The sequence below is a fragment of the Nycticebus coucang genome, chromosome 14 (assembly GCF_027406575.1).
Source record: "Nycticebus coucang isolate mNycCou1 chromosome 14, mNycCou1.pri, whole genome shotgun sequence".
Taxonomy (NCBI): domain Eukaryota; kingdom Metazoa; phylum Chordata; class Mammalia; order Primates; family Lorisidae; genus Nycticebus; species Nycticebus coucang.
Genome location: NC_069793.1, coordinates 20,366,410 through 20,654,767, shown reverse-complemented (window position 1 = coordinate 20,654,767; position 288,358 = coordinate 20,366,410). Strand labels below are relative to the sequence as shown.

At 46.6% G+C, this 288,358-nt stretch overlaps 2 protein-coding genes and 2 pseudogenes across 4 annotated transcripts; 1 reads left to right on the top strand and 3 right to left on the bottom strand.

The window, feature by feature from the left end:
* Positions 1-50,641: 50,641 nt before the first annotated feature.
* On the bottom strand, positions 50,642-61,306 carry LOC128564358 (basic proline-rich protein-like; annotated as a pseudogene).
* Positions 61,307-67,362: 6,056 nt separating this feature from the next.
* On the top strand, positions 67,363-154,239 carry PRDM11 (PR/SET domain 11). 3 transcript variants are annotated; one of them, XM_053561629.1, is made up of 8 exons: positions 67,363-67,494; positions 99,958-100,082; positions 100,434-100,537; positions 101,111-101,373; positions 125,106-125,173; positions 139,754-139,941; positions 143,724-144,350; positions 145,476-154,239. In XM_053561629.1, the coding sequence occupies exons 2-8, from the start codon at positions 99,964-99,966 to the stop codon at positions 147,638-147,640; spliced, it is 3,534 nt and encodes a 1,177-aa protein (XP_053417604.1). In that variant the 5' UTR covers positions 67,363-67,494; positions 99,958-99,963; the 3' UTR covers positions 147,641-154,239. The 3 variants fall into 3 exon arrangements, with proteins under 3 accessions (XP_053417604.1, XP_053417605.1, XP_053417606.1); XM_053561630.1 differs by lacking the exons at positions 67,363-67,494; positions 143,724-144,350 and adding an exon at positions 98,961-99,393 and having other exon boundaries at positions 99,963-100,082; XM_053561631.1 differs by lacking the exons at positions 67,363-67,494; positions 139,754-139,941; positions 143,724-144,350; positions 145,476-154,239 and adding exons at positions 99,205-99,393; positions 129,041-129,462; positions 132,239-134,427 and having other exon boundaries at positions 99,963-100,082.
* A 5,094-nt stretch (positions 154,240-159,333) lies between these two features.
* SYT13 (synaptotagmin 13) lies at positions 159,334-211,461 on the bottom strand. Its single transcript, XM_053562568.1, has 6 exons — positions 211,174-211,461; positions 175,754-175,979; positions 172,809-172,943; positions 169,930-170,231; positions 164,780-164,909; positions 159,334-162,963 (listed from the first exon to the last, which is right to left on the bottom strand). The coding sequence occupies exons 1-6, from the start codon at positions 211,354-211,356 to the stop codon at positions 162,659-162,661; spliced, it is 1,281 nt and encodes a 426-aa protein (XP_053418543.1). The 5' UTR covers positions 211,357-211,461; the 3' UTR covers positions 159,334-162,658.
* Positions 188,004-211,107, bottom strand: LOC128565239 (amine oxidase [flavin-containing] B-like; annotated as a pseudogene).
* Positions 211,462-288,358: the final 76,897 nt, after the last annotated feature.

Genomic DNA, 288,358 nt, shown 5'->3' with positions numbered 1-288,358 from the left:
TAAAATTTAAAGTCATCTATGTGATTTCCCTTTTAACTCATTTGCCTGTTTCAAACACAATCTCCCTAGGTACTTAACTATTAAAAATTCTTATACAACTAATAAATTAAATACATGCACAGCAAACCTAAAATTCTCTTAAATACTTTACAAGGGAGCATAAGCTTAGTACAAATTCAACTTAAACTCACACATCTAAGTTAATTACTCAATTACATTTTAAATTAAAATGATTAGATTCTTACTTTAATGGGCTAATTATTGTAGGATTACAAGCAAGCATATAACAGTTTATGTTTATTCCCTGTCTAAACGTAACCAAAAATCCTCCTGGAATACAAAGATGTTTTTCCCACAAAGGAAAAACATTGTCCAGTTAGCTGGGGTTGCTTGGCCTCCAGTGGGACATTATGAGTTGGGGTAGTAGAAGTTGCTTAGGAGAGGGAATTACTCTTAGGATGCTGGTTGAGTTCTCTTTGGTAGCCCAGGGGGCCTTTCTGAACACTGATTACAGGTTCTGTGTCATGGACTTAAAAAGAAAATGAGGGCTCTCTCCACAGCTCCCCAGCCCCCTAGCCCAATTTCTGGATTCTGATAATATGCACACTCCTTAATTCATCCCAACGGGCTCTGGATCCTCGTACATAGAAGATAGCTCAGCAAGCATCAGTGAGCTGCCAAGTCCGTGACAACCTGTTGGCCCATCACAGCTGACGACACCCAGACAGGCTCTCCCCGGCAGACTCATCTCTCGCCTTTCCAAGGCGACTTCTATTTTGACCACGCGCTCACATGGATCCTTCTCGTTACTCACTCCTACAGCTTCCAGCACGACCGGCCCATGCAGGGAGGCGGCTCTGTTACAGTGAAGAAAACAGAAGGCGTCCAATAGCCAGTGTGGCTTTAACCTGAAGAACAGCAACATGTTCATTGAGAGCTTAGTACCTGCTCGATGTTTCACATGCACTTGCTCATTTCATCTTGACAAGAGCCCTGGGGTGTCGGTGCGATAGTCCTTTTTTGGAGAAGAAAGCTGAAGCCCAGCCTAGAGGCTCAGTAATTTGTCCAAGATCATACAACCAGGGAATAGCAAACAGGATTGGCACACTTAACCCCTAAAACGATATGCTGTAGAATTAGGGGAGGACTCAGGCTTAGGCCAGGGCCATCTTACTGAGGGGAGAAGCCCAGTTAGCTCCTAGGGAAAGTGGGGGGCAGAGAAGGGGCTCCCAATATCTCCAGGAGCAAACATGGCAGAGCAGGAGAAAGGTGAGGAGAAGAGCTGGGACTCCATCCTCTCATAGTCACCAGATCTCCCTGTGTGCCAGACTCCACGCTGGGCCCCTACACCCTTCATCCCGGCATTCCCCCCATCCTCAAAACTCATGCAGTATTGGAAAAAAGGGAAAACCTCCCTGGCTTTCATATTCATTAAAACACCCCCAAGAATGAATATTGCCACTAAAAACGAATGAAACGAATGGGGGGAAAGTAGTGCATCGTTTATCAGCTTTACAACCCTCAACCCATCCCTGAGAGCCTATCCAGGCCCCAAGATGCCACAGGAGTTGCTCATTCTGTAGGTGAGGACGTTGATAGGTAACTTATGGAGCTGGCATTCAATAGAGGTTTGGGAACTCAAATCACAGGGTTTCTAATCAGTACCCTACAGGGCCTGTTGGGGTGACATCAGCCTCCAGCTAAGAGTCTATTCAGATGACTAAGAAGCCACATCCCCTGTTGAGTGTCAAGACAGCTATTTCTCAGGTTGTATATGGTGAGGAGAGCATAGGAAGGGAGAAAGCTTGGGCTCAGAAAGGTTAAGTGACTTACCCAAGGACACACAGCAAGTCCATGGTGGCCTCAGGACTAGAACCTAAGTCCTCTTTGGCCTGGCCTCTTTCCTGCCTGCCTGCCACCCAGCACACATCCCAGCCCTCCGAGACACCCGCCTGGCCCGCTGCATGAGCTCGTGCAGACTGGATTCAGATGAGTGTGTTTCGCGTTGCCTGGCATACTGCTTGGTGATTGTTCTAAACCCGTGTGGGCTTCTCCACTCCCCCAAGCTTCTATTTCTTTCCACACCCCCAGTGGCTCCCCCACCCCCCTCCCCCCTCCAGCCCAGCCCAGCCCAGCAAGCCACACTCAGCAGGTGTTCAACAAACACTGCTGAGTGAGTGAGGCATCGGACCATCTGCAGGGGCCAGAGTGGGTGTCAGACTCCCCACCCCCAACCCAGTGCCAGCTCCAGGGCCTGGCATGGCTGTCCCTCTGCAGGTAAGTGTGATGGCGCTCAGGCTGCCGTCCCACTGGCGGTGGGTGGAAAAGACGGGGACTTCCAGGTAGAAGCGGTTCGGAGACCAAGCTGAGTCCAGAACATGAAAGGTGTGGTCTAGGCCAGACAGCCCTCTACCCCACTGCCCTGCAACAGGGCCCCAGGTCACCTCCTTGTCCCTGCCAAGCCCCAGAGGGATGGGAGACCAGACCCCTCCCCAGGGGACAGGCTCCTGATCCCTAGTACCCAGGGGAGGTTGTTGATGAACCGCTCAAACAGCCTCATTTTGAATTTAGAAACTGCGGGGAATGTGTTAGCAGTGTGGGCAGCTGGGGAGAAAGAAGAGAAGACGCAGGCTTGGGCTTGCTCACTGGGACAAACTGTGAATCCCTGGCGTCCCTTGAGGAGTCTGGCAATGGGGCTGGGACATCCCAAGGATTCCCAGTCCTAAGGGCTTCCCCATTCTGTTGCCCTTTTGGCCCAACAGCTCCCTAAGTAGAATATGCAGCGTTTGCATGGGGAGCTTGCCAACATGCCGATTCCTGGGCCCCCAGCCCCAGAGGGTCTAATCCAGGAAGTCTTACTGATGGCCCAGGAATTTGTATTATTAACAAGACTCCCCACTCCCAGTTCCCAGGTGATTTGGTGCAGGTGGTCTATATGGAACCTCTTCTTTGGGTTTTCTGCACTTACCTAGAAGCAGTCTGGTTGCAAAGCTGCAGCCCCACGCTCTGGCCAGAGGCCCTTTTTGTCATATGGTTCCAGAGAGAGTTTGAAGGCTGAAGCTGGCCCCTGGAGTGGGCTCACCCAGGGCCTGAAGCTAGCCCCCCAACCCCTTCCCTCAAAGGCTAGCTGAGTGGTCATGACCCCAGGCTGTCACTGCAGCTCCTAAGGGACAGATAAAAGAAGAGCCCTGGCGAGTCAGGAAGGAACCTGCAGCAGAGGTCTAGAAGCATTGGCCTCCCAGGAGCAAGGGTGTCACTCTGGAGAGGAGAGAGGACCAGCCATCTTCCAACACTGACTTTCCTGGGCAGCCTTTGAGTGACCATCACACCCTGCAGAGTGGGGAGGGCCTGAAGATCAGCTAGCCCCTTCCAGACTAGGGTGGCAGGAGCTTCTGTCTTGAGTATTTGGGTGCTTTCTATAAGTGCACTCCAGGCTGAAGGTCAGTATAAGGCAACAAGCTCTGTCTCAGACTCAAGAGACAGTGCATGCCAGCTGGGAGGGCCATCCCACCTCCTGGACTCAGTTTTCCCATAAGGAGGAGATTGGGTTAAATCAGGTAAAGCAACAGCTGTGTAATAGGGCTGCCTTGAGCACCGTCTTGAGCAACTCTAGGATTTGGGGGAAACAACTGAACACCTACAGACTGTGTGTCTGGACTGCTCTAAGCATTCTGCATATATTTATGTAAAATTTAATCTTATTTAAAACACTCATTTAATCTTCTACATGGACACCGTGAAGTAGGCATTCTTAGCTCCCCTTTACACATGAGGAAACTGAGGCCCAGAAAGATTAAGGACCTTGCGCCAGGATTCCCAGTATGCGCCATAGCTAGAACTTGAACCTCTGTGTTCTGGCTCTTGACCGTGCCTCTGCCCACACATTGTGGGTCCTCAAAACAACACAAAAAGCTCGCCGTGGTGAGTTAATGCCCTGTGTCTACCACGGCCGTGGCTGGGACGTGAGAGCACACACACCTCGTATTAGGCGTCCCGGCCACATTTTCAGTCTGTGGTTCTGTCACTCATAAGCAAGCTCCCCGGGAGCAGAAGGGGACAGAGAAAGGCTACAGACCATTTTATGGAGGGTTGGAGCCCCTGCTGGACTAGGTCCTTCTATTGGAGTTCACCCGAATACTCATGCCTCCCCTGGACTGAGGACTATTTGGGTCCACAGCCAATGGGAACAGTTTATTATTTCTTGAAAAACACCTGTTCAATCCCATCTCTGGACCTGTATATGCTACTCTCTTATTGAAAAACACTTGTCCTTCTTCAAAGTTCATTACAAATGCCACCTCCACCATGAAGCTCTCCCAGATTCTCCTCCAACCAAGAAGACCCTGCCTGTCTCTGGATACCCCAGCCTGGTATCCCAGCACTAGCAGAGGCCCAGGCCACAGCTTCCCAGAGAATCATAGGTGCTGGGTAGTGGAACGAGGCAGGAATGGGAAGGAAGGCCTTTGGATTTCTGGCTCATTCACCATCTCATTTATTCTACCAAGCTTTTTTCTGAATTGAAAAAGAAAAAAAAATAGTGAATTCTATATCTGCCTATACATAAGGCTTTAAAAATCACATTAGTCATGAGAGCCTACGCTATTTTCTCCTAGGGCCTGGTCTGCTGACCAGTTTCCTTTGTGGACCCCATGGGTTTGTTTCTTCAGGCTGTGAAGAGTTCGTAGGTCAATCCCATGGGGGATCTGAACCTCCTGCTGCCCTGACCCTGCAGGTGGGGCTGGAAAAAATTGTGAACAATATTCCTCTGCCTTCCAAGAACCTCCAGACTAACAGATAGGCTGGGCACACACACATCAGTCCACACCTGCCTGCCCCCCAGTGCTCCACAGCAAAGGGGCACGTGGCCCAGAGAGGAAGTGTCTGGGGCAGTCTTCACCAAGCAGTCAGGAGCCTTCTCCACTTTCCCACTACCCATGCTGGGCCTTGTAGAGGAGAGGGGGAGAGGAAGAGTGGAGGAGGGGAAAGAGACAAGAAAAGTGGGCTTGGAGAACACCTGGCTGAGCCTGAGTCTATGCCTGCCCAGGGAATCCATCCCAGACAAGTGATTGTCACAGGCTCAGCCAGCAGAGTCAGCCTTGGCGTATCAGTGAATGAATGGAGTTGACGCTGGAGATGGATTTACAGGTACGTGGCTCTCTGCTGGGAATACTGATGTGTTCTTGCTCTTTGCACTTGGCATTTGACAATAACAAGTTGACTTTTCTTCTTCTCCTTCCTACTTCATCTTCCAACCCCTGATGCAGCACTACGCCTACACATACACACCTACGCACGAACCACAGTTATCCACAGTTGCACACACACAGACCTACCAATAGACTCCAACAAATAACACGATAATACAACACTGCCTGTGCACCTCACACAATAATACACACACCCAAGGCACACGATGCCCACGTCCTCACACACCTGTGCACACACTACTCATGTTCAAACAGAATCTCACAAATGACACTTCTATACATACGTGCAGACCTGCATTCTCCACATGCAAACAGAAATACCCACCAGTTTAAGAACATTCCCACTGAATCATGTGCTTATCCTGCTTCTAGGAGTTTCTTTCTTTCCTTTCCCACACACAGATCTTGTTTCCCAATTCACAAGGGGCTTCCCTTTGCTTCTCACATGCCTAACCTGTTAGAGGATGGCCTCTGTGCTAGGCAATGCATATAAAGATGAGTAGGACTCAGCATTACCCCTCAGGAGGCTCATCGTTTAGTGGAGGAAACAGACACAGAAAGTGACAAATATAACTGGTGCGATCACTCAAATCACAAACCATTTCCTGAGGACCTGCTACATGCCAGAGCCATGCTGGGCTCTGGGAATATGGAAGTCAGCAAGATCTTTCTAGCATCAAGGAACTTCCAGAATGAAGGGGACAGAGAAAAGCAGAGAAATACATGTAAAATGTTGCCCAGTGAACACAGAACAGTGGCAGCCCTAATCATTTCCCAAAGACCACACCTCTTAATGGCAACAACACACTGGGGATTAGATTTCAAATATGACTTTTGGCTGGACACACTCAGACCATAGCAGAAAGCTTCACAGAGAAAGTGCCACTGGGTTTTGTAGGATGAAGAGGAGTTCACCAAGAACCTGAAGCTGGTTGACATTTGGCATAAAACAAGAGCAGAGACCTCAGAGGGGCTCATCAATAGTTCTGTGTGTCTGAATTATAATGATGAGTATGGGTGATTAGGACAGGAGGTCTGAGGCAGAAGATGAAGCTGAAAAGATAATCAGAGGAAGAAAACACCATCTCCATTTTATAGTTGGGGAGGTAAACAATAAAAAACAGCTGCCTTTTTCCTCTGCTGGGCTCCTTCCTGCTCTTACAGCCTGCCTCCAGTCCTGTTGGTCATTCTCTCTGAGTGAGACAAGGCTGCTTGCTAGTGGCTAAACAAGTTAAAAGCTCAGGCAAGTGGGAGGCATTATTATTGCCTATGATGATTATTCTCTAAAGCCCAGCTTGGCAGGGTTTCTGCCTCCAATAATCAGCAGCTCAGCAGGCCCAGGCCAGGGCAATTTGGGCCTTTGAGGCTCAGCTGCCCCCAGCCCTGACCCCATCCCCTGCCTGGCAGCTGGTGGGCAGGCTGTGGGCCTTTCTGGCCAGCAAGCCAGTGCCTCCCCTTGGGGACGCCTCATTCTCCCCTGCTGGCCCTCAACTCTCACCCCCACCCCATTAAGCCGGCCTCCCCCTCCCACACCAATTAGCTCTCCTCAGGCAATTAGCATTTCCCTACTCCTCAGAGTTTTCTTCTTCCTTCAGTCTGCGGAGGTGGAAGGGGCTGAGTCATTTTCCTGAAAGGAGTGTTGGTGAGGACTCAGGCGCCTCCCCCGCTAGCTGTGGGGTCTCAGGCGCCCAGTTTCCTCATCCGCAGATGGGGATATTAATCCTGCAAGATGAGTACGAGGGGCTCACCCCCGCCACGTGGGCCTGGACAAGTCCCTTGCCAACTCTTTCTTCCCCTGTGAAATACAGAGGTTAAGTCTGACGTCTCCAACCAGCAATGCTTGAGGGACAACTCCGACCAGCCCACCAGCAGGTTTGGCCCAGGCTGCACCATTCTCTGCTGCCTCACCCCAGACGACACATGGCGCCCGAGGGCACTGACTTTGTGATCCCTGGACTGACTGGTCTCAAAAGCTACACAAAGCTCCTCTGTACTTGTCTGTGGCTCTGGATTATGGGACAGGCCAGAGAGATATGGTTGGACTAGAATGAGAAGCCATATGCCCCCATGCAGCCAGTTCAAGACCCCCACTCACCCAGTCTCCCTTCCCCAGTCCAGGGCCACCTCTCTCTCACCCGCACCTTTGCCCCAGGCCCTCCCTGTTCTAACCTGCGCTTGTGTCAGCAGACTTCTATGAAAACAACTCAGCTTGGGTCATGCTGTTCTTTCTTAGACACCACCACCTGTTTGCCTGAAACTCTTACCGAGCATTCAAGGCCCTTCACAATCCAGCCCCTGCTACCTTCCCAGCCTCCTCCCCCATTTCCGCTCCCCTCTTCGTCCTGAGTGCCCCTGCCCCACACCCCCACATCCCTGTCCCTCTGTACAGGCCTTCCCTGATTTCTCCTCAGAAATGCTTTTTATTTTATTTTTGAGACAGAATCGTGCTCTATGCCCTGGGTAGAGTGTCATGGCTTCATCATAGCTCCATCACAGTTCACAGCAACCTCTAACTCTTGGGCTTGAGTGATCCTCTTGCTTCAGCCTCCCAAGTAGCTGGGACTACAGGTGTGCACCACTAGCCCGGCTAGGTTTTCTATTTTTAGTAGAGACAGGGCCTCCCCTTGCTTAGGCTGGTCTTGAACTCCTTAAACTCAAGAAATTCTCCAACCTCAGCCTAGCAGAGTGCTAGGATTACACCACACCCGGCCATCAGAAATGCCTTTGAGTCTCTCTCATGTTGCCGTCTTTGGAAAGCTGTCCCTGACTGTCCCCAGGTAGAAGCAGAGTCCCTGCTCTCAACGTCCCTCAGCTAGAGCAAGTGCAGGTGGTAGTGACACCGGCTGTGTAAGCTCCTTCTCCTTACGGTGCATGGGGTAAACACCTGCTGATCACCTCACAGAGGCCAGGCCCTGAGCAGGAGGGCAATGAGCCCTCTCTTGGTCACCTTTGATCTTCAGAGCCCAGAAGGGAGACTGGACACAGTGCATAGATGTGTAGTACTACACGTTTGCTGTAGGAATAAACGGCAAATAAGTGTTAAGCATTGCCCTCTCCCACCCTAACTCATTTAAATTGCAAAAAACAGGAAAATGGACACACATGATGCCCCATGCTTTGGAATAATGATTCCCTTCTTTGCCCCTTTGCAAAAGGTCAAACCATTTACAAAGACTTTAATGTCCTCACCAACCGCCCCTGCAAATAGTGCCGACCTGGGCTCTGTCATATCTGTGCTGCAAAGGAGGCCAGAAGAGCCGAGGTTCGAGGTGGCAGAGCGTGGGCGAGCCCCGGCCTCCCTGGGAACACTGCTGTCCTCGTGCCTGTCACTGCCTCCTCCCTCTGGGCTGGCTGCTGGGTTCTGTCTTTCCCTTGTCACGCAATATGAATACAAATCCATCTGGTTGCTTCTCTGTGTCTGTCTTTGTCTTTCCGTGTTTTTCTCTTCCCTCAATTATTTATTTCCCTCTTTAGTTCTCTTGGGCTCCCACTCCTTGGTGTCACTAGCCTTTGCTCTCTCTCTCTCCCTCTTGCTCTGTCTCTCTCGGGCTTTATCAGTCGGTTTGCCTTCGCCTGAGCGTGTGTCTGCCCACCCCCCTTCCTAATTAGCCTTCCTCCTCTCGCTCTTACTCTCCAGGCCATGGGCGGTGGGGGTGGGCAGCCAGCACAAGGAGGGGAACATCTTAGCAGCCTGCAGAAAATGGGCCAATTAAAGCCATGAGGCTGCTCAGGCAACTGAACAAGAAGGAGGCGAAAATAGCCCCAGGCGGGTCGAGCTGGAAAGATAGAGAAAAGTGGAAAAAGAGCAAAACAAATGTAGAGTCCAAAGTCACAGCCAGACCACAGAGGGCACGGCTCCTTTTCTCCCAGACAATGGGGTTGGACTCTGGCCGCTGCTTGTCCAGGTGTCCCTGCCTCATCCTCTACTCCTTCCTGGCCTTTCTTCCCACTAGAGGCAGCCTCAGGCCTGCCAGAACCCCCAGGAGTCCCAGGATCCCACCTCATCCCTACAGGCTGAGGGGACAGTGGCCCCACATAGGTCACCTCATACCAAGTGGCCTGCTGAGGGTGCAGGGACCTGGGAGAGGTGCCTGACCCCCCTGTCCACAGCTGGCTTTCTGCGTCTCTTGGATTCCCAGGAATCCAGGCCTGCCCTGCACCAGGCCCTGCCTAGTTAAGGACAGAAGAGAGAGACTGTGGGTCTAGCAGGCACTATCTCAGCCCGGGCAGCTCACAGGCCAGTGGGGGAACCAGAAAAATAAATGGGCAACTACAAGCAGCCTGGCCATGTCGGAAGGCCACAGAACACAGCCTGGAGAGTCTGGAAAGAATCCCCAGGGAATTGCTATCTGCCCCAGCTGCAGGGTCTGCAGGGGAGGCTGCGTACAGTGCAGCAGTGGGGGCTGGAGGCTGTATCCACCAGAGGAAAATGCAGGGACCATTCAAGGAAAGGAAAGAAAAGAAATCCCACAAGGTCTTGGAGGAGTTGGGGGTGGGGGTAAGAAAGTGGAGGGAAGAAGTGCTCTTAGTCTGGGACAAGGAGCTGGGAATTTATGCTCAAGAGACTGGGGAGCCATGGAGGGTTTTAGGCAGAGGAAGGGACACCAGGATATGCTCCTTTTTGGTGATTCTGCTGCCTGCAGGGAGGGGAAGATGGAAGGCTGAAGGCAGACAGAACAGGCTGGGTGATACCGCAAACCATCGGGGAAGGTGCAGCAGCCCTAAAGTGACAATAGCCATGAGAAGGTGGAAACCAAGGTATGGAGGGGACATCAGCAGAGGTCAGGGAACCCAGCTTGTTGTGGCTAGGCCCCTACCCAGTTCAGACCCCTTCAGTGGCTCCCTGTGTTTAGGAGTGACAGGTAAACTGTGCGTCATCTGAAGCCAGATGTCCATCTTTTTTGTCCCCAGCCCACAGCTTGTGGCCTGGAACTTATCAGGTGCTAAAAATATTTGTTAGATGAATGAGTTGTTCAATCCATCATTCCCTGGCTGGCCTCCAAGGCCGGGCCTGTGACGTGACCAAGCAGCCTCCCTCCCCTTCTTCTCAGCTGCCCCTCCTCTTCCCACCTCAAGTTGCCCAGATTCATCCCACTCCTGTGCCTTTACTCCTTTGATTGCCTCCTTCTAGAATACTCTCTCCTCACTCTCACACACCCAAATCCTCCCGTCCATCAAGATCTGGTTGCAGTGCCCCTCCTACACACAGTCCTCCCGCCTTGCCCTCCCTCCAGGAGCTGAGAGCAGCTTATCCTATGGCAGCACCACTTTGTACCTCATTCTTTGTGTCTACCTTAGTATCCCCCATAAACTCAGAGCATCTTTAAAGCAGAAATCTGGGTCTGATTCAACAGTCCTCAGGATAGGGCCTGTCCCAGAGAGAAGTCTCTATGAAGACTTGATAGGAAAGAAGGAAGGAAAGGGAGGGAGGGAGGGAGGGAGAAAGGGAAAGAAAGAGGGAGGGAGGAGGGGTAGAGGGGATGGAGGGGGAAGGAGGGAGGGAGGAAAGGAAGAGCAGGGTAGATGTCTATGGGCTGTCCCTATGGGTATGGAGCTTGAATTGCTTCAGCTTCTGCCCAGTGGTCTAGGCCTCCACCAGCTCTTTCCCCTCCCCCCCAGCTTAGGCCCAGAATGTAGCTCTGGTTTTTCTCAGCCTCTGCTTTTCTATTACCTCACACCAAATCTGACATTAACACCAGAAATCCTAAAGGGCTGGTGTGGTAGGTAGTTCACGCCTATAATCCTAGTTCTCTAGGAGGCTGAAGCAGATGGATTCCTTGAGCTCAGGAGTTTAAGACCAGCCTGAGCAAGAGAAAGACCCTGTCTCTAAAAAAATTAGCTGATGTTGTGGCAGGCACCTGTAGTCCTAGCTACTTGGGAGGCTGAGGCAAGAGGATCACTTGAGCCCAAGAGTTTGAGGTTGCTGTGAGCTGTGATGAAGCCACAGCACTTTACTCAGGGTGACAGAGTGAGATTGTCTCAAAAAAAAAAAAAAAAATCAGAAATCCTGGTTTTCTTCTTTCACTAAGACTGACTACAACTTTAACCTCCCTGTTGGTGCCTGGCCACAGTGTTACATGGATAGGCAGATGGATGGATGGATGGATGGATAATTGGGCGGATGGTTGGAATGAATAACCAAATTAATGACTAAGAGGAAACCATGCAAGAACTATGAATAATAGACTATAAATGATGTCTGGTGGGCCTCAGTAGTATTCTAGCCACATGCTCATTCATTTGCCCGGCATTAGCCAAGCACCTGCCATGTATCAAACCTCATAGCAGACCTCAGAGACCCAGCAATGGGCAAACACACATGGTCTCTGCCCATATAGAATTTATAGCCTAGCAAAAGCAGCAGACAAGAAACTGAGGACTGATAATGTCGTGGGACAAGTTTACAAAAGAGAACCTGTGGGAAGCTGTGGGAGCAAAGACAAGGAACTCACGTCACTCGTTCTGGAGCACCAGGGAAGGCTTCCTGGAAGAGGTGACATCTGAGCTCCGAAAGGAAAGACTCAGTAGAGGGTAGGGACGTGAGTGAGCCCAGCCGAGGGAGTGATATTTACAAAGGGCCATGCGGGGAGTTCAACCTAGAGGACAGAGTTCTGAGAACAGCAAACCAGCGGAGAAGGCAGACAGGGCCAGAGTTCGCAGGGCCCCAAGGAGTTCAGGCTCTGTCCTAACAACAAGAGAAACCGCTTACAAGATTTCAAGCAGAGAGAGATCCAACTCTTAAAGAGGAAAACTATTAATTGAATAATGTCTATTGAAATTTCTTCTGTTAATGCAGAAAGATTATTTTCTTCTGATGGTTTCTTACAGTAACACTGCGCTAAATCTATAAATCATCTGGGAAACTAACTAGCAAGAAATCTTGTACGTTTCCTGGTGATGAAAAAAACCAAGAAAATGAAAAGAGAATTAACCTCCTAGCCCCAAATCTGAAGTTTCTCATTGACCAAGCAGAACTTGTCCTGTTTGTTTTAAATTGTCTAAAAATGACTGCATGTCATATTTATAACCCATACGGTTAAAAGTTCAGAAATCAAAGCTCATGACTGTTAAAATAATACTCAGCTTCATTGAAGAAAAATAACCAGAATGCCAAAGCTTTGGTTAAATTTTCTGGCCTGGACAAGTTTCCGAAGTAGTTCTCAAATGTTTACAATAGTCATAATTAAGTTATTAAAATTATAGTTGACATTATAAATAAATGACTACATAAAATACCTTGGGTGAATACAATTTTAAAATTACCATTTGATGTAGCCACAAAAGCAAACAGAAAAGAGAAAAGAAATCACTGTTCCAAGGTGTAGTAGACTTGTGTCAAAGGGGAACCTTTGAGTCTCTCTAACCTACACCAGGTTTACTTCATTCATTCCTCGGGGTAATGTGAGTGATACCAGGGGTGTGGGCGGCGTGGGGTGTACTCTTTAGGTACCTAGTACCTGTGGGTACAGAAAGCCTTGCTCAGGGGGACCTGAAGATTGAAAAGGTGCTTATCACTAGAAGAGCCAACAAAAGGGCAGTTGGTCTAGGCCAGGGGTCCTCAAACTTTTTAAACAGGGGGCCAGTTCACTGTCCCTCAGACCGTTGAAGGGCCGGACTATAGTTTAAAAAATATATATATGAACAAATTCCTATGCACACTGCACATATTTTAAAGTAAAAAAACAAAAGGGGAACAAATACAATCACACCACCTCATGTGGCCTGTGGGCCACAGTTTGAGGACCCCTGGTCTAGGCAGTAGGAATGGTAGGGGCCACGCTCAAAAGAAAAGGCTTAACAGAAAAAAGGAAAAAAATAAGCAGCTGGAATTCCCACAATTGTCCCGCCATGCCAGGGAATGCCTGTTTGCCAGGAGCTCCTCATCTCTCCTGTCTAAGCTCTGCTTTTTCTTCCTTAAGTGGAAGATGGGGTCCCAGGGCTGTTCGGGACCTATGACCCCAGTTTTGGTTTTCTGGATCCTCTGTCCTCCCCTCCTCCTGCCTGTCTCTAGCCTGCACTCTGGCTGCTCTGGGCCAGGCTGTTGGGAAGATGAAGCTAGCTGTACGCACATACATTTTTTAAAAACCCGGCCATTTAAGGAGATCTCCTCTCTAAACAAACATTCAAAGGCACCCCCCTTTTGTCCTCCATGGGAGGCAGCTCCAGGGCTAGGTCAGGGATTCCGGGTCAGTGAGGAGGGCCCTAACCTCAGTGGAGGGCAAGTTGCTTGTCCCCGACCTGCTCCCTCCCGAGGGTGTCGTCAGTCCACAGTCCTGGGAACCGGCCCTGACTATTCCAGGCCACTGGGGCCGTTCTGTTGGTCTTGGGCCAATTGGTGCCAGGAACAAGGCCAAAGTCATTCCCTGGGAACCCCGCGGGAATGTGGCTTCTGTTTTTTTTTCTTCTGTAGTGACTTTTAAAATTTTTACTTTTTACTGTGAAAAGGTATCTTATATATATAAAGTATAAAACATAGGCACATACAAAAAAATACGAGATCGGATAATTAAGTTCACGAACTTGTCCTAAAAAAAAAGTTCTACATACCTTATTGCTGAATGTCACTACAGCATTTTGGGGTACTCCTTTGGGAAGCTGTGCACCGATGCCAGTGCCAAGTCCACTCTCACCCTTCAAAGCAATTTGGGGACTCTTTTTCTGGAATGGCCATCAGAGCTGTCGTCATAAGAAGTCTGACAATTAGGCTCAAAAACTCATCCTAGAAAAAGTGCTACATACCTCATTGCCGAGTATCACTATGGTCACCTTTGAAGTATTCCCCTTGGTCATCTGGTGACCGGAGTGATATTCAGCAATGAAGCATGTAGCACTTTTTCTAGAATGAGTTCATGAACTTAATTGTGTGACCTTCATATATCAATTCACAAAATAATAATAAATGAAGGCCGTGTGCTCACCATCTAGCCTAAGAAACATTCCCCAGTGCCTTCTGAGCCCCGGTTGGCCCTGCTCCTATGGCTCCCCCAATGCCCTGGTCCAAGTTCACTGCTAGGCTCAATGTGCTGTGGAAGCCCACCCTGTCCCCAAAGACCCAGGAACACAAGTGTGGTCAGAAAGCATTAGGTTTCTAAGCTGCAAGGGAGAGCAAGACCCAGGGGAACCTCAGTATCATCTCAGCAGAGGGGAACTTAAAATCTCCTAGCAGGGCTTGTGCTGGATGACCCCAAGGAGAACTAGGCCAGCAAGTCAGTGGACCCAGCACTAGATCATAATTTCCATCTAGGAGGGCGAAGGGTCAAAGCAGGGCTGGAGGTCCACAGGTGAGGAGCTGCCCTCACTCAGAGAGGCCTTATGGAGGAGGGGGTGCTTAGGGTGTTTAATCATTCACGGGTTGCACAGTGGCCTGGTCTATGTCTCACTGTGAGCGTGTTTTGCAGTTTCTTGGAAACGTTGTCTATTTGTGAGCACCATTTCTCATTACTCAGTGTTAATCATCTCTTTGCTTTTCTGTGTAGTTTGTATGCATAGCGTATATCTTATACATTCATATATGGCTAAACAATACGTCATTTACCATCACCACCACGCCCCACCATCGCCGGGATGCCTACGCCCTCACGCCCACAGAGGCGGGCGTGGGAGGTCACATCTGCTCTGGATGTTCCATGTGTGGGGCGCGTATCTGTGTGTGCAGGGGTGGTGGGGGTGGGGGGGAAGGAGGAGAGGCTATTTAAAGAGTTTGGGGCTGAGCAGAGTTGGCTGTGGATCTGGGCCTGCTGCAAAGATCATTGAGCACCTAGTGTGTTCCTCTGTCTCCCTTCAATCTCACTGAAGGTGAGAGTGGGGCAGCCACAGGAACATGGACTTGAGAGTCCAGAGTAGCATCAGGGCTCACAGCTAGGACCATGGCCAGACTGGTAAGGGCCAAACAGACAGTGAGAGGCTCTGATCCATCTGATTCTAGCTGTCTTGGGAACGTCTCTCCCAGAAGCTTATTGTGTGCCTGCCTCTTGGAGCCTCCATTTCCTCATCCACAAAATGGGAATAATAGCAACCAGCCCCAGCAGGCTGTGGGGAGGATTAAGGAAGTTTAAGTGTCGTGTGAGTGGCTAGCATGTCCTGGCAGCTCCTTATCCCCACCCGGGGGAGGGCTGGAACCACAGGTTAGCAGGCAGCAGGTGGGATGACAGGGGCTCCGTACACTTTTCTGACCCCTGAGGCCAGACAGGGAGTGAGAGGCTGTGGGGAGGGGCCCGGAACAGGTGTGACCTGCTGCTGGGGCCGCTCCTGAATGTCCTCTGGCCATGACCACAGCTGCATGGAGCCCCAGAAAGTGGGACGTTGGCTGTGGTGGGGGAGGCCGAGGGCAGCAGAGGGAAGTGAGTCATGGTGGGGAAGGGGGAGAGGCAAGAAGCAAGGATGTGTGGGAAGAAGGGGGAAGCAGGGAGGAAGGAGAGGAGAGGAGAGGATGGGGGCAAGGAAGAGGGGAAGGCGGAGGAGGGACCGCAGGAAGGAACAGAGGAAGCAGAGGACGGAGGGTGGAAGGATGGGGGAGAGAGGGAGTGGGAAGAAAGATAGGCAGGAGGCACCTGCTGTTCAGGGCCAGAAAGAAGGAGAAAAACGGTCACCAAGCAGAACCGGGGCTAATGCTGCTCTGGGCAGCCACTGAATGGGCACTGGGGAGGGGGGCGACTCTGGAGCTGGGGGCTGGGCTAGCCTTGCCAGCTGCATAGCGATCCACTTCCCCCACTGGCTACCACAGTGGGGTCCCGCCAACCTGCCACTCTGTCCCCTGGGGACGATAGGGAACTGTCTGGAGCTGTGTCAATGGCTGCCTCTCCCACAAGGAGCTGACAGGAACCTCCCCCTTCCCTGGGCCCCAGGGCCAGCTGCCAGCCCTGCAAAGCCATAGGGTAGGGGCCTCCCTCTGTCGTGCCCCCCACAGCCCCTCCACACCTGCCTCCTCCATTTCCTCCAGCCCTCAGCTCCTTTGGGCTTCTCTCCCTGGGGAACCCCTACATTTGGCCTTCTCCCCACTACTTTCTCATCATACTGGGGGCAGATGAGGGGAAGGGCAATGAAGACACGACTACGGAGTTAGGGACACGGGAGTTTTGGTCCCAATTTTGTCACTGTGGCAGAGATGAGCTGCTGCCCCTTAGTGTCTGTTTTCCCCTTCTTCCTGATGAATGGCACCCCTAATTTTGGGCTAGGCACATGGTTGCTGAGAATAAAGACTACATTTCCCAGCCTCCTCTGCAGCTAGTTGTGGCCACATGACAAAGTTCTGGCCAGTGCAATATGCAACCCCTGGGGCATGTCCTTTTTGGCAAAGGCATTCTGTTTTTTAACCATTCTGCTTTTCTAACCTAGAATACAGATATGATGGCTGCAGCTGGGGCAGCCATCCTGGGTCATGAGGTGGAAATCACATGTTGATAGCAGAGCAAATTAGAAGGAGCCTGGCTACCTGATGGTGGCAGAGCTGCGGCGTCTGCCTGGAATGCGTACCTCTCTTCATTCACTGGAAGCCACTCACTTTGGGACCATTGCACTTGCTGTTCTTTCTGCCAAGAACACGCTTCCTCCAGATCATTTTTCAGGCCTCTGTTCATTGTCATCTCCTCAGAAAAGCTTACCGAACCCACCTTTCTAGTGTTGCCACCCTCCAGTCCCTACCACTGTCAAGTTGTAAAGTTCGCGATAGCACACACTGACAGCTACAATTTTCTTATTTGTTCTTTCTTTCTTTTTCTGATATTTTCCAGTAAAATGTACACTCCATGGAGAGCAGGCACCTACCATGTTAACTACCTGATCACAAGGACTTGGAATAGCACTTGGCACATAAGGAACGCTCAATAAATACTTAGTGAATAAATACAGGTTGGAATGGAAGGACCAGAAAGGATTTGACACTTATTGAGTGCAGGGAGGCATTGTGCTGGATGCTTCAGGTGGATCATTTCATTCACTCCTCAACATTTTCAGACACGAGTTGTTATTCCCATTTTTCAAATCTGGAAATTGAGATCATGAGATTATAGGTGACGCAGCCTCAGATCCCAGAGATCTAAGCAGTGAGACTTGGATTTGAGCCCAGGTGCCTTGGGTAAGTCCAATGGGTTTCATTTTGGGGGCCAGGCTCTCCGGAGACAAAAGACACTCTCAGATGTTTCTACAGCCTCCCATTCAGCTTATTCTCTCACTCCACCTGCTGAGGAACTCCCCACCTTGGGTAAGTCCAATGGGTTTCATTTTGGGAGCCAGGCTCTCAGGAGACAAAAGACACTCTCAGATGTTTCTACAGCCTCCCATTCAGCTTATTCTCTCACTCCACCTGCTGAGGAACTCCCCACCACCTCCCAAGAAGCCTCCTCACTGGCTTTAATTTTTAGCATCTTTCGGATTCTCTCCCAAGGAGATTATATTCGAAGACTTTGGAATCACAGAGGCACTGCATAGCATGAACAGAAATGCCTCTTTCCGTTCTAAAATGTGAGGACCGTCTCTTTCAGGAAGGAAAAAGAAGACTCTGTCATTTCCAAGCACATTCTCTGCCAGGCCTGCTTCAGAAACTTCCGCCTGCATATCTCACAAGATTGACATGCCAACCCCGGCAGAGAGACGGCTGCGTGGCCATGCACCAGTCTCCCAGGTCCTCTGAGCCTCCTTTTTCTCATCTGGAAATGAGGATACTGATGATACCAAGCTGGCACCTCAATAGAGAGGTACATGAAGTGAGGATGGGGTCAGGGGATTCGGTTTTAAGGTTTAACTCAAAGACTTCTCCTGCAGCTAAATAAAAAATATCTTTACCTCCCTCCTGTGGGAAGCCCCCCAATTCTAACTGTGGCATCTAGTGTCTTAACGCATCAATAGCTCACACATTTGAAGATTTCCCTTCTCTCCTGTGTCCTTTCCGTTACTGGCCACGTAATCATAAATGATTCCCTTCACCTGGCTAAACCTCAGTTTCTTTACATGTAAATTGAAGAAATAAGACTAGATTCTCTTCCAGCTCTGATATTTTAAGATTTATTTATCAAATGAGAATCAGAGGGGTAACAGCTACTATTTAGTGAGCATTTATTATGCGCTAGGAAGAATCATCAGCATTTTTACCTATATTGTCTAATTTTTCTTCATAATAATCTTGTGAGGAAGCTATCCTTATTCCCATTTAACAGATGCAGAAACTGAGGCTTAGGGATGAAAGAAATCACCTAAGGCCATCTGGGCATAGTGGGATTTGAATTCAGGCATCTGTCCAAACACCTAGACCACTTCACTCCACTGTGTGCATATAATCTGAATTTATTTTCCTGCTTTTACTTGCTCTCAAGCATAGGTATCAGGGGGAGGCTTTCAGGGCTTAAGACCTCCTGTGGGTGAGACAAGCAGGTTGTAGAAAGCATGGGACTGGCTGGCTGGCAACTGGGGCCACAACTTGTGTTCTGTCTCTCCCATCCACATTTCAGAGTGATACATTCAAGTTTGGAGGTGCCTATAGTAGTGGGAGGGAATGGGGGGATATGACAGTTCTCCAAGGAATTTGGAAGGCAGGGGAAAGAGCTGCATAGGCAACATCACGTCATTGGAAAAGGTGCCAAAGAAATGTCAGAACAAAATGTGCTGGCTGAGATTGGAGATGAAAAATCCATTCCTGGCTGCCCTGAAGCAAACCCCTCCACTTGCCCACATCCATCTCAGGCAGAGGGATTAGTCACTTGTCAGTGCTCTTCAGCACCATGGACAGTGCCCCAGCTTCCCCTCCAGGGGACACAGTGGCTGGCACCAACACCAGTGGAAGGGATGGCCTTGTTCCTCTGTCTCCAGGGACCATCATCTGGGTCTAGAAAGAAGACACACAAAGAAAACTCACACAGTGCTGGGTATTTCTCTGTGCTGTGGAAGGACCCTCCCAGCCCGTGTTGGCCTTGGTGCCCATTCATGCATTTGGCCATTATTGAGCAGCTACCGTGTGCTTGACTCTGCACCAGGCACCAAGGAAGGAATAATGCAGGTGAATGAAGACCATGACTTCCCTAAAAAAGCTGGTGGTGTTAGTGGGGGAGACTGGAAACTAATAATTACATGACAGATGAAGAAAAATAGCTTGCACTGATTGAGAGTTTATCATGAGCCAGACATGGCACTAGGAGCCGGACACAGGGTGATGTAAATGAGATCTCTACTGTGTCTAGTACCATTTTACAGGCAGGGAAACCCAGTCGGGTGACTTGCCCAAGCTCACATAGCTATGAAGAGACAGAGCTGAATGCGCATGTCGGCAGGTGGGCTCTGGAATCTGTGATTTTAACCAATGTACGGTGGGAGGAAAAACTAGAGGATCCCCAAGGGTTGGTCCTTGGGAAGTTGGAGAGTATGGGCTTTATTCTACAGCTCTGAAGAGGCAGCAAAGGATTGAAGGAAGGTGATTGGGTTTGTCTTCTGGAAAATGGTTGATAGTGTGTTGGGGTAGACTGGAGAGGGATCACTGGCAGGAGGAATGTCTACCCAGAGAGCTACTGCAGAAAGTCGAGTGAGGCAGGGAGGGCCAGGAGAGGCTGGGGGTGGTGAAATGGAGCAGAGGGAGTGGCCACTCGAGCCCCTGAGGAGGGCAGGACCTGTGGTCAAGATCTCCATCTCCAAGGTTCATAGCCAAGACCAGGAGAAGTGGCCACCATGGACTACCTATTCTAAAGCTCCTGTACTTTGCTCCTGAGCCCCTTAGGCTCTGACTTGGGACCCAATGACTCTTATTTACTATACGGTCCTTACAGAGTCTTGGGCCTGAATCTCAAAGTCACAGATTAAGAGCACAAAGTTTTATAGGATAAGAGAAGAATGTTAAGAGGCAGGTACAGTGATAGCAGTGAGGAATGATCATTGACATTCAGAGACCAAAACTTTTTAAAAGCACAATAAAAAGGCATCATTTGGTGGATTTTGAAAGCACCAACACAACTTAGACCAGCCGTTCTCAACCTGTGGGTTGTGACCCCTTTGTAACAATGAAAATACATCGCAGCATTAGGAAGGTTGAGAACCACTGCTTTAGGCTATCACACTATTTAATCAAGCAGGGAAATAGGTCAGATCTTTAAAAATATCTCCACCCAAAGGCTAAACTGAAATTTGAAAGTTTGAGTCATTAAAAAAGCAATACCTCAGCGACACTGACTAACTACTCTTAAAATCCAGGTGGGACTGAGAACATTTTTGTACCTTTCAGAACCCTGCCCTACCCATCAGTGCCCCTGATCCCCACACCTACCCCATGAGAAAAGTGGGCCACACCCATGTTACAGATGAAAAGATTCATGTTCAGCATTTCACAACCTCCCCAAACACTCTTCATTTTCAGAATCAGGCTGGGAGCCCAGATGGCCTAAATAGATCTTAGCCCTTCTGTGGCCTCTTTCAGACTTCCTCCCCTTCCCAGAAAAGCCACATCCACCAACAGGTGTTCCCTATGCTGCTGCTGATTAGCTAGTGAGATGGTGAAGAGCGGCAGCCCTCTCCTCCAGAGGTCCATTGTGTGATGACATCACAGAGATTATTTGCATGCCCATCAGCCAATCAACAGCTTTCCAAACTCAACTAGACAGTCCATCTCTTCAGGAGGCTAAGCCTTTTCCCTGGGAATGAGCTCATAAAAACCATCACAGAAGTGGCCTTTTGTTGAACACTTATTATGGGCCATGCCTATGCTATATATTTTGCATGTTTTCTCTCATTTAATGAGCACTGTAGTTAGATGAGGTAGGAGCTAGCTTTAGTGCCATTTCTTAGATTAAGAAAATTCCAATGTTTAAGCATTTGCCCAAGTTCAAGCAGAAAATAAATGGCAGAGAGGGAATTTGAGCCCAGAGATGAAATGCTGGGTTTATAACTAGCTCCAGCATCTTCCAACAAGGGTACAAGTGTGAAATGCTGGATTTGTAACTAGCTCCAGCATCTTCCAACAAGGGTACAAGTGTGAAATGCTGGGTTTGTAACTAGCTCCAGCATCTTCCAACAAGGGTACAAGTGTGAAATGCTGGGTTTGTAACTAGCTCCAGCATCTTCCAACAAGGGTACAAGTGTGAAATGCTGGGTTTGTAACTAGCTCCAGCATCTTCCAACAAGGGTACAAGTGTGAAATGCTGGGTTTGTAACTAGCTCCAACATCTTCCAACAAGGGTACAAGTGTGAAATGCTGGGTTTGTAACTAGCTCCAGCATCTTCCAACAAGGGTACAAGTGTGAAATGTTGGATTTGTAACTAGCTCCAGCATCTTCCATCAGAGGTACAAGTGCACAGTTGCACGGGACTGAGTGGGGGCTGAACAAGACTTTAGCCTGAGAAGGCAGCTCCTCCAGACCCTTTTCCCCATGCCTCCCATGCCCCCACCCATGCCAGTGCTTGTTGGGCTGAAAGAAGTCCTTGGTGTGTCTGCACCAGCAGGGGCGGGGAAAGGGGAGAATGTCCAGCCAGTGAAGGGGTGTGGCCACGCTGCAAAGCAGACATTTCTCCTGTTCTTAGGCAAGGGAGGCCTCATGTGAGGCCTTCTGGGGAGCCCTGGGCTCAGGGTCAGAGGCAGGGCTGAGTCTTAGCCTTGTTGTATGAGGTGCAGTATGAACTAGACCAGTGTGTTAATAATCCCTGAGGGCTCTTCCTACCCTAGCTTCTGTAAGGCTGACTTTCTGGGGGGTGAGATGGCAGATAACACCTGGACACTGATGAGGAAAGACACAAGCCCAGCCTCACAGTCTCTCCCTGGGCTGGCACAAAGTGGAGCAGCAGCTGGGGCTCCGTCAGACTCACTACCCTTTGCAATCCAACCACACCCAGGAAGGGGGACAGAAGAGCACCAATACCCTCTGGGTAAGCACCCCTCTCACGGAGTCACAGCCTCCTTCCCTGCTCCATCCCACTCCACCTGATCTTTGACGCATAGTCTGGGTAGCAGGTAGCTCTGCTGGCAGCCCTGGTCGATGCTAAGGAAAGCAAGGTGGACATCTGCCAGCAGGAAGATGGTGCCTGGCCCATGCACAGGGGATGGTCAAGCGAATCAATTCAATGCCTTGGCAGTCAGAGAAGGCTTCCTGGAGGTGGTGGCAACTGAATCAAGCTTGCTAGGCTGACTGATATAAATGGGCCAGGTGAAAGCCAAAGCAAATGCAGAGACAGAGGTGAGGCTGAGTTTACCTTATAGAGAGAAAAGACCACTCCCTGATGTTGGGTAGGAAGGTGACTCAGACTGTGTGTGACAGCATAACCAGAGAACCCACCCCCCTTCACTTCCAGCCCCGTGCTCATTTAAGTCTGAGGCCTCACCTTGCATTTTATCCTCTTGTCTGTCTGGTCATCATTGGATAGATAACTCTATCATGTGTGCTAGACAAGACCCAGTATGGTCACCGGCAACTTTCCCCTGCCTCCTTCCCTCAAGCCCAGAAATCTCGGACATCCTGACCACCTGTTAGGCCTACTTGGCCTCCAGGTCCTTAGAGCCCAACCTGGACTCTGCAGTTGACCCGTGACGCCATCTGGTGGTAGCTCTATAAAATGACAGCAGGTGGACCTCCAGACCATGGGGACGGAAAGTTAAGGTGGAAAAGTTGGAGGAGAAAGATGAGAGGGAGGAGTAAGAAGAGGAGGAAAAAACAGCTTTCATAGCCTTAAGGGATCATCATGTGCTTTGCTAACTTTGGTCCTACCCTTTAGCTACATGAGTTTGAGCCACTCACAGGACCTCCCTGAGCATCATTCTCCTCATCTATAAGACCAGGATACATAAGCCCACCCCCCAAGTGCCCTTTTGCTAAGGTATTGTAAGCAATAATGCTAACCACTTTTCATTTTGTGAGTACCAAGTGAGATCATGTAGGGAAGGGGGTTAGCTTGAAGCCAGGCCCCAAGTAAGGATGCTGTGAGGGTGACCTCCTGCTGTCAACAAGCACTTTAAATATAGCTACACTTTGCAATGACCCATAAGTTAACTTACTTTTTATAGCTGAGGGATTGACCCACAGTGAAAAACTGCTCCAGATTGCCTAATTCCATAGCCTAGACTTTTTTTGCCTGGGCATTGACCTCAATATGGATGGGCTGTGCAGGGCAACAGAGCTGTCTGGGCAAGCCAGCCTTCAGGGGCCACTGGGTCCTGCAGTTCCCAGGAGAGTTGGATCTTCCAGGTCCCACGGCATCAGACAGGCCTCTCCTGAGCACAGCTAATAGCAGTTGGCCAGAAAAGGCTAAGAGTGATATAGAAGGGAGCGTAGACTAAGGCAGCATGGTGATGTAGGAAGAACAGGCAGATCTGGGTCTGAATCCTGGGTGACAAGCAGTAAGTCACTTGTTATCTGTGGGCATCAGTTTCCTTTCTGCAAACTGGGGACAGGATATGAGCCCTTCCTGCTGTTCAAGGTTGCTGTGAGAGCTGAGTGAGACCAGAGGGGTGAGAATATTTGGGTCCTGCCACTATCCTTGCTGGATGGGCAAGGACCTCTCCATTTTACAGATGAGGAAAATGAGGCTTAGACACTGCAGCCCTCACCCAGCTCCTCTCATCCCTCATCTTACCCTCAATCCCAAGACAAGCCATGACATAAACACAGCCCAGGAAAGAGGAACAAAGGTTTGGGAGTGAGAGTGTCTAAAACCAGACCTGACACCTCAGAGCTACAGATTAAACAGGACAGTGAGTGTGGCCAAAGGGACCAGTGGGGTACCTTGGAAAAAGGGACAGGATTGTTATTGTCCCAGTTCTGAGGCAGTGCCCCGTAATGTCAAAGCAGTTTCCTGACCTCCTTCCTCCGTGGGAGCTCCCAGAACCACGTCTTTGTCCTGCATCTGGGGAAGGGTCAGTGTAATCTCACCTCATCCCATGGCAGGCTGCATGGCCCCACGTCATAGTCTGCTCAGCTGCTAGAACACATTATCATAATCTAGGTGGCTTATAAGCAACAAACACTCATTTCTCATGGTTCTGGAGAGGCACCAGTAGATCTGGTGACTGGTGAGGTCCTGCTTTCTGGATCACAGAAGAAACCTTCCCATAGTGTTCTCATTTGGTAAAAGGGACAAAAATGCCTGCTTGGGTCTATTTTATAAGGCCACGAATCCAAGGTACCACCCTTGTTGCCTAATCACCTCCCAAAGGCCCCACCTTCTAAGACCACCACATTGGCACTTGGGTTTTAGCATATATATTTGGGGGTACGTGAACATTCATACCGTAGCACTCCATGACCTACCAAGGTCACTCAGCCAGTCACAGCCAAGTGCTGCAAAAACCTCTAGCTCAGTGGTCCTGAACCTTCCTAACGCCTCCTAAGGCTCTTTAATACAGTTCCTCATGTTGTGGTGGCCCTCAACCATAAAATTTATTTTCATTGCTACTTCATAATTATAATTTTGCTACTGTTACGAATCGTAATGTAAATATCTGATATACAGGATGTATTTTCACTGTTACAAAGGGGTCGCGACCCACAGGTTGAGTCTAGGCTCATCCAGTGGGAGCCCTTGTTTTCTCAGAGAGGAAGGCAGACTTGCCTGAGGCCACTCAGCAGAGCCTTGTGGAGAACCGCAGGAACTCAGGCCTTCTGGAAGCCTCCTCCCCACCTCCATAGCTGCCGCTGACGCCGTGCCCTCTTCTTTCAGCCGTGGTGACACCAGAGCCTGTGGAGAAAACTAGCCTTCTCAGGGCAGATTTCTCCAGGATGGCCTGGCTGGACAGCAGACATGGCCCTGGCCCACCACCTAGTGGCCACAGCAACAATTGTCACGACTAAGTCCCAGTTTCACCACACCTTCCAAAAGCTCTCTGCTCCAGTAGGCAGAATTTCTGAGGCCTCTACAAAGAGCCTAGTGCCAGGCCCCAAAGAATGAACAGGACCTTCTGGGGTCAGGTTGGCTTTGAACAGACCATTCGAACATAATTTCTTTTGAACAAGATGGAATCTGTGGCGCTGAAAAGGATCTTACTCCACAAACTCAAATAGGCAAGAAATCACCTATTTTCACATTTTCTTCCAAATTTGCTCCCAAGCTGCTTTTCCTCCTGGGCTCACCTATCCTTGAATGTCCCCCACCTGGAGCTGCATAGACTAGAACTGATTTCTGTGGCCTCAAAGATGGGGAAAGGGCCTCTGGGGGGTCTGAGTGATCTCAGGCTAGGGCTGGCCTCATCCGTGGAGGGAGGGTCTAGCCTCCCTCAGGAAGCTACACAATGTTCCCTGCCATCTCCTAGGGTGCACCAGGGTTCAGGGATCAGCTTGCTGCCACCCTCTGGTCCCACTGCCCTTATGGCAGGCTGGGGCAATTTTTCATTCCCTTTGTTATTTCTCTCACTATCTACTTGATCATAGTTAGAATGCTGTGCTATAAACCATTGCAAAATTGAGTGCACAAAACAGCCATTTTATTATGATCTGTCGGTCAGAAATTTGGACAGGGTGCAATGGGGAGAGTTTGCATCTGTCCATAAGGCCTGAGGCCTCAGATGGGTGGCTTGAAAGCCGAGAATGACGTGACGAGAGAGGCAGGAAGCCCCGGTGGTGTCCTCACTCACAGGTTTGGTGGCCAACACTGGCTACTGGCTGGGACAACAACCGGTACGCTCTGTCTGGTCTTTCTGAATATTTCTCACGGCATGATGACTAGACTCCAACAGCGAGCAAGGGGACAGCTACTGGCTGGGACAACAACTGGCACGCTCTGTCTCGTCTTTCTGAATATTCCTCACGGCATGATGGCTAGACTCCCAAGAAAGCAAGGCCCACATACAGGGCGTTTTTTTTTTTTTTGTCTTTACATAGCATCTTCCACCATACTCTACTGGTCAAGGTAGTCACAAACATCTGCTCAGGTCAAAAAGAGGGGGCACAGACCCTGCCACTCCATGCTGTCATTCCAGGGTCACCCTGACAGAAGAGAATGTGGGTGAGCGATATGGCACATCTGGAAAATACATCCTCCACACCACCTCAGCCAGAGCCTAAGCTCCCAGAAAACACACCGGACTCTGCTCTCCAGCCTGCAACCACAAGCTCCTGGGAGCTCACACTCGGAACCGGGCCACCTGCTGATCTTGAGGAGGGGGCAACACTGGGAAAGGAGATCAAAGATTGGGCTCACTGTGAACAAGGAGCCCCCCTGAGCATAACAAGGGCTCTGGGGTGGGGCAGCAAGCAAGTGGGTCTGTCAAAGCCCAGAGACTGAGAGCTGGTTCTGTCCCTGAGCAGGAGGGTGGAGCCTCTGCATGGGGCCCACAGGCTGGCAATACCTGGCCTCGTCAGTCACATAAATGCTGGGATGCCTGAAAGTTGTCATAGTTGAGCACCCACCTGGGGTTTAGGGGGCCCTGGAGCCTCAGCTGAGCAACATAAGCACTGAGTTAGAATTATGGCCCCCCTCAGGTGTGGGGGCAGGGGGGCTGCCAGGCAGCCAGGACACAGGTGACTATGTCAGAGAGTGATGGCTATTCCCAGTCCAGGTGCTGCTCAGGTAGCCAGGAGCAAGGTCATGCTCAGACACTTCTGGCTCGATGTCAGTCTCCACTATCTGTGTCACCCTGGACAGATGACATCTTTGAGTTCCATTTTTTCACCTGCAAAATGGGGATAATTATAATTCAGAGTCATAGCCTATTTCAGGGGTAAGTTCTAAATCCCTAAGGCAAAAATAGGATACACTGGAAACTACCCTTGAAAACCCCTTAAGTTTGTCCCAATCTGGATACTTGTGGTTTTGTGCACACCACCGTGAAGAGCGGCTGTGATGCACACGGACTTCAGACAACTGCCAAACTAGAACAGACAAGGGGCAGAGGGGAAGCCAGAAGCCGGTGTCTGGGCCTCCACGCTGTCTGCTTCAAGAAAACACCTGCCCCTCGCTGAAGTGGGGGGCGGGGCAGGGTGGGTTTTCACATTAGTCCTTAATACATGTTAATAGATGGGGGAGGGTACAAAATGAACCCAACGTAATAACGTACATAACAGCTCCTATCATCGTTCCCATCACATGGTAAATGTTCAATAAATGTAGACTCAATTTAAGTCTTAATCCTGCTTGATCAGACCCATGTCTGAGGCTCGTCTTTAGCCAGTACAGCCATCCTAGTGGTTAAAATATCAAAATGTATTCACATCAGCTGGTAAGTTGCGGCTGTCCCAATTTTCTGTGGGTGTTCCTCATGGCCCCTGATGCCCTGGCCTCTTGCCTGGGACCCCCAAGTCTCCTCATGACCCAGCAGCGCCTTGAGAGGTGATCCTGGTTCACTAGGGCTCCCCAGCCCCTGCTCAGGTACCAGGCTGGGGTCTGTTCTCATGGGTTGGTCTCATGAGTTTCTGGGCTTAAATATTTCCAAGACCACTCGTGCCCAGGTGCCCACTGCTCCATGAAAAGCTGCCCTCTCAGTTGGCATTTCTTGGTCCCCTGTCCGGGCTCCAGCTGTGGGCTGGGTTCCTGCCACAGTGTGTCCCTGTGGAGGGGCCTCCTCCTGCATGAGATATCCGTGTGCATTAACAGCCCATCAGTGGCAGCCGTCTTTGCAGTCCTTGGCCCGTCTCCCCACAGGGCTGCCTGGAGCTCTGTGGAGACCCAGGCCTGGCGCCCCTCGGGCTGTGGTCTGGGGCCCTCTCTGGAAACACCCTCTCGGCCCACCCTGAAACACCTGCCCATGCCAGACGGGAATGAACACGTTTACCCGGCAGGCCAGACAACCTGCTCGCAGCCGCTGACGCAAGTGTGAAATTTCTTTGAAGTCTTGGGTTTTGTCTCAAAAATACATGCAGATTCTGCATTCTGTTCCATAATGTTTCTGTTTTTGTTTAAATCTAAAAATAGTGCTTCAAATTACTTCCACCAAAGAAAGTCAACTCTCCAGGAAGATGGTGGGCTCATTCTATGCCTTTCTTGGCACCCCAGACCACCTCTGGACACTCAAGGCTGGAAACTGGAAACAATTGTCCCCAGCCCTTAGGAAGGTCAGGTCTGACTTTTCACCTCCAAACTGTCCTGAGACACCCTTTTTGAGCTACCTCCAATTTCTGTCCCTTTGAAACTGTGATTAGCCCTGCCCAGGGCCCAGGGCAATGAGAAGACCATCTCTTGCTATTGCAGGTAGGACAGAAGCTTGGCAATGCCATGGCCATGGCCTCCCCTTGCCTCACCTTGGAATGAAAACAGCACAGCCAGCAGAAAGGGACACCCAAGGCAGCAGCACCCCTGACATCACTGGCTTTCTTTGACCCAACCACACCTTGGGTATTGCAAGGGTGTGTGCCCCAAATTCCTCTCATTTTCCCTGAACTAGTAAGAGCTGGTCTTTATCACTCACAGCTGAAGAATCCTAATTAATCAACCCTCCCTAGAGAGGAGACCCAAGGGGGCGCCTGCTCATCCTCAAAATATTTGAAGGCCATCATTCATGCAAGGGTAAGGGCAGGGCTATCCCCTCTGGGCCTGCTGGACCAGAACCAAGGCTGAGATATGGGAGATTTTTAAAAAGGCAGATTTAGGGCTCAGCACCCGTAGCTCATTGAGTAGGGGGCAGGCCACATACACCAAATCAGGTGGGTTTGAGCCTAGCTTGAGCCTGCTAAACGACAACTGCAACAAAAAAAAAAACAGCCAGGCATTGTGGTGGGCACCTGTCGTCCCAGCTACTTGGGAGACTGAAGCAAGAGAATGGCTTAAGCCCAAGAGTTGGAGGTTGCTGTGAGCTGTCATGGCATAGCACTCTACCAAGGGTGACATAGTGAGATTCATCATGATTTGCAGATTTAGGATGGCAAAGGAAGTACTGAGTCAGATATTTTCAGGGAAAGCAGGGCTGCTTCATCAGGTAGTGAGCTCCCTGTTCCTGGGGCCATGTAAGCTGTTAACTTTCTAGTAAGAAAAGGGTAGAAGGATTAAAGTGTAGACAAGGAAGGGCAGCCTATTTTCCTCATAAACTTCCTTCCCTTTCTAAGTTTCTGGTTCCATGATATTCTCTAAGCCCTATTTAGGGATGTTTTGTCCCCATTCCAGTGTGGAGGCCAGGCCCGGTCAAAGTCACCACTCCTTTCAAAGCTGGACACATTGCCTCTGTGACACCTGCCATCAGTGTAAGTGTGGTGATTTTCAATGTGTGCCTTTCAAATGTGGGGATTCCAGAGACTAACAACACTCAATGACCCAAAGTGACCTTTGTGTGAAGTTCTCCTTCGTGTCTGCGGTTTGCAACCTTTGTGCGCTGACACCACCCCTGGGAAGGGCCGTGCATACACTCTTGGGAATGCTAAGTTTTGCATGAAGAATTTCTCACCCCCTTTCTGGAGGGGCAGGTTTTATTTTTTTCCAGGAAAGATTGGGAAGCCAGACCCAAGAAGTGGAAGCTCAGCATTGGAGTTAGCAAAGTGAAAGCCCTGAGTACAGTGTTCTTACAGAGGTCTGGCTGGCTCCCATGTCGCCCCAACCCTGACTGAAATTGCCAGGAAAATGTAAAAGGTGGGGGATTCTGGCAGCATTACAGTTTTTAGAAAGATCCAAGTAGGATTTTGAGGAATTTCTTCTAAACATGTCATCAGTGGGATCGAGTTGGTGAAAGACCCTGAAGGCAACATGCAGCCAGACCCACGAATCTGGCTCAATGGTTCGTCCTCAGGGCTCTTCACTGACCTGCAGGCAAAAGTGCCCAAAGGAGGACCAGCCATGCTGCTCTGGCCACCCAGGCCTGGGCACAACAACCTCGCTAAACAGCTTGGGAGTGCCTGGACTGAGGCCACCTGACTGAAGGGACGCTGCTTTCTCTGTGCTTGTTGTGCCCTGCATCACCCCAGGCGTGTGTGTGTGGGGGCTTCACAGCCATGTGCCCCACATTTGTAAAGATAATTATTTCAACCATCCAGCAGATGGCGGTAAAGTGTCTCAAACGAGAAGCATGTTTTTCTGATTTGCTCATAAACCATTGATTCCGTTCCCTGGGTGCGCAGCAGAATTCTTGGAAGACCAACTCTTCAGACTTGAATCTAAGAGTTATTTTTTTTTTTAAATCTATTTCCATAACTTTTTGTTTTTTTGAGAGAGAGTCTCACTCTGTCACCCTGGGTAGAGTGCCATGTCATCACAGCTCATAGCAACCTCAAACTCTTGGGCTCAAGCAATACTCTTGTCTCAGCCTCCTGAGTAGCTGGGACTACAGGCAACTGCCACAGGCTAGGTTATTTATTTATTTATTTTTTTTGGAGATGGGTCTCGCTCTTGATCAGGCTGGTCTTGAACTCCTCAACTCAATGAATACACCCGCGTTGGCCTTCCAGAGTGTGTAACTTTATTTTTAATCGAAGTAATATTTTTGTTGATGTTGAATGCTTCTCCAAGACTTATAATGTCCAGGTGCCTCCTCTCTCCATTTCATTCACCCCCTTCCCATATGCAGCAGCGCTTATAATTCCTTGGGTGCTTCCTCTCTTCTGTTTTTTTTTTGTGTGTGTGTGTGTTTTTGGCCGGGGCTGGGCTTGAACCCGCCACCTCCAGCATATGGGGCCAGTGCCCTACTCCTCTGAACCACAGGCGCTGCCCTCTCTCTTCTGCTTTTTAATCTCCATCACTCTAAGTACTACTCACAGTACTAGTTCTTGATTTCTCCATTTTCAACATCACGATGAATAATGAGGATTTCTCTTTCTCTAGATCCACTCTGACTTTCTCCTTCCCACCTACCCACCCTTTTTCTCTCCCCTCTCTGTAAGTCTCTGTATTTTTGGTTAAACCAATATTATGGATATTTAGTTGCATTCTTTGCCTACAATGTATCTGCTCTCTGGCTTTACAGGATGTACTGTATCGTGTTTTCCGCCCAACACTGCCTTGGACCAAGAAACTTACCTCATAGCAAACAGTGACCTTGGACCCAGGGAAATCACTACTGTTACCATGTCCCCCATCATCTAGAAGCAACTGGTTTAATGCAAAGGCAGAGTGGCTGTCTGAAGACTCAGTTAAGGTACTACTTGAGAGATTTCTGAAAGGCTGAGGTTCTATCTTACAGGATGCAGAATGTTTTGAGTCAGCGACCAATATAGGGTATTTTTCCTCCCATATATCCACACAATAAGGTCAGAAAATAGAGTAGGAGTGACTTTTCTCACTAATAATCACTTGCACTGGAGCCATTTGGACACTGCCCAGTTCAAAGTCTTTGTTTTCAAGGGAGAAATACTTCCACCATGGAACACAATGCTGGGCTCATTCAGTTCTTTGCTGAAAGTGGAAACTCTGGTTGCCTCCTACCACTGAACCAACAGCACAAGAGGTTATTCTGCTGTCTGGTGTGACTGATCCTGAATATCATATTAGGCTGCTACTATATAATAGGATGACTAGGTCTACAACCCAGAGGACTTTCTGGGAGAACCTCTTAAGTTTTCCATGTCCAATAAAAAAAGTTAATGGAATGCTGGGTGCAGTGGCTCACACCTGTAATCCTAGCCCTCTGGGAAGCCAAGGTGGGTGGATGCCTGAGCTCATGAGTTTGAGACCAGCCTGAGCAAGAGCAAGACCCCCATCTCTAAAAAATAGCTGGGAGTTGTGGCAAGCACCTGTAGTCCCAACTACTTGGGAGGCTGAGGCAAGAGAATCACTTTGAGCCCAAGAGTTTGAGATTGCTGTGAGCTATGCCACCACAGCACTCTACCAAGGGCAACAAAGTGAGACTCTGTCTCAAAAAAAAAAAAGTCAATGGAACAAGGCAAGAGAAGAAAATCAAGGGGGTCCAAATGGGGCAACAAGAGATCAAACTATCACTCTTTGCTGACAACATGATCTTATATCTAGAACATCCAAAAGATTCAACTAACAGACTTCTGGAATTGATAAAGAAATACAGCAAAGTCTCAGGTTACAAAATCAGTAGGTACACAAATCAGTAACTTTCATAGTATGTCAACAACAGTCAAGCTGAGAATCAATTTAAAGATGCAATACCTATCGCTGTAGTAACAAAGAAAACAACATGCCTCAGAATGTACTTAACAAAGGAGTTGAAAGACCTCTATGGAGAGAATCATGAAACACTGAGGAAAGAAATTTCAGAGGTTGTAAACAGATGGAAAATGTGCCCTGCTCATGGATCAGCAGAAAGAACCAACATTGTTAAAATCGAACCAAAGTGATATGCAGATTCAATGCAATTCCTATTAAAATACCAATGACGTTTTTTGCAGATTTAGAAAAAAATAGTTCTATGATTTGTATGGAACCGGAAAGACCCTGAATAGCCAAGGCAGCATTACATAATAAGAATAAAGAGGGAGGTATCATTTTACCAGACTTCCGGCTATCCTATAAGGCTGTAGTAACCAAAACAGCATGGTACTGGCACAAAAACAGAGACATAGACCTATGTATAGATCAGAACAGAGAACCCAGAGAAGAAATCATCCTCATATCCTATCTGATTTTTGACAAAACAGATAAAAACATACACTGGGGAAAACAATCCCTCTTCAGTAATGGTGCTGGGGGAACTGGATAGCCACGAGTAAAAGACTGAAACAAGATTCTTACCTCTCACCACTCACAAAACTTAACTCACAATGGATAAAAGTCCTAAACCTAAGGCAAGAAACTAAGAATCCTAGAAGAAAATGTTGAAAAAACTCTTCTAGATATTGACCTACATAAAGAATTCATGAAGAAGACCCTGAAAGCAATCATAGCAATAACTAAAATGAATAAATAGGACCTGGTTGAATTAAAAAGCTTTTGCACAGACCAGGACACTATAAAAGAACAAATAGAGGCTCAGTGCCTGTGGTTCAAGCGGCTAAGGCGCCAGCCACATACACCTGAGCTGGCGGGTTTGAATCCAGCCTGGGCCCGCCAAACAACAATGACGGCTGCAACCAAAAGATAGCCAGGCGTTGTGGCGGGCGCCTGTAGTCCCAGCTACTTGGGAGACAGAGGCAGGAGAATCGCTTGAGTCCAGGAGTTGGAGGTTGCTGTGAGCTGTGATGCCACAGCACTCTACCCAGGGTGACAGCTTGAGGCTCTGTCTCAAAAAAGAAGAGCAAATTAGATAATCCACAGAATGGGAGGAAATTTTCACATCCTATCCGTCTGATAAAGACTGCTAACCAGAATCTGAATTTGTAAACTGGACAAATAGTTAAGTAAGTTTACTATTTGAAAGTGCCAAAAGGCTATGTGAAAAAGTGAGATGAAAATGACCTGAATTTACAGCTCTTGCATCATAACTGCGCACCAGCTCAGTGCTCTGTGAAGGAGTCTTTAGCCAATAAATAAATAACTATACTGGAACATCCTCCCTACTCACCAGATCCGTCCCCTAATGACTCTTTTTTTTTTTAACCCAAAGATAATAGAAATATTGAAAGGAAAACATTTCGATGATAGTCAGGACATCAAGTATACAGCTCTGATGGACATTCCAGAAAAAGAATTCCAACATTGCTTTGAAGTGTGGACTAAGCACCAGCACCAGTACATATCTTCCCAAAGGGAGATTTCAAAGGTGACCAGAGTGATATTCAGCAATGAGTTATGTAGCACTTTTTAAAGGACGAATTCGTAAACATAATTGTCAGGCCTCATCAAAACATTGATATATCATGATCAAGTGAGTTTCTTTCCAGGAATGTGAGTTTGTTTTAATTTGTCTTCTAATAGAAGAAGTAAAACCATAAGATCATCTCAACAGATGCAGAAAAAAAAAAACCTGACAGAATTCAACACCCATTTATGAAAAAAATTCATTAAATTAGTAGTGGATGAGAACGTCCTCCACGTGGTAAATGACATCTATGCGCATATAAAATACCTTTAGTTCATTTCATACTGGTGTAAGAATGAATGACCAAATGTTATTCCTCCAAAATCAGCATGAATACCCACTCTTGTAATTTCTAGGTAACATTGGACTGACAGGTCTAGTAAGCACAGGAAGGGAAGAGGAGGGAAAAATGCATGAAAATTGGTAAGGAAGAAGAAAAGCTGTCAGAGTTAGCACAGGATTATATCTGTCAGTTTGGGGCATGGGCTGAGAGTCTGATTTGGTGCAGGCAGAGGGACTCTACTGAAGGAAAGAGAAATCATAATCTCTTTGGTGGTTGCCTGCATCTGGTATGATGGTTTATAACCTAAAAGAGATCCAAACAAAAAGCCAATATTCTCCCATGGAAGATTTTTTTGTATTCTGGGACAACAAAGCTACTAAGCTATAAAGATAAATGGGAAATGCCTGCTAAGGTGGTTAGAAGACCAAATCACACTAGACAAGGGAACTCAAAAGAATCATACACTAGTTTCTTTCTCAAGACATTTATCAAAGTTTGAACTTGTGTGAGTTGGGAGATAAAAGAGCTAAGGTCAAAGCCTTCCAAGGACAGATTCTCAAGGCTGAGGAGACAGAGAACTTTCGCATTCTCAATCAGAAATGCCATAGCAGAGGAACAGGCAGGAATCAGTGGTGGGCCGAGTCTCATTAAACTGATGTGGCCACTGCAAGGCTCAGCTTCCGATTATCACCCCTTACCCTATTTTTTTAAAAATTAAATCATAGCTGTGTACATTAATGCAATCGGGGGTACCATGTGCTGGTTTTATATACAATTGGAAATATTTTCCTCACACTGGTTAACATAGCCTTTCTGGCTTTTTCTTAGTTGTTGTGTTAAAACATTTATATTCTACATTTAGTAAGTTTCACATGTATCCTTGTAAGATGCACCATAACTAACCCTATTTTTATAGCAGTAAAACAGAGGAAGCCCTTCTTTTTTTTTTTGTTTTGTTTTGTTTTGTTTTTTGGCCGGGGCTAGGTTTGAACCTGCCACCTCCGGCATATGGGACTGGCACCCTACTCCTTGAGCTACAGGCGCTGCCCAGGAAGCCTTTCTTAATGAAAGATATAATCTCTAGCCTATATGGTCTTTTTATACACAGTGTCTGTTACTGACAATTAAAAACAAGGAAGTGTTTAGTAGACAAGGAAGTGGGAAAATGTGAACAAAACACGGTAGACCCACTGACAATCCAGATATTGGAGTTAGCACCAAGGACATGGAAACAAGTATAATTAATATGTGAAAATAAATGGAGGGAAAGATGCCCAGAATGGATAAAAAGATGAAGACTCACTAAAAACCATTAAAATCTTTATTAAAAACTTTTCTTTTTGAGACAGAGTCTTACTTTGTTGCCCTCAGTGGAGTGCTGTGGTGTCTTAGCTCACAGCAACCTCAAACTCCTGGGCTCAAGTGATTCTCTTGCCTCAGCCTCCCAAGCAGCTGGGACTACAGGCACCTGCCACAATGCCTGGCTATTTTTTAGAGATGGGATCTCGTACTTGCTCAGGCTGGTCTCAAACCTGTGAGCTCAGGTAATCCATCTATGTCAGCTTCTCAGAGTACTAGGATTACAGACAGGCATGAGCCACCATGCCCAGCCTAAAATCTTTTTTTTTTTTTAATCCAATGGCTATTCTAAAATTGAAAAAAAAATCAGAATTTAAGAACTTGGATAGATTTCGCAGCATGAACACAATGCATGATAGGATAGTATACCTAAATGAACTCAATAGAAAATATATAAAATAGGCCTGGCATGGTGGCTCACACCTGTAATCTTAGCACTCTTACAGGCTGAGGCCAAGGTGGGAAGATCATTTGAGCTCATGATTTGGAGACCAGCCTGAGCAAAAGCAAGACCCTTACCCTGTCTCTTCTAACAACAGAAAAAAAATGGATATGGTGGCAGGTGCCTGTAGTCCCAGCTACTCTGGAGGCTGAAGCAAAGAGGATCACTTGAACCCAGGAATTTGAGGTTGCAGTGATTGTGCCACTATACTTTACCTGGGACAACAGAGGGGACGCAGCCAAAATTAAAAAGAAGTACACACTGAAGCACACAAAAATATGAGGGGGGGGTGTGTGGCAGAATAGAGCATAAACACATGCAAAGCAAAAACAAAAGTTCTCACATACATGTAATTGGAGTGCCAGAAAGAAAGGAGAGAGAATGAGGCACAAACGACATTTAAATAAGAGATGCCCAGGAATTTTCCAAACACCACAGATTCGGTTTTATAAAGCACAGCAAAACTCAAGCAGGATAAATAGAAGGTGAACTACTTGCAGGCTCATAATAAACTGCTCAACGCCAAGACAAGGGGAAACCATAAAAAGCAGCCAGAGGAAAAAGGAACCATTACCTTAAAAGGAGGTAACAGTAAGACTGACCACTGACTTCCACCAGAAACTACAGAAGCAAGAAAAGAAAACTGCCAGCTTAGAATTCTATACACACCAAAAATGGCCTTGAAATGTCAGGGTGAAATAAACATACTTTTGTTTAAAAAAAGAAAAATACCCAAAATCGTCACCAGAAGACAAGTGTCATAAGAAATCAAAAGGGGACCAGTCACAGTGGCTCATGCCTGTCATCCTAGCACTCCGGGAGGCTGAGGCGGATGGATTGCTTGAGCTCAAGAGTTCAAGACCAGCCTTAGCAACAGGGAGACCCCTGTATCTACTAAAAATAGAAAAAAACGAGCCACGGTGGTGGCACATGCCTGTAGTCCCAGCTACTCTGCAGGCAGAGGCAAGAAGATTGCTTGAGCCCAGGAGTTTGAGGTTGCTGTGAGCTATGACACATGGCACTCTAGCTGGGGCAATAGAGTGGTATCAAAAAAGACAAAGAAAAAGAAGGGGAGGGAAGGGAATTCAGAAGGGAATTCACCCTTTCATTCATTTCAGTGTGGTAGGAAATGACCCAGAGAGAAGAGCTAACTGCATGAAGGAGTGAATAGCACTAAGAGGGCAAATATGTAGGTAAGTATAAAACAACATTGATTACTTAAACCACCAATAATGGTAATGTATCTTAGCTCATATGTATGAGTACAAATATAGCACTATGGTGATAATAGCACAAAGAACCAGAGTATATACAATTGAGTTAAACTCTTATCAAGTTCTTGCACTGTTCAAGAGTAAAAAATATGACCTTAAGATAGACTAAAATAATTCAGGGATGCAGTTTATATTTATTATTTTATTTTTTTGAGACAGAGTTTCACTATGTCACCCTTGGTAGAGTGCCGTGGCATCTCAGCTCACAGCAACCTCAAACTCTTGGGCTTAAGAGATTCTCTTCCCTCAGCCTCCCAAGTAGCTGGGACTACAGGTGCCCGCCACAATGCCCGGCTATTTTTTTGTTGCAGTTGTCATTGTTGTTTTAGCTGGCCCTGGCCGGGTTCAAACCCACCAGCCTCAGTGTATGTGGCCAGTGTCCTACCCACTGAGCTATGGGTGCCGCCCCAGCTATATTTTGGTTTTAGTCATCATTGTTGTTTAGCAGGCCTGGTTAGGATTCAAACCTGCCAGTTCCAGTGTATGTGGCTGACGCCCTAGCCACTGAGCTACAGGCGCCAAGCCAGGGATGCAGTTTAGATCCACCAAAAAAAAGAACATAAAATTAAGAAGCTAACCTAAGCTAAAAGGTATAAAAATTATTGATAAATTAAGAAAGGCAGGAAAGGAGGAATTTATGAACCAAGAATACATGGTTCCAATAAAAATCAAATCACAAGATGGTGGTATTAAACCTAACTAAATCAGCAATTGTATTAATTATAAATGAATAAATAGCCCAATTTTAAACATTAAAATCATCAGATTCATTATTTATAAGAGAGATACATGACGTATGAGGACACAAGTTGAAAGTAAAAGAATGAAGAGAGATAATGCTTGCAACTACCAATAAAAAGCTTGTGTGATTGTATTGCTATCTGATAAAACAGATTAAAAGTATTATTTTTATTTATTTACTCTTATTTTTTTTTTTTGAGACAGTGTCTCACTCTGTTGCCCAGGCTAGAGTGCTGTGGCATCATCCTAGCTCACAGCAACCTCAGACTGTTGAGCTTAAGTGATCCTCTTGCCTCAGCCTCCAGAGTAGCTGGGGCTACCGGTGCTGGCTACAGGGCCCAGCTAATTTTTCTATTTTTAGTAGGGACAGGGTCTCACTCTTGCTCAGGCTGGTCTTGAACTCCTGAGCTCAATCAATCCTCTCACCTTGGCCTCTCAGAGTGCTAGGATTAAAGGGGTGAGCCATTGCACCTGAGGAATGGAAAGTATTACGAAATGCAAAAATAAAGAAGTAATATTCCAAAATTTGTATGCTCTCCATTTCACAGCTTCCAATACAAGAAGCAAAAATAACCAAATTTTTAAAAAAGAAGTGGACAAATTTAAAATCAGAGTTATAGATGTTAATACATGTCTCTCAGTAAATAATCAAATGAGCAAGTAAACAAAAAAAACAATGAAATATTGATATTTAAATGACATGATTAACCAATTTCACCTAGTAAACATACAAACCTCATATTGAGTAACTGCAGAATGAATATTCTTTTGAACTGCTTGTGGAACATTTACCACAATAAACTATGTGATGAGCCATAAAGCAATTAACAAAAATTTCAAAGGACTGCAATTATGCAGAATAAGCTCTCCAACTGAAGTGGAATTAATTAGAAATCTACACAAAAAGGTAACTAGAAAGTCTCTCAATGTTTGTAAATGAAGCAACACATAGCCAAGTAGTTCGTGGGCCAAAGGAAAAAATCACAATAACAATTAGAAAATATTTTGAATTGAAGACTAATGAAAGCTGTGAGACTCATCTGAAAGTAGTGGTTAGAGAAACGTTCAAAGCCTTAAATACAATTCTTAGAGAAAAAGACATGTGGACAATTCTAAGCTTCCATTTTGGGAACTTAGATAAACAACAGCAAATGAAACCCAAAGAAGGAAGACAAGATATAGTAAAGATGAAAGCTGAAATCAAATAGGGAGGGAAAAACCCAGTACACAAGATGTAATTTAGGTCTTTGAAGAAGTAAGTATAATGTATAAACCCTTAGGAAAGGAGGGATTGGAGTGGGGAAGAGAGAGAGAGAGAAAGGAGCCATCATTACAGGTCCTGGAGACATTGTAAAGATACAGTGATAGTAAGAACAACTTTATTTCCATCAATTTGACAACTTACATTAAAGGAACAAATTCTCTAAAAACACAATTTACCATATGAGAAGAAATTTAAAAATCTGATATTTTTATTATTATATTTTATAAGAAAGGAAGGGGGAAAATTATAGGCCAGTATCTCTCATAACCATAAAGGGAGAAATCCTAAATAAAGCAAATCAAATCTAGTGACATATAAAAAGGATATATCATTATCAAGTAGTGTTTATTAGGAGAATGCAGTTATTTAATACTTTTTTTGGAAACAGAGTATTACTCTGTTGCACCAGGTAAAGTACACTGGCATCATCCTAGTTCACTATAACTTCAAACTCCTGGGCTCTGAGACTATAGATTCATGCTGCCGTGCCCAGCTAATGTTTTCTATTTTTAGTAGAGACAGGCTCTCCCTCTTACTAAGGCTGATCTTGATTCCTGAGTTCAAGCAATCCTCTGACCTCAACCTCACTCAGCCTTGGCCTCCCGGAGTGCTAGTATTACAGGCGTGAGCCACCATGCGCAGCCTCAAGAACACAGTTACTTTAACATTTATTCCAATGTAATTCTTCACATTAACAGAATAAAGGAGAAAAATTATATAATCATCTCAATAGCTATAGAAACATTATTTGACAAAGTTCAGTATTTTTTAAACTTTGTCATAATAAACTGCCAGAAAATAGAAATAGAAAGGAATTTTCTTAATCTAACAAAAGGCATCTACAAAACCTTAGCTGACATCTTTTGATAATGAACTAGTGAATGCTTTCCCTCTGAGGTTAGGAAAAAAACAAAGCTACTGTCATCACTCCTATGCAGCATTGTACTGAAGATCCTAGCCACTGCCATAGTGCAAGAAAAAAAAATTGAAAAGTGTAAGATTTGAAAGGAAAATGTAAAACTATCATTTCTTCACACATGACATGGTGGTATATGCAGAATATTCCAAAGGAACTATTAACAAACTTTCTGAATTAATAAGCAAATTTTGGAAAGTTTGTTTAAACAAGGTGACTTTTCAAAAATCAATTGCATTTCTGCATACTAATAAAACACATTGGAAATAGAACTTTATAAAGCATCATTTGAAACTAAATTTTAAAAATCCAATGCATAAAAAAGTATGTAATGAAAATTTCAAGATCTGCACACTGAAATCTATAAGACATTGCTTAGAGAAATGAAATAAGACCTCAATAAGTGGACTGACATTTCATGTTTAGTTACTGGAAGACTGTTTCTCTCCAAATATCAATCTCTCTTCAAACTAATCTATAGATTTCATATCATCTCAATTAAAATGCCAGAAGTAAATGAAGAACTGATTCTAAAACATACACAGCAACGCAGAGAAACAAGAATAGCCAAAACAATCCCAAAAAGAACAAACTTGGAGGACTCACACCACTACATATGAAGTTAATATAAATCTAAAGTGAAAGAGAATGTGTGTTCGGTGCAAATATAGACAAATAGAAAACTGTAGTAGGATGGAGTCCAACAATAAACCCACACTTACCTGGGCAATTGATTTTTGGCAAATGGTTCCATTGCAGTGTAGTGATTACAGAAATGCCTTTTAAATGCATTTTCTAATGTTCTAGGATCAATTGAATATCCATATGGGAAAAAAATGGACTTGATCCTACCTCACAGCATATACAAAATTAATTTGCAATGTACTATAGATCTAAACATGAAGAACAAAATAATGAATGAATAGGAAAAAACATAGAATAATATCTTTATTTATGACTGTGGGCAAGGCAAAAAGTCGTTAGAACACCAAAACCACTAACCATAAAATAGACCTAAGAACTTCTGTGCATTAAATCAGGAGAGTGAAAAGCAAGCCATAAACTGGGAAAAGATATTGGCAATAAATATATTTGATAAATCAATGAAATGAACAGCCCAATTAAACACTGGGCAAAAAACTTAAGCACTTCACAAGAAGGAACATTCAAATGGCCGATACACACATGAAAAGGTGCTCAACATCATCCCTTTTTAGAAAAAGCCAACTAAAACCACAAGGAACATCACTTGACTCATTTTTACTCCAAAAATGAGTAAAATTTAAAAGACTGTGTATACTAAGCATTATCAAGAACATGGAACGCCTGGAACTCTCTCCTATATTGTTTTTGGGAGTGTAACTTGATACAACTACTGAACATGGTTTTTACTAATTGGTAGAATGGTCGTTCTAATATGCACATGTTAAATGTCTTAACACAATAATTAGTAAATGAGGTGAGGGACATATTAACTAGTGTGATGTAAGCATTCCACATTGTATATGAACTCAGCACATTGTACTCCATAAATTCATTAATGTATACATGATCTATGTGCTTATGATTTAATAAAAAAAGCACAAAAGCAAAAAGAAACCCATGTACAGAATGTTTACAGCAGCATTGTTCAAAATTGCCAAGAATTAGACTCAATTCAAATGTCTATCACCAGTAAAATTGACCATCGGTATATTCGTATGACAGGATATTATGTAACCACGTAAGGAACAAATTCCTATTGTTCTCAACAGCACGGATGCATCACCCAGATATGATGATGAGCAGAAGAAAGAGATGTAAAAGTCTCCATACTGTACAATTACATTTATATGAAGTTCAAGAATTGGTAAAACTCACTGGTGGTGACAGAACTCTGAGGGGTGGTTACTTGGGAGGATAATGGCTGAATAGAGGGGGAAAAGTTCCTTCTGGGACTTAAAATGTTCTGTTTCTTGATTTGGGTGTTGATTATATAGGAGTTTTTAGTTGGTGATAATTAAACATGACTTGTATAATTTTTTGTATGCTTGTTTTTTTTTTTTTTTTTTGGCCGGGGCTGGTTTTGAACCTGCCACCTCCGGCATATGGGACCGGCGCCCTACTCCTTGAGCAAAGTTCGTGACAGTGCAAGGGAAATGAACATACTTCTACACTGCCGGCATCATTATAAATCAGTGCAAAGTTTTGGTGGTTGATTTAAGGAAAGCCCTTAATATGTATACTATTTACACAATAATTTCAGCCCACGAGTCAGACAAATATGCAAAGGTTAATACACAAGGATGTCATCACATCATTATCTATAAAGGCAAAAACTGGCAATACCTAAATGTCTCACAATGTGTAGAAAACAAAGCAGCTATTAAAAATCCTATTACAGGAAAAAAGTTAATGACTTGGGAAAATGATCCTGGTGTATTGTGAAGTGAAAGAGCATGCCCCAGTAACATATGCAATATGACCCCATTTGCAACAGGTAGAATGCTTTTAGCTGCAAATAACAAAACATCTGCCTAAAAGCGGATCCAACAATAAGGGCAGGTTATTATCTCAAATCACAGGAGTCTAAAGATAGGCCAGTTCCAGAGTGGACTAATTAAGTTGCTCAGTTTGTACTGTATTATACAGGATCTAGATTCTTTCCTTGATGTTGGTTTTTATTTTCAGCCTAGTCCTTCCTTGCTTATACTGAATAGCTACGGCCATCCCCTGAATCTGGCCCTCCTCGAGCCAAGTCGAGCAACAGAAAGAGGACCATCTTCTCTAGATCTCCAAGAGCAAGGGAAGCATTTCCTTAAAGTAGTCCCCACATCTCTCCAGAACCGTGTCACATGTCCTTGCCTAAAGCAATCATAGAAGTAGAAAATGGAACCCCTGTCATTACCAGTCATGACTGGATTTCCTAGAGCTGTGCTGTGGAGAGAGTCACTTTCTCTGAGAGCATGGCCACAAGGAGGTTGACCACTTCTACAAAACCAAGGCTTTCCTGAGAAAGGCTAGCACTGAACAGGCAAGCCAGGTGTCTGTCCATCACATACACACCAAAAGGCATAAACCAAGCTCTGAACTTGGCATAAACCTTCCCTGTAGATGGTAAAACTAAGGTTGGTTTTAGTACTCTGCTCTTGGTTTTCTCCATTGAATACCTATTATGTTTATATTGAAAAAATTCTTACTGTTATTTTAAAAACAATAATTTAATAATAAAAAGGGCACTTTGCAAATTAAAAAGATGTGTTCCTAAGAGATACAGGGATGTTAATGAAGCCACAGTCATTTCCTTTCATTCCCATTCCCACAGCCTCTCCTGATCTGCCCCGGGGCTACTCAGAGCCTAACTTGAAAGAGATGCCAGATGGAAGGGACCTCTAAGAACACTGAGGCCAACTTCTTACTGAAGACAAGCAGCTTACTCAAGGTCATCTAGCTAACTAGAGCAAAGCACCTAAATACAGCAATGGGGCCCTTCAGAAATCCCCTGTTGAATACATCTTTCCAATTCCTGAAGCCAGCCCAGAGGCAGAAAAGGCTGGGCGAGGGCCAGGTAAATACTGAAGGCTCAGCCATCTTGCAGGAGGAGCAACAGCCTAAGAATATGTCACCCCACCCTCACCCCACTCAGAAATTAGAGTGAAAGTTCTCTCTCTTGCTGGCGACACCTCTCTGCCATTAACCTTGCCTTCTCTGTGAGTGCTATCTATTCCCAGGGGCTGGAAGGATGTCTAATGTTCACCCATCCTTTAAACAATGAAAAGCTTTAACACTGCCTTCTCTTTCTACCATTTCCCATGCAAATAGCTCTAAAAAGATAATCTATGCTTCCTGTATCTAATTCCTCACTTCCCACTTTCTCCTCAGTTCATTCCAATCTGCTATCCTCCCTGGCATATCACTAAAACTTCTATTGCTAAGGACACCCATAACCTCTTATCACCCAATCTCAAGGCATCTTTAAGTTATTACCTTACTGGACTTTCCTGTTGCATTTAGCCCTATTGCCCACTCCCTCTAACTAAGTGTTCTGTTCTCTTGGTTCCTTGGTTCTCATAACTTTCCGGCCATAACTTCTGTCTCTCTCTTTTTCTTGTTGTTGTTGTTTAAAAAGGCTCAGGCCAGGTTCGGACCCACCAGCCCTGGTGCCTGTGGCCGGCACCCTAACCAATGAGCTATCGGTACCCAGCCAACTTCTCTCTTTCTTCATGGGTGAGAATATGGATAAAGACGTATTCCTGATGGCATTGTTTTAACACCTAGATACAGCCATCCCCAAAACCTATATTATGTGCTGTTGTTGTTAGTATTATTATTTGCTCAAACTTCTGTTAGTTGAGTTTCTGAGACTGACCAATGGAGCTCAGCATTTACGTGAAATGTCCTCCTTTGGTAACTGTTACCCTTTTCCTACTGGTGTCTCTAGCACTAACAATAGTACTGACCAGACACAGGTCCCCTAAGAACGCAAAGCTGATCCCAGAAATACAGTTAATGAGGAGTTAACTCAAGAACTGGCCATTTTAGATCCTCCAAACAAAGCATCTGGCCTCAGCACACACTCCAACTCTTAGGTCTCATTTGCTGCAGACAGTATGTTAAGCCAAATGGATCTTTGCCACCTGAGCACCCCTATACCCACCAGCGCTATTTAAGATGGGTCGCCAAATGCCAATCTGCTTACCGGTACAGGCACCTTGAAGGGAAACTTCTCAGCTAGCCTTTATCCTCTGAAGCTGGGGTAAAGCTCGCCTAAGACTTGTTACATCGCTATCTAGAGGGCAAGGCACACGAGAAGAAATCAAACAATGAGCCACCTATATAAGTGCAGGGGAAGCTCACACCAGCTTCCGGTGGCAAGGGGTCTCGCCCTCTGATTAGAAATGGGAGATAACAATGCAAATTCTCTGGAAAGGAAGGGATAATCAGTAGCCTGAACTGAACAATCAGACCAGATAGCCCATGCTGAAGTAGAGTTAACGCAAGAAACAGAAGGAAACTTCAAATCGTTTTATTGTTATGTTCCGTGAGATTAATAAGCATACTGCACTGACAAAATAATCCTAGGCTGTTACACCCACCACCACCCCCGGCAAAAAGAAGCAATTGGAAACAAAAACTTCTGGAAATTGACATAACCTTGAGTCCGAAACTAACAAAGCCCACTCTCACACAAATTTACAATAGCAATTTGGTTTTGGTTTTGGTTTTTTTGAGACAGAGTCTCACTATGTCACCCTGGGTAGAGTGCTGTGGCATCACAGCTCACAGCAACCTCCAACTCTTGGGCTTAAGTGATTCTCTTGCCTCAGCCTCCCAAGTAGCTGGGACGACAGGCACCCACCACAACGCCCAGCTATTTTTTTGTTGCAGTTGTCGTTTTTGTTGAGCAGGCCCGGGCTGGGTTTGAACCCGGCAGCCTCAGTGTATGTGGCCGGCACCCTATTCACTGAGCTATGAGCGCTGCCCTACAATAGCAATTTGAAGGCAGCAGTATATTAAAGGAAAAATTAACTTTAATGTAGTTTATTCTAGGTGATTTAAAGATTCAAAAAAATTCAAAGGTGGCTTAGTGATTATCCAAGCCTATAACACATTGCATGTTGGCAAATTATGGCAGAGCAACAATCACTGCAATCCAGAGGTGAATGTGCAAAGGTAGGCACTGATGTTGACAGACACCAAATAGGCATTGATAAAAATCCAATATTTTACTACGGCACTGGATCTTTTTTTAAAAAAATTCAATTTTAGCTGGGTGTGGTGGCATACACCTGTAGTGGTAGCTACTCAGGAAGCTGAGGTGGGAGGGTCACTTGAGCTCAGGAGTTCAAGGCCAGCCTGGGCAACATAATGAGATCACATCTCTACAAAAAAATCCGATTTTATTTCTTGATATATATAATCCCCTACTAAAGTAGGAATAGAAGGACATTTCTAAATGTAATAAGAATATCAAAAGCCTAAAGCAAACGTCATGAAAATCAGAAAAGCTGACTTAACAAACAAGAATGCCTGCTGTCTCTACTCCTATCCATCATTGTTTTGCAGCTTTAAACTAATACAGTAATATAAGAAAATTAACATTCATAAATATTTAAAAAGAAGAGGCAACATAATTATTTGCATGAGATACTCTAGTCTCTCAAAATAGTTAAAGAGATTCAACTTAGAACTAATGGAAACAATATGTGAATTTAGTGAGATCGCTGGTTAGAACATAAATTTATAAAAATCAATAGCTTTCCAATATAACAGCAAGGACAAGTTAGAAAATAAATCTAATTGAAAACGATCCTACTCACAATAGCAGCGAAAGCTATCAAATACCCAGAAATAAACCTAACGAGAAATATGTTAGGTTTATAAAAAACAAACTGTAAAACTTCACTGAGGATCATAAAAGAAGATTTAAATACAGTGGAGAAATGTGCCAGGTCCCTGAAGGAAAACTCAATATTGTGGGAATGTCAATTCTCCCCAAATTATCCTATAAATTTAATGACATTCCCATCAAAATCCCAATGGTTTCCTCTCCAAAACCCATAACCCTAGAATAACGATGAGAAAAACATCAGATGAACTACCACAGAGAAAGATGCCTTCCACTTGGCTAGTGCTCCTCCAACTGTCAAGGGCATCAAAACAAGGAAAATCTGAGAAACTGTCACAGCCAAGACTTGTGCAAAGAGACTACAAAATGGGATATGGTATCCTGGATGGGATCCTTGAACAGAAAAAGAATGTCTGGTAAAATCCAAGGAAACCCAAATATCCAGATAGACTTCAGTTAATAATTACGTAGAAGTATTGATTTATTAACTGTAACAAATGAACCATACTAATGTAAGGTGTTCATAGTAGGGAAAGTGGGTACAGAATGTATGGGAACTCTCTGTAACAGCTTCAGAATTTTTCTGTAAATCTAAAATCTAACTTTTTAAAAATCCCAATGGATTTTGGATAGGGAAGGAAAGGAGAAACTTTCCAGCTGATTTAAAATTTTATCTAAAATAACAACAGTAAGAAAAAAAAAGGGCAACCCCTTCTGGAGCCCTTCCATTGTATTGGAAACTTTCCTATTCTCTAATAAACTGTTGTTCTGTCAATAATAATAACAGAGTAACAATGAGATAAAAATTCCATTTTCAGATTAATGGGTACCTACTAATTTAAGGTGAAATGAAGAGGTCTCTATCTCATTTTCCTCTTGAAAAAAATCACCCCAAAACAAGTAGAACAAGAAACACACACAAAATTCACCTCAGATAAAATGAGAAAGCTTCTGAAACACAAGACTGGAATGTAAGCACGTGGGGGGCAGCGGGAAGGACGGCTTCTTTGACAGAGAAGAAATCAAATCTGAGTGTCTGATGGGGAACACTGGGACAGAAAGAGCCAGCCTTCTGCCCAAAAGCACAGGGAAGGCTGGGGAATAGGAGAAACCAAGTCCCTTGGGAGGTTGAAGTGAGGGTGTGGCTGAAAATAGGAGGACTTTTTCTCAGAACCTGATATAAGAAGCAATGAGATTCCTGTATGACCCACCCCAACCCCACCATGGCAGTTCAGGGACTAGTCCTGCCCTGTCCCACAGAACACCAGAGGTTCCTTTCCTAGGAATTAGTCTTCTAAGTTGATTTCACCAGGCACTGAGGAGGGTCGGAAAGTGCTAAATTACAAACAGATGGGTGAGGCACAGATTGAGCCCTGCAGCTGCCTCCCCACTCAGGTCCAGAATGAAAAGCCCCTTCTGATCCAGTATCACTTTGACTCAGATCAGGACAGATTTATTACCCCCAACTTTGCCCTTCATGACACACATTCCGAGTGGTGGGAGAATGGGAAGGAAGGGTCATTCTTTGTAAAACAAGGAACACCTATGTGAGGAGTGTCCAACCTACAGCTCGCAGGCTACATGCTGATTTTTTTAGGACTATTTTTACTTATCTGTGTTGTCGGATATCATGAAAAGTATGCATGGACAGTTTTTTAATTGTTTCGTTTTTTGCTAATCAGCTTTCATTAGTGTTTGTGTATTTAATGTGTGGCCCAAGGCAACTTTTATTCTCCCAATGTGCAGAAAAAAAAAAGTTAGACACCCATACGAGTCCTACACCATATAATAGGGAAGACACAGTATCACCCTCTAGTGAAACCCTCAGTCTATAAATTCCACTTGTGCAGGCACACAAAGCCTGTTTAGCGCTTCACTCAAGAATGACAAGGTAGCCAAGGATTACTAGACACTTAAACAAAGCCCCAGCTTGACGGAGAGTCCAATAAACACAAAGAACAAGAAGGAAAGATGGTATTCTTAGTAAAGAAAAATACTACATCTATTAAAAATAAAGGAAGCGATAAGAAACAAACAGCAATAAAAAAATCTTATTTCTTGATGGAAATTTAAACTATTGAGAGGTGAATTTTTTTTTAAATTTAAATGTTGAATGATAAAGTCATAGAAATCTGGCAGGAAATATAATTAAAAGGCAGAAATAGTGGTATATCCATAGTATGTAATGTTACTCAGCACTAAAAATGAATAAACAGTTGGTTCAAGCAATGAATGAATCTGAAAACATGCTGAGCAAAAGGGTTGTAAAAAAATAATAAAAAACCAAGAATATGTTACAGAGACTGTAAGTGCCCACGAAGCCTACAGTATTTACTGCCTAGCGCTTTTCAGAAAGTTTGCCAATCCCTGCTATAGGAAAAAAATTCTCCAGAAAAATAGCAAAAAATTCTGATAGGATGAAGATGTTGAACATTATAGTGAATGGCATTTTACAGTGTTGAATAATGCGTAAATCTTGGATTTAAAAAAAACTAAGCAAATGAAAAAAAGGGTTTTAATTGTAAACAAAACAAAAAGCTATATAATGAGTGACATTTAATTATAGAATGTCGTTAGCTCTCCAGTTAGGGATATTTACATGGTCATACAAAGGAGAATATGGAGTAGGCACACAACTCAACAAGAAGATATGATCAAATTGAGCCTATGGTTATGGAGGTAGTGATGGTGGAGGTGGTTGAGGTAGTGGAAGTGGTGATGGTAGAGGTGGTGGAGGTAGTGATGGGAAAGGTGGTGGAGGTGGTAGTGACAGAGGAGATGGTGGAGGTAGTGGAGGTGGTAGAGGTGGTTGTGATGGTTGAGGGGTTGGAATGTTGGAATAGTGAAGGGGGTCAAGGTTGTGGAAGTGATGCAGTTAATAGAGCTAGAGGAGGGAGTGGAAGTGGTAGAGGTGGAAGAAGTAGTGCAGATGGAGGTGGTGAAGGTGGTAGTGCTGGTGGAGATGGTGGCGGTAGTGGAAGTGGTGATGGGGGAAGTGGTGGAGGTGATAGCAACAAGGGAGGTGGTGAGGTACTGGAGGTGGTGGAGGGGGTTGTGATGGTGGAGGTGGTGGAGGGAGTGGAGGTGGTAGAGGTGGTGGATGGAGTAGAAGTGGTGGAGGTGGTAGAGGTGACAGAGAAAGAGGAGTTATGGAGGTGTTAGAGGTGGTGGAAGTGGTTGAATTCAGTGAGGTGGTGGATGTAGTGGAGGGGGTGGATATGAGGGGGTAGTGGAGGTGGGGTAGATGGTGGAAGTAGTAGAAGTGGTGGATGCGCTGGAGGTGGTGGAGATAGTGGAGGTGTTTGTGATGGTGGAGATAGTGGGGGTGGTGGAGGAGGGAAAGGTAGTAGAGGTGATGGAGTTGGTCAAGGTGGTGGAGGTGGTGGAGATAGTGGAGATGGTGGAGGTAGTGAAGGGGGTTGTGAATGTGGAGGAGGCAGATGTGGTAGAGATGGTGGAGGTGGTTGAGGTGGTGATGGTTGGGATGGTGGAAGTAGTGGAGATAGGGGAGGTGGTGGAGGTAGTGAAGGGGGTTGTGATTGTGGAAGAGGCAGATGTGGTGGAGATGGTGGAGGTGGTTGAGGTGGTGGTGATGGTTGGGAAGGTGGAGGTAGTGTAGGTAGTGTTTAGTGATGGATATAGTGGAGGTGGTGGTGTAGGTGGTGAAGGTGTAGTTGGTAGTGACAGTGGAGGCATTGAACGTGGGCAGATGAGGTGATCAAGGTAGTGGGTGTAGTGAAGGTTGTGGAGTTGGTGGAAGGTTTATGATGCTAACGCTGGGGAGGTCATTGGAGGTGGAGGTGGTGGAGTTGGTGGAGGTGGTTGTGATGGTGAACGTAGAGAAGGTTATGGAGGAATGTTATGGAGGTGGTGAAGGTGGTGGATGAAGTGGAGGTTGTAGAGGTGGTGGAGGGTCTAGGTAGTGGAGGTGGTGAAGGCATTAAAGGTGGTGGTCATGGTGGAGGTGACAGAATTAGTAGAGGTGGTGGTGATGTTGGAGTTATGATGGTAATTCAGGTAGGGCAGGTAATGGAGGTGGTGGAAGTAGTGGAGGTGGTAGATGTAGTGGAAGTGATGATTATGGTAGAAGAGATGCAGTTAGTGGAGGTGGTGGTGATGGTGGAGGAGGGTGGAGGTGGTGGAGGAAGTAGAGATTGTGGTGATGGTGGAGGTGATGGAGGTAGTAGTGATGGTGGAGGTGGTAGTGATGGTGGAGGTGGTGGAGGTGTTGAAAGTATTTGAGGTGATAGAGGAGATGGAGATGGTAGAGATGGTTGTGATGGTTGAGAGTTTATGATGCTGAAGATGGGGAGGTCATTGAGGTGCTGGTGATGGTGGAGCTGGTCGATATGGTGGAGGTGGTAGAGGTTGTGAAGGTGGATGTGATGGTTGAGGTGGTTTGATGTTGGAGATGGTCGAGGTGAAAGAGGTGGTGGAGGTTGATGAGGTGGTGGTCATGGTGGACGTTATCAAGGTAGTGAATTTGATGGAGGTCGTGAAGGTGGTGGAGGTGGTGTATTTAGTGGAGGTGCTGGAGGTATTTGAGTTGGTCGAGGTCGTGGAGTGATGGAGGTGGTGAAGGTGGTGGAGGTGGTGGAGGTGGTGGGCTGTTCAAAGTGGTTGTGATGGTCAAGATGGTTTTGATGCTAAAGGTGTTGGAGATGATGGAGGTGGTGTATGTGGTCTAAGGTCAAGGTAGTGGAGATGATGGAGGTATTGGAGGTGGTGGTGATGGGGGAGGTTATGGAGTTACTGGAGGTGGTTGGAGTGGTGGAGGTGGAGTTAGTGGAGGTAATGGTGGAGATATTAGAGTTAGTAGAGGTAATGGAGGAGGTAGAGGTAGCAGAGGTGGTTGTGATGATTGAGGTGGTTTAGATACAGGAGATGGTTTATGTGCTTGATGCAGAGAAGGTATTGAAGGTGTTTGAGCTGGTGGAGGCAGTTGAGGTATTGGAGGTGGTGGATGTAGTGGGATGGTGGAGGTGATGGAGGTTGTGCAGATGGTGGAGGTTGTTGTGATGGTAGAGGTGGTGTAGATGGTTTAGGTGCTAGAGGTAGTATTAGTGGTGGAGGTGGTTGTGATGGTGGAGGTGGTGAAGGTGATGGAGGTGGTGGTTGTGATGGTGGAGGTAGTGGAATTTGTGGTGATGGTGGATGTGGTGGAATTGGTTGTGATGGTCCAGGAGGATGAGATGCTGGAGGTGGTGGAGGTGATGGAGGTGTTGGAGGTGGTGTATATAGTGGAGGTGGTGGTAGTAGTGCAGGTGGTGGGGGTGGTGAAGATGTTGAAGGTAATGGAGGTGGCAGTGAATGGGGAGGTGGTACCTGTAGTGGAAGAGGTAATGGGGGAGGTTGTGGAAGTGACAGTGATAGGTGAGGTAATAGAGGTGGTGGAGGTGCTTGTGGTGGTGGAGGTAGTGGATGTGATGGAGGTAGTTGCAATGGTGGAAGTGGTGGATGTGGTGGGGGTGGTAGAGAAGTTTGAGGTGATGGAGGTGTTGGAGGTGGAGGATGTGGTGGAAGTGGTAGAGGTGGTGGAAATGTTGGAGGTGCTTGAGGTAGTACAGGTGGTGAAGGTGGTTGTCACAGTGGAGGTTTGGAGGTGGTGGAGTTGGTTGTGATGGTCCAGGTGGATTTGATGCTGGAGGTGGTGGAGGTGGTGGAAGTGGTGGTGATTGTGGAAGTGGTGCAGGTAGTGGAGGTGGTGATGGAGGAGGCACTGTAGGTGACAGTGATAGGTGAGGTTGTGGGAGTAGTGTGGGAGTGCTGGAGGTGGTTGTGATGGTGGAAGTGGTGGTTGTGGTCTAGGTGATGGAGGTGGTGGATGTAGTGGATGTAGTGGAGGGGGTGGAGGTACTACAGGTGGTGTAGGTGGAGGAGTTCGTTGAGAAGATTGAGGGGTTGTAGCACTCGAGTAGTGGAGGTGGTTGAGGTGGTGTAGGTGATGGAGTTAGTTCAGCTAGTGGAGTTAGTAGAGGTGGTGGAGGTGGTGGAAGGTGGAAATGGTGGAGGTAGTGCACGTGGTTGGGGTGGTGGAGGTGGTATGGATGGTGTATGCGTGGAGGTGGTGGAGGAGGAGGTTGTTATGGTTGAGGGGTTCTGATGCTGAAGGTGGTGATGGTGGTGGTGGTGGAAGCAGTAGAGTTTATAGATTGCTGGAAGTGGTGGAGGTATAGGAGGTGCTGGAGGTGGTGGAGGTTGTAGAAGTAAGGAGGTGGTAGTGATTACAGAAGTTATGGAGGTAGTGGTTATAGTGGAGGTGGTGGCAGTGGTGAAAGTGATGGAGGTGGTGGAGGTGATGGTGGTGGAGATGGTGGAGGTAGTGAAGGTGATAGAGCTTGTAGACGTGGTTTAATTTGGGAAGGCGGTGGATGTAGTGGATGTGGCTGAGGTGGTAAAGGTAGTGTAGATGGTGGAGTTAGTGAAGGTGGAGGATGTGGTAGAGGCTTTGGAGATAATGGAGGTGGTTATCATCATGGAGATGGTCAAGGTAGTGTTTAGTGGTGGAGATAGTGGAGTTGTTGGTGATGGTGGAGGTGGTAGAGGAAGTAGAGGTGATGGTGGTGGTGGAGATGACTGTGGTGGTGGAGGTGGTAGTGATATTGAGTTGGTGGAGGCTCTGGAGGTGGTTGATATTGTGAAGGAGATGGAGGTGGTGTAGGTAGTTCTGATGGTTGAGAGGTTATGATGCTGGAGATGGTGGACGCTGTTGAGGTGGCGGTGAAGGTGGAGGTGGTTGAAATGGTGTTTAGTGGTGAAGGTTGTTGAAGTGGTGGTGATGGTGTAGCTGGTGGAGGTGGTGGAGGTAGTGGAGGTGGCGGAGGTGGTGAAGGTGGTGAAGATGGTAGTCATGGTGGAGGTGGTGGAGTTGGTGAAGATGGTGGAGGTGATAGAGGTGGTACAGATGGTAGAGGTAATGAAGGTGGTGGAGGTGGTTGTGTTGTTGGAGGTGGTGCAGCTGGTAGAGTTGGTGGAGATGGTGGAGGTGAAGGAGGTAGTAGAGGTGGTGTGGGTAGTGGAGAGGATGGAGGGGTGGAGGGGTCGAGGATTTAGAGGTGTTGGAGGTGGCAGAGATGGCCAAGGTGCATTTGATGCTGGAGGCGGTGGAGGTGATGAGGTGGAGGAGGGTCTAGACAGCAAATGTAGTGGAGGTATAGGAGGGAGATGATGATGGTAAAGGTGATGGAGTTAGTGGGGGTGGTTGTGATAGTGGAGGTGTTGGAGTTAGTAAAGGTAGGGAAGGTGGTTTTTATAGTCCAGGGGGTGTGATACTGTAGGTGGTATAGGTGATATTTGTGTTGGAGGTGGTTGAGGTGGTTTAGGTAGTGGAAGTGGTGGGGGCAGCGAAGCTGGTGGAGGTGATGGAGGTAGTCAGGTGATAGTGATGGTGGATTTTATGTAGTGTAGGTGGTGGAGGTAGTGGAGGTGTTGGATTTGATCAAGGTAGTTAAGGTGGTGGTGATAGTGGAAGTGATTGAGGTGCTGGAGGTAGTGGAGTTGGTGGAGTTAGTGAAGGTGAAGGAGGTGGTGGAGGCAGTGGAGGTAGTGGAGATGGTTGTCATGATGGACATGGTCAAAGTGGTGTTTAGTGGTGGAGATAGTGGAGGTGGTGCAGTATTAGACATGATGGTGATGGTGGTGGTGGAGGTGGTAGTGATGCGTAAATTGGTGGAGGCGCTGGAGGTGGTGGAGTTGGTGAAGGTGATGGGGATGGTGTAGGTGGTTGTGATCATTGAGAGGTTATGATGCTGCATATGGTGGAGGTTGTTGAGGTGGTGATGCTGCAGATGGTGGAAGTTGTTGAGGTGGTGGTAATGATGGAGGTGGTAGAAGTGGTGTTTAGTGGCAAAGTTTGAGGAACTGGTGGTGATGGTGTAGTGGATGGAGGTGGTGGAGGTGGTGGAGGTAGTGGAGGTGGTAAAGGTGGTGGAGGTGGTGGAGGTGGAGGTGGTAGAGAAGGTGGTGAGGGTGGTGGAGGTAGTGGAGATGGTGGTGATCATGGAGGTCACACGGGTAGTGGAGATGGTGATGGGGGAGGTTGTGGAAGTGATAGTGATAGGTGAGGTGGTAGAGATAGTGGAGGTGGTGGAGATGGTGGAGGTGATGGAGGTAGTAGAGGTGGTGGAGGTGGTGGAGGATGTTTTGATGGTGGAGGCAGTGGAGGTGGTAGAGGTTGTTGAGGTAGTGGAGGCGGTGGAGGTAGTGGAGGTGATTGTGATAGTGGAGGTGATAGAGATGGTTTTGGTGCTGGAGGTAGTATAGGTGGTGGAGGTGGTCGTGATGGTTGAGGAGGTGGAGGTGGTGGAGTTGGTGAAGATGGTGGCGGAGTTGGTTATAATGGTCCAGGTGGATTTGATACTGGAGGTGGTGGTGATTGTGGAGGTGGTACTGGTAGTGGAGGTGGTGATGAGAGAGGTTGTGGAAGTGATAGTGATAGGTGAGGTGGTAGAGATAGTGGAGGTGGTGGAGGTGGTTGTGTTGGTGGAGGTGGTAGAGGTGGTGGATGTAATGGAGGTAGTGGCGATCTTGGAGGTGATGGAGGTAGTGGATGTGGTGGATGTGGTGGAAGTGGTGGAGGTGGTGGAGATGGTGGAGGTGGTTGTGATGGTGGTGGTGGTAGAGATGGTGGAGGTGGTGGAAGTGAAGGAGGTAATGGTGCTGGTGGAGGTGGTAGTGATGGTATGGAAGTGATGGATGTGGCGGAGGTAGTGAACATGGTGGGCGTGGTAGAGATGGTGGGGGTAGTGGAGGTAATGGAGGTGGTGGCGATCATGGACGTGGTGCAGGTAGTGGAGACGATGATGCAGGAGGTGGTGGAGGTGACAGTGATAGCTGAGGTGGTAGAGGTAGTGGAGTTGGTGGAGGTGGTGGTGGTGGTCGAGGTGATGGAGTTGGTAGAGATGGTGGAAGTAGTGGAGGTGGAGAAGTTGACTGTGAAGATTGGTGGAAGTGATGGATTTACTGCAGCTAGTGGGGGGAGTGGAGGTGGTAGAGATGGTGGAGCTGGAGGTAGTGCATGTCTTTGGCATGGAGAAGGTGTTACAGATTGTGAAGGGGTGGAAGAGGAGGTTGTTATGGTTGAGGTTCCAATGCTGGAGGTTGTGTTTAGTGCTGAAGTTTGTGGAAGTAGTGGTTATGGTGTAATGGTGGAGGTGGTGGAGGTGATGGAGGTTGTGGAGTTAGTGGAGGCGGTGGATGTGATGGAGGTGGAGGAGATAGTGCAGTGGTGGGGGTGGTGAAGGTGGTGGAGATAATGGAGGTGGTGGTGATCTTGGAGGTGTTACCGGTAATACAGGTGTTGATGGGGAGGTTGTGGAAGTGACAGTGATAGGTGAGGTGGTTGTAATGGTGGAGGTGGTGCAGTCGGTGGATATGGTTGTGGTGATGGAGGTGCTGGAGATGATGGAGGTTGCTGAATGTGGTGGAGATGGTGGAGGTGATGGAGGTAGTGGAAGTGGTGGAGGTGGCAGAATTGGTTGCAGTGGTGGAAGTGTTGGAGGTGTTGGAGGTGGTTGTCATGATCCAGGAGATTTGATGCTGGAGGTGGTGGAGGTGATGCAGGTGGTTTAGGGTCTAGATAGTGAAGGTGGTGGAAGTATACAAGGGGGGTGATGATAGTAGAGGTGATGGAGTTAAGGGTGGTGTTGTCGATGGTGGAGGTGTTGGTGTTAGTAGAGGTAGTGGAGGTAATTGTCATAGTGAAGGTGGTTGTGATGCTGTAGGTGGTGTAGGTGATCTTATGTTGGAGGTCATCAAGGAGGTTTAGGTAGTGGAAGTGGTGGAGGCAGCAAAGGTGGTGGAAGTTATGGAGGTAGTTGAGGTGGTGGTGATGGTGGATTTGATGTTGTTAGTGGAGGTGGTGAATGTGATCAAGGTAGTGAGGTGGTGGTGATGTTGGAAGTGATTGAGGTATTGGAGGTGGTGGAGTTGGTGGAGGTAGTGGCAGTGATGGAGGTGGTGTTAATGGGGAAGGCGGTGGATGTAGTGGATGTGGTTGAGGTGGTAGAAGTGATGTAGATGGTGGAGTTAGTGAAGGTGGTGGATGAGGTAGAGGCGTTCGAGGTAGTGAGTTGGTTATCATGATGGAGATAGTCAAGGTAGTATATAGTGGTGGAGATAGTGGAAGTGGTGGAGGAAGTGGAGGTGATGGTATTGGTGGTGGTGGAGGTGGTAGTGATGGTTGAGTTGATGGATGCACAGGAGGTGGTTGAGTTGGTGAAGGAGATGGAAGTAGTGTAGGTGGTTGTGATTGTTGAGAGGTCATGATGCTGAAGATGGTGGAGGTCATTGAGATGGTGGTGATATTGGAGGTGGTAGAAGTGGTGTTTAGTCGTGGAGGTTGTGGAAGTGGTAGTGATGGTGTAACTGGTGGAGGTGGTGGAGGTAGTGGAGGTGATGGAGTTTGTGGAGGTGTTTGTGATGTTGGAAGTGGTGCAGATAGTGGATGTGAGGGAGGTTTTGAGGTGGGGGAGAGGTGGTCAAGATAGTGGAGGTTGTGGAGGTGGTGCGGGTGGTGGAGGTTTTGGAGGTAGTGGGGTTGTTGTTATGGTCTACATGGTTGTGATGGTGCAGGTGGTTGAGTTGATGGAGGTGATTGAGGTGCTGGATGTAGTGGAGGTAGTGGAGGCAGTAAATGTGGTGGAGGTGGTGGAGGTGGTGGAGGCTATGGAGGTGGTTGAAGTGGTGGAGTTTGGGGAAGTGGTGGAGGTATTTGAGGTGGTGGCAGTTGTGGAGGTGACAGAGGTGATGTAGTTGGTGGAGGTGGTGGTGATGGCAGTTGTGTTGGAGGTAGGGGAGGTTGTGGATATCGTAGAGGTAGTGGCGATGAAGGAGGTAGTTGAAGTGGTTGTGATGGTGGAGGTGATGAAGTTTGTGGAGGTGGTTGATGTGATGGAGGTACTGGAGGTGATGATGGTGGTGGAGATGGTGGAGGTGGTGAAGGTGGTTGTCATTGTCGAGGTCATTGTGACACTGCAGATGGTGTAGGTGATATATGTTTTGGTCCAGGTGGTCTAGGTAGTGGAAGTGGTGGAGGTAGTGGTGGTCATAGAGGTGATCGAGGTAGCTGATGTGGTGGACATGGTAGAGGTGATGGATATAGTGGAGATGGTGGAGGTAGGGCAGGTGGTGGAAGTACTGGAGGTGGTGGAGGTGATCGAGGTAGTTGAGGTGGTGGACATGGTGGAGGTGATGGATTTAGTGAAGGTGATGGAGGTAGTGGAGGTAGCAGAGGTGGTGGAGGTAGTGGAGTTGATGGAGGTGATGGAAGTAGTCAAGTTGGGGGAGGTGGTGGATATAGTGGAATAGATTGTGATAGTTGAGGTGGTGGTGGTGGTCTAGGTGGGGTAGTTGGTGGAGACAGGGAAGGTAGTTGATGTAGTTGAGATAGTGGAGGCAGTGAAGGTTGCAGTGATGGTGGAGATGGTGGCAGTAGTGTTTAGTGGTGGAGGAAGTGGAGGTGGTGGTGATGTTGGAGGTGGTGGAGATGGTAGAGGCTTTGGAGGTGGTTGAGGTGGTGAAGGAGATGAGGGTTGGGTAAGTGGATGTGATGGTTGAAAAGTTGTGATGTTGGAGGTGGTGCAGGTAGTTCAGGTGGTCGTGATGGTGGAGGTGGTGGTAGTATTGTTTAGTGGTGAAGGTTGTGGAGATGGTGATGATGGTTGTGATGGTGAGGTGGTTGTGATACTGGTGATGGAGGTGGTGGAGATGGTCAAGGTGTTGGAGGTAGTGGAGGTAGCGGAGGTGGTGGAGGTGATGGAGGTAGTGGAGGTGGTGGTGATGATGAAGGTGGAAGAGGTGGTGGAGGTGGTGAAGTTTGGGGATGTGGTGGATATAGTGGAGGGGGCAGTGATGTTGGAGGTGGTGGATATGGTAGAGGTGGTGGAAATGGTAGATGTAGTGGAAGTGTTTGTGGTGGAGATAGTGGAGGTGGTGGAGGTCGTGGTAGAAGTGGAGGTGGTAGTGATGGTTGAGGTTTGTGATGCTGAAGGTGGTGGAATTTATTGAGGTAGTGGTGATGGTGGAGGTGGTGGAAGTGGTGTTTAGTGATGGAGGTAATGGAGATGGTAGTGATGGTGAGCTGGTGGAGGTGGTAGAGGTGGTGGAGGTGGTAGAGGTAGTGGAGATGGTGGAGGTAGTGGGGGTGGTTGTGATGTTGGAGGTGGTGGAGGTAGTAGTTGTGGTGAAGGTGGTGGAGGTGGTGGAGGTATTGGTGATCATTGAGCTGGTGGAGGTAGTGGAGGTTGTGGTGGTATTGGAGGTGATTGAAGTAGGGGAGGTAGTGGAAGTGGTGGAGTTGGTGGATGTAATGAAAATGGTTGTGATGGTCTAGGTGTTTGTGATGATGGAGGTGGTTGAGGTAGTGAAGCTGGTGGAGGTGGTGGGAGTGATGGAGGTGGCGGAGGTTTTGGAGGTGTTCTAGGTAGTGGAGGTGGTGGTGATGGTGGAGGTGATGGAGGTAGTGGGGCTGGTCGAGATGGTGGAAGTGGTGGAGGTGGAGTTGGTTGTGACAGTTGAGGTGGTTTTGATGCTGGAGGTGGTGAATGTGTTTGAGGTGCTGGAGGTGGTGAATGCAGTGGAGGAGGTGGTGGTTATGTTGGTTGTGATAGTGATGGTAGTGAGGTGAGCTAGGCAGAAGGAAACCATCAATAAGGGAGAGTGTAAATGAGTTAGAAATACACATCAGAGTCAGAAAATCCATAAATATCTACAATTAATTTAAAAGTTTAGGAGTATGGAAACAAATAGCAGCTAAGATTTAAAATTGCTACTTTTTGAACAGTGACTTTCAACTGGTTGGCCACCAGAGGATCTTAGGCGTGCCATGAAAAATTTAAAGATCACCAATTAACTTATTTTTGAAAGAATTTCAAAACAAGTAAATATATTCTTTTTTTTTTTACTCTTTCTTTGATCAACATAATTTAAGTGTGCCATAGATGTTTAACTACAGATTCTAGTGCACCGTGAGATAGAAAAGATTGAAAAATGCTTATCTAGAGAGTAGACCCAGTTAATTAAAATAAAAAGATAAGAGAAAGTGGGTGATATTTCCTGCCTAACATTCAACTGTACTCTAAAGCTATGGTAATCGAAACAATTTGGTACTATACAAAGAGACAAATGATCAATGGGACTTAGTAGGGAGACCATAAATAGGCATCTGTATAATGTGGAAATTTAGTATGATACAGATTCCACTACAAAACAATGAGAAACAGATGGATTATTCTACAATTGGTGCTGAGACAAAATTAAGAAAGCAATAAAGTCAGATACGTACACTATACACTGCACCAAATAAACTCCGTGTGGATCAAATATTTATAGAAAATCCAAACAAAGTATTAAATTAGAAAAAACCTAGGAGAATGTTTTTATAATATACTGAACAAGAAGGCCTTTTTAACTATGCCCACAGAACTGTAAGGGAAAACAGAAATTTTGTAAAAATTATGTAAATTGCCACATAACAAAATCATCATAAATGAAGTTACAAAAATTGCTTCACTGAGAAAATAAGCTTATTTACATATTTCAAACAAAGCCTTTTGGTATCCTTCATATATAAACTACATTTATAAAACAATATGAAAAACACATGGCCCTCAATTTTAAATGGACAAAGAATATGATCAAGCAATTGGCACAAAAAGCGCAAAAGATTATTAAACATATGAAAGCATGCTCATCTTGCTAATGGTGTCTCATAATTTAAAACAAAAGATAAATAGTTTGTACCAAACTACTGAAGACTAAGCAGATTGATGGTGGTACGCATAAGACTAGGGGGGAATGGCGGCACCTGTGACTCAAAGGAGTAGGGTGCTGGCCCCATATGCCGGAGGTGGCTGGTTCAAACCCAGCCCCGGCCAAAAACTGCAAAAAAAAAGGAATATGGGGGAATGATTTTGTGCTCATAAAAAATTATTGACACAACCATTTTGCCAAGCAATTTGGCAAAATGTTTTAGGATGTAAAGTTGGACATACGTTTTGATCCTGGAACTTATCCTAAGGGAACAATCAAAAAAAGTACAAAAGATACATCTAAGAACATGTACAGAAGCATTTTATGATAGAAAAATATGAATTAACCTAAACATGATTTGTTTATATGTCTATATGTTGGTCTTCCCTACGACATTATAAGCATCACATATGAAAGGACTGTCAGTGTGTCACTCATTTCAGTGACTCTAGTGACTCATATGTCAATAAATGTTTTAGGAACGCATAGATAGATGGGCGAGTTGAAGAAAGACAAGAGAGAAAGAGGGAAATAATGTTGAAAGTTATTTGGAATCATGTAGTCCAATGACTTCCATATTTCTTAATTTCATCTACAAATTCCAAAACAACTGAGGAAACTACGATGCTATTAAGTTCTTGGCTTTTTATTTTGCCAAGCAAGGTCAATGGGAAAAACTCCCACCATACTTGTCTTCTACATATGTCATTATCACCTTTTCAAAAAAGAAAAGAAAGGACATTTGAACACCAAAATAGTAGGAATACATAATCTCAGTGTGAAGACAGTCCTTTCAGCTGAGTGGATGCAGCTTTATGAAAACAATGTTACACTGGTTTTTTGTTTTCATCTTCTCCAGGACCAGGAGAAAGTTCTTCTCTGGCAAGGGTGGCCATGTGGGTCAACATGTGGAAACTGGTCCCTTATTTTACAAATTGAGAGATTGAGTCTCTGAGCAGATATAGGACCTGACTAAGTTCACCAGGAGACAAGGAACAAGGGAGAGACCAGAACCCGCGTTGCTTGGCTCCTGGCCCAGAGCTCTGCTCCTCCAGGACAGTGCCACTAAGGAGCAATTTGGCTATTACCATTCCTAGAATCAAGACTGTTCCCCTATGGTTGGACTCTAGAGATCATTAAATATAACACCCCATCAAGGCATAAATTCCATTCAGAAGAGCCACAAACTATGGCTTACATACCTCTAGTAAGAGGAAGTTCATCACTCATTGTGCAGCCCCTTTTATTGTTGAGTGGCTCCATTTCTGGAAGTTTTTTTTGTCCTGGAGCTGAAATCTGTCTCCATGTGGTTCCACCCGGCAGTCCTAAAGCTGCTCCTCCATCTGCAGGAAGGTCTGTCAGGTTTAGGAATGTGTGGCATTTAGGAATCATTCTGGACTTTCCCAGGCTCTCCAATGCCCAAATTCCCATTCCTCTTTTTAGCATCCCTTCTAGCAAAACTGAGAACATCCTTCATCTTTTGAATGACAATGAATCCAACATTCCCAGCCCAATTTATATATGAGGAGACTGAGACTTAGAGTGCTGTAGAAGCCATCAGTCTCATGCCCAACATAACCAAGCACCCCCAAAATGGAGAGTTGCCCAGAGTCTCAAGTCTGGAAATAACATTTCACAACTTGCAGTCAGACCAATGCTTTCAACCTCTATGACTTTACCAGTCTGCCAAGGCCAGTGACCAAGGGCAGTTTGTGAGGCAGGCTCTACAACTGGCTGTCACCTGAGATCTGGTGCTTCTTTTGCCTATCACCCTGGTTACGTACTTTGTTAAGGAATGATGGCTGATAGCTATGTGATCATCTCTAAGTTACAGGATTTCTTAGGTTTTAATGTTGCAAGCAACAGAAAGTGTCCCAGCTAATTTTGACCACCAGCCTCCAAACTGACCACCAGTGAGCCCTCCTCCTGGAAGTCATGACCTTGTGTAGTCTCTGGCGCACTGTGCTAGGATTGGTCTGTGTGAATAACAGAGTATATTATAATTGATGGTATATCACTTCCAAGATTGGTTTAGAAAATGCTATGGCTTTCTTGGTCCCTCAGAAACTGTGAGATAACAAATGTTTATTGTCTTCAGGTACTAAGTTTTAGGTACGCTGTTATGCAGTGATGGATACACCGAAGAAGAACATATTGAATGTATTCCAGGTAGCTCACGGCCCTCGGAAAGACAGAGAACCAGGCATGAGGTGCACATAGCCAAAGCCTCAGCCAAAATCATGCTAGAGAACAAATGCGATGAGGACATTTTCCCACACAGGTATCAACAGGTGCCCCAGCTTGCACCACCATCTCCCTGACCCCTGGCCTCAGCTCTGCTGGACCCAGCCATTGGCAGCACTGCTGCTGAGAGCTGACTGCAATGCACCCCCACTCTTATCAGAAAAGACCATCCATGATCCATGCTTCTATATGTCAGTGGCTCCCAGTTCAAAGTCAGGAGGAATGCATCCGATTGTCTGAGCCTCAGTCATGCACTAGTGCCTTACCTGCAGAGAGGCTGGGAAAGAGAGTCTTTGATGTTAACTTCTCTGCTGGGCAGAGGGAGCGCACAGCCTGATTCTCCATAGAGTTCAAAAGGTAAGAGATTCTCCAACTATTGGGATGATAGTCAGATGCTGGGAAGCAAAAAAAAAAAAAAAAAGAGAGAGAGACATATTTGTGTCAACCTCATGTAGAATGTGGAGATAATTAGATGAGGTGGTTTACGAGCATGCCTACCTACTCACTGGCACTCGGTAAATGTTTATTATCCATGTGGCAGCCAAGTTTATCCTACAACAACAGAGATGAGGTCTTGTGTCTCCCCAGCTTTAAAGTTGCCAGTGGCTTCCACTACCTGTCAAATACATGCTAACTTGAGAAGCCTGGCCCACGTCCCACCCATTTCTCTCCATTTCTTCTTTCCTGTCTCCCCTTCCACGTTACACTCTGGACACTCTTGTCTCCCGCCACCTCATAGAACAAGCCCAACTACTCGGGGCCTTTGCACTGGCCATGTCCTCTGCCTAGGAACTCTTAATCACCTTGCCTGGCTCCTGATAAGCAACTATAAATGACAGTGGCTTCTGTAGAAAAGCAGAGCCTTTTCCCTTCAGGCCTCAACAGGAGGGACCAATTGGGGGGTAATGTCTGGGGATGGGTAGGGGATAGTGGTTTGTGTCTCTTGGGAGCTGGCAGGAGAGAAGTGAGTCACTCATCTGTAGAGCAAAAAATAGCAACGATGTTCTTAGCTGTTGTCGGCAGCTGGGTGAGCAATCTTTTGGTTTTAAGCCAGTCCCTTCTTCCTTCCAAGAGAGGGATCCCTCAGCTGTTGGGCAAGTGGACAAGACAGGACCAGAAAAGAACTATGCCTGGCTTAACACAAGGTCTGTGGAATCCAGGTCTCTTCAGCAGCTCTTCCAAATGTGGATTTAAAGGATTTATTTCCTGCCATTAAAAAGGGGACATCTTTAATAAAAGGCAGAGAAAAGAAGGCTGAGCCAGTAGGATTAAAAGTGGGAAAGCAGGAATAGGAAGGAAGCAAATGCCAAAGCTGTTGGAAATGAGGGTAGAAATTGGCTCTGAGCTTCCTGGCAGCCTGTGCAAAAAGGGAAGGCAGACCAGTTATGGAGCTCTTCTTATTAGTAAGAAAAATGCTTGCTGGTTCCTTGTGGGAGATGCAGTTTGTTTCAATTTTAGTTTTTTCTAGGCACTAAATCCTGAATGAAATTTCTCCCTTGAGGTTTTAGGAGGGGTTATTAATTGATGCAATAAGCAATGCCCTTGTTTTACAATAAATGTGAAAGTGAATCTCCAGTGACTATTCCATCTAGGATCCAGGGAGCCTTTAACTTGCAGCTTACTGGATGTATGTTTTGCTTGCATTTCATTATTATTAATGGGAGGTCCATGGAAGGCCTCAGATTAATTTTTCCTCCAAAGTTTTGAGTTCTATTTACTTAGAGCATCTTAACATCCTTGCGTGGACCTGGAAGAGACTGAGATTGTTAGTAAATTTTTTACAAGGGGGATGGGTGGGTCATGAAGTACCTGGTCTTGAATCACGAAGTTCTGGTCAGCAGCTTTTGTGACATACAGCCAAGGCAGAAATTAAGAAAATATTTCACCAACTATTAGGGTAAAAAACTGCACTTTAGAAAAGGTCAGTGAACCAGAAATGAGCAGGAATGGAAAACACAGAGCAACGAAGACAGGCAGACCTGGGTTTGAACATCATACCTCTAACTAGCTGTGTGGCCTCAGGGAAGTCTCTAAACCTCTCTGAGCATGGTTTCTTGTCTGTAAAAAAACAGCATCTGCCTTGGATCCCTGAGAGGTTACACAGCAATAGCCCTGAAGGTGTGTGCCACGTGCCCAATTCACCTCAATCCCTTGCTCCTTCTTCATCTCCCTTGTTCTCAGGAAATGCCAGAGGAGCTGCCATCCCACCCCTTCTCAGATTCAGGCCAAACTCAGCCCACGGAGGGAAGCTGAGGCACAGCCTCACAAGACTCACCTTGTCCAGCACTTGTACGCGGTAATCTCATCCAGTCCTTTTCTGCCCACTCTGACCCAAAGCACCAGTGTCAAACCTCAAACTGCCTTAGGTTTCCCTTCTGAGATGTTTCAGTATCTCTCCCAGCCTTGTTCCTTCCTGTACCTTGGTCTTAACTCTGTGGCTACAGGGGCAGTTTTTGGGGGGAGGGGTACGTGGTGTATATAAGATGCCTGGTCCAATCTCCTCACATCATGCAGGAAGAGACTGGCCCCAAGAAGGGAAAAGTCACACTGTTCAGGTCACACAGCATGGAGGTGGAAGGCTGGGACTCAGACCTGGGTCTCTGGACCACAAAGCATCTGTCCTTCCCTTGGCCCCTGCATAAGCTGGAGGCTGGTGCCTGCAGTGCTGACTCCCCAGCTTGTGATGCCTGAGGGCCTAGTCCCACTCCACAGATGCAGCCTAAGAACCTACTGTTTTTGACAAAGTGAAACTATACTGGCCAAACAGATAGGGATTTAAATAGAAAACCAGGACAGCAAGAAGAAATCCCCTTCCTACCTCACTTACCAATCTACCATGCATTCTCTTAAAAGATCTTTTTGCTTTCTGAAGGCTGTGACCGCACCCTTTCTCTATCCGTGTCTCTCTCTACCCTCATCTTTGGTTTCTCCGCCCAACCATCTACTCTAGTCACTGCAGGACACACGTCAAACACTGTGGGCACTTTGACACTCTGAGGTCTTTCCTTCCGTTGTTTCCATTCCCAGAACACCATTCTACCACTGGTGAAAATTCCAGGCCTGCCTCTGATGTCACTTCCTTGGTGAAACCCTTCCCCCCACAAGGAATAGCAAATGGCTCCTTCCTCAGTGCCCTTCCCCTAGCTGAGCACTTGACATCTAATATAATGCTGAGTGCAGCCAGAGGTATATTACTAAATTACTTGGAGTTACCTGTGAGTGCCTCCATCTCCTGGCCAGACCACAGCCTCCTTGAGAACAAGGATCTTGTCTTTCTAATCTTGGTACTCCCATGTACCCAGTACTCTGCTTGGTACCAGGCAGAGAGGCACTCAGTAAATTTACAGTTGTAGTCAGGTAATGATAGCATCAGTATTTACTGTTTCTTGAGCATCTGCTGTAAACAACTGGGTACTAGGCCCTCTAAATACACCCTCATGGCTCTTCATACAGGGCCAGGATTGTGGGTATTAATGTGTTCACTTTGTAAATGAGGAAATTGAGGCTCAGAGAGCTAAAGTCACTTACTCAAGATCACACAGCCAGTAAGTAACAGGTGGGATTCCAAGCAGCTGCGTTTATGGTGCCAAAGTCAAGGGAAACATGATATAGTACATACAGTCCTGGATCCTCCCATCATGACCTCCCCCAACCCCACACATCCAGAATCCAACAGCGATGAACACGCATAAAGGTCTGACCATGAACTTCCATCTGGAGATAGCCAGCAGCTAGGTTGACAGGGACTCCATCCTCTTTGGGAGAAGGCTTCCTTGGAGTAGTACCCTCTGGGGGCTGCCTAGACTAGGGCTTCTGTGGCTGGTTTGGGGGAAGGGCTGCCCCTCCAGGGGCAAGGCTCTGCCCAGGCATCTTCCTGGGGTGTAATCCCTCCTGGAATCCTCCAACTGGGATATATGGCCCCAGATTTTGAAGCTATCAGGCTGGAGCATTCGCCCTTGCTAGGAGAGACCTCTCCATTTGCACCCCTCCTCCACCCACTTGCAAAAGTTACTGGAAAGGGGTTGTTTGGGGAACAATAGTCCTGGTGACGCCACCCTGCAGTGTTTCCTGCCCTCCTGAAAGGTTTCCAGCCCCTTGACAACCCGTCAGTTTTTCTAGGCGTCCAGGGAAGCATCTCAGGCTGTTAAGACCTCTGTGCAAATTCTGACCCATTTTTCCCCTCTCTACCGCCCATCTCTCTGTGATGTTGAAGCCCATTTCACAGATGGAGAAACTGAGGAATCGAGTGAGTGCAGATTAAACATCTTTTCTAAGTCAGCAAGTGACCAGCCCATCCGCTTCTTAGAATCGCAAGCCCTGCGACGTATTTGCATTTGAAGAACACATGCGGTTGGCGGCTTCAAAACCGCAGCCCCACGTAAATAGTTAATATTTTTAACGAGCCCCCAAACCCCTTACCCTCAGCCTTCGTCGGGACGCCCACATTTCACAACTGTAGTTATCTCCAAACTGCTGGGCATTCGAAGGGTTAAACGGGACCGGGAGGGGGCCAGCTGCGGTACCCCGAAAGGGTTAAAAATATAAACGCGTCTGTGCCCCCCACTCTTTGGTTCCAAATGGACAACAACGGGGCCGAGAGAGCCAGGGAGTCCCCCTCGGAATGACTTTGTAAAATTCTAGAACTTTGAATTCCGACCCCCCAAAAGTATCCCAGTTCGAAAGTTCTTTTAACCTTTTCTTTTTTCATTTATTTTTTTCTCGATTTCTCCGCGAGCTGGATTATAAAACTCTTCCTCTCCCTGCGGGTTTGAGGAGCTGGGCTCCCCCCTCCGGGCAGGGCGCGGGGCGGGGGCCGAAGGGGCCCCGCGAGTTTTCTCCGGGGCCGGGTTGGGACGCGGCTGCTGAGTCCCGGCTCCGGCCCCTGAATTGGGGGGTCCGCGTCTGCCCTAAACGCCGCTTTCTTCCGTTTTCCATGTCATTTCCTGTACTAATAAGATGGTGGTCAAAGCAGGGGAGGAGAGCAGCAGCGAGTCGCTGCCGTCGCCGCGCCGAGGCTGGCGCTGAAACTTTGCCTCGCCAGGGACCAGCGCGCCCGCAAGGCGGCCGCTCCCGCCGCGGGGGCCGCCAGCCGGGGCCGCGCCGCCTCCGCCGAGCCGCCTGCCGGGTGGCCCGCGCTGCCCGGGCCCCGCGGCTGCCGCAGCATTCCCAGGAAGGTGAGTCAGCCCCGGTAGCCAATGTGGCCATTGAAAATGGCTTCGGAAAGCGCTCGGCAGTTTGCCAGCGAGCGCGGGGGCCGCCGGCGCAGGGGCTGCGAGCGGCTGAGGGGGGCACGGGCGGCCGGGGCCGGCGCGGGCGGGGCAGGGGTCCCGGGCGGCGGGGGCGCGGGGCGGGGAGGGCCGCTCGCCCGAGCCCCGAGGTGGGTTAACCCTCGGCAGGTAGCTGCCGCCGCCGCTGCGGGATTCGGGGGCCGCCCTCCGCCTCCTTCCTCCCCGTTCGCTCGCCTTGTTACAATGTAGCCTTTTCTCTCCGCGTACGTTCCTCCCGCTGACGGACGTGGCCGCCGACCAATGGGAGCGGCGGCCCAGGCCGAGCGTTCGGAATGAGAACGCGGTGACACGGGCGGGGGCGGGGCGCGGAATGCCGGAGGGTTCGCGGCGGCCGCTGGCCTAGTTCTTGCGAGCACTCTAGGCTCTGCGCCGGCTACTGGCGCGGGCGGCTTGGTGACGGGGTGTCCTTCGGGATGCGATGGGGCCTCATCCAACGCGGTCCACGGTTTCCCGCTAAACGCGGCTAAGGCGGAGGGCGTTTCTTTAATACATTTTAAGTCTTAGGTGCGGTGTAGACTCTTCGGAAGTAGCCTTCATCCCACGCTAGCGGTTCCCAAGGTACTCTCATATGCAGAAACTGCAGAAACTTAGCGGCCAATGACCTTTTTGCGGTCAAGGCCAGCGTGCCCTAGGCAAGTCGCTGCAAGGAGGGTACTAACGACTTGGGCGATAGGTGAAGCTGGTGAAAAGTTGCTTGTGTCCTGAGTCAGTTTAAGAGATGGGGGTTTAGAACCCCTAGGCAGGGCTAGGATTTAGGAGAGACTGTTAGACCTCTAGTCTTTCTTAAGACGTTTGGTTCATGTGGAGAAAGGCCCTGCTATGTAATATAGAGTGCCTGAAAGGAAACACACCCAGTTCTTTGTGCGTGGGGACACGAGGCAATAATGAGAGATTTATTTTGATGCCTGGAAATCCTATAAACATTGGGGGTTTTGTTTGTGCTGAGGCAGAAGAATTTTCCATGGAGTATGATGCCTGTGGCACCCAAGCTTGCCTTTGCTAACATTGCCCCTAGGAGGAAGAAGGTGGTCACCTTCTTGTGATCATGATCAGGGGTGTGGGGTCCTTCCCTGGGGAGTGGTCTGTGTCCACAAATTCTCTGAAAGGTGGATGAGCAGAGGTCTGTTTGGCACATGTCTAAAAACCTTCCGTTCTGGGAATAGAGCCCAGGCCTCTTACTTTAGTCTGTTTAATGGAAAGTGTTTCTCTCATTAAATTCTGTATGACTTTGGACTTCTCAAAGGTTTTCCCAAAGACCTTTGTCCTCTCTCAACCTTATTTCTCCATCTCTAAAACCAGGCAAAAAAAGAAAAAAGGCCTGTCTGGCAAGATAGTTGTAAGATTGAATCAGATAGCCAAGGGGAAGTGCCTAGTTCATGGCATGGCATGCCATTTATAGTGTTGTTCTTTCCCTCTGGGATCATTGCGGGGTGTCCTGGGAATATCAGTATTACCCAGCAGGCTCCATCCTGGTCCATCTCTTCTTAAACTGTTAGGGTCCCCAAGGAGCAGCTGATAACAGAGACTGGTTCCCTTCCTTGGTGGCATTCTCAAAGATGAGGGACTCTCCTTACTTGTCTGAGGAGTTCTTGACCAGCCATCATAGCCATAACCTCTGCACGTATGTACTAATATGACCCGAGTTACAGTTCTGTTCTCTAGGCTGCTGGATTGATGCAGTTCATACACTTGTGCTCCTTGGGGTCAAGTAAGATTTCTGTCATCTGGATCTCTCCTCTCCTGGATTTACATAAAGTTTCCCTGGTCCTAGGTTTTTGGCAAGTATGAAGGAAGTAAAGAATACTGGCCTTTAGTCAGGACCCATTTCTGTTTGTTAAACTGCCTCTTTGGCCTGCCTGCCCTCTTAACTGTCTTGTAAACATGGCAAATACATGGGGTCCAAAGCCAGAATCCATAATCTTCTTCCCTTACCCAGGCTCTGATGTTGGCCGAGGGGACACCATCTTGCTAGACCTTAAGGCACAAACTTCCGTGTCTCTATTTCACCACAATCCACTCCATCTCCAAGGCCAGAGAACTTAAATGAATCCATCCACTTCAACTCATCTCCTGTTCCCAAGTACTGTAATGAAGCCACCACTGTCTTTCCCCAAGATAATAGCCATGCTTCCTAATGTCCACCTGCCACCTCCCCCACCATGCCTATGTCAGCATTGCAGTCAGAGCGATCCATTCCAAATAGGATCATGTCACAGTTCCCATTTCCTTCTCAAAATACCTAGAAGTCTTCCAAGTACAATTAGGCTAAAGAACCAAATTATTATGGTGACTTGAAGGCTTTTCAGTGATCTGTCCCCTGCCCTTGCCTGGATCCTATCGCCTACCCTCCCTCCCCTAGATGTCTCTGAACTCCATACCCCAGTCTCTCCTGGCCAGGCGAGTCCTTCCTCCTAGAATCCTGACACAGTTGTCATCTAATGAACGAAATAAAGTTAACAAAGGGCAAGATGGGGTGAGAGAGTGTCTGGTGGTTCTTAGTGCTTTCCTCTTACTATTTCCGGTTCTTCTAGGTACATGGTGAAATTGAATCGAGGTCCATTTTTGCTTGGTTGGGGCCATAGACTGGCTTGTGAGTTATGAACAGTACATGTACTTTTGGGCTAAAGTATTTTGGCGTAAGACCCTCCTGGGCCTACTGGTACCTGGTAGTAGGTGGGAGGGTGGCAGCTGCTGCTAGCCTGGGTCCCTGTGCCATAATTCTATGACTAGAACAACTTGATGACCCACACTGGTCATGTACCATGAGTGATAACTGAACCTTTGTTGTTTTAAACCATTGAGATTTGGGGGTGGTTATTACTGCAGCATAACTTAGCCTGTCCTAACTGATAAAGGGACCAGAGTAGTATTCCAGGGCAGAGAGACAAGTAGTACACATGTGGTCAGTGCACAGAGGGGAGGACTGTGACTTGGGAAACAGCTTGCATGACCTTTTGGACATGCATCCATCAATCCCTGCTTGAAAAACCTTCAGAAACTCCCACTGCTGTTAGGAGAAAGACAAAAATCCAGCCACCCACCAGCCGCTCCCATTTGCCATGTTCCTCCTAACATAGTGCTTTTATCATGCTGTTCCCTCTGCCCTGCTCTTGCACTCCACTCCTTGTCTGATGAGGCCTCCTCATCTTCCATCTTCCATCTTTACATCTCCTCTTCAGGAAAGCCCTCCACGATTAGTTTGAAGCCTCATTATAGCCTCTCCTGGCCCTCCTACCGGCACTCATATCCATAGCAATTTTCCATTTCTTGGTGTAATGATTTGGTTGCAGTTTTGCTCTTCCATGAGATCAGTGAGGGTTGGCTTGAGTGTGCTGCTGTTTCCAAATTCTGACCTGAGAGCCACTGAATAAGAACCTACTGCTGGGGCAGTGCCTGTGGCTCAGTGGGTAGGGCGCTGGCCCCATATACTGAGGGTGGTGGGTTCAAGCCCAGCCTCGGCCAAACTGCAACAAAAAAATAGCCGGGTATTGTGGCGGACACCTGTAGTCCCAGCTACTCGGGAGGCTGAGGCAAGAGAATCGCCTAAGCCCATGAGTTGGAGGTTGCTGTGAGCTGTGACGCCACGGCACTCTACCGAGGGCGATAAAGTGAGACTCTGCCTCTACAAAAAAAAAAAAAAAAGAACCTACTGCTGAATCCCTGGGCATTGGCTTTGTGCTGGGGGCTGAGGATGGGATGAATAAACACCCCTTCCCTGGGCTGTGGGCAGGTGGAACCCGCTGGAAGGGGATATCAGGCATGGCAGGTAAAATGACAGGCTTGTAGAGCACAAATAATAAGCTCCCCATTCTTATAGGTATCCAGGCCCCAGGAGGACCACGTGTCAGAGATGCATGAGAGGAAATTCCAGAAGGACAAAAGGATGACATTTAATGTTCCCTTAAGGTCTCTGCTGATCTTGAGAGTGTATGATTCAAAGGAGGGGCTACACCATAGGAGATCTGCAGAAGGAAGACAATCATCATAGCAGCTAACGTTTATCGAGTGGTTGTTGTAAACCAAGTATGGTGTTAAGCATGTCACATATCCTATGCTGAAAACAGCTGCACATGGTAGATATTATTTCTGTTTTACAGGTGGGGAGACTGAGGCTCCAGAAGATAAGGAAAGGGATTCAGGGTTAGTGGTGTGGCCAGGATTAGAACCCTGGTAGTCTGATGCTACTTCTTTAGGGCTGTCCTCTCGGGGTGAGGGCAGAGAACTGTAGTCACTCTGGGAAAAAGCCCCTTTAGAAATGTTACGTGGAGTTACAAAGCCCTCATGGGAGAACAAGCTTCCAGTGGAGTATCAGAGTCTGAGTAAGGGGCTTCCTGGCTCAGAGGTGCCTGGTGGCCTTCTAAAACTGTCTGATGCATACCTACCCCCTGCTGGAGTCTGAGAGTCCTTGGAGGCCTGGAGCCCCATGTTCTCAGAGTGGGGCCTAGGAGGGCCTTCCCAGCAGCTGACCAGGGGCTGTGCCAGAAACAAACCATGCAGAAAGAGAAAGAAAAAAGAAAAATGTGTTATTTTTAAAAAGCCTGTTTCCTATTGCAGATTTGTATCTGTTTTGAAGAGTCCACACTGCTGGAGGCGACCCAGGGCTACATCTCTGTAAGAGGGAGGCCTGGGGAGTAGTCTGAGTGTCATTCAGTCTCAGTCTTTCATTCATTCACCAGATGATACAGGTCACGTGTACCATCACTGTGTCATGCACTGTGCTGGGCTCATGGGGTGCAACGTGTGACCTAGTCATTGCCTTTCCAGCACTTACAGACCAAGGTTGGAGGTGGGCAGAAAACCAGGCAGTTATAGGTTACAGCAGAAGAGAGCAAGGATGATGCTACTGACTCTTAAGTCAAGGGAAGCTTCCCTGAAGAGGAGGCCTTTAGGCTGGGTTTTGAAGGATGTGTAGGAGCTGAAGAACACAATAAGGGAGAGGCCTTCCAGCATGGGGCATGGCTTGTCCAAAGGCACGAACACATGGAAGGGCTTGTGAGGCTTCATTTGGCTGGAGAATGGAGGTAAGGGAGGGCATGGAGAGAGATGAGACTGGAAAGAGAATGATGATAATAATAATAGCCCCTAGTCCTGATTCTGCCACAGGACCTTTGCACTGGTTGCTCCCTCTCCCCAGAACACACCTAGAACACTCTTACCCTAGTTATCTCCATGGTAGGCTCCTTCACCTCCACTGGGGCTTTTGCTCAAATATCACCTTCTCATGGTCACTTTTCTGTTTAAAACTGCAACCCACCCCAACTCTCCCTCTCTCTACTTGCTTTTTTCTTTTTAACACATAACATGACCTATATTTTACTTATTTATTTTGTTTTTGTAAGTTCCCAGAGCACTGGGATTTTTGTCAGTTTTGTTCACTGCTATCTGGATTGTGCCTGACACAAAATAAGTAAGACCTTGAATATTTGTGGAATGAATGAAGGAAGGAATTGAGCACTTACTCTGCACAAAGTACATGGTTGTCTTTAATCTCCGTGGCCGTGCCCGGTACTGTTGTTTCCCCATTCTGCAGTTCAGGAAACCGAAGCTCAGTGAGGTGGAGTCACTCGCCCAAAGGTTTCATGGTTGGTAAATGGCACAGCTGGGTATTCAAACCCAGGCCACCTGGCTCTTGAGTCCTCCTGCCTGCCCCTGAGACTTGACCCCAACCAGGCTGTGAAAGGTCCTGACCGCTGTGCTGAGAAGGAGCTTACACTGTCTGCCAGGCCACAAGGAGCTTCAGAGGGTTCGAGGAGGAGGAGCTGACCTGGTGATCAGATCCATGTTCCAGAAAATAGCAGCAGCGGCTTGGGCATGAGACTGGAGGCAGGGAGACTGCTCAGGAGGCTGGTGCAGTGATCAAGGAAGGCTAAGGTGAGATGAAAGCAGAGGGTGGCCATTCCAGGGGTGGGCGGGAGGAGCTTGGCCCTCCACACTGAAAGAGCAGATAGATTGGGGCTCAGTTTTGGAGGAATAGGCATTTCTTAGAGTGTGCCCAGCTTCTGTTTCTGAGTAGCCAGAGCACCCCCAGATCGGATCTGGCGAAGTGCCTTAGACTGGCCCTTGGTAGGGAGGAACCAAGAACAGCCAGGGAGCCAGCTGGTGGGGTCAGTGCTATGCTCTGGCACAGGCATAGGCCGCAGCTTCAGTCCTGCTTCTGGCACTGGGTAGCTGGGAGACCCAGGCAACAGGCTGTCCTCCTTGGGGTTGTCTGTTTCCCCATCTGCAACCCCTCGGGGCTGTAGGGGTGACTCCAGAGAAAGACACAATGAGAGCAGTGAATGGCAGAGGGCCAGCTCTGAGGCCACCTCCGTGGATGTGAGGTCAGTGGGCATGGGGGTGCATGTTCCCAGCATGGAGATCATCTCGTGCCCCTTGCTGGGGACAGTAGTGCCTGAATATAAGGGATTGAGCACATCACAGTGACCTCTCTACTTAAAGGTGATCTGGCCACTCCTTCACACCCTCCTGCCACTCCACTGGCTTGTGTTCAAAGCCAAACATTTAATCCTTCTGAGCCTCATTTTCCTTTTCTGTAAATAAAGTCAGTAATGTCAATCCTGCACTACATCCTGTGAAAGAAAACTTTTTCCTCCAGGTTTTCAAAACCAAATCTAAGGTACTGTCACCTCCAGAGTGAGCAGCTGGAAGGAATATATACTGAGCACCAGGACGCTTGATAACTGCCCTATGAGGAGGAAACTTGGGCCTCAGAGAGGTTAAGCAACAAGCTCAAGATCACCCAGCCATCATGTAATCCTTTCAATCATCTTGAGATCCACATTGACAAAGGCAGCATTAGGGGTCACCTGTTTGTGTTACATAACAATTTCTAGCAGGTGTCTTAGGTGCTTTGAAAATGGGATTTGTTTTATAGGGTCTTGGCTTACACAATTGCACCCTTTCCCCATCCTGGGAGCCTCACAGGTCAGAACTTGTAGGCACATTTGGATGGCCCAGGGGAGGGGAGGGAAAATTGAGGGGGCAGGAGGCTGCTGGTCTGTTCAGATCAGGGGTGGGTGCTGAGGGCCAGGGTCCCGGCTTGCGACGTGAGGCACTCTTGAGCCTCTAGAGCCCTTAGTGCCTTCTAGGGCTTTCTCTCCCACCCTCTCCCTCCCCTCCCCCACTGGATCCATAAGGGCACCCCAGAACTCTCTTCCCATCTGCACCTTTTCCTGAGCCCTTACCATTAGCCCATGAGTCAGGCAGGCCAGCTCTTCTGTTGCCCATTTTACAGACAAAAGCACTGATGGTCAGAGATGGGAAGTGACTTATTGGAGGTCAATGTAGGGAGCCACCAAGCTCAAATTATAACCCCAAATCTTGTGTCCCTTCCTCTGCACCCATCCTTCTTTTCCTAGAATCAGAGTGGGGACCCCAGAGAGAGCATGTGGCACAGCCTCTGTGCCCTGCCCTCCAAATGAGAGGGCGTTCATTCACTGCTTGAACATCTTTGTGGCACAGAGGGAGCAGACCCCAGGGAGTGTGGTTGGAAGGAAGTTGGGGTGGAGAGGGGCCCAGTGAGCAGTGAGTACCTTCTCCCAGGCTGTGGCAGGGTTGGGGGCGAGAGTGGGACCAGCAGGCAGGAGGCTCAGTGTGACTAGGGCACCGAGCTGGGTTGGTATGGACGTCACTGAGCAAGTAAATATGGAACCACCCCCACAATGTCAGCTTTCCGGGAGTGGCTTCTCCCACTATCTCTCACTTTCCCCAAGGGAGAGGGGTGAGGTCCAGGAAAGGATCCTGCTGCCCAATGCTTAGAGAATGGAGGTGGCCAGCTTGGGAGGCCCCAGGACAACCAAGGGGCGTGGGGAATTGCCCACTGGACCCTCAGCCCCGGCAGGGAGTGAGTCTCTTGTGGGGGCAGCCGACTGGGACCCAGCTGGGGCGGACTCAGCATTGCTATGGCCCAAGGTACAGAAAGGGTGACACTGGGGATAGGGGGAAGGGAGGTTGCAGGCTGGGGCCCATCCCTGACCTTGCATCCTAGGCCTTTACTGCCCCAACCAAACAGGGTGGTGTTTTCCTGGGGTGTCTGTGTGTGTGCAAGGCCCTTCCTCAGACCATCTGTGTTCCAAGGAAAGGGTAGACAAGGTAGAGCACGGGCTGGCGTTTGGATGGGAGTGGTGCCTGAGGGAGAGGGAGAGTGGGGAAGGAGAGAAGCCCTGTCGCCTGGAGGAGAGGGAGGACAGGGAAGTGAAGTCTCCAAAGGAAATCAACAAACTTTACAGCCAGGGAAACATTGACACCAAAGACAGATACTGGGTCTGGGGTGAGGATGAGCAGAGAGGGACGATCCAGGGCAGAGTTTCCGGCTGCGAGACCCTGGGCCTTTTATAAACATCAGTGACAGCCAAGCCAGAATGGAGCTTTTAAGTATGTTTGGCTACGTTCTGTTTAACTTTTCACAGTTGCGCATGATGCTGTAGTTACTAGGCTCAGTTTATAGAGGTGAAATTGAGGCACAGAGAGGTGATGTGACTTACACAAGGTCACATAGCTGTGAAGGGCTGGGTCAGGATTTGAACCGAGGTTTTCCCAATTCCACTGTGCGCTTTAGCAATTCTGGGTATTGCCTCACTGATTCTGCAGTGAGAAATGCCATTGGCTGCCTGTGCAGGCAGAAGTTTGGACCGTATGACTTGTAGATTTCAAGTTTCTGCCCCTGTGATGCTGGGTGGTAAGGAAAACAGAATGTGGACCAGCCGTGGCTAAGGTGAGTCACCCTCTCTGTGGCTCTCTATGTCTACCTGAGAAATGGGGATGCTTTGCCCAAGTACTGCCCATGTTACAGCATGGTTGGGACCTTTCTGTCCTTTATTTGGGTCAGCCAATATTGATGGAGTGCCTCCTTGGGCTCTGGGGGCCAAATGGACCCTGCACCCAGGTTCCTCTTGGAACACCAGGAACACAGTGCCCCAGCCAGTGCCATGGAGACCAGGGTCCACAAACCCCTGTCCGTTATGAGCTGTGTGTGACTCTGGCCTGAAGCAAGATGGGCTTAGCTTTGAGAGTAAGCATTGAGAAACTCGTATTACAACTTGACATTGCCACGTTGTTTTTTATTGTCTTTCACAAAAACATCAGTTGGCAACAGATAGGAAAACTTTAAAAAAAAAGAAATTGCTTTACCACAAATAGTTTGAGCAGCGCTTGTCCAGATCCTAACTGCGATTGAAGGTACAAAGTGCCCTATTTGCTCATGGCTTTGGGATGGAGGGGAGCAAGTCGTTTTGACCTGGGCAGGTGGGGAAGGAAAGTCTCGTTAAGCTTCCCAGAGGATGGTGAAAGTGAGCCGGACCTTGAGAGAGGAGTTTGCCAGGTGGAGGAAGAGGGAAAGGTATTGAATAGTATGTGCAAAGGCAGGCACTGGGAGGATCCTGTGGTTCAGGGAATGGCAGACAGTCTTGAGTGTTTGGAGAAGTGATGGGGCAAAGGAGTTCAAGCTTTGCACTAGAGGCACTGGGGAGCTCTTAATGGTCTTTAAGCAGGGGGAAAAATATGGTTAGTATCACACTTTAGAAAGTCTGTCCTGGTCAGCGCCTGTGGCTCAAAGGAGTAGGGCGCCGGCCCCATATGCCGGAGGTGGCGGGTTCAAACCCAGCCCCAGCCAAAAACCTCAAAAAAAAAAAAAAAAAGACAGTCTGTCCTACCAGCAGTGGACTTGAGGTCAGAGATAAGGTCATGGGTGTGTAGGTGCCTTAAAGGACTAAAGGGGCCACCCAGATGTGAGTTCCTTTAGCCCATCAAGCTTCAGGAGGGCTAGCTCTCAGTGGTGCTCAGGGGGGTGTGCTGTTGGTGTACAGGTCTCTCCTTGTCCCACATGAGTCAGTCCTGGTGGACAGGCAGGGCAGCCTCTGGACTGAGTGACATGGCCTTTCAAGGTTGTCCTGGTCAGTGGGTTGACCCCTTGTCCCCAGCAGACTGGGGGGCATCCAAGGGGGTGTTCAGGTGCAGGCTGGGGTGCATTCGGAGCCATGTTCAGGGTGTGTTAGCAGAAGGGAGGGCGGGAGTTTGCAGCTAAGTTTGGGGGGCTGGCCAGGCGCTGGAGGCCTGGTCTCTGATGGCCTCCCAGCTAGAACGTGAGCAGTGGGCAGGGGCCTGAAGTGGCTTCATGCAATGGCCTTCTCAGGGGCCAGGGCTGAGACCTGCATTTGCATCCTGAAGAGCAGACACACACTGGGTTGAGGCAGCGAGGAGGTTAAAGTTAATGAGCAGACAGTGCTGTGTCAGGGAGCTGCTGCCCTGTTTCTCAGCTTCATCACAGCCTCCTGTCCCCAGAGGAGCCAACCTGCCCTGTCCTGGGGCTGCTGGAAACAGACCAAGGTGTGCCTAGGCCTGCATGTGGCCACAAGTCCACGGAGAGTAGGGGCCTGCCAGGGAGGGAGCTATGAGAAGTGCCTCTCTCTCCAGCCCCACCTACACCCTCGTCTGGGGCCCTGGTGCAGGGCGGCCCAGCCTCCAGCTCCCTCCCTCCCTGCAAGCTCCCAGCCAGGGTGGGCCCCAGTAGCAGGCCCAAGCATTTGCCTGCTGTGTAGGGGAGTCCAGCTGCCTGGGGGCCTACAGAATGGGATGGGCAGGCATTCCTACCTGTCCAGGCTCTGGCTTCTGGGACCAGGAGAGTCAGAGTCATTGAAGTGCCTTGGTTTTGACAGTGGCCTTGGTTGTGCGTGAAGATGTGAGGCTTGAGTTCTCAGCTCTGCTATGCTCTCTCTGCCTTGGCTGGACCCACGCTGGACTCCATATTTGTAGTAGACTGAGGGCTCCTTTGGGTAGAGAAGAGGGCAGGCCTTGGGGTAGCCAAACCCACCACAGGCTTCCCACCCTTCCCCAGAGTGACACTCTTCCCATGCAGATCAGGTGGGACCTCCTTGCTATTGGCGGCCACTATTCTCAAAGGACAACCTGAGCCTATTCTGCATGGCCCCTGTGCTTTCTTGGCAAGACCTCCCGGACCAAATCCTCCAAGGCCATACCCAAGGGCACCGTCTAGCTCACGGCAGCCTATCTCAGCTGCTCCAGCACTTGGCATCTGCCCTTCTCACCTTTCCTCTTTCTAGCTCTGTGGCCAGCTCTGCCCTAATTCCTGGGGCTACTGGTGAGACAAGGACTTGCTGGCCCTGCTCCCAGAGGTCCCCTCCCCTGGTTTCAGGTAGAAACCACACTCCTCCCTGGCACCTGCCATCTCTAAGCACCCTGGCTCTAGTTCTAGGACAGTGGCCAAGAAAGTCTCCTTTGCCCTTTCAGACTCACTCCTGTTTCCTCCTGGGCCCCTTTCTCTGTCTAGAGAATTCCTCTGCCAGCTGCTTCCTGGACCCTGCCTGGGGCCCCCAATGGGCGCCTTTCCAGTTGCCCTGGGCTCCTAGACTTGCAGCAAGTCTGGCTGCTTTTGGAGCTCAGTTGTTGCCACCTCCTTTTCCCAGCATCCAGGGTGTGGTTGGGAAATCACGTTTTGTGGGAGTTTGTATGGTTCACAAAGAGGCCAGTGGACAGCATCTCATTTCAGCTCCACAGCCAAGTTTGGGAGGTGGCTACTATTAGCCCATTTTGCAAATGAGAGAGTAAGGCTTCACAGGGTTCTGTGACTTATGGGAATTGAGAGGCAGAGCTGGGACTTAGACCCACATGGCCTGGCTCTCCTCTCGACCCCATAGCTTGGAGGTAGTGGCTTCAATTGACCTTTGTTTGTTACATTGGCAGGGCCTAGTTCCTGACTAGGGCCTTGGTCTGTGTTTGGAGTTAGGGTTTCCCAGGTGGCCTGGGCCATTGCCTGGGCTTAGTGTCATGGTCATAGACGGTCAGCTCTGTGAGCATCTCTTATCCATTCTCTTCTCCTTCCTCCTTTTTGAACTGTTGCCTCCAATGCAAGTTCCTCCCAGAGACAGGGTCCTTATCCCTAGAGCACCCCTGGAGCTGGTTACAGCCGGGGGGAGCTGGATTCCCATAGCTGGTCTGTGCATCTCTGACTGCCCAACCTGTTTATTTTTGAGCCACAAGGAAGATCCACAACTCCTGGTCTCTCTTTACTCCGTGGTCTAATGCTTTGTGTTTCCTTAGGACTTAACGCTCCTATTCCCCACTGGAGCTCATGAGGTTTAGAAGGGGCAACTATCACTTAGCCTGGTGATATTTAAACTTTCTCTAATCCCCTCCAACCCAACATAGATGCTTGGATACCTGCAGGGACTGTCTCTCACTGGTTCCCAAGGCAGCTCGTTGTATCTTTTCTAGTTTGCTCCACTAAGTTCTAATTACATAGGGAATATACAGAATTGCATAGGGAATATACAGATACTTTTTTGCCATAAAGAAATCAAATATTAACAAATAAGCTAAAGCCTTCCTTGACAATCAGAGCATTTCAGATTCCTCCACAGGGTGAGTTACTCACAGTTATTATTTTGGTATATGCCCTTCTAGGTCTTTTTCTATACATTGGCACACATAACTTACAGGAAAATGTATCAGACACCATAGTGTGTGCATGGGGGAGTGCATGTTTAAACAAATGGTTTCATGTAGTACAGATTATTCTGCTAATTGCTTTTCTCTCTTCACATTGTGTGTAGGAAATCTAGCTGTGATTGTACATAGAGAGTTACTATACTAACTAATAATAATAATTATTTTTACTGATTCAGAGTAGGTTTTGGAGAGGATCATCCTTTAGCCTACTTTTGACATTTTGGTTAATTCTGATTTTATTTTAGTGCCTCCTTGGGTATATCTAGAGCAACTACTGCTGGGTTTGGGGAACCTTTTGCATTCTTAAAATTTTATTGCATGATATTTTTTTTTTTTTTGTAGAGACAGAGTCTCACTTTACTGCCCTCGGTAGAGTGCCGTGGCGTCACACGGCTCACAGCAACCTCCAGCTCTTGGGCTTACGTGATTCTCTTGCCTCAGCCTCCCAAGTAGCTGGGACTACAGGCGCCCGCCACAACGCCCGGCTATTTTTCTGTTGCAATTTGGCCGGGGTTTGAACCCGCCACCCTCGGTATATGGGGCCGGCGCCCTACTCACTGAGCCACAGGCGCCGCCCTACAAATCTTTCTGTTGGAACTTTGCACCGAACCTAATGTTTCCCTCTCCCTATTCCCAGGTCTCTTCTTAGAACCAGAGAGCAAGTCTATACCCTGGGCCCTGCCAGCCCTCAGAGAGTTGGAAACAGTAGCCATGGGCCCCGAAGCCCGCTCTCCTTCACATCCTGCCCTTGTTCAAAAGGCACAGCTTCAAGGGATGTGGACGGCTCCTGGGCAGCCATTAGGGGAGGTGTGCTCTGGGATAGGAATGGCTTGCTCAAGTACTGGCTGAGCCCCTTACCAACTGGGTACCTCTGGGAATGCTACATAACCTCTCTGTGCCTCAGTTTTATCCCCTGTCAAATAGATATAACAATAGCACGATGTCCTTGATCACTGTGAGGACTGAGAGCTGACACATGCGGAGTGTTTCCCATGGGGAAGTGACATGACACTCCCGGGGTCTCTGCTCTGCATTCACCCTCGACTCCACTTCCCTGGGCAGAGGGCCTGTGCTCCCAGGGGGCAGCTTCATGGCTCCAGCCTTGGGGACAGCTTCATCCCACTGTCCCTTGATGTTCCAGAGGAGGCTGCTGCCTGGGATTGCAGCAGGTGATCGGATTTCTGCCTGGCTTGGCCCTGGTGGGTCTGGACCAGAGCCTGTGAGGAGGGAAGGAGGTCATCCTGACCTCTTGCTCAGCAGAGGTGGCCTGGAGCCTGCTAATGTAACCGCATACCTCGGGCAGATTTGCCAGCACTCAATGGGGCTTGTTGTCCCTGCGGATTTGATCTCCCTTGGCCTGCAGGGTGGGCAGGAGAAGAAAGCAGCTTGGGGCCAGCCTTTCCCCTGAGAGGCCCGGGGATGGGACAGCTCTGGGCCACACTAGCTGGTCCAAGGGAGGGTTTGCCTCTCAGTCCAGGGCAAATCACTGCAGCTGAGGATTTATTTAGTGCTGGAAAGCATGGCCTTTTTGCTGTTTCTCCCATATCCCATTTTGATGTCCCTAAGTATACTGGCTAAGCAGCTACTCGCAGCCACCCTGTGAATCAGGCAGCCTAGCCAAGGCCATTTCACAGATGCAGAAACTGAGGCTCTAAGAGGTTACATGACTTTCCCAAAGCCATGTAGTTAGCTGCTGGCAGGGTTGGGAATGGTAGCCAGGCCATTTGGCTCCACGTTCAGTTCTTTTTCATGAGGCCATTCGATGTGATAGTCTTGGCAGAAAGTGCATGGCCAGGCAGCCCCACTTGGCCTCCTGCCCCCTGGGCAGTGATGTGTGTGGTCAGTAAGTGCAGAGCTTTGGGATTATGTCCTAAGAGGTGAGAAGCACCATGGCTGGCCCCAGGCCCAGCCCTTCTCCATCCCCAGCAGCAAACCCCCTTGGTAGTGAGAGGTGGCTGGGTGGCAGAGTGTGGCAGCTTCGTCTAAGGCCCTTGTGCCCTGCTAGGCAAAGGACTTGCTCTCTGAGCCTATCCTGTGGTGTGGGTAGAGGGGTGCAGCAACCCCAGGGACTCCGGGAGCTTCTCCTGGGATGGCCAGAGAGCAGCCATCATTGGAAGCATTTTTTAGGCTGGAGAAAGTGAAGCTCAGAAAGGCCAAAGGGCTCATCTGAGCTGGTGGACGCAGAGGGAAACTCAAACCCACCTTCTGATTTTCAATGTAGGCGCTCACACATCCTGCTGCTGTGTCAGACCATAGCTACTGACCTGGCCTGGCTTTGAGCTAAGATCATGATCCATTGTGTCAGAGGGCTGTGGGCTTGGGTCATGCCTACTGGGCACTTATGTCCAGGTGCTATCTGTGTCTAGTATATTCCACTTAATTCTCTTATGAGGTACAGACAGCTGAGGAAACTGAGGCACCAGGAAGCTAAGGGACTTCCCATGATCATACAGGGTGAAGCCAGAACTGGAATCCTGGCAGTGTGGCTGCAGGGCTGTATGTGAACCACTACACTGTAATGCCTCTGACAGCCAGGAGGCCACCAAGGCAGGAACCCACCTTCCTCATTCCTGGCACTGTGCCAGACACATGCCAGGCCCAGTAATTGTATCACATAAATAATTGCATGAGTGAGTGTGAAGCTTTCGGCAAGTGACTCTATCTCTCTGAACGTCAGTTTTCTCCCCTTCTCTTGGACATTGGTGAGAAGGGTCCAGCATGGTGGTATTTGGAAGTGCTGAGCTCAGGGCTTTGGGCCACACAGCTGCGATCCCTCTGGGGAGATGGTGCCCCAGGGCTCCTCTGACCATGTCCTGGGGAGTGACCAGTGCCGCTCCCAGCTGTCTACACTGGCACTCAGCTGCCCGCCCCAGGGGACAGAGGCACATTCTCTCTGCATGGGTGGCTGTGGGCTATCACCTGTGGCTGGCCTTGGGCTTCCTTGGGGCAAAGCCGGGGAGGCCAGAAGGGCCAAAGGCAGGCACTGCGCCCATGTTCATGCTGGGCCTTCAAGTTCTGATGGAAGACTCCTCGCCATCAGACGCTCACGTTTTGTTGTCAGTTTCATCAGCCCATCTTTAACCAGGGGAGATGAGGTGACTTACCCAAGACTCCCCAGGTGTGGGGCAGAATTCCAGTCTGCCTCACCTACTGCCTTCTGATGAGTCCTCTGTTGCTCATGAGGCCCCTGTGTGGGGGCTCCCAAAGCGGGAGCAGGTGCTGGGGCAGAAACAGATTTGGGGTACCCCATTGTCTCAGGGGGTGCTCCACCTCGGCTGCCTCTGCCTGTGGAGGATCTTCTTCCCCTCAGATCCACTGTCTTTGTAAATAGCTGTGACAGCAGGCCCTCTGCCTAGGCTCAGCCACACTGAAAGCGAGACTGGGGGCTCGCTGATACCTGCTGTTCTGTTCCTCCTTGAAGGGGCATGATTTATGCCCCAGGGCCCAGACTCTTTTCTTAGCCTGTTTTTAAGATACCGGGATATTGGGGACTCTCCACCTTGCTGTTGGGGACAAAGCTTGGAGTCAAGAGTCAGGTTCTGGTGTTCGATAGTCCTGAGACTGTGAACAGCAGGTGCTGAGCGTGGTGGGGCTTGCCGGGATCTATGCCCTTGCCCTGCCTGAGAACTTGGGCTTGGTAGACCACACCTGGTGTGGGAGAATGCACATCTTGTGGAACGCGTGAGGTCTGGGTGTGAATATGGCATTGCCACCTGTCTTTGGCTCTACTCTTCATCTCTCTGAGCCTCAGTTTCCTCACCTGTAAAACAGGGAAGGGCAAACTTTCTTCCCGAGGTTGAGGTGGGGTGAAGTGATGCGTGTGACTCCTTGGCAGTGCGCTGACTCTTAGCAGCAGGTCCCCAGTGCTGTGTGCTGGTGCACCTCAACTCTGTTGGGTGGGTCCAGAAGGGGTCAGGAAAAGCTCCAGAAACCTTCCCAATGGTCATGGAAGCCAAGTCCAGAAATAGAAGACCCCAGAGACAGAGGCTCCAGATGGCCAGGCTGCCCTCTGCCAGCCCCTGGGAGGCCAGCCTGGACCGGCAGTGTGGGCCTCCCTCCCTCCCTGGGCTGTTGGCTGCATAAATTACTCCGCAGCCTTTGGGCTAATTTTACCTTCTTGGTTTTCATGAATCATTTCCCATCCGGGGGAGTGTGAGAGAAATGGAAACGGCTCTGCCAGCTGGATGCCCGGGCGCCAGCCGCAGTGAACAGTCTGTGGCCAGGCCCGTTTGCATGCTTTCAGAAGGGTCCCCACCCCAGGACAGGGCACCCATGGACCACAGAAAGGGACCCCCCAGGGCTAGTTCCTTCCAGCCATGTCCCTGTGCCTTTGAGTTATCAAGATCTGGCATAAAAGATCCACAACAGTTTGTGGGGCTGGGACTTGAGCTACATTTATCTAGAGGGATTTAGAATCCATTGCTTTCTGTCATTATGGTCCTTGGGGTCTGTTGTGAGTTCAGGGGTGGTATGGTTTGGGCAGGGACCCCTGTGACCTGCTGGGATACTTCTTGTGGTACAGTTCTGGGAATTTGCACAATGGCTGATTTTTTCCTGGTCCCAGAGTGCCAAAGCCAGCACTTTTTAAGGGAAAAAGCCCTTAAAAAGCTCAGGCAGTCATGTCCTTGTACTGATGGGTAAACTGAGGCTCAGAGAGGGAAAGGGATTTATCCAAGATGAGTCCATCAGTAGAAAAGGCTTGGCTAATCATTATTTACTGGCTGCTTACAACGTTACTCTTATTAACTTTATTTGGCTCTTTATGAGCCCCATTTTATGGAGGGGCAGCTGAAGGCACAGGAGGTGAAATAACTTCTCCCTTCACACAGTCAGTAAGCAGTGGAGCAGAGATTTGCACACAGGGAGTCTCACTCGCGAGCCCTGTTCCTAACTTCTATACCAAGTTGCCTCTTGGCAGTGCGGCACGGGGCTGTCTGACATTGTTCCTGCCCTCCTTGACTCTCCCCTGCGCTTGGGGGTGGGTTCGCAGGCTGCTTGCTGATGGGGTCGTCTCAGACGCCTGCAACCCCTACACCTCTCCCCAGTTTCGCTCTTCATTCACCAAGTACGCATTGAGCCCCTGCCAGGTACCAGGAGACATTCTGGTCTGGGTGTCGGGGATTGGGGAGCAGCCAGGGCTGAGAGAGGCAGGGAGGCTGGGTTCTCAGAGAACTGTGTCCACACAGCACCTTGGTCTCTGCCATGCCGGCCGCAAACTCTGTTGCCCAGCCCAGGCAGGGAACGCACAGGATGACACAGGTGGATGGAGACCGGGAGAGTGAGCGCCTTGCCCGTCTGGGCAGGGTCGCTACTAAGCACCAGCAAGCCGTTTCCACGTGGGACTGCCTGCAGGGTGCTGCCAGCCCTTCCGATTTTCCAGAAAAGCTGAACATCCATGTTTTTACACGAAATCTTCTGTTTCTTCAAAGTTGGCAAAAATAAAAATTGAAAAAAAGAACAGCCACCAGTTTGCAGCCTATGTTTCCTTTCTTCCTTTGCCTCCGTGCAGGCCTGTCTCAGATTGGAGCAAGTTCTCCTTCTAATTTCCCTCAGGGGCTCCTTCTTAGGAAGCCCTTGCACTTCCTGCCGTGGGAGACAGGCATTGTGTTTTGACATTCACCTTATTAGACCGCCACCTGGGAGTGGCGTAAAGGGTGGGCTTTGAGTTGCACACTCTCCAGACAGCTGCTGTGCAGCCTTGTTCGAGCCTCTTAACTTCTCTGAGCCTCCATTTCCTTTCTGAAAAACAAGCAAAACTTACTTGTTGACAGAACTAAATACAATCCAACAGAGGGAGGAGTAGACAAAAAAGGCATTTGTGGGCTCAGCAAAGGTCCAGGAAAATCTTGAGAGCTTCAGGTACGGTTGGATCCAGGGGCTCTCCCACTGTCATCAGGAGTCATCTACCTGTGCTGCTTTGCTTTCTCTACTGGCCTCATTCAGAGACAGCCTATTGTATGTGGTGGCACAGTGGTTGGCTGCCAGCAGATGCTTCCTTATAACCTATTCTTTTTAATCCTTGCACCAAAAGGGAATTTCTCTTTCCAGAGGATCCCTCCAAAGTCTCAAAACTGCAGCTCACCAATTGGCTAGGCCCTATACCCTATCTGGCCCCAATCATGCTGGCTGCCATGCAGATATGAGATTGGCTGGTCCTCAGTCCCACCTTTACCCCTGGAGTGAAGCATCTGGAGATGAGGGTCCCCCAAGGACACCAAGATGTTAGATGCTGACAGGAAAACCCATAGACATTCTACCCAGGCTGCCAGCCCCATGACAGGGTAGGGGATCTTGTTCACCCCAGGGTTCCTGGCACTTGGTAAGATGTGAAGACATGTCAAGAGCGGATGAAGGGATGTGCTTCACAGTGTATGTAAACACCTAGCACAGAGCCTGGCATCAGCCGCATCTGTGCCCCTCCCACCACCTTCCAGCAGGACTTTTGCCTGCTGTGCCCCTCCCACCACCTTCCAGCAGGACTTTTGCCATCACAGTGTGATGGCTCCATGGTGCCTCCTCCGTGATGAGCCTGTCAGCTGGGCCAGAGAAGCCCCAGGGTGCCCGTCTGCTTCTGCAAACTTGATGTATAGTAATTATAATCATCAGTGATTGCACCACCTTGCATTCACAGGTATCACTCCCTGAAATCATCTCATTCTTTGTTTACTTCCTTATTGCTCGAGTCCAGCTGGTTTACATCGCCTGTTACTTTTTGGAGACTGAGCTGTGGGCTTCAATACCATCAAATGTAGGAAGGGGCTGCCCTGCTGGGTCAGAAAGAGGATGAAGTGAGATAATGCCAAAGTGGAACTCCCTTGGCACAAAGCCTGCGCCACTAAGTAGGTGCTCAAGAAAAGCCAGGTTCCCTTGAACGTCTTCAAATCAAGGTCTTAGTTGGAGCCCACATGTATGAGCCTTCCCATGAATACATGGGACAGTACTTAATTCTTAATAAATGACCACTAATGGCACATGTGCTGCAAGGGTGAGCACACACACAGTCACGGACGAACCCCAGTCTTGTAGTGCAGGTGCTAAAAATGGCCAAGATGCAATGGATCAGCAAGACAGTTTAGGACTCACAGCATAGCAAATAGGAGGGTAAGCTGGATGGAAGCCCCGGTTATCCCCCACCCATGTCCCAAAGGGGAGCACAGTGGGCTCAGATGGTGACTGTGCACAGCGGGTCGTGTTGCACCAAAAGAACTCAGGGCTAAGGGTGCAGCATCTTTTGTACACGTACTAACCCAGCCAGTTCCCCTTCTCTAGCAGCAGGCAGTGGCCTGGTAATCACATGGTGGTCACCCCGACTTGTTTAATTACCTATATGACTAGCAGCAGAAACTGTTCGCAGTCAGAAAGGGGTAAGGCCAGGCATTCTGATATACTCAGAAAGGATGAGCATATACAGGATGTACAAGGATGCTCAGGACGCAGGGAGGACTGCCTCTCTCATCTCACACCACACACGTGCACGTGCTGCCAGTGTGGCTGCCAGTGTGTTCCCCGCTGTTAGCGGTCACCAGGCATGCTTGCATCTTGCCGTGTGGGCTGGTGCTTCTGCAAGCCCCTGACATGTCTGGGCAAACCCAGTACTCCACTCTGACTCAGGAGGTCTTTGATGGTGGAGCTCAGGAGCCTGCATTTCGAACAAGCTCTAGGTGATGCGCTTACTGCTGGTCTGTGGATCCGACCTTGAGAAGCAACGATTTGGATGACTTTGAAAGTTTCTTTTAATTCTGAGATTCCGGGCAAGACTGGGTGGATAAACAACCAGTGAGAGTAGCAGGGTGGGATGAGCAGTGGTAGGGTGACCGGAGCGAGGAGGAGGGAATGCAGGTGACAAAGGCCTTCTGGCCCTACAGCTTCTCCCTCCACAAGCCTCCTCTGTCTCATGGTCCAAACAGGGGACGCCTTTCCTCATGACCAAAACACTGAAGAAGAACCTCCTGGTGTTTCCTCAGGGTCCTACCTCCCTAAAAAGAGGCTCCGGCTCCATATAGTGGGAGCAGTGTGAGAACTTCGTGTTATGTCCTGGAGATGGGCCAGGGGACAGAGGGCTGGGGAGGGGGCTTCCAAGACAGACTGCATGGTGGTGTCTTCCTATTTTTCACTGCCTTCCTCTGCTAGCCCGGAGGACCCTTCCCCTCTGGGCCTCACTTGCCTTGTCTAGAGATGAGGGGCTTAGGCTGGGTGGTCTGCAGGAGGGAGTGAGATGTGAGAACACACCTTTACCTTGGTTGCTATCCTGGCCCTGCCCCCTCTGGGCCACAGGTGTGACTTGGGGGAAGGTGCCTTAGCTCTGTCTCACCTACCTCATGAGCATCTTGGGGCCTGGAGCCAACCAGCCTGGAGGAGCAGCTGGGTCTCCAGCACCTGCCTCGCATTAGACAAATGGTTGATGCTGTGTAGCCCTGATTATCCTTAAACGAGTTGGCACATCCCAGTCTCCTTCCGTCATGACCTTCCCACTCTCCCACTTTGTCATCTGCAGGTGGCCTCAGCCCAGAGACTTCTAACTTCTTGCAGCCTGCCCTTGGCCTCCACAGGCTGAGCTGATGCTTGGAATCCCAGAGCTAGAGTGGGCGCTGGGCATTTGTCAGGACTCCAGGGTCCTCTTCCACAGACACAGCAGGTGGTTGGGAAAGATCCCCCTTCCTCCCCACCCCCTACCTAAGTCACTGGCATGCTCAGGGTGGGGGTGGAATACGGGTAGGAGCAGCCTGGGACCTATTTTTTAAACTATTATCACTAATAAGTATTTTTTTTTTTTTGCTTTTTATTATGCAAAAACGGTAGATTTCTAGAAGGGTATAATAAATTTCTAGATACCTATCATCCAACCTCAACAACTAATAATGCCTAAGCATTACTAGTATATATTTAAAATCAGAAACGCATGTGTCTGGTGCAAGATTTAGTGAGAAGTAAGTCCCTTTCCTCCTCTAGCCCTTAGACTAGGAGCAGCAAATGTCACAGCCTAGCTATTCTGAGCATATCTGAGCACATACAAAGAAAAGAGTATGTCCTTTTAAATGGCGCGCGCCTGGGACATGTTTATGTCATGTAACATATGGAGCTTGCTCACTTTGTGATAGACGCTGTTCTGAGTGTATTACAAATATTAACTCATTTATTTCTCATAACAGTCTTACCAGGTAGGCACTATTAGTATCCCCAGGCACAGAGAGGTTAAGGAATGCCCCCAGGATACCACAGACGGAAATTGTTAAATCCAGGGCCAGCATTGCAATCCATGCTCTTAACCATTTTTTGCTGCCTTTTCAATTCTATGTTCTGTTTCGGACTTGAAGTTCTTTCCACCGCCAACTGTGTAAGCCATTCGACAAATGTTTATTGTGTGCTGACTTTGTCCCATGCCCTGTGCAGGGGATACAGAAGCAAGCAAGACAACAGACCAACATCTCTGCCCTTCCTGCAGGTTACATTCTAGTTGTGGAGACAGAAAGCAAATAATAGAAATGAGTGCTACCTAAATTTGGTGGTGACACGTGTTTCGGAGAAACATAAACCAAGGAAGGAGGGGGTAGAAAGTGTAAGGGGGGTGCAATTTTATGTAGGTTATGCAGAGAATGACAAGCCACGTGGGTCTATGCAGGAAGGGCATCCCCTGGCAGAGGAACAGCCAGCGCAAAGGCTCAAGACAGGAACATGCCACATTGGAAGCACAGCAAGGCAGCCCCTGTGGCTGTGATGGGAATGGGGGTGGAGCAGAAAGGGCTGAGGTCTCAGAGGAGCCGGGTGGGGGGGCACAGACTGTGTCTGGCTGTCACACCACTAAAGAGCTTTGGTATTTGTGCTGCCTGAGCGGGGGATGGGGGGTTGAGGAAAGGGACTGGATGGTAAAGGTAGAGTGGAAGCAGCAGACAGGTCAGGCTGACCCTGCAGCCATTCCAGGAGGAGGGAGCAGGTGGTGGCCATGGAGAAGGGGGTTGAGTTTGTTCCCTGGCTTCCTTCTTTGAAACCGCTGTCTGTTGTGTGGTTACACAGGCATTTATTTAACCAACCCTCTGATGGATACGTTGGTTGTTTCCAGTCATTTGCTGTCCTTGATAATGCTGCAAAGAATACTCTTCACACATGTCTTGGAGAAATCCCTAGAAGTAAAATCGCAGGATTAAAGGCAACGTGCATTTTTAAAAGTTCCCCAGGACCAAATTGCTCCCCATGGAGGTACCAGTTTACCCTCCCAGCAGTAATGCATGAGAGAGAAAGCCCATTTCAAATCTTGGGCTTAGGGGAGGGGTGGCCAGCAGCAAAATGTACTTTAGTAGGGCCGGGTCCCATGAGGATAGCTCATGGGTGCGGATAACAGAAACCCTGTCCAAAACGGGCTTAGGCAATAAAGCAGTGTAACAGTATGTGCAGAGGTAGAGTTTGGGACCTGCTGGTTCAGCATCTCAACCAGGTCAGTTAGTCTCCATCTCTGAGATGGTTTCCAACACCAACTAGACCTCTGATTCTCCAACCCAACTGGGTGTCTGGTGATTCAATTCAGTTCCAAAATTTACCTATCCAGACACCACAGGTTAAGGGCTTGTTATTATTCCCTAACAATTTATGACATAGCATTTACATTGTATTAGGTATTATAAGCAATCTAGAGATGATTTAAAGTATATTCGAGGATGTGCAGTGGTTACATGCAAACACATACTGTACCATTTTATATCAGGGACTTGAGCAACCAAGGATTTCGGTATCTGAGGGTGTCCTGCAACCAATCTAAGGGACAACTGTGTATTTATTATTCTACCACCCCATTCCTCTGCTCTGATGACCAAGTTTCATGCTGAAGATGCTTTCTGCGGGATCCTCTGCAGGACATGGCTTCCGTTTGCAACAATGACTGTGTGCAGTCTCCTGTAAGTTAGGAGAGGAAAGTTCTTCCCTTCCCTTTGAATGGGCCAGAGAAGGTCAGGTGTCTGACCTTGAAGGGAAAGGCCAGGTTTCTGATCCAGTCACTGGGAAGGGAGATGGCATTGCTATAATTGTCTTCACTGAGTCTGAGCTCACTCCTGGAGCTGGGCCAAGGCTCAGTTTCTCTGAATCTCCAGACGTCCTGTAGGGGAGCTGTGGTACCTGAACAAAGCCCATCTTTTAGTGGAGAGTAACAGAGGAATGGATGCCAGATAAGCCACCGGCGGTGTCCACTGTGAGAAGCAAACACATAAAACATGGTGCTACCCTTGATCATCTTCTCCACAACTCATGAACTTTTACCCTGCTCCTATAACCTCTTCCCATCAAAGTCGTACCAATGATGGAGCCAACAGTTCACCTTTTAAAAGTTCTGCAGGAGGGACCACCTTGGGGCACTGTGTTCCACTGGCCCTGACCAGCAATACTGTGATGCTTAGTGGAAACTGCCCTATGCTGCAGGCTTGAAACCCCACCTGCTGTGACTCAGGCAGAAGCCACCACTGGCTAGAGCCTGATTCTCTCAGGGACAAAATCAGAGGCTAGACAGAGTTGGAGGACCCCAGGTAGGAATTCTTTGCCTTAGGGCCCCTGCAGATAGTTTTTCTTTGTGTTTATTAGCATACAAATACAAGTAGAAAAATGCACATACTATAATAGTGGGGCTCAACATATTTTCATGAACTTAACACACCATGGGATCCACATCTAACATCCTAGGACTTCTTTCCTGCCCCTTTCCAGTTATTCGCAAGGATTATTGCAACCTTGCCTTCTAGTACCAAAGCAGTGGCTGGTTGGTTTTTTCTGTTCTTTGTTTTTTGGGTTTTTTGGTAACTTTATGTACATTGACTCACACCATATGTCTCAGGGATCTTGTGTCTTTTCTCAGCATCATGACTTCACATTACAGCATGTAGTTTTCTATCCACTGAACTAGTTTTTTTAGTGAGTTTTTTTTTTTGCGGTTTTTGGCTGGGGCCGGGTTTGAACCCGCCACCTCTGGCATATGGGGTTGGCACCCTACTCCTTCGCGCCATGGGCGCCGCCCCACTGAACTAGTTTTAAACATTAAGAAGCTCAGAGAATGTTGTAAAACTCCCTGTGATCAGGCAGGATGAGTGAATGAACATGCCAGATCTCTTTGCTTTTGCTTAGGGCGATAACAACTAACCAGTGGGTTAACCCTGGTTATCACCTACCCTGTGTGCATAGGAAAAACTAGGAAGATGAATTAATTATTACCTAATGCATGCAGTCTTTTTCGTAGACAAAAATCTTTCAAAATGGGAATGGCAAAAACCAAAACAGGCGTGCTTTAAAGTAGTGATATTAAGGCTCTTATTGATTGATTGATTGATTGTTCATCAAATATGCGTCAATTGCCACGTCTATGCCTGATACTCAGTCTCAAATTTGGATTTCTCCTTCTTCCCAACGAATTGGTTGGGTGTCAGCATCTAATGACCAAAGGATAGAGGTAGAAGGACCTTTGAAATTTTCTTCTCTAGCAATTTCTAAACTAAATGAGTGTGAAGAATTCCTTTAAAGAATTTTAAATTCATAAGCAAAAAGAAGAAGACATAATCACACAACTCTCCCCCGAATTAACCACTAGTGATACCCCAAAATATATCCTCGCAGACCTGTGTGTGGAAATCCGTATCATTCTACAGAGATTTTAAGTGGTTTTACCAGATTTTATTTTTCAGAGTAGTTTTAGGCTCACAGAAAAAATTGGCAGAAAGCACAGAGGTCCCTTTGATCCCCTGCTCCCCCCACACACGCACAGCCTCCCCCCCCCTTACCAATATCCCTCCTCAGAGGGGAATGTTTGTTACAACTGATGAACCTACCTTGGCACATCAATATCACCCAAGTCTATAATCTACATTAGGATTCACTGTTCGTGTTGCACATTTGGGGGGTTTTGGGAAATACAGGGTGGCCATAAAGTTTGTGTGCAATTTAAAAAATAGCGTGCAATTTAAAATTGCACATGAACTTTATGGCCACCCTTGGATATGATGACATGCATCCATCCACCTTTGGTAATGTCATGCAGAATAGTTTCACTGCCCTGTGAGTGCTCTGTTTTCCACTTATTTGTCCTTCCCTCCGCTCAGCCCTTCATAACCACTGATCTTTTTACTGTCTTCATAGTTTTTCCTTTTCCAAAAGATCAAAATAGTTGGAATTATACAGGATGTAGTCTTTTCATGTTGGCGTCTTATCACTTAATAACTTTAACTCTATTGAGCATGTGTTCCCATGTGAATAAATACTCTACTCCAGCATTGTTAATTGCTGTCTAATATTTCACTGGATGCTGTATATTAACTTCTTTCCTGTTTGGGGGGTTTAAATTATTTCCCATTTTTTGCTACTAAAAGTAACGTTGCAGAGGACAGCTTTATGGGTAAATCTTGGCACACAACTTAGTGGCATCCTGAGGGTATGTGCCTAGATGTGGAGTTGCTCCTATAAGGTGTTTGCCATGTCAGGGCTTTTAATAATGTGTTGCCAAATTAACCTCCAGAAAAGTTATACCTGTTCACACTCCAATCAGTAGGGTGTGAAGTACCCAATTCCCCTGCACTCTTGCTAACTCTGAATATCATCAAGATTTTTAATCTTTGCTAATTTAATAGAGGAAAATGATATTTATTTGCTTAATTTATCTGAGTATTAAGAAGCTTTCGTGGTTTTCCATAAAGCATATTAGCCATTCATTTTTCTTTGAAAATTTCTTTTTTTTTTTCTGGGTCATATGTTTAACTTTTTTTTTTAATTTTTTTAAAATTAATTAATTAATTTATTTTATTGTTGGGGATTCATTGAGGGTACAATAAGCCAGGTTACACTGGTTGCATTTGTTAGGTAAAGTCCCTCTTGCAATCATGTCTTGCCCCCAGAAGGTGTGGCACACACCAAGGCCCCACCCCCCTCCATCCTTCCCTCTCTCTGCTTTTCCTCCCCCCCCACCATGACCTTAATTGTCATTAATTGTCCTCATATCAAAATTGAGTACATAGGATTCATGCTTCTCCATTCTTGTGATGCTTTACTAAGAATAATGTCTTGTTCATGTTTTTTCCCCTGTTTTGTTTTCCTATTGGGATACCCATTTTTATAGTATTCATAACAAGGGTTTATCTATTTGGAGTATTAAATGTTTGTGAAGGCCCTCCTTTCATGTCAAAAAATTGTCCCCAACAGGCATATCTGATATGTTATACTTTTAAATATTCATAAAATTCATATTCATTAAAATAATATTTATAGAATTAATCTTTTTTTTTTTTTTTACTCAAAGTACTTTTATTGTTGGGGATTCATTGAGGGTACAATAAGCCAGGTTACACTGATTGCAATTGTTAGGCAGAGTCTCTCTTGCAATCATGTCTTGCCCCCATAAAGTGTGACACACACCAAGTATAGAATTCATCTTATAGGCCAGTCATTATGTTGTGTAAAGCAGCCCTAAGAGAGAGGCTTTGATGTCAGTCCCACTCAACAAATGGGCAAACCGAGGTAGAATTGGTTACTTCATTTTCTCAAGGTTATACAGCTTGTGAATGGCTGTGCAGATATCTGTTGATGAACTAAATACACAGTGACATAAGGCTTTCAAAAATTCAATAACACTTTTTTTTTTGAGACAGAATCTCACTATGTCACCCTCAGCAGAGTGCTGTGTTGTCACACCTCTCAGCAAACTCAAACTCTTGGGCTTAAGTGATTCTCTTGCCTCAGCCTCCGAAGTAGCTGGAACTACAGGCGCCCGCCACGATGCCTGGCTATTTTCGTTGTTGTTGTTATTGTTGTTGTAGTTGTCACTGTTGTTTGGCATGCCTTGCCCGGGTTTGAACCTGCCAGCCCTGGTGCATGTGGCTGGCACCCTAACCTAACGTAACCCTAACTGAGCTAGGGGCACTGAGGCAATAACACTTTTTAATAAATTTATCATTCATTTATCACAAAAGTTTCTGTTCATTTGCAAATCTGTCTTACAAAGAAGTTTAAAGCATTTGTTCTCTTTATAGGCTCTTTAGGCTTGCTGAGCATGTAAGTGCAATAGCTCCCTGTCATAATTCTAAGCCCTTGCCTACCACCTCCATGGTTTACTGTTAAGAACCTTGGACCTTTTATTTTTCAGGAAGGGGAAACTGAGGGCATGACAGGAACTTGCCCAGGGGCCACGTAAACAGTTGATGGCACATCAGAACTGAGACAGACCCTTGGGATACCTGACCCAGGTTGGTGTGAGACTTAGGCCAGCCCCCAGCCTCATGCCCCCTCATGTTATCATGGGGGACAACAGAGGCTGCTGTGGTGGGTACCAGAGTTGACCTTCCTTCTCATGGTGGCAGCCTCTAGGGAAACCAAGTAAGCACAGATTCCCAGTCCCCTGGCCACACTGGCTTCTGGGCATTCAAGGATCCTGGCACCCTGCCAAGGGTGAAAACAGAGCTGCAGGCTTCTGGGCTGCATTCTGCCCCCTCCTTTTGGGTTTGCATCTCATTGCTGGGTTTGCAACAAGCCTAATCTCTGCATGTGCAGACTCAGAGGAGCCAGCTGACAGGGAGCATTGCCAGCAGCTTGGAATCCTCCATGAGGCCTGCTGACCACCCTTCCCCCAAGCCCTCCACCAGGCAAGTAGGGCCAGAGCAGTCTGCAGAAAAGACCTTCTCATCTCTGCTGAGATGAACCCAATGAAGGACAGACACCAGCCTGCGTTATCTCTCTCCAATAGAAGTTCATTTGATCTTGCCATATCCCATCTCCTCCCTCCCTGCCACTATGACTTTTATTATAGACCCAGAGAGTCTATCTCTATCTCAAAGTGGAGATGTCTGTGGGCCCCTTGAGAATTATAATGCTCATCAGTCATACATGTGAGGCTTGATCCTGGTCCTCCAGGCAGCTGGATTCCTCCCATTATGGAGAGAATCGTTACGTTGTGTAAAATGGTGCATACAGTCAACAAATAGGTGTCAAATATTGAGACCTCTTGTCACATTGCCTTTTTTGCTTTGGCTGCCAGGAGGCTCAGAACTAAATGGAAAGCTTGATTGCTAACCTTCTTTCAAAGGATCTTTGATAGGGTTGCCACCCTTCTTTCTCAAAGACCCTTTTCCTGATTGTTTCCTGTCCTGTTTAGTCTGTGCTTTTTATAAAGCATTACACATCTTTCATGTGATGAAGATGGGATGTAAATGAGAAATAACACATGAAAGCGAGTATCCTGTAGACATTTCTACTTTGAGATGCAAACTAAATGCTTTTCCCACAGGGGATGCTTTGCAGATGACCTTAAGACTTGAAAAAAAATGTGTGTATACTTGAGTCCTCTCTGTCTCCTTGCCCTCCCCACTTTCTTCCCTTCCTTCACCTCTTTTCTCTCCCTCTTCTCCTCCATCATTTATTCTCTTACTATTGCCTACTTTTCTTCTCTTTCCTTCCCCCTTTCCAGTCTTTCTTCTCTCATTTATTCCTCATGCAGACCATCTGGCAATTATAATGCTTTCCATTTTACCAAAAAGACACTAAGGCCTACAGGTGTAAGTGGTGTGCCATGGCCACACAGCTTATGCTTCTCAACTGGTTATTGGAATCAGGCTCTGGGCCTCATGAGTCTAATTCCATCATACCCTCTGGTGCACCTCACCACCCCTCAATTCCTGCCCCTCCAGCCTGTCTTGCTACCTGCCTGCCTGGCAGAGCTCACTGGGAGAGAGCCCTGTGGCCAAGAGGATCCAAAATAACCCACCCACCCTGTCTTTCCTTCTTGAGTCTCTTAGAATTGAGATTCTCAATGGGGCCAGCAGAACATATTAGAGGGAGCAGTGCATATGACATGAGTCATTTGGTCACTACTTCATTTGGCAAATACTTATTAACAATATGCTATGTGCTAAGCAAGGCTGAGGGGAAGGTAAGCCAAGCAAGGTGTGTAGGGTGAAAATCTAAGGAGACCCTTACTCTCAGGTGCCAATCCTGTAAGTGTATGACCCTGAGAGTGAGGGCCCCTGGCTTATCCTTCCTGAGCCTTGGACCCAGTGCCAGGCACTGTTCCAGTGTGGCAATTCAATAGTGAACAAAGGGGCCCGCAACCTACCCTTGGGGAGCTTACAATCTATTACAACAAACAGATAATAAGCAAATCATCATGCCAACAAGACTTATAAGTGTGACCAATGTCATGTGACATGGAGCTAAGAGAGGGTATTGTGGGGAGGGGATGAAGGATGAGTGGGAGTTTCCCAGGTGTGCTCCAGGTGAGGACACAGCGAGTTCACAGGCCTCGTGCCAGGATGAGGCATGGCAGACAGGTGGGGCTGGTGGAGGGCAGCGAGGCTGGAGCTGGGGGGCCCTGTACAAAACAGTCCTCAGCAGTATGTTCTAACAAAGTGCCAGCGTTTGCAAATGATTGACTTACAATAAATTTAATTCAATGGAGAAAAGTCAAAGCCACCCCTTTGACTTACATACAATAAATTTAATTCAATGAGAAAAGTCAGTCACTAGTACCCATCTTCCTGATCAGCTTTCTTCAGTAGGATGTACAGAGACTGTCTAGCCCCTTCCATACTCACCTCTGTCCATATGATATGCCCATGTCTGTGGGTATGGGGATATGATATGGACATATGGAGGTGAGTATGGAAGGGGCTGGACAGTCATGGCAACGTTTTACAGATGAGGAAAGACGGGAGCTTAGAGACGGTAGAGAACCTGCCATGTCAGTTGGCTCAGGCTGCCTTGACAAAATGCCACAGACGGGGTGGCTTAAACAGCATAGTTTAAGAGCCTATTCAGTGCCCAGTGATGGCTGCCTTCCCCCACATCCTCACTTGGGGGAGACAGTGACCCCTTGTGTCTCTTCCTCTTCTTATGAGGGCACCTGACCCTTCTGACCTCATTTACTCTTTTATGGCTTCCTCAGTCTTGTCTCCACATGCAGTTACATGGAGGGTTACGAGCATTCAGTCCGTGATACCACCTGGAGTTGCTCAGCCAATCAGTGGGGTTTGAACTCACTGCCTCTGCAGAACCCAGGCTCCTAACCTCTGGACTTTGCTGTCTCAGGGTGTACTGTACAGGAATATTGCCCATTCAAGTGAGAACGCTCTTCAGGGTAGGGATGCTCAGTAGTCCCTTACAAATCCACAGGGCCTTAACCCCACCCAGCCTCCCAGGGTGATCCCCGTGATTGTTCTAAGAGAACTGTGCTGAGGATACAGCAGGCAAGGAGGTGAACCAGACCTGAAACATACACAGGGTTTCAGGGTTCGCCCTTTTCCGATTTACAGAAGGCACTCCAGCCTTCAGAAGCCACCAAGTATGGTCTATGTGACCTTGAGCAAATCACTTGACATCTCCTCCAATCCCTGTCCCCTCATAGGTGGCCCAGGATCATCCGTAGGCTTTGAGGCCAGCCCACCACCAAAGCGGGGCGGAAGCGCCAGTTCCCACACAGAACAGGTGGGGAGGGAACGGCGTGCGGTCAGCGCTCGGCGAGTTGGGTGTTGGGTGTCTGCTCCGCGGCCGCTCGCGCCCTTCACAGCCCTGCGCCCCGCGGCTCGGCCTTGGGGCCCTGCCTCCACCGCGCTGTCGCCCACGCCGGGCGCCCCCCGGCTCCCCCCGGCCTGAGCCCCGCGGGAGGCCCTGGAATTCCTCCACAGCCCAGGCTCGGCTCCGAGTGGCCTCCCGCGACGGCCCCCTCCGCTGCCCCTCCCGGCGCCCGCTTCCTACCGCTCCCCGGGAGCCCCCCTGCCGGCCGCCAGCCAACTGCGTGCCCCCGGGGCCGGCAAGAAGCCACATGCCCCCGCAAGGAATGCCGGGGCTGGCGGGCGGGCGGGGCGCGCTGGGCAGGACCGGGCCGGGCAGGGCTGGGAGCTCCCGCCGGGAAGGCTGGTGAGAGGCGGAGAGCGGGCCGTACCCGCCCCGGCCCGTGCCGGCCTACCGCGCTGCCCCGGAGCTCACACTGTCCCCTCCGGACTCGTGTGCGGGGCGCCCCTACCCCGCAAGTTCTGGGGACTGGGGACCGGAGGGGGAGGCTGGGGAAGGCTCGGCCGGCCCCGGCAGCCCCCCCTTCCCCCGCACGCCCTGGCCCCGCCGGCTTGGAGGAGGGGGCAGGCCGTCACGTTTCCCTACACCCCTCCCAGCCGCTGGCTTTGGGGCCCCGGTGGGGAGCAGGGGGCTGATTAGCCGAGGAGGAGGGGTGTGGCCAGCAGGGCCCCGGGTAGTGAGTCACACACGCTGCTCGCCCAGTCCCGGGGCCCTGCGCGGTCCCAGCCCGAGCGGCGGTGCCACCCCAGCCCTGAAGATTGTCCCCAAGTTTGGCATGAGGACCCTGGGGCACCGTGGTGGAGGGCGGTAAGCAGGGGACTGGGAAGAACCGTGTGGGGCTTGAGCCCTGGCCTACCCACACCAGCACCCCCAGGCCCTGCCTGTACCTGCCCTGAACTGGCAGCACTCTGGCAGCCTCAGGCTGAGGAGCCTCCCTGCCAGGCACAGAGGGCCCATTTCTGATGCCCACCCATCTTGGTCCCAGCTGGACTTGAGTCGTTCCCTCCCTACTCCCCTTCACAGAGTTGTGTGCCCAGGCTCATGTGGAACTCTCCTGCCCTTTGCCCTTTGGTTTTGGGGTCCAGGCTGTGCTTCCCACTTCTGCCTTCTGCCCTGAGCTGCCCTAGGCCCCTGACCCCATGGGGCTGGTGGCTCCAGTCCTCCCCAGGACCAGCCTGGGATAGAAATGGCATTTCCTCTTGGCCCAGCTACAGCTGTTTTTGTTGTCTGTGTTCTCAAGCGCTTCCTCTGGGGATGGCAGGGAGGGTAACCAGACTCCATGGGACCCCCACTTGCCCTCTCCGACACTCACCCCTCTTTCCCTATCTCTTTGATCCTCTTCCTGTGCTGGTCCCACCTCCTGCGTCCCAGGACAGAATGACTGAGAACATGAAGGAGTGCTTGGCCCAGACCAAGGCAGCCGTAGGGGACATGGTGACCGTGGTGAAGACAGAGGTCTGCTCACCACTCCGCGACCAGGAGTATGGCCAGCCCTGGTGAGGCCCCTGTGTGGGGACTGGAGAGGGAGGGAGGTCTGGGCTGTATTGGTTGGGGACCCTAAAAAAAGTTCTCATTCCCTGCCCACCTTCCTTAACCCTGTTCCTGGCAGCTCCTGGGGCATAGGCTCTAGAAAAATTCAAGCAGTGGCCCAGAAGGGCCTGGGCCAGGTCTCAGGACCCCAGTTTTTCCACCACACCCTCCCCTGATCAGCATGCTGGCTGGGGCTCCTCTGCCCACCCCATGTCCCCTTGGCCTTCCTGGCCAGGTTTGCCCCAGCTTCTCTGCCCACTGGGCTCTCACTCTCTGATGGCTTCTTTGCTTTCTTTGCTGGCCCCTGTTCTGGCCAGCTCTAGGAGACCAGACTCCTCAGCCATGGAAGTTGAGCCCAAGAAGCTGAAGGGGAAGCGTGACCTCATCATGCCCAAAAGCTTCCAGCAAGTGGACTTCTGGTGTAAGTGGAGCTTGAGGCTCTGGGCTCCTCCTCCCTTCGGCCTTGTGGCCCCATCCCTGCTTAGGGAATTTGCAGCAATGGTACTAATGATAGGGCCTCACCTGTGATGTACCAGGCCCAGGTCCAGGCCTCCATTAGTCCTCAGCATTAGCCATTGAGGCGGCTGTTGTTGGCCCCATTTTCCAGGTGAGGCCACTGAGTCTTGGTGAGGGTTAAGTATCCCGCCTCAGGTCCTGCGGTCCACGGAAGTACAGTTGAAATTCAAACACAGACCTACTGGACTCTAAAGCCATACTCACTCTTGAGACAAAGGAATCTGCTGGCTTCCTTTGCATTGGCAGGTGGTATTTCTTGGAGCCCCCAGGGAGAGTGAAGGGTTATTACCACTGATGATGCATGAGCCTGCAGCTGGCTCGTGTAGAGCCAGGACTGGGACTCCTGAGTTACATACAGTGTGCTGTCTATTAGCCCAGGCCGTCCTTGGGTGGGCCTCCTGTCAGTCCATCAGTTTCTCTATGGGGTCCTACCTCCTTGCAACAACTGAGGCCCTCCCTCCTCTTTCTGTCCCTCCAGTTTGTGAGTCCTGCCAGGAATACTTTGTGGATGAGTGCCCGAACCATGGTCCCCCAGTGTTTGTGTCTGACACACCGGTACCCATGGGCATCCCAGACCGGGCGGCCCTCACCATCCCTCAGGGCATGGAGGTGGTAAAGGAGGCCAGTGGAGAGAATGATGTGCGATGCGTAAATGAGGGCATCCCCAAAGGCCACATCTTCGGCCCCTATGAGGGGCAGATCTCCACCCAGGACAAATCAGCTGGCTTCTTCTCGTGGCTGGTGAGTGTTCCCTGGGCTGCTCCATGGGAGAGGTTGTCAGAGAACATGGAAGGAAACCAGCAGGCAGAGCGATAGGCTGGCCCTGCCTGGCCCGAGAGCTTTTCTGCCATCATTTCTGGACAAATGGATGATGGATCTGTCTGTCCCCTTGTCCCAGCAGAGTGGCTGCCACCCTTGGTGTCCCAGGGCAATGCTGAGAGAGCTTACCTGGCAGTAGTCAACAGATCAGTAAATCAGGGCCATTTCCCCATGAGTCCTGTGTGTCTGGCCGGCCATTCAGTGGCATTTCTGAAAGGTTTACCTAACTCCTCTTCCAGAGTGGGTGACTTGGAGCTGGGGCTGTGGCTGCAGACCATGGCTTCCTTCTTCTAAAGCTGTAATGCCAGGCACTGGGCTAGGTGCTGCAGGTAAAGGCTTCAACAAGACAGGCAGAATTCCTGTCGTCAGGCAGTGGGAAGACAGGCATTATAGAAGTACACATGTGATGATGATTGTGAGCAAAGCGGGGACACAGGATGCCTTAGGAACATAGCACAGAGGGGCTTGACAGTGTTCATAGCACCCAAGAATCTCAGGCCTGGAGCCTTGGTTCATGTCAGCCATCTTTGCTTTTGACCATCTAATGCAGTGGTTCTCAACCGGAACTGAATTAAAGGGCCGCGGCTTTAGGAAAGTTGAGAACCACTGATCTAATGTGATGTTGGATGAGTCATTTACTTCCTAGTGCCTGTTTGTATGATAAGGATAATTGCACCTGTTGGTGAGAATGAAACGAGTCAACATGTTACAGTTCTTAGGGTTATGCTTGTACTTTGTAAGCACCCAGGAATATCAGTTATTATAATTATTCTTATTGGCCCAGTGAGGGGTTTGGAGAAGGTTTCCTTTTAGCCTAAAACTTGAAGACTGAATCACAGTTAGTCTTGGAAGAGGGATGGAAAAATGCTCCATGCAGCTAGAAGAGCAGAGAGAGGAACTGGGAGAAGTCCAGCTTGGTGGTGGCAGTGAGCCCGAAGGTGGAGTAGCCGGAATTTAGCAGGAGAGGAAGGCAGGGGGTAGGTCATTGTGCATTTCATTAGCCAGGGAAGCCACCAAGTGTGTCAAGTACAGTCAAGCAGAGGTGTGACTCAGGTTGCAGCACAGAAAATCAGAATTCCAAGTAGGAGGCCGATGTGGGGGTTCAGGAAAGAATAGTGGTGCTGGAGGCAGACAAAGGGAAAAGAGATTTAGGAAGGAAAATCCTTAAGATATATTGATGGGTAGGATGCAAAGTGAGAAAGAAGGGTTCTCAAAGATATCAGGAAGGATTGCCAAAGATAGCTCGTAGGAGCCAAGCTTGAGTTACTGGACAGAGATGGGAGAAGGTGGGATAATGGAGAAAGGCAGTCAGCGGGCAGGAGGGTTCCCACTCAGTAAAGAAGCAATCTTGAGTATCTCCTTTATGCCAGGCCCCACGCTGGTCCTGGGAATACAGTGGCTGGCCAGGTTGTACATGTATCCTGCCCTCATGGAGTTTGCTGTGGGGCAGATGGAATTAATCTAAGAATAGCATAAATCCATGTAAAATTACAGCTCTGTATGTGATGGAGTGATAGCGAGGTAGGGAGAAAGTGAACAACCAGAGAAGTGACAGGGTCAGAGATCAGGGACGGCTTCCTGCTAGCTGGGCTGTGGTTGGAGGAAGAGAATTTCTACCATGTGAAGATTGGAGAGGGGCAGCCAAATGGAAGGAAGAGCAAAAGCAGAGACCCTGTGGCAGCGGAGAGCACCACCAGTCCAGGAAGTTGGAAAAAGGGGCAGTGCCCAAGAGTGCAGCAGACACAGGAGCCTGGCGGAGGATGTGGAAGCATGACCTTGTGGGGCCCAGTGGGCCAAATTAGAACTTTTACTCTATTTTAGGGAATAGTGAGAAGCTTTCAGATTGTTTTAAGTGAGGGCTAGTAGGGAGTGACCTGGTCACATTTATGTTTTGAAGGGGAGACTTTGACTATAGCCTGGAGAGCTAATGGGGGGCAGGGGTGGTGGTCAAGAGTAGATGCCCACTCCCCTGACCCCAGCCAGAGGGTTGTGGTAGTTCAGCAGTGGTGGAAACTGGGGCCAGGATGTGGGCAAAGACATGGAGATGAACTATGTCAGAGATAACAGCTCTGGCTTGAAAATGGACTAATTGGCTAAGGAAGGGAGTGGAAGGTGTCGAGGGCATCTGCAGTTTCCTCTCCCAGCAGCTTGATAAAGGTGCTTTTCTCTGAGAAATGGAAGATGTTGGGTTGAGGGATCATGGTTTTGGCTTTGGACTTGTTGAGTTGCGAGTGATGTCAAGATATCCAAGTAGGCAGTTGAAGGTTATGGGTCTGGAGCTGGGAGGAGAGGTTTGGAGGGGTCACTTTGTGTCACCTGTGCATAGGCGGTCAGCAGGGCCAGAGGTGTGGAGGGAAGCCCCTAGGGACACCACGCTGTGTGAGAGATAGGGAAGCCTGGGACTAAGTTTTGAGGAACTTCAGCAGTCCCTGGTCCATAAGGGGAGCTTCATTCCTCAAGGAGGCTGAGAAAGAGCATCCAGGGAGATAGAAAGGAAACCAGGAGAGTGGGTGACTGGAAGTCAAGGGAGAGCAGAGGTTCTCAAGGGCCATAATATCAAATTCTGCTGAGAAATTAAACAAGAGAAGGGCTGAAAAGCGTCCCTTGGATTTAGTGCCAGGGAAGCCAGTGGGTCTCAACTCAGAGCAATTTTGCTGTCCTGCCCTTCACCTAGGACATTTGGCAATGTCTGGAGATATTTTAGTTGTCACAGCTCAGGGTAGGGGTATGCTACCAGCATCTACAACAGTGTTTTTCAACCTTTTTAATCTCACGACACACTTGAACCTATAGTTAAACTTCTGCAGCACACTTAAATTATGTTGATCAAAAAAAAGAGTAAAAAGTATACTTACTGTGCTTTGAACGTCTTTTGAAAATAATTTAATTAATGATCTTTTAAAGTTTTTAGGGCACACATAAGATTCTCTCATGGCACACCAGGGTGCCATAGCACACTGGTTGAAAATCACTGATCTAGAAGGCAGAGATCAAGGTTACCACTAAATGTTTTACAATGCACAGGATACTTCCTCCTCTCCGAACAAGGAATTATCTGCAGAGACCCTGTAGGAGAGCTCTGGGGTGGAAACGTGATTAGCATGGAGGTGGCCAGGCATGGTCACTTTTGTGAAGCTTGGTTACAGATAAGATCAGAAGTGGAAGAAAGAGATTAAAGAGAGCTGGCTGGAGTCAAGGGGGTTTGTTGATTAGAGAGACTTCAGCATCCTTAAGATGCCAGCAGGAGGCGGAGCTGCTGAAGGAGTGGTTGGGAGTGGAGTAGAGATAGGGCACTGGCTGCTATGCTTTCTCATCTCCTCAGAAGGTTCCGTTAGAGACACTGGACACGGAAGGGGGTGGCTCAGCATGTGGAGCAATAGCAGAGAGGATTGGAGCAGAGGAAAGGAGGCCAAATAGTGCCTCCCCGAAGATGTCCATGTCTTAATCCCCAGAATTTGTAAATAATGGCAGAAGGGATTGTGGAGATGTGATTAAGGATCTTGAGATGGGGAGATTTATCTTCCATTGTCTGGTGCAACCAGTGTCATTATAAGCATCTTTTTAAGAGGGAGGCAGGAGGGTCAGTGTCAGAGAGGAAGAGATTGGAGGACACTGCCCTGCTGGCCTTCCAGATAGAGGAAGGGACCAGGAGCTAAGGACTGCAGGCAGCCTCTCAAAGTTGGGAAAGACAAGGAGCCTCCATTAAGAGTACAGCCCTGCCAGCAGCTTGATTTTTCAGCTCTGACCTCCAGAACTCTAAAGCAGGGGTCCTCAAACTTTTTAAACAGGGGGCCAGTTCACTGTCCCTCAGACCGTTGGAGGGCTGGACTATAGTTTAAAAAAAAAAACGATGAACAAATTCCTATGCACATTGTACATATCTTATTTTGAATTCAAAAAAACAAAACGGGAACAAATGCAATGTTTAAAATGAAGAACAACTAAAGTTAAATCAACAAACTTAAATACCAGTGTATTTCAATGGGAACTATGGGCCTGCTTTTGGCTAATGAGATGGTCAATGTCTGGTTCCATATTTGTCACTGCTGGTTGTAACACGTGATGCAAGTGTGCATCAGTTAGTCCCGAGACTGAGAGGAGGAGTGGAGAGACAGGAGGTGAGTGGGGGAGTGCCGCACACATTAGACACATGCGCACTGTAGCAGGACAGGCAGCGGTGGCAAAAACACCCAGAGGGCCAGATCAGTGTCCTGGGTGGGCCGCATGTGGCCCGCGGGCCGTAGTTTGAGGACCCCTGCTCTAAAGTAACAAACGTGTATTGTTTTACACCGCTGTGCTTGTGGCAGTTAGTTACAGTGATAATAGAAACTAATACAGTAGGTGTGTATGTTTGGGAGGACATCTATTAGAATGTGCAGGGTGGTGGGATAAGGTGGCCTGAGATTGAGGAGGTCAGAGAAGGCAGTTCAGGATGGGGTGAGTCGAGCCCAAGCTGCCTGTGCGATGCCCAGGGAGGGCTGCCCAGAGACACGTCGTGTGGGTCTGCAGTTACGATAAGCCAGGCTGTTAATGTTATTGAGCACTTACTACATGTCTGGGTCTGGGCTCTGTGCTTTCATGCATAATTGCATTTGATCCTAATAACACTTCTGCGATGCAGGGGAAACTTAAGTATGTAAATACATACTTTGGAGGCCCTGGGAAGGGAAGGGTTGCCTACAGAAAATGTGTCTGAGGAGAGAGAAGAGGCCTTTCCCTAGGAATTCTGGTTAAAGAATCCTTGCGGAAGAGGAGCTAAGAATTCATAGATGGTAGGAGGAGATGGTGAGAAGTGAGGAGGACGAGGGGTGGGCAGTGGGGTCAGTGCTGCAGTGGGGAAACCTGAGGATTGAAAGTCCCCTGGCCCATGGCTCAGGTGACATGAAGGTCTTGGTCCCCTTAGTGGGAGCAGTCTCATGGGTAGAAGCCAGATTGCTACAGGTTGAGGTGTGAGTTGGAAGTGAAGAGAGGGAACCAGCAAGGGTGCATGGCATGTTTTAAAAGTCTGGTTGCCCGCTGAGCAATTATATACCAGGTGTGTATCAGCACCTCTGTCGTCTCATGCTCTCTCCCGTGGCTGCCCCCTCGTTCAGATGAGGAAACACAGTCCTGACTCCCATAGCTGGTCCATGGTAGTTCCTCCAGAGATAATGCCTCTTCATGATGCTAGAGGACTCTAAGGGGTCCCTTTATGGAGAGACTTGACTAAGGAGGTAGAGCAATTAATAGCCACCCCAGGCCATGTGTGATTATGGGTCCAAAGTCGGTTCAACCTCATAGACACAGTGCAACTCCCAAGCACGAGGCCCTGAGCAAGGAGTTCTGGGGTCACAGAAGTGCATGAGGTTTTCTCTCTGCTCTTATGGAACCTATGGTTCAGTTACAAGGAGAAGGGCCTGTGTCATTGGTGGGAGAAGAGGAAACTCATTCCCAGGCAGGTAACACAGAGGCAGAGTGTTACTGGTGACTATAGTGCCGCAGTGGGCTGTAGACACAGGAAGGGGATTGTTTTTAACAGGGCAGATTGGAGATGGGTGTTGAAGAATGGATAGAAGTTCAACAGAGGAGAAACCCAGGGCTTCTTAGCCTTTAGAAAATGGCAAAGGAAAAAAATCTAGGGCCATGCCCAGGGAAGGACTATTAGGATCCCTTCCTCCTACCACCAGAGTTTCTACCCTTGGTAAGGCCTACTGGAGGAAAATTGAGAATCTGTAAAGCAGAGAGACTACCCCAGGTTTGCTGCCTAGCATGGATCAGTGGTGGGAGGAAAGAGACCCTGCAGTTTGCAGCCTGGTTATAGACTAGCTTGCTAGTTAAGAGTGGGCTTGGCCTGTAGTTTAGAGGGTGGGCTGGTGGCCAGGAGGTTTCTCCTGGGGTGGTTCTTTCCCAGGGCCTTAGCACTTCAGCAAGCAGATGGGAGCAGAGGTTAGTGGCCACAGGCTGTAGGACAACGTGGAGGCTTTGATTTTGGGGTATGTGACAGATAAAAGGCATTGGAGGCCTTGAGAGACCAGATACTCAAAAAAAGGCTCAAAGAGTGCCGTATGTGTAAGTTGGGGTGGGGGGTGTTAAGGCCTCAGCCGGGGAAAAGCAGGCATGAAGACAGCTCCACCTGCTCAGGTGATGGGTGGGCTGAATGGTGTGGCAGGGGGCGGAAAGGAAGGTGGGCAGAACCACAGCACTGATTTTAGACCAGCATCTGGAAGCCCCACATCCTAAATAAACTGCATTCATTTGTCCAGTCCTGCCCTAAAGCTGTCCTGGGTATGTATTGTCTTTTCCTGATCCTCTGCCTGCCTTCAAAAGCTGTAGCTCCCATCCAATGGGACGTTTCTTTTCATGGTCCCTCATATGTACACTCTGCTCCAGTAGACACAATGCTGGTAGTCACGATAAACCTAGCTGGTAATGATTATTGAGCACCTACTATGTGTCTGGGTCTGTGCTCAGCGCTTTAGAACATAATTGCAGTTGATCCTAACAACACTTCTGTGATGTAGGTATTATTCTATCCATTGCACAGCTGAGAAAACTGAGGCCTGGAGAGGATGAGTCATTCTGCACAAAGCTAAACAGCTGGTGAGTCGCTGAGCTGGGGTTCAAACCTGTGCAGTCTGACTCCAGAACCTACCCTCTCCTCCCCCCTCTTGGTCCTGTCTGCCTCCCTTCCTTCTTGTGCCTTTTATCTTCTTGTCTTGGTTGGCTCTTTTCTACTCATCCTTCCTGCCCAGCACAAGGTTCCTGTCCGTCTCCCCTCACCCTGGAGGAAAGCTGGCCCCACTGTGTGCACAGATCCCGGGCCTGAGTCCAGGAGGACTGAATGGTCATTCCATTCTGCATCTTTCCTTCGTGGCCTGGCTGTCTCGGCAGGAGTCTGGCACTTACTTCTGTATGTTTAGAAAAGAAATGCCCTTTGCTCTGCTTTTTTATCTTATTGGAAATTATAAATGCCATAAATCATTGCCGGGGTTTCCCCAGCCACCCTCAGATCCTGCAGGCCAGAGCCGATGCTGTAGGTGTGAGGTGCGTGGAGGTGCTGTGCAGCCGTGTGGTTTTGTAGAGGCAGAAGGATGAGGAGGCCAGCTCAGGGTTTCTGCGTAAGTTTTCACTCAGACCTCAGCTTGTGCCAGCAGGGATTTAGGGCAGCCTAGCAGGATACATAAAATATACCATCATAACATATTAAAACTGGGAGAGAGAAAGAGGAAAGAAAAACAAGGGCAGAGACCCTACGTGGAGCCAGGAATGAGACTAAAAATGCACAGCATGCGGTCCTCTATCTGCACCGTTAGCTATGCAGACTCCAGATCGGGCAGCCCCTGAGAGTGGGAGCCTGGCTGGCTACTAGTGCATTCTGCCCATCACGTGAGAAGTCCCAGAGGCCTTCTGAGGAGGTCCTCCCTTCTGGGCACTGACACTGGACAGATTTCCCAGGGGCCCTTCTAAAGAGGACACCGTGTAATGGAATTAGTTGCCCCAGGCCAGGCAGCCTTCCCGTCTGCCCGCGTGCTGCTGTTCAGGGGAGAGGCAGATGTGCAAGGGGGCTTCAGTGTTCCCATTTCAGCTCCATCAAAAAATGAGGATTTCAGCTAAAACTTGAAATTGGACATTCAGAACCTCCCGGCACATCCTCTGGAATAGAGTCTGAGGGACACTGAGCACCTGGCCTAGATGGGAGTGTAAGCCGACAGTTGCAGTGTCACAGCTGTGATGGAAACAGGCAGGCTTTACCACGTTTGGGGGAGCTTGAGGAGTGAGGAGTTAACAGGATTGTCCCAGAAGAAAAGAAGGGGCATTTGAGACAGGTTGTGTGTGTGTGCGACCAAGTGCTTTTCATGCTTGTTTATTTAATTTCTATTATTTTGAAAGTTTCCAACTCTGTTGAAAAGTTGTAAGAATTGTCTAATGCACACCCACATGGCTGCTTCTGGAGTCACCTGTTAACAATTTACAACGTTGCTTTCTCTCCTGCCCTCCATACACACACACACGCATTCTTTGTTTGTTTGTTTGTTTTCTGAATTGTTTGAGATATAGTTATAAGCATCATGACATTTTACCTCTAAACATGTCAGCCTCTATTTCCTAAGAGTAAGGCATTCTTCTATACTAGGGGTATAGTAGTAGCCCCTAGTATAGAAGTAGTATAGCTTGCCTACCGCAAGCATCTTTTGAAGAGGCTATCTGATAAATATTTGAGGCTTCATGGACCATACAGTCTCTGTCACAGCTACTTAACTCCGCTGTTGTGGTACAAAAGCATCATGGATGAGATATGAATGAAGAGCATGGTTGTGTTTCAATAAAACTTTATAAGCACTGAAATTTGAATTTCATATAATACATGAAAATAACATAAATGGACTGGGTGTGGTGGCTCACGCCTGTAATCCTAGCACTATGGGAGGCCGAAGCAGGAGGATTGTTTGAGCTCAGGAGTTCAAGACCAGCCTGAGCAAGAGCAAGACCCCATCTCTACTAAAACAGAAAAAATTAGCCTTGTGGGGGCACTGTAGTTCCAGTTACTTCGGAGGCTGAGGAGGATGTTCTCTTGAAGCCCAAGAATTTGAGGTTGCTGTGAGCTACAATGCCATGGTACTCAACCCAGAGCTGAGATAAGACTCTGCCTAAAAAAAAAAAAAAAAAAAAAAAAAAGGAAAGAATATAAATGAAATGACATGACTTTTTTTTAGTCATTAAAAAATGGCAAAAACTAGCCAGATGTGGTGGCTCATGCCTGTAATCCTAGCACTCTGGGATTCTGAGATAGAAGATCACTTGAGCTTAGGAGTTTAAGACTAGCCTGATCAAAAGTGAGACCCTGTCTCTACTAAAAACAGAAAAAATTAGCCAGGTATTGTAGCAGGCTCCTTTAATCTCAGCTGCTTGGGAAGCTGAGGAGGAGGATCACTGAGCCCAGGAGTATGAGGTTGCTGTGAGCGAGTCTGATACCATGGCACTCTAGCAAGAAAGGGAGTCTCTGTCTCAACAACAACAACAAATTGTAGGCTGGGTGTGATGGCGCACACCTGTAATCCTAGCACTCTGGGAGGCTGAGGCAGGTGAATTGTTTGAGCTCAGGAGTTCGAGATCAGCCTTAGCAAGAGCCAGACCCTGTCTCTACTAAAAAGAAAAAAGAAAAAAAACTAGCGGGGCATTGTGTCATATGCCTGTAGTCCCAGCTGCTCAGGAGGCTAAAGCAAGAGGATCAATGAGCCCCAGAGTTTGAGGTTGCTGTGAGCTATGACATCACAGCACTCTACCCAGGGTAAGCAAGCGAGACTGTGTCTTAAAAAAAAAAAAAAAATTTGCAGAAAACATTCTTAGCACCGAGGCTATATGAAAACAGGTGGTGGGGGATGAATTTGACCTACCAGGGTTGGTAGCCGTCCCTGGCCCTATTTACCTACCATATAATTATTACACTCAGGAAATTTAACATGAATACCACACCGTCCCATCTGTGGTCCCTCTGCAGATCGTACCTGTCCCCGTCCAGGATCCATTCATGCATGACACGTGACATATTGTCATGTCCCATTACTTTCTTTTGTTCTAGAAAGACACCCCCTGCCTTATCTTTTCTCTTTTATCATAGCAACACTTTTGAAGGGTTTGGACCAGTTGTTTTCTGTAATGCTACATAGTTTAGATTTGTCTGATTGTTTCCCCAGGGTAGATTCAGGCTGCATATTTTCGAGCCAGGTGACATTAGAGCAGCCGTTCTCAACCTGTGGGTCGTGACCCCTTTGTAACAATGAAAATACATGGCGGCATTAGGAGGGTTGAGAACCACTGACTTAGAGCTTTCTCGTGGCTTGTTATCATCAGAACTCGTGGTGGCACTTTGCCTTGTCTTTTACACAGTGGGTTTAGCAACTATTGATACAGGTTCTTGCCTGTATCAGTTTTTCATAGTTCAAAATGATTTTTATATTTCTTCCATTTCTTCTATATTTATTACTTGACATTTTTCTGTTAAAAAAAAAAAAAGGTGTTCAGCCTTCTCCTGCACATTATCCCTTATTTTACAATTATTTTAAATATCTATATGGACTCATGAATTCTTTTTTCATTAAGCATAATGTAGTCCATTCCTGTCATTATTCATTTTGATGTTTAAGTTACCGCAGATTTGGCCAAAAGGAGCCCTTTCAAACTGGTTCTCTGTTCTTTTGACACATCTCCATCACTACTTTAGTACTTCCTTACTTTCTGGCACAAGAAGATGTTCCAGCCATCTGTCCTAGAAGCTCTGATTCCTTGTGGTGGGAAATAGCAATCGCATGGAATCCACTAGGTATGTAATTGCTACTTGGGTATCCTTGCTTCTAGGACTGAACTAGGTTTTGAGAGATGAGTTAAAGAGAATGGCCTACCAAGTCAGAAACTGAGGGACCAGAACATACAAACAGTGCGCCTAGCATGTACAAAGGCCCTGGGGCACATGTGTAATGTTGAGGGTGGTGGTGGTAATAAGGTATAACAGAAGTGTAGAATGTGCTTAGAAGGAAAAGTGGAAGATGAGGCTAGAAAAAGGTCACTTTACCCATGATCTCAGATGGTATGGATTATAAAACACTATTGATTCAGTATCAGCTCTTCAGGGAGTAAATATATGTCCCTTCACAGCTCAATTTACAGTCTCCAAGATATGGAAAGAACCTAAGTTTCTATCAGCCTGTGGTTGGACTAGTAAACTGTAATATATGTATAATATGGAATACTATTCAGCCATAAAAAGATGGAGATATCACATCATTTGTATTAATCTGGATGGAGTTGAAACACATTCTTCTTAGTAAAGTATTATAAGAATGGAAAGGCAAGTATCCAATGTACTCAATACTAATAGGAAGCCAGTAGACAATCTAATACACGCCCACGTAAGAGACACCACTGCAGCAGAGACTTTACCTAACAAATGCAAACATTGTAACCTAAATCATTTATACCCTCGTATTAATCTGTAAGTTAAAAAAATAAAAAAGTAAAAAAAAATGCGTACCTCAATCCTGAGATTCCTCTTAACATCAGAAGCATTAAATGGGCTTAGCTCATATAGCTGGTTTACAAATGCAAGTAGTCTGGTTACTGAATCATAAACTAAAACAAAGATTTTACCCTGAAAATACTGAACCATTTCTGTCAGGAGCAGAGTCTATAATTCCCAAAATCTATTATATTGAAACAAATGTAGAACATGATAAATTATTCTGGGTTGGTCTACTATTTCCGGTACAGACCTGCTCCTAACCTGACCTTCTGTCCTCCTGGGCACCTCACCACATTCTGCTGCAGCTGTTTCTCACTTGAGTTGTATTCAGGTGACTTCTAATATTGGTGGAATCCCAATGTAACATTAGTTTTATTTTACTGTTATGAAAGACCCAGAACAGTGGCTCACTCCTGTAATTCTAGCACTCTGGGAGGCTGAGGCAGGTGCATTACTTGAGCTCAGGAGTTCGAGACCAGCCTGAGCAAGAGCAAGACCCCATCTCTACTAAAAATAGAAAAACTAGCCCAGTACAGTGGCACACACTGGTAGTCCCAGCTTCTTGGGAGGCTAAGGCAAGAGGATTGGTCAAGCCCAATAGTTTGAGGTTGCTGTGAGCTGTGATGCTACAGCATTCTACCCAGGGTGAGAGAGTCAGACTCTGTCTCAAAAAAGTATAAACATAAGGATATGTAAGTAAACACAAGTTTCTTATACCTTTTCAACGACTATAAAACCAAAACCATTTTGACAAATACAAAATGAACGGGATTACAAACTCCTCAACATAATTTGAATTAACAAAATAATTTAATGTGATGGATGATACTGTTTTACTGAAGTGAAATTACTGTTTCTAAGGTGGATATGGCAGTGACTCCGAAGACACAGTATCCTTGGAGTTTGGAGTGCCTTGATGTGCCGTGTGGAATCTTTATTTTCCCATTTGTCTCTATTTGAAACACTGGGAATTCTTCTGTTAGCACAACTGCTACGATGTTAGCCTTTTCTTTGCCAGAATACGCCATTTACATATTAAGTTCGCAATTGTTCACTGTTCATTTGGCAAGTAGTAATAACTGGTGTTGTACGGTCAACTGTTACTGGGAAACAAGCTACCTCAAAATTCAGAGGCATAAAATCAGGGTAGGGAAGCTTTTTCTGTAAAAGCTTTTTCCTAAATAGGTTTTGCAGACCACACAGTGGCAGTCACAGTTACTCAGTTCTGCCTTGGAAGCACAAATGTAGCCGTAAGTGTGGCGTGTGCCCGTACAAATTTATTTCTGGATACTGAAATATGAATTCCATATAATTTTTACAGCATGAAGTATCGTTCTTCTTTTGATTTATTTTCAACTATTTAAAAATGTACAAATCAGTGTTAGCTGGTGGGCCATATGAAAACAGGTGGTAGGCTTCAATTAGGCAGCAGGCCATAGTTTGCTGAGGCCTGGCATGGAGCAGCCATAATTTTCTCTCCTCATGGTTGACTGTAGTTCAGCTGGTTTAGCTGGGATCGCTGGGCAACTTGGCCTCTGCCTCCTTACTCTGGAACCAGGTTGGCCCCAGATATCTGAAGCATGTTTGTTCTGGGCCCATGGCTGAAGGAGCAGGGGTTCCCGAGGGAAGCTCTTCTGTGTTTTGAGACTTTGCTTGCGTTGTGTTTGTTAACATCCCACTGGCCACAGAAGTGTCATGGTTGAACACAGATTGTACAGGCTACCCATAAAATAGAATGTAATGCAGAGTCCCATGGAAAAGGGTTATAGGGACAGATGAGGAACTGGGGCCAAGAATTCAATCTGACACAGGCACCAACTCAGCCATAAACACAGTACTCTAGCGAGTGCAGAAATCTGATGGTGATTCTTGTGTGTTGATTTTTTTTTTAAATGAAAGCTTTGAGTTAAAGATTCTTGAAGAGAACCTTCAGATCTTGGGAAATATTAATTTCTAGTAAATACCTTGGCTTTGACAATAAGGGATTTTGAGTTTCCTAGTGTTTGAAAATTTCTCAAGGAGAGGTCCAGTCCAATCTATCGTGTTCCTGGAACCTAATTCAGCACCCCAAATGCCAGTGGGTCCTCAGCGCATGCTAGTTAGAGTTGATGAGCAACAACACCAGTATCAATAATAATAGTAATAATAGTAGCTGCCAGTTACCGAATACAAATGCTTTTTGTGTCTTAACTCTGTATTCTCCTGACAGCACTATGGGGTAGTTACAGGGCTTCAAAGACCAAGTTACTTACCTGAGGCTACACTGCTAATTGTGGTGCCAGAACCACAAACCAAAGTCAAAGTTCATAGTCTCCAGGCCCCAGATGTGAACACTTAAATACCCACATGATATTTATTTCTTTGGTCGTCTTCCCACTCACATAGAAACCTCCTGTTTCTTTAAGGAACTTTTCAAGCATATGGTATAAAGTTCTTTCTCTTTCCTTGTATGATTGCTAGTGCTGAATCTTTGGCAGATTTTTTTTTTTTCACAGCTTTATTGAGATCTAATTCACACACTATATAATACATCCACTTAAAGATATAAGTCAACGCTTTTTAGTATATTCGCAGATATGTGCAACCATCACCATTGTCAATTTTAGATCATTTTCATCACCTCCAGAAGAAATCCTATATCTTTTTGTTGTTATCCGCCCCCACCAGCCCCTTCTCACCCTCCCACCCCCAGTCCTAGGCAACCGCTAACCTCGTGACGCTATAGATTCTTCTATTCTGGGCTTTGATATGAATGAAATCATATAGCAGGTGGGCTTTTTTCACTTAATGTTTTCCAGATTCTCCATGTAGTAGCGTGTATTGTTCCGTTTTCTGGCTGAATAATACTCCACGTGTTGTGTATCTGTGCATCCATTGATGGACAGTTGAGTTCTTTTCCTTTTTGGCTATTATGAATGACATTCCCATAAACATTCATGTATAGGTTTCTATCTGGATATATGTTTTCATTTCTCTTGGGTGTAATACCTATGAGTCTGCTGGGTCTTATGGTGACTCTGTTCAGTCATCTGAGGAATGGCCACACTGTTTTCTAAAGCAGCTGGACCACATTATAGCACATTCCCCACCAATGGCGTAGGAGGTTTCTGATTGCTCTACATTCTTGCCAACACTTGTTTCTGTCTGACTTTTTGAGTCTAGCTATCCTAATGGGTGTGAAGTGATCTTCTCATTGTGGATCTTCAGGGTTTTTCCCTCTGCTTTTTTCAGGGTGGTTTTCCCCCTCAGGCCTATTAACTGCTTCAGTGTTAACTTGGAAGATGCTTCTAATCTACAGCATAGCATTTAAGGTTTGTTTCCACCCAATTCCTCTCTGGCTTCAGGCTCACTTCAGTTTGCATTTTTACTCCCTCTGGGATAGGCAGATTCTCCTTTCTTTGTTTCCCACCCTTGCCCAACACCCTTCATGTAAAGCATAACTAAAAGACAGGGTTCAGGCCAGTTTCCTTGACAGCTGTTGGGACTTCAGAATGCTGTTTGCTTGCACCAGGAGCCAGACTTCTTACCACGGAGAGAATGAGGCTGTGTGGGGTCAGGCAGGATAGGGAGTTATTGGTCCTGAGGCTGGGATAGGGAGTGATAGTCCTGGCACTTTGTCCAGGCAGAGCAGAGGTAATTATGAAGGACAGAGCTGTCTGAATTGGTTATGGGGTTCTGGACTCACACATTCCTGGGTTCCAGTCCTGGTTCTCCCACTTGCTGGGAGTGTGTCTTTAGACTGCTCACCTGTTCTTTCAGAATTCCAAGGTTCTTATCCATACGGTGGGGATGCACCGTCTAATGAGTTGTGAACATTCGTGCTTGTCACACGCATGGTGCCCTGCAGGTGATGAGCAGGTCACAGCTAGCTTTACCATCTCTGATTACCACCACATGGATTTCAGGAATGGCTGGGTACGGAGATGAAATCTGGGATTGTATGTACACATGCCTCATCAACCTGACCTCCAGAGTCTTTCTAAGCATTAAAAGAGAAGGAGATTCTGCCATTTGCAACAACATGAATGAACCTGGAGGACATTTTGCCAAGTGAAATAAGCCAGACAGAAGGACGAATGCTACCTAATACCACTTATCTGAGGAATCCTAAATAGTCAGATTCATAGAAGCAGAGAGTAGAACGTTGGTTGCCACGAGCTGGGGGGAGAGGGAAAGGGAAAGATGTTAGGCCAAGTAATGTGAGATGAACAAGTCCCAGGGGTCTGCTGTACAGCGTAGCACCTATAGTTAAAAATACTGTGTTTCGTACTTCAGAATTTACCAGGAGGATAGATCTCATGCTAAGTTTTATCACAATAGTAATAATATTAATAATAAATAAAAAAAGTAGGAGGGGTCTTTTGGAGGTGATGGCTATGTTTACATCATAGTTTGTGGTGACGTTTTCACAGGTGTGCACATACCCGGCCTCATCAGGTTGTATGCATTCCATTCGCACAGCTTTTTATATGTCAGTCATACCTCAATTAAGTGGCTTAAGGAGAAAGGAATTTGATGAAAGGTAGTTTTAGAACAATACAAAGAAGTACTAATTCCCCTAGCAGTAAAATTAGGGCAGATAGGTTAGCTCATGGTCCTTAAGGTTTTTTGAATCACCTAAAAAGATATACTTATATGCCAGCATTCATAAAATACTGCACACACGTTAAGGGATCCCTGGACACCAGATTAGGGACCTGGGGCCTGGATAATCTCAGAGGCCCCTGTTCAGCTTCAATGTTTGTTTTTTTTAGAAACAAGGTCTCACTCTGTCACCCAGACCCTAGTGCACTGGCATGATCGTAGCTCATAGCAGCCTCCAACTCTGGGCTCAAATGATCCACCTACTTGATTTTTTTTTTTAATTAAGTCATATATACATAGATCATGAATACATTTATGCCTTTGTGGGATTCAATGTGTTGATTATTTGTACAAATTGGAGTGTTTACATTCTACTAGCTTTCCCCTCATTTGCTTAATTACAGTGTTAAGACACTTGTGTTCAATACTTGATAGATTTGACTTGTACCCTTGCAATATGCTCCATAGGTGTGGTCCCACCATTAACCCTCCCTCTACCAAACCACCCCTCTCCCTTCCTATCCCTCTCTCCTTCCCTCCTTCATCCTGGGCTATAGTTATGATTCATCTCTCATATGCAAGTGTGAGTGATTATAAATTGGTTTCACAGTAGTACTGAGTACACTGGATACTTTTTTTTCCATTCCTGAGATACTTTACTAAGAAGAATATTTTCCAGCTCCATCCATGTAAACATAAAGGAGGTAAAGTCTCCACCTTTTTTAATGCTGCATAGTATTCCATGGTGTGTGTGTGTATATATATATATATATATATTATTAATCCATTCATGGGGATGGGCACTTGGGCTTCTTCCAAGACTTGGCAATTATGAATTGAGCTGCAATGAACAATCTGGTGCAAATATCTTTGTTGCCAAGTGATTTTTGGTCTTTTGGATATACACCTTGTAGAGGAATTGCAGGATCAAATGTCAGGTCTACATTTAGATCCCTGAGTTCCCTATACTTCTTTCCAAGAGGAACGTACAACAGCCCTCAGAATGGGAGACGATTTTTGCAGGTTATATTTCTGACAAAGGTCTAATAACCAGAATCCACTGAGAACTCAAACTTATTAATAAGAAAAGAACAAGTGATCCCATTTCATTGTGGGCAAGAGACATGAACAGAAGCTTCTCCACCTTGATTTCTTGAGGTTTTAGGCATATATCACTAAACCTGGCTTTTTTTTTTTTTTTAGTTTTTGTAGAGACAGGGTCTCACTATATTACCTTCCCTGGTCTTGAACTCTTGGCCTCAAATGATCCTCCCACCTCAGCCTCCCAAAGTGCTGGGATTATAGGTGTGAGCCACCATGCAAGCCCAGCTTCAGTGTTCTTCAGTCTGTGTTTCTGGGTGTAGCAGAAGTCAGAGTTCAAGTTCAGGTCTTCAAAGGGCTGGCCTGGGGAGTGAGTTGAGAACAGAGGTTGTACTGTTTGCCTGCTGGGGTTTGGGGAGGAGCATCTGAGGTGTTCCAGAGCACTTTGTCCACTGTCAATGGCTTCGCAAATCATCTTTATAACCACTTAAGAATACTTTATGGTCTCAGTGGGTTCCTGAAAGTTACAAACAAATGAGGTTTTTGAAAACCTGGTCTCTGCAGCATCTGGTAATGGCCTCATTTAGAGGAGCTCAACAGTGGATCCCTAATTGGGGCAGAGGTGCTGTTGCAAGGCAGGGTGTTCCTCCCTATTAAAATGCCAAACAAATGGGCTCAAACCATAGGCAAGGCTAGGGTTTCAGAGAGGGCTCCTAGAGAGCCTGGTTTGTTCTGATGGAGTGCTTAGGGGAATTTGGGACTAACATTGTACCTCTAAAGCATAGACTGTATCATCAGAGACCCGAGTTTACACCCTTCCGCATGTATTTCCCGTGTAGCCCCAGGCAAATTGCCCACCAGCCCTAAACCTCAGTTTCCTAATCTGTAAAATGAGGATAATAGTAGTAGCTACTTTGTAAATTATGATAATTCACGCAGTAGTATATCAAAGTGAAGTTGCTCCATTAGTAGTAGTTGTTGATGACTTTTTATTATTGTCAGAAATATTTAGTGATATATGCCTGAAACCTCAATATATGGACCATGCTTGACTCAAAGGGGCAAAACTTAGGCTTTTATATTGTTTCTTTTTTTCTTTTTTAGTATCTGTCTACATAGAATCATACAGTATTAGTTATAGACATAATTTTAAGGTCATTTAGGATAGGTTTCCACTCGTGAGGAAAATCCCTTTTTTGCCTCCCTGATAGCAATCATCCACTACTTAAATACTTCCAGTAACTAGCAGCTCAGCACCTTATGAGCTGCCAGTCCTAGTTCAAGATAGTTATTCCCTGTGCCAAAAGCTCAGTCTGTGTCCTTCTAAATTCTTGCCCATCCTGGTCCTGTCCCCCAGGTTGTGAGTCTTCCCACCTTTGATGATGGCTCTAGTTCTTCCATCTGTCCTCCTCCAGGCTGAGGACTCCCTTACCATGCTAGTCAACCTTCCTTGGTCAGGACTGGGTTGTTAAAGTCCTTGCACACAGTGCTAGGAGCTTCTGGGCTGGTCTGAGAAGCTCCAGGTTCAGAGAGGCCGAGGAGTTGACCTTGAAGAATAAGTGGAGGGAGGACAGTGGGAGACCAGCCTTCTGGGGGCTGGTGCTGAGCATCCAGTCCTGACTGGCCATCCCTGGATCCATCTCTGCCCCAGGCTTGGAGGCCTACAGTCCACTCCCCACTCAGGGTGGCCTGGGCTCATCCATGGGCTGCTCCTGCCTGCCCCGCATCCTCTGCCTAGAACACCATCACCCTCCTCTTCTTCAATATCTCAGCTTACACACTCCATATCCCCCAAGAGGGTCCTTGACTGACTCCCAGGTATGGAGCTCCAGCTCAGAGTTCCCATGACCCCACACAGTTCTCCACACACTGTCATAGTGACCTGGCTACTGTACCCAATGTACTGTCAACTTTCTTAGAGCAAATATTCTGTCTGCCTGGATCACCATTTTACACCCAGAACCTGTCACTGTAGCTGCTCCCTTTGTGATGTTTGTTGTTTGAATGAATGAAAGAACAAATAAAAAACACCTCTCAGAAAATCTCTGGACGGTAGCAAGCTGCTTAGGCAGCTCCCATGTCCCTCACAGCCCCCAACTGAGGCCTCTTTGTACAGTAGAAGCGGCAGATGTCTGATTATAACAACCCAGTTGTTGACGTACAGATCTCCCATGACCCAGAATTAATAATAATAACATTTGACATCTTCATTGTTAATCATACATGATCGCAATGGTAATTAAGTGACTGTTCATTGAATATCTTCCACATTAGTCATGACAACAGTGCTGCAAGGTTGATTGTTACCCCTATTTTACAGATGAGGAAACTGAGGCATGGCCAGTAAAGTGACCTGCCCAAGGCCATTCAGCTCGTAAGTGGTGCAGCTGAGATTCTGGCCAATTCCTCTGGTTCTATGGTTCCTACAACCCTGTAGACACCTCCACTACTGGCTACAGGAATGAGAGATGCTTTCTCTTTCCCCCCAGAAGAAAGAGAAGCAATCAGAAAATGATAATGTGGTGTAGTTAGTGTTGTAATAAAGTATAGGGTTCTGTGAGACCCCAGGGGAGGGTCCCTACAGACTACAGAATCATCTGGGCAGACTGTAAGAAAAAAGGAACCCTGAACTCCATGCTTTCTTTTCTTATCTTTTTGAGATTTTTTAAAACACAAAAGCATAATGGTCTCGTAAATGGAGAATGCAAAAGCATCCCTACTTTTCTCTTTTCTCCCGTCTAGAGGTAGTCAGAGTGGAGAGTTTGAAATGTATCACCTAGACTTTCTATGCTCACATAAACATGTGTATAGTTGTGTGCTGGTAAATGTTTGTAGCAGTCTGCTGGTGATGAGAGTCAGGGAGAAATATGAGGTCTAACAATTAAGTTCACTAACTCATCCTAGAAAAGGTACTATATACCTCATTGCTGAGGATTACGACAGTCACCTTCGAAATATGCCAGTGTCTAGTCCACCCCTCAGAGCAAGTTTGGAACTCTCTTTCTGGAATGACCAGAGCTGTCATCATACCAGGTCTGACAATTAAGTTTGCAAACTTGCTACTGCACACTTATGTTGGCAGCACTGTACAAACAACTTGGTAAGGTTTCATAACCTTGCTATATCAGCATCTCACAGCTGTGTTCTTGTCAACATGTGGTGGGTGTCTTGCTGAATGGTGTTCATTATTGCCATTGCATGTTTTTGTGTGCCATATGATGATAGTTCTGATAGTCATTCCAGAAAAGGAGTTCCAAAATTGCTTTGAAGAGTGGACTAGGCTTTGGGGTCAGTACCTAGCTTGCCAGGAGGGAATACTTTAAAGGTAACTGTAGTGATGATCAGCCATGAGGTATATAGCACTTTTTCTAGGATGAGTTTGAGTATGTGCCAATTTCCATGGTGTAAATGCTCCCACCATGGCTGATTTTGAGCTACAAACACGAAATCACTAAACGTGTGGTTGGGAGGACATATGCAGTAGCAGCTGTTATGCCATGTATAGTATTTCCACTGTTCTGCTGTAGGAGATGCCAATGCCTTCAAGAGCATAGATAACAGTAAACTGTAGTAAAAGAGTCAGGAAGTGATTAAGTTTTGAGAATTCTGTTTTAAAAGTAAATAATTTATTGACTTGTAAGTTTATATCATTTAATTTTTAATATTGGTTTGGTTTAACAACTGGTTCACAAAATTCCTGAAAGTTTGAACAGTTGACCCTTAGGACAAGCTGCCTTCAGCACAGCACTCATTTCCTCTCTACTAAAATACTAACATCCTATCAAGGCCGCAGTGATGTTGCCAGTGCACTCCATCCCGGGTGACAGAGTGAGACTCCCATCTCAAAAAAAAAAAAAAAATTAACCTTGTGTAATTTTTTTTTCTTTAACTTGCTTTTATTACGTAAGAGGTTCTTCATCCAACTATTCTATCACCCGGGATTCTACCAAGTGTCACATACTGTGTTAGGAACTGACACTACCGCCATGAGCAGGACAGCCATGTGCTTTGCCCTGATTAGTTTAGGGAGGAAGCCTGTCAGTTACCAAGTTGACAAATAGATAAACACGGTCAACTCCAAAAGAAATGCTCACTATAATTAGGACTGTAACAGGACAATGTCCTAGAGACATGGCTATGTGAGGCGCAGGGTGTGGAGGTTGAGGTGTGGCGAGGAAGAACTTACTTTAGGTTTCTGTCAAGAAAGGCTCCTTCTGTGGAATTGACATCATCTGAGTCTCAAAAGATAAGAAGGGACCAGGCATTCAGAACTTAGTGAGAAAAGTTGAGAAAGGGTAGGTTTCCTTGAGTGCCTATTATGTAAAATTTACAAACGTGCAAAAGAGTTCTGTTCATTGTTCCTAGAAAAAATCCTTACATCACAAAACTGGGAAGGCTCCCTGCCAGGATGGTGGGTACCCTTGGAGGGAGGGAGGGAGAGGGATTGAGTTGAAGGAGGCAGAGAGGGCCTTCAGCTGCATCTAGGCTTTTCTATGAAAGGAGAGACAGGACTGGGACATATAAAACTGATGTTGATTTTTGTTGGTTGTAGTTTCTGGGCAGAGTTGTCAGCTACATTATTCTTTATAATTTCTGAATGCTTGAACTGTTTCATAATTATTATTTTATTAAGAGTAGGGGAAAGAGGTTCTGGGCAGTGGAATCAACTAATTGTTAAGGCTCAGTCTCAGCCCATCATGGCTACAGAGCAGTAGAAAGAGAGAGAGAGAGAGGCCCGCGGTAAGTTGGAGAGGCAGGCAGGGAGCAGTCATACGGAACTCAAAAGCCAGAACCATGAATATGAATTTTATTGTAAGTGCACCTAATGCCGTCTTAAGCTGGTGAGGAACATGATCTGACTCACTTTGGTACAAGATTTCTCTGCTGCTGTGGGAAGAATCAGTGAAGGGTTAAGAATGCCATCAGGGAGGTTAGTTGGGATTCTAGGCCTGGTAAAGTGGTTCTGCTTCACTGAGGGACCCAACCCCTGGGCCACAGACCAGTACTGGTTCATGGCCTGTTAGGAACCAAGCTGCACAGTAGGAGGTAAGCAACAGGCAAGTGAGTGAAGTTTCATATGCATTTATAGCTGCTCCCTATCACTTGCGTCACTGCCTGAGCTGCGTCTCCTGTCAGATCAGGAGCAGCATTAGATTCTCGTAGGAGCAGGAATCTTACTGTGAACTGCGCACATGAGGGATCTAGGTTGCGGGCCCCTTTTGAGAATCTAATGCCTGATGATCTGAGGCGGTGATGCTAGGGCTGGAACTGTCTAGTTGCAGGAAAATAAGCTCAGGGCTCTCACTAATTCTGCATTATAATGATTTGTATAATTATTTCATTGTATGTTACAATGTAATAATAATAGAAATAAAGTTCACAATACATGTAAGGTGCTTGAATCATCCCAAATCATCCTCCACGCCAGCCCAGTCTGTGGAAAAGTTTTCTTTCATGAAACCGGTCTCTCGTGCTAAAAAGGTTGGGGACCACTGGTCTAGCTCAAAACTTGTCAAAACTTATCAGGTTGTACTGTATATGCCAATTATATTTCAGTAAAGTTGTTATAAATGAAAAAAGAAGGAACATGTCATTATGAAACAAAAAGGCAGGATGAAGAAAAGATGGATGTGAAAAAGAACCAATTAAAAATTCTGAGAATGAAAAATATTCATCGAATGCAAGGTACTCATTAAAAAAGGAAGCAAAGAAAGGAAAAACCTCAGTAGATGAGCGAAACCCCGGACTGGACATAGTCAAAGAGATAATTAGTGAGTTGGAAGAGAGTTCTGAGAAATTTTGCTAGAGACTACCTAGAAAAAAAAGGAAAACTATGAAGGGGTAGTTTAAAGACATGGAGGATAGATTGAGATAGTTCTATATATGTTTAACAGAAATTCTAACAGAAGAGATTGGAGAAAACGACTGAGAAGCTGTACTCAAAAGCATAATGGCTGAGAATTTTCCTGCCATTATAAAAAGAGATACAAGTCTTCAGTGATATCTTCTTTATAAGAAGATAGTCTTCTTATATAAAAAGAGATACAAGCCTTCAGTTGGAAAGTGCTCATCAAATAATGAGAATTTCAAAAAAAAAGTAGATCTCTGCTTTAAAACTACATGGCAAAACTGCAGAAAATCAAGAAAAAAAGGGAAAGTCTTAAAACTTACTACAGATTACCCACAAAAGGACAACTTAGACTAATAGTAGGTTGCTTTTGAACCCATGACAGTATTTTTAGCAATCTTAAAAGGGCTGAAAAAAACAAAAACTGAATCAGCCTAGAATTTCGTATGCAACTGAATTCTGATTCAAGAGCAAGGGTGAAATAAAGACATTTTTCTGAAGAGAAAGTGGCCCAGCCCCAAACCCTGAGGCTCTTAAACATTTAGAGACAAACCCTGATGCTCTTGAACATTTAGAAATTGAGCAGAGGAGGAACCCTCTCAAATCTTATATGTCCAGTCATCCAGCAGAAACCATAGAGAGAGAAGGAGTATTGGAAATCAGGACCAAGGAGGAAGATGGTCCCACCCATCTTCTGGGAATTCAAAACACCTGTGAAAGGGGTATAGGCCTCCTCCAGTGTCTCTAGGGCAGGGGTCCTCAAACTGCGGCCCACGGGGCCACATGAGGCCATGTGATTGTATTTGTTCCTGTTTTGTTTTTTCACTTCAAAATAAGATATGTGCGGTGTGCATAGGACTTTGTTCATAGTTGTTGTTTTTTTTTTTTTAAACTATAGTCTGGCCCTCCAATGGTCTGAGGGACAGTGAATTGGCCCCCTGTTTAAAAAGTTTGAGGACACCTGCTCTAGGAGAATGGAAATGGGTGGAGAGTGGATAGAAGGCATCTGTGACCCCAGCCTGGGTTTCAGTCCAGTACCAGTGGGGACATTTCAGGGGAAGGGCAGAGGGGAGGGAGATAAGGTAGTAAGTGGGGCCAGGCCCTGGGTCCTGGGTTGAGAAGGAGCCCAGGGACATGAAAGCCCCCCTGGGATGGCCTATTCTAGACTCTCTCTCTTTCTTCCAGATTGTAGACAAGAATAACCGCTATAAGTCCATAGACGGGTCAGATGAGACTAGAGCCAACTGGATGAGGTGAGTCCTGCTCTCTGCTGACTTCCCGAGAATCATGCCCACCTTCTGCAAAGGAGGCCCAGGGATTGTACTGGGCTTATGGGGTCTACAGTGGTGGAGACTCCTTAAGGTTCTGGCACTGCTATTTGTCTAGCTCTGGGGCACCTTCCTCCTCCCCCAGGCTTCCATCAGGGAGCTCTGGAGGAGTGCCTATGGCCAGGCTGCTGGGTCACAGGGACCCCTTGGGACTGCACACTTGCTGGTGTGTATGGAATACCCAGGCCTAGGCTCCTGGCAGGATTTCTGGTAGGAGAGGCGGGGCGGGGAGGGGGTGTCCCCTGCCTAGGACTTTGGCACCTTCTCTCAGGGCAGATCCTGCTGGGGTGGTATGGGAACCTTCCCAGTGAAGCCCCCAAAAGTTGTTTCAATGGTCCTCATGGAGGAGGTAGCTTCTGGCAAAGTCTTTAGCTCAGTTTTTGATGGTGCTCGCTGCTCAGGCTGATTGCTTTCAAGAGTGGTTTTACCTTCCTGCAGATCATATGGAGCAAAAATTTTGTAAATAATTTAAAAAGAATAGTTTCACCTTGTTCCTGTGTTTGGGACAGAAGTTTGCACAAGAAAGATCCTTAAAGGCCAAATAGAAAGAGCAGGAGTCAGCCCAGGGTCACCCAGAGACAGCAGGGCAGACACTGGGAATCACAGGTCCAGCGTGGTGCTATTAGCTGAGGTCCAGCATGGTGAGGCCTGGGGGCGATGGGGAATGTCTGGGTAATGTGCCTTGTTACCTCCTTAGTGGCCTCTCTCTGGGGTCCAGGAGTGGTGACTTGGGGGTTGGATCTGGGTGGGAGGGAATGGAGGCCTCCAATGCCTGATGCCAGGGGCACAGCTGCACAGTGGCCCTGAGCCCTCCAGTGGTGTTTGTGACCCATGGGGCTGTGGGGGCCGGGGGAGGGGTGAGAGAGTGATTGTGCTTGGAGGAGGGAGTATGCTGTATTGCACTCTGAGACTTTCCAAGCAAATCAGGAGACATGGTTGAGGTGGAGAGTCAGTGAGGTTTCCCGTGTCCTTCCCAGGGGTCCTGCTGACGCCTATGCTCCCTTCAAGCAGCCCAATCAGCCAAGCTACAGTTTGTGCTGTAGTGTTCATCTTCTCACCGGCTGGGCTTGTTGCCATTTAGCAGGTGCAGAGTAGAGGTGCCAAAGATGGGTGGGCCTCAGCCTCGCAATGTGGGACAGGTGCCCACACCCCCTGAGCCTCTTTCACATAGTCTGGTCAGACATTGCCTTGAAAGTGTCCCCAAGGAGGTAGCTTGACACTCCTAACTCCCCCACAACCATGCCCAGGTCAGCTGGGCACATGCAGTTTGTCACCTGGGTACTGAGCACCTACTTAGAGTCAGGCCACATCAGCCCTGGGCCTCTCCGGACTCACCCTCAACACCACAGAAATGACTCCTAATACATCTGTGGGGGTGCAGACAGTGTGCTTCAAGAGCCCCGATGAAAGGGGGTGGGCTTTGACAAGGGCCTTCAAGGGGGAGAGGCTTTCGTTTGTGGGCATCAAGTGGGATAGGGGTGAGGTGTCCAGATAGCCTATCTGGTGGCTGCTGTGCTGCCCGATGGCACAGCCTGGCCCCAGCTGCCCAGAGGAGAGCACGTCTGTGGCCCATTCCGGCACTGGGCTTCTGTGCTGTTGCTTTCCAGGCTCCAGGAGCTTTGCCATTGGAGCCGAGTCTGTCCCACTCTTCTACCCATCTCTGATCTTTCTTATAACCCCAAAGAAGGGGAGTCATCCTCTGAACTAACTTAGCCATCATCTAGCACCCCAAAGATTTGGACTTAATCGGGCTGGACGTGGATCTGGGGCACTGCACTTCTAAAGCTCTCGTAGTGATTCTGATGTGCCGCAAGCATTGAGAACCACTGCTGTGTACTGATGCCACAGTGGTCAGACTGAGGCCCAGAGCAGAGCAAAGTCTTGCACAGGATCATACAGACACTGGAAGAACAAGGATTTGAACCTCTGACTCTGGACTTCCAGGCCACTGTTCTTTCTGCTTGTGCAGAAAGGGACCAGGCTCTTGGGTGGCTGTCATTTGGGGGTGGGGGGGTTCTGCTTCTAGCACTTTGCTAGCATGAGATCCGTCCTATTCCACGGGCCTGTCCTGATCACAGCTGGCAGGCCCTCATCTCCTGACAACTCAAGGAGCAGGTTGGAGTCGGTTGTGTGGCTCACTGCCATGGAGACGCCTGCTGGTAGTTGTTGGAGTGAGGGGAAACCCAATTAACCCTGGACAGCCCTTTTCCTTCTCACATGTAGCTCCCTTGGGGACAGCTCCTGATTTGCAGACACTTTTACTTGCACTGTCAGAGCACTGGCGTTGGGGGTGATCAGATGGAGTCAGTTACTTAACAAAATAAGTGGTGGGCAAGGAAGGGAACGGTCTCTCCTGTTCCAAGTTTTTACTTTATGGCCCTATGCTAGGTGCTCTGTGGGTGGTGCTTGTCAGCCAGGGCTATTTGGTGCTCCTAAGGGCGTTTGGCAATGTCTTGAGATATTTTTGGTGGTCACAACTCTGAGAGTGGATGTTATTGGTTTCTGTTGGGTAGAAGCTAAGGATGTTGATAAACCTCCTGCATTGCATGGGATTCCCTCTTCCCTGAACAAAGAGTTTTCCAGTCCCAAAAGCCAATAGTGGTGTGATGGAGAAACATGCATTAAATCACCCGAGTAGCACCGAGCGGTTGGCAGTAGGATTATCACTCTAGTTTTATGGAAGAGGAAACTAGGTTTATACAGGTCTGTTGCTTGCCCAAGAAGACTCAGGCTTTAGGGCCAGGTCTGCCTGAGTGCGAGGTCTGTTCCTGCCACCGTCTTGCGCAGGGTAGTGAAACCCCAGCCTTCTTCCCTGCACTTCTGGGCCCTGAGGCTTCTGGTGGGTCAAGTGGGGAGGTGCCACTGCCTCTCCCTGTGGTTTTAGAAGGAGTCAGAGGAGTAATCAGGCTCTGGGTTTCCGTCCAGACCCTGAAGTCTTCTCTTGGATTTTTTTTTTTTAAGGCTTTTAGTTAGTTGAAGAGCAAACAGAAGAACAGTGTGGAGAAATTGAGTTTCAAAGTCATGCCGGTGCCAGGTCAGAGCCCTCTGCTTAGTGCCCTGGCTGCTCTGTGGAGGTGGAAGCCAAGGTCACTCGTAGTGTCCATTAGAGTGGAACTTGTCTCCCTCTGGAAACTCCTGGGTGCCTCGAATCTTGCCACAGTGACACAGCGGCCCGCCCTCAAAGGAGCGTGTGCTCCTGTAGGATGGCGAACCTGTTTTCCTCCACAATCAGAGCTTGCTCTGATCACACCTTAATCCTGGGCGGGTGGCAGCACCAATGCCATGCCCCATAGCAACCCACTGTGAAGACTCCTCCCATCCGTGCTTTGGGCTATGGGGCTGTATGTAAATCTTGTATAGAGGCAATGGTCTAATCCTAATTCCAGTAAAGATCCCTCGTCACTACCTTTCAGGGCTTTAAAGCTCTTTTACATTGTTGTGCCTTTGCTCTTAATAACAACCCAGACCTTGGTGTGGTTGTTATTCCCATTCTGAGGGAGGAAAGGTTAAATGAACTTGAAGCACCCTAGTTCTCACCGCTAGTAAGAGGTAAAGCAGACCCTGGAGTTGACTGAGTCCAGCGCTCCCAGCTGCCTCCAGTATGGCTCCTCTTCCCACCTTCCCCTCCAAGTAGCAGAAGGGACCTCTCAGTAGGAGGAGGGTGTGGTGGGGCCAGGTGGCCCCAGGTGCCTCCTGGGCTCCCCAGCTGGGGGCCAGCAATTAGGAAGGAGGAGGACCGCCCACATTGACAGTCATTTACCCAATTGTGCTTTGTGGGATATTCAACCCAAGGAACGTGGCACCCCTGGCCGAGCGTAAGAGGAAGCCCAAGTTCTCCAAGGAGGAGCTGGATATTCTGGTCACAGAGGTGACCCACCACGAAGCAGTTCTCTTTGGGAGGGAGACCATGCGACTGTCCCATGCTGACAGGGACAAGATTTGGGAAGGCATAGCTCGGAAAATCACCTCCGTCAGCCAGGTGCCCCGCTCCGTGAAGGACATTAAGCACAGATGGGATGACATGAAACGGAGGACCAAGGACAAGCTAGCCTTCATGCAGCAGTCCCTGTCCAGCCCTGGGGCCGGGAGCCATGCCCCCACCATCGTGCTCACAGCCCACGAGAGGGCCATCCAGTCAGCACTGCTCACTGCCCGTGTGGGGTGCAGCTTCCCCAGGGCAGAACTGGATGGCACTGACAGCCCTTCAACCAGCTGTGAGTATCCCGCCTCCCCACCTGCGCCTGGGCTGTCTGCTCCCAGCCTGTTCTGCTCAGTCCCTGAACTTTCCTTCTTGTGCTTTCCTGTCCCTCTCTGTCCAGCCCACTCTTTCCATTCTTCCCCCTCTCCTACTTCTGTCTCATCTCTACCCTTTTCTGTGCATTTATTCTGGAATATCCTGAGGATCTCCGGGCCAGGCTGTGCCGGCAGCTGGGAAGATAGCTGTATACACCGTCCACCAGCCATGCCCTTGGGAGTTCCTAGACTCACAGGAAAACATCAACTTTAAATAATTGCACAAGTAAACTTACAATGAAGGGAGGAAGGACGAGTGAGTCTAGGCAGTCCTGAGAGCAAGGCAGGCTTCACAGGCACGAGACTGTGAAGTCACAGGGGCCTGCTGGGTTGTAGGCTCTGCTGCTGCCATCTGGACATTCTTAATAATCTTCGAACCAGGGCCCCATGTCTTCATTTTAAGTTTGACCCTGCACATTACAGAGCAGCTCTGTCTGTGAGTGAGGAGTAGAGGCTCCTAGCTGTGCCAGGGGCTGGGGGAGGTCCCCCAAGGAAGCAGCAATGGGCTGGATGTGAAGGGTAAGAGTTAACCAGGCCAGGCAGCAGCGTGGGGCGCAGAGGAGGGAGGGGCGAACATGCAGGCAGAGAACAGCATGTACAAGTCTGTGCATCAGGAAGTCGCTTGGCACGTTCCAGAAACAAGGAGAAGCCAGGGAAGCCCATGTATAGCCAGCGAGGGGGAAGGGGCTTGAGATGAAGCAGCCAAGTTGTCCGGGCTCAGGCCGTGGAAAGATCAGCTCCGTTCTCTGAGTCTGGTCCTAGGGCTTTCTTGTCTGTCTGCACTCCCCCTGCCGTTCCATGCGACTTCCCCGCTTTTCCCTGCATGCTGCCTTTTCCCACCTACCCTAAGGCTGTCTCTACGCTCCCGCTCCCTGTCCTCCTTGCTGTCCCCCCTTCTGCCCCGTGTGTCCCTGCATTCCCCGGTGTTTCCTATATCTCAGATGTACTTTGAAGCTGGGCCCAGCGGCTGGGGTGGGTGTCTCTTGAGGCTGGTGTTCTGGTTGGGACACACAAGACGGGGGAGCAGTCGAGGCCCTTCTGTGCCCCCTGCAGCCCCAGCCTTGGTCCCCGGTCCCCACTGGAGGCTGTCTACCTGAGGGTCCAGAGAGGTGGGAGCAGGGCAGGAGGGGCTCTAAGGGAGCAGCCACAGCCCAGTCTGAGGGAAGGTGGTTCACAAAGACTCAAGCCTTCCCTTCCCAGGCCCCCTTCCACTGGGATCTGCTCATTTCCTATTTGGCTGGGCCTCCTGACAGGTGGCGATTCACAGAGTCAGATTTTCAGGACTGGAGGGGAACATGGAGACCATCTAGTTGGACTCTCTTGCTACCCAGATGAGGAAAGTAAGCTGCAGAAACAGAGGTGGCCCCTAGCTCAATTCAGAGCCAGGACTCAAACCAGGGTCTGCCAGTATTCTGTGAACTGGTATTTTCCTAAGTCTTACTATGATTCCACCCAATTAGGATAAAAAAGAAGGAGGGGCCAGTACCCAGTAAAGCCTGTTCCCTGAGCCCTGCGCTACTGAGACTGAAGACGGTGAGGTTACCGAAGGCAGCTGGGCTGGCAGGGAGCCTGTGTGCCTCAGGAAGAGCAGCCCCACACCAGCCCTCCTGTCCCTAGCCGGTGGCAGCTGCTACACACTCAGCCCCAGCTTGGTGGAGAGAGGCCCGGGCAGGCGTGGAGGGAGTGGCACCCCTTCAGCACTGGCTGTGCTAGAACGGGTTTCTGGAATCTCCCGGATTCCCTCCACCGAGGCCAGGAGGCACTAAGCTCCTACTGTGCCAGGCCAAGTGAGACCCTGGGACCCTAGAGAAGCACAAGGCAGCCTGTAGGATAAACCTCCCTGTTTCCCCTGTCACTTTCCTTGGTGTGGTCCTGAGTTCAGCACCACAGGTACAGGCAGCAGGGAGGACTTGCCGGTTACAGTGTTTTAATCCCTACCTGGGAGTCAGCCCACAATGTTGGTCATCGGAAAGCACTGGCAAGGGGTGGGCCCCCTCACCCAGCTGCAAGCAACAGTCTGTCTGATGGTGCCGGCAGGCTCAGGTGCTTGTGGGTGGGGGCACAATGTGCCTGACCTGGCCGCCTTGGGGACTGAGGGGGACATCCAGGCTGAGTGCAGAGGTGGCTGCTCTGTGCTATTCTGCCAGCACTCTGCTGGTTTCCTCCCCCTGCAGAGATTTAAAGTTGCAGGTTCCAGCAAGGCCACAAGATGGCCCAGGCAGCTCAGAAATGGGCTAGGGAGGCTGGAGCTCAGAGGGCAGAGGACATGTTAGTACCTTTCAGCAGGTGTCACTCTTTCAGCTTTGCAAAGTTCCTTCCTGTCTGTTCTCGTTTATCACCCTTTTTAGCAACCCAGCTAGACAGCCAAGTGGTTAGGTGGGTAGATGGAGCAGTCGTTACCTTTACTTTGCAGAAAGTGAGTCACAGAGAGATGTGGTGATGTGGCCAAGGTCATGAGGTGCTGGGCTGACATGCTGTCACTGGGACTTGGGTCTCCACATCTGCCCCTGCCACCTGGAATGTCGCCATTCCCAGGAGAGGAGGGGAACTGGGACCTGCTCGTGCTCACTGTTTGCCCTAGAGTGCCTAGCCCATTTACCTCAGAAATTTGGGGTGTTTTGCAGGGGTGGGTCCAAGCCCAGGGCTGCCCTTTCCCCATGTTGTAATCATTTTTCCTTCTTTGTTTCTGTCCCCAAGATGATGAAGATGAGGAGGCACCTGGGCCCTCAAGGCAGCCTATTCAACTGCCCCTGCAGCGGTCTCCGGAGGAAGAGGCCCGCCTGGCCAGGCCCACCCTGCTCCGTTCATCCTCCTCCTCAGACCAGTCTGAGACGGTGGGCCCCAAGCCAGAGGCCCTGCCCCGCCCCTCACCCCAGGCCCAGGCTGCCTGCAGGACCCCTCAGCCACAGCCCAGCCCACCCACCACGGGCCTTGACTGGCAGCTCCTCCACGTCCACGCCCAACAGACGGAGATGTTCAGGCAGTTCTGCCAGGAGCTGGTGACTGTGCACCGGGACATGGCCAACAGCATGCACATCATCGGCCAGGCCATGGCTGAGCTGACCAGCCGTGTCGGTCAGATGTGCCAGACACTGACAGAGATCCGGGATGGGTTTCAAGAGTCTCACCGGGGGCCAGATGGAGCAGCCCCCCCGGGCTCCACTCCCCAGGCCACCCAAGCCCAAGCTCCCCTGCCAGAGGCCTCACCAGCTCCCCCAGCACCAGCCCCCACACGGACTACCAGGTCTCAGAAAAGAAAGCATAATTTCTAACCTGGCCAGTCTGCACTAGAAGGAAGAGTGGTAGAGGAAGGGTGTCTGGCCTTGCAACAGGGTCTAGTCTCTTGTGCCCAGGACCAATGACCCTTACAGGACATTGGGGGTACCGTTTCATCTTCATGGAGTACAGAGTGCTGCCCGGAGCTCTAACAGCACGTATGCAGCCCCATTCCCTCATCTTTGGCGAATGCTCAAGATGCAAGAAAAGCTACTTGCTTGATGCTTGCTTGGCCTGGAGGATCGCTGTCCTCTTGGTCTGTAGCCCACAGCAGCAGGCCTTGCAGGGAAGGGAAGAGCACTGTGGGAAGCACCTGAACGGAAGCTGTTTTCCAACCTCAGGGCTGCTGCTTCAGCCTCCCAGGCCTGGCATAATCCCAAGCCCCCATTCTGCTGCCTTTGAAGGGCCCATCACCACCGGTCAAGTCTGTCCTTTGAGAAGGGGTCTGTCCTCCCCCTGCCCAGGGGTTGTGCCTTGGCCCTCTGCTTGCCCTCGTGCGTGCGCTCAGCTGCTGTGCTTGCCTTTTGTGCAGTGGGGAGAATGGGAGAACATCGGAGGAAGGCAAAGAGGATCCTGCATTTGTAGAGAACACTTTACGCCTTTCCCCTTGCAGAGGGGTGGTCTCAGTGGGTCCTCAGGACAATCAGAGAGGCAGCCAAGTCGGGTATGATTATGATCATTCTTATTATCGTCTGCATTTTATCATTGGTAAATGACACAGACAGCTAGTGGGGGGCCAGGACTGGAAGCCAGAACTGTGGGTTTTTTTAGCTCCACTGTCAGAGGCCAGATATGGAGTAGTGGGAGGAGGGGTCTTGCCTATTCCCTAGCCTCTGCCTCTCCCCCACCCCCCAGCCTCAGCCCCACCTCAGCTCTCCCGGTCAGAGGGGGAGGCAGTGATAGCACTGGGGAGGTGAATGTGTACCCCACCCTATCCCTAGGCTCACAGCCAGTGGCTGGGGAGAGGCAGGGCCCAGGTCAGGAGCAACCCCTCCTCTGGCTTCTAAAGAACTCAGAGTCCAGCAGGGCTCGTTTCTCATTTCAGCTTCCGGCATGCCTTGCCTCTGCTTGCTTGGGCTGCGTATGCACCAGCTGCACACACCCCTGGCTTCACGTTTCATTTTGGAGAGAGAGAAGTGGGTTCTTAGCGTTAGGGAAGAAAGTGGCAGGTGGCAGATGCAAGCTTTGCTCTGACCTGGGTGCAGCTCAATTCGGTGTCATCTTTGCTCCCTGGCCTGAGGCTGACCCCAGCAGAATTCTCTCACTCCACCCCTGCACCCTCCCATCCTACCCACTAATGCCATAGTGGGAGCTGGGGGACTGCTATGCCAGTGCCTGCCAAGGCTGCTCCTGGAGTGCTGCTTATAAACCCGGCTTTGTTTAATATAAGGAGAACAGAGGGCAACTGCCATGTCCTTGCACCTTTTGGCCCATCACCACGTTTCTGTGGTTCTTTGGGGGTTCCTACTCCCCCAAACTGATTCCCCAGTCCCACAGTCTGAAGGCTTGATTATTGCCTGGAATCACCCTGCCCTCCTATGCTGAAATGAAAGATTGCCTTCCGAAGTATTTTTGTTAAGATGGCAATAAAAAGAAATCAAACTCACACTTTGAACACACCCAGTCTCCAGGATTGTTCTTTGGTGTATATTCTCTTTCTTCTCTTCCTGTGAAAATCTCGAGGCCTCCGAGGCAGTGGGTAGATGATTAAGGGAAAGCACCTTGGCCAGAAGGGTTCCAGTGCTCCTTGATTTCCCTGGTTCTATAAGCTCACAGCTGCCCTGTGTGCGCACTGTGCTGACCTCAGAGGAGAGGAAGGCATGCTTGGGCTGCAGAGACAAAGCTGCTATGTGTGAAACCGTTCAGTTATATTTCATTTCTATGCACATCAAAAGTGAGAGGTTGCTAAGTGAAATTTAACTTTTGTTCCCTAAAAATAAGCTTAGGGGTCCTAGGAAACACATCACTGCTGACAGGAGACTCCAGAAGGCTCAGGGGCTGTCCTTGTGCCACTGCACTTTAGGGACCCTCCTCCCTCAAGTGTGACCCTTCCTCATCCGAGTGTCTGTCTGGTACAGGCAGGGCCTTGCCCACCTGGATCTGAGGCTTCTCAAAGTCACTTCTTCCTCTATTCTCATGGGGCCTCTTTCCCTGGGCACTGCCCTGGTTTCCTGCCAGTCATGGGAGACTTTCTTCCAGGCAGGAGATCCCCACATCTTGACCACAGATCCACTCTCTAAGGGGTTCTCCCCAACATTTGGCCTCTTGGGATCCAGGCTGTCTTCTGTATTTCTTGTCCAAAAAGCATGGCCAAAGAAATCATGACTATTCAATTTCTAGGAAATGCAAAGATACCGTGAAAGGAGGCTTGGGGTCCTCTGCCCCAAGGTCAGTGTTCTAAGCAGTGACTGGCTGGTCCCAGGGAGGGAGGGGGCCAAGCTGGAAGTAGTGAAATCAAAAGGGAAAGGGACAATGAGATGTAGAGACTTATCCACTAGGGGTGGGAAATATTTCAGTTTCTGTTTCTTGACTTCAGTGGGCATTGTGGTGCTAGCATATTAAATGCGAAGAGGAAACTGGGAGGATGGATGAGCGGGCAGCCTATTGCAGCCTGCGAGGGGGCGCCTTTTCAGGCAGGCTTTCATGCTGAGGGCTGGCTGGGTGGTGTCCATCAGAGGCCAGCTGACTACCTGGTGGGTGGATGCTGGACCCAAGTCCCTCCCAGCCCAGAGACCTATGTGCCTGTAAGAACACACATCCCAGCCTGTTGCTTCTCAGTCTTTTCTTATCTCTGCTGCCCTGACTGGGCAACTTCCTTTCCATCATGAGATTCCTACTAAAAGCCATAGCGTCTGAGTATGGCCTTTGTCGGTCCCCTCTGATAAACTGGATGCCCTCTGGGTCTTTTTCTCTTTTGAGCTGGAACTGATGGGCATTTCCTGACCCAGCTAGACAGTGTGGTGCACTTGATAAGACACAGTGGGTGAGGTCTGAAAATTGTTGTCCTTGTGCTTATCTGGCCAGCACTCAAGGTCAGTGAGGAGGTTGGAATAAGAACAATCCCTTGTCACCATGACAGGGTCAGTCCAGAGCTTTCCACCACCAGTAGCAACACTACCAGCACACCCCTTGATTGCTTCAAAAGCCCCTCGTTCTGTGGGTTGGGTTCTAAATGTTACCACATCAGCATTAGCATTTGTAGAACAACCTCTGCTAGACCTACCCTGGCCTTCTCTCAAGAGTTAGTGACCTGGGAACTCCTCAAACCTCTTTGCAAAGAGCTGCTCAGCCACAAAGAAATGGGAAAAAAAAAATGCTTCATTCCCTGGAAGCTTTCCAATTCTTGGAGAGGGCTCTTGCTTACCTGTAGCCATGTCACAGAACAGGCATAGTTCTTCATAAGGGGGTTGTCGTGCCTGGGGACAGAAGAATTCTGGGAATGAGTCTAGCCATCAGATATTACTATAAAGACCTTAAAAGGGGTAGAAATAAGTAAAGATAATGGGCTTGCGGACTTAGCTGGTTTCACTTAGCTTTACCTAAAAAATGATTTAAACATCTTGTTGGGGACTGGGTTATTGTGATTCGCCAAGAGTTGTCATATATACCCTGTTTCAAAAGCTAGGTTTCTGAACTACCAAATATAAGAAGATGCTGAACAAATTTTGATCTGCCTTCAAAAATACTTCGTGATCTACACAAAGCCTTGGGGCGACCTTTGTAAATATTGATTCTTACTGGGTAGAAAAGGAGCAGAAGATAGAAAGGGAAATTGAGTGAATAAATCTTTGACACATCCTCAAAGTTGTTCTTTTGAATGAATCAATCCCTGCTAAGAATAAGAATGTGTTCATCATCTATCTTTTCTCTCCCTCTCTCTCTCTTTTTTTTTTTTTTGCAGTTTTTGTCCGGGGCTGGGTTTGAACCTGCCACCTCCGGCATATGAGGCCCTACCCCTTTGAGCCACACAGGCGCCGCCCTATCTTTTCTCTTAACATTGAGTGACAGGGAAATAATTCTAGCTTTTAGAGCTTGATGGCTGTTTGGAAACTGAATAAAAAGGAGAGAAGATGGTTTTGTCCTGTCATACTGTGTGATTCAAGTGAGTCTTGTGAAAAAAAGGATGGATGGATGGTTTGCCTTCTGTCTCCGGGAGCAGGATAGTTTGGAACAACATCATTTCTGTTCTGTACTATATCCACAAGGTTGATTATTTTTGGATATCAAATCCCGTACTCTCACTACACTGGAGACTGGAAATATTTTGTATATTCAGAAGAAATCTCAGATATGGGGAAAAGGCAAACTCTGCAGTGGAGATGTGAGATTGGGGGTATTCATTTGGAGTGACATTTCTTGGCCAGGGGCCTCTTTTCCTTTAACGACATGGCTGCCTCCCCCTCTCAGGCAGACCAGGGCTCATATCAGATGCCGATGAGTACGCAGATGTGTTGAGGCTAAGTGAGATTCTGGACAAGATGCAAGCTCTGGGGATCCGAGCATCATAAATCTTACAAGTTCCAGACCCCCAGGGTGGAGCCTGTGACTCGTTTCTCTTAAAAGGAAGAAGCAGCCAAAGCTAGTGTCTGTTCTCCCATCCGCTTTGTTCTTACTGGGGTCTTACTACATCCTGTTGCCAGAATGAATTGTTCTCTGGACTCTGTTGGTCCTTCCTTGGAAGACAGTGGCCTCCAAGTCTCTTCAGATGAGAGGGGCAGGAGGTGGGCATCTCGAATGTAGATTCTCAATGCTGCTGTGGGCTGCAGCCGAGGCCACCTCGTCCCAGAACTGTCATTTGTGAATTTCTTATCTGTGTGTGTGTAGGGGGACAGAGGGTGGTTAACAGTAATGCTTACTTACTGAGGAAAACTTGGAAAGCACACAAAATTACAAAGAAGATCCACCTATAATGGATAATCACTCTTACAAACATTGGTCTATTTCCTCCAGGTAGTTTATAGAGGCTTGATTTTAAAGCAGTATTGGAACCATGGTATAAATAGCGTCCAGTGTTACTGTTCTCACACGAGTTTCTGTCAGCATTGTTTTTCCTGGTCATAAAAGGGTCCTTGAAAACATCTTTTGTATAGATGAGTAACATTTCACTGTATGAATGTAACACCATTTATTAAATCATTTCCCTTAGTAGACATTTGGGTGTTTTTTTTTTCTTTTGCACTGTTATGCAAAATGTTACAAGTGAGCACAGTGGAACACAGGGATTGCATAGTTAATCCACATCTTATTTTCTTGATGAGTATTACCATTTTGTTTCCAAAAGGGTTGTGCCACTTTATTTTGCACCATCGGAATGGCCTTTACCAATAAGGTGTTGCCATTTTTTAAAAAATATATGCCTATGAGATAATGTGCTACGTTGCCTTTCTTTTTTTTTTTTTTTTTTGTTTTTTATTGTTGGGAATTCATTGAGGGTACAATAAGCCAGGTTACACTGATTGCAATTGTTAGGTGAAGTCCCTCTTGCAATCATGTCTTGCCCCCATAAAGTGTGACACACACCAAGCGATCCTTTTCCTTTGTTCATTATCCATTTGAATTTTTCTGTGAATTAATGTTTCCCCCAGACTATTCCAAATACAATCCCTTGGCTTACAGACAGACTTTGATTTCTCTCTTGGCTTTTGAAACAAACCATAGTATAAGGAAAAGATGTTTGTTTTTGACTAGATGCTTAGGTAGCATGAAAGTCTAAATAATTTCCTCTTGCCCTCTGATCTGTATACCTCCATTTCCTAGAAGGTGTGGCATCATGCAACCTTTTGGAGGGGGTGCGGTGGCAGGTTGGATGTTGGAAATGTCATTTCAGTGAGAGTGGATGAAGGCCATGGGTTCCAAGGGTTTGACATGACTTTAGTGGTTACCTGGGCATTGTTGTGTTGGCATTTTACATGCTCACATAAGGCTATGGATATGTGGAAAGAACATAGGCCTCAAAGCGCCATCTCCCGTTAATTAGCTGCATGACTTTGGGCAAGTCACTTGGCCTCTTGGAGGCTCAGTCTCCTTATCGTAAAATCATTTAGTTAGGTTGGGCACGGTGGCTCACAACTGTAATCCTAGCACTCTGGGAGGCTGAGGCAGGTGGATTGCCTGAGCTCAGGAGTTCCAGACCAGCCAGAATAAGAGTGAGATCCCATCTCTGCTAAAAATAGAAAAAGTAGTCAGGTGTTGCAGCAGGTGCCTATCGTCCCAGCTAGTTGGGAGGCTGAGACAGGAGGATCACTCAAGCCTGAGAGTTTGAGGTTGCTGTGAGCTATGACGTCACAGCGCTCTACCCAGGGCAACAAAGTGAGATTCTTGTCTCAAAAAAAAAAAGTCAGTTAGATTAACTAGTGGTTGCCAACTTTTTGTTTTTTCTCATTTCTCTTCCTCTCCTGCGCCCATTGGACCCCTGTTTTTAAAGTTTTGATCCTTAGTGTTTATTAATTGGTCTCTTGAGCACTCTTGTCACGGGGCTTATTTCCTCCAGGCTTTATGACATTCTGAAAACAGTTCAAGGATGCCACCCTTACTATTACCAGAGGCCTGTGGATATGTGGGTGCCCCTGAGATTAAAAGTTAGTGAGGAATAGATAGAATGATCTCTCAGTTTTCCAAACACCTGTGTATCTGGTGTTGCATTTTATGTTTTCCATAGCCCATAAGGCAAGCAGTACAGGTATCATTTCTAGGCTCAGAAAATAGAGATTCTTTGAGGTTCAGAGACTTGCTTGAGGTCACACAAAGCAGTAATAACAGGGACCAGCTCTGGCTAGAGCTCCTTCCCTGGACAGGGCAGCTGCTTTGTCAAGGCTCACATGTGCCCATGGGCTTGTGGACTTCTCACCAGCTGCACTTGCCCAGCACTGCGTCGGCACCAGCAGGCGCTCAATGCAGGATGGCCCGAGCGTCCTCATCTGTCCCTCTCGCCCTCAGGTATGTGGCCATCTCCCGGGAGGAGAGGGAGCAGAACCTGCTGGCGTTCCAGCACAGTGAGCGCATCTACTTTCGGGTGTGCAGGGACATCCGGCCTGGGGAGCGGCTGCGGGTCTGGTACAGCGAGGACTACATGAAGCGCCTGCACAGCATGTCCCAGGAAACCATCCACCGCAACCTGGCCAGAGGTGAGCACCCACGTGCCAGGTGAGGGCCCTGCCCGCCGCTGAGCCCCAGGGGAGGCCAGGAAAGCTTCTCTGAGAGCTTCCTATTAAAACCAATGGGAAATCCAGTTCCCCAGCAATGAGAAGACCCCGGGCAATTCAGGGAAACGGATGGGTCGAGGTCTGGGCAGCAGCTCTAGGACGGGCAGCAGCTCTAGGACAGGCAGTGGCCACCTTATGTGTTCTCCTCCCTGGAAATGGTCTCAAAAACCCCTTACCACATGTATTTCGAGCATCAGTGACAGACACAAACCCCCAAAGCCAAGCAGATAAGTTCAATAAAAATGTATCCCATTTCCCCAATTCAAATGGATAGAGAGATGTTACAAATTGCTCCTGCCTCAGTAATGACAGCAATAATGGGTAACATTTACTAAATACTTAATATGTGTTAAGCAGGCTTTCTGCCTGTCCCCAAATAGTCATCACAACAGCTCCCACCCTGTCAGTGTGTGCAAGGATTAGATGGAGTGGTAGATTTACCGTATGTGGAACAATGCCCACCTCAATTGTAGTAAGCCCTCACTTGTGAACTTTTTATACTCATGAGTCGTGTAGATTATTGTACCCATCTTAAAGATGTGCAAACTGAACCTCAGTTAAATACAGCATTTCATCCAGAGGCGCGTGGCTAGGAAGGGCAAAGCTAGGTTTCTAACTCACATCTGTCTACTTTAAGATCTAGTTTGTAACCTCTGTGGCCTTCCGGACAAACCGGTCTCCTCTTGCTCTCATTACTGGCAGTCTTAATGATGTGATTTGAAAGAACAGTCTTTATCAGAAGAAGGAGGCGGGAAGGTGGTCTTAGATATGCAGAGCCCCCCGAGGGCAGGGTGTCCATCTCGGCTCCCTTAAATGAGTCATTTGAGAGTAGCTTTAAAGACTCCCCAGCCTCTAGCCCTTTACCTCTTTACTCCATCCTCGCCCCAGCCAGGGAAAACTGGTGAGTCCAGCTCCTTCTATCAAGATTTTCTTTGCACTAAAGCCACACGTTCAAATACCCAGAGTCCCTCTAGCATCAGGAATGACAGCTGTGCCTCAGCCCCATCCTATCCTGATCCTGACCAACCTACTTACTGGAATTAAATCTTCATTTGGGATATGAATGGAGACAATGAGAAGGGACTAGGGGTAACCTATCGAAATTAGCTATTGTTAAAAACAAAACAGAACAAAACAAATTGTGACTATTAAATATACAGCTGCTGCCTGACTTGGTAAAAGGTATCTGGTGATTGCTTGGCCAGTGAGAGACCCACTGCACATATTCATCTCTTGTCTCCTCTGGATCCGGGGGGTGGGCAGATGCTGATTTCACTCGAAGGCACGCTTCCATAACAAGATTGCTGTGGTCTCCATGTGACCTCTGGAGATGCCTCATGTCTGGCATATAGTAGGTGTTTGATCAGTCTTTGTTAAATGGGTAAAAGAAGAAATGAGTAAAGACCACCAAGAAGTTTCCAAAAGATTCATACCACCAGAAGAAGAGAAAATCAAGAGAAGTCACATCCGAGAGAGAACACAGGTTTCGTCCCTTGGCCACAGTTCTCTTGCATTCTTCTGGATTTGCAACACCCTTTTCTCCCCAGTGTCTTCTCCAGAGTGCCTAAAGCTACATCATCCTCCGAGAGCCCTGAGACCCGCAGGCACTGCTCAGAAAAGGGAGTGAGTTCTCAGGAGTGGTTCAAAGAGGTGCAGCAGACAGACCCGAATGGAGACACACCGAGACAGGAATATCCAGGATGGAGGAGTATCGGTCCTGGCCAGGCTGAGCAGTAGGAAATGGGAAGCCACAGCAGGACAGTTGGCCCAGAAACCCTTGGGGGAAGTCTGGGAGCTCAGTGGCTTTTAGATGTATGTTTCTATAGTCTGTAGCTTGAGCACACTCTGGACACTTTTTAGTGTTGTCTCAGATTGTCCTGCTCTGGAAGGGAGGTCTGCTACGCTCAATCACTTAAGGTCTTACCTAGAAGGAGGTTTCTTTATAATTGGAGGCCAGAGCATTGTTTGGAGCCAGAATTGCTTCCTGAAGAGAGTATAAATTATTCCTTTGTGGTTTTACCTTTGATGCATTGAACACAGCTAAATCTGGTATTAAAAAATTCATTTGATTTGATTGTTTTAAATCATTGATTTACTTTGAGGGTTTTTTGTTTTTCCATATTATATGGAGGCTTTGGAATCAATTTCATAATGATTAGAAGTCTTTTTTTGGCCCATAGATTTTTCCGGAAGCTTTAATCTAAGATTTGAGCTACCTTGTTTTAAAACAATAATGAAGAATCTCTGGTGATTTGCAGCCTTGACCTCCCAGTGTCCTCCACTGTTTGCTGCTTGATTGAGCCATGAAAAGGTGAAAGGGTGGCCTTTGATTTTTTTGAGATTCTCAGTGGGCAAGTGCCATAACTAATCTATAAGACAAATGTTGTATTTTTGAAAGTTCTCTCCATCCCTTTCTATAGCCCAGCTGTCTAGAAACTCATCTTCCTGAGTTCCAGAAGTCTTGGAGATAAGATTGTTCCTTAAGCATTCATGGGAGGACACAAAAGGGGCATCCTGAGTAGATCTCTCCCTTCTGCACTGTTACCTGTAGGAAACCTGGAGTCATACATGGGGCAGAACATGGTGCCCCACATCAGCCATGGGAAGCTAAGCATGGAACATCTGGATTGTTCATGGACCACCGTTAGCCTTTCACTCAGAGGCCTTTAGCAAATGTAGCTCTCAGAAGCCTAATTACATCGTAAATTCAAGTCATTGTTTAGCGTCACATCACCCAGATTTCCAAGTCCCACAGGCTGCTATCGGGACCTTATAAGGGATAAAGAAACATCTCTGCCTTTTTAGCATCTCCATCCCCAGGGAGTAGTTTATGAAACCATGTTGGCCATTTTAAAGAATCAAACTAAAATAATTTATTCTTGGGGAGTTCATCAAAGTCTTTGAAATAATTCAAAATAATTCAAAGTGAATTGAAGTAATTCACACGAGAAAGAAAGAAAAAAGGAAACATCCTTTGAACTGTTGGGTAAGGCAACGCAGCTGTATTTTGAGACTGCTTTGGGTCACTGTGGCTACCTTGTCCTTTGTCTTGTCAGAGGCTGCCACCTTGGAGCCCTCAGTAACCATAGGTATCCCTGTCAGTGAGAACCACGGAAGTTTGGGACACACTTTCTCACCTAGCCCTAGTCTTCTGATTGTTGGGAGAATCAGAAAGGTCCATTGCTAAAGCATGGACTTTTCCCTAAGTGTGTTGGCTCAAAAGCAGCCAGGGAAGAGGAGGGAGCAAGGTTCATGGTATTTCACGTGTACCTTTTACCAAGTCCAAGCAGCCATCTTGTCATTGCCAGGGCTGGGGAATCAATGCTCACTTGGCTCCAAGTATGTTTCCACCACCCAGTGTGATTGGGCGTGATGGCATCTTCATTGGATGTCAAGTCCCTTTGAAAGAACTTCTGATTACCATTCCATCTAGATTTCTCTTAACTCACAAGTGTTAAGCTTATATCCATGATGCTTCTTTGAAACGGTCTCCTTAAAAAAAGATTTTCCATTTTGGGGGGTTCTATGTTGTTAGCTCCTGTGATCCACTCTCTCAAGTGATCCACTTGTCACACCTGCCCCACAAGGCCCGACTTAGAGGGATGTGTCAGGCAACGTCCTAGCAGGAAGCCTGCTTTGTTTTCTGTTGGTTTCTCCAATCGGGGATTTTCCCCACTTCCTTACACCCTGGTTTTCCTTCCTAGGAGAGAAGAGGTTGCAAAGGGAGAAGTCTGAGCAGGCTCTGGATAACCCAGAAGACCTGAGGGGTCCCCTTCAGCTCCCCGTGTTGAGACAGGGCAAAAGTCCCTACAAGCGTGGCTTTGATGAGGGGGATGTACACCCCCAGGCCAAAAAGAAGAAAATTGACCTGATTTTCAAAGATGTGCTGGAGGCCTCACTGGAATCTGCGAAGGTGGAAGCCCACCAGCTGGCACTGAGCACCTCGTTGGTCATCAGGAAAGTCCCCAAGTACCAAGATGACACCTACAGTCGGTGTGCAACAACCATGACCCGCAGCATGCAGAATGTCAGCCGGACCCAGGGGGAAGGGGACTGGAAGATCCCCCAGGGTGTCTGCAAGGAGCCAGGTCCATTGGAGGAAGAAGAAGAGGAGCCTTCATCATTCAAGGCTGACAGTCCTGCCGAGGCCTCCCTTGCCTCTGACCCTCATGAACTTCCTACCACCTCCTTTTGCCCTAACTGTATTCGCTTAAAGAAGAAGGTCCGGGAACTCCAGGCAGAATTAGACATGCTTAAGTCTGGGAAGCTTCCTGAGCCCCCCGTGTTACCTCCACAGGTACTGGAGCTCCCAGAGTTCTCAGACCCTGCAGGTAAGTTGGTAAGGATGAGATTATTGCCGGAGGGAAGAGCTCACAGCGGGCTGTGTGGAGGGTGGCGTAACACTGTCTGGTAAAGCCTCCCGTGGGGAGACCGGAGGAGTGTGACGTGGAGGGGGCCCCCTCTGTGGGTGGGAGCCTGCATCTTCAGCGCCTGTGACAGCTCTGCCAGGATGCTTCGTGTGTCAACCTTGTATCCTCCTTGTCAATAAAGGAAGTTCCACTCCAGAAGGGGTGTGTGATGTCTTCTTGACCCATTGCCTTTCTGTGGTGGTCCTACTGATGTCTAACCCCAAAGCCTAAAACCTAAAGCCAGTCTTTCTCCTCAGTCCCAAGCAGGGTGTCCTGTGGGGGAGACCTCACCACTTCCCAAACTCAAGTCTAGGACCACAGACTTATTCTTCTCTTCTCAAATCTCTGTTCTGCCCAATGCGGTCCCAGTTCCCCTACCTGGAGTTTTAGAAGGATGGCGAGCCAGGGGACCCAGGGCACTCACCTGCATGCCGTTGCCCTTCTCTGTTGGCTTCCTGGGTCTTTTAGCATTGGCTGACAATGAGGGAGATTTTCCTGGTCCCAACTGCAGCTGAGACTGTCTACGTGGCAGTTTCTCTTTTAACCACATCCCTTAGCTCAGGATGAGGCGTGTCAGATAGTCAAACCACACACCTGGACTAAACAGCAGTTTGATCCCACAATCATCTGAGGCCATATCCAAACTGCCTTCATTCGCATTAGTGGAGTCCTAAAGGTCTAACTTTGGGATATTTGATGTGTTTTTTCTCCCTCCGTCAGACCCACTCTCTCAACCTGTGCTTTCCAGCTCATGGGGAGCATTTGAATCCCTTGGGCACCTGTGCATGGAGGGTGAGGGCAGGTGGCCTGGAGCATGTGGAGGTGACAGAGGCCACGGCGGACAATCTGCAGAGAGGACAAGTCACCTGGGAGAACCAAAGTGCTTAGAAATAAATTCTGGGCTGGGATTCAATCTGTTGTAGGCTTCTATAGACTTCTGTCCTGTATGGTGCAGCACCAGCCCCTCAGGCAGTATTTCTTGCTCACTGTGGAATCATCTCTGTTTTTCCACAAGGGCTAAATGTTTCTTTCTCATTTGTTTTGCAGCCTCAGAAAGCATGGTCTCCGGCCCTGCCATTATGGAAGACGATGACCAGGAAGTTGATTCAGCAGATGAGTCCGTCTCCAACGATATGATGACTGCCACCGATGAGCCCTCCAAGATGTCATCAGCCACCGGACGGCGAATCCGGCGCTTTAAGCAGGAGTGGCTGAAGAAGTTCTGGTTCCTGCGGTACTCCCCCACCCTCAACGAGATGTGGTGCCATGTCTGCCGCCAGTACACGGTGCAGTCCTCCCGCACTTCGGCCTTCATCATCGGCTCCAAGCAGTTTAAGATCCACACCATCAAGCTGCACAGCCAGAGCAATCTGCACAAGAAGTGCCTGCAGCTGTACAAGCTGCGCATGCACCCCGAGAAGACGGAGGAGATGTGTCGCAACATGACCCTGCTCTTCAACACCGCCTACCACCTGGCCCTCGAGGGCAGGCCCTACCTGGACTTCCGGCCCCTGGCAGAGCTGCTGAGGAAGTGCGAGCTCAAGGTGGTGGACCAGTATATGAACGAGGGGGACTGCCAAATCCTTATCCATCACATTGCGCGGGCCCTGCGGGAAGACCTGGTGGAGCGCATCCGTCAGTCACCTTGCCTCAGCATCATCCTGGATGGGCAGAGCGATGACCTGCTGGCCGACACGGTGGCCGTCTACGTCCAGTACACCAGCAGCGATGGGCCCCCGGCCACGGAGTTCCTATCTCTGCAGGAGCTAGGCTTCTCCAGCACGGAGAGCTATCTCCAGGCATTTGACCGGGCCTTCTCAGCCTTAGGCATCCGGCTGCAGGATGAGAAGCCAACCGTTGGCTTGGGCATCGATGGGGCCAACATCACAGCCAGTCTGCGCGCCAGCATGTTCATGACCATCCGCAAGACGCTGCCCTGGCTGCTGTGCCTGCCCTTCATGGTGCACCGGCCGCACCTGGAGATCTTGGATGCCATCAGCGGGAAGGAGCTGCCCTGCCTGGAGGAGCTAGAGAACAATCTGAAGCAGCTGCTGAGCTTCTACCGTTACTCCCCGCGCCTCCTGTGTGAGCTACGGGCCACAGCCGCCACCCTCTGCGAGGAGACAGAGTTCCTGGGGGACATCCGGGCTGTGCGGTGGATCATTGGTGAGCAGAATGTCCTCAACGCTCTCATCAAGGACTACCTGGAGGTGGTGGCCCACCTCAAGGACGTCAGCAGCCAGACCCAGCGGGCAGATGCGTCGGCCATCGCCCTCGCCCTGCTGCAGTTCCTCATGGACTACCAGTCCATCAAGCTCATCTACTTCCTGCTGGATGTGATCGCCGTGCTCTCACGCCTGGCCTACGTCTTCCAGGGCGAGTACCTGCTAGTGTCCCAGGTGGATGACAAGATTGAGGAGGCCATCCAGGAGATCAGCCGGCTAGCTGACTCCCCTGGGGAGTACCTGCAGGAGTTCGAGGAGAACTTCCGGGAAAGCTTCAATGGGATTTCGATGAAGAACCTCAGGGTGGCTGAAGCCAAGTTCCAGTCCATCAGGGAAAAGATCTGCCAGAAGACCCAGGTCATCCTGGCTCAGAGGTTCGATTCCCGCAGCCGGGTCTTTGTGAAGGCCTGCCAGGTGTTTGACCTGGCTGCCTGGCCCAGGAGCAGCGAGGAGCTCCTGAGCTATGGCAAGGAGGACATGGTGCAAATATTCGACCACCTGGAGGCCATCCCGACCTTTTCCCGGGACCTCTGCAGGGAGGGGCTGGACCCTCGAGGGAGTCTGTTGATGGAGTGGCGAGAACTCAAGGCGGATTACTACACAAAAAATGGCTTCAAAGACCTGATCAGCCACATTTGCAAATATAAGCAGAGGTTTCCGCTTTTGAACAAGATCATCCAGGTTCTCAAAGTCCTTCCCACTTCCACTGCTTGCTGTGAGAAGGGCCGCAATGCCCTCCAGCGAGTTCGCAAAAACCATCGCTCCCGCCTGACCCTGGAGCAGCTCAGCGACCTGTTGACAATCGCTATAAATGGACCTCCGATCGCCAACTTTGATGCCAAGCGAGCCCTGGACAGTTGGTTCGAGGAGAAGTCTGGCAACAGTTACACCCTGTCTGCCGAGGTCCTCAGCAGGGTGTCTGCGCTGGAGCAGAAGCCAGTGCTACAGACCGTGGACCATGGGACAGAGTTTTACCCTGACATTTAGAGGGCCGGCGCTGCAAACAAAGTTCACTAAGCTGTTGAATATTTTTTTAAATCTATACTCATAAGCTTTGATATATTATATAAATATATATTATATTATATTATATATATAAACCCACACTGAAAATTTTTAAAAAACCAAGGTGACGTGTCCACCAGAAGCCACTGGGAGCTTTCAGAAAGGAATAATGTCAGAAACTGACTTGTCTACAAAATTCGGCAGCTGCGACATGTGTGGCAACTCATTTTCACTCACGGAAGCGTGTGCTGGGGCCACCTGTGCGCCCACCTAACAGTCTACCAACAGCATAAGCTAAAATGACAGGTCTCTGTCGTCACCGTTAGGTAGCTTGTTTGTTTATGTTTTCATTTGGGGATTGAGGGGCCTTGGGTCTGGGTTTGGGTTTATGTTCTTGCCTTTTATTTCTGTGTGTGGTTTTATGGGGGGGAGGTCTCATAGACGATCTTGCCCAGCTGAATCTGATCTCTGGTTTCAGACAGGGTGGGCTACGTATCTGGATTGGGGTGTTTGATCTTTCTCCCTCATCCTGACTTCAGTTTGAGAGATTTTTATTCATTTCCTATTGAGGCTTCCTTCACTGTTGTAGAAACAAAAGTGTCAGTCAAATTGTGATACCACCATTCCTCACCTCTGTTGTCTCTCCGCCTAGTCTCAGATCGTGGATTTCCTCCTTCTAGCCCCTGGATACTCAGATGCATCTGTTATCCTGAAGGCAACACTGCCTTCCAGCCGAGCTTGAAATTCTTGGGAAGAAAGAAGTAGTGAGCTTTTTGCATTCCTATTTTTATGTAGTGGAAGATAAAATAATCTAATGCCATTCAGATCCAGGGCTGTTGGGGAGACAAGAGCCAAGAAGTCCAGACCCCCAATAGGGCAGTGATTTTTTGGCTAAAAGCAAGGAAAATGAAAGGTATATATTCAATTTACATGAATTATTTATACTTTGTCTTTATAATAATATCATGTGTTAGAGATTTTTTTTTCCTTGAATAATTGAGAAATACCTGCTATAGTTCAGTGGCAAGAGATATCAATGCAAGTTGTGCCAGCGAGAGTCTCTAGAGATGTGGTCCGTCTTTTTCAACCAGGTGATAACATGCTCCACAGCCTGGTGGGAAGGTCATGGGAAACCAGGGAATGTGTCTATGCCTGTGAACTCTTCCTTTTTGAACAGGGTAGAGATGTCCTTAGGAAAAGGAAAAACCAAGAAGACAGGACTCTCAAGGCATCAGCCTACACACACACACACACACACACACACACACACAACCACAGATATAAGCTTTAGAAATAGCCACTTGCCTACTCCCTGGGGCAAGTAGTGGTTTAAGCTAGAGGAGTCTGATCAATGCTCTTTGTTCATTTAACTACCAGTATACCTCGCAGGGGAGTTTTAAAAAAATGTGCGTGAGCTGTTTAAAACTTCTGTTGGTGTTTCTACATCTGATTTATGCATATTTTATATGCAGAGATCCTATAGCATGCATGCAGGTCATATCTAGGGGAGGGAGGAAGGTCTGAATTATGTACATGTGGTCAGTTCTGCTGAGAGCTGCCCCTCTCTGTTAGCAGAGGTTGGGGCGATCTGGCCACAGGCAAGACCCAAGTGTCCTCAACCTGCATGGCTCGGATATTATAAAACTGTGGTGGCTTCCTTCCTTCTTGGTTTATCTTGTCTCTGAGGCCTCATGCCACCATTGAGAACCATAGTGGAACTGTCATCAACACTGAACATGTTATTGCCCCTTCCTGGTCCCACAGTCCCTTCATCCTCCTCAAATCCCTTCCCTCTCGCCCCCATGGTCTTGGTGCTAAGATAACTTTAGAATCATTGCTGCTAGTCAATAGCTTTTCATTATATACATATATTATATATATTATATATTATTTTTTGAAACATTTTTGTTTGTTTTCAACAGTGATGTAGCATGTTTTAAAAAACACAAAACAAAAAAAGCCCTGGGTTCCTCCAATTGTCCCACTGCCAGGCCTCATATGCTGCCTTCTTCAACAAATCAATGCACCCCTGCCTGGCGACATTCACTCCGTCCCCCCCCCCCCCAGAGTTGCACACTTACTTCCCCACCTTCCTCTGAGCAAGAAGAGAGTTCGCCAGAACTAGCAAGGAAAGACCAAAAGCCCCTTTCCAAAGCTTTGAAATCCCCAGTCCTGCTCCACTTGTCCACTTTAAGCTGATTCTCCTCCAGCTGCCCCTCCCATCTGGGTCAAAGTCTGACTGTGGTCAAGTGAGGTGCTGTTGCAAAGCACAAGGCCCCACCTTGCCAAGCCCCAGCCTCAGGACTTCTGTCCTCTAGCACACAAACTACCGTGGCTGGAGAGTTTCACTGAACATCACAGACTAAGCTGGGTTGAGGGTATAGACGGCTGGGCCTTGGTGAGGGGCAGAAACAGTAGGTTGGGATCCTTTCTTCTAGCCAACAGTTGCCTTACACCTCTTCCTTCCCTCTCTGCTCCTCCCTACCCATTACACTGGGACTCTCTACCAAGGGGGTCATCCCCTCGACCACTCATTTGAAAACCAGGAAGAGAGAAACAGCATCCGCCTGGGCACCTTGTCAGGGCTGCAACTGTTTTCCTCTCAAGCTGTGGCCAAAATGAGCCCAAATCTTCAGCTAGAGGGAAAACAATCCTTTGGGCCAATGCCAGTGCCTACTCTGTATTTCCTGAGAAAGCCAGGGGCAGGTGACCTGCCTCTGGGCCCAGCCGAGTGAGCTGCGACCAGCAGCACATGGCTGCAGGGTCACCTCCTGGGCCAGCCTCTAGGCCTCAGAGGAGGAGCTCAGTTCTCAGGCGGTCTTGAAGGTCAGCAGGGTACCTCTTAAAACTCTGGGTGCTCATGGCTTCTGCTGCATTCAGCTATGCCAGGGCTGTGGCCCACACTCTGTAGGCCACTTTGCCTTGGGACGGGGAGTAACCAGGGAACAAACTGGGTAATACACCACTGCAATTTACACAGGGTCTTTTCTCAGCCTGCATGCTCCCAAGGAGGCTCAGTGCATCTGTCCTGTGAATTCTGCATGTGATTACTCGTGACTTCTGTCGTGGGTATTTGGGGCTGATGGGATGTTTGGGGTTTGTCTAGTGTCATGAACAGGCAGCATGAGCATCCCAAATGACAGAACCCCTTAACTTAGCCCCTGGCCCAGGAGTAACAGCCATAGGCTTAGAATGAAATGTGTCTCCCAGGCTGAGACTTGTCATAATTGGGCTATCTGATTAGTGATTCTCTTTGGCTCATGAAGTGGGTGGGAAGTGAGATCAACTTTGAGGCCCAGCTTTGTGGCCACCTGTGCCAGGCATATACATGGCAGAGCCTGGGAGCCACAGTCCTTGGGATTACAATGATCTGCTCTTCCTTCATGGAGGGAAAAAAAAAAGACGCACTGCCATCCAGTATTTGTAAAAAATACGGGCAGCCCAGCCCTGTCTGCAAATCTTGCCATGTCAGAGTCCAATTTTGCCAGCCTGGTTGAACATGAGAGTCGAGGCATCATTTTTGTTTAAATGACTGCCTGCGACCTCCTCACTTCCCCCTGCTCATTTGGCAATGAGACAGGCTCGAACTCCTGGAAGGTGGGTTTCCGTGCTGGGCACTTTAGGGGTTTCTGACCTTTATGCCTGCTACATGTTACCAAGTTGAGTTGTGCTGCTGAGACCCCTCACCTTGACTTGCTTCTGCCAAGCCTCTGATTTGGAGAAAGGACCTTGTAATTACTTAAGATAATATTGAAATAACCTTCCATTTGTTTGGAGGTGGTGTCAAGAAAGAGAAAACAAAAAACAGCATCAGGAGGCTGAAAAGGACAGTGGGGAATCTGCAGTGGACTACCTGGAGCCCAGTGGGGCCCAGGGGGAGGCCTTAGGGGTTGAAATATAACTTCTCTTCTCTATAGCCCCCTTTCATAGTTTCTCCTACCCCCTCTAGGAGCAGAAATTCTGAATCTAGATCTGCTTTGGGCTTATGATCTAGGTTGATTTACAAGTAGAATTCTTGCTTTTTGCATCCAACTATGCATCCAACTTTGGCAGAAGGCACCAAACTCATATGCTCTCATCCCTTTGAGAGAGCAGGTCTAGCCAGGCCAGGCTGGAGGGGCCTCCTTAAACAAGAAAGGGGTTTTCAGAGAGCAGTGGAGCATGGTATGCCTACTCTAGACATCAGTCTCCTGGGAAGGTGGTGCTGTGTCCTGCGTTTCTGTCCAGCCCTCTGCTTGGAGGGAGGCCCGTCTTGTGCAGTCTGTGGTTTGGGATGGTTTTGCTGAGTGGATGGAGCTATGATATTTTAGGGAGCCTTTGAGGCAATCTTTGCATGTTAGCCAGAGGGAGAAAAAGTGCCCTTTTGGGAGGAAAATGGTACACCCTCCTCTTCCATCTGGCACTCCCTTCCCCCTGCCCCCTCAAGTGGCATCACCCTGGGAATACCTATGCAATCCAGTCTCCCTAGGAGAGTGCATGGAGCAGAGGTATGTGCCGTGTATAATACAGATGCTACCGCAGTTATGTTGTATATATGGACATATACAGTACCTATACACACAGAGTAAGAGTAAATCACGTCTATATATCTATAAATAATATCCTATATATTTATACATTTCTATGTTTTAAATAGATATAAAAATAGAGTCTATAGAGCTGGGGGGAGCAGGGCAGGAGGCAGGGCCTTTGGAGCCCGGAGACGGGAAGCTCAGCCAGCAGGGTTTGCTGGCCAGGGAGCCTCCTACCAGAGTGCTGGAGAGCAGAGTTACGGGGCCGGCCGTCTCCAAGCACTTTCTCTCCTTTTCCACAGGCTTGGGCTGAGGTTAGGAGTTATCCCCTGAGCTGCAGAAGTGGCCGGTCCTTCCTTCCCTCCCACCACCCTCCGCCAGCGCAAGGTGGTCACTGCTGCTTGGCAGTAGAGCGTAGTCTCTGACCCCTGGTGGAGGGGCAACCGCACAACCCTCAATACCCTCCCGCACCAAAAAGAAGCAGCGTAGGTAGCAACAGGAAAGGTGCAAATTGGATCAGGAGCGGTCCAGGAAAGATGTCGCCCCCACCCCCACCCCGAGGCGCGTCTGCTGCCCTCTAGAGGCCGGGCCTCTGAAGTGCAGCCGCGCTGGCCTCCCTCACCCGCTCAACCACTGTCTGCCCAGGCAGGGGGAGAGGACTGGGCAGCATGAGCATTAACCCGGCAGCTCGGCCCACTGCTCAGAGTCTTTCCGACCAGGACAGGGGCATCAGCTAACAGGGAAGGGTGGGAGAGACATATCCGCACACTCACAAATTTAGTGGAACTCAAAGTTCAGAAGCAGGGCCTTGGCCCAGCCTGCTCCGCGCAGCCGCCGCGGCTGCTGGCTGTACTCAGGACCACGATGCTCCCCTCCTCCCGCGCGGGGGGCCCTGGCCCCTCACCCCACCGCCGTGGAGTGGGCAGGTTTAGTTCACGTACACTGTTCGGATTCTGTGACTCAAGTTAGCGGTTGAGCCGGGACGCTCAAGGCCCACCCGCCTGTGTTGGGAAGGTCGCCTTCTTTGCCAAGTCCCCAGCTCCCACCCCGAGCCAGGCTGGGATGTCTGGGGGCCGGAGCGGGCACCGACCGGTGCAGCTGGCATCACGACGGAGGGCTTCTGCAGCCCTGACCTGAGGCCGAAGCTCATTTGCTTCCAGTTTTTTCTCTATGGTTGTTTTCCTCCCGAGGTAAAAGATAGGGCAAGCCGGGGCTGTGGATGACGGAGAGCGAGAGGGCAGCTGTACGCTCTGCTCTCCAGACCAGCCTGCAGCCTGCCACACTTACGTCCATTTCGAGCCTCCTCCCACCACTTCCACCTCTTCCCCACCATTCTACCAACGTACCTCAGTCTCCAGCAGACCCGACCTGGACCTACGGTCCAGAGGGGGTCTGTCTGCCATCGCCCACCTCCTTGAGCCACAGCTAGCTGCCAATCGGGTCTGGAACACCCTCCAGTGCCTGACTCAAGAGAGACCAGGCCCTGCCGAGCCTTCCCCCACTGCGGTGGACCAGACCCACGGCCAGGGGATGGGCATCCCCAGGTAGCAATCCCACAATGCACTGTACCTCAGAGAGAGCGTGCCAGGGGCACCCAGGGACTGGACCCTCCGTCCAGAGGAGGACAGCCGGTTACACACTGCTCACCAAAAGACAAAGGCCAGGCTGCCCTCGGGCACCCCTCAGTCTTTACTTTTGTCTCTCCATAAGAACCAGCAGTCTGATTCCGTCTTTTTCAGCCCCTGCCTCTCTCCTCTCCACCCCCACGCTGCTGAACCGTTTTCATTTCAATCACAAAGGAAAAATAAAGTGGGGGTGGGGGAAAAACCTAGGAGTCAATTATCACATACATATTAATATGTTAATACTTTCTTTCTTAAAAAAAAACCTCTTGATGTTATTATTATTTTGCAGACTACGCTTTATAGTACCTGTGTGATGGGACCTAGAACACTGGATACAAATAGAGCTATGTTGGTTTATCATCATATGTACGCAGAAACTTTCCTTTTGTCATATTATCCTTGTAATGTAAGAAGATTGTTAATAAAAGCATTTAAATTTGCTCACCATGGTTGAATCGCTGCCTCCTTGCCTCTGAATCCCGGCCTGTGCTCTGGGTGACTCTGAATGGATCCCACCACAAAGGCTCCCGTGTCAGGGTAGGAACCTGCCAGCTGCCAGGCTTGGAAGAACTAGAAGAGGCCTCTTTAGCCCCTTCTTGCTGCTCTCAACTTCCCCCCATTACAATCTACTTCCAGCAAGTAACCTACGTGCCTCGCCCACCAGGCAGGCCAAAAGAGGTGTGACTGAACCCGTTTAAAATAAATCTGTCTGCTCCCATATGCATTCATCCCACAAGACTCTCTCAGAGGAGGCACACAGGGCCACTGCGGATAAACTGTCGTTCTAGTTCTCCCCCTGCCTGCCTTGATTCTCCACATGCAGGCCTGGTCCCTAGAGAAGGGTCTTTCCTCAACAGTTTGCCAGTGGCATTGGAATGGGGCTGATGAGTGATGTTTTTGCACGCTGTTTTGCAAAGAAGACAGGTATAAAGTCAATGAAGAAGTAGATAATGTGGTTCTATTTTTTCTTCTTGAGACCCTTGGTTTTCTGCCTCACAGTCACCCCTCCCACCCATCTGCCTCCCTCAGCTACCTCCCCCGTCTCCTCGTCTTAACCTCTGCTTTCCTAGTGTCTGCCATCTTCTTCACAGCCCTTGAACCACCCTTCCCCCTTACACGCCTTGTGTTGTGAAAATCATGCTGCAGTCCCCATGGAATGTTCTAGTTCTCTTTTTCCCAGAGGAGGAGTCAGGCAAGAAGGAGACAAGGGGCATAGCTATCCATGCCTAATCAGCCCAGTGACCCAGGCTCAGCCCCTGCTCCCATGCTGGCCTGCACAGATTTGACCCACCTTTGCAGCAGTATCTGGAACATGTTAAGTGATTCTATCACCAGGAGGCAAGGGGAGGAAAGGCATCCTCCCCCATCTGTACTTGGTCATGAAGTTGGTCTCCTACTCCTTTCCCTCCCTCTTCTCCCCACCTTCTTCCATTCTTCCAAGGTTCAAGGACAAGGTGAGTTCACCCCAGAAAGAAGACTTAGAAGGCTACCCCACTGCCTGAAGATCTGAAGGGCTGCCATAGGACAATTTCTAGAATGATCTTTTTAAAACACAGATCCAGTGGAGGCATCCTCTCTGCTCAACACACTCTAGTGGTGTTCCACTGCCCTTAGAATGCAATCTAAGCTCCTAATCATGACCCATCAGTCCTGAACTGTCTAGCCCTATCTACCTCCTGGCATGTCTTTTCCTACCCTGCATTGGGCACTAGCCAATCTGCCTTTTCTTTTTTATTATGGAGATAGAGTCTCACTATGTTACCCTGGGTAGAATGCCGTGGCATCACAGCTCACAGCAACCTCAAACTCTTTGGCTCAAGTGATTCTCTTGCCTCAGCCTCCTGAGTAGCTGAGACCACAGTTGCCTGCCACAGTGCCTGGCTATTTTTTTGTTTTAGCAGGTCTGGGCTGGGTTCGAACCCACCAGCCCTGGTGCATGTGGCCAGTGCCCTAGCCACTGAGCTACAGGCGCCACCTAGCCACACTGCCTTTAACTCATCAAGTTTTCTATCTTGGGATCCTCCAACACCCTGAGCTCTCTGCCCAGCATAGCTTTCACCAGGATAGTTGAGTTTTCTCTTCTTTTAGGTCTCAGCTAAAATGCCACCTTCTCAAAGGGCTATTTCCCGACCACTCCATCTACAAGATATCTTCCTTCACATGCTTATCACAGTCTGCGACTAATTTCTGTGTGCATGTGTGTGTGTGGAGGGTGTCATTTTATGTCTGTCTTCCCCACTCCAGACTATAATGTCCACAAAGGAAAAGTCACAGAGTGGGCCCTTAATCAATGTGTACTGAAGAGATCGATGAATTTAAGCAGGTCCTGATGGAAGGACAATTCCAGCAATGCTGCATTGATCCCCACTGAAGTCCTGAGTTCTTCCTTGTTGCCAATCTCTGGCTCAGTTTCCTCACTTGATCAAAATGACCCTGCACCTGACCTCCGGCTGCCTCTGGTCTTGACCCAGGCCTACTCCACAAAGCCATAGGTTGTTCCCATGGTGCTTACATGAGTTCCCTTCTACTTCAACTTGCTCTTGCCCCATGGACAATGTCCTAACCAATCCAGTCAGGTGTCTCCTAATTGGGCCTATGGAACTTTTCCTGCTCCTCTCAGCTTGGTGATTCTTGGGGTCCATGGTTCCAGGTAGCATTTTGAAACCATTGACAATGCATCTCAGTGACCTTTCAATAAAGACTCTTGGACACTGGCTATACCCTAGAGTCTGGAACTCAAGGTTAGACAGTACCAGATTCAAATCCTCCTATGCCTCTTACAAGCCGTGACACCTTGGATAAGTCTAGTCTTCAGTGATTTCAGTACCATCATTATAGTGACCTCTTAGATCAGGATGAAATGCAGCACTAGGATGTCCTTGACCTTTACACCATCTTCAGCTGGTGTAAATGCCTGTCTAAATGGGGATCATTGTTCCCTTTTGGAGAGATCCTCAGGGCACCATCTTCTGCTTCGAATAGCTCATCTCGCCTGGCCTTTACAGCCAGAAGTCTTGCAGAAATTGTTTGTTTTGGTTGGAAAAACAGGTTTCTCCTTGCTTGTCCCTGGGTTTCTGAAGTAGGATTTCTGCCATCATTCACTTGCCCACAGGCTGTCCTGAAACACCAAGAAAGAGTGCTGGGAAATTGGGATGAGAAACTGTGCCCTAGCATGAGCTGCACTGACAGTAGACCAAACATGACTGGGGAGGATCCCCACAGGGCCCTGATCACACAGTGGCCACCACTAGACTAGTTTCCATGGCAATGTCTGGCTTCCAGAGACAGAGGCACTACCTAAAAAGTAGTCTGGCTTCCTGCCTCCCCCCACCCCATGGGCACCTCCTTCTCTGGCTCAGGGAAGCTGCTAAGGTCCCTGCAGAGGACCATCTGTGCTGGCTCACCTGAAAGAGACAGAGAAGGAGAGTGCAGGGGCAGTTCTAAATTCATCCACAGCCACACCCCATGGTTTTCTCCCTGCCAGGCATCTGTCCCAGGAGGGAGACAGAACAGATGCCAGAGTTCAAAATGCTTCCAACGGGCTCTAAAAAGAGAAACCCTTGGATGGAAAATTACCACCAGCCCCTTTAGCAGTTAAGCAAATGAGAAGGGGCTGACCCAGAGCCTCAGGTGCCATTGCACATTGTCTACAGGAGTAGGTGGCTGTCAGGAGGGACAGTCAGGAGATGCCAGGGGGCATCACCAGCTGTGTCGCAGAGAGGCCAGGTGCACATGTATATGAGTTTAATTTGTATTATCCACACGAGATAGAAGGCTGAAGGTAAGCACATAAAACGGACTGTGCCAGTCTCGATCACAGAACTGCAGACTGTTAAAGCCGCCTTCATGATCATTCAGTCTGAATTCACTTTATAGATGTGGAAACTGAGGCCCAGAGGCAAAAGTGACTTGTGCAGGGCCTTGAAGGTGACCAGTGACAAAGCCAAGCTGGGTTGCAGATCCCCAGCTCCTAATGAATTGATTTTACTCGCAGGAGCAGAGTTTGTTATTTGAAGCACTTCAATGGAAAGCCCTAGTATAGAGTAAAAAATGAACTTTTCTTCTCTCTTCCATTTCTCTTTAATATAGATCTAAACTCTTTTTTTTATTTCAAAATATTACGGGGGCACTAAAGCTCTTGGTTACATGGATTGCTTTTGTAAGCCATGCTCGAGTCATGGCTACAGATGTGCCCACCATCCTCATGGTGTTCACTGTAGGATTTTTTCTCCTCTCCTCCCTGCTACTTGATTTCCACTGAGTTTTACTTCCCTCGGGGCACATGTGCGTTCATTGGTCAGTTCCAATGTAGTAGTAGTGAGTATATGTGGCTCTAGACTCTTAAATGTTAGTTTGGGGCCCAGGTAGGCAACATTCATAGCTACCAGTGAAACAGAGTCTGCATAAAATTTGGCTATATGAGACAAAGCCACTGTTCCTATTTTATTATGAAAATTAAAATCCTGGTTGCCATGAAAATATATGCATGTATGTAAGGAATTACATGCAGACTTAAATGAAGACATCTCATAGCTTTCTTTATGGATCATTTATTCTATTAGGAAGCTTTGGTTTTAATTCTGTGTGTCCTGACGTCCTACTGACGTTGAAATTCAGAACCTGACCCCTGCTCCATGCCAGGGCCTTTTCCTCTAGAGGCCAGGGCTGCAGCAGCCACCAGGAAGTCCTGGGTGACAGGACTCTATCGGAAGTTCAGGAGTATCACTGGCTGCTGCATTGACACTTCCACGGATGGGAGTGTTTCTGTTGGGGATGTTAATGACAGAAGAGTCCCTAATTTCCATCTTTTTTTTCTTTTCTTATGAAGTCAAAGTCCTGAGAAGCCATACCCAACCCTTTCTTCCCTAACTGTATGAAATCTCCTTGATTCAGTAATTGAGCACAGCCACCAAGGTCCACGTGTGTGATTATGAGTGCACACACATACACAGTGTCACACAGGGTACTGGATGACCTAGCAACTGCACTTGCTCCTAGTGTACATCTTTAAAAACTTTTACAAGTGCCCAAGGAGACAATGCTCCTAGCAGCATTGCCTGTGACAGCAAGGATAAAGAACAAAAGGAAGGGAGGGAAGAAGAGAGAGAGGGAGGACGGGAGGGAGGAAAGAAGGAAGGGAGGAAAACATGTTCATCAACAGGAGAAGGGGATGACGGTCTTGCTATATGATAGACTATTACACCTCAGTGACAAATAAATGAATCCTAGCTATACATGTCCGCGTGGATGAAAAGTTTAATGTTGAGCAAAAAACAAATTTAAGTTTATAAACACACAAAAATATGCTATGGTGCTCAGCATTTACATATACATGTAGTCAAAATATTGTCATTTGGGATGATAAATCTCAAATTCAGGATTATGTTCTCCTGAGTAAAGGGCACTGATGGGACTTTAACTGGAGTTGTCAAGCTTTATTAAAATTGACAGTGGTTCATGAGGGTTTATCAGATGATTGTTTTTTGCATTTTATATTCTAAAATATCAAAAAGAAAAAAGAAAACACCAGGTAGCTGACCCCATTGGAAATGATTTATTTACCACTGCAAGGTTTTTGCTCCGAAGTGTGACACCAGACATATGACTACAACATCTCATGCGTCTTTTTGTGCTTCGTTTCGTGACTGCAAAACACACACTTAAGCATTGGACATCAGGAAACACAGAAGGCAGAAACAGATCACAAGGACTGTTGGTTTAGGCAACAATGCCTTTCCCCCAGGACTCCTTTCCATCCAAGAGGAATGGACCCGGAAGAACTGCTCTCCAAGGTTGCTCTCTCTGCCCAGCTTTGTTTGGGGTGACTTATCAGTCAACCCACACAGAAAATCATAAGTCAAAATGGACAGACACGTGCAAGGTCTTGATTAATAAGCACTCAACAAATAGATATTGATTTGATGTAAGAAATGGAGTCCCAGGTTAGGGAGGGCTCCTAATTCACTATCCCCATACACAGATCTCATGAAAGAACCTGACCACCTTTGGGGCAACAACCCAGTCTGAAATCGTCTCTCACTTTATTTTCACCTCTGCTTCACACCCCTCTTAGAAAATTTTCTCTGGCATTGTACAAGGTGTTTTTTCAAAAACAATTGGATGTGTTCACATAGACTCAATTACTCTAATTCAATAGTAAATTGCAAATGTACCAGGTAAGCTGAAGCAGAGATTACTAAAGTATTTTGACTCGGCAGTCTGACATCTCTGGGTAATTTAAAATTCACTAAGATGGAATTTTGGTGGAAAAGCACAGCACTTCCATTCTCTTCTTTTGTTAATTACACTTACACAAGGAGCTATGAATTGTCATTAGGCAAATAGTAATACTCAATGTTATGAATTTCTAGGCTAACTGCTGAGATGTCTGATGCCTGTACCATTGAGAACTCAGATAGGATTCTATTTGTTATGCCATTTGCAATGTCTTTTTTCTGTATATACCTTTATTCCCCATCCATCCTTAAATCATTCAACAAGTACTTATGAAGCATCCATGAGTTAGCTTTATCCTAGGGACTGAAACACAACAGACAAGCCCCTTCAAAACACATCTCATTTCTGCACATCCCCGCCAAGCTAGGTGACCAGCTCCACCTACGATGTTCTGTAATGGAATATGGCTCCTGTCAGGGGCAACCTTTAATCTGGATTCTGGAAGATTGAATCTTTAAGATCCCACAAGATGGATGCTTCATGGGGGAATGATACTCTAGGATCAGGCGTCCTGCCCAGCCCACCTCAAATTCCTTTGACAGGACTATAAGGCTGGTGCATAGATTTATAAGGAAATATAACCTATGTTTCCTTATTTTTAGTCTAGAATCCAAACTTTTCTAGATTGGAGGAACAGATGTTGCCAGAAAGAGAATGCCGGTCAGCTTTCAGCTTATGTAAGGAACGTTTTGTTCTCTTTTAGCCATGCTAACCAAAAAGAAGAGAGCAGTATGGTAAGGGGATCACAAAAAATATGTTACAGGAAACCACTAACAAATGCTTTTCCTAAAAACACTTGGCAGGGGCCAAACAACCTTAATGATCAAGGTTTCTAATTGTCTTTCCCATTAAAGAGGGACTAGGCATTTTTTCTGTTTCTTCAGAGGATGGGTAGAAGTTACTTCTAATGCTTATCAATTTTTGTATAGAAAGGAAAAATAATGACCGAAAATTCTAAGGCCCCTGCTCTTATTCTCAAGAAGCGGCCAAGGATGAATTGACTTGTTGAAGGAATTAAGCCCTTACCCACCTCACCTAGAAATTCTAGCTTAGATCGGGAACTAGAGTGTCATCTGAAGGCTTAGAGTTTGGATGTTAGTATTAGAGGATCCCAAATGCAGAATCCATCATTCTGGGAATGCTTGAGATGGTTCTGGTGCTTTCTGGACATTCTCAGCTGCCAACTTAAAGTAAAAATAGTAACCTAGCTTCAAGATGATTTGTTTGGTGGCCTCAGAGTTTGTTTTTAGGCAAGGAGTGCTGACAGCTTTGGACACTACTTTATTCATCACACCATTCACAGGGTTCCCTGCCGTTAGTCCCATTTTACAGATGCAAACTGGAATTCTGAAGGGCAAGGACGACAACAAAATCCAGGAATCCTGGTTCATGGGTGAGTAATAGATCCACTCAACAAACCTCATAATTTAGATTTAATTAACGATGTGGGCATCTACTTGGAATCACAAGGTAGGAATTCGAAATCTAGCTGCTGGTTATTTACCAAATAAAGTTATAGCTCCTGGAAATTGAGGGAGGAAGGAGGCACATTTGCAAAAGATCTTATTTCCTTTTTAAAGTTACCTTCTATCGCCATCTCCATATAGCCAGATGTAACCAAATAACTTAATAACTAAATTCCTTCCAAAGTGACTGGCATGCTGAGAAGGGATGGGTCTATCTCAGAGGGTCACTTTGGTGACGCTGGTAGATGTGACAATTCGCATTCAGGATCTAGTGACTAACAAAGGATTCCACCTATACTTTGTCAGGGAAGGTCTCCCCAAGAATGGTATAAACTGATTATAAAATAAAACAAATTTCTTCAATAAAAAGCACAAATTCAATCTAAGAACAGGATCTAAAAAGCACAAATACAAAGAATTAAAATAAATAAAAAACGGAGGCCCCAGATGGTTGAGGTGCCCAAGCACTGATAATGGCTGCCCCATGGTGCTGGGACCCTCATCAAGGACTATGGTTGAAAACCTGTCTAGGACATTGTTGAAGGAATTTCTCCAAGTGCAGCATGGTGCCCTCTACTTCAGATCCCGCCCCCCCATCCCAGGGCTTGTTAGAAATGAAGGCTCCTGAGCTTCAACCAGGAATACTGACTTGGAACTGTCCAGGTGGGGCCAAGGACCTGCTGGTGACTGTACTAGGTGACCACCTCACATGGGGAACTTTACTTAATGCTGCCCAAAGTTTCATCCCACCTGGACAATCTCCAATTCTAGGAGTTGATCCAGGATAACTTTTATTTCCTTCAGCATTTTTGAAAAGCTTATTTTTAAAAAGCAAAATTCTTCTTTGCATCCATTATTCCCCAAATATAACTGGCCTAACCCTACCTGTAAAATGGGCACATGAGTTGCATTTGGTAAATGTCTCTCTCAATAGCAGGTGAGTAAATTGCATCCCTCAGTGTGACCCGAATGTCCTACATCCACACATTGCCTGGCCTTGCTTATTTCTTAGAAACAGAAGTGTTATGAGAGGAAGGGGTCCTGCCCTTTGCAAACACGTCTGTCTCTGTCTTCTGGGTGGCAGAATGGAGGACAGGGCAAAAAGAGTAGGTTGAAAGGACAGCCAGAACTGCCCAGGAAGGGAGGCGGCCATGCGGCTGGCTACATGTGCAGCTGATGCCACATGGCGATCTGCCGGCGTGGGTTTTTGAGCATCTCCTCCCAGTGGCTGCGCTCAGAGCCAGAAGTGTGCAGCCCCAGGCTGCAGCGGCCAAGTGCACAGCTCTGCCCCATCTCGTCCTGGCTCAGCACCTCCAGCTCCACACTGGATGCCTGCAGCAGGTCATCAGGCAGCTCGAACATGATCATCTCATTCCACACAGGGTTGATCTTGTGCTTGGCCCGTTTTGTCTGCTTCTTCTTCAGCTTCTGAGCCTGGTGCTTCAAGGTCACCTTGACAGAGACATCTGAGGAAAGAAAAAGGGGGGAAAGAAAGAGAGAAGGCCTACGAGTGAGCTTCTGGGGACTGGAGGGCCAGATCGAGGCTTCCTCCTGGGGCTGGAAAATCAGTGTCTCTAGCTCAAGATTCAAACAGAGGATCACTCCCTGCTTACCCATGAAGCTGTTAATTCATCCCACAACTATTAAGTACTGATCCTACGGCAGGAACTATTCTAGACATAGGGATACAGCAAAAATTCCTGCCCCTGTAGAACTTACGCTAAAGTGTGGGAAACAGATGATCCCACGATAGATAAAGCTAGGCCTTGGGTGACCCACAACTGGGACATGCTGGAGTGCCAACAGGGAACCACACTTTGCCAGGAGCCTTTCTACATGATTTCTTATCCTCACCCATCAAGCCAGATCCAGGAGTCCTATGACTGGAATCTGAACTCAGACCAGAAAACCTAAGCCAGCTCAAATCTTCATCCCCTCAATTCTTGGTCCAAGCATTTTTGTCTATTCTGAAAGTAGTAGGTCCCCTGCTGGTTGAGTTTTTCTCTTCTGTTCTCTTGTAGCTTTTACTTGAGGACCCTGACATAGTGGGCAGGAGGGGTGAAGGCAGACTCCCTGTTCCTCGCCCCCCCTTCCCTGGGGCACTTCACTAGTGGAACTATCTCCCAGGAAATCTAAAACAAGTCACCAGATCTGAAAGTCATGTCACATCACACGGCTCAGACCGGATTACTTTTCCTTTAGTTAAGGTTCCTAAAGCTAATGTGAGAATAATTGTTACTTTATATTTATTGCTATAGTTATCACCCTGGGGTGGTTAGTTTGTTATCTCAGCAGAGATATTTGAGAGACAAAGTGTTGTACTGTAATTTAAAAAAAAAAAAAGAGTAAGAGGCAGAGAATTGCCTAGAGTGGATAAGGAAACACCATAGAACTCTGACTTTTGGCTCAGAAATCTGCCAGCCAGACCAACTCTTCTGATTTCATTAGCCCCAAACCTTTTGCTCAAAGATTCCTAATGCAGTGGCAATTCTTTATTTGTACCCCGCTATAAATAGAGATTTATTTATATCCTGCTATGAGCACTTGCCTGCTAGGTATCATCTGGCTGGCCGAGGCTGCTTTCCTGTTCTGATAGGAAAGCCTGTTTGGTCCCCGAGACTTGGGACTTGTGCTGGGGCATCCAGAAGGAAAAGATGAGGCCTCCAGGCTGTTAAAGAGATGCTTATTTGGGTATATGGGGCACAGATGCCCTAAGCCTCAGCCTACATTCCCACATACCTTCTGCCATCACCCACATTCAGCTGGTACGGGGGTGGAAGTTGGCAAAAGCTGAGCAGAGAGAAGACTGTGCTGAGTGTGGGTTGTGCAGTGGTGGCTGAGACAGGAGAAGAACATGGGCTTCCTGACACCTGTCCCAGAGGTGGGTCCAGCCAGGTTTTCCCAGCAGCCCGGGAACAACAATCCATACTTTCAGTCTGACTCTTGGCTTCCTGGTCTGACTGGCTTGCCATGGTTAAGGCCAATGGCTCTCACAGTGGACCTCCAAGGTAGGGAATCCCAGATGGCTCATATCTGGGTCCTGGCGATTGGGATTGGCCCAGAAGTGAATGCATATGAACTAACAGAAGCAAGTGTGTCCTTCAAAATTGGTTTGTGAGCGTAGAGTGGAAGATACAGCTGATGATGATTCCACAAATGTGCTCATGTGAGACCTCTCTGCTCATCCATTCCATTTACTCCCAGGTGCCACGTCCTTCTGCACACATTGACAGTGGCCAGAGGGGGTGGGGCCCTGGCTCTCTCCTCTCACACCTCACTCACCCTTTCCCAGGAGCTCCTTGGACTGGCTAGAATGGAGGTTCTTGGCTTTAATCAGCACCACCAGGAGGCGGTTGGCAGCTGGGAGGTAGCTGATGGACAGAAGGACCTCTCCAGTTCCTGCAGACGGCTCCTGAAACAGAAGAGGCAGGGCAGGAGGGGAGTACCTCTGGGGGGGGGGGCTTCTGAGTCATCAACTAATGCTGAGGTTGGGGTCTCGCTGGACTTATACCTAATGGGCATCCTAGAAACCACTTCCCTGTCAAAGCTGAATTCTCCCCCCTTGCAGAAGGGAGTAGGAACAGGGGCTTGAAGAATGCACGTGTTTCACGGGCGGCACCTGTGGCTCAAAGGAGTAGGGCACCGGCCCCATATGCCGGAGGTGGTGGGTTCAAACCCAGCTCCGGCCAAAAACTACAAAAAATAAATAAATAAAATTAATTAATTAATTTTAAAAAAAGAATGCACATGTTTCAAAAGGAGTTAGGTTTTCCCACAAAATGTGATTTTTCACGTATTATTTATTCAAACCCAACATATAAAACAGAATAAAGAGATGCCACTCAGGATGTGTCGGGGACAGAAGGCGAGGAGTCCTTGTCACCCTTCACCCACCCATCCCCCAACTCCTGGGGAAACTCTGAAGCTCTAGGGCAGGCGTCCTCAAACTGAGGCCTGTGGGCTACATGAAGTGGTGTGAATTGTATTTGTTCCCGTTTTGTTTTTTACTTCAAAATAAGATATGTGCAGTGTGCATAGGAATTTGTTCATAGTTTTTTTTTTTTAAACTATAGTCCGGCCCTCCAACGGTCTGAGGGACAGTGAATTGGCCCCCTGTTTAAAAAGTTTGAGGACGCCTGCTCTAGGGCTTCAGAGAAGACAGTCTGAGAATCACTGTACTACCCAGTAGGGTCTAGGGGCAGCAGGGAGTTGCCATTCCTTTCTTTGTTGGAAAAAGATAATTCCTTCTAGCCCCTGAAGGCTGAAAGAGTCAATAAAGTGAAATAAGAAGGCTGAGCAGAAGCTTGTTTCCTCAATGGAATGCCCCACAGCAAAACACTGGGGCACATGATGGTAGGTGAGGTGCCAGAGGGGACTGGCAGCAGCCACCCCAGGAGACACTGATACCTCTGTCGAGCGTCCAAACACATCTGTCTCCTCAACTTTAGGGTATCTCCTAGGAAATTCCTGCCAAGTTTCGTTTGCAATTTCAACAAATCCATTACAGAACAAAAATAACCCAAAGACGCCTCCTAGGAGGTGGGCGTTTGGTTATAGTCCAAACTCTGGAGAGACCTTGTAAGAAAAGGAGGGAGGGTGTAGGCAGGTCAGCTGAAGGCAGTAAGTCTCCTCTTTGGAGCAGAAAGCAGATGCCCTTCCTTGAAAATCCTGAGGAGGGGAGGTGCCTATGGTTCAGTGGTAGGGCGCCAGCCCCATATGCTGAGGGTGGTGGTTTCAAACCCAGCCCTGGCCAAAACTGCAACAACAATAAAAAACTAACACCGTTTAATAAAAAAAAAAAAAAAGAAAGAAAATCCTGAGGAGGAGGCAGGCTGTGTGGCCTACAAGGATGGGTGGGGAGTTAGGAGAGGGGATAGAGAAGCTTGTTCTCAAGGTGCCCCGACTCTCAGACCTGTGCTCCTTCCTTCCAGCTTTGTTCCCTGCTGTGCAATGGTGGTAATTCAGGTCTCACTGGTACCAGGCTGGGCACTGGGCAATGGCCACCAACAGCTCCCTAGGCTCCCCCCTTCTTGTCACCCTTCCTGTCATACAGGGTGATATAGATTCACCTCCTCCCTGGACTGGGAGCCCAGGAAGGCAGGAATCAGTTTTCCTTTGCTTATTGTGGCCTCCTATGGATTCTTTCATTCAGCAAGCATAAATAAAGCACCTACTATGTTCCAGATAAACTGCAATTAAAACAGTGAACAAAACACAGTTGGCCTGCAGGGAGCTCAGGAAAGATAGACGGGATGTGAGTCAATATATGAGAGTGAGCGGTGTCAATGCTCCAAAGAAGCACAGATGAGAAAATGCACGTAGTAAATTCTTAATAAAGGTTATAAATGATCGTTTTAATGACAACTGTCAAAACGACAAATTATTAATAACCCAGGACAAGGGTAGTACTAAAAGCATAGATTCTGGAGCCAAGCTAACTGGGCCTGAGTTTCAGTTCTACCATTGGAACTGTGCGACCTTGAGTAAGTCCCTTAAGTTTTCTGTGCTTCCATTTTCTCATGACCCAGAAGATTCAATGTGCCATATGACAAAATGATTTGGGAGCCTCAAGGAACCCTGGCGATGCTGAATCGTAGCAGCTAACATTTATTAAACACTTAGTGTGTGCTGGATACAATCACATTGTCTGTCCCATCAGACCGGAAGCTCCAGAGAAACATCTATTCACACGTATCCCCAGTACCTGGCACACGATGGGCACCTAATAAATATTTGGGGGGGAAGGTGAGACTTCCCATGTAATCTGGACAACAACCCCAACAGGGATTCTGACCCTTTCCCCATTTTAGGTATAAGAACCTCAGACTCAGAGATGGTGGGTGCATCACCGCTAGAGGTCATGTAGGCCGGAAGTAGGAAAACAGCCTTGGCCAGAGGTCTGGTCTGACAACGAAGTCCAAGTCCTGAGCTCATTGCTCTCTAGCTACCTCGGTGGACAGTCCCCCCCTAACTTTCTCATTTTGCAATGAAGAACTGAGGCTGAGGGGTGCGTGTTGGGCACTCAGCAGGGTGGCAGCGGAGTTGGGATAGAAACCAGCCTCCTGACTCAAGGGCACTTACGAGAGGGCCACATGTGGCCTGGATGTAGCCACAGGGAGACCAGGATTGAGCCCTCTGCTCCCCCCAGACCAGGTGAGAGGAGCCAGCACCTGTCAGCCCCTGAAGTGCTCTTCACCTGTGTGCAGGGTGAGGCCCCAGACGAGCCCAGCCAGCTGCACCACAGCCAAAGAATTTCAATGGCACCTGCCCCCTCAGCACTGCGGCTCAAAGTACCTTCCAACAAAAATCACTGCCTTTCCTTCTCCCTGGTTTTCCCTGCTCCACTCTTTCTCTCAGGCTGTTGGTGACTTATTCCAGGCTGTCCTTGGAGTGGGTCAGTCTGTGGATCTCTGGTGATGCACATGGCACTTCTGGCTGAAAGTCTTCCGTTAGAACTGGGGCACTGCTGCCACCTCTGTTAACCCATTCTGGCCTAACAGAAAAAACCTCTGGGCTGCAAGGGCCAGGGCTCCACTCACCTTATTCAAATCAGCCCACACCTTCTAGCTGGGGCAAAGGGTTTCCTGGTCTGGCCTCAGGGCTCTCTCCTGCACCACACACCCAGAGTGTCACCTCCTACTTCTGACTCCATGCCCCCCTCTAAAACTGCTCCCATTTGTGCATGTGAGCGCATATTTGCAGAGCAGTAACAGCTGCAGAGAATGATGATTATTAGGATGGATGAGTTGCAAGGGCAGGGCTTCATCTTAATCACGGTTGCCATGTCCCAAGTGCCTGGTACAGTGCCAGGCACATGGTAGAAACTGGGCAAGGTATTTGCAGAATGGATGAATGAATGCCGCTCTCCTAGGGAGAATAACAGAAGTGGGCTAGATGCCTACGGCGTCTGCCTGAACTGGTGGGATTGCAGCCCTTTTGGGGTGATACCAAAGCCTCAAAGCCCAGCAGCTTCTACATCTCCAGAGAAGGCTGGTTTACCAGATTAATAAGCCAAAGTGTCAATTCCTTCTCCCGTCCCAAATCACACACTAATTAGAGAGCAGGCTTTAGAACAGCTTAGTTCCATCTGAGAGTGGTTGTGATTTTTCTATCAATTTTTGGAGCTTGGGAAAGAGAGAAAACTGGGGCAAGAATCAATGGCAGCATAAAGAGGGGCAGGTGTGGAGTCCAAGTGCCCACTAGGGAAGAACCTGGTGGGCGTACCTCATACTTGCCAGGCGTGCGTGGCAGGTGCGGGGGAGATAGCCCAGCGTTTAGAGTCAGACTGATCTGGCCTTGAGGCCAAGCTCTGTAGCATCCTCGCTGGGTGGACCCCATGTAGGTTTCTAAACTACTGTAAGCTTGAGTTCCCTCATCTGGAAATAGAGCGGTTGTGTTATCTCCCTCACTTAGCTGCTTTGCCGGGTGGGAGAACTCAGAAGTCCTGACACAGGAACTGATATGGATAAGTGTTCAAAACCAGTGCCCTATTCATACTTTTTCACTCTAGACTAGGGCTGGCAAACTTTTTCTGAAAAGGGTCAGACAGCATGTATGTGGGGCTGTGTGATCTATGCGGCCTTTAGATGAGGCACTGCCCAGCTGGGTGAAAGCCTGGTCATCTAGAAGCTTCCCTCGAGGGACCACATGGCAGGCCCTTGGATAGCCTTTGACCCAGGGTCCTAAATAACTACACATCCTCCCGCAGCCCTGAGCTTCCCTGACCCCTCTGCTGTCCTGGCCTGTGGGGGACAAGGGTGTGCTCTCTGAGGTATGTGGCATCTCAGCAGACCCTTCCTTCCCTTCACAGCCTCCCAGCAGCAGAAAGGTGAGGAAATCACTCTGGGGCTGAGGGCTGCACAGATCACTGGGCTCTGGCTCTGTTCCCACCCAGGTCACTCCTTCAGAGCCCAGGGCAAACTGTGAACCAGACCTTCTAGAACTCTCCATCCCAGCACTTTGGTCAGGCCCCTCTTAGAAGTCTCAGGATTTAGCACCATCATTGTCATCATTGTCAGCCTTTTTCTGGGCTGACTTTCCCCTCTGGGCTGCACATTCTGTGAGTGGTGGGCTCACAGATGAACTTGGTGGAGCACAGCAGGAGCATACGAGCACAGTTGGATCTAAATGAGCACAATGCTGTCATAGGTCTACTGACAATGTGCACACAGCATGACACTTCCTCTGATGGCAGGGGGCGGTTTGGCATGGCCAGTTAGAAGCAAGACTAGGCGCAAACACCAGGAACCCCAAATCCTGGGTGACAGGTCTACTCCAGCCCCCTGACCTAGTCAAGACTCCAGCCGTCCTTTCATCACCCGAGCTGGGAAGGTCTATGAGGCTTGTTCCCAGAGCTGCTGGGAGCATGCCCAGTTTTGCTGTCCCATGCTCCACTAACAGGTTTTCCCTTGCTGGCTCAGAGGTCGCCCTACCTTAGCTGCAGTCTTCAGCTCACCCCACTGGGCAACCCCCAGAGGCACAGACATTCTATCCAGGCCCAGGTGGAGTTCCCCAACCACGCTGTGGCGAGAGAAGCGGTCACAGGTCCTCAGGGTCAGCGTCAGGGTGGCCTTGGGGAGCTCCTCCTCTGCCAGGGGGAGCACCAGGCCCTCCTCCCAGGTCGTGTGCAGCTGCCGTTTCTTTAGAGTGGTCTGGGCCTCCACAGAGCCAGTCCTGTTGGTCACACTGCCTTGGACATAGCAGTCACAGCCCCCGTCGTGGTCACTGGACAATGCTGCAGGCAAGGGGAAAGCAACACAGAATTGGGACTTCCCGAGGACAACGGGGAAGAGAAGCATGCCCTGCTTAGAGCTCTGGGATCCCACTTAATGGTCATGGTCTTGGGTGTCTGAAATACCCCAGGCTCAGCACCCTGGGCCCCGTGGAACTGCCTTTTGGTAAGACATTTAGAAATAGCAGATCTCTGAGGGGTCAAGGTCAGCACACACTGGTCTTCCTCAGAGAACAGAGGCAAGACATGCACTCGCCAGAACCCTTCCAAACTTGTGATTCTGAGATTTCCCCAAGGTGCTGGGCTTACTACGGATGATTTCGTTAGTACTGCTGCCGATCACGTGACGCATCTGTTCTGTGTTTTCATGGTCACTGCGCAGCATGTGTGTGGTAAACATGAATCACATGGCTGCTGCCTCAAGAATGTTCTTATTGAACCTTAAGTGGTTTTATTATTTTTTATTTTTATTTTTTTGGGTCACCCTGGGTATGACTGCTGTGGCATCATCATATTTCACAGCAACCTCAAACTCTTGGACTCAAGCAATCCCCTTGTCTCAGCCTCCCAAGCCGTGGGGACTGCAGGTGCCCACCACAATCCTAGCTAACTTTTCTATTTTTAGTATAGATGGGGTCTCACTCTTGCTCAGGCTGGTCTTGAACTCCTGAGCTCAAGTGATCCACCTGCCTCAATCTCCCAGAGTGCTAGGATTATAGGCACCAGCCATTGTGCCTGGCCCAAACCTTACTGGTTTTAATGCTTCATGATGAGGATTTGCCCAGAAATTTGCCAGTTCAATGACAATTTGGGAAGTGGTAGCTGACATTTCACAGTCAGAGAAGATGAAGATCTGAGGCCATGTGTCCTAACAGCAAGAACATTCCGGTGAGCTTCAAGGCACTGTTTAGCTTTAGCTCTGTCATCAGTTAGGAGGAAGATCGAGGCAGGTCTAGTCAGATGTGTCACTAGACCTTAGTTTCCTAATCTGTAAAATGGGACTATTGTGGGGACAAAATGCAATCAAGTACATAAAAGTGCTTAAACATCTTAAGACAATAAGGAAAACCACTTGAAAGACAAAATTGATTTTTCTGGACCCATTGCTAGCCCTGATGCCTTTGCAAAGTCTTAGCTTTGTTGGTTATGTGAACTACAAAGTTAATTGTCAAGGAAGGGAGAACAAGGACATCCTGCCCCCTTCGGAGGGACTGCCTCGTTCCTGAATTGCAAAAACTCTTCTAACCATTCAGAACATCCTGTCTAGCACAAAGCCTTGTCCAATGTCAAAGGCACCTATGTCAGAGACAGCTAACTGTTCACCAAAGTCTCATTTCCTCTTCTTCCTGGGCACCCGCTAGCCCACATTTTTCAGCTTGCTTTGCAGTTGAGTGTGGCCATGTGGCTGACTTATGGCCAATGGGATGGGAGCAGAAGTGATATGTCTGCCATGTCCAGAGAGTCTATTAAGAAATGGTTGTGCCCAAACATATGAAAAAATGCTCATCATCCCTAATCATCAGAGAAATGCAAATCAAAACCACCCTGAGATATCAAACCCCAGTGAGAAGAGCCCACATCACAAGATCCCAAAGCTGCAGATGTTGGCATGGGTGCAGAGAGAAGGGAACACTAATACACTATTGGTAGGATTGCAAACTGGTACAGCTTTTTTGGAAAGAAGTATGGAGAATCCTTGCAGAGCTACAAGTAGACCTTCCACATGATCCTTCAATCCTATTACTAGGTATCTACCCAGAAAACAAATCATTTTGCCATAAAGACATTTGCATTCAAATGTTTATAGCAGCTCAATTCACAATGGCCAAGATGTAGAAACAACACAAGTGCCCATCAACCATGAATGGATTAATAAACTGTGGTATATGGATACCATGGAATACTCTTCGGCCATAAAAAGATGGAAGCTTTGCAACTTTCGTATTTACCTGAATGGATTAGGAGAACATTCTCCTAAATAAAGTATCTCAAGAATGGAAAAGCAAGCATCCCATGTACTCACTCCTGATCTGCAACTAGTAGATCACCAATTACAGGCCCACAGGAGAGAAAAACGTAATTAAATTCAAGGGAGGAGGGGGCTCAGTAAATTCCCACCTATGTGGTACAATGTGGGGGTATATGGCACACTTCTGGGTTAAGGACTCAACTACAATTGGACTTTAGAGTTTACCTTCCAAACACAAATAATGTAATGTAATTGTAGGTTATTAACCCAAAATAGTAAAAACAAAAGGAATGATCGTGCCTACTCTTCTTTCTCCTTTTATCTGTCGGATACAGATGACAAGGAGGTCTGAGGGGGTTATGAAACCACAGATGGAGAAACACGGTCTTTGAATCACCATTTAGAGGAAAGATGTTTCCCAAGAAGGAATTCTTATTTTTAACTGGAGAGACAGAATATCTTTATGTCTGAGCATCACACATTGTGTGTTTGGGTCTGGGGTCCCGGGCTGCCTCCATCTGCAGATACCCGCATAGCTCCTGATACCTGCATAGCTCCCACAGGGGAGATGGCCACACGAGAAGCCCATGAGAGTCAAATAAGAACAGTACCTTCCAGACGGGTCACAAACAATTCTGCCTTCTGCTGGTCATAGTCCAGACAGTAGTGGAGTTTGGGGGCCTGGTTCCAGCTGGCAGCCTTCTCTGGGTTCCAGGTCTCCATGACACAGACATCCTCCACCACCCCTGTCAAGAGAGCCCAAACAATCACTGCCCCCACACTGGGGTCCTGTTTCCCTGATGATAGCTTTTCCATCTCTATCACCTATGCCACAAACCCAAGCCCCAATCGTCTTATCCACATGCAAAATCATGGCAGCCACACCAAGGTAATTACCCCTGGAGTCACAGGCATTGCCTCTCAGGGGACATAATAGCCACTGGGCTTTGATGTTGGACATAATAGCTGTGTGACCTTTGGACAAGCTACTTGACTTCTTTGAACCTCAGTTTCCTCATCTTCACAATGGGGGTGATAACAGTTCCTCTTTCCTGGATTTCTGTGACTATTAAATAGAACAAAGCAGGAAAAGTCCTTAGGCCAGAGCCTGGCCCTTGACGAGCTTTCAGTAAGGGAAACTGTCACAGCCTGTGCAGTTCTGGTGACCCTATTTCAGGCAAACCACCCCTAGCCCATCTCCAGTTCCACCTTTCCCACTGTGCCTATACCCCAAAGTTAACTGTTAGATATAAAACTGGAACAAGTTGGGAGAGGATGCAAAGTCAGGAGCAGTGAACTTGACTTCACTGCATGTTCTATAAAGGTTTGCTGAGTGAATGAATGACCTCATCTTTAATTCAGAAGTTCCCAAAACTCCCAATGTTGCTCACTCTGCCCTTCACTTGAACAGGAACCCACCATCTGGAAGATTCTCATGAGTTAAACATAATGTAAGAATTAAAAGGTTATAGCAGCCACAGAAGACTCCACATTCAGCAAACTGGAATTTAATTTCTGACTTTCAGAACTGATTTAGAGGGTAGAAATATAGAGGATTATTTAATTTCCAAAATGCTTCATTACACATATTAAGTTCCTGCAGATACTAAAAAATGTCCCCAGTGCATCTAAGAAAAGAACAGATGGCCCAGGATGTGGCCGAGGTAGAAAGTGAGACGCACAGGTACACAGGTCCCATGTGGCTTCCAAAGGCGTCACACAGACAGTGGCAGCAGAGTCAGAATTAGAACAGGCTTACCTGGCACCCCGGGTCCTCAGCTCACAGACAGCCTCAGCCTTGCCATCAAAACCAGCCCCCACTTATTAGGTCTCTTATTAAGGGCTGGGGGCTCAGTCCAGGTGCAGCATTGGCAAGTTGACTCCGCTGCTCTCCTTCCCCAGGAGGGACCAGGGAGTGGGCATCACTAGGAAATGAGCAGTCTCCGCTTCAGGAAACAGGACCTGGAGCTCTACAGTGCATAGTAAGGATCGTCACTGGTGGAATAGACCACATGTGGCACATGACGGGGACAGCAACTGAATGATCTGGATGTCCTCGCCTACGCTCTTTTGCCTCTGGTCAATATTTGCCGAACTAACAACCCTTACTAGATTTTGTTGCCTTCCGCAGTGGGGAGGAGAAGGAGGAAACATGCAATGTGCCTGAGTTTTCCAAAGTTCCAGACACTCATTTGTTCTCCTGCTCTCCTTGGTGAGAAGTGTCCAGTCCTGGCTTCGCCCAAGCCTTGAGAAATCTGGGCCTCTCAAGAGAGGGCATTAGGATTACGATTATGGCCCCTCAGTTAAGCTCTCCAGTCTTACGAGGTCTATTAAAAATCTGTTTTATGGGCGGCGCCTGTGGCTCAGTGGGTGGGGCGCCGGCCCCATGTGCAGAGGGTGGTGGGTTCAAACCCAGCCCCGGCCAAACTGCAACAAAAAAAATAGCCGGGCATCGTGGCTGGTGCCTGTAGTCCCAGCTGCTCAGGAGGCTGAGGCAGGAGAATCGCCTAAGCCCAGGAGTTGGAGGTTGCTGTGAGCCGTGTGACGCCACGGCACTCTACCGAGGGCAATAAAGTGAAACTCTGTCTCTACAAAAAAAAAAAAAAAAAAAAAAAAATCTGTTTTATACGTGAACAGGCAACCTGGAGCTTTTAAAAGCCAACCAGGATTATTTAAGCCAACCAGGATTCCTTCCTGCCACAGGCTCTACATGAACTTGCTCTTGAAATGCCAGGATTGTCACTGTGGTTCTGGGTCAGGGCCTCCGGGGGGTGGGGAGGGACACTGGCCACAGGTCAGCATAGGGCCTAGTTGAATCCAAGCCAGGAGATGCATTAGGGGGTCAGCATCAGGGTGCTTCTGCAACCTCTGCCTCCTTCTCCGACCACACAAAGCAGAACCCTAGACCACACAACAGGCCCCCCTCCTGGTGGCTCTATGTATTGCCTCCCTAAATGCCTAAGTATTCCTTTAGGTTAGTGACTGTGTCTCTGCCCCAGCGCCTGGCACTAGTGCCAAAGGTGTTGCATTCACAAGATTGGTGGTGATAAAAAGGAGAATAGAAACAATAATGATGTGTTTCGATTATATCCTTTGTGCCAGGCCCTGAGTTAAACATTCTGTATATATTATTCTACCTACGCTTTATGATCCCATTTTATAGATGAGGAAAGTAAGGTCCAAAGAGGTTAGCAGCATGACCAGTGTCACACAGAAAATATATAAAAAGGGCATCAAATTAGACCCATGACTCTGAAGCCCATGGTTTTATCCATGACTTTTTACCCCTCTCTGCACTTGCACACACATGACTTGAAAGGGACTCTCCTAGTGGGAAGCTGGAGGTCTGAGGGAGAAGCAATGTGGCAATGTGTCGATGGGAATAAAGGACCATAATTCTAAGACCCAGGGCCCACCCAGTTGCTCGGTGGCAAATGTTATGGACAATGGGGCTCTCCGATGGCCCTCAGCCAGGCCATGCACAGTGTTTGCAGAGGCCTTGACAGACCCCACCTGAGTGCAGTCCGCAGAAGTGCTAGGATGCGGAGACCCTTACCATTCTGAGGAAGGATGAACAGCTCTTCTGTGACCTGCCTCTTGAGGCGACTGTCGCTTGAGGGCTGGGGGCTGGCAGGTGCTGCGGGCTCTTCCGTAGATCTCAGCGTGTAGTCTGCATAGTTGATAACCTCTGGAGCTGTCACAGCTGGCCTGGGACCATAGATGTCTGGGAACTTGAGGAGGGTTCGTGGCTGGACAGGTTCCGTGGATTTTTTAACATTAAACTGCAAAAACAAATCACTGATCAGTCCGTGAGGGGACTTCCTGCCTGTTTTCCACTTGTGGAAGGGAGAAGTGACTGAGCCTTTATGGGAGGCAGGGGGTGGGGGTGGCTCCATTCTGCTCCAAGAGAGGTCACCTTCATCTCCAAACCCCCCAGAATCCACAGTCCACTGGGCCCCGTTCAGCCGCCTCTTCCTCCATCCATTGGCCCACCCAGCCTATGGCTGTGCCTACAGGCGTTCTGGGCCTGTCACGGGCAGCCCTCTCTCTGTCACTCCGTCTGTACTCTTTGCTTCTTCATTCTCTCTCCTCTGACTCTCCCTCCTCTTCTCCACCTAGTGGCTCAGAAATGCCAGTGGCTTCCACCACACTGGGACCAAAATCCAGACTCTCTGCAGCAATCCATGAGAGCTTGCCTCTCCTGGCCCTGCTCATCCCTCTGAAATTGCCCCAAATCCTTTTCCCTTTGCTTACCTGCAGCCACCAAGTCCCCTGCTTCTCAAAGAGGCTGACTATTTCCTTAGTCCAGCTTCCCCTACACTACCCCCCCCCCAAAACTCCATCTGCTCCATGCATGGCTGGCTGCATCTCACATCTGAAGCATCACCAGAGAAGCCATCTCTGACCCTCCTATCTAAATTAAGTTCCTCTCCCAGGCCAGGCCTTCCCTATCACTACCTCCCGCTCTTTGCTTACAGCACCGATCTCACTCTGTTTTGGTCATGGGCTGGCCTGCTTGCAATCCGTCTCTTCCACTAGAACGTGAGATCCATGGGCTCATAGATTTCATCTTGTCTTGCCCTTGCTGTGTCCCTGGTGCCTGGCATAGTGTCTGCTCACAGAAGCAGGAAATACATACCTGTGACTAGGGCTGCCATGTTCTGTTGTATGGCTTGTGCACTATACAAAGGTATCTGGATGAGGGCCAAGTAGGAGGCCAGAATGCAGCTTGTGTACCACTCGTCCAGGCATGTACCCTGAAGTAGGGCTTAGTTACTTGGAAAAAAAGAATTTTCTTTACACAAAGACCTGCCTATTTGCCAAGCCTTTACATGGAGCTACCTCACACAGAGATGTGGAATCTTCTGTCTTTGCCTCCACGAAGCACTGAGCTCCCTCTGACCCGAGGGATTCAAAGTTAGATGTAGAGCATGAAATGCCGGCATCCTGGGTGGCCACAAAATGATCCTCAGGGTGAAGTAGGCAGGGAGGAACCCATGGCAGGGTCACCTAGGAAGCCTCCTGACTCCCCTTTCTGTGGCTTTTTTAGTGGGTGGCCAGGGGTCGGGCTGCTCTTGCCAATAGCAGGAGTGACCCAGGGCAGGGAAGTGTGGGGTGGGGGGTGGATGCAGTCTGCAGGGGGGAGGGACTTAATACTTTAATATTGTGTTTATCACATTTTCACTTTCTATATTTAATGACCCCAGGATAAATCCTGGACATTTGGCCCTGGTTGAGACTCTGTCCCCAACCATTCCTAAGGGAGGCTGGAGCTAGGTGACAGGGGCATTCCCCGATTGGCCTCTTCCATGGGTCGAATGGCTGGGGTGTGCACAAGAAGGTACAGAAGGGACCAAAGAGAAGAGGAGGAGGAGCCAGCCTCTCCAAGACACCCCCTTCCTGCGGGGCCCCATCAGTTTCTGCCCCTGCGTGAGTACCTCCCTGGATTTGCAGCACTCCCCTAAGAGGAAGAGATTATTAGAAGGGAAAACTCAGGCTCAGAGAGTATAACTCACTCTATTCTCCTCTCAGAAACACACCCAGCAGATCATAATGCAACCCAAGTAAGGAGCGGACCCATCCTGATCACAGCTGAGTGTACCCGGTGAGTCTGGGCTCTAAGAGCTTTCTTGCTTTTCTGGGGTGAGCTTGCCTGAGATCACACAACTGGTGAGGGTGGCAGTAGTGGTAAGCCAAGATTAGCTGGGTCCAAAGTGGCTCTCAACTCTTGTCCTGCCTTCAAATCTTTTCCAAGCACAACACCCCACAACAGAAACATCTGTCATTATCTTGTTACATGTAGGAATTAGTCACCCTGGGAGAGATGTGTATGATTTGCAAAGCAGGTTCCCTGTGCACTTCCACACCTGCTGAGAGGGACACTGGGCACCAAGGGGGCTGCCAGCCAGGAGCGACCCCGCCACTGGAGCTAGGTAACTTTTGGCAGGTCATTTTGCCTCCGTGGGCTGTCTGTCACCTTAAGTGGAAAATGATTTTCAGGCTTATCCCACTCCACGTTCTGAGCTGCTTTGGGGGGCTGCAAAGAGGTGGGGAACTATTGCTTTACTTGCAGGTGCAGGTGAGTTGGGGAGACGGTCACACACAGGAGAAGTAAGTAACAAGTACACTTGGGGTGCAGGAACGCAGGGCTGAAGCCAGCAGGAGGCAGCATGTGTGAATGACCCCTGGCAGCTGGCACACACTACACACAGGGGGGTCACAGAGTCTGGGGAGAAAGTCTGTGCTCCTGACACCAGGCAGCCCAAAGTCCTGGGAAGAGACACAGAACAACGACTAAGGTCCCCTAGTGTCTTTCTATCCTCCACAAAGTCACATCTACTCTCAAAATCTCATCTAAGTCCAAGTTGCATTTATTCTATTGCACAATGAGGAAACTGAGGCTCAGGGATGCTCAAGACCATAACACTGGCAAGTGGTGCTTATTATCCAGATTCCAGATGTTTTACTTCAAATTTTGTGTTATTTCCACTGCCTACAGATGCTTCTTAAAAATAACCCCCAGTAAACTCCCATTTGCCTTGAATGCTGGATTCTAAATGATAGCCACAGCATCCTGGGGTTCTGGCCACTGCCGGCCCCTCCTGTCCATCAGTCCAGAGGCTGCTGGACCTCAGCACACCCCTGATATAGGGTTATCCTAGGCTGTCACTTGTTGGGACCACAACTAACATGGCTTGGGTAGTTTGGGAAACATTTTTGTGTTTATATTTGGGTTTCACACAGTTTAATTATTTGAGAAAGGGCTAGGGGTTAATTCCCAGTTGGATCTGATTGGGCTGATCTTGCATTTTTAGTGGGAAATTAATCACCAGCTCAGCCGTGAATGACATTCACAGAGTTGCCCCAAGTCTCTGCTGAGCCTCTCCTGCATTCCTCCCTCCTCGGTGGGTCTCACTTTGTGGGTCTCTGATATTTTCAGTAGCCTATTACAAGTGCTCAAATGTACCCAGGAGCAGTAGGGTTTTCTGGGTTGTCCACCAATACCTGTTGTGTCTCCCCTCTCCCCTCCCTGCATGTCGCCAGGCTTTCTAGGTTCCAACCCACCTCTGTCTCCCAGAGTGGGGTTTGTTTGTTCTGATCCCACCAGTCCATGGCATTATCTTGGTGACTGTTTCTGGCCTAGGAGTCGGCACCTATCCTGGAGAAGCCAACCCAGATGGTAGCAGAAGAGGTCCTCCCTCCCCCCAGATGGGAAGCATGTAGCCCTGCCTTGTGACTGCAAGGTGAGTCAGCACAGGCAGAAAGAACCTACCTCTCTAGTGAGAACGTCATGAACCTACTGAATCAACCAACCTTGCGATCTGTTGCACTTTGAGTTACATGAGCAGTATTGTTCTTGGTTAAGGCAGGGGTTTGTGCCTTGTAGCCAAGAGCAGCCCAAGCTGAGTCACAGCATTTCCAATACGTATCACAGGAGACCATGGCCCTGGTGCAGAGAGACTAGGCCTGGGGTAGGACACCGTTCCCTCTTGAATCTCTCTGCGTTCATCCTTACTTGCTGTTTAGTCTTGTCCAGGCTTATCCTATGTGGCAAATGGCTGCCAGTAGCATAGAATGACTTACAGCCCTTGCCTAGGCCAAGAGCAGAGTCTGATGACAGGGACACTGTCTCTTCAAGCAGCAAGAGCAGCGCTCATTACCTATCTCCTCTTGTGCAATCTTATTTATTGCCTTTCAAAAGCCTGATTGTACCACATCTTTCAAAGGCATCTATAATTCCTCTTACACAGCTGCAAATTCAGTGCCACAGAAGCAGAAAAGAGGTTTGGGTGGGGAAGAAGGGAGCCTGGGGTAAGATTATAGGTGAAGAACGAGATCGTCTGGGGAAGGCGGAGCTCAGGGGAGCAGGGCCCCAGAGAGAAACGGGGCTCCAACTTCACACTGTGGGTGCAGGTGGGTCAGGACTTAGAATCACGGCTTCTCTGTCTGCATGTTCCTTGAACCCCAGGAAGAAGTATCGGGGCCCGGGAATGGCCAGGTCTCCGGCCCCAGCCTATCTAACTGTCCGGACGTGGACCGCTGTGCTACCTTGCTTGGGATCTACTCTCCTTAGGTTGCCGGAGGGCAATTCACCCCAGCAGGAGAGAGAGAGAGACAGTCTTAGTAGGAGGGCGAATCTTAGCAGTCTTCATAGAAGGGCTCCAAGCAGGCGCCCTCTGAGCAGGAGAAGCAAAGGAGTTAGAGTGAGCTAGTCTGTGAGAAAATGAACCCGGACTAACCTCTCCTGCAGCTCCTTATAGAAGTGGTCCCACGGCTATTTGCACCACAGGTGTGGAGACTGCCGAGCACTGAAGCTGGTGCCTTCCTGCTCTCGTGTTAGGGAGTGCTGCATCCCTTCCCCACGCCCTTATCACCAAGGTCTTACTGAGATGTTATATCACAAGTGTTTCTTACAGTCACAGAGCATTCAAAGCTTAACTCTCACTGCTCCTTCCCTTGAATCATCTGGTCTCCTACAAAGAGGACCTAGGAAATACACTTGCAGGATGAGTCAGGGAAAATTTCCAGTGGGGGAAAGCATTCCACAATTAGGGCATGGGTGCCCACTTTTCCCAGCATTGCATGTGCATCTAGACAGAAGAATCTCACCCTCAGATGGTCCATCCGAGCCTTCTGATGCTCCTCCTTGGATTAACCCAGCCTCACCTGTCTCTGAGACCTTTGCCACTTGCTCCTCCTACCATGGCCCACTCTGCATGGACTCCAACCAGCTTCATGTGGGCACAGCCCCACAGGGCCTCACATTACCTCCTCTTACCTCCCGCCCTGGGTTTCTCCATGGCCACTGAGGTGTGAGACACCAGGGACACTGTCCACCCAAGAGCAACCCAGATGTGCAAAGAGTTAAACTCCACGGAGGAACTCAACAAGAAACCAAACAATTGGATTCAAAAATGGGCAAAGGACTTGGATGTACCAATGGCCAATGAGCACATGAAAAGATACTCAACATCGCTATCATCAGAGAAATGCAAATTAAAACTACAACAAGAACCCCACACACACACCGATTAGGGTGGCTCCTATCAAAACCAGAAAATGACAAAGTCAGCACTGTTGGTGGGAATGTAAAATGATGCACCTGCTGTGGAAAACACAGCTCCCTAAAAAATTAAAGAGTTACCATATGACTCAGCAATTCCATTTCTGGCTATATACTCAAAAGAATGGAAAGCAAGGTGTACAATGGGATATTTGTACACCCATATTCATGGTAGCATCATTATAATAGCTAAAAGGTAGAAGCTACCCGAGTATCCCTGAACAGAGGAAGGTATCAACAAAATCTGTCTATCCGTAGAATGGAATATTCAGCCTTAGAAAGGCTACAACATGGATGAGCCTTGAGGACATGATCCTCAGCGAAATAAACTCATCACAAAAAGACAAACAGTGTATGACTTTGCCTATACGAAGGGCTTGGAGTCGTCAAAATCACAGGGACAGAAAGCAGAGTGGCGGGTGCCAGGGCTGGGGCAGGGGAATGGGGTGTCATTGTTCAACAGGGACAGTATTTCAGTTTTACAACATGAAAAGAATTATGGAGATGGATGGTAGTAATATCTGCTCAATGTAATGAATGCATTCATTAACACCACCGAACTGAACACACAAGATGATTAGGATGGTAAATTTTACATTATATGTGTTTTAGCACCATTTTAAAAAATGGAAAAAATACCCCACAGGAGAAACTTGACCTTTATGGGTAGGAAGGCAATGAATCCTCCTTCCTCTTCATCACTGTATTCGGGTCTTCAGTCGGCTTTTTTTTTTTTTTTCTTGGAGATAGTCTTATTTTATCACCCTGGGTTGAGTGCTGTGGCATCACAGCTCACAGCAACCTCAAACTCTTGGGCTCAAGTGCTTCTCTTGCCTCAGCCTCCCAAGTAGCTAGGAGTGAAAGGCACTCATCACAAGCTGGGTATTTTGTTTTTAGAGACAAGGTCTCACTCTTGCTCAGGCTGGTTTTGAACTCCTGAGCTCAAGCAATCTACCCACCTCAGCTTCACTTGCCTCAGCCTCCCAGAGTGCTAGGATTATAGGTATGAGCCACCAGGCCTGGTCCTTCAGTGGCCTTTGGAAGATGACGCCTGGAGATCCAGCAGGCTCAGGAATGCTCCTCATCCCACCCCTCTACCTCCTCTGGCTCCTGCTTCCTGGGAGAGCAGCACGGACGCAAGGGCTCTGCCTGCTGGGAATCCAGGCTAAGACAGGTGGCATGGGGAGGGGAATGAAGTGGGGTAAGCTTGAACTTTTATTTCATGAACAAATATTTACCAAGCCCTGCTACGGACCAGGTCCTGTGGTAAGTGTTAGGAGTACAGGAGAGAACAAAACAGATGCAGCCCTTCCCTTACAGGGCTTATGTTGGAAAAACAAATTAATTATGTAGTTAATGATCTATAAACAAATGCTGAACCTTACCAGAGACACTAGGTGGCCTCTTTTGTGACATGATTAATTTTTTACCTAAAGGCTGTTTATTAATTTGGGTTTCATTGCTAGGACAGCCCTCTTAAAGCAGCATTGTACTACCCAGGAAGCTGCAGGTGGAGGAAGCAAGCCTATCTGGAAAAGGGGATATCTCTGCCCTTTAAACTTGAACTTTAAAAAAGAGATGGCAGAGAGAACAGAATTGGGCTTGAGTGTTCAGATAATGCCAAACACAGGCCACTTCTGCTGCTGAGTCTGCAGCACAGCTAAGCCCCCTCAGAGGAGTAGCCGGGCCAAGGGTAAGGGGACTACAAGATTCTATACCCTGGGCTCTGACACTGGTGATTACGAACACCATTGTGGGTATGAGAATTTAAGTTTAAGGCCAGGTGTGGTAGCTCATACCTATAATCCCAGCACTTTGGGAGGCCGAAGTGGGAGGATGGCTTGAGGCTAGGAGTTCAAGACCAACCTGTACATCATAGAAAGACCCTGTCTCTACAAAAAAATAGAAAAATTAGCTTGGTGTAGAATATACATCTATAGTCCCAGTTGCTTGGAAAGCTGAGGCAAGTGGATAACTTGACTCCAAGAATTTGAGTCTGCAATGAGTTATGATGACACCACTGCACTCCAGCCAAGGCTAAAGAGCAAGACCCTGTCTCAAAACAAATAAATAAATAAAAAGAAAGAAAGAGAGAAAGAAAGAAATGAAAGAAAGAGAAAGAAAGGAAAGAAGGAAGGGGGAAGGAAGGAAGGAAGGAAGGAAGGAAGGAAGGGAGGGAGGGAGGGAGGGAGGGAGGGAGGGAGGGAGGGAAAGAGAGAGTTTATGTTTAGAATATAACTATATAGCTAACTGGTCAAGTCTTCAAACTCTAAAACAAGATAGCTTGGTTAGAGTCTAGGCTCTCCCACATACTTGCTGTGTGACCTTGGGTCCAATTAATCTCTCTCTCTGTGTTCAGTATCTTCATCTGTACAGTGAGTATGCTAATTATAGCCCCTATTTCCAGTGGTTGGATTGAAGATTTGATAAGATAGTTCAGCTGCTGGGCAAAGGAGGGTTGTGCATTGGGACCAATGAACTCTTTTTCATTCATTTGTGATTAAGTATAGAACAAAACTAAACAAAACTTGTTCCTTTCTCATGGTTTGGGAAGCTCTGGCCTAGATCAAGCATTCTCATGCCAGAGCCACTGTGCCTGGGTGTCTACAGTGAGTTCTCCTGGGGTTCTGCCTCTTGGCATCCACCCCCTTGTGTAATCGTCAACTCCCTTGAGTCTAGTGACTTGTACTTGCTTTCTTTTTTCTTTCCTTTTCTTTCTTTTCTCTTATTTAGAGACAGGGTCTTGCTCTATCCTCCTATCCTCCAGGCTGGAGTGGTTGGAGTGGTGTGATCACAGCTCACTGTAACCTTGAATTCCTGGTTCAAGTGATCCTCCTGCCTTGGCCTCCTGAGTAGCCAACACTACAGGCACACGCCACTGTGCCCCATGATGATGATGATTAGAACTAGGATCTTATTGTGTTGCTCAGGTTGGTCCCAAACTTCTGGGTTCAAGTGATCCTTCCACCTTGGCCTCCCAAAGCACTGGAGTTACAGGCATGCGCCATCGTAACCCGACCAAAGAAAAGAAATTCACTTCTAATAAATAGAAGAAGTCACTGCGAGGAGATGTCACTTCTGAGATTTAGATTCACCATCCTTGGTCTCTCTCACCTGCTTCCTCTGGCAAAACAAGCTGTAGTTTTGAGAGTCGCCCTATGAAGTGGCCCACATGGTTAGAAACAGAGAGCAGCCCACAGGACCTGAATTCTGCCAACAGCCATGTGGGTGAGCTTGGAAGCAGAGCTTTCCACAGTGAGGTCCCAAGATAGGCACAGCCTGAGACATGCCTGGACTGCAGCCTGGGAGAGACTCAGCCCGGCTAAGCCATGACTGGACGCCTGACCCACAGAAACTGTGAGATAATAACTATTGTTGCTTTAAGTCACTGAGTTTTGGAGCGATTTGTTACACAGCAATAGATAAATACAGCTGTCCATGAGAATTAGCCAAGTGTCCATGAGAATAGCCATGGTGTCCATGGAGAATAGCCACTACACACCCACTAGAATGGCTAAAATTAAAAAGCCTGACACCACCAGTGCTGGCAAGGATTGAAACATCCAGAATGCTCATTCATTGCTGGTAGAAGGGAAGTGGTAAACCACTTTGGAAAGCTGGGAATTTCTTAAACATGTATCTACCCTAGGACTGAGCAGTTTCACTCCTATATATTTATCCCAGAGAAATGAAACCAGGAAACCACACAAAGAATTACCCATGACTGTCGATAGTCACGTTGTTCACCTGTGTACTAGCCAGACCCCGAAAGCAGCAGGTGTCCATCAACAGGAGAATGGACAGGTAAACTGTGGCACGCGCTTACAATGGAATAGTCCTCCTAACTAGAAGGAAGGAAGTTCAGGTTCATGAAATGACAGGGAAGAATCAGGATACCACGATGGGCAAAAAAGGCACATACGTAAGAACATCCCCTTCTGGTCCCGCTCACATCAGCAGTGTTCATACGTAAGAACATCCCCGCCTGGTCCCGCTCACATCAGCAGTGCTCATACGTAAGAACATCCCCGCCTGGTCCCGCTCACGTCAGCAGTGCTCATACGTAAGAACATCCCCGCCTGGTCCCGCTCACATCAGCAGTGCTCATACGTAAGAACGTCCCCACCTAGTCTCGCTCACGTCAGCAGTGCTCATACGTAAGAACGTCCCCGCACGGTCCCGCTCACGTCAGCAGTGCTCATACGTAAGAACATCCCCGCACGGTCCCGCTCACGTCAGCAGTGCTCATACGTAAGAACATCCCCACCTGGTCCCGCTCACGTCAGCACTGCTCATACGTAAGAACATCCCCGCACGGTCCCGCTCACATCAGCAGTGCTCATACGTAAGAACGTCCCCGCACGGTCCCGCTCACGTCAGCAGTGCTCATACGTAAGAACGTCCCCGCACGGTCCCGCTCACATCAGCAGTGCTCATACGTAAGAACATCCCCGCCTGGTCCCGCTCACGTCAGCACTGCTCATACGTAAGAACATCCCCGCCTGGTTCCGCTCACATCAGCAGTGCTCCACCAGGGTCATTTGCCACTCAGGGGACATCTGCATATCTGGAGACATTTTAGGTTATCATAACTTGGGGTCATGGTGCTACTAACTCCTGTCACCACATGGGGTCGAGAGCTATTATTGGAGCCCAGGAATGCTGCTACATGCCCTCCACCGCACAGGTCAGTCCCTCTATCAGTCCGTTTGGGGGGGATATCAAATAACCACCGACTGAGTGGCTTAGACAGCAGACATTTACTTTGCACAGTTCTGGAGGCTGGAAGTCCAAGATCCAGGAGCTGGGACATCTGCATTCTGAGGAGGGCCCACTTCCTGCTTTTGTTTCCTCACTGTGTCCTCACACAGTGGTGAGCAGAGAACATTCTTCTAATGCAATGGTTCTCAACCTTCCTAATGCCGCAACCCTTTAATACAGTGCCTGTGGGTCGCAACCCACAGGTTGAGAACTGTTGCTCTAATACGGGTCTCAGTCCTCACGAGGGCACTAATCCCATTGATGAAAGCTCCATCTTTATGACCCAATCACCTCCCCAAAGTCTCACCTCTAATACCATCACACTGGGGGTGAGGAGTCAACGCATGGATTGGGGTGGGGGGGGAGACATATTCTGCCTGTAATGCCCCTACAACAAAGGTTGATCAATCCAGAATATCAATAATACTAAAATTGAGAAACCCTGATTAGGTGAAATTCTAGAACAGGTGACACTAATCATTGGTGATAGCCTTCAGCACAGTGATTCCTTCTGGAGAGAACTGACTGAGAAGAGGCAAGTGATGGGTGGGGCTTACATCCTGGGGGTTAAATATTTGTCAAAATCAGTCAAACTGCTGGGCTCCTGCCTGTAATCCTAGCACTCTAGGGCGCCGAGCCAGGTAGATTGCTTGAGCTTAGGAGTTCAAGACCAGCCTGAGCAACAGTGAGACCTCATCTCTACTAAAAATAGAAGAATTAGTTGGGTGTCATGGCAGGTGCCTATAGTCCCAGCTACTTGAGAGGCTGAGGCAGGAGGATGGCTTGAACCCAGGAGTTTGAGGTTACCGTGAACTACAATATACCACTGTACTTTGGCCTGGGCAACAGAGTGCGACTGCCTCAAAGAAAAAAAAAATTGATCTATCTGTAAACTTTAGATGTGTGTATTTCCCTACATGCAAACACTACTGCAATAGAAAAATAGACAGATCAATAATAGACACACACACACCTGTCTGTGCAAACTGCTGAATTCAGCTTTCTGGACTGACAGAAGAACCTCCCAAGCGACTCTGGCATACAGCCAGCCCAGAACCTGCCTGTGAACTTGCATTTAGGACCTGCTGGCCTGTGGACCAGTGTTTCTCCAACTTTCTTTCCTTCTTTCTTTTTCTTTTTTGCTCAACAAATTTTTATTTTTAACTAGCCGAGTGTGTACTGACCTTTACTGGGACAAAATGGAAGATACCAAAGGAAAAAGAGACAAGATCCTCACCCTAAAAGAATTAAAATCCACTTGATACACACTGCATAAGATAGTAAGACTTAAAGATACTTACTGGGTAGCATTTGAGTACTGCAAGACAGCTCAGAACAGAGTAAACCCACACAAGGGGACACCATCAGCGACAATGACAGGGAATGAAGAGCACACCTGGGGGAAATGTGCTGGAAGGTGGAAAAGCATCGGACCTGTGTTCTCATCCCCCAGATAACCAGTGGCTTCTTAACAGCCCTTGAGCAATTGAGCTCCATCTCTATAAACTTCAATTTGCTCAACTCTAAAACAGAAGGTGAGGACCAGATGGTACCTAAGGTCATCCAATGATAATAAAACATGATTCTAAAAACAAATACAAAAAAAAAACAGGGAAAGTGAGGATATTACAGACAAGAGAAAGTACAAGCATCAAGCTGCAGAGAGAAGAAGAAACTAGTTGCTCATGCATGGACAAAGCATAACGTGGGGCAGCACACAAGCCTGTTTACTATTCTAAAGGTTCTGAGGACAATAACCTTAGAAATTGGTGAACCAGAGTGCTAAGCCAGGTAAGGGACCCTAACCTGGCGCCTCAATGGAGAAAAAGATAAAGCAGTCAGAGCCGGACTTCTCTTCACGCTCCCGCCTCACTCCATTCTTTGTGTTTTCAGGGAACTTTAAGTACAACCCCTTCCCCAAACCCACACCCCGAGTACAATAAGAAGGCGGTGTGGTTAAGACACCTATCTCTTTAGGCTTTCACAGCAGCTCCTTTTTGTGCAGCAGGAAGCCCAGAGCCACTGCTGAAAAAGATGGTGGTCAGTCCCACCAGCTTCAGCAGGCCTGGCACAGAGGGTAGATGTCTCTCCAAGAAGTCTGTAGTGATGGGTCGCACAGGGACATCCACCGACTCTGGCTCTGGCTGCCAGATTTCATCCCCTGGACTCTACCCCACAGTGTGCAGGATCTCCCGGGCTGCTCTCTCCCCAGCCTCCACAGCCCCCTCCATGTAGCCACTCTAGCGTGTGGCCATCTCCGTGTCCACTGGTTGGCGTAGTACCCTTCCATATTGAGTCATGATCCCAGGGGGGAAATAGGTGATATAGCAGCCCCCAGAGTACTGCTCCTCACAACTGTTCTTCTCTTCATAATGTGATGGCTTTAGAACTTCTTGGGAGCCTAGAACTTTTGCAGAGAGCTCACAGTTTCTTCATCCTTTCTTCTTTGGTAAGATGTGCAGCTTTCTGGCTTTGTGGGCAAGGATAAATCCCATTATTGCAGCAAGGCGGCCATCAAGTTTGCTGTCATCCAATGTGTAAGAAATTGGAGTTTCCTCCCCTTCAATAATCATGGTTCCACAGTCATCCTTTTTCCTCCAGAAAGGCTCATTGTAAGAAACCATACACTTGATAACAGAACCCAGAGGCACACGGGTGATCAGCTGGTTCCCCATAATTGGCAGAGGGGATTGAAGTGAATCTTCATTCCCAGAGTGGGGGAAACAGCCCAAATCACATATTTAGCCTCATATATCTCATGGTTTAGGGCAATGGTTCTCAGCCTTCCTAATGCCATGGCCCTTTAATACAGTTCCTGTGGGTCGCGACCCACAGCTTGAGAACTGCTGGTTTAGGGTCTTCACAAGGACGTTTTATCCTGTCTGGTCAGTGTAGATCACAGGCCTCTCCAGTTTCACTCGGTCCCCCAGAAGGTCCATTATCCACTTGCTCACTTGACCAGATACCCCCACAAATTTCCTCTCCTGTCTGGTCACCTGCCCTGCTCTAAGTTGCTTCTGCATTCTGTTGCTGCACTGCTGGACCAGGTGACGTGCTTTGTCCAGCTTCGCCTCTGCCACTGTTCTCTTCACCAACTTTCTTTACAAACGGCTCCAAAGCCACAGGAAGGTAACACATACACAGGAAGCAGTCTGGAGCAACTGGAAATCTTTATTAAAATCTCCAATTCTATCTTAGAAATTCATGTTACTTTTTGTACTTGACCATATTGGCTGTTTTAATATTAAAATGTTTTAAATTATCACCAAGAAGGAAAAAATTCCCCTTGTTTATTTTGTGACTTCCAGGTCTGGTACCACCCTTCCTCTCCAATACACACACACACACACACACTCAGACACAAACTCACACACACAGTCACACTCGCCCCTAGTGGAGAAGCAGCATTCTCACTAATGTCTAGACGAAAGGCACTCAGTTGATTAGGGGAAGCTAGAAGGAGCTAAGAGAATCATTTTGCTGTAGGGAAGGAGCACCTAGAGGCTGGGTCTGTCAGTGGGAACATCCTCACTGTCCTTCAAAGACAGCTTAGAACTGTGTTTTCAACCTTTTTTCTCACGCCACACTTCCGTGGCCCACTTAAATTATGTTGGTCAAAAAAAGAAAGAAAGAAAAGTATAGACTTACTGTGCTTTGAACTTCTTTCATAAATAATTTAATGAATGATCTTTAATTTCATGGCACACTTGAGATCCTCTCACAGCACACCAGTTGAAAATCACTGGCAAAGCTTAGCAAAGTTTTCTTCCCAACCTTATAGAAAATTCTCCCACAGAAAATTTGGGGTGCACCTATAGAAGCTCTTAATCAATCCAAAGAGTCAATCTGCTCCACTGATTCCTTCTATAGAGGAAGACACGCCCAGTAGGTTTTGTCTTCACAGATATCCACAACTGGTTGAATCTCATGGCTAGCAGGCCATTCATTAACAGCCTTGTACCATGCATTAGGGAAATGCAACTGCTAAACTTCAGTGACTGAACACAGTAAAAGTTGATTTCTCACAGTCTGAAAAGGGTCAACTGGCTTTTTCAAACCCAGGCTCCCAGCCCCTTCTATCTTGGGGCTCTGCCTGCCTGTTCCCTTCATTATTCAAATATGAGTTCCTTGAACCCTCAGAATAACCCCATTTTAAAGATGAGGACACTGAAGCTATAGAGCAGTTCAGTCCCGTGCCCCAAGCCCTGGCTGCTAGGGCCCAGGAGAGGCTCCATTCAATCCCAGGCTGATTATCCCACTCTGAACCATTCCAAGCCACTTACCCACCTGCTCCCATTTCCAGTCGGCTTAGACGCGTGCCCATGTTTTTGTGCTGGTTGGGCAGGTGCCCGGCCTCTGCCCCTGTGTGCCCTTTAGTCAGGGGAACAGGACAGTCATCCCTGCTTTTCATACTCTGTGCTTCAGCTTCACCTGGAGACTTTAAAATTCAGATTCCCAGGGCCCCCGAGGTGGAGTGTGGGGAAGCCCCCAAAGGGTGGGCCCTGCACTTGGGAACACCACGGTTTGGGGGAGGCCCAAATGGCCAGGGAGGGCATACGCAGAAGTATCCTTGTGGGTGGCAAGCTGCTCACAGGCATGACCTCCCTGTCCTGGCCCGGTCCTCCTGGCTCCCACGCACTTATTTATCTGGTACATGTTCCCCTCTCACGGAGCTGCCGGGGCCAGGACTCTGCTGGGACCAGGACTCTGCTTCTTGGCTGCTCTTGAAGCAATTTGCCTCTGAGCAAATTCCACAGGGTCAGGTCCCCAGGGGTGGTGTATTTCACTCTGCTAAGTTGAAATTCACGGTGGAGAGGTAGTGCACTTCCTGCCTAAGCACCCAGTGTTTCCATGGTGACCTTACCACTATCCATCTTTTCTTTTCCCTTCCAACACCTCCTCTTCTGTTTATTCCAAGTCTGAACCCCCAGTTCTGTCTCAAATCCTCTTCCCTTGGGGCCTCACTTCCTCCTAGTCTCTTTTCTCTCTGTGATTATTTTAAGATCTAAAAAAGCAACACACTCCCTTCTCCTCAGCTGTTCCCTAAGGCAAGAGACTTGGAAAGCCCTTCTGCCATCAGGTAAACGTGCCTCTCACAACTTTAAATAACAGCCGGTCCCAGTGCCAATCCTTTCTCTGCTGTTATTCATTCAGCCATTGATTTATCATTGATTAAATCTCCAGGGCTGGTCAGCTGCAAGAGCAACACTGTCCAGTCGTTTTCCTCCTGGAGGGGACACTTCAAGTGAAGTAGAGAGCAAGGAGCCATAGACCCAAAATGGCGATTTCATTTGGGAATAAGCACTGTCAGGACCAGGACAGCTGGTAACAAGACGTAGAGGGAGGGGAAGTTATTTCCACTAAGAATTTGAGGGTCAGGGGAGGCTCCCTGAGCTAAAATTAAAAAAAAAACACAAAACACAAAAATCATGTCTAGCATTACCCATGTGTCAGAGACAAGTCTAAGCATTTTACCCATACGGTTTCATTTAAGCTTCGAAACCTCCTGAGGAAAGCCTTACTGGCATCACTACTTCACAGAGGAAGAAACTGAGGCACAGAGGGGGTTAAGTCAGAAGTCACACTGTTAATAAGATGCAGAGCTGGGAAGCGAACCCAGCCTCATGACTGGGAACCTGCAGGCTTTATAGCTCAGCCCTATACTACTGCCTGGGCGAGAACAAGGAACCAGAGACAGCAGCAGTCCACAGTCTTGCTAAGGTCTTGGGTAGACATAAGAGGAAGCCAACTGGGGCTAGATGAAAGCCCACCCCACCCCCATCCTCCTGGTCTAGCCATTTACCCATCATTCCACCAATCCCCACCTGATACTGGGAAGCTTTTATGTGATGGGAGGCTGACACAGACTGAATGTGTGGGCAGATGTGGGGGTCTATTAGAATAATAACTGCTATGACGAAGACCCATAAAAACCCAGACAGAGTATGCAGAAACAAACCAAGCTTTGCCTGGGGAAGAGGAGGGAGGCGTGGAGGAAGAGGCGGAGAAGGAAGACAGGTAAGAGGATTCTCAGAGACACTGACTTTGGGCTGGGCGCCCCCTCGTCACTGACAGGTGCAGACCATGGAGAAGGGCCTTCTGGGCCAAGGCGGGAGCATGCAAGTTTGCAGTGTGTTCAGAGAACAGTGAGACACAGGTGCGATGCAGCGAGAGCCCAGTGAGAGGAGGAGGGCCCATGAGTGTTGCCAGATCCCTCTTCTGGAGGAAAAGAAATTGAAAAACAGAATTTGCTTTTTAAAAAACCAACACTCTGTGGGATTAGAAACCACAAATGGCAGGATCCCATCAAGAGATTTCTTCCTTGTAGGTGGCCCTTGCATGGATTTCAGCAGTTGCATCACAACACCCTTTAGGCCACTAACACTTCCTCTGTCCCAGAAGTACTCTGTGAAGAACGACACAAACTTTATTGTATTTAATCTTCACACAACCTCATAGGCAAGTGCCTAATATTGTCTTTATTCCATATGCCCTAATATTAATAAAGAAAAATAAAATTGACCTAATTATTTTCTCTACTGAGGGAAATTGAGCTCAAGGAGATAGAAACTTGTCCAAGGTCACGCGACTAACATATGGGAACACTGGGCTTTGGACCCAAGTCCACTCCAAAGCCAGGTCTGTGTTAAACTCTATGCTATACTGTGTCCAAATCATTGCTTTTCTGGCAGGTGCCACATCATTAGACTGACAGCCCCATCCACCCCTCCCCACACCACTGGACTGCCTGGATGTTGGGGCTTCCCTTATGTTACTGCTACAGGTTCCAAATCTGGGTTTGACATTCTTTGTGCAAAAAATGTGCTCACTTGTGACACGAGCAAAGACAATGTTAAGACCATGTTGTAACTTCATCAACACTCATCTTAAGCTGGTATAATTTAAAAGATTGATTCAATTCCAACATTTCCACTCCAGCCACCACAGCCTTATCCTCCCATCTCCAGTGTATTTCATCTCAGAGCACAGTCTCTCAGCCAGCCTTTAAATTCCAAAATTTCCACTTGGTTCCCCCACCCCTGCCCCACTGTACTGGTTTACTAGAGATTCAAAGTCTTTCTCTTACACTGAGTCCGTGTATAAGAGGAGGATCTCAGCCCTACATCACTGGTAATTTTGTAAGATGGGAACTCATGTGTTTAATGTTGGTCTCCGTGGCCTTAAGCAATCGTGTCCATTTGAATACTTCAGACTTTTTTTTTTCTGTTTCTCATTGGTGGTGTTCGTATTTTTAATGTTTGTTTTCTACAAAAGTCATTTGTGTATTAATGGAAAGTTTGGTTACATGCCAAATTTCCTTGACATTGAAATTAAGATATTCTTCCAGAGCAGCTGTAAAATTTTTTGATTCTACAGTACTCAGATAATTGAGCCATGAAGGAATTATTTTAACGCTGTTATTGTACCAATATATTACAAGTGATAGTTAATGATGGTTTTTACCCACTTAATAATTGATTACAGCACACTCAAGGTTATCCTTAGAATAATACCTCCTTCATACATTTGCATTTTGATAAGATTTTCTCAGCAGGAGAGAAAGGAGATAAATTCAGCATAACCCTCCGGACCCATGTGGCTATCATCCATTAAAGGTAATACAGTGTGGCAAAAAAGGTATAGAGAACCACTAATCTAAGAACATTCTATCCACTTGGAAAACACATTGATTTCTAACCTGGAAGTTCACAAAACAGACAAGTTGTAGAGTGTGGCTTCAAAACCAGGACAGGAGCTGTTTTAACTGGATCCTCCTTACATTTTGGTGTTAAACCCAAACCCTCCACATCAGATTCCAATCAAACCAGCACACACTTGGTGTCCAACGAATCTGCATTCTCCCACCCTACACACCATGGAAGATGCACCAGTCACAGAAGATGCCTCAGTAAGTTCCTGCCCTCGGGGAGTCTACCATCCAATGGGCAGACTAGATATTCCCTACATTGGAAATCTGAGGTGCTTACGCCACCACTCTCCTACCCTATGCTCATGGCAGACATGCCTAGTTGATCCAAGCATTCTTTTCTGCTGAGCTCTGACACAGCAGGGCTCCAGGAAGCCACGTTACTATTAATAGGGATTGATTAGAGAGATGAAAGATATTTGCTATTCCTCCTGATTCAAACTTACACAAAGGTAAATATGGAAGGTGATCTCATAGGGCCAAATGTCTGGACTGTGTGCTCCAGAAGACCTAAGGATAAGCTCCTCATGGTCGATGTGATCAGAGAAGGCTTCCTGGAGGAGGGGAGCACTCAAGGATGATGAATCTTGGGACAGACAGAGGGGGAGAAGGACAGCAGCATGTGTCCCTGAGGGCAGCATGCTCAGGGCACGGTATGCCACCTGGAGGGGAAGGCTGGATTTTGAGAAGTGGAGGTGGAAAGGAATGGCGAGGCCAGACCAGAAGGGGCCTGGAATGCTGAGCTCAAGATTTTGAATTCTAACAAACAGCAGAGAGACCTTGACAGTGTGTGAGGAGGAGAATAACACGAGTGAAACTGTTTCAGTGAATCAATTCAGCAGGTGCGTGCAGGGGTGACTGATGTGGAGGAAAAGGAAGAAAGAAGGCCGGCCTGGGGACACAGTAGGAGGATGTGAGGGGTCCAGGCAGGGTGTCGCTGTGACGAGTCAAGATGGAAGAAGGAAAGTAGTGAGGCATGAGACTCCTCCAAGGAAGATCATAAGACGGTGCTTACGGTAGAACCAGGTGTCAGGGAAAGGAGGAATTCGAGAGCACTGCATTAAAAAAAAAAAAAAAAAAGTACTTCCATTATTACTTCTCAGGTCTCCCTTTCCAAAAAGGCAGAATCCCTAGACTCTCACTGGAAGTCCAACGCAGCGTTTGGGCAGCAAATTGGTTCCTCTGTGTGGCCTTAATGACTAGTCATTAAGATGTCAAGAGATGGCCATTAAGGTGCTGCGTCTAACCTGCTCCTTCCAGCTGTCATTGACAGATCCAAGGCCAGCCGGTGTCATCCATAGATGTAGCTCTTCCTTCTTTTAAATAAGATTCAAACCCCAGAGATTCCTCATCTGCTTCACCTGGGCTGACACTCAGTGTACAGAATATCACAAAATACGATTTGATAACAGAAGGTCGGTGGTGTCAGAGTATTTGGCTCCAAGTTACTCTAAATGTAAAATATTTTTCCCTCAGCTCATTTCAAGCTTTTCGAAATGAGAATAACAAACCCAAAGCTTTCTGGCAAGCATGTATTAAAAGCTGGGAGATGCACAAAATACCACCCTGGATGTTGGATCACATGGGAAAAGGAAAGTGGCTTCTAAACAATTCAGCCTGATGCAAAGAGAGGCTCTTAGCATTGCCAGTCCTGATCTCCACCAGTTTCATTGGCATACTTTCTCTGGCTCACAGATTCTTCCTTTATTATTCTTCATTATTAGGGTTGGTAGTAACAGCTAACATGATAGAGTACCCTATCAATAAAGGTTTTGGCAGGGAGACACGGCACATTCCAACTGGGTAATTGAAGTGAGTTTCATAGGGCAGATATTTGCAAAGGTGTGGAGGGTTAAGGACACTAACAGTCTCCCGGGCTGGGAAGAGATGGGCACTGTTAACATCCCTAGGCCTGCAAGGGCAAGAAGCAGGAGAGGTCGCCAGAAACAGGACAGGATGCTGCTCAGAGAGAGTGGCCTGCCAGGGAGCAGCAGCCCCCAGCAACTTGGCAGGGATGCAGCCCAAGGAACGAATGCCCCATTACTCTCCTCCTGTCCAAAGTCATCCTTTCAGGCTGCCCTTGGGACAACTCCACCTGAAGCCAAAGGGGAGAGGAGTCTGCCATGCAGCCCCTAGAGGGGCTTTCTGGGGCCAGGGCATGGCGGGTAGGGAGCAGGGAGGGGTAGGTTTGGGTTTGGGAGAAGAGGATTCGGGGGTTCTGGAGGCATTTACTGTGCTCTGAGCACAATCTTAGTGTGTTGCCTGAATTCGGGGATGACGGATGCTGTTAACAGGTGGCCAGACTGGGGCACGGAAAGGTTATCAGCAGTGGTCACACATGGAGGACGGGTGGGTTAGACCTAGAACACAAAGCCAAGTGTCTCACCCCTTCCACCCTTCCAATGTTTGAAGTCAGATCACTCTATAGCAATTGGCTAATGACAACTCAGTTATTAACACTATTTATTAATCCAATTAAAATTTCATTTACTGTTGCCATCAGGCGGTTCCCAGAGGACGCCTGCAGGAGTCACAGGAGCCGGATTCTTTTCAGCACAGCTGCGGCAGCCAGAGCTGCCCCTTCTCTATTCCAGAGGGGCACTTGGCCCTGCTCTGCGTCCATCAGGGACACTCTGTGGGGCTGTGGACAGTGCCTGGGGCTTAGGCAGAAGGGTCAACAAACTTTCCCAGGCTCTGAGCCACCGGGACAGCCAGGCACCTGTTCATTGCCACAAGCGCCCTGCCTTATCCTTTCATTGGCTTCAGAGGCTGCAGATTCAAGATGCTCCCTCTTCAGAGGGATCCCGTATTTTCCTAAAATAAAGAACAATTCCAGAAGCATCACACGGCATGCTGACTGCTGGCTTCACAGGCTTCTGACTCATCTGCCCTCTCATAGCTTGTTCTCCTTTATAATAACTTCAAGTACATCAATTATCCACTCTTCCACTGCCCCGTGCCCTGACCTCTACCTGCCTTGTTAGGGAACAAAGGGAAGGTACAGGCACCTCTGACCCTGGTGGGCATCTTTCTCCCGGGACCCCTGTGGAATGTCACCACCTGGGCCACAGTCTCCCCTCATGCCAGCCACCTGGCTGAGCCCCTCCAACACCTGCTTTTCTTCAGCTGAGACCAAAGAGCCCCGCTCTCTCTTCTCTTTCTCTGACTTCCTGAATGATTGTCTATCGCTTCAACAATACCTTTTTAGAGTCCAAAGACTCCCCTTGCCTAATTGCCCTTTGCCTGATGCCAGGGGAACAGCCCAGCTATTTGGACTCCGAACCTCCCCCCGTTGCTGTCCTGTTCTTTCCCTCCATGATTGGACCAGCCCAGCTGCACCGTGAAAGCTGCGCTCTGCTGGGGGGAGTCCATCCGCAGGGCAGAGGCTCCACAGCACAATCACGTCACCCATCTCAGATAGGCTCTCCATTATTATTCCCAAACCCCTTACTAAACCTCCCTGTTAGAGTTTCTCTACTCTGCTCAGATGGCCTTTCTGGAGACCAGGGGATTGGAGGCCTCCCTGCAGACACGTCTGCTGTCATCAGATGTTGGGATCCGAGGCACTCCTGCCTCCCTCCATGGTCCAGGACACACAGGACTGGATTGCTCCTCCTGCAGACCACGCTCCTGTGCGCACCTCCAGCCAGACCTGTGCTGTGTGCTCCAGACTTACAGAACCACCACTCTGATTGGTATCTCTGTGGAGATGTCTGAAAGAGTCCCCTCCTTCCACCCACACAGAAGAGAATGCAAGGTTTGTGGCCCATGCTCTCATCCTCACAGAGTGCTCCCTGTCTCACTAAATGCTACCCACCACCGGGCTGCACATGTGACAGACTCAGCCGAGACCTCAGGTGTCCTCCCTAACGCCTCTCCATTCCTGCAGCCCACACTCAGCCCATCAGCAGAGCCAGTCTCTTTCCCAAGCCCCTCTCTAATCCACTGCCACCACCCCAGGCCAAGCCGTCATCATCTCTCTCCAGGGTCCCCATGGTCTCCCATTTCTGCACTTCACCCATCCAATGTGGTCTCCACAAAGGATTTTTTCACAACTCAAACCCCACCATGTCAGAGCTTGCCTGAGACCCTTCAATACCTTCCACAGCCCTTGGTATAAAGACCACATACTTACAGCAGCCCAGAAGGCCCTGTGAGGCCCTGCCTGGCCTAACTGCCCCCCAGCTTCTCCTCCCTCTCTCCTGTGCTCTCTGTGCTCCACCCACTCCGACCTTCTTTCAGTCCCTCCTAAGCGACAGTTCTTTCCACAGGGCCTTTTGCACGCACCATATGCCAAGAATATTTCAGAACTGCATCCCCAATGCCTTTTCCTAGTAAACACCACTAACTCTATGCCACAAGGTGTGCAAGGTAGCCCACTTGGGGCCTGGGAAGAAAATAACAGAATTTTGCTTTACAATTTATTACCTTACTGTTTTCAAAAGGTCTATTTTGTGCATGCTTTATTGTGTCTGTGATGTATAGTATAGTAATGTGTTTTATATATAAGCATATCTATTCTCTACAAAGAATGAAAGATACATATATAAGGGGAAGGTACCCAAAATGTTTTTACTGAAAGGAGTTTCCAAAGAGGTTGAGGATCAGAACACTAATCTGTTTTTCACTTCCTTGGGAGGCCCTCTGAGCTCCCTTTCCACACCGCGCAGTAATAAGTTTATATTGACGTATATGACTGCGGGGTGAGCATCGCTTCCTCTGGGATGCTAGTTGCACAGGTCAGGGATGTTGTCTGTCTTGTCGGTATCCCCCAGTGCTCTGCACATAATAGGTGATCAAGAAATATTTACTGAATGAATGAATATCCTAGAAGCGGATGTTCGTGTTCCCTCTTTCATGCTAACAGAAACCATGCTATTCTCTTATTTTTTTTTTCAGACAGAATCTCACTCTGCCTCCCTGGGCAGAGTACTGTGACATCATAGCTCACAGCAACTTCAAACTCTTGGGCTCAAGGGATCCTCTTGCCTCAGCCTCCCAAGCAGCTGGGACTACAGGCACTCACCACCACACCCAGCTACTTTTTTTCTATTTTTAGTCAAGACAGGGTTTCACTCTTGTTCAGGGTTGTCCTGAACTCCTATGCTCAAGTAATGCACCTGCTTTGGCCTCCCAGAGTGCTAGGATTACAGGCATGAGTCACCGCACTCTGCCCACATCTGGAATATTCTTAATGAACTATGTCCTCCCTATACAGTGAACATACAGAAAAGTCATTGATAAATCTTAGCTATTCTTACTCTATGGAAATAATCTGTTATTGTTTATATGAATGGGAGCATCTGGCAGTGAAAAGATCATCTAATAGTGAGATAAATACAAAAATAATCCAGATTCCTAAAAATATCCTTTGAGTCTGTGGCCAGGTGTTGAGTCTACTGGGTGCTTTCTTAAGTGTCATCTGATACATTCTTTAATATTACCCTGCTGAACCATAATACAATCTTTGTTTTATCAGTATGGAAAGAGGGGTTCAGAATGGCCATGGCGATTTAGTTTGAAAATGATGAGAGTCTGAATTCAAACTCAGGTTTTTAATTCTCATTTGCTTCCCATTAAGGTGAAACCACGCTTACAAATTGCTGAGTTGAAGGGGTTCAAGGTGAGAACTAGACTAAGGGCCCCCAAACTCTGTGAAGCTACAGACTTAGCTAAAAATAATGATAATGATCAGCCCCTGCCCCCTCCCCAGATTTGCTTGATAATAGTTAGACACTGTCCCCTGTTTACTTCCAGTCAGTTGTTGTAAAGATTCTTAACTTCCCTCCATAGATAATGTCAGTTTTTGGAAACCCAAAGGGAGTTTCTAAGATATCTTCCAGGCCCAGGAAATAGTGGACGAGCTAGCTTGCCCAGACCACGAAACTGACTCCACTGGAATCATGACCCCAGGAGCAGAAGCAAAACAGGAAGATGATTTCCAGACCCTGTAATGATGTGCACACACCCATAATTTTGCCCCAGACTTAGCCAATTAGCAAACCTAATTACCTAAACCCCTGCCTGTCAAGCTATCCTTAAACCCTACCCCCTCTCTCTTTCCTTTGAATTCTGGGGGAGGCAGATTTGAGAAATTCCTTCCATCTCCCTGCTTTGCACTATGCAGAATAAACTCTTTCTCTGCTGTAAACCCCAGCTGGCTCTGGGTATTGGCTGCCTCCTGGGCAGCAGGCAGATGAACCTGGCTGGGCAGCAACAAGAGCTCAGTATCTTGTTCATAAGATAAACATTTTCATTCTAAGAGTCAATTTCCTCTTTTGGGCGGTCCCAGAGATTGTTACCTAAAACCAATTATAGTGGTTATCCAAAATCAAATGCAAGGCTACAATGTGGTGGGATTAGACCCAAATCCCAAATCTCACGTTCATTCCTTTTTGTTCTCTGTCTCTATACATTTTATATCAAGGCTGTGGAGCACAGGGCGGCTGACAAGTCCTGTTGTTGCTGAAAGGATTTGTTCTATTTGTTAGTAAAATGAACTGATTAGATGATTCATTTGCAAAGAATGTGCACAAAGCCCTTCAAATCACGGGGACGTTTTCTCTTGACGTTACATCACTGCCCCCACTGTCTTTCTCTGATGGTTTACCCCTTCTGCTCTATGAATTGACTGTGCTGAAAGTGAAAGTGTATTTTAAGATGGTTGGTGATGTGCTATGAGAAGGGAGGAGGAAATGAGCCACCTAGAGTGAGCTCAGAGCTAACAGGAGGTGCTCCACGCTTGCAGCTGTTTCAATCAGCTTTCCTCCTTGCCCTACCAAACTGCTTTTTCCCAACCATACCTTCATCCTCTGCAAAGCATTCTTCTTAATTCTATTTGAAAAACAGAGTTTTCACAGTCCAGCCTCTGTAAACCTACATCCTGAACAGCATATCCAACCTGGGCAGTTTATAATGTGTTTCCAAATCAAGCACGGTCTCCATGGGTATTATCTCATTGGGTCTGCAGCTGAAGATTTTTAAAACTCTCTCCAATGTCAACCAAGTGAATGCAGACCCTAAGGGAGGGAAGCCAGGAGAAAGGGAGGCTGTCACACTCCATGCTTGCCTTGACTCCTGGTACGTCACTAAGGGCAAGCTCAGAGATTCTTCAGCGCCCTCCCTGCTTCCTTCCCTGAGCTGGTGGTTTTTATTTTGGCTGCAAGCAGAGGTGGCAGCTCCACTGCTCCTCTGCTCCTCATCCACTACCCGTTCATCCACCAGCCATTTAGTCATTCAACATTTCTCCTTGCTTCTCCTTTGCTATCTGCTAAGCCTGCTCAGTTCTCTATGAAAGAAAAGTATGTTTTGGACTTGACGGGGTGGGGGTTGGGGGTGAAAGGCGTCAGTGAAGTACGTCAAAATACTAAGACTCCTGTCCACAGAATTCCCGTGGGCCCTTCTCTCTCTCTTCTTATTCCTGGACTATATGCAGCTGCCCCTTGTTATCTAACTCTGATCTATCCCTGGAAATGTGGTGACACAAGTTTCAAAAAGCAGGAACTTGTCCTCCATTATTTCAATGGGAGAAATGATAATGTACTCCAAGTCCACCCCCAAATCCCAAAGGACTTCCCCAAATATCACTAGAACACGCTTAAGCACCGTAAAAATCTCCCAGGCTTTTTCTATACTATAAAGCAATTAACTCCGCTTTAACCTGATGCGTTAGCACTTAGCAAACTGCTCTGAGGGAAGGCTGGCTGGGTGTATGGCAGGTAGAGAGGATCACAGCCCCTCTGGGCATCCCGGTGGCCCAAGACTGTCACTACATAGGGTAATGATACCAAAGATACTATATCCTGCCTGAATTGGCCCTGGGTGAGTAGGGCCCCAGCTGTCTGGATGAAGCAGATTGGGACCTAGCAAGGGCTAGAGCCTGGGGGAAAAGGATGGGGAAGATGACAGTGACAACTTGCACCATATTTAAAGGAGGGAGCAGCAGGTTCAAACCTGCTGGGAGAAGAGGGAAGCCGGGAAGCCAAGACACCGCACACTCCCTTCCTCTCGGGAGACTCAAGAGCAGTGAAGTGTTTTTACAGGTGTGCCAAGTGCGTTTACTTTAACAGGCATTCAATACAGATACCAAATGAATGTTAAAATTGTTGCCAGTTACTGACAAATATTATTAAAATGAGAGTTTAGTTTTTTTAATATTACAAATGTAGAAAATACCTCAGTGAGACATTACTTAGCACATATTAGGATGGCTATAATTTTTTAAAAGGAAAATAAACCACTGCTCACAAGGAGGTGGAGAAACTGGAATCCTTGTGTGTTGCTGGTGGGAATTAAAATGGCACAGCTGCTGTGGAAGGCAGTTTGGCGGTTCCTCAAAATGTTAAATATAGAATTTCCACATGACCCACCAATCCCACTTTTAGGTATACACTCGAAAGATTTGCAAACAGGTACTTAAATACTTGGACAGAAATGTACATAGCAGCACTATTCACAACAGAGAAAAGGTCAGATCAACCCAAATGCCCATCCATTGATGAGTGGATAAACAAAACCGGGCATATACACATAATGAGATCTTTTTCAACCATAAAAAGAAATAAAATACCGGCCAGGTATGGTGGTGAGCCCCTGTAATCCTAGCACTCTGGGAAGCCCAGGCGAGAAGGTAGCTTGGGCTCAGGAGTTCCAAACCAGCTTGAGCAAGAGCAGGACCTGGTCACTACTAAAGATAGGAAAAATTAGCTGGGCATCCAGGCACACATCTGTAGTCCTGGCCTCTCAGGAGGCTGAGGCAGGAGGCTCTGCTTGAGCCAAGGAGTTTGAGGTTGCAGTGAGCAGTGATGATGTATGGCACCCTAGCCTGGTGATGAGAGTGAGACTTTCTCAAAAAATATATAAAGAAAATAGAGAACTTAAAAAAAAAGAAATAAAATACCGATACATGCTCCAGTGTGAATGAACCTTGAAAACTTTATGCTAGTGAAAGAAGCCGTCACAAAAGGCCACATACTATTACTACATGATTTAATTTATATGAATAGTTCAGAACAGGCAAATCCATAAAAACAGAAAATAGAATGATATTTGCTAGGGCTTAGGGGAGAAAGGAGGAACAGCGGCCGCTTAATCAGTGAGGTGTTTTCTTCTGGGATGATGAAAATGTTTTAGAACCAAGTGAAGATGATGGTTACAAGGATATGAATGTATTAAATGGTACTGATATGTATAAAATGGTTAATTTTATATAAATTTCACTTCAATAAAAAAGCTTTAAAACTAACTATAAGTTTTATATCATGAACACATAGCTCAATGCCCCTCATAGAGGCATTAATAAATGCTTAATGCATCTGAATGAATGAATGAATGAATGAGTGATGTTGCCATGCTTACTCAGGGCCCCACCTACTTCTCCAGCAGCCTAGTATAGCTGGCTGCATCTTGCTCCCTGCTCTTCAGGTACACAGCTCTTTCCCGCCTAACACTCAGGCTTCCTCCCTGCCACAGGACCTTTGCACATGCTTATTCCTTTGTGTGGAACTCCTGACACTCTCCCTACTGGCCTGGTTAACTTCCTCAACTCCAGCTCTCAGTATGGCCATCGCTTTTCAGGAAAGCCTTCCCTAACCTCCCTGGCTGGGCTGATTTCACACACTTGTAGCATCAGAATCTTCTCTGAGGTCATTTACCACCAGTACACATTTCCATTTGTTTGTGCTCTTCTTTTATTAACTCTGGTCTCCCTCATTACACCAGGCCATTTACGAGGTTGAGAGTGAGTCACTGAGTCCTTGGGAAGGGAGCAGTTACTGCTATATCCCCACCCATGAGCACAAAAAGTGGTGCATAGTATATGCTCAGTAAACATAATTAAGAAAGGAAGAGGAAGGAACATAGCCCTTTCATCTGTTTTCCTTTAGAACCCTAGGGGGCCCTTTTATGCGTATTTGTGTTAAATATAAAGAGGGTGTCAAAAATGTATACACAGTTTAAGAAAAAACATCTGAATTAAATTTGTAACATTCAAGTCACGTTTGCTGCAATTACAAGAGGAGCTCGATGTGACATTTGTTATTGGTATATATTGACTATTACATTTTTAATGCAGTTTTCTCCTTTCTTAAAATGCGTACGCATTCTTTGGCACCCTCTGTATATTGAATTCCTTCCTTCTTAAAACTTGTCTCTATGAAGCTGTTCTCCTCTCTCCTCAAAGCAGGGTTTCCCCATGTTTGTAAGCAGGAAATAAGCTCTGAGGTGCTGAATACAGCACTATGATGGTGTTAAGTTGGAGGTGAACTGCTTCTGGTTATTGGGAGATTGTAGGTCAAACAGCGTGGACAACAGAAGGACCGCCTCGCGCTGACTCTGGCACCGTCAGGTCTTTCTCCTGCCCCCTCTTGGTCTTCTGGGTCTGGTGCTTCTCCACCCTGCTGGTCTCTTCTCTTTCTTCTGCCGTTATTTAAGGCCCCTCTGATTTGTCTTTCAGGTGTTTCCTTCATTATGATCCAATGGCCTCTCTATTTCTCTTCCTATATCCCAGGTCCTTGCTCGTAATACAGCCAGCATATCTGAACACCTGAAAACAATGCTGCACTGTTTTCTGATGCTAGTGAACCATCAATTCCAAAGAGAAGAACCACACGTCTGAATTATCTACCTGGCATACCGACAGGAGAAACCGGGAAAGGAAAGGACGTGTGCCAGGTCAGGACCACCACTGGAAAAGGACTGATGGACTCAGATGTAGGGGTCGGCATCATGAGTTCTTCGAAGGGCCATTTCCAGCGGGTGTGTGTTCATCTTCTTGAAATAATCTATGCTAATTTTTTGATGAAAGATTCATACTGTCTTCCAGGTTGCTAAGCAACCGGCCCAAACATGTTTACTGTGTAAAATCTCTCTGGAGGGCCCTGGGCTGCACCCAATGCCTGAAGCATGATGGAGGCCACACAGCCATCCAAAGCCTGAGAGAGGCTGCTGGTGCTGACCCACCAGATGCAGAGTCATAGACGCTTTTTTGCTATATCTGGGGAAATACAATGGCTCAAATAAAACTTGGACTCCTTTTTTCTCTTGATCTCCAGTTTAGTGGTCAAAAGCGTGGCCTCTGGAGCTAGACTTCCTCAATTTGATTCCCAGCTCTGCCACTGAATATATCACATGAGCTCTCTGTGCTTTACTTTTCTCATCTGTAAAATGGAAAAGGTAATTATGGGTATTTCATAGGGTCATTGTGAGAATGAAAATTAAAATGGTTAAAGTGCTGAGAACCCTGACTGGCTCATATAAAGAACTCGGTCAATATTAGCTATTCTCACTCTATGGAAGGAATCTGCCTTTATCAGTGAGGAGATCATCTAATAGGAAGTTGGGGAAAGAATCCTTTAAAAGTCTGAGAATCCATGAAGGTTGGACCTTCCAGAAGCCCAGAGTAGAATCAGTTCCCAGAGTGCAGTTAGCAATTCCTGGGACCTCCTAGGATCTCCAAGGTGCAGAAGAGAGTTCAAGAAAGCAATCAGCCTGCCCGGGAGAAAGTTCTAGTTTGGGCTGAAGGTGGGAATGCCCCTTCTAAGGGTTTCCTTGCCCCCCGCTGCGCTTCTGCCCTCATGTTGCCTGTAACATGCCTCACAGCAATTGCTGCTCTCACTGTCCGCCTCCCCTCTTATCAGGAAGAGCATCTGTCTGTCTTTCCCTAGCAGTACCCATAGGACCCAGACCGAGCTCACTGAATGAACTAATTAACTGATGAAATGCAATGAAGGAAATTAACAATATTGATCTCCAAATATATTTCTTTGACATATTTTGAGGTGGCTGCCACAGAAGTAATCTGCAAAAGTTGTCCTGTGGGGGGAAATTTGCATCTGTAGAGAATTTCCATTAATGCAGACAGGTCTTTCCTTACCTGAGAGTCTGACGACTTTAAAGAGACATTTACCATCTCTTCTCTCATAACAAGACCATCTTGGCCAGCCGGCCAAGTCGCTTCCTTTCTCTCTTCCAGACCTGATTTGCTACAGCCCAAGTCCTTGTTCCTCTGTACAAACCTCTGTACCTGCACTGAGGAGGTGGGTTTCATTCTCAGAGCTCCCATGCACACACATGAAAATACATTGGAATGTCTTTTTTTTCAGATTTTAATCAATCTGTCTCATGTGAGTGATTTTTCAGCAAACCTTTATGCTTACCCACAGCATAGCTCTCTCTCCTCTCACAAGTGTGAATTAAGACAAGTGGTCTGAAAGGTGTTGCCCTACAGGTCTACAGAGAACAGGAGGGAGGAGCGTTAATAGGGCCACACTGATGGACTCAAGATCCCAGACTCAAGAGTCTCTTTTATGTCACAGGAGAGAAATGGCAGAAAGCAGACAGCACCAAGGAAGCAGTTCTTAATAGGCCATGAAAAGGAGGATCACGTCTCAAATATAGCCCCACAGCCCTTCTGGTAATAAAAGTACTGGCCTGATCATTAACATTCACAAACATTATGTCATAATAGGAACATTTTTGTTTTCTGGAGTCGGGGTCTTGCTCTGTCATCCCAGCAAAAGGGCAGTGGTGTCATCATAGCTCACTGCAGCCTCAAACTCTGGGCTCAAATGATCTGCCTGCCCCAGCCTTCTGAGTAGCTGGGACTACAGGTGTGTGCCACCATACCCAGGTAGTTTTTCTAATTTTTTGTACCGATGGTGGCCTCACCATGTTTCTCAGGATGATCTTGAACTCATAACCTCAAGCAATCCTCCCATCTCAGGCTCCCACAATACTAGGATTACAGGCACGAGCCGCAGTGCCTGGCAACAATTTTTAATAAAAACCTTACTGATCTATAACCACCGAGAGAAAAGTACACAAGTCATAAATGTAGAGCTGGATGGACTTTCATAAAGTGAGCACACCCTCGAGCCAACCCCCCCCCCCCAGAGGCAGAGCACGAACAACTCTCAGAGGCTCCCCTACCCTTGACCCAGTCATTACCTGCCCCCGGGAAACACCATAAATAAACAGTGCCTGGTTTCAAATCTTGTGGGTAAACACAGCCTTAACAGTCGGAACTCCTTTGCTTCTTCCCTCTCTTACTCAATGTCAGAGTACATTGTAATGATTTAATTCAGAACATACATTGAAGGGTTGTCACATCAGACACTGTCAGAGTTACAACAAAGCAAAAGACCCCTTCTCTGACCTTGGGCAGAAGAGATTATATATTCACATAGTTTGATACAAATTCACCACTTGTTTATATTATTTTATAAAAATCTGAGATCTATCGACTATGATTTCATCGAAAGCCACCTTGGTGTCCCCAGCTCTGTCGGAAGCAGGGTAGAATTTTATAATTTGGTAGCATGTGGCAGTGGGGGCGGCAGGGGATACGGCTGGAAGAGGTGTGGGGATCCCTGCTGAGAGCCAAGCAACTTCAGTAAAGCCTCTGACTACCTGTCAACCAGTTAGCTTCAAGGAGACACCCCCAGGTTCACTCTGGGGGTCCCCCTCAGGCATTTGGGAAGATCCACTCAAGAGGACCAGAAGGTAAGTGCCACGCCACAAGGGAGAAACTAGGACACTCAAATGAGAGCTTTATGAAAACAGAAGCCAGGCTAAGTGGCAGGTACACAGGGCGCTGAGCAGTGGGGAAAGGGCGGTTCTCTCAGCTCTGTTCATCTCACAGCTCTTTAGGTTAGGCAAGAGGGGGTCTTCCTCGGAAAGGACCCTGACGTGGCAGGCTGAGCAGACAAGCATGAAGAGGAAATCCAGAGGAAGAAACCCACGGGTCTCACTAAAGACTCAGAAGTAACAGTGATGGGGAGACAATTGTCCTTGCTCTACCTCCCTGCTGTCTCCTCACTCAGACTGCCAGGTCACTCATAATAACCCTGCTTCCAGGCTGGCTGGTGTCAGGGTGGTCCCCGGTGAGTGACGCTGCCTGATTAGGAGAGGACAGCATAGGAAGAATGAATTCCTAGCACCCCACCCTGCCAAGGGCCTGCAGTGAGTAAGGATGAGGGGTTGTCTAAGAAGACAGGATAAAAGGTCCAGGGTGTGTATTTTGAAAAAGCAAAGAACTGTGAACTGAGCCTGGCTGGAGGCATGAGAGGCAATGAGAGACCCAGGGCTTCTGCCCACTACAGCTCTGCACTCCACAGGGGTTCTTGACCTTTTTTGTTCTGAGGATCCCTTTAGCTGTCTAGGGAAGCCTATGAACACTTCCTCTGAACGCTGGGAAAAGCAGAAAATGAAAGACACAGGAGGACTAGCTAATAAAATCAATGTGTGAAATACCTATATGAGTGCTTCTTTATTAATTCATTAAGTAACAAAATCTAGCGGGAGATTTAATAAGTACCATCATTTAGAATGTGAGATAAGCACAAATACTATTGCAAAGTATTTGCAACAGCTGCAGTGTGCTATGAAACTATTTGTGATTTCCCTTGGGGATGAAGTCACAGGTATTGATAATACTACTGTAGTTAGTTGTTTATAATCCTACTTAAAAGAGCTTCTATTTCAGTCAGAGGTAAGCAAAACTAAATATGTCATTTTTTTCCTGTTCTAGACCAGGAACCTCTTAAATTTATCTACAGACCTCTTGGCAGGGGGTGTTGTGGACCCTGTTTAAGAATCCCTAGGAAGGTTTCAAAGTTCTTTTCAAAATCACTAGGAACTTCAGCCATTCAGGGCCAGAAATCAGATTCCCAGGCATGGAATTTTTCCAGTAACCACAGCCAGTGAGTTACAGAGATGGGGACAGTAACTTTGTATCCCACAAGCATCCCAATTCCCAGTAAGACACATTAAGGCTCAGAAACCTCTGTGGGGACTACAGAAATCCAGGACCCCACTCCCCAGCTCCCACGCTCTCTCTCTTCAAGAAAGATCTTTAGAGAGCCTTCCCTGACTCTTGCTATTCTTATCAACATGTGCAAGGGACATCACTTGGCTGTCACCTGCCGCCCCTCACACCACCTCCTTTGCTTTGTTTGAAATCAATTGATTGTCCTTTCTCCATTTACTTTAACTGGGTCAGCAGCTGAATGAGTCTATGCACAATGGCAACCAAGCCACATGAGGTTTCAGCTTCACCACATTCACACCTATGGATTCAGCCCCAGGCTGAGGGAATCAGGTCAGGGAATGAGGATGGGAAGGAATCGTGTATTAACAAATATTTATCATGTCTCTAATGAGCTCCCACTGGGTTGCAAAGACATGGCCCATGCACCCACATCTGAAGAATAACTCAGATGATAATCCCAGCTGGCTGGATGCTGGGATGCCTGTATTTGTCAACAATTTCTTATTGGGGACCTACTAATTTTCAGGCGCTAAGTAGATACTGGGAATAAATATCATACAAGTAAGTGAATATGAAAGATCACATCCAACTGGACGAAGAGCTAGAAGGAACAATTTGGGAGATGATATTGGGGTACTTTGTTTCATGGTCAGTAAGCAAAAGCCTCCCCAACATTTAAAGTGAAAGAGACCTGACAAAAAGAGCCCTGAGGATGAGAAGGAACCATCTATATGAAAAGCCAGAGTAAAACAGAAGTGGGCAGGAAAGGGCTGGGTGTCTTATGAGAACAATCCTAATTCTAAGGGGGCCAAGACTGCCAAGAAAGGGGAGACTGCAGGTCACACTGGTTAATACCACAGGCTTGAGAATCAGACCAGCTCAACTAGAACCTAGAATCCAGCTCTTAAACTTCTCTGGCTGTGTGGCCCTGGGCAAGTCACTTACCTTCTCTGAGCCTCAGTTTCCTCATCTTTAAGTTAGGGTCATCACCCAGCTCCTCTGTTGGGTTGTTCAATGCACTGTAAGGGTAAAACACTCAGGACAGCATCTGGCACTGTGTATGTGCCATGTAACACTTTGCCACGACCTAGTCTAATGAGAAGTTGTGGGGGATTTTAAGCAGGCACAAGATACGAGCTGGTTTGTCCTAAACAGATTTTCAGCCATTGTGTGTGCAACTGGTTGTCAATTAGGCAGAGAGTTGGAAGGGATCTTAGAGGTCATTTACACCAACTGTCTCCCCAATGGCTCTCTTGGGGAATGGGGAGTAGGTACAGTGCCTGGAGGGCCGCCACTGGAAGGCAGAGGAGTGGCTGTCCCTCAGATGTGCTGCAGGAAACAGAAGGTTGAGAGGCAGCCAGCTGCTACTGCCACAGAAAGGCCCACTGAACCCCCCTGATAATGACAAGCCCACTACTCCCATTTCCAGATCATTCCAAGTTCCACATCCTGCTGGGCAGCTGGCTCCTATTCAGCCAGTGCCAATGTCACTGTGCTTGGATTGTAAGTGCCTCAAGGACAGCAGCCATTTCCTTTCCACTCTCCCTGTACAGTGACTGACATAGCCCCACACAGCTGGGTCCTCTGAGCTTTTGAATCATTGATTGGAAAAAGGAAGGTGGAATCACAGCATCTTAGGGCCACTCCTGGAACTATAAGATCCATAAGGCATCGAGAGGACCTTGGGAGGTCATCTAAGCCGTCTCCCTGCCCCAGGGCCAGCCTTCTGCAAACCACTCTATCAAGACTCTTTTTCTCTCATTTCTCCAGAGAATACTCTGCACTATCTACTTTGGAAATGCATCCTGGAGGTCACAGCTTGTGTAGGGAAATCCTTCCAAACCCCTTCTGCTGCACTGTACAGAGGGAACACAGCCCAGTTCTTGCCCAGAGGGGCTCTGGGGACAAGCAGATGGGTGGGATAAAAGCCCTACCGTCACAGGGACATCTTCGGAGCCATCTGGGACAGCCCACAGCAAGCCCTCTGGCTGGCTGGCTGGAGTTGAGAGCTGCTGGGAGCGGGGCTCCTGCTGCCTTTCAGAGCCAGGCCTCCCTGCCCAGCTGCCCCCAGGCTCCCCAGCTCCTAGGACCGAGGACGGAGGGGAACCGCAGCCACCTCCCTCTGGTTTTCTGGGAGTTACTCCTCAGCTCTGTCAGTGTTTGCCCTCTTGCAGCCCCACAGTTACCCGCCTTCCCTCTCTCAGCCCCATTCCTCTTCCCCTCCAATTCTGCAAGCTTCCCATTCTCCATAATTCCTCTCAAAGTCGCCCCCAACCTTTCCCGTCCCCCTCCCACATTCCTCTCTGAGCGCCCTTCCCCTCCCAGCCTCCCTTTCCTTTCACTCGTCCCAGCAGCCGCCCAGCCCCGACTCCCCGCCCCCTTCCTACCCCAATTCCTACCCAAGTCCCCTTCCCCAGCCCCTCCCCTTAACACTGGCTGCTGCCCCCCATCGTCTCTCGGTAACCTCAAGCCCCCCACCCAATTACCCCTCACGTTCTTCTCCCATCCCCCAGGCCTTTCCTGTTCCTGGATAGGTCCTAGAGCATGTCCCTCGTCCCCTCTCCCCGCCAGCTCTGTCGCGGGGAGCACCGTGACAGCCCGCCGCCCCATTCCCTCTCTGCGCAGTCCGGGCGCCCAGGCTCTCCCCGGGAGGGTCCGGGCACCGCCCCCGCTCACCTGTTGGTCTGGCTGGAGCACGCCCGGCTTCGCCTTCTCCGGGTCGGGGTCCAGGTCCCGCGGCAGCACTCCCTTCTTGGGGTGCATGTGCCGGCACAGGCAGGTGACCCCGCACAGCGCGAGGATGCTGGTGGCCGTGCCCAGCGTGGCGCCCAGCGCGATCACGGGCACCGACAGCACCATGGTGCCCGCCGCAGCGCACCCACCGGGGCCCGGCCCGCCGCCTGCAGCCAGGCAGCTCTCGGGATCCCAGCGAGCCAGCAGCTGTCCCGCTAGAGGGGCGGGGAGGGAGTGAGGACGTCAGAGGAGGAGGAGGCCAGCCCGCGTCAGCCTTGCGCCCCCCCACCCCCCGCACGTGACTAGACCCCCTACCCTAGCAGCTGCCAGAGCCTGTCAGGTGGAAGGAACCTTAGGGTTGTTTCAGGCCATTCTTAACCCTTCATGTGTAAACGGGGACAGTGGGCCCAAGAAGGGCAGCAGCTGGCCAGGTCACACTGTTAGCGGGTCGGTCGGACTGGAACCCTGGCCTGAGACTATTAGGGTGGGGCGGTCACTTTACCAGACTAGTAACCCTTTGCTCGCCCTCTTTCTCCCCCAGGGGCTGAACAAGGAGGCTGTAAAATCAGGTCCTCTAAGAGCTTTTCAAACAACAAACACACAAAGCTGAGGATTTCCCATCTCCCAGACCTGACAGATGTTCCCCCAGTGGAGAGGCCTGGTGGACAGAACTGATGTGGCCTCTGACTCTGCCTGTGTCCCTGGAAGATGACTACAATGACTCTGTTTACATCTGCACCCCCCTTAGTGTGGCTGGTAGTTCACTTCTAGTACCTAATTTGATCCACAGTATTCTCATTTTTATATATAGATAAGGAAGCTGAGCCTCAGAAAGGACATGGAGGGCTAGAAAAATCATCATGCTGAACTCAAACTCCTGTTTGCAGATTTCCAGTCCACACTTGTCTTAGGGAGATACAGAGTATCAAACGCAGCAGCTGAAATACTCTTTAGATTCCCAGAGAAAGAGGGTGAAAGGATGCTAGGAGTGAGGGGGATTCAAATCTCAGATACAGAAAACAGCGAGTTTTCAGTGTTTTTTGTTATATGGAGCACTTAATTCAATTCTGCAAACCTTTGCTGTGGGTTGACTGTGCTCTACCCATGCTAGACGTGTGTGTGAGAAGGGGTGTAGGTGTTCTCGTCCACAACAGGGCTTTCAAATTTCCATGAAGCTAGTGACTCCCAAATCTATGACTTCTCCAGCCAGATCTTTTCTGCTGAGCTGCTCTGATCATCATTTGGTTCCTCCCACTTTTTTAGTTATCTACACCTATACATAAACTCATCCATGACTTAGTGGCTTAAACCAATTACTTTATTACTTATAATGATCTCGTGAGTTGGCTAGGCTCAGCTGGGTGGTTTTCCTGCTTGCTATAATATCTCTTGGGACTCCAGTCATCTGGGAGTATGGCTTAGCTGGAACATCCAAGATGGCACACTCAGATGGGGAGTAGTTAGTACTGGCTACAGCTGAGATTGCAGTGGGGCTGTCAGTGAATGCCTTTTTGTTCTTCTCCATTTGCTTTCTCCATATTGCTCATAGTATGGGAACCAGGTTCTAAGAGGAAGGAGCTGTCAGTTTTCTTAGACCTGTGTTCAGAAGTTCTAGAATCTCATTTCTTTGGTCACAATAGTAGTCTCTCTCTATTCTTTTTCTCCAGGGCATCAAAAAGGAGGTTTCTGAAATGCAAAGCAGATCCTATCACTTATATGAATAAGAGCTTTCAAACATTCTCTGGGGAATAAACCCAAGAGACTCAACTTAGATCCAAAACCCTTGGTGAATGTAATTTCTGCTAACCCTTCACGCCCCTCTTTACACCCCTCTCCACATACTTCTCAGCATGTCCTTAAATTCCAGCCACTCTCAGGGACTTGGGATTCCTTCAGCAAGCTAGCAGCTTTAAAGACTCCATGCCATGACCTATGGATACATACAGCAGGCTCTCAATAACTGTTGACTGCCTCACATGATCATCTCCTTCAGGATTTCCAGTGGCTTATATGGAATCTCATTTGTTAGGTGAGCTTCATTTTATTAAATCAGATCTGTAACAAGTATTTATTTTGTGCCTGCTGTATGCCAAGGACATTTTCCTACTGATCCCCAGTTGCTGCCAACTGTGGAAGAGAAGCACCTCAGCCCTAGGGTTAGACTTAACAGTCTCTTAGTATAGAGCTTTTCTAGGAGGTTTTCTTAGCTTCTGGGTCTGGCAATGCAAAATGTTCTGGGGAAATGAGAGGTTTAATTAATACAGCTCCAGGTTGCTCGTGCCTGAGCTGTTCCCCTGGGAGATCCTCAATGCTGCTACTCCTAATAGGATCTGGGGTGGGGGTGGGGAGGAAAGATAAAAACACTTACTATCAGAAAATGTGTAATGGGGATCAGCACCTGTCATGTGGTCCACTGTTACTATGGTTACTGACATGACAGAAGCTGTAGTGGTCTTTATTCATAATAGGAAGAGGGACTCCAGCCCAAGAAGAAGAGCCTGACTTTTGCCTCTTTGACACACAATGGACCTATGGCAGAGCTGGGAATAGACCCCAGGAGATTTGAAACCCAGTTGAGTCATCAAGACTCTGGGCTCCTTTTTCTACCCAACTATACATCTCATCCAAGGTACAATGTTTGCTTCTTGGTTACTGACATTCAGGCAGTGCCCTTTAATGATAGCTCACTAAGAAAAGGCATCACTGGGTTCCTTTGAAAAATGAGACTCTGTCTACTGAGAAAAGCAGTTGACAGAGTCAGCAGAGTGGAACAGTAGAGACAGTCTGAGGATGAGATCTGCAAGTAATTGGAAATACCGGGGCTGCCAGGATGCCAAGGGCAGACAGAGCAAGGTGCTTGGCATCTGAAAGGCTGAGGGATACGTCTCTTAAGGTTCCCCACCCCCTTGATAAAATGTCATCATTATTATTTTGATCAACACTATAGATGTTAGATGTTTAAATATTCTGAGTAATCACTCTGAACTTCTAAGTTATTAAAATGCTTTTACCTGGAATAAAGGATTTCAAATATAGAAGCTTATTTAGCAAACATCCATCACGTCTGCTTATAGTACTAAGCAGAAGGAAGGAAAATATTCATGTATAAGCAGAACAACAGAATTTTAACATGGGAAGGATTACAAAGATCATCTTGTGGAGTCCTTTTATTATTACAAAGAAAGAAACTGAGGCTCAGAGGTCTTGTGGTTTGCCTCAAAAGCAGAAGTAGTTAATGACAGTTTAAGGTGTTTTAAATCAGGATAGATTAGGTTCTGCTGTAGCAAATAAACTCAAAACCTCAGGGCTTAATTCAATGAAAGTATGTCTCCCATCTCAGTTCAAGGAGGGTAAGGTGACTCATGTGGGCAGCTCTTCTCCAATCATTGACTCAGGAATCTGGGCTACTCCTTCATCTCCAGCAGAGGACAAGAGCAAGCCTTTGGTAACAGAACAAACATAACAGCAAGGGACCTGGGAACTATAGAGTAAAACGTGAACACATGAGCAAAAGTATCTTTGCTACCATGGCCAAATCTTAGGGCTCCTTCTCTGCATATTTTACTAACTAGTTCATTCCTTTATTCATTCAGCAGATGTTGTGAGTTTCTACTACCAGGCACTGTGCCAAGTGATAATAGAACAAAGATAGTGAGCAAAAATAGGCATGGTCTATTTTTCCATGGAGAGTTTCTATGTCCGTGCAGAAGACAGACAATAATCACTCATCACACATGGGAAACTACAAATGTGATGCACGCTAAGAAAAAAAAGCTGATGGTAGAGATTTATCTTATTCATAGACATCCAGGGAGGCTTCCCAGAAGAAGTAACAATTGAGCTGAAGTGTCGAAGAGTAGAGTTAGCCCACAAAGAAAGAGGAGAGTGTTCCAGGCAGAGCAGTAGCATGTGCAAAGGCCCTGCAATGGACCTGCACAGTGGGTGTGAAGCAGTAGTGGACTGGCCAATCCACCCTCCAGAAAAAAAAAAAACATCTGATTTTTAGCATTTGTTGATTTCTTCAGTGTTAAATATTCCCACCATGGTTTATTTCCAGCTACTCACCAATTCCTCAATATTTAACCACTGTTTCTTGTGAGCTGGTAGGAGTTGGCTCCAGCACATGACTTGGGGAAGCTCAGTATGCAATAAGCCAGAAGGGAGAAGCAAGGGCCAGACAGCAGGGCTTCTGGTCATTTGGAAAACCAGTGGGTGTTTTTAGGTAGGGGATCATAATCTGATCAGATTTGAGTTTTAGAAAGATCCTCTTGTTGAGAACAGATTGGGGAGGGGCAAAGTGGATGCTGGGGAACCAAAGGGAAAGTGACAGCTAACACCCAGGGGAGGGATGCAACCTTCCATCCAGACATGGGTAGTTGGATAGCTAGCAGAAATTGCTGACTGGAACCTCGGGCTCTTGCCCTGGGTAGAGTGTCGTGGCGTCACAGCTCCTAGCAATGTCAAACTCCTGGGCTTGGTGCCACCTGGTCCTCCATATGAGCTGCGCTGCAACCCCCAACCTGCAACCCATGCCCACCGGGCCTCGGCATGCCCTGATCAGGAACTGTGGGAGCCGTGCAACCCTTAGTCCTCCCTCCTGTACACTCCCTGCCTCCACACCAGCCCGCACATCTGGCCAGGGACTCTGGTAGCCGTGTGCCCTCTGGAGCCCTCCCTTCCTCTGCGCAGACCCCTTCTCCTGGCCAGAGACTGCTGGAGCCTTGGGCTCTCTGTGCCAAAGTCACTGGGTGCCAGGCACACCCAGAACTGTGCACACCACCTCCCACCCTGTTGCTGGATCTGGGTATGTCACACTCCGGAGCTGCTTCCACAACCAGAACTCCCTGGCTGGGGCAGCCCCAGAGGAACTACACAGGGTCACTTCCTACAAAGATCCAGCAACAATAGAGTGATCCCACTGGGGTCTACTCTTGGAGAGACACCTCCCCAACTCTGAGGATGGCCAGAGGCAACAGTGAAAAACAATCATGAGGCAAAATCAACAGAAAAAAATCTGGCAATATGAATAATCAGAGTAGATCAACTCTCCCAAGGATCAATGAGGCAGACACAGCACAAGATCCCATGCACAAACAAATAGCTGAGATGTCAGAAATTAAATTCAGAATCTGGATAGCAAATAAGATCGAATTAGAATTCCAAGCAGTAACCCGAAAGATATCTCAAGAATTCAACGAGTTCAAAGACCAAGTGACCAAATATTTTGACACTTTGAGACAAGAAGTTGCAGCCCTTAAAGATCTCAGAAACATGGTAGAATCCCTCAGTAACAGAATGGAGCAAACAGAAGAAAGGATTTCTAACATTGAAGACAAAGCTTTCGAATGCTCCCAAACTCTCAAAGACAAAGAGAAATGGAGGGCAAAAACAGACCACTCTCTCAGAGAGCTCTGGGATAATTCAAAGAAAACCAATATTTGTCTTATAGGGACCCCCGAAAGCGAAGAAGTGACTTCACAAGGCACAGAGTCTCTTCTCCATGAGATTATGAAGGAAAACTTTTCAGACATGCCAAGAGATTCTGAAATTCAGATAGCAGACAGTTTCAGAACTCCAGCATGACTCAACCCAAATAAGACATCCCCCAGACACATCATAATCAATTTCACTAACGTTAATATGAAGGAGAAAATTCTGAAAGCAGCCAGATGAAAGAAAACCATCACCTACAAGGGCAAGAATATTAGAATAACTGCAGATCTCTTTGCTGAAACCTTTCAAGCTAGAAGAGGATGGTCATCGACTTTTAATCTCCTAAAACAAAATAACTTTCAAACCAGGATCCTGTACCCAGCTAAACTGAGTTTCATTATGACAGAGAAATTAAATACTTCAATGACATTCACATGTTGAAGAAATTTGCCGTAACTAAACCAGCTCTCCAGAATATTCTCAGACCTAGCCTCCATAAAGACCAGCGTAATCCTCCACCACAAAAGTAAACCCACCCAGAAAATTTTGATCAAATTCCAATTCCACAGTCGCAAAAGGATTAAAAATGTCCACTGGACTCTTGAAAGGCTTATCAATATTCTCAATTAATGAGAATGGTTTAAATTGTCCTCTAAAGAGGCACAGGTTAGCTGACTGGATACAAAAACTCAAGCCAAATATCTGCTGCATACAAGAATCGCATCTTACATTAAAAGACAAATATAGACTCAAGGTGAAGGGATGGTCATCTATACTCCAGGCAAATGGAAAGCAGAAAAAAGCAGGCATTGCAATCCTATTTGCAGATGCAATAGGCTTTAAACCAACTGAAATAAGGAAGGATAAAGATGGACACTTCATATTTGTTAAAGATAATAACTCAATATGATGAGATTTCAATTATTAATATTTATGCACCCAACCAGAACACACATCAATTTATAAGAGAAACTCTAACAGACATGAGCAACTTGATTTCCTCCAGTTCCATAGTAGTTGGAGATTTTAACACCTCTTTAGCAGTGCTGGATAGATCCTCCAAAAAGAAGCTAAGCAAAGAAATTTTAGATTTAAACTTAACCATTCAACATCTGGACTTAACAGACATCTACAGAACATTTCATCCCAACAAAACTGAATACACATTCTTCTCATCAGCCCACGGAACATACTCCAAAATCGACCACAACCTAGGCCACAAATCTAACCTCAGCAAATTTTAAAAAATAGAAATTATTCCTTGCATCGTCTCAGACCATCATGGAATAAAAGTTGAACTCAATAACAACAGGAACCTGCATACCCATACAAAAACATGGAAGCTAAACAACCTTATGCTGAAGGACAGATGGGTTATAGATGAGATTAAGAAGGAAATCACCAAATTTTTGGAACAAAACAATAATCAAGACATGAATTACCAGAATCTCTGGGATACTGCAAAGGCAGTCCTAAGAGGGAAATTTATAGCACTGCAAGCCTTCCTCAAGAAAACAGAAAGAGAGGAAGTTAATAACTTAATGGGACATCTCAAGCAATTGGAGAAGGAAGAACACTCCAACCCCAAACCCAGCAGAAGAAAACAAATAACCAAAATCAGAGCAGAATTAAATGAAATTGAAAACAAAAGAATTATACAACAGATCAATAAATCCAAAAGTTGGTTTTTTGAAAAGATCAATAAAATAGATAAACCTTTGGCCAATCTAACCAGGAAAAAAAGAGTAAAATCTCTAATTTCATCAATCAGAAATGGTAACAATGAAATAACAACAGACCCCTCAGAAATTCAAAAAATCCTTAACAAATACTACAAGAAACTCTACTCTCAGAAATATGAAAATCTGAAAGAAATTGACCAATACCTGAAAGTATGCCACCTACCAAGACTTAGCCAGAATGAAGTGGAAATGTTGAACAGGTCTATATCAAGTTCTGAAATAGCATCAACTATACAAAATCTCCCTAAAAAGAAAAGCCCAGGACCAGATGGCTTTACGTCAGAATTCTACCAAACATTTAAAGAAGAACTAGTACCTATATTACTAAACCTCTTCCAAAATATAGAAAAAGAAGGAATATTACCCAACACATTCTACGAAGCAAACATCACCTTGATTCCAAACCAGGGAAAGACCCAACAAGAAAAGAAAATTATAAACTAATATCACTAATGAATATTGATGCTAAAATACTCAATAAGATCCTAACAAACAGAATCCAACAACACATCAAAAAAATTATATACCACAACCAATTAGGATTTATCCCAGGGTCTCAAGTCTGGTTCAATATACATAAATCTATAAATGTAATTCAACACATAAACAAACTAAAAAATAAGGACCATATGATTCTTTCAATTGATGCAGAAAAAGCTTTTGATAATATCCAGCATCCCTTCATGATCAGAACACTTAAGAAAATTGGTATAGAAGTGACATTTCTTAAACTGATAGAGGCCATCTACAGCAAACCCACAGCCAATATCGTATTGAATGGAGTTAAATTGAAATCATTTCCACTCAGATCAGGAACCAGGCAAGGTTGCCCATTGTCTCCATTGCTCTTTAACATTGTAATGGAAGTTTTAGCCATTGCAATTAGGGAAGAAAAGGCAATCAAGGGTATCCACATAGGGTCAGAAGAGATCAAACTTTCACTCTTCGCAGATGATATGATCGTATATCTGGAAAACACTAGGGATTCTACTACAAAACTTTTAGAAGTGATCAAGGAATACAGCAATGTCTCAGGCTACAAAATCAACACCCATAAATCTGTAGCCTTTATATATATCAACAATAACCAAGCCAAACAAACAGTCAAGGACTCTATTCCTTTCACAGTAGTGCCAAAGAAGATGAAATATTTGGTAGTGAAAGATCTCTACAAAGAGAACCATGAAACTTTAAGAAAAGAAATAGCTGAAGATGTTAACAAATGGAAAAACATACCATGCTCATGGCTGGGAAGAATCAACATTGTTAAAATGTCTATACTACCCAAAGCAATATATAATTTTAATGCAATTCCTATTAAAGCTCCATTGTCATATTTTAAAGATCTTGAAAAAATAATACTTCATTTTGTATGGAATCAGAAAAAAACCTCGAATAGCCAAAACATTATTCAGCAATAAAAACACAGCAGGAGGAATCACGCTACCAGACCTGAGACTGTACTATAAATCCATAGTGATCAAAACAGCATGGTATTGGCACAAAAACAGAGAAGTAGATGTCTGGAACGGAATAGAGAACCAAGAGATGAATCCCAGTACTTACCATTATTTGATCCTTGATAAGCCAATTAAAAACATTCAGTGGGGAAAAGATTTCCCTATTAAACAAATGGTGCTGGGTGAACTGTCTGGCAACCTGTAGAAGATTGAAACTGGACCCACACCTTTCACCATTAACTAAGATAGACTCTCACTGGATTAAAGATTTAAACTTAAGACATGAAACTATAAAAATACTTGAAGAAAGTGCAGGGAAAACTCTTGAAGGAATCGGCCTGGGTGAATATTTTATGAGGAAGACTCCCCGGGCAATTGAAGCAGTATCAAAAATACACTACTGGGACCTGATCAAACTAAAAATCTTCTGCACAGCCAAGAACATAGTAAGTAAAGCAAGCAGACAGCCCTCAAAATGGGAGAAAATATTTACAGGTTATACCTCCGATAAAGGTCTAATAACCAGAATCCACAGAGAACTTAAACATATTAGCAAGAAAAGAACATGTGATCCCATCTCAGAGTGGGCAAGGGACTTGAAGAGAAACTTCTCTAAAGAAGACAGATGCATGATCTACAAACACATGAAAAAAAGCTCATCATCCTTAATCATCAGAGAAATGCAAATCAAAACTACTTTTGCATTTTGATATCAGTGGGCGGCACCTGTGGCTCAAGGAGTAGGGCACTGGTCCCATATGCCAGAGGTGGCGGGTTCAAACCTAGCCCCGGCAAAAAAAAAAACAAAAAGAGATATCACCTAACCCCAGTAAGAGTAGCCCACATAACAAAATCCCAAAACTAGAGATGTTGGCGTGGATGTGGAGAAAAGGGCACACTTCTACACTGCTGGTGGGAATGCACACTAATACGTCCCTTCTGGAAGGATGTTTGGAGAACACTTAGAGACCTAAAAATAGACCTGCCATTCGATCCTATAATTCCTTTACTAGGTTTATACCCAGAAGACCAAAAATCACAATATAACAAAGACATCTGTACCAGAATGTTCATTGCAGCCCAATTCATAACTGCTAAGTCATGGAAGAAGCCCAAGTGCCCATCGACCCATGAATGGACTAGCAAATTGTGGTACATGTATACCATGGAGTACTATGCAGCCTTAAAGAAAGATGGAGACTTTACCTCTTTCATGTTTACATGGATGGAGCTGGAACATATTCTTCTTAGCAAAGTATCTGAGGAATGGAAGAAAAAGTATCCAATGTACTCAGCTCTACTATGAAGCTAAATTATAGCTTTCACATGAAGGCTATAACCCAACTATAGCACAAGACTATGGGGAAAGGGCTGAGGAAGGGGAGGGGAGGGGGGAGTTCAGGGGGGAGGGAGGGTAATGGGTGGGGCCACACCTATGGTGCATCTTAGAATGGGTACAGGCGAAACTTACTAAAGGCAGAATACAAATGTCTACATACAATAATTAAGAAAATGCCATGAAGGCTACGTTGAACAGTTTGATGAGAATATTTCAGATTGTATATGAAACCAGCACATTGTGTGCCTTGATTGCACTAATGTACACAGCTATGATTTAACAATAAAAAATAATAATAAATAAATAAAACAAAAGCATAGAAGAAGTGGATAAATTCTTGAAAACATACAACCTCCCATAAAAAAAAAAAAAGAGGAAGAAATTTCTGATGGCACGGTGGGAGGGCAGGTGCAGTATGAGCCAGTCACGTTTCCTCACTGGCCCCAGTTTTCAGCTGTGTGTCATTAATTCTCTCATTCAATGACTTTGTGGTTCTCCCAGCTGGACCACTGCTAACTGGAAGTTTCTCAAACCCAGGTCTCTTACTAAGAGTAGGATGTGCAGGAGGAAGTTGCCTGGGAGAAAGGGTAGAGATTCTGGGCCCCACAACAGGGTCTTGCCGAGTCCAAAAGAGCTGAGATATTGGCTCAGCCCAGGCCCAGGAATGAGGCCCATGCCCAACACCCTGCTGTTGACTCTGAGCAATTCTGGGACCACATCTTAAGGCAGAAAGGAGAAAGGGATCTGGGGACCCCGATCCAGAAATCCAAGTCTGCTAATTGTAGAAAAATACTCTAGAGTAGGAGCAAGTTCGCAGCATCACTCTGCCGACCACTACTTGTCATCGGCTGTCCTGGCAGGGCCTTTCCAACAATGCGGATCTTTTCAGATCCTGCCTCCATCTTAGCACAAATGCATAAACACATTCTCACGTTCAGAGGCACAGCACCTCAATGCCCTCCCATTTCTTTTGTAGTGAACCTAAAGCCTTCATTTCTTTCCAGGTTTGGGTTTTGCCTGCCACATTGGGAGGAAGGCAGCACTTTTTTAGAAATGTGATACTTAACTTAGTGGGGGTCATAGACTCCTTGAGGAATCTCACAAAAGCTATTTCCCTTTTCAGAAAAATTGCTTGAATGTAATGTATGTTATAAATTTTATATGTAACCCTAAATGATCCAAGGGTTATGTGATGCCTTTTAGAAATCTTGGGCCACGCCTATAATCCTTGCCCTCTGGGAGACCAAGGTGAGTGGATTGCCTGAGCTCAGAAATTCGAGACCAGCTTGAGCAAGATCAAGACCCTAACTCTACTAAAAAATTATCCATGTGTTGTGGCAGGTGCCTGTAGTCCCAGCTACTTGGAAAGGGGAGGCAAGAGGATTGCTCAAGCCCAAGAGTTTGAGGTTGTTGTGAGCTATGATGCCATGGCACTCTCCCCAGGATGATAGAATAAGAATCTGTTTCAAAAAGAGAGAGAGAGAGAAGAGGAGAGGAGAGAAAAAGAAGAAAAGAGAAGAGATGAGATCATGGGCCCAAAATTAGGAGTCTTTTGCAGGGCTGAAAGAACAGTGGATTTGAGATCAGAAGAAAGATGGCCAAACCCTTTGTCTTTCTGGGCACTAGGCTGTGTGATCCATTGGCAAGTTACCTTAATACTTCAGAGTCTTAGTTTCCTTATCTGTAAAATGAGGACAATCATCTCTATTTTAGGGATGTTGAGGATGACCCAAACCATAGTGCTATCGAAATAGCAGAGGATTCACAACTAATATTAGTTTTAAAATAAAAGGGATCCTATTTTCTCCTGACTCTTTAATTTCTTAATAAAGCAGCTTAGCCTAGTGAAAAGGGTAGGTATCAAAGTCCCATGGGCATGAGTTATTCTAGCCCTGGTGCTTAATAGCTAGAAGTCCCTGAATGGACAAATTAGCCTAACATACTGGAGCTTCACTTTCTTTAGTTGTACAAAGGCTGTGAGAAATAGTTTGGAAAGATGGCTGCAATTATTCCCTTTCCTATGTTCATACCTTTTTGCAGTGTGACTTTGCAAACAGGTAAAGCTATTGATCCATCCCTTAATCCGGGCCAGCTTTGTGACTTGATTTGACTAATTGACTGTGGTGGAAATGCCATTTTGCCAAGCCTAGACCTCAAGAGATCCTAGAAGCTTTCATTCTCTATCATTGAATCCTGCTCAGCCACCATGTGAAGAGGCCCAGTCTATCCTATGGGAGGATGAGAGATCAAGTGAGCTAGTTATTCCCATGATCACAGCCTACAGTAAATCAATTCCTAGAAGCAGAGCTGAGCAGCGGACTGGCAGCTTACCACATGACTGAGCCTAGCTGAAACTAGAAGAACCACCCTGATGAACCCAAAGTGCCAACCCACAGAATTAGGCACTAAATTAAAATTATGAGCCATTACCAGCTGCTAAGTTTTAGAGTGTTTGTTACATGTCAAGATCTAACTAATACAAATGGGGAGATTATATTCTATCCCTGACAGGATTGCTGTGAAGATGTGTAGTGCTAGCTTTTGTAAGTACCCAGCATAGGACTGGCACATGGAAGTTCAATAATAAATGGCCTTGATGTCTGTTTGAGGTTCCTAAGGGCAGCCTTACCAAGCACTTCCAGCAATGCTCGATGGGTAGACAGCCCATAAACAATCGTATCAGGGTCAATCTTACAGACCTGAACATTTAAGAAGAGCATAATATTAGCTCTCTGAACCTACTTTCTGAACCAACTTTCCAGATTGGCCCAAGCTGTCCCTTCTGGGAGAACTTGCCACCTGATATCCAGAGCTTACTTTCTCATGCCTTTCTCTCCCCCTCCAATCAAGTTGAATACATAGAGTTGTGTTTGTCTCAAAATCACCTTTTTTATGCCAGTTGATCTCATTATTGAATTATGCACTTTAATTAGCTGATATGTCAACTAATGACATAGAAATATGAAGAAATGTTAGTTCTATGACAATCAAGGTGAGTGATTTGCAAAGACTCATGGAGGTCTCTAAGCTGCTCTTAGAACTTCTATTAAAATAGGTATGAGCAATATATCTATAAAAGTTTGGGGAAAACACAAAATTCTAAAAGGATTGTGCCATCAGATTTCTAGGAAAGTGTCTTCAAGTTCTTCCTCCACTATAAAAAACTTAAGTCTGGAAATCAAAAATGAGACCTTGTGAGTGTGGACAAGTGCTTCCTACCTGTGAGGCACAGCTCAGAGCATTTGGTATGTACTAATGCATTTAATACATTTTAAGAAAGTTGACATATAGCTCTAATTGTCAAAATGTGGAAAAACAATACAAACTCGAGTCATATTAAAATACGATGTTTAAGGTGGGTGTGTCGTGTTGAATTTGCAGTATAAAGATGAAAAGTGCGTAGGTCATAAAGGCAAGGTGGTGGATTTTCACAAAAGGAACTCTCCTGTTTATCCAGCATCTAGACCAAGAAACAGAACAATATTCACACTCCCATTTTCAAGTATTATTCCTAGGAGTCCCCATTTTAACTGACATTTTGAAGACTGACACACTAGGGTCAAGAGGAGGAAACACCTGCTGCCCCACAAACAGGAAGATGCTGCCACCTAGAGGATATGGGGGAAATGAGGCCTCCTCTAGGTCCCTATCCCAGCCTCACTTTGACCTTCTCTCTGTAAGAAGCCTTCTCTGCCCCTTATCTAAAATTATCAGCTGTCTATGGTAAAATGATCTTTTTTTTCTTCTGGGTAGACCATAGTAATGGGATTGTGGGATCAAATGGAATATTTACACTTTAATGTTTATAGCAGCTCAATTCATAATCACCAAGATGTGGAGTCAACCCAAGAGCCTGACAACCCATGAATGGACTAATAAACTGTGGTATATGTAGACCATGGAATATTATACAGCCATAAAGATTCAGACTTTGTATTTTTTTTATTTACCTAGGAGGATTTGGGGAGCATTCTCCTAAGTAAAGTATCTCAAGACTGGAAAAGTGAGCATCCCTTGTACTCACAACTAAGTTAAAACTAATAAATTAACAACTACAAGCCCCAATGAGAGAAAAAACACAATTAAATTTAAGAAGAATTTAATTGTGTTAAATTAAATATGGGGAAGGAGGAAAGGGGAGGGTGTAGCAGCCCGTATAGCCTATGGCTAGGAGGAGTGAGAGTTATAAGTAACACCTGTATAGCTCAATAACGGAACACCTTGGTGAAAAGGGCGTTGGGAGGGATTTAGCTCTCATATCTCGTGAGATGAGAGCATTGGTGAACTGGCAGTCTCTACAACCTGTGGTGCTGAGAGGCACAAGATCAGCCTTATATTAGGCTGGAGGAGCCGGCAGTCAGGGGGGAGTTCATTCTATTACGGACCCGCTTACTCTGACTCTGTCTCCTCTCCCGCCTGCAGAACACCAGCACTGGTGTCTCACTTTTGAACTAAGCTCTGCTAAAGACTGTCAAGATCTATTCTAAGACTACTTCACCCTCAAAGACTCTCTCTCTCTCTCTCTCTCTCTCTCCCCCCCCCCCCCCCCCCCCCCCCCCCCGCCTTCTGCAAAGGTAAATAGCTCTCAGCCCTCAGGTCCCTAAGAGCAATTGTTCCTGAGTGAGGTAACAGCATAGCGTCCATCTGGAACCTAGATAAGCAGGCCAAAAGCTGGTCAGTCAAGGGCCCTGACAAGTGGTGGCAGCAATGGGTTGTGACAAATGGTGTAGTTGGCAGGATATGGTGAGTACGGACTGCAAAGGAAATAAGCTTTAGTAAATAAGAAAAAGAAAAGAGAAATAGAAATATCTAGAGGGAAAAGAAATATCTAAGTAAAAGACAGCCAACAGCAGGCCTTTCTCATTTGGTTTTTCCTCTTTCCTGTGCTTTCTCTTTCCGAATTCTAACTACCTCTTCTGTGGGGGGAGAAAGCCAGTAAAAGCCTTTAGCTTCTGTGAAGCAGCTGGAGAAAAAAGCAGAAAAAAGCCTTTAGACAAGAGGGAAAGAGAAGAGATAGAAGTAGGAGATAAGAACCTTTAGTAAACAAAAGCCTTCAGCCTCTGGTGAGAAAAGCCTTTGGTAAAACAGCAAAGAGAAAAAGTCTGGGAACAGGTTGCTTGAGTTTATGAAGTTAGGAAAGAGAATTTCTAACTGCCTTCCCCTATATCTTCATCCATCACCAGCAGGAAGTAGCTTTTGAGAGATCGATGCCTCAATCCCTTTCTGGAAGTTAAGAGTTTTGTTTAAAAAAAGAATTGAAGTAGATCAAGGGGGCTGGTGAAGAAACAGGAAGTGAAGTTTTGTTAAAAAGCTAAGACTCCAGAGCAGTGGTTCTTAGCCTTCCTAATGCCATGATGTATTTTCATTGTTACAAAGGGGTCGTGACCCACAGGTTGAGAACTGCTGTTCCAGAGTAAAACAAACAGCTAAAGAGAGAGATCTCCTGTCCCTTTAAGGCAATAAAAGGTTCCGTTTGAAAGGGAAAGACTGTAAGAGGTAAAAGGCCGATAGAAAAAGCCAGAAAAGAAAAATCATGGCAACTAAGATAATACTGTTAAAATATCAAATTCAACAGCTAAAAGAGGAGATTAAGATCATGGCCGCTGAGATAAAACAGTTGAGAGATCAGATGAATAATCTCACAGTTGAAGCTGGTAAATGCTACATTGACGTAGCAACAGATTGGGCAGCTAGAAGATCAGAAGAGAAATCCCCCAGTTAACATCAAAGACCATAAAGGTGGGAAGCTAGGCTATATGAGAAAAAACTCCTAAAATACAGAATACCAATGAAAAGAACGGTTTCTCTTTAAGTGATCTAGGAAAACAAGGAATCTAAACTTCCAGGTGTACGCCCCAGGGCAAAGGACTGTGGCTCTCAATTCAATAAGAAGGAAAGAAGTTAAAACAACGTAGTTTCTTGAATATTTTCATTTCAAACTATTCTTGCAAAAGCAGTACAATTAAATTCTACGCCACGGGAATGCCCATAAGTGTGGCTGACCTGTGAGGCCTCAGAGTTTGAGGAAATTAAACCAGACCAAGAGAAAACAATGGAGAACAAGCAGATAAGTTTATCTTTTGTTCGTCTTTTCCATTAAAAGTTTTTGGTTACCCTAAGTCTCAGGACAAGGGTAACCCCCTTTGGTTAACATGGTTACCTTGAGTCCCAGACATAGGGAACCCCCCTCTTACCAGCATGTACTGTTAAGGGCGTCCTAAAAAGGGGGGTTTGGATGTGCCCCAAAGGGAAAGAAAGGCTCCAGGGAAAGAATGTGAGAGGAGGTCACAAAGGGAGAGTATTTCGAAGGTCGCTTTTATGTTTGGGAACTCCGGTAGAGATAAGGTCTGGAATGAATTAATGAAGGAAAAATTCAGCTGGAAAACAACATCTTTGTTCGCTAGCTGCTAAAGACAGAAGTAGCAACTTGCCAGCTACTAAGTGCGGAAGCAGTAAAGGGTGGTTAAAGCAAGGACAACTTCGTTACCAAGGACCGTGAAGGGCGACAGAGCCTTTGGAAAAGCAAAACCTCTGTTAGTAATAATTTCGCTACCAAGGACTGCAAGTAGCAGAACCTCTGGAACATCAAGAGTAAGATCCTTGCTTGCAAAGAGCAGAGGAAAAGCTTCGGGCAAGGAAGCAAGGCCTCTGATCAAAGCAGTGGGGTCTTGGCTACCAAGGACCGCAGAAGGGAAGCCTCTGGAATGGCGAGAGTAAAATCCTTGCTTGCAAAGACAGCAAGGAAAGCATGATCTTTTGTTAGTCCGTTAACTACAATTTGATAGCAAAGGAAAAGTTCTTACAGTCAAACAGCAAATTCTCTCAGCTAAGACTTTCTCAGTTTTCTCAGTTTAAAAAGACCTTCAAGGGAATTAACATTACAATCACCATTTTTCCCTAGCGGCAGCTGAAGTTTAAATCTGTACAGGGCCCTTTAAGAGCCCTTATCTGGAATTCTGAACTTTGACAATCACCATGTTCTTTTGCCCAGCAAGAAAAGGGCTAGACAACAGGAAGAACTGCCCTTGCCATATTAAAAATTACTTTGATTGTATATAAAAGGGGGAAATGTAGCAGCCCATATAGCCTATGGCTTAGGAGGAGGGAGAGTTATAAGAAACATCCATATAGCTCAATAATGGATACACCTTGGTGAAAAGGGAACGGGGAAGGATTTAACTCTCGTAATAAGCATGAGAGAGCTCGTGAGATGAGACCATTGGTGAATTGGCAGTCTCTACCCTTGTGGTGCTGAGAGGCATGAGATCAGCCTTGTATTAGGCTGAAGGAGGTGGCAGTCAGGAGCGAGTTCATTCTATTACGGACCTGCGTACTCTGACTCTGTCTCCTCTCCTGCCTGCAGAACGCCAGCACGGTGTTTCTCTGCTGAACTAAGCTCTGCTAAAGACTGTCAAGATCTATTCTAAGACTACTTCACCCTCAAAGACTATCTCTCCCTTCTACTAAGGTAAATAGCCCTCAGGTACCTAAGAGCAATGGTTCCTGAGCGAGATAACAGCATAGTGGTCTGTGTCCAGAACCTAGAGAAGCTGGCCAACTGGCCAGTCCCGGGCCCTGACAAGTGGTGGCAGCAGTGGGCTGTGACAGGAGGGGGTCTTTAAGTTACCACCTAATGGGTAGTACTTAGGGTATGTGGCACACCTGGGTAGAGGACTTTGTCTTACAAATGCAAATCGGGCTTTGTCTTACAAATGCAAACAATGTAACCTAATTGTGTGTACCCTCGCATTAATCCAAAATTAAAAAAATAAAATTACCAGCTCTCCACCCTTTGTCATCACTCCCTGTTTCTCTTCCCTTCCTTACTTTTCCAAACCCTTAGCACTTATCACTTAATATTCCATATAATCCTTACCTGTCTAGTTTTATCTTTTAATGATCTGAGTCCCCCTTTTGGAATACAGGCCCTAGGAGGGCAGGGCTGGGGGCCTGTGTTGCCCACTGATGTCTGTATAGAGTAGGGCCAGCAGCATCACAGCACCTCAGTAAACATGTGGCGTGGACAGAGAAGAGCCCTGTCCCACAGTCCTGCCCCATGGACCCTGGGGTGCGGGCTTTACCCCACTCCCTGAGGCTCTGCTGCACCTTCATGCACAGTCCTTTGCAAGTTCACTCCACTGCTCTCATCCCTCACCCTCACCTCTTTCTCCACCCAATGTCTGGAGATCGCTGGCACTGTTTCAACTGCTCCAGGGCTGAAATGGGAGGAACTGAGGCTAGAGCACCTGGGCTAGCAGTCAGGCAAGTTGGCAGATCTCACTGTGTCCCAGCCAAGCCTGAGGGCTGTGGCACCAGTCTACCCCAAAAGGAATTTGTGTCCCATGGTGTGGGGTCTAGCTGGGTGGCCCAGACAAAGCACTTCATCTTGGTGGGGCTCAGTTTTGAGGTCCATCGAATGGAGAGAATGAAGTGATGTATTGGCAAGAAGTACTCGATCCGATGCCTTACCTGTGGTTAGCACTAGAGTGTTGTAAATTGTTACCACTATTTTGAAAAGTCAGGCCTGAAAAGGAAATTAAAGGTCATATGGCCCAGAAGGAGCACTTTTCATTGTTTTTGGAAACCAGCCCTGCCCCCCCCCCACACTTTATCTGGGAATTTGAAAGAGGAAAAATAGCTGCTCTGATACAAGAGGTGTGGATTGGGGTCCTCACACCCCCAGCCAGCCCGTCTCATCTGATACGCCATGCATCCTAACGAGCACTAAAGCTGCTCCAAAGCACTGTGTAACCACTGACGGCAGCCCACACCCCCATTTTACAGATGGGGACACCAAAGTACAGAGAGGACAGGGCTGAGCTGGCTCCCAGGCCCTCCAACTCCATGTCCGGGCTTAACTCCAGGCTCTCTGCTGCCTCCCAAAACTTTCATGGGTCTACCTGGTGACTGATTAGTGAAGAACCCAAGGGGAAAGTGATCCCCTTTCCCCTCACCCAAATCAGGGTGGGCTTCCAGGTGGAGCAGGAGGAATCTGGGAGATTTTTGAGGGAATGATCAAACAGCATATTGGAGAAGAAATTTCAGAGGCAAAGTGAAGGTGGTGAATTTAAGGGGCTCTGTTGGCCAAACCAGGCTAGGGTCGTGTCACGGAGCAAAGACATCAGGAGTACTGGGACATTATTGTGGAAACAGAACCAAATATATCAATGAAAATGTCTTTAAAAATTGCTAAGTGCTGAACAAGAGAAAAGATGTGCAACCTAAATCATTGCACTTTATACTCATCAACAGGCCTACGTGTGATTCTAATTAGGTGAAGAATGAATACAACAAAAATGCTATGACTTAAAAATCACCTGGTGTAGTCTGCAAAATGCTGATTTCTTGGCCCCACCTGGGGAGAAGCTGATTCAGGGGTCACTTGTGGGCCTGGAGCTGACGTGAAATCTGTACCTTTGTAGTGCTACTCATAAGTAGAAGTCCCTTCATCTTTTGCTCCAGTTCCATCACAAAATAGTTATTTATTGCTGATAGCCCTAATTACATTTCAGGTTTTCCCTCAAAATTTCAAGTGTGCATAACTAGCCTAAGTGTCTCAGGAATGAATAAAGGCGATGTCTCCTTTCCTTGACAGCTACAATAGGAGCATGGTCTTTTTATTTATTTATTTTTTTGAGTCGTCTGATTTGATGCAGTATAAAACTGTGATCGTTTGTGAGGATATCAATCTTTGTTTCTGGGCAACATGGAGACATGTGAAGTGTGGCTGGTGGTCTCCAAGGGTGACTATCAATTCCTTCCCTTCCTTAAGTGCATGCTGCCCCTCACATTGAGCAGTGGGGGCCAGCTTCCTTTCTGGAAATGTGATGTTCTGAGATTTGCAAGGCTAGTTTACAGGAAGGCTCCCAGGTTTTTCCGGGGCCCATTGGAATGCTCACTCTGGGTGTTCCTAACTGGAACTCAGCTTCTACATTCCTAGAAGGGCAAGCATGTGGAGAAGTCATGCATAAAAGCTCCACTGAACAGCCCCAGCTGAGCACGTAGCTGGCAGCCCACACTGCTTTGCGAATGAGCCATCTGGGACACCCAGCCCAGTTGAGCCTTTGGATGACACCACTCCCAGCCACTGACTGCAACTGTCTGAGAGACTCCAATTGAGAACTTCTGAAATGAGATCAGTCAATCCTCAGAATCATGAGATATTTATAAATTATTGTTGTAAGGCACTAATTTGGGGGGTGGCTTGTTCTACAGCAATAGAGAATTAGAATGTTAATATTTACATACCTGTTGCTATTTCACCTTCAGTATGCTTTGGGCTCCTTCTGTCTTAAAAGTTCAGAATTAACCTGCTGCTGTTTGCTTACGCAGCTGCCAGGTACAAGATGAGACAACCTATTGTTTGCTGGTAACCTTATTCAACAAATCATGATGGCTTGCACAAAGCTTGCTTTCTGCCACCAGCCTTCTTAACCCTTTCCCATTGTAAGGTGCTCAGCGAGCCAAGGAAATGAGATGGGTTTTGAGACAATGCTCCCCCATCTCCTTGGTCTGCTAGCACTTGAGAAAACTACCTTTCCTTCAGCACCACTGGCCATTTGTGTTTGGTTCTTGGGTAGTGGGCAGCTAAACCTGCATTCAGCATCAGGTAGAGACATCTGTGGAGCTGGGAGAGCACATGGTTTGTCTGCAGACCTGTTTCCCTCCCTGAGAGGATCCCAAGGCTGAATGATGGGCAGGGTTAGGGTAGGGTGAGCTCCGGGATAGAGAGCCTCTCTGGGGGGTTGATGGCAGATTGTAGGCGCATGCCATCTGTACCAGGTGTACCGTCCCTGGAAAGCAAGCATCAAGGGTAGGGACTCCCCTCAGTGTCTCTTGGTGGCAGGGTCCATGGGAGCCCTCTAGACTGCAGGCACCTGGGAGACCTCAGGCAGGATAGTTTTTCTTCAGTAATTTTGAGTCATTCTGGTGGGAACTAGGCTAGGGTTGCTTTGCAAAGCACTTAGGGATCTGTTGACTTCTGCAAGTTCCCTGCGTCTTTTTTCTAAAGTGATCATTTCCTGTCCTGGAAAATGCTATATCTCTGCATTTCTGCAATTTTGAGAAGAGGAGGGTTTACATGAGCAAATTCCAGCAACCCTCTAACTCTGATCCAACATCCACTTGACAGAAATGTGCAGGTGGAAAAGCTGGGTCCTTCCAGCCCCAATGTCTTCTGTTCTTATCCTCTGTTCCTTCCTGCAGGGCAGTGAAACCTAGACCACACTGTGGGTGAGGCAAAGATCCGAAGGGGTGCTGTCCTTGGAAACTACAGGTATCTGCATGAACCTCTTCACAAGTTCAAGTGGCAGTGGCAACAAAGAGGCCTTTGAAGGTAGACCAGGAGCATCCTCAAGTGATGGTGGAGGGATTCTTATGGTGGTAATAGGATCTTGCTTGAACTTCCATGAGTGCAAGTCTGAAGCTGGTACCTCCAGGCTTTAAGAAGTGGAAAGAAGGCATTAAGATTAAGATATATATGCATTTTTTTTAATTTAGAAAGTATAAAATTTAATTTTACTTGAATTTTACAGAAGAAAATGAAAGTTAAAATTTGTCAACTTCAGATGTTCTTTTCTGTAAGTTATTAATTTGAAAGATTCTTTTAAGGTGAAAAAAGGATTATGAAAAATTGAGATTAGAGTGGGTGGCGCCTGCGACTCAAAGGAGTAGGGCACTGGCCCCATATGCTGGAGGTGGTGGATTCAAGCACAGCTCCGGCCAAAAACTACAAAAAAAAAAAAAAATTGAGATTAGAGCCATTATTTTTTTTAACGCCATGTTTTAATTTGTGGCAGAATAGATGGATGCCCTGCCAAGAAAGAGAAGGAAATGAACATTCTTATGAATGTCCTCACCTTCCTTTCCCCATCTCAATATTTTTTCACTTTGTCCAAGTTTAATAGCATCAACATTCTGTTCTGACACCGTATAAAGCATTTTGGGACAGAAGTTGTTCACCAAATGATTCACCATTTTCTTCCCCCCACTGGACTATTTTTTTCCAGCCTCCCTTGCAATCAGATACACCTGCCTCTAGACAGTGGTCAGTGGGTCGAAGTGTTGAGTGTTGCTTTCTGGTCTGGCCTGTGGAGGCTGCAGTGGGTGATCCTCTGTGCTCTTTCATTTCCCATTGACTGGATGCATGAGAATCAGCAACCTGTACGCCCATGCTGAATGTTGAAGATAAATCACCAATCAGTTACCCATCAATCGGGAAATGTGCACAATCCAGAAATCTCTATCATGTTTGAATCCTTGTATATTTTGGGTGAGTTTGTTAAAATAGTTAACATTACCCTGAGTAGTGCTTTTGTTCTACAATTAAATGAACACAGTGATCATGGTGTCATATCTCCAATTTTGTGTTTTTAAATTTGTCTTTTGGTTGGATTATGTACAAGAGTAGATATACCCATAAGAGTCCATAAAACTAATGGCAAAAATTACTGAGCTCTTGCTATGTGATAAACACTATGCTAATCACTTTATATGTATTCATGCCATTTTTGCAATAGTCCTATGTTGTATTATTGTCAGCCCCACTATACAGATGGGTAAGCTGAAGCACAGAGGGATTATATAAGATTACGCATCTGATAAGTTCCAGAACTGGAAGTTCAGGCAGTCGTCCCTGAGCTCAATCTCTTTTCCTCTATATTAAGCTTCTCAGGGGTTTAAAATCCCTAAGTTCTGTATGCTTGATTGCCTTGCTTTTTACTGTGTACTGATTGCTTATGATACCCTTTTATGTGGTACCACATTCTCTGAATACATAAAATCTCTCAAATCCCTATTTTTCCAGATAGCTCCTTCTTGGAATCCTTCATCTCCTGCTTTCCAACTGGACTTTCCCTCCAGGCCCGTTCTTATAGCTGAGTCCCAGATCTTAACCACTCTCATTAAAGGATATTTGGGTAGTCAATAAAGCATTTCTGGGATCCCTGGGTATTTGCAGGAGGGTGTGTTATCGGAATGTGTCCCCAAAATTATGTGTTCAAAACTTGATCCTCAGTGTGGCAGTGTTAGGAGAGATGTTTAGGTCATGAGGGCTCTACCCTCATGGGTTAATGCCTTTATTAAAGGGCCTGCAGAAGGGGGGTTGCTCTCTTTCAGTCTTCTGCCATGTGTGGACACAGCATTCCTTTCCTCTGGAGGATGCAGCTCTCCAGGTACCATCTTGGAAGTAGAGAACAGCCCTCACCAGATGCTAGCTAGGCCTCCCAGCCTCCAGAATTGTGAGAAATAAAGTTCTGTTCCTTATAAATTACCAAGACTCATGTATTTCCTTGTAGCAGCACAAACACTAAGAATGGGTATTTCTGGAAGAGGTTGGCAATTGAACTGGTAGACTGAGTGGGAAAGGTCTGTGAGTGGGCACCATCCAGCTGGCTGGACCTGGGTAGAGCAGAAAGGCAGCAGAGTAAGGTGAATCTGCTCTCGCCCCTGGACCTGAGATGAGACATTGCCTTCTGCCTTGAGACATCAGAAATCTAGGGCATCCTCCAGCCTTTGTGGTCTGAGACGTGCATCAGTACCCCTCTTCGCCCCCTACTTCTCAGGCCTTCAAACAGAAGGTTACATCATCAGCTTCCCTTGTTCTGAGGACTTTGGACTCACACTGAACTGCACCACTGCCTTCCTAGTTCTCCAGCACACAGCTGGCCTGCCCAGTCTCATAAGCCAGTTCCCCTAGGAAGTCTCTCTCATGTGCCTAGTCCATTGGTTCTGCCTCTCTGGAAAGCCTTGACTGACACAACTATACCCATAAGTAAATGAAGGCAAACCTGGTCTCACCATCAAGAGGCTAGAGATGGTCTTTCACTGGCAGACTCCCAAATGCCAGGCCCCAGAGCCCCACAGCCTCAGGAGTAGCCACAGTCTCAGTTAACATAACTCACCAGCTACCTGCTAACCTTCGGCAAGTCCCTCCACCTTTGGAACCTCAGTTTCCTCATCTGTATAATGAGGGTGATGACTCCTGCCTCCTTCTAGGATTACAGTGAGGGCCAAATGAATGTGTGATTGTCCTTTAAAATGTGTAGAATGTTATAAAATTTTAAGCAACAGATATTGTAATGATTCGTTTCCTTAACCCCTTTGGTGGGGTAGGCTTTTCTGTGTCTCTTTTTCTGAGAAAAATAAATCACAATTCTTTGGAAATCCAAAACTAACAAAACCACACTAAACTAACTGGGGCCTTCCTGCTGTGGCCGTAGGGAAGAGGCTTGGATCCGACTATTTGGGGCCATTCTCTGGTAGGTAGGTGAAATGGATGGCTCCTTATTACTTAATGTTTGTTTAGTGCTTTGGACCTAAGGAGGCCATGGAGTTTCTGTTTGTTATTGATGTTTAGGAGCCTATAAATACCCCTTGGTTGCCAGGCTACCAGCCCCAGTATCTTCAGGACTGGGTAATGAGCACAAAAGCAAGGGCCTCCTGGCCAGCACTGCCCTTTCCTCCATCCACCCTTGCTCGCTGCTCCAACCCACTCCCTGGACAGGCCTGACGTCTCTGCTTAACGGTGGCCAACAGCCTTGTCCCCCAGGAAAAGTTGAGGCTCTAGGCTGGGAGTGATGGATTCAAGGGTCTGACTTGCTTTATCCCTAAAAACAGCATCAACCCTCTTCTCACCATGCAAAGCTCAAGGTGGCCCATCAGAGGCAGGGGAAGAGTTGTGCTGAGGTTCTGTTGGGAGCAGGGATTCAAGCAGGATAACATTCTTTCTTTCTCTATATATTTTGTCTTAACCTTCTGTTTCTTTAAACCTTTGGCAGTTCTTGAGGGAGGCCTATCCTAAAGCTTATTATTAATTTTTTTTTTGAGAGGTAGAATCTCACTATCTTTCTAGGTAAGTGCTGTGGCATCATAGCTCACAGCAACCTCAAACTTTTGGGCTCAAGTGATCCTCTTGCCTCAACCTCCTGAGTAACAGGGACTACAGGCACTCACCGCAATGCCCAGCTAGTTTTTTTCTGTTTTTAGTAGAGAGAGGGTCTTGCTCTTGCTCAGGCTGGTCTTAAACTCCTGAGCTTGGGCAATCCTCCCACCTTGGCCTCCCAGAGTGCTGGGATTATAGGCATGAGCCACTGTGCCAGGTCCTAAAGCTTATGATTTAACAGGTAAGAGTTCTTCTCTTTCCCAAAATCTATATATAAAATTCTATGGAAGGTGCCTGATTGGCCCAGCCTGGATTGTATTCCTGCTCCTTGGACTGGTCGCTGGGGTCTGAGGGAGGTGGAGGTGTAGCTGGCCGCCTCATGTGCAGGGTGATGGCAAAGCCAGACTCCAAGGGAGGGCATGTGCCTTCACCAGACAGAGGGACATGAGATGGAGAGAAGATAAGGGTGCCTCATAGCACCAGAAGCCCCTGTGGGGACTGCTGGGTGGGAGCACAGGGGCCTGAGCAGGTGTAAGCCCTCCCCCTTCAGCCCTCAGAGGCTGAAGTCCCTTGTGAGTCAGACCCCCAACTCCATATATGGGCTCTGCTCATCAGCACGCCGCCCAGCCTCTGCCGTCTTACCCCAGGAACTAAGGGCAGGCCCAGTGTCTGTGCATGTGTCATCACCAAAGGGGGCATGAGAAGCCTGGGACTGGTGAGGCAGCTGCACCTGAAGCCCTATGGGTCTTCACAGCAGCAAGAGTAAGGTCCACAGAGGTTGGTCTCTATCCGCCCAGGGCTATCGGCCCAGTCCAAAAGGCCCACTGTAGAAGCAGAGGTTCCCTCGGGTGCAGGGGCACCACCCACACTGTGGGGAGGGAAAGGGAAGCTCAGAGCCTGCCCCACTACATGCCACAGCCCTGCCCAAAGGACTGTAGTCTTTTGGATTCATTCTCAAAGCCAGCCCAGGTGGCTCCCTGGGAACTGCGGGCCTCTCCCTTGCTCTAGAGCAAACCGTGTCATAGTCAAAGTCATTCTCTTTCTTTCTTTGGCTCCATGCTAGCCAAAGGATGGCTGAGGTGGTCAATGGATAATTTGCATCTGCAGACAAGCATGTAGTCACCCCAGGACATTCGCTCCCATCCTTGTCAAACAGCATGTTGTACATCCAACCTTTCAAGCTGCCTTTGTGAATCTTGCAAACCCATACGTTGGCTATTTCTGCCACCCGGATATGATTCACTTTGAGTGTCTCTCACTGCATCTCACCAAGGAATCCATACGGGATTGTCCCAACAAGAACGAGAGCTGCTTGGGGCAGGCTTTACATACACTCACCAAATACGGGTCTCAAGGGGGGTACTAGCAACACCCTAAATCTCTCTGCCTCCAGTGGGCTCAGATTAAACCAACAGCCCATGCAGGGTAGGGAGCCAGCAGTGACCAAGGCTACGGTATCTTTAAGATACGCCGCACCCCTGTGAGACCTACAGCCTCAGCCCCTAATAACCTCCTTGATTTTGGATACCTCCTTTAACTCTGGAACCGGAGACACTCCTGATCTTGCTCTCAAGTTCTCTGCATTCCCTGCAGGGGGGAAGAGGATTCTTCACAGTGGGCACAGAACTCCAAATGGGCTGGCAGAGTGATTTTTTTTTTTTTAATTTTCTTTTTTTTGTTTAATGAGGCATAATTCATATCCAATAAAATTCACCCTTTTTGGTGTGGCAGCTCTGTAAGTTTTGATAAATGTATCCATCACATAGCCAGCTGCTACCATGATCAAGATAGAGAACGTCTCCAAAATGTTCCCTCGTGCCCTTTGTAACCAACTTCTCCCCCAGCCCCAGCCCCTGGGAGCCACTGGTCTGTTTTTTTCCCCATGGTTTTGTCATTTCCAGAATGTCACATGAATGGGATCAACAGAATGTCTCTTTGCATCTGACACCTTTTGCTTAGCAAAATGCATTTGAGGTGTACTCATGTTGTTATTTGTCCTATGTGTGCACAACAGATTGTTGATTCACCCACTGGAGGACATTTGGATTGTTTCCAGTGCTTAGAGGTTATGAACAGAATAATCACGTGCAGGACTTTGTGGGAACATAAGCTCTCCTTCCTCTTGGGTCATCTGGCCAAGTGTGTGTTTAACTTCGTAAGAAACTGCCAAGCTGTTTTCTAGAGTGGCTGTGTGCTTGGTATTGTCATCAGAGTGAACTTCTAAAAACACAAATCAGTTATACATCAGAATGATTGAATGTCCTCTGATTGCTTTGGGTGTCCAAGCGGGACTTCCAGGCCTCGCTCTGCCCCTCTCCAGCTTCCTCTTCCCTCACCCCTGTGCGGCCTTTGCCACAGGCCACCACCCCACCCCAGCAACTCTAAGGCACCCTCCCCTGATCCTCCCGCTGTTACTCCTTCTCCCCTTCAAACTGCAGCTCTCATGCTCTTCCCTGGGGGAGTTTTTCTGGTTCTGAACTTGATCTGGGTGATGTGACTTGCTCCCTCACAGCATGTGACTTGCTCCCTCACAGCACCCTTTGGTATTCCTTTGCCGCACTCTTCTACATACGGTAGAATCTCTAGAGCTGGCCACCTCCCTACACTGACCACCTCGTAAGCTGACCTCATTTTCATAGGCCTGCAATGCACCACATGTACGTTTCAGTACAGTAGGTCTAGTTCTTTGTGTGGACCACCGTCTGTATGTGGACCGGTTTGTTCCAGGCCCTTGGGTGGTCAACTTAGAGGTTCTACTACGTTTATTTCTGTGATCATGAGACTAAGGCCCATCTCCTCCACCAGGTCATCTTGCATGTCAGGAATCAAGTCCTTTTTGCTCGCGATTGTTCCTCTAGTTTCTTGGGCACATAGGAGTCAGTGAATATTTGTCATAATACTGAATAAATGATTGGGTAGCAAGTCCCTAATAGCTGGGATGCTCCAGGAAAGGAATTCAAACTGTCCGTGACCTGTGGCAGGTGTCTGAGCTGTGCTGCAGGACAAGTTTCCCTCTATCCCCAGGATTGCTGCCAGTCATCATCATCACCATCAAAGACCCACTCCAGACGGAGGCTGTGTGGGTGGTGCCCCTTCCTAGAGCTCCCACGCCACCCAAGGCAGGACCAGCCACCCCGGGGGCTACTCTCTGGCATTTACAGGTAGTTCTACATGTTTTCTATCAGGCTTTGTATTTTTCGTGCCTCTTTTTATTTTTTTATGACATTTCGACATAGCAAAAAACTGTTCAGAGGCAAATATAATGAGCATCTGGGTTCCTACCACTCAGGATAAAAGAGAAGCCATGACAGCTGACAGTTCCCTTCTCTGCCATCCTTTCCTTTTTTTTAGAAGTAATCTGGAATGTCTGGGATTTAATGGTTATCCTTTTCATGTGCATTTTTGTGTTTTTTTTAATATGTGATTTTTAATTTACGGTGTTTTTCATATTGTAAAATTCTCTATAAAGACTATTACATGGAATGCATTTTTTACTAACTTAGTCTTCGTCCCAATTATGTTTGTGAGATTTATCCATGCACAGCTCAGGTTCATTTATTTTCACTGGTTTATAGTATGTTGTTATTTGACGACACCAAAAGTAGTTTGTTCTCCTGCTGATGGGCAAGGAGGTTGTTTCCAATTTATACCACAATAAACATGAAATTGAGGATTTGCATACATCTTTTTTCTGCACGAGAGTTGCTGTAGAACGTCCCCAGGAGTGGACAAAGAGGTTGTAGGCGATGCATACTGAGTTATAGTGAAGTGACTGTCCAACCTAGTGCCACCCTCTAACACTGAAAGTTTTCTCATCTTTGTCATACTTGTTATCTGACTTATTTTTGCCCCAATGGGGGCAAAATAAAAACCAATTGAGATTAATTTGTATTCCCTAATTATCAACAAGACGGATCACCTTTTCCTAGATGGTGTTCATGCTGCTGCTTCTGAGAGCTGTCTTTCCTTGGGTTTCGTCCGTTTACTATTGTATATCTTATTACTTCCTAGAAATTCTTTATCACTGACCCTAATTCTGCGTCTGTCGTCTCTTTGGAAGCTTGCCTCTCCTGATGAGTGACTCATGACTTCATTTTGTTTATGGTGACTTTTGTTACACAAACATACTGTATGTTACGATTGTCAATTTATCAATTTTCTTTGGCTGTGCTCTTTTTTTATTTCCTTATTTTTTATTTTTATTTCTTTGCTTTTTTTATTTTTTTTTGAGTCAAGACAGGGTCCCACCCTATGCCCCTGAGCAGAGAGAGTGCAGTGACATGGTAGCTCACTGCAACCTCAGACTCGGACTGTGGGCATCCCACTGCCTCAGCCTCCAGAAGCCGCTGGGATTACAGGCATTCACTGCGGGGCTGGGTTCTTCCATTTTTTTCATGAGTTGGGGTCTCACTCTCGCTTTTTGTGTGTTTTTTTTTTTTTTAATAAAAATATCCTATATTCTGGAAAGCTTTAAACTTTCATTTGTTGCAGTAAGTCATTAATCCGCTTGTGACTTTTCTGTGTTTAGTTGGGGGTAGAGATCTAATTTTACTTTTCCCATAAGCAATTGTCTGCACACGCCTGATTGACTAGTCCATCCTTTTACAATAATTTGCAATGCCAGCTTTGACAAGTCTAAATTTCCTTATTCATGTGGGAATATAATGTTTTCATCTATGTTTCTTTCTTTTTTTACTTTTTGGAGACAAAGTCTCAAGCTGTCGCCCTGGGTAGAGTGCCATGGCGTCATCATAGCTCACAGCAACCTCTACCTCTTGGGCTCAAGTGATCCTCTTGCCTCAGTTTTTTCTATTTTTAGTAGAGATGGGGTCCCGCTCTTCCTCAGGCTTGATTGAAACTGTAAGCTCAAGCAATCCACCTGCCTCGGCCTCCCAGAGTGCTAGGATTACAGGCATGAACCACTGCACCCAGCCCGTCATCCGTGTTTTTGACTCTATTCTGTTTTGTTAATCTACATGTCCATGATAGCTCCCATAACCAATACTGTCGTGATTACACTGGCTTTATATTAAGTCTTAATACCTGCCAAAACAAGCTCCACTAAACTGTCTTGGCTATTCTTGTTCTTCCATACATGTATTTAGAATCCATTTATCAAGTTCAAGGAAAAACCTTTTGAGAATTTGGATAAAAATTGAATTTAAGAAATTGATTGGATGGAAATTGTCAAATTTGTGAGATCAAATCTTCCCAAATATGAACATAGCTTTTCCTCCATTATCATAGCCTTTTTGAATGTCTTTCAATAAAGTTATATTGTTCACCACATAGGAGATCTCATGTACCTTTTGTTAGATTTATTCTTTGAATATTTTTGTTGCAACACTTAAATCTTAAATTACTTTTTATAGCTCTATGATGCTAGGATATAGAAAAGCTTTTTATCTTTGCTTATTTATCTTATATGCAGCAACCTTGCCAAACTCTCTTAGTTATAATTTCTCGGGAGATTCTTTTTAGACTTCTATGTGGATAATTTTGTTTTTTTCTGTTTAATCCTTGTTCGTTTATTTTTTTCTGATTGCTGTATGACTAGGAGCTACAATTCAATGTTGAATAAAAACAGCAGATATGCTCTAGTGATGCAATTTCTTTAAGGAGAAGTCTATTTGGATTTTCTATTCCGATTTTCTTTTTAAAGTATTTTATGAATTTTATAATTGACGTGCATTACATTTATTTTTGCTTTTATTTTCTTCAGAAAAAAAAAGTTGACAAAGTAATGTGACTAATAGCCATTCAACCTCCTTACCTCCGTACACCAGTCTTTAATTTAGTTTTGCCATATTGATTCCATGTCTCTTTTTCTTTAAATACACACATTTCCTTTTGCCATGTCATTTCATAGTAATCTACAAACATCGTGGTATTCACTCCTACACACTTCAGGGCGCATCTCCCGTGAATTAGGACACGTTTCTACACAACCTCATCATTATTACCACACCTAAGAACATCAGCATTTTTTTCAGTAACTTCATCCAACATATAGTCCACACACAGATTTTCCTGATTATCTCCAAACATATTTTATAGTTTTTCAAAAAATCTGGACTTCAGCTTCATTCACTGCATTTATCTGTAGCATTCTCTTTGGTCTCGCCCAATCTAGAACATTTCCCCCATCTTTTGTTCTTGATTTGGCTTCTTTCAAAAGAAGCATTATACTGTGAATTCACAGAGCATTATACTGTGAATTCACAGAGCATTATACTGTGAATTTATCCGTGCGATTGCAGGTAACAAGAGTTCATTTATCCTCATTGCAGTGTATTATTTTATGATATGTTGGACCAGTCACAATTTATTCACTCATTCTTACATTGGAGGACATTTGAATAATCTCCAGTATTTTATTATTATTATTTTTTATGGAAACAGAGTCTCACTATGTTGCCCTCAGTAGAGTGCTGTGGCGTCACAGCTCACAGCAACCTCAAACTCTTGGCCTTAAGCGATTCTCTTGCCTCAACCTCCCAAATAGCTGGGACTACAGGTGCCAGCCACAACACCCAGCTAATTTTTTGTTGTAATAGTCATTGTTTGGCAGGCCTGGGCTGGATTCAAACCCACCAGCTCCGGTGTATGTGGCAGGCGTCCTAGCTGCTTGAGCTACAGATGCTGAGCCTTTTTGTCATTTTCTTATCAATTTATATTAGTAAGATCTCTTTATACCAGGGAGATTATCCTTTTATCCATCATGTGTGTTATACTGTGTCATTCACAAATAATGTCTGTCTTTTGACTTTATGATGGCATTTTTAGAGAGATCATTTTAATACTTATGAATTTACATCTGTCCATAATTCTTGTTATGGCTTCTGTTGTCAGACCTTACCTAATACGGTATTTCCCTCTCCTGTATTTTATTTTACCTTTTAAAGTATTAGTCATTCTATGAAATCTTTAATCCATCTGGAAATTATTATTGCAAATACTGTACAGAAAGGATCTAAATTTATTCAACCTAGGTGCAGAGCCAATTATACTGGCAACATTTAAGTAAATAAACTGCTCATCCACTGAACAGAAATGTCACCTTTATTATGTACTCTCACATATTTGGGGTCTATTTTTGAACTCTCTGTTCTTGGGCAAAGATATATTTGTATATTTTGGTACCAAAATGAGAAACTTAGACTTATTCTTGTACCTTTAGGCCCAAGTTTTAATTTTGCTAGGGTACGTTCCTCCCCACTACTACTTTTTAAATTTCTTCCTGGCGATTCTTGAATATTTATTCTTCCATCAGAATTTTAAAATTATTTTTCCTATTCTAATAGGAATTATATTACATCATTACGTTTTTGTAGGACAGTTTGTTAATTATGGAAGACTTTTTTTTCTTTCCAACCCCTCTTTAAACGTTTTTGCTGTGCATAAATAGTTGAAATTATAGCATTAATAATGCTTCTGTACAGGCAATGTACATGCAATGTCCATCATTTCATTTAACGATCTGTGAAGGGATTAGTAATATCCCCATTTTAGGTTAAGAAAGAGAAGGACAGAGAAATGAAGTAATGTGCCCAAGATCTCTAGTGAAGAACAGCCAAGGGGTTTTGTTGTTTTCTTGCTTTTTCTTTTCTCTTTTCTTGTATGATTCTTGGTAAACAGCCAGGAGTTCTAACCCAAGTCTTCCATATGCCGTGCCCATAAGGTGATGGGGGCACCTGAGGACTCCTTTCCAAGATTTCGGTTCCCTTCTTAGCCTCATATTTTCTTGAGTCTTTGACTATTAAATGAGTAATAGTCAAATATCCTCTTTGTATAAAAGATTTGCTTTTGCACCTCATTGGACAAAGCCTGGCCCAGCTACCTCACCCAGTAGCTATGTGTGGCAGCCCAGTGCATGCAAGTGATCACGTGTCACTGTGGGCACTGTCAGAGATCAAAGAAGAACCAGGCTTTGCCCCAACGAACTTACAGTAGCCTTGAGGAGCTATGAATGCACATGAGAGGTAAAGATGAAAACAGTAAACCCTGGCCTGTCTCTCTGGTTCCTGTTCAGACCTCAGGTCCAGCCCCTGGCAGGTGCGGCATCTACCTGCAGAGGGAAGGAAGGAATGAACTCAACAACACAGGAGGCTGAGGGACAACAGAAATGACAGAGGTCTACTTCACATATCAGTGCAGAACAGCTCTTTCAACTAGAAGAAGAAACCCAATTATGTATACACCCAGCAGAGCTCCTTTTCTGTAAAATCCCCTTTGGAATAAGGAGAGATCTTTTACAACAATACTCTTGAAGATGAAAGGAGCTGCTGTCCTGGGGCACTGGGAAGAGAAAAAGGCAGCTCTTTGACTCACTTGCTTTGTCCAGATTCCTGCTTGAGAAGGGGACATTGTTCTGGGGCAGGATCTCAGGAAAGGAGTCAGGGGCAGGTGGGCTCATTCCTCCTCTGCCCTAGCTGGGCTGGCTGCCTCTGCCACTCGTTGGACTGCTGTACTCTGGGGTCTGCACTGATGTTCATTCTGGTTTATCAACTGGCCTGCTTGTCTTATAATGAGTTAATTTTTAATTGAGATAGTATCCCCATTTAGGGCTTCTATTTTCCAAAATGTGATGAGTTTAAACTTATAGGGAGTTTAGTAATCGGGTCATTATTTTTCAGATTAATCTATTGAAGATTACATTCCTCAAGATCTTAATTGATTTCCCACTGAAAAAGGAGGAGAATGTTCTCTGGTCAAGAAGGTTTGGGGATGCCAGATTAAAGAAAATTAGAGAGGGTTCTCCTTATCAGGGCTCTAAGTACCTGAATTTTATTTGGCAATGTGACTTCGAATTATAAAGAGGGCCATGGTCAGAATTTCCTTATTTGACCTGGAGAATTTTTGCCCTGAGTTTCACCATCTTCTGTGTTCCACATGACCCAGTTTGGAAAACTCCTTTTATTCCTCTCATTTTACAGCAGTCAGATTCAAAGCAGGGAATGACTTGTTCAAAGTTCCCTGTTAACTGGTGGCCAATTCCAGAATCAGGGCTCTTTCAATTAAATGGACCATTCTTTCTGAGGCAGGGCAGATGGAGAGGTGGGCACAGTTAATATGTGGGTATATGTGAAATAAATACAAAATCATAACAGCTTTGCAGAATAGGGCAGCCCAGAGAGAAATGGAGGGCTGCGGTGACCCCAGGACAAGTGGAGGGATCTGCAAGGTGGGGTAGTGGGGACGGGGTGTGGGCTTATCTCCTCCCTGGGCCTTCCTCCTCCAGCAAGAACCCTTCGTGGCTGGGCTGCAGCTCTGCACCACCAGCTACAACTCTAGACTCCAGTGCACATTCTCAGGGTCCCTCACAGCTGCCTAAGACAGCAGTGAACTTCAGAAGATAAATCTCTTTTTCTGAGGAGGCTGAGTGTCCCATGCCAAGCTCAAGTCCCATTTCCTGAAGCATGATTCTGTCTTCTCCATCCTGTGGGTGGGATTATCTTTCTGCTTCCTATGGAGGAATCCATTTTGATCACTAGTGAAGAAAAATGAAGAAAGATCAGCTAAAGAAAGCCTAGCTCCAGTCTTAGCAAAGACACAGTTGTTTTTCTTCCTACTTTTCTAAATCAATTATTGGGTGCAGGAGACACCGGAGATGGAACACTCAGGAAAGAATACAACATCATCCTTCTAGGGAACTGAATGGACAGGGCAGAGGTTAGAGCAGGGACTAGAGCAGCGATTGCCAACCTGTGGGTCGTGACCCATAGGAACTGTATTAAAGTGCTGTGGCATTAGGAAGGTTGAGAACCACTGGACTAGAATTTCTATGCAAGGCTCACAAACTAGATCTGAGCGCAGCAGAAACAAACAGGTGATTCAGGAGCCACTGATTGGATTATTGAGAGAGGTTGAGAGACCTGCCTGGGACAGAGTCCCATAACCCTTGCTCAAAATCACCTTCACATTCCAGGTGTGTCTGTGTTGAGCCTTTCCCTTGAGCTAGGGCTGATCTGGAAAACCTGGGCCTCACGACACCTGTGACCAAAAACCCACAAAGGGCCAGCCACAGGCAGATTATCTCAGGACTGTTTTTGCTTACCTGTGGTGTTGGATAGATAGCATGAAAAGTATGCACGCAACTTTTTAAAAATTCATCAGTTTTTGTTAGTATTATGCATTTAATGTGTGGCCCAAGACAACTCTTATTCTTCCCATGTGTGTCAAACAAGAAAAAAGGTCAGGCACCCCTGGTAGTCTGCCCATCTTGAAGGGTGAAAAAAATAATGGAGCCGCCAATGCACCTTGCAACTGGGTTGTGCTGTGAGATGCAGAGGAAGGACTAGTGGTTGGTTTCGAGGACAAGTCTCATATTTTGCTGTTGAGATGGCATCCGGACTGCATAACTCACCTGCCATTGGGAAGCTCCCAGGGGATATAGCATGTGCAAGAACTATGTAGGTGATACAGCACTGTACACAAAAGACCCTTAGTACTATTGTCATTGGGCATTGTACCTGTATATTGCTGATTCCTGGCATTCTTGGGGTTTAATCTTGCAAGGGTATCCCCTGACAGTAACATTCTTCTCAGTCTCCTACCAGATCCCTTCGCTTGTACCCAAGGTCTAGCTCAAGCTCCACCTGCAGAGCTTGCCTGGAAAAAGCTGGTGTGGCCAGAACCTGCTTTCTCTTAGGGAAGTTTGGCCATCTCTCCTCCTCCATTCCTGGACCCTCTTCATGTCATGTGCTTTTGGTGTCACATGTAAGAAACCACTGCAAAATCCAAGGTCACAAAGGCTTACATCTATGTTTTCTCCTAAGAAATTTCCAGTTCTAACTTGCATAATTAGGTCACTGAGTTAATTTTCGTATATAAGAGTCCAACTTTATTCTTTTGCATGTTTAGATACAGTGGTTTCAGAAGCATTTGTTTAAAAGACTATTCTTTCCCCCATGATAGTCTGGACATCCTTGTGGAAAATCAAATTTACCATAGGTATATCTATTTTAGACTCTCCATTCTGTTACTCTCAATTTGATAGATGTACAGTCACCTTTGACATACTTTGGCCATCTGGTGACCATAGTGACATTCAGAAATGAAGTATGTAGCAATTTTTCTAGGATGAGTTTGCAAACTTAATTGTCTGACTTTGTATTTTGATTTTTTTATTACTGTAACTTTGTAATGACTGTTGGAATCAATAAATGTGAGTCCTCCAACTGTGTTATTCTTTCTTCAAACATTGTTTGACTCTTTGCAAGCCCTTGCAATTTTTTTTTTTTTTTTTTTTATTGTTGGGGATTCATTGAGGGTACAATAAGCCAGTTACACTGATTGCAATTGTTAGGTAAAGTCCCTCTTGCAATCATGTCTTGCCCCCATAAAGTGTGACACACACCAAGGCCCCACCCTCCTCCCTCCATCCCTCTTTCTGCTTCCCCCCCATAAACTTAATTGTCATTAATTGTCCTCATATCAAGATTGAGTACATAGGATTCATGCTTCTCCATTTTTGTGATGCTTTACTAAGAATAATGTCTTCCACTTCCATCCAGGTTAATACGAAGGATGTAAAGTCTCCATTTTTTTTAATAGCTGAATAGTATTCCATGGTATACATATACCACAGCTTGTTAATCCATTCCTGGGTTGGTGGGCATTTAGGCTGTTTCCACATTTTGGCAATGGTAAATTGAGCTGCCATAAACAGTCTAGTACAAGTGTCCTTATGATAAAAGGATTTTTTTCCTTCTGGGTAGATGCCCAGTAATGGGATTGCAGGATCGAATGGGAGGTCTAGGTTGAGTGCTTTGAGGTTTCTCCATACTTCCTTCCAGAAAGGTTGTACTAGTTTGCAGTCCCACCAGCAGTGTAAAAGTGTTCCCTTCTCTCCACATCCATGCCAGCATCTGCAGTTTTGAGATTTTGTGATGTGGGCCATTCTCACTGGGGTTAGATGATATCTCAGGGTTGTTTTGATTTGCATTTCTCTAATATATAGAGATGATGAACATTTTTTCATATGTTTGTTAGCCATTCGTCTGTCATCTTTAGAGAAAGTTCTATTCATGTCTCTTGCCCATTGATATAAGGGATTGTTGGCTTTTTTCATGTGGATTAATTTGAGTTCTCTATAGATCCTGGTTATCAAGCTTTTGTCTGATTGAAAATATGTAAATATCCTTTCCCATTGTGTAGGTTGTCTCTTTGCTTTGGTTATTGTATCCTTAGCTGTACAGAAGCTTTTCAGTTTAATGAAGTCCCATTTGTTTATTTTTGTTGTTGTTGCAATTGCCATGGCAGTCTTCTTCATGAAGTCTTCCCCCAGGCCAATATCTTCCAGTGTTTTTCCTATGCTTTCTTTGAGGATTTTTATTGTTTCATGTCTTAAATTTAAGTCCTTTATCCATCTTGAATCAATTTTTGTGAGTGGGGAAAGGTGTGGGTCCAGTTTCAGTCTTTTACATGTAGACATCCAGTTCTCCTAACACCATTTATTGAATAGGGAGTCTTTCCCCCAAGGTAAGTTCTTGTTTGGTTTATCAAAGATTAGGTGGTTGTAAGATGTTAGTTTCATTTCTTGGTGTTCAATTCGATTCCAAGTGTCTATGTCTCTGTTTTTGTGCCAGTACCATGCTGTCTTGACCACTATGGCTTTGTAGTACAGACTAAAATCTGGTATGCTGATGCCCCCAGCTTTATTTTTGTTACTAAGAACTGCCTTAGCTTTACGGGGTTTTTTCCGGTTCCATACAAAACGCAGAATCATTTTTTCCAAATCTTGAAAGTACGATGTAGGTACTTTGATAGGAATGGCATTGAATAGGTAGATAGCTTTGGGAAATATAGACATTTTAACAATGTTGATTCTTCCCATCCATGAGCATGGTATGTTCTTCCATTTGTTAATATCCTCTGCTATTTCCTTTCTGAGGATTTCATAGTTTTCTTTATAGAGGTCCTTCACCTCCTTCGTTAGGTATATTCCTAGGTATTTCATTTTCTTTGAAACTATGGTGAAGGGAGTTGTGTCCTTAATTAGCTTCTCATCTTGACTGTTTATTGGTGTATACAAAGGCTACTGACTTGTGGACATTGATTTTATATCCTGAAACATTACTGTATTTTTTGATGACTTCTAGGAGTCTTGTGGTTGAGTCTTTGGGGTTCTCTAAGTATAAGATCATGTCGTCAGCAAAGAGGGAGAGTTTGACCTCCTCTGCTCCCATTTGGATTCCCTTTATTTCCTTGTCTTGCCTAATTGTATTGGCTAGAACTTCCAGCACTACGTTGAATAGTAAAGGTGACAGAGGACAACCTTGTCTGGTTCCAGTTCTAAGAGGAAAAGCTTTCAGTTTTACTCCATTCAGTAAAATATTGGCTGTGGGTTTGTCATAGATAGCTTCAATCAGTTTTAGAAATGTGCCACCTATGCCTATACTCTTCAGAGTTCTAATTAGAAAAGGATGCTGGATTTTATCAAATGCTTTTTCTGCATCTATTGAGAGGATCATGTGATCTTTATTTTTGCCTCTGTTAATATGGTGGATAACGTTTATAGACTTGCGTATGTTAAACCAGCCTTGCATCCCTGGGATGAAGCCTACTTGATCATGATGAATGACTTTTTTGATGATAAGCTGTAATCTATTGGCTAGGATTTTGTTGAGAATTTTTGCGTCTATGTTCATGAGTGAGATTGGTCTGAAATTCTCCTTTTTGTTTGGGTCTTTTCCTGGTTTTGGTATCAGGGTGATGTTTGCTTCATAGAATGTGTTGGGGAAGATTCCTTCTTCCTCAGTTTTTTGGAATAATTTCTGCAGTACAGGAATAAGCTCTTCCTTGAAGGTTTGATAGAATTCTGGAGTGAAGCCATCTGGACCAGGGCATTTTTTAGTTGGAAGCTTTTTTATTGTTTCTTTGATCTCAGTGCTTGAAATTGGTCTGTTCAGGAGGTCTATTTCATCCTGGCTAAGTCTAGGGAGAGGGTGTGATTCCAAATATTGATCCATTTCCTTCACATTGTCAAATTTCTGGGCATAGAGTTTCTGGTAGTATTCAGAGATGATCTCTTATATCTCTGTGGGATCAGTTGTTATTTCCCCTTTATCGTTTCTGATTGAGGTTATTAGAGATTTTACTTTTCTATTTCTAGTTAGTCTGGCTAATGGTTTATCTATTTTATTTATTTTTTCAAAAAACCAACTCCTTGTTTCATTAATTTTCTGAATGATTCTTTTGTTTTCAATTTCATTGATCTCTGATTTTGGATATTTCTTTTCTTCTACTGAGTTTAGGCTTAGATTGTTCTTCTTTTTCCAATTCCATAAGATCTCTTGTGAGATTGTTGATGTGCTCTCTTTCTGTTTTTCGAATGTAGGCATCTAAAGCGATGAATTTTCCTCTCAAAACTGCTTTTGCAGTATCCCACAGGTTTTGGTAGCTTGTGTCTTCATTGTTATGCTCAAGGAAGTTAATGATTTCCTGTTTTATTTCTTCCTTCACCCATGTGTTATTCAACAGAAGATTGTTTAATTTCCATGCCTTTGGGTGGGCTTGAGCATTTTTGTTAGAGTTGAGTTCCACCTTTAGTGCCTTATGGTCTGAAAAGATACAAGGTAAAATTTCAATTCTTTTGATTCTGTTGATATTTGTTTTGTGTCCCAGGATATGATCAATTTTGGAGAATGTTCCATGGGGTGATGAGAAGAATGTATATTCTTTATCTTTGGGGTGGAGTGTTCTATATGCATCTATCAAGCATAGTTGTTCTAGGGTCTCATTTAAATCTCTTACATCTTTGTTTAATTTCTGTTTAGAGGATCTGTCCAGCTCTGTAAGAGGTATGTTAAAGTCCCCTGTTATGATGGTATTATCAGATATCATATTGCTCAGACTGAGTAAGGTGTGCTTCAGGAATCTGGGAGCATTTAAATTGGGTGCATAAATATTTAGAATGGAAATGTCTTCTTGTTGTAGTTTTCCCTTGACCAATATAAAGTGACCATCTTTGTCTTTTTTGACTTTAGTTGCTTTAAATCCACATGTATCTGAAAATAAGATTGCAACTCCTCTTTTCTTCTGAATTCCGTTTGCCTGAAAAATTGTCTTCCAACCCTTGACTCGGAGCTTTAATTTGTCTTTTGAGGCCAGGTGTGTTTCTTGCAGACAGCAAATGGATGGCTTGTGTTTTTTAATCCAGTCAACCAATCTATGTCTCTTCAGTGGGGAATTCAAGCCATTAACATTTATTGAGATAATTGATAAGTGTGGTAGTATTCTATTCGTCTTATTTGGTGAGAGTCCATTGCTTAGTTTTATCTTTTGCATCAGTGTGGGTTAGGTTTTGTCCTTTGATTTCTGAGTTCTTACTTTGCTGCTGATCCATTGTGGTGGTCAGTGTGCAGAACAGGTTGAAGTATTTCCTGTAGAGCTGGTCTTGTTGTGGCGAATTTCCTCAATGTTTGTATATCCGTAAATGATTTGATTTCTCCGTCAATTTTGAAGCTTAGCTTAGCAGGGTACAGAATTCTGGGCTGGAAATTGTTCTGTTTAAGTAGATTAAAGGTAGATGATCATTGTCTTCTTGCTTGGAAAGTTTCATTAGAGAAGTCTGCGGTAACTCTGATGGATTTGCCCCTGTAGGTCAACTGGCGCTTACTCCTGGCAGCTTGCAGAATCTTTTCTTTTGTCTTGACTTTGGACAGGTTCATCACAATGTGTCTTGGAGAAGCTCGGTTAGAGTTGAGGTGACCTGGGGTCCGATATCCCTCTGAAAGCAGTGTGTCAGAATCTTTGGTGATGTTTGGGAAATTTTCTTTTATAATATTCTCTAGTATGGCTTCCATTCCTCTGGGGCATTCTTCTTCCCCTTCTGGAATTCCTATAACTCGTATGTTGGAACGCTTCATAAAGTCCCATAATTCTGACAGTGAACGTTCTGCTTTCTCTCTCTTCTTTTCTGCCTCTTTTACTGTCTGAGTTATCTCAAGAACTTTGTCTTCTACCTCTGAAATTCTTTCTTCTGCATGGTCTAACCTGTTGCTGATACTTTCCATTGTATCTTTAAGTTCCCTAATTGACTGTTTCAGTTCCTTCAGGTCTGCTATATCCTTTTTATATTCTTCATATCGTTCATTTCTTATTTGATTCTGTTTTTGGATTTCCTTTTGGTTATTTTCCACTTTATTAGCAATTTCCTTCATTGTTTCCATCATTTCTTTCATTGTTTTTAACATGTGTATTCTAAATTCCCTTTCTGTCATTCCTAACATTTCTATACTGGTGGAATCATCTGCAGTAGCTACCTCATGGTCCCTTGGTGGGGTTGTTCTAGACTGGTTCTTCATGTTGCCTGGAGTTTTCTGCTGATTCTTCCTCATGAGTGATTTCTTTTATCTGTTTCCTTGCCCTAATTTTCCTTTCACTTCCTCTTGCTCTTTAAGTTCTTGTGCAGTTGTGGGCGGGTTTAGACGGATTGAACACACGCGACCACTTGCCGGTTTTCCACTGTTTTAGTCCTCCTCTTGGGGTCCAGAAGTCTCTCGCTGACTCCCTGTATCTTCATAGGAGTGATGATAGGCAGTTCCCACCAGCCAGAGATGCCTGGAGTCCTATCTCCCCAGACTCACGGTGCCCAGATGCAAGGAAGCTGTTACTCGGCTGCCATCTTGCTCCACCTCTCAAGCCCTTGCAATTTTATATAACTTTTAGGATAAGCTTTTCTTTTTCTGCAAAAAAGGCAGCTGAAATTTTGATAGCCATGCATCAATCTCTTCATCATGTTGGGAATTATTGCCATCTTAACAATATTAAGTCAATCCATGTACACAGCATGTCTCCCCATTAACTTAAGTATCCTTTAATATATTTCAACAATATTTTGCCATTTTTAGTGTTCAAGTCTTCAAAAACACAGAATTGCAATGAAGACTTAACTTATTCCATGAGATCAACATTACTCTGATACCAAAGCCAGGCAAAGATATCATAGGAAAAGTTTCTGTAGATAAATATCCCTTTTGAATATGGATGCAAAAATCCTCAACATACTAGTAGCAAACCAAATCCAGAAGCATATTGAAAGGAATATACCCCATGACCAAGGAAGAATTTATCTCAGGAATGCAAGGTTGGTTCAACACACAAAACTAACGTAATCATTAATAGAATAAAGAAAGAAAACCACATGATCATTTTAATTGACGCCAAAAAACACATGATAAGAAATTCAGTACCCTTTCATGATTGAAAAACAAAAACTCCTCAGAAACTAGGACTATAAGGGAATTCCCAATCCAATTAAGTATTTATGTAAAACCATGATATTTAATGGTGAAACACCTGAAAGCTTCCCCCCACCACCCAGACTAGTAACAAAACAAAGGTGCCTGCTTTTGCCACTGCTGTTCAACATTGCACTGAAAGTTCTAACAAGAGTTATTAGTCAAGAAGAAATAGAAGTTATCCAAATTGGAAAAGAAAACTATTTCTATTCTTTTGTCAGGAGTCTTTTGACAGTCAGTGTTCTCTTTTACTTGATACTTGTGTGCTTGAAAGGCAGTCTGTTTGGCTGTAGAACTCCAGGTTGACATTTATGGCCTTTCAGCACTTTTAAGACACTATTCTGCTGTCTTCTGGCTTTGATTAGGGTTTGAGAAAGGTTAGGTTTTAGGCGATTGTCATTCCTTAGAGATCTTTTTCGCCTGGTTGCTTTACAGTATTCCCTTTGTGTTCAGTATTCTATAGATTCATTATGATTGACCTAAGGGGTTGCTATGAAGGTGGTGTGCGTTTCTCAACTTCAAAAGAAAATAATGAAACTGGGGCAAGTGGGCAGTTTTCCAGAAAAGGGGATTACCAAAGTCATTCTGAACCCATGGAACAAAAAGAAGAGTTGTTAAAATTATACATGCTTCTTAACTCAAGGATTCTTCCTTCAGCCAGGTGAGCAAACAGCTCCCTATAAAATAAAGCCCAGGGGTGGCTTCCAGGGGACAAGAGTCCCCAAAGCTGGTTCAGTGCTGACCTCTGACATGGAGAAGGGGGTGTGGACTTTCTGCTGTTATGCTAGTTTTGTGCAGAGCTCAAGAATACTGGGGAAACATGCTCTACCAAAGGGTCACTGCCCAGCAGCATCAGCCTGGGGACAATAACACCATATTGACATTGCTATCCTGATGGCACTTCTGGCAAGGACTTCAACCATTAGTTATTTCTGGGATTCTTTGGGGGCAAAAATATGGTCATACTACAGTTACAAAATACCACCAGGCCTTGAAATGATTGTGGATGGAAGGTTCTTTATGAGGGTCCTCTCTCAACCAGTTCAGAGGCCTCTTCTCTGCTTTCTGCACACTGTGAGGACACCCCTCTAGCTTCATTCCCAGCCTAGACATTTGTCAGCCTAGGTTGAGCTCAGAGCTCAGGTCCTACTGTGGCCTGTTGTATCCTCTGTGATGCTGGTGGGAGCACCATATGTGTCATATAGCACAGCCCATCCACAAAGTGCTGGTCATGAACAAAGAGGTGCTGATGTGATCCCATTTGCCAGCTGAGAAAATTGAGGCTCTGAGCTGTCCCAAGGCTGGCCAGTGTGGGCATCAGTGTGGCTGTCTGTTCCTTTCCACAGAACTGAGGCTAAGTCTGGCCCCCTTGGCCTCCTTGCCCTCCTTGGACCCAGGCCATGCTTTTCTCTGTTCCTTTCCCAAGCAGATATCCTCCCCCTGACTCTTGGATACACTGCACCAGCCTTGGAACTGACTCTCACTCAGGATGAAAGCAGTCTCCTTTCTTTTCAGTAAAAAATTACCTTGACCTTTAAGCCTGGTGCCTGGCATTACCTGATGAGCCGAGCTGCCTTTGGCCTGAGAGCAATGCTCCATCAAGACCGCCTCTGCTGGCCACTTCTCCCCCTCCTGCCAGGTCACTTGCTGTCCTCAACCTCTGACCGGCAGTCACCTAGTACCTGATTTCAATAAAGCAAAATATAGACTTTGCAATAATTTCTCCAAAAGCCTTTTTAGGAGAGAGGATTGGGGGAATGTCAATGGTGAAACATGTCTGGTCCAGTAGGGAAAAGCAGCCCTTCCTATCTGGCTGCCAGCCTGGAGGCCTTCAGGGAAACATGGCCCGTCTTTCTGCACGTGAGTTTGTCCTTGTGTTGGATGAGTCTCTGTGGTTTAACCTCAGCCACAGCCTAGATGCATAACAGGAATAGCTCTCCTCAGCCAAGCACTTGCAAGGTGCTGGCTCTGTGTGGGCCTTGTGGATTCGTTATTTGGCTTCTGTGGTAGGTTAAATGATCATCCTCCAAAAGGTGTGTCCATATCCTAGTCCCCAAGACCATAATCAAATATTAATTATGACAATATTTGTAATAATGCTCTTAGCAGATGTATGAAGTAAAGGATCTTGAGTTGAGGTCAACCTGAATTATCTGACAAGTGTTCTTATAAGAGGTATACGAGAAATACCTGGAGACCAGAGCTGAGGTAGGAGTTCTTCAGCCACAATCTGAGGAACACCTGGAGCCACCAGGAGCTGGAAGAGGCAGGACAGAGTTTCCCTCAGAGGTTCTGGAGGGACAGCAGCCCTGCCAGCACCTCGATTTCAGACTTCCAGCCTCCAGAGCTGTGCGGGAATCAATTTCTGTCATTGTAAGCCACCGAGTTTATGATACTTTGTTATAGCAGCTAATAGGCTCCCATTGTGGGGATGAGGAAACCAAGGCACATGGCTAGATAACCTGTCCAAGGTCCCAAAGGCAGGAAGGAAGCAGCACCAAGATGAAAAACCAGACAAAATGACCCCAAGACCAAGTTCCGAGCTACTGCTCCCTGTCCGGCCAGACTGCTAGAAGGCGTCTGAAACGGCATTCTTCCCCCACTTCGCAGATGGGGAAAATGAGGCCACCGTGGAGGACCCATCACAAGTGCTTCTTGGGTAGGTTAGTTTTCTTCATGCACATAACCAGCTGGAGAGGTTGCTGTTTGACACCCATTTTCCAGATGGAAATATTGAAATCCAGGAGCTCTTTGAGGGTGGGGCTGTTCACCACTGTTGCCCCGCACTGGGCCTCAGCCTGACCAGGGTGGTGATGTGTCCAGGCTCCCTGCCAACAGGGTACCAGGGACACAAGCCTGGGTGTCCAATGCCAAATCCTGTTTGTCTCCTACAGAACAAATGCTAAGCTCTGTTGTCCAATAAGTGGAGAAGGGTGGTGGGCAGGGAGACACTGCGAGGCCAGCTTTGGGATGAGGGGGCTCATGCCTTGAAGGTTGGAAGGGCTTAGAAGAAATGAGGCAGAAGACGTGAACTGCCACCCAGTCTGGGTTGCCAGGACCTCAGGGCAGGAGATAGACCCAGGTCTGCTCTGCATCCTCCCTTGTTCTCAGCCCTCCATGTACCCTGCTCCCCAGCTCCTAAATGACAACTTCGGAGGCCTGAGCCATCAGTGGCACACTTTGCTGTTCCAGGACCGCCTTCATTCATCAGAAGTCAGAAGGTGGCAAGGCACATCAGACTTGGGCAATTTCTACATTTGCCAGAGCCCAGGGACGTTGGCTCAGATTCAAAAGCCATCCAACTCCTCTGAGCTTCGAGGCCATGTTCAGGGGCACGAGGTGTCCTTCCTCTAGTTTCTGGAGTCTCTGTGTGGTCAGTGTGCGCTCAGGAGCACTGGTTTTGAAAGGGTAAAATTGTCTACAATGTGAGTTTGGGGGATTCTCTTCCTGGCCTTTGGGCATTCATTTCCAGAAAAAGCTTCTCTTTGTTGTCAGACTTCTGCCTTCACCCTGGCCCCCAGGCCTAAGAGCTGACAGTGATGGACAATGTCCTGAAAGGCAAGGGGAAGAGGATGTCGTGAGGAGACCCTTGGCCAAGAGACAGGATTTGGGGAGTTCTGCTCCGTTTTATTTGGAATAGTAAAGACAAGGTTGGGTACTAGAGTCAGAGGAACCCAGGTTCAAGTCCCAGTTGGACGTGTTCAGACTGTGTGGTCTTGGCCAAGCTGCTGAGCCCTCCTGAGGCTACGAGATAGGAAAAGGAATCCCATGCAGGCCTAGATTTGCAGTGAGGGCGCAGCCAGAGTGTGCCCAGCCCCCTCCCATGGGCCTGCACCATTGTGGAGGTTCGGTGCACGCCCCTTGTCATTTCACTGTGCCTCTGGTGTCCTCTTCCTTCTCTGACTTAACCCAGACACACTGCTGGTCTGCCAGGACCCCGCCCCTGCAGTTCCTTATCCCTGGAATTCTTGCCCTCCAGCTCCTTGAGAGCCTGGCTGCTTCCATCTTCATACTTGGGGGAAATAACCACTTCCACTCAGCTCGCCTCCGTCCCCCCCTCAACAGCCCCTCCCACAATCGCTGACAATTTCCTTGATTTGATTGCTTCTCATGGTCTGCCTGCTCCACTAGACTGCGAGCTCGGTGCCAGCAGGGTCCACCCCTGTTGTACCCCAGCAGGTGTGATTGTGTGGCAACGGAAGTTGACTTAAGATTCGACTCCATTAATAGTTGTTGATTCCCAATGTCTGACTCTGAGGAAACAGCCTGAGCCCCATGGGGTTTTGTTTTTCCAATCAGAAAGGTGAAGATACTGGAATAAAAGGCTGAATCATTTTCTTTCTCCTGTTTCCCATAAACCTGTGACTGAAGTCAGTGGAACCAGCTGAGGCACCGAGTGCTTCAGAAATATGACCTCTTGCTGCCCTCTAGTGGACACAACGAAGACTGGCATTTTATCATTTTTCCCTGTGTGATGCGCCAAGAAACACATCAAAAAGGAAAATATCTCCTTGTCGTCTTCATTAGAGTACATCCAACACGGAGTTGTGAAGCATGGGATGCAATTAGATGTAGCAAGGAGGAACTGAGGCCCCTACCTATTCCCTGTGAATTGGGCATGGTTGAGACCTCTCAGAGCCTCTATTTCCTCATCTGTGAAGTGGGCATGACAATACCAACCTCACCATTGCTGTAGGATTAAATACAGTAAAGTTCCTGGAATGTGGTAGGCCCTCTGTAAAACTTACTACCCTGCTGTCTTTCAATACATTTTGAGTAAATAAATGGAATCACAGACATAAATGTCATAACCTAGAAATGTGTATAAATGAGTAGGAAGCAGGTCTGTATGGGGGGGGCAATCCTAGGCTTGGGAGCTCTAGGGTCTAGATTTATTAGCTTTGACACTAACTAGTTGTGTATCACTGGGAAAGTTGTGTCACCTCTCGGGACCTCAGCTTTGTTAACTGTGAAAGGGAAGACTGGATAACAGAATCATCTAAAAAAAAAAAAAACACTCAGCTTCCAGGAACAGAAATCCAACAGACAGTTGATTCAGGGGTGGGACACCACAGCCCACATGCCACATCTGGCTTGCCATCTATTTCTGTGTAGCCTGTGGGCTAAGAATGAGTTTCATAGTTTAAATATTTGGGAAAACCCGAAAGAATCAGTAATACTTTGTGACATGTAAAATCATATGAAATTCAAATTTCAGAAATCTATAAATAGATTCTTTTGAAATCCAGCCACACTCATTTGTTTGTGAATCTACGAATGCTTCCTTGCAATGACAGCAGAGTTGAGTAGTGGTGGCTTGGAAAGTGAAAATATTTACCATCTGCCTATTTACAGAACAAGTTTGCCAACCCCTAACTTCATGAGTGAAGATATTTAGTTATCTCATATAAGGTCCATACAGTTCTCGTAGCTTTGTCTCCTGGTCACAAGATAAATTTTATTAGCCATATCTATGTATAATCTACATTTAAGATGGAAAATTCAGAGCAAGTACAAAAGACTCTGGCTATTCCTTTGTACTCAGGAAGAAAATACTTCCCAGAAACCCTGGAGGAGGCTTCCCCTATCTCATTGGCCAGAACCAAAGAACCCTGGACCAATCACTGGGCTGGGTGACCCTGACTGCCTTAGCTCAATGGGGCTGCAAAGAACCTGCCCTTCCTGAGAAGAGGGGCTCTGGCCTTCTACACTAACAAAACCAGGAAGCATGGAAGAATGGGGGCCACAATCGCAAAAACACTTTGCACTACTAGCAGCTCCAGTTTCCAGATGTGTGATCCATTTCAAAGCTTTTTATTGATGCATTTTTTTGAATTAAATTTTCTCTCTGGAGCTCAGGATGTATTTGTAAATGATTTTCTTCATTTAGAATTTTTTTTTTTTTTTTGACAGAGCCTCAAGCTGTCGCCCGGGGTAGAGTGCTGTGGCATCACAGTTCACAGCAACCTTCAACTCTGGGGCTCAAGCAATTCTCCTGCCTCTGCCTCCCAAGTAGCTGGGACTACAGGCGCCTGCCACAGCACTCAGCTATTTTTTGGTGGTAGCTGTCATTATTTGGCGGGCCCAGGCTGGATTTGAACCCACCAGCTCAAGTGTATGTGGCTGGCACCTTAGCTGCTTGAGCCACAGGCGCCAAGCCCATTTAGAATTTTTTGATTGGCCCTTTCTTCTTTAAGTTTTGATTTGAGGTGTTGCTAACCTTGATGTTTCTCACTTCCAGTCCTTAATTTTGGCCCCACCCCTGCCTTCGTGTGTGAGAAGGTTGAATAAATAGTAGACTAGAGACAGGAGAATTTTCCAGGACTTCATCACAGCCAAGCCTGTTCGTTACAGGATCGAACCAGATTAAGGGTTAGACTGAAGTCCTGCTTGGCCTCTGAGGGGAGAAGGAGCAATCTTGTGAATTGTCTTTTAGTTCCATGTTGCTCTGAAAGAAACTGGAGGAAATGTGGAAGCCCATCCTGCAATGCAGCTGCATTTTGCTTGAGTTAGGAGAGGAGAACTTTGAGTATCAGATGGAAACAATTTTATACATGAATCAAAAAGCAACTAATTAGGACTTAAATATGAAACCATAGCTTCCTTGTTGTTAGACAGGGAGTTACAGACACAAACGGAAACATCACAAAAATAGAAGGGAGGTCACAAGAGCCTGGGCAGCAAATAAAAAATGGGGTCAGAGGCCCCAAGAGAGGCGCAAAGTCCTAATATGAAAGGAAGCATGTTGTGGTTTAGAGAGAAAGTGCAGAAAAAAGATAGCAGGCTATAGCATTTGGGGGAAGGACAAACGTCCTTGAACTATGACCTCTTCTTGATTTGGAGGTAGGCTTCCTGATGGAGGATGATCTTTGAACAGTCTATACCTAAGGTAGCTCTTTTATATGCTAAGGAAAATTAAGGAAATGAATTCAAGGTCCCCCCAAACAAGAGGGGTGGGACTCACCCCTAACTGTCAAGATTCAAAGAGAATGTACAGATGCAACTTTTTTTCATCTGCAAATGGTGATTTCAGTGCAGTGTGGCTCAGGTGGCACCCACTCTCCTGCCCTCCCAGGCTGCCTTCCTGACTACACAAGACCAGTTCTCCCAGAGCCCCTTGCAGCTGGGGTGCAGGCACGTGGCCTGTTTCCACCAATCAGTTTCACAGGACTCAGCTGTAGAAGAGTGCTGCAGGAAGGCAGCCACATGCAGGGAGCCTGGGAAATGCAGAGGCAGAGCTGCTGGGTCTTCCAGGAAAACAAGGAGGAATTTTGAAACCCAACCTCAAGTATTGTGGGTGCCTATTGGCAGGTGAAAGCAGCAGAGGGCATCCTGTGAGAACGGTCCTGCACAGAGTGGGGCAATTGAAGGGCTCTGTTGACCTCCTAGGCTAGCATTGTCCTGGGTCTGAGAACTACTCAAGCTTAATTCTTTGGCCCTCCTAGACAGGCCATAAGGTACTTAACGAGTAAACTTTAATAGACCTCTTTTGGCATGAACTTGCTGGTGTAGACTGTTGCCTGTAGCCAAGGATGTTAGCCTAAACCACACATAAAATTTAGATCAGTTGCTGGAACGAGGCACATTTTCTCTATATGTTAGCTGCATAAGTTTTAGAATTCCCTGATTTTTCTCCAAAAGAAATGATTCTCATCCTTCTCCCAGGGTCAGGGTGGGGGCGGGGCAGCTCAGGATACATTGTCGTTGTCGGGTTTTATCAAGGTCAGTCAGTTCAGGTTCTGCCCTCTCTCCTCCCACCTGCCCTCGGGGCAGCAGTGGCATGAAGGGCACCCACTCCTCCTTATCTGGTTTTATTCTGTGGGGCATCCAAGGCTCCCTGACATCACCTCAACTCACTGCCTCCTCCCCCCTGCCCTCTGCGCTCCTTCATCAGGTCCCCAAATGTCACCCTGCGCCTCCTCCCCACATTGCCAGGCCTCCTCTCCAGGTTCCTCAAGCAGCTCTCAGCCACTTGGGCCTCTCCCTGGGTTCTTAGGAAACTCTCAGAACCTCTTCCTTGCCACTCCATGGTGTGGGTTTGGGAAGGAAGTGTCTCAGGCCTCCCAGCAGCAGCTCCATCGTGGGGAGACCTCACTTGGCCCAGTGCCCACAGCGGGTTGCCTGGCAGAGAGGGTCAGTTCCCCTCTTCCCTAAAGGTACTGAACTTTCTCTACTCCAGGCTTCTCCACAGGTCCATGGCACCTGTGTTCTGGCCACACCCGTCCAGTCCCCTTTCTGTCACTGAACTTGTATCTCCTTTTGAGCAAGAACATTGGATATTCCTCTCTACTTTGTGGTATCGTGTACCATCTATGTTCTGAGTCCGGCAGGATTTAACTTTTTTTTTTTTTTTTTTTTTTTTTTTTTGCAGTTTTGGCCAGGGCTGGGTTTGAACCCGCCACTTCCAGCATATGGGGCCGGTGCCCTACCCCTTTGAGCCCCAGGCACCACCCCAGGCTTTAACTTTTTGTAGCTTACAAAAAGTTTTTTTCTCAAGAAAAGTGTCCTGCAATAAACATTCTGGTACAAATATCTTTGTTATAATGTGATTTTTGGTCTTCTGGGTATATACTTAGTAGAGGAACACCATGGAATAGAATGCAGCCTTACAGAAAGATAGAGACTTTACCTCTTTCATGTTTACATGGATGGAGCTGGAACATATTCTTCTTAGCAAAGTATCTCAGGAATGGAAGAAAAAGTATCCAATGTGCTCAGCCCTACGATGAAACTAATTTATAGCTTTCATATGAAGGCTATTATCCAACTAGAATCTAAGAATATGGAGAAGGAGGAGAGGGAGGGGAGGGGAGAGGGGAGGATGGGTGGAGGGAGGTAATTAGTGGAACCACACCTATGGTGCATCTTACAAGGGTACATGTGAAACTTACTAAATGTAGAATATAAATGTCTTAACACAATAACTAAGAAAAAGCCAGGAAGGCTATGTTAACCATGTGATGAAAATTTGTCAAATGGTCTATAAAACCAGTGTATGGTGAAAAAAAAATAAAATAAATTATTAAAAAAAAAAAGTGTCCTGGCTTTTAAAAAGTGTATTCAGAGATTTCTTTACCAAATACTGATGGGATGCTGGTTAGGGGCAGGCACTTTGTTAGGGGATACACAGACAGACAGCTGCATTCTAATTGGGGGATATGAACAACCATGGGTGCAGGTCAATTGCCTATTTATTTTCAGTAGTGATAAAGCTTTGCAGGAACCAAAGAGGGCTAGTGAGACAGAGCAGCTGGGCGGTGGGGAGAGGTGGTTATGAAGAAGGTTCATGGTACCCTGCTTACCACTTCAACCCGCAGAATCCTGGGCTGCACTTTTACTATTGAGACAGAACCCTCACATGCACTATGGTACAGAAAGTGAGTTCATTGCTTATAAATAGGTGGCAAGGGACAAAGAAAGCCTAGGATCCATGACAAGCTGGTCCCCAAGCCTCAGGAAAGCTGCCCAGGGCAGACAGAGTTCTATCTGTGAACACTCCACTTGCACCGCCCCGCCACCCCACCCGAGTGCCTGCTCCCTAGCCAGTGTCCCAGCAGTATTTGGTGAGGGAGCCCCAGAGGGTGGCCAGCCCTGGGTTTTATACTCCAGGGGAAACAGGACCTGTGGGGCCGAAACGCTGCAGGACAGCTGGTTTCCAGTAGTAACTGGCGCACCCTGGGCTATCCCAGCCAGTCCCTCTCTAAGTCCGTGCTATACTCCCGTAACTTTCTGCCATTATTCTTGGGAACTACAAGCAAGAAAGGAGGAGAGGCCACACCCAAGGCCACATGGAGAACTGTGCTGTATTGAGGAGGGGATCCAGGAAGGCCTGGTGGCTACCTGAAATGAGACCTAACTGCCAAGAAGCATCTACCTAGAAGAGGGGGTGAAGTCTCCAAGTGGAGGAATAGCAAGTGCGGAAGCCAGAAGCAGAAATCTCTCGGCCATGGTCAGAAACAAAAGGGAGGCCCAAGGGCTTTAATAAGCCCATGGTGAAAACAGAGTGAGTGCAGGTGACTTCAGAAGACACTGCTCCAGGTCCTGGAGGACCCTTTTAGAAAGCACAGAAACTGTGGGTTGTTTCCTTAGCCCTTGGAAGGTTTTAGTGGAGAAGTGGTTTGCATTTTAAGAAGATTGTTCTAATTGCTGTAGAAAAATGTTGATTCTAAGAGGGTGACGGAGCACAAGAGAGCAGGGAGAAGGGAACCGTGGGGATCCAGGTGGAGAGGAGGGTGGCCTGCATTTGGAGAGTGAAGAAGGTGAGATGAGGGTGGCTCATCCAGGGAAAGGAATGAAGAAATGGCTGCTGGGCTGATGCCATGGTGGTAGGAAGCAGAGGGAGGAGGAGGGCGAGGGGGATACTCACGTATTTGGCTTAACACTTTGTGTGGCCCCTGGGACGACTGGACCAGTTCTATAGAAGTAGTGATACTTAGGCACTCACCCGAATGCACTTCTCATCTGAGCGTGCTGTGTGTTCCGTGGGTGTGTTGGCTCCCACTGGCACACTCATCTCCTGCCTAACTGGAAATTTCCAGCACTCAGCAGGTGGGCAGCGAGCAGAGGGACGGAGTAATCCTCACCACTGGCCAAGCTGGCACAGGCCAGCCCACTGCAGCCGCTGACTAACATCTGCACTCACGGCGCGCCTGCTGTGTGCCACACACCATGCAAAATGCTCTACCAATATTAACAAATGTCACCCCAGAACAGACTTAGGACATGAGTGCTACGATGAATCTTCATTTTACAGAGGGGGAAACTGAGTTTCCGAAAGGTGAGGAGATACACCTAAGGTCACACAGCTGGTGCGTGGCAGAGCCAGGATTTGAACCTAGGCTAGTTGATCGCAGACACCAGGCTTATCATCACATCTTCCAATGATAAGGGAACATGGGGCAAGGTAGAAACCTACGGAGCTTGTTTTTTCCCAGCGCCTCTGAATGTGAAAGCATTTAGCAAAGTCCTGGCGCACGGTAAGCGCTCAGTAAATAATAATTTGATGAATACACAGGGCCCGGACAGGCGACGTCCCTCCAGAGTGCCCATCCTTTGCAGGAGGCAGAAGATGCAAGTTAGGGAAAAAATGATTTGCATCAGATACCAAGCTGTCAAAAATCACTGGCAGGAGGGGCGAGACCAGGCAGAGTGCGTAAGTCTCCCTGTTTCCCTCCGCTTCGCTTGTTGTCACACTATTACAGTTAAAGAGCGAACACTTAGCAAGAAAAAGAGCATGCGTCTGCCCACACTTTTCTAGATTTACATTCTTTTCACTTATCAGGAAGAGGGGGAGAAAAAAGGACCAAATGTTAAAGACATAAAAAAAAAATCAAAAGGCAAGAAGTATGGAAGGAGGCGAACCAAACTGGCAGCTATGGAATGACACAGTCCCCCTTTCCCGTCCTCCCACACACACTCCAAGCTGGAATTGATTACTGCTGTTGGGGGGAGAAAATGGGATGTGAGAAATCAGCCAAGTGTGATCAGCCAAACTTTGAGGGAAATTCAATCCCAAACTGCCAAGGGAAAGGAGGTCTTGCGGGCTAGGGAATGGAGGACCCATCCCCCCATCCCCTTGGGAGGGAAAAACGTGGCGATGTTCTTTCTCTAAGTTCTCCACTGGGGAGTTGATGTCCCTGTGATGACAGGAAATAGCCTCCAGGGGGCGATCAACTCCCTGTCCTGGGGAGATGCGGCTACAGAGATGGGCGTGGGAAAAAGGGAGGTGCTGGGCTGGCCTCCCACGGAGGAAGGTGAGAGGTCATCTAACCACACAGGCCGGACAGCTCCGACCCAGCTCAGCCCTCCGAGTGGTGCTTTCTCTGCTCAGCAGGGACTTGAGCAAGAGCAGCTGGAGTTGAAACTAAGCTGGGAAAGAGCAACCATGAAAACAGGAAAAAAAAATGTGTCCAATCAGCCCAGAATGAGACACTTCAGCTCAATCACCTCGGAAGGGAGTTTTTGATCAGTAATTGTCACCCATGAGAATTGCTTTTCTGGGAATGACAGGCTCATTAAGGACCGTATAGAGATGATGCCCTAAATCAAGGGTCGGCAAACTTATCTGTAAGAGGACAGCTAGTGCATATTTTACGCTTTGCGGGCTCTCAGGCCCTGTAGAAACTCTGCTGATAGGCGTGCAATTAGACACACACAATCTGTAAATGAACTGGCATGTCTGTGTTCCAATAAAAGTGTATTTATGGAGAATAAAATTGGAATTTCACTGTTAAGAGAATGAAAAGACAAGCTATAGACTGGGAGAAAACAGCTGCAAAGTACATCGCATAGAGGACTGGTACCCAAAATAGACAAAGAAGTCTTAAAATGCAACAATAAGGAAACAAATAATCCAACTTAAAAATAAGCAAAATATCTGGCCAAACACCTCACCAAAGACGACCTGCAGATGGTAAATAAGCATATGAAAAGATGCTCATCATCCTGGGTCACGGCAAATTAATTGCAAATATAAAACAACAATGAGGAACCATTCTCTACAGATGGCTAAAATCCCAAACCCTGACAACACCAAATGCTGGTGAGGATGTGGAGCAACAGGAACTCTCGTACGTTGCTGGTGGGAATACAAAATGATACAGCCACTTTGGGAAACTGTTTGGTGGTTTCTTATAAAACTAAACAAACTCTTACCATATGATCCAGCATCGCACTCATTGGTATTTACCCAAAGGAGGTAAAAATTTATGTCCACACAAAACCTGTACACAAATATGTATTGTAGCTTTATTCATGATTGCCCAAACCTGGAAACAACTGATGCTGTTCTGTAAGTGAACGGATAAACAATGGATACGTGCAAGTCTTATTCCATGCTAAAAAGAAGTGAGCTATCATGCCATGAAAAGACATGGAATAACCTTCCTTGAATGCCTTTTACTAAGAGGAAGAAGCCAGCTGAAACGGCTACATGCTGTATTATTCCAATGATATGACATTCTCCAAGAGGCCAAAAGATTGGTGTTTGCCAAGGGTTGGCAGGGGGAAAGAAAGAAGAGGTGCAACAAAGCTTGAGAGGAGAGAAACAGCCTGGCCTGTCCCATGAACAGCAAGCAGCCTACCAGGGCTGTTGCTTATGGGGCAGGGTAGGCTAGTGGTCAGGGCCTCACAGCCTGGATTGACATTTCAGCTGTGCCATTTTCCAGCTAGTGTGACAGTGGGCAAGTTATTAGGGAACCTTTCTGTGTCTCTTTCTTTGCCTGAAAATGGAATCATAAGAAACCAATCACAGAGTTGTGAGGAGGATAGGAGAAAAAGATATGTAAAGTGCTTATAATAGTGATTGATACCCAAAAAGAACTTCATAAATGTTAGCAATTTCTATTATCAGGATGGGAAGTAGGGTGAGGTAAGGCACAAAGGATCGGTTGTGACCATGTGCAGATTAAAGAGCTGGGAGGGGAGTTGCCTTGTAGGTGGCAGAGAGCCCTGATCTTAAATTTCGGAGTTGTTGATGTTGTCTGTGTCCCCAGGTCCTCTGAGTTTTTTGGGGTTCAGGGACCCCCTTTCATTAGGATGAGGTTATGTCCTCAGACCAGGTCCAGGAAGCTAGAATCTGATGCCAGGGTTCTGGACTTTTCATTGCAAGAAGAAAAATGAACTCAGATGTCGAGCTGGCTATTCTGTAATTTGCACTGAGCAAGAGGGAGGGGTGACTTTCTGAAGACGGGAAATAAAGCTACAGGCAGGGCAGGAAGGGTTAGGATGAGGGAGGCCAGAGAGTCACAGCGAGGTGCAGAGCCACGGTCCTGGGGCTGGCTCCATGGACACTGAACGTCCACCAGACTGCGTCCTTCTGCCCTATAATGGTCCAGGGAGAACTCTCTAATTTATTTTTTATTAAAAATGACTTTTATAGGCTGTTTTGATATCAAGAGCAATATCTCATCTCTGGCAGAAAAATTATAAAATATAGACAAGGAAAACAAAGAGAAGAAAATAAAAAAAAAACGATGATCCTACTATCTAGTGATAATCACTCTTTACATTTGCTTGCTATCCATACAGCTTTTTCCTAGGCATGTAATATATTTATTCATTTATAAAAATTGAATTCATATACCACATACCCACTATAACTATTTTTTCTCACATGCCATTGTATCATTAACATTCATGACAATAACCTAAAATGTCATAACTATCAATCCCTTACTATTAGACATTTAGGCTATTTTCCAATTTTCAGTATTCTAAACAACTGTGATGAACATCCTTTTTACATAAATATTTACCCACATCTTCATTTACTTACCTAGGTTACATTTTTTTCTTTTCTTTTCTTTCTTTTTTTTTTTTTTTTTTTAAGTCATGGTTTTGCTCTGTCACCCAGGCAAGAATGCAGTGGTGCTATCACAGCTCACTGTAATCTCAAACTCCTAAAATGAAGCAATTCTCTCACTTCAGCCTCCCCTACTAGCTAGGATTACAGGTACATACATGCCACCGCGTCTGGATAATTTTTAAATTTTTAAATATTTTTTGTAGAGATAGGGTCTTGCTATGTTGCCCAAGCTGGTTTGAAACTTCCTGGTCTCAAGAGATCTTCCCGCCTTGGCCTTCCAAAATGCTGGATTACAGGTCTGGGCCACCGCGCCCCTTGGTTACATTTCTAAAGGTAGATTTACTTGATCAAAGCATATGCATATTTTTAAGGCTTCGATGCACATCGCTTAACTAACTTCAGGAAAAGTAGTAATAAATTATACTTTGGGGGGATGAATATTTAAGAGGATGATGCTGATCTTTATACACAGGGTCTAGAACAAAGCTTTGCTCATAATAGGAACTTAATAAATATGCATAGATTGTAATTTGGACATAATAAATCCAGACTTTTCCAAGCATACTCTCTGCAGATCTGTTCTTATTTTCTGTTAGCTCTTCAAGAGACAGGGCAAAGAATTGTTCATAAAAATGACAAAAAGGTAAGAGATCATGAAAAGAGAGAAGAACAATCTCAGGGAGTGTGCCATTTAATAACACCCTCGGTCATTCCACAGCCCTTTCCTTGAAATATAGGTATTAATGGTCCACTTATGAAGCTATCCATTCCAACATAAATTAGTGTCTAAATTATTTAAACCATCTCACTGTAACCATGCCAAGCAAAAGCCATGGATGTAGAAGCACCAAGGCTTAGAGCTAAAAGGGCACATGGAAAATAACTATTGTAAGAGTCAACCTCTTAATAAACATGACAGAATTGCTTGCCACTCGAGAATACCGGCTCTCCCTTCCATATCCAACGTCACTAGCTTAAGGAAAGGGACTCTCAGAAGTGTGTGTCTGAAGATGAAAGAACACTTAGACCCCATCTGAGCTCACCCCCTAAGCTTTGATTTCTGACTGTTTGCTAGCCTGACTTCTTTCAGATCCTCAGATTGGAAGGCTTGGTTCATTTTGACAGAAAAAGATAATCATTGAAAAGCAGAAGGAGGTTTGGTTTAGCCTTAGAATGGTTTCTATGTTAAGCCTCACAAATGAAAGGCATATTAAACCCGATTTATTCATCCCTGACATCAAAGAGAGGAGAAAAAATGTATTAAAACACGCAAAAGTAATCTTTCTATAAGACCTGACATTTATGAACGTAACTCAAAGAAAGACCTAAAAATTAATCCATGGATTACAGCAATTTGAAATGTATGGGTATCATACAAGAACAGAGAAGGGGAAAGCAAACACAGTGAAATGTATTGACATTCTAAAGTCTCTTTTTATTTAACAACAAATATTTTCAAGGAACACAAGTCTCTCTCGGTTATTAACAATTCATTTTTTTTACAAGCTACAATTTTAATCATACACAATATATGAAAAATCTCCTTTAGGGATTACCTGCACAAAATTGCAAAAGGAAAAAAAAACCATAAGATTATATGACAGTTTCAAAGCTGAATTACAAATGTGTGCACCCAGCAGCAGATAAAAATGAGGGAGAAGAAGGGAATGATTAAGTTTTCAATTTCCCTACAAAGACTTGATGTTAATTTCAATTCACTTACAAGCCGCTTTGGAGAGGATTATTACAGAAAACAAATAACCTGATGGTTTGATAATATGAAGTTAGGGGGAAGTTATCTCCCTGAGGGAGTGTCAGGTAGAAGCTGGGTGAGTTTCTGATTCACTCACAGCCTCGGTCTCCTGTCTGTAAACTGGGAAATGACAACACCTCCCCCGTAGGATTCACGTGGAGATGTTACCAGATGATGGAATTCAAGTGCAGAGCACACGTAGGGACTCACTTAAAAACAACCATTTCTACTGATGTGGAGCGTGGCAAAAACCAGATTCTTAAAATGCCTTTAATTCTGATAGAATGGATTTTTCTAAATGTTGTCCTCCCTTTTTAAAAAATTCCTTGAGTCTGCAGGGCAAGCAGTAATAAGCTCTGCTTAGCGTGTTTCAGGGTAGAAGACATCAGTAAATAATACTAATTTTCGCTGAGTGTTTACCACATGCCAGGTGCTTTATATTATCCCAGATAATCCTCACAACAACCCCATCAGATAGGTACTATTATTCATTTTACTTTGCTAAAGAAGTGAAGCAGTTTTCCACAAGGCTGGAGGCAGAAGGAAGGTTAAGAGCATTAGCTCTGGAGACAGGCTGCCTTGGTTTCCCCACTGAAGGAAATTGGGATGAAAATTAGCCAGGGTTCTCCACAGAAGCAGAACTAGCCGTGTGTGTGTGCATGTGGAGAGAGAAAAATTGATTTTATTTTAAGAAATTGGCTTGTACAATCACGGGGACTGAAAAATGCAAAATTTGCAGCGCCAGCTGACAGTTTGGAAACTCCAGCAAAAGGCAGTGTTATAATCTTATATCTGACAGTGGTTAGGAGGTAGAATTCCTTCCTCTTTGGGCAATTCCAGTGTTTTCCTTTAATGCCTTCCACTGATTGAATGAGTCCTTAACTGAATTTGTATTACGGAGGGTAGCATACTTTACTCGAAGTTTAATCATATCTAAATAAGAACTTCACAACAACATCTGGACTGGTGTTTGACCAAGCAACTGGGCACCATTGCCTATCAAGTTTTGCTGTTGCTATTATTTTTATTTTCTAAAATTTCAATAGATTTAGGAGGGTACATTAGATTTAGGTTTGTGTTACATGGATGAATTTTATAGTACCGAAGCCTCCCAAATGGACACATACAATTAACCACCAGTGGTGGTAGGAAGTTTACCTACCTCATACGTACTTGGGACTTGCCTTAGGTACTCAGAGCCCGGTGAGGAGGGAGGAGCCCACAGATGCTTGCTCTTGTCATTAAATGACAGAGCCATGTTGGAACCTAGGTCATTTGTCCCCAAAGTTCATTGTCAGTCTCAAAATCTGTACTGTCCATTGTGCCAGCCACCAGAGAGATGTGGCCACTAAGCCCTTGTACATGGCTTGTGTAACTAAAATCTAAATTTAAAAACTAAAGCAAGGTAAATTTGTAAATAATGAAATGACCTGGGCACTGGGGTATGTTTGGTTAAATAAAATATGCCATCCAAATTAATTTTACCAGTTCCTTTTTTCTTAACTGTGGCTACTAGAAAACTTTAAATTACACGTGTCTGGCATCCCATTTTGATTTGACAGTGCCATTCTACACATTGTGCCTTCCCAGGGGCACACGGGTCAGGCCTGTGACCACAAGCCCTTCACAGGACAGACTAAGCAGACCAAAGCCTGCATCAGTGCATTTTAATGTCAATGAGTTTGCCCCAATTATTTTTAATTTTTTAACAACAGCACCAAACAGAAAGGAGAACAATGGAAGTTTGACTTTATTAAAATGCGATGTTTTATTCATCAAAGACACTATTCAGAGAGTAAAAAGGCAGAGCACAGATTTAGAAAAGATATTTGCAATTCATATTCCTCAAAACAGACTTATATTCACGTGTATGTATACACAGAGATAGAATATAACAAATTCCTGCAAATCTATAAGGAAAAAAATACAACTCAATAGAAAAATATGTGAATGGGTATTTGAGAAAAGGGGATGTCCAAGTTGCCAATAAACACATAAAATGTAAATTAAGAGGTAATGGCTGAAATGAGAATGATGGAAAATAGCCAATGCTGGCAAAGATTTGAAACAACTGAAATTATCACATACTTCTAATGCAGTATAAATTGGAAAAACCGTGTTGGAAGATTTTTTTTTTTCCTTCCAAGACTGAGAAAGTTTCCTCCTTTACCCCTCTCCAAAGCGGTAAAATTTACCTTTAACTTAAAAGGCTAGCATTTTATAATATCTAAAATAATGAGGCAGAGAGAAGAAGGCCTTGGGCCTTGCCAGCCTGGAAAGAATCATCAGTAATTGAGCCTTAGGGAAACAGAGAGCAGGGTTGCAAACACGGTAAGCCTCACAAACGACAAAATCTAGTGCTTGACCTTTCTAAAGCAGATTCCATGGGCTCCTAGCATGCTGCAAGGGCATTCTTTGAGGCCAGGAACCTGCGGGGCCCTGCCGGTGTTGGGGGTGGGGTGGGGGTGTAAAGCAGGCAGAATCTGCTGAGAGGTTACTTTCACATTAAGCCATAAACTAATTTTCTTTAGAAAAATGTGTCTGTAACAAATGCTCTGAAGAATTAGACTGCATCACTGAAAATTGGAAATTTGCAAAGCTTTGCTCAGGCCTTTGATATCATGCTCTGACCTAAATCTAAGAGTTAAGAGTTATTCTTACCAGGCATCTGTTTTTGAAGTTCCCTGGTAAGTTAAACACTGTATGAGGCTTCAAGGCAGCTGTTGATCAGGGAAATGGAGAGATGATTGTCATTAACAGGAAACACAGAGACCTTGGGACCAAACAGCTTTCTGTCTGCCCCCATACTAGCTGCTTCCAATATCCTTTGCTTCGTGGTTCTTGTCTCTGGGAAGGTGCTAGTCCAGGGAATTTAATCCTAGGAAGTCCATAGACTCTTAATGTGTTTGTGGAGGCAATTTATGGGTCTGTGAACTTGAATGGGAAAAAGTATGTTCGCTAACTTGTAGCATTTCAAAATAGAATAACATTCAGTCCTTATTGTCATCAATAGAGATCATTTTCATATCATATTATAGTTGTTACAAATACATTGAAGTCAAGTTCATGTTCATCTGCATGTCAGAGTTGGTTATTATTGCTAGAACTTATAATGTAAGGTATTAACAAAGAAGTATATGTGTTACTCTATCTCCACTTAAAAACATGTTGATAATGGTATTTCAATATAACTGTAATCTTAGGTATCTTCTGCCTTTTAAAGTATTTTTTTTTTTTTTTTTGTAGAGACAGAGTCTCACTGTACCGCCCTCGGTAGAGTGCTGTGGCGTCACACGGCTCACAGCAACCTCCAACTCCTGGGCTTAAGCGATTCTCCTGCCTCAGCCTCCCGAGTAGCTGGGACTACAGGCACCCGCCACAACGCCCGGCTATTTTTTGGTTGCAGTTTGGCCGGGGCCGGGTTTGAACCCATCACCCTCGGTATATGGGGCTGGCGCCTTATCGACTGAGCCACAGGCACCGCCCCATGCCTTTTAAAGTATTATTCTGAGGTGCCTCTAGGCTTCCCAGCCTGCCAAAGGGGTCGCTGGCAAGAAAGAGGATAAGAACTCCTATTTAGACAAGAAGAGGTGGGTGAGAGTTGGTTAGGGCAGAGAGAACCAAATAGAAGGAGCAAGGCAGGGCACAGAGGCTAGGCTTTAATCCTGGCACAGTGGATAGGCGAATATGGTGAGGAGAGGCCTTGAATGCCAAGAAGACCAGGATTGTCCAGAAGAAATGGCAGCCTAGAAGGGTGCTGCTTGTGAAAGTCCCAGAAAGCACACCCCGGGGAGTCTCGGATAAAAATCTCCCAGCCCAAAAAGTACTTGTGGTACTTTCTGAAGCTCTGGCTTTGACCCAGGTCAGATCTGGTTCAATCCTGGCTTTAATCACTCACATTTAGCAAGAGATGGTTCACCTAATCACCTCAGTTTCTCCATGTGTAAAATGGTAATACCGGCCTCAAAATTTTATTAAAGTTATATAATTTACATAATTTATATAATGTTGAACAAAGAAATCAAATCTCAAAATGACAAACACTCCATTGATGGAAAATGTTAAGTAATGCAAAATAATGTTATATAATGTTCGTAAAGAACTTGTGCAGTGATATAGAAAATAATGCATGGCAAGGATAAATACCAAATTCATGTGCCTAGTGCTTACATCTAGGTAACGTATGGAAATGGTTTGGGAGGGTTATAGGTGTGAGGCAGGAGAGGGGGAAATAGGAAACAAATACACATGGGGAGGGTTAAGATTGGATGAAGCTTAATAATGGGGTTTTTCAAGTTAAACAAGCTATCTAATAAGCTGAGCATTAAAAATGTACAATTTGTCAAGTTTTGACATGTGTTCACTCATGAAACCATCACAATTAAGACCAGCATATCATATCTGTCACCGCAAATGCTTCCTCGTGCCCTTCTGTAATTTCTTTACCCTTTTTCCCACCCCCCATTCCCAGGTGATCACGATTGATTTCTCTCCCCTGGATGACTTTGGACTTCACAGAATTGTTTACAATTGGATCCATACAGTGGATGCTCTTCCTGTGGTTTTTCTTTCACTTAGCATAATTATTTTGAGATCCATTCACATCAGTGAGATATCAGTAGTCCATTCCTTTTTATTGCTGAGTACTATTCCACTGCATGGATACACCACAGTTTATCTACTACCCTGTATAATTTGTCCAATAAGGCCAAAGTTGATTTCAGGTCACACTTATTTTGGGAGCAGAGATCTTTTCACGTGAACTCACTCCCAGATTCCTGAAAGATGACTGGTAAATGGTAATGACAGCTAGCACGTAGAGTAAGACACTCTTTCACGGGCTTCAGTGGATTGGTGAATGCATTTCTTACAGTCACCCTAGAGATATTGCTAAAAGAGTTACCAGTGAAGTCCCCATTTAAAATATGAAGAAATTAAGGCACACTCCGGTGAGCACAAGAGCCAGGATTTTAACCCGGGCAGCCTGATTCTAGAGCAGGCGTCCTCAAAATTTTTAAACAGGGGGCCAATTCACTGTCTCTCAGACCGTTGGAAGGCCGGACTATAGTTAAAAAACAACTATGAACAAATTCCTTTGCACACTGCACATATCTTATTTAGAAGTAAAAAAACAAAAGGGGAACAAATACAATCACACGGCCTCATGTGGCCCGTGGGCTGCAGTTTGAGGACCCCTGCTCTGGAATCTGTGCCTTCATCCTTCTTAAGGTCATCAACTGTATTAACTGTATTCCTTATTTTCTTTTTTTTATGCTGGAGAACCTGTAGAACTATCCTCTGTTGTATTCTTTTTTTTTTTTTTGAGACAGAATCTCATTTTGTTGCCCTTAGTGCCATGACATCATAGTTCACAGCAACCTCAGGCTCCGGGGTTCAAGTGATCCTCTTGCCTCAGCCTCCCGAGTAGCTGGAACTACAGGCGCCCACCACAATGCCTGGCTATTTTTAGAGACTAGGTCTCACTCTTGCTCAGGCTGGTCTCAAACTCCCGAGCTCAGGTGGGCCACCTGCCTTGGCCTCCCAGAGTGCTAGGATTACATGTGGGAGCCATCTGGGCCTGGCCTCTGTTACGTTCTTAATATTGGTAATTTGTATCTTCTTTTTTTTGCTAGTCTTGCTAGAGTTTTGTCCTTAAAAAAAAAAAAAACAACTTTTCAAAAACCAGTATTTTTAGTTGCTTTTCTAGTTTTTCTGTTTTCTATTTCATTGATTTTGCTTTTTGTTATTCCTTTCCTTCTGCTTGTGATGGCTTTAGTTTGCTCTTCTTTTTCTAGGATGTTTAGGTGGGAGCTAAGATTACTAATTAGCATTTTCCTGATTTCTAATGTATGCATTTAGTGCTTTTTCCCTCCACATTGCCTAGCTCTGCCTATTTTGATAGGCTTATTTTCATTTTCATTCAGTTCAATATATCCTTGTGTTTCCCTTAAGACTTCCCCTGTGACCCTTGAAATCTTTAGAAGGGTGTTGCTTAGTTCCCAAGTGTTTGGAGAGCTTGCCCTTATCTTTTTGTTAACTGATGTTTAGTTTGACTCCATTATGATCAGAGAACACACTCAGTATGATTTTAGATCTCTAAATTTGTTAAAGCTATTTATTATGGTTAGGATATTTTGGTGTATGTTTCATGAGCATTTAAAAAGAATGTGCATTCTGCTAAGTGAAATGTTCTACAAATGCTAATTGGATTCTGTCGATTGGTGGTGTTGAATTCTTCTATATTCTTGTTGATTTTCTATTTGTTGTGCCATCAATTGAGAGAAGCATGCGGATTTGTCTATTTGTCCTTTTAGTTTATCAGTTTTTTTCTTCATATATTTTGTAGCTATTTTTTGGTGCATTCAAATTTAGGATTGTTATTTCTTCTTGGTGGATTGACCCTTTTATCATTTACCATCTCCCTCCTATCTTATTTTGATTGTTTGCATGACATAGTTTTTCCATCCTTTTACTTTCAACCTTCCTATATTGTTAAAGTGAGTTTCTTACAGATAGTATGTAATTAGGTCATGTTTTTTCAACTACCCTCCCAACAACTCAAAAGGAATTTTAATTGATAAATTGAGAAAATCCATTTTGTGAGCTAACCACACATCTGAAACATAAAATTCCAACTTTGTTTTCTGATTTGGCACAAGCCATCCTCAGTCAATTTTGCCTTACTTGATCAAGAGTCTCAGGGTCTAGGGGTGGTGGGAAACAAAAATCAAAAGGCCATGGATAATATCATCATCCTATTACCAGAGACTAACTTTATTACCAGTGTTTTAATTAGCATAATTAGGCCACTTACATTTAATTATTGATATGTTAGATATGAAAAATAGCTAAAGTCTGCCATTTTGTGTTTTTTGTTTGTTTTGTCTGTCATTTGGGGTTTTTTCCCTTGCATTCCTCTGAATTCCTTTTATCAACAGTGTTTTTGAGTGTCTGTCCTTTTTATTGCTTACTGTAGGTGTTTTGATATCTACATAATGATATAACCTAATATATGTAAAAATGACACCACATTCTACTGGTGGTGTCATCTTACCAGTTTGAGTGAAATGCATTTACTTTCTTCCACTTATAATTGTCCGACCTATTTCCTCTATAAACATTTAGAAACATATCAACAGGTGTAGGGGGGCACTGTTTTTGTTTTGTGAGTGGTATCTGGCCAGTGTAGAACAGTTACTGTCCAAGAATTTTCTGTCTTCTAGGTTTCCCCTTTCCTGTTCCTTTAACTCGAGAGATCAGATTCCCCCGGCCCCTTAGCATTTCTGGGCCACTGGCTTTTTTAGCTCTAGGTCTGGAATATATGAGGCATATAGAAAACCCAAGGAATCTGCAACCATGGTGCTGCTTGGGTCCCAAAGTTCCTACTCATTTTACCTTTCCCCACCTTTTAAAGTCTTACGTTTCTTTTATATATGATGCCCTGAGTTTTTAGTTTTACTTTGTGTGGGATAGAGGGGAAAGTATATTTACTCCATTTTCCTAGAAGCAGAAGTCCCAATGCATTTTTAACAGTTGGCCTCTGGTTCCTCTTTCAGAACAGACATTTCCCTATGGAATAGGGTCTGCATCCCATTGCCCTTCAAAAAGAAACGGAAAACAAATCTGGGACAGGAGAAAAGATGATCAGCAAGGTTTAGACTATCTCAATCTGCCTGCCAAGACGCTATACCAGGAGCAAAATGCTAGCTCAGATTACTAAAAATGCCTCAAGAAAATAAGATAAGGTGAAAGCTGATTATTCCTCCTTATGTCTCAACAATCTGAAAAAATAATAGTTAAAAACATTTAACATGGGCGGTGCCTGTGGCTCAGTGAGCAGGGCACCGGCCCCATATACCAAGGGTGGCGGGTTCAAACCCAGCCCCGGCCAAACTGCAACAAAAAAATAGCCGGGCGTTGTGGCAGGCCCCTGTAGTCCCAGCTGCTCGGGAGGCTGAGGCAGGAGAATAGCCTAAGCCCAGGAGTTGGAGGTTGCTGTGAGCTGTGTGATGCCACCGCACTCTACCAAGGGCGATAAAGTGAAACTCTGTCTCTACAAAAAAAATAAATAAATAAATAAATATTTAACATTTCCTCCCAGCATCACTCTCATTTCCTCACAGGCCACTTCTGGGAAAGCTTGTCTCTACTCATTTGTCCCCATTTTCTCACTATTACCCTCATTTATTCCTCAAATCACCCCACCAAGCCTTTCCCCACAATTCCACTAAACCTGCTCTAGCTCATGGCAGAGCCTGGTTAGTCATGACCTATCTCAGTCTCCATCCCATTAATTTTTCAACATAAATGACTCTGTTGACCAGTCCCCTTGAGGTGCTACCCCCTTGCTCACACCAATGCCACATCGTGCCCCTTTTCTCCCAAGCTGCCTGCTCCTTCTCTTCCCTTTTTTTAGTAAAAGAGCTTTTGAAGCTCTGTCCTAAGTCTCTGTCCCAAAGAGTATTCTCTCCTCTAGGGATCTCTGCCAAGCTCTTGCTCTCTCCCCACCCAACTCTGCACATTCCACACATCAATACACCACCACCTGTCTCCCAACTATCTCCCCATTGCTCCCTCCAGCTGTGGCCCTAGTCCAATTAACCAAAGTAAAACAAGCCTCCAAGATGTCTCAGACGAGCGGACCCCCGTGCTCAATGCACAGTACTGAGTGCCCCCTGGGCTTGGTGCTTGAAAACCTTCAACTTGCTGCGTGTTAATCCTGGAGTTTGGACGTCGGTCCACCCCGTTCCCTGGATTCTGGCATAGAACACAGCGAGTCGCTAATAAACATTCGTTTACTCACTAAAGGAATGGGGGAAGAGAGAAAGGAAATTTGGTCCGCACAACACCTCAGCAGGGCTCCAGGAATTCCCGATTCGCCACACACAACATGGCGGCAACCTAGACCAATGGGCAACTTCCGCTTCCGGTGTAAGTACGTCACTTCCCCGCCGGTTGCCTTGGAGACACCTGGACGCTAAGAATATGAAGAAGCTTTTTGCAAGTGTCTCCCTCCTCCTCTTCCTTATTCTCTCCTCAGATCGCCTCAGGGTAACCCGACAGAGTGGCTCCGAGGCTCTCTCTCCTGCGGCGTTTTGGTGACAGGGAGGAAAGAATGGGCCATCTATGTAAGAGGTGTCTGAGCGGGACCAAGGGGGAGGGAGGGACAGAAGGGGAGGTAGCGGAGAGGAGTGTCCTCTAAGTTCGTGTATTTGGTAATAGAAATACAGATTTTTAATTAATCGAATGCTTTGAAAATTAGTGTGTAGTTTTTAATAATTAGCATATAAGTTTTAGTTATCCATTGGTTCATAAAAGACTAATTAGGTACCCCACTCAGTCATTTATCTAAATGAAAAGTTCTGCTAACTTGTATTTGTGGGCATTGATCAAAGTTAATGGGGAAAAGAGATTAAGATGAAAATCATGGGATTAAATTTTTAATTAGTTTGCCCCCTGAACCATTGCGTGGTGGGACATGGTGATTGATTGGCTATTTCTGCCTGCCTAGCAAGATGTGGCTCTACCACCAAACCTCTGAATATAAGAGTGTTTTACAAAAGAATGAATATTTTATTCAGTTGTCTTTCACTTTATTCCTGTTTAACAATGAATTGAAAAGGAAGGCAAAGTTTGTCATCTCTTAGTTCTTTGGTGATACTTGTAAAATATGAGATGGGTGGCTTCACCCAGTTCTTTAATAAATTTCTCAAACTTAACATGTCTTCTCCCAATTCCTTTCCCAGGGTTCCTTACTTCAACTAATAGTGTACCATCAGGGTGCTGGGGCAAAACCTGGGAACAGTTTTGGCTGGGGCTGGGTTCGAACCCACCACTTCCAGCATATGGGGCTGGCGCCCTACTCCTTTGAGCCATGGTGCCGCCCCTGGGAACAGTTTTGATTCCCTCTTGACTTCATTCCCCACAGCTCACCCATCAAGTTCTATTCGCATTTCTTCTAAAGCATATCCTAAATTCATGTTCTCATCTCTACCACCCTAACTCGGGCACCATCATCCTTTACCTGGTTAACTGCAATACCCTCTTAATTACGTCTGCTTCTAATCTTGTGATCCATTTCTGCCATTTCAGTCCATTCACCACAGAGCAGCAGCCTGAATATTTGTTTAAAACATAAATTAGATTATGTTGTATCATTCCTCTGTCTAGCACTATCCAATGTCTTCCCATGCTAATTATATACCCTACAAGGCCCTACATGATCTGGACTCAATCTCTGCTCTCTACCTCTCCACACACTACGATCCAGATATACTATCTTCCTATCTTTAACCTACATGACTGACTTTCTCTTGTTTAGGCCTAAACTTAAATGCTATCTCTTCATATAGTCCCTTACTTAACCACCCAAGCTAAAGTAAGTAACCTCTTGTTACTCCCTATAGCATGATCCTGATTTAGTTTCATCACAACACCCATCATAACTATCTTGTGTGAATAAAATAGTATCTTTCATTGTATCTTTATTCATTTGTATATTGACTGTGTCCTTTCACTAATATGTAAGCTCCACAAAAGTAAATATCTATCTTGTGTGTTACTATATCCCCAGAGTTCCCAATAGCCTCTGATGTATGAATGATTGAATATGTATGTGCATGAATGAATGGATTCTGTGGGCCTCAAAGCTGTTGCTATCTCATCTTAAGTACACTGAAACAGGAAGGCTAGGGAAGGTCAGGGGATCAAATGCTACTTATAATGGACCTGGAGGCACAAGATATGGGCAAAGACACGGTGGAGAGAGGCAGGAAAAACATGAAGTGGACAGCAGAGGAATGGTTAAGGAAAATGGAAACACTAGAGAGCAACTCCAGAGATCGGTTCTGGAAGTCTTAGACCCATCCAAGCCATACCTGAACACTCAGACTCACACACATTCCAGTTTGAAGAATCTGGTCTCTCAACATTTGCTCAGTTCCTGCATCTTATAGAACACATTTCCTGGTACTTACGCTGAGGCTTCAGTGTTGAAGAGTGATTCAGAGGTCCAGCAGCATGTGTCTGTGCTGGGTAACACTTGTGGGCTGGTCTTGTTCTTGGTCAGAACAATAAGGCTGTAGTCAATAATAGCAACCAGGAGAAAGCAGCGTGGTGTCCTGCAGGGGTTGTGTCAGTATGTGACCCTGACTAACTATCCCTTCCTGGGATCCAGTTCTCCTCCAATATGAAGTTGTACTTGGGCTCCTGTGCAACTTGTAAACTAAAAACTTAACCTAAGTTTCACGTGAGGGGTCCCCTCCTCCCTGAGGAGCAATAGGCCTGCTTTTTAGAAAATCCTGAATCAAGAGCTACATCCCAATTTGTCAGTTCCACTTACACGACATATTATGTCTAATAAGCTATCTAATTTTATGCCACCTGATATTTATATTGATAGTGACGAAAATAACAGGAGCAAATTATGCTTCTGTGAAAATCTAGTGAAGTGGCTCAGATTTATCCTGTCACTCTAGGTTGGATTTGCGGGGATAGGGATGAGGGAGAGAAAATGCCATTGGGGCTCAGGTTTAAGAAATGGAAAAGAAGCACCATAGAGCTTAGACTTTAATCCTTTCATAAATCTTCCTCACCTCTCAATTGTTCAGGTAAATTCCTGGGATTAGCCTTCTGTCTTCCATGAACATTTTGGTTGGATCTTTTATCAATATTTCCCCCACGTTGAAACTACCCTCAACAGTTTTAAAAACTGAACAGCAAACTTCATTCAGATCCAGTTCAGAGTCCCATATTGATTTGGTTTTATATCTTCTCCCAATCTGTGACAGTGCTTCATTATTTTCTTGTCTTTCATGACCTTGACACTTTTGAAGAGTACTGATCAGTTATTTTGTAGCCTGTTCCTCAGTTTTGTCTGCCTGATTCTTTCTCTTTGATCAGACATATATACTGGGGTTTTGAAGTTTCTGAAAGAGTATCACACAAGTGATGTGCTGTTCTCAGTGTGTCCTACCAGGGGGACATGGTGTCAGTATGTCTTATTATTGGTGCTCTTAACTTTGGTCACTTGTTAAGGTGGTGTCCATCTTGTTTTTCCACTGTAAGGTGAAGAATATCATGTGCATTAATATACATTTGGGGGGAGATGCAGTGAGATTCCCTTGGCATTATGTGTAACCAGATTTTTCTTACATGTGTCGGGATGGAGGTGAGGGTAGGTACACTGCATCCCAATTACAGATCAGAGTTTGCAGTGATAATGCTGCACAGAATCAGAGCTGGAATAAACCTTTGCCACTGTAAGAATATCTGGGACTACATCATGATATAGCGAGAGGAAAATGTGATATGGCATGTTTTTATTTTGTGTGTGGGAGTATGAATTGTTCATTGAATGGAGTTATTTTTATCCATGAGTTTATTCATTATATATGAACAAAGGGCAACAGTTTCGAGTGTCTACGGTGTGCCAGGAACTGTATTAGGCTCCACATCTCTTTTCTCAGTTCATATTCATGACACCTCAAAGTAGATATCATTAGCCATTTTACAGGGAAGGATACTCAAGGCTCAAGATAAGGAAGCTCAAGGAAGGAAGTTGTTCAGAAGCAAGTGACAGAACGTGAACTTGAGCCGGGCCTGTCTCTCTCCACAGCACCAAGCCTGCTCTGCTACTATGTACCAGACCCTGTGATCAGTGCTAAGGATGCAGCACAGGGGGCCTTTGGAAAGGGCCGGGGGAAGAACCTTTAATCCTAGATATCATCCTCTCTTTTCTCAGTGATAATTCCCTGTGCCTCAAGAATCACTGAGCTGCCTTTTCTCAGGCCTTTAATGACCTTGGATAGGTTGGATTTTCCAGGTTGCCTTCAGCTGACTGGAGATGGGAACTATTGTGGGTGGAATGCCTATTCTGCTGATCACTAGCCCTTACTCATCTTAGCCCCCTATGAGTGGGAATACCATCTCCACTAAGCTCATGAAGAAACCAAGGCTCAAAGAGGGTAAGCAACATGCCCAAAGCCAATGCTCAGTAAATGGCTAACCAGGGGTTTGATCCCAGATCTGACTGATTCCAGAGCCTGTGCCCAGACTCAGTGCCCCTTGATGTGCTCGGGGTTCAGATTCCAGCATCCTCCCTGCCAATGTGACTGTGCACCTGTTATCTTCTCATTTGCAGAAAGGAGGGTCATGTTTACATAGTGCCTGATGGATGTTGACAGCAGTTCATTTGTACTAAGCAATTTTTTTTGTTGTTGTTGCTCAAACCAAAAGATCTTTGTGCTGCTTTGCTTTTTTAAAAACACCACAGTCAATCCATAGCAACAGAAGGAAAACAGAAAGTGATGAATCTGAATCATTTGTGACATATAAAATACTACTGTATCAACAAGCTTGCTTCCCTAAGAGATACAGCACAGGGCAAGTCAGGTCTCTCTGTCTCTGGCTTTTGATGAGAGATGTAATTCCTCATCGAGTCAATGCTTCATAAATAGCATCTGATGTGGCTGCTAATCGTTTGTGGCCTTCCTGTCTCCGGGCATTTGCTGAACTGTGTAGTGAAGGAGGGGACAGAAGGGCCCTTCATTCTCCTATTTATTTCATTTGACAGATTTCTGGGTTTCCTCAGATCATTGTCCTTTCTTTTCTTTGCTGGTTTTGAAAATATGAAAGCAAGGTGGGACAGCTGCACTGGTTGAAAAAGAAAAGGAAGCTGATCATTAGTGGGCCCAGGGATTGGGATGAGGAGGTCAGTTGGCAATCTGGTTTACTAAAATTACTCCATTTGTGGTTCCAACCATGTATGATCAAGGTTCACTAATTAGCTTGCTGCTTTAACTATTGCTCTGATAGACGCAGTGAGAAAGAAAGACCCAAAGGCAAGATTAGCGGTAGATGAAAAGAAGAATGCAGTATAAGGAACAGGGAGTTGCTCTAGATTTCCCATCTTAGTTTAGATTCAAGTGTAAGTAATTTATTTGGAATGTCCAGGAACCCTTGGTGTGGGGAATTGGGAAGGATGACTTGGAAAAGGAGAAAGGCCAGTGGAGGAGACGCTGTCAAGCCAGGCACTCCTGTGGGGAACTGGCGCTCAGTCTCACTGTGAACCCTGGGGAATGTCAGAATCGCCCAGTGTTTCCCCACTCCCGCCCCGGGCAGAGTGGTTTTCTGCAGCTTGGGAGAAAGCCCTCGGGCAAAGAGATGCAGGTGGGGCAGTTGAAAGTCAACCAACTGGCACTGATGCCATAAGGCTGGAGGGATATGGGCTGTGTACCAACAGCATCTGCTACGTCCCCTCAAAACAGAATAGCTGCCCCTCCCCCAGAATTCCCCTATCACTGAACAGCAAAACAGCACCACCATTTATTCAGTTTCTCATGCCAAAGACCTTGGAATCTACCTCGATTTTGTTTTTTTGCTTTGCCCGCATTCCGTCATGAGCTCCATCTTCAAAATTTGCCTTGGGCCTTGCTGCTGTTCACCACACCCACCATCATCATTCACTGGATTTCTGCAACAACCCACATTTGTGCTTACACTCTTTTCCCCCACTTGGTAGCCTCCCTTAGTCTGTTTTATTATTTTTTCTACAGCAGTGATCATGACTTGAATAATATTAGTTTACAGTTTTCTTTAGTTTATGGTTCCATTCGTTTGTTGCCTGTCACCTGTGCTGGAATGTAAGTACCGCTAGTGCAAGGACTGCGTTTGATTCTAACCCCCAGCTCCTAAAGGAGTGTGACACATAGTAGGTATTTATTGAATGAAGTGATTAATAATTGTTTACTGTCCTAAGACCACCAATCAGTCAAACACTTTCAGAACAGACCGGGAGAAATTGCAAACCTGAGTTTGAGACCTGCTTGGTTGCATCTTTCCCAGAGCTGGTGCTAATGAACAAACCCTCCGAGCAGAGTCGGTTGAAGGTCCTCAGACTCCTTCCAGTGTGTTCTTTCCTGATGTCCATTGCAAATCTCAACTTGTGTGTTTGTTCCTCCTCCTCTCTCTCCTTTTCCTGCCCCTGTCTTCCTCCTCCTTCTTTCTTGCCTTTATGAGAAAAGTAGAAGGAAAATGGAAGGAATCAATGTGCTCCTTGTCCCATGTGATGGGGACAAAGTACAGCCTTGTTTTTTTAATAAACTAGAATACAAGGTTTGCCATTTCCACTAGAGCCTGACACATAGGAAGTGCGTACTAATGTGGAGCGAACCGACAAGGTCATCTATTCCGTGTTATTAAGCTTCCTTTGTGTGCTAATTGTTCTGCAGAAGGTTCTTATTTCTCTACCGGCCTCACAATCCTTAAAGATACCAAAGAGTGAGGGGATTCTCTCTATCTCTGCCCCACAACCCAGAAAACGCTTAGCTTTATTCATGCCCATCCCTTCTCATACCTACCAGCCCATGAGCCTAAAATTAGTCCGTAGAGTCACTTGTGTCTTTTGTATGTGGCTTAATTTAATCCATTTAAAAAGTAATGCGGGTTCATTTTAGAAAATTTTTAAGTTACAGGAAAGAAAAAGAGAAGAAGAAGAAAAATGGCGTATGGTTCTGTTGGTCTGTTTCCTTGCTGTGTTTTTGATGTGTATCTTTACATAGATTTCATATATAATTCTCCACCTCTCTTAACATCACAACATGAACATTCATCCTTGGTATTGAATGCTTTGTGAATATCTCTTATAATAGTTTGTACTATTACATTTTCTTGTTGTAGACCATTTAGCTTGTTTTCTACTTTTTTTTTTTTTAAATATATAAGTAATGCTGGGATGCACATCCTTATTCATTCAACTTTGCTGGCATTCCTGATGTTTCTTTAGGATAGAGTCCCAGCAAGGGAATAACCGATTCTAAAGGAGACAAACTCTTAATAGGTTTTGTGAGATTTCATTTTGATTTCTGAAACTATTCGAATATGACTTCCATAAAAGAGCTCTAGAAAACCAGATTGTCTCAAAGAATTTACTTCCAGTTTTGAAACATTTCAGACCCGGAGTGTTTTAGTATTCAGTTTAAATGAGCACAGAAATCTTCTGTAGCCTGTCTCCTCTTCACGCCTCTTCCCTCACTAATAAAATGCAGCAGCGGCATTATAAAAATCTTTTTTTGGTAAACAACGTCTTTTGTGTTCTCAAGGATTGTTTTCTTAAGCCTTTCTGGCGGGTATTGGGTTTATGCCTGGAATTATATGTAGTATTTTTGCATGCCTGTTTATGATGTCTTAAGGATTTAGTTATGCTTTGTTTTTTGCCTTTGCCTTCGCCAAGAGAAAGTCCAGATTTCATGTGAGTGAAGCCTGTTTTTAAAAGTCTGTCTGGGTTCTGCCTGAGTGGCCAGGATTAGCCTGGCATGGACTACTCTTAAAAACATCATATGGGTAAGGACTCCCCTCTCCTCCCCTTCCCAGACTGGCCAGCCTGGAAAGAGCCTTGGCAAAGACAGGCAGTTTATAACTGGAGGGAAACCATGACATTCATAGGCACGAGGGGCCAGGCCTGCTGTAGCATCTGGGAGGATCAAGGGACACAAGATGATACAGTCATACCACATAACGTCACGTATGCACTATGATTGGAAAGAATGGTCAGATGTCTTTATTTGACCTGAAAAGATGTCGATGATATTTTTTAAATTCTGAACAGCAAATTGTGGAGAAACACATGTAGCGTGATCCCATATTTGCAAAAGAGGCAAAAATTGTGGCGAAGGGAACCTCAAATAGCTATATGAACCCAAAGAAATGTATGGAAAGACACTCATGAGGCTGTTGGTCACTCTGGCTCACTCGGGAATGTGGAATTGGGGTAGAGGATCGGGGACTTTTGTTTTATACAACTCTGTTGAATCATATGCCTCAATGAACATGCATTATTTTTGTAACTCAAAAGGAAGAGAGCTAAAAAATACATATATTTGTATATTAGAAAATATATATACTATACACATGTTATATAAAATATTTAAATGCCACAAGGAGTGGGGTTTGGGAGCTAGTTCATAGGTAGGGGCTGTGCAGGGCAGATCTGGCAAGGCTGGTACCTGTGCATAGGAAGGAGGCCCAGCTACCTAGAAAAATCAAATGTGTTGGCTATTCACTAGAGATATCCCATTTGCAAAGTCTTCTGGGGAAAAAAAATGAGAATGATCTAGAGGAAGTCAGGAGTTGCTGTCTTTCCTCTGAGGGCTTGAGAGAGGGTAGCTAGGACAGAAGGCAAAGAACATACGTCAAAAGCCCCAGAACGGGAAAGACTGATGCAGCCTTGAGTCAGAGTGCCCTTCTCAGCGATCTATGAGACAGCCCCCTGGCCTTGAACTAGAGGCAGTGCCCAAGGCTTTTATTAACCTTCCTCCCTTGGGAGCGAAGGCTGAGGGGTGATGGCTCAGAAGCACCAGAGCTCTCAAACATGATTTACCTTATATTCTATCCGCGAATTAGGGTGTGTTTACGGTGAATGGATGATTTAGACGATGACGAGTCTGCTGCAAATATAAAGGGATAATTGAATCTCAAAGTCTATTAAAGACTGTTGTCTTACATCTTGTGGGATGACATTTTATTACAGGGGCCAACTTGGCTCTTATATTCAGTTTCTTCTCTTCCCTTCCTCCCTTTTCTCATTATCCGTCAAATATGAGATTTTCCCCTTTGCCAAAAAGGGGAAGGCTTTGCAAAAAAGCCTCCAAGGAAAGTCAGGATGCCAGAAAGGAACACCCTGGGGGGAGGCGCCACAGCAGGTGGCTGCAGGAGCTCTGGAGTTGGCCACTAACTGGTGACCCCCCACAAGTACCTTGCCTCCTCTAACCCTCAGTTTCCTTATCCATAAGGTGTGGGTGATAAGGTTTACATTTTAATTGTCATAAAGGTAGGGGAATAGGAAGCTTAGCACAGTGTCTGGCAATTTAGGGCAAGTGCGATGATCATTTTTGTAACCCAGACTTTTGTATTCTTAGTTGTACCACACCTTTGCTCTGTTTCCTTGGGCAAACAGGTTCATTTCTGTGGTCCTTTTGTTCTTCATATGCTAACTGAACTCTCATGAGTTAATAACTACAGGGAGGAGCAGGGGGGAGGGGGTGGCCAGAGAGGGAAGAGGGGTAGAGGGAGAGGGATTGGCAAACCCTCATCTATTGGGCACAGTGTAAGGGTATATGGCTCATGTCCTGGGTGAAGGACTCAACTACAACTTAGAACTTTCCCTAACAAACACAAACGATGTAACTTAATCATTTGTACCATCATGTTAATCTAAAATAAATAAATAAATAAATAAATGCAATTGCAATATAATTTATTGGAAAAAAAAACAGTTAATAACTCCACTGAAACCCCTCAAAGCAACTAAGGCAGTTGAACTGCAACAACAACAATCAAAAACCCACCCTAATTCCTCTGTAGAAGGATAATGTCATTTCCCTCGGGACTATTCCTGGTAAATGGGCCTTTCCTCTCCAAAAATCCTGGACTCTCTTCCTCAGGGCTGCTAAAATTGGCCTTGTTCTGTGGTCTGGCCTGCTGGCGACCTCTGTCCACACACTCTGAGACTGGCGAGGGGCCCTGGCACAGTCAGGCTGCACAGCCCACCAAAGGAAAAGGCCCTTCCTTCCTTTTGAGCAAATAATGTCACACCCGTTACCATTAAGAAAATGAAAGCATCCGCAGTGGCATGGCAGTCAGTTTCTTTCTGTGGCCTTTTTAAAGACGTTTGTGACCAGAGAATGGCCAGAGACAAAGATCTTTCTATCTGATCTCTCTAGGCTGTTGTGGGATTGCGGGGGGCCGTGTTCTTCTTTCCTGGGTACAGCACGGATTGTTATCACTCTCTCCTCAATTTGAGTAGGACACGGCAGACAGACAGGCAGAGGGATATATTTCAACTGCCCTTGACTCTGTTTATAATCACAAACATGAAAGGAAGGGAAAGAGATGGAGTTTATAGGACTGGCTCTTTGTGTCGCCTAATTTATCTCTCTCAGGCAGCAGTGGGCTGAGCGGGTTTCCTTTTTG

What these genes read in the sequence shown, in the direction of transcription:
- PRDM11 (XM_053561629.1), top strand. Translation starts at nt 99,964, where the DNA reads ATGACTGAGAACATGAAGGAGTGCTTGGCCCAGACCAAGGCAGCCGTA. An exon ending in CCACCGCAACCTGGCCAGAG is followed by an intron (nt 139,942 to 143,723) that starts GTGAGCACCCAC and finishes TTTCCTTCCTAG; the next exon opens with GAGAGAAGAGGTTGCAAAGG. An exon ending in AGAGTTCTCAGACCCTGCAG is followed by an intron (nt 144,351 to 145,475) that starts GTAAGTTGGTAA and finishes TTTGTTTTGCAG; the next exon opens with CCTCAGAAAGCATGGTCTCC.
- SYT13 (XM_053562568.1), bottom strand. Translation starts at nt 211,356, where the DNA reads ATGGTGCTGTCGGTGCCCGTGATCGCGCTGGGCGCCACGCTGGGCACG. An exon ending in AGCTGAAGACTGCAGCTAAG is followed by an intron (nt 164,910 to 169,929) that starts GTAGGGCGACCT and finishes CTTCTGTTTCAG; the next exon opens with GAGCCGTCTGCAGGAACTGG. An exon ending in CAAGGAGCTCCTGGGAAAGG is followed by an intron (nt 162,964 to 164,779) that starts GTGAGTGAGGTG and finishes TTCTTTCCTCAG; the next exon opens with ATGTCTCTGTCAAGGTGACC.